General features: G+C 39.3%; 1 protein-coding gene and 3 non-coding genes across 9 annotated transcripts; 1 reads left to right on the top strand and 3 right to left on the bottom strand.

Moving 5' to 3' along the window:
- Positions 1–14,074: 14,074 nt before the first annotated feature.
- LOC125995609 (small nucleolar RNA SNORA51) lies at positions 14,075–14,207 on the bottom strand. Its single transcript, XR_007491105.1, has one exon. It is a non-coding gene; the product is annotated as a small nucleolar RNA SNORA51 (small nucleolar RNA).
- Positions 14,208–32,249: 18,042 nt separating this feature from the next.
- Positions 32,250–205,412, bottom strand: ADD3 (adducin 3). 6 transcript variants are annotated; one of them, XM_049790576.1, is made up of 15 exons: positions 205,296–205,412; positions 80,897–81,120; positions 62,331–62,469; positions 56,235–56,386; positions 51,127–51,207; positions 49,041–49,190; positions 48,278–48,421; positions 48,075–48,173; positions 46,424–46,606; positions 45,546–45,803; positions 42,684–42,803; positions 41,765–41,851; positions 37,343–37,466; positions 35,278–35,373; positions 32,250–34,500 (listed from the first exon to the last, which is right to left on the bottom strand). In XM_049790576.1, exons 2-15 carry the CDS (start codon positions 81,089–81,091, stop codon positions 34,208–34,210), a joined length of 2,121 nt encoding a protein of 706 aa, XP_049646533.1. In that variant the 5' UTR covers positions 81,092–81,120; positions 205,296–205,412; the 3' UTR covers positions 32,250–34,207. The 6 variants fall into 6 exon arrangements, with proteins under 6 accessions (XP_049646533.1, XP_049646536.1, XP_049646532.1 ...); XM_049790579.1 differs by lacking the exon at positions 205,296–205,412 and adding an exon at positions 204,138–204,189; XM_049790575.1 differs by lacking the exon at positions 205,296–205,412 and adding an exon at positions 203,027–203,274.
- LOC125995146 (U1 spliceosomal RNA) lies at positions 98,480–98,641 on the bottom strand. The gene has a single exon (XR_007490735.1). It is a non-coding gene; the product is annotated as a U1 spliceosomal RNA (small nuclear RNA).
- Positions 191,501–191,602, top strand: LOC125995476 (U6 spliceosomal RNA). The gene has a single exon (XR_007490996.1). It is a non-coding gene; the product is annotated as a U6 spliceosomal RNA (small nuclear RNA).
- Positions 205,413–275,497: the final 70,085 nt, after the last annotated feature.

Genomic DNA, 275,497 nt, shown 5'->3' with positions numbered 1-275,497 from the left:
ACAGTGCAGAATGTGAGCACCATCGCAGTGTTCACCTTTATGTACAGGTTTCTTGGTTGATCACTCATGAAAGCAGCAAATAGGGGCCGGAGAACAGTGCAGAGATGAAGGCATTTGCTTAGCACACGGTTGCAGCTGAGATGCTGGCTCGAAACCTATCCTGCCTACTATGGTCAGTTCCTCAGCACTGCTAGGGGTGGCCCCTGAGCACTGCTGAGCTTGGCACCCACATCCCTCAGGGAGTGGACCTCCCTCAAAGAAAGAGCCAAAGCGAGAAGAAAAGGCTTATGTAGCTGCCTTCACAAGCTAGAGGGCTCTGCGGGAGAGCCCAGCAGATGGCCAGGAGTGATCCCTGAACAGAGCCAGAAGTAAGCCTTGAACAAAGCTGGGTGTGACCCCCCCCCCCACACACACACCAAAAAAAAAAAAAGGAAACAGAAACCCAAGGACTCTCAAAACACAGATTAGAAAGTGGGTTTCCCCGGCCATCTGCTGGCAACTGTGAGACTTGGAGCAACACGAGATGCCTTTTCTGAAGGGGCTGCTGGCTTTCCTGATCCTTGACGACCACTTCAAGCTCCCTGTCCCATCAACTGCTGCAGTAAATCTCTGGACCCCTGGGAAGTAGACACCCAATAGACACCAAATGTTCCCGCATCTAGAGACCTACCCAGCTCAGATAGCGGGCGGCCCTGGCCCCCTCCCCACTCCAGGTCCAAAGTCCGCTCTCTGGGCTGGTCCCATCTTCTCCAGCTCGAATTCCCCTTTCCCAGCAATACTTAAGATGCAGAGAATCGCCTGCAATAGACCTCTGGGCCCCCTCAGTGTCTTGCACCTCAGGCCTTCCCCCACATCCTCCTCTGGATCTCTGAGCCGGGTTAGGGGCCTGTTGCCGGCTTGTGCTGGGGAACTGGGCCTGCCCAGCCCGCGCAGGGAGGACGCTGAGGGGAAGCCGCCCCTGGGCTCCGAGGCGGCGCCCCGTTTCTGTGCAGCCCCAAGTCCCAGGGTTCGTGCTTCTCGTTTGAGGCAAGTCCTTCCTGCGCTAACGAACAGCGTGTCAGACTTTCTGGCACCTTTTGCCGGCTCCTGGGCTCCTGAGCTGTCTTCAGAGCCGCCCTGATGCCCGGGTGATATGTGGGGGTGGGAGGCCTCGGGGCGCCAGGAGAGAGCAAGGGAAACACAGTTGCTGAGAGGCTGGGCAGGGGCAGGGCAGGTTTGGGGTGGCAGGGAAGGAGTAAGAGGGACAGGGAGAAGGCCGGTCCTTTTCAGCTTCTGCCTCTCACAATTCTCCCCAACCTGCAGCTGGGGGCCTATTCCAAGGCATCCCTCCTCCCTTCCAGAGGAAGCGTGATCCCTTTGGGGGAATGGAGTGGTAGACTGTGGTGCCCCTAGACCCCTTCCCATCTGTGTTGGGGGCAGGAAATGGGTTTTGTGAAAACAAGTGGCAGAGGCATCATAGGCCAATTCCATTGCTAGCCCTCCATCATTCTGGAAGCCCTGGGGCCCTGGAAGGATGGGGGGTGTGTGTGTGTGTGACTACTCAGCTCCTGGGGTGCTTGTTGGGGACAGCCTTTGAAGATTCAGGTGAAACACACACCACGTTCCTGACATCAGCGAAGTTCAAGCTTAGAGCCTGTCCTGTGGATCTCCTTGGCTGTGACACTCCCAGTCTCCCCCAAAGCTGCCTCTGAGCCCCCTTTTTTTTTGTTTTTGTTTTGTTTTGGGTCACACTTGGAAGTGCTGGGGGGGGTGCTAATCCTTTTTTTTGTTTTTGTTTTTGTTTTTTTGTTTTTTGGGTCACACCCCGCCGCGCTCAGGGGTTACTCCTGGCTCTATGCTCAGAAGTAGGTCCTGACAGACACGGGGGACATGGGACACCGGCATTTGAACCAACCATCTTAGGTCCTGGATCAGCTGCTTGCAAGGCAAACGCCGCCGCTGTGCTATCTCTCCGGCCCCGGGGGTGGGGTGCTAATCCTGATCCTGTGCTGGGTGACCGGAACAGGGGTGGGTCCCCTCTCAGGAGTGCTCAAGGGACCACTGAGTTCTGGGACGGAACCGAACCTGGACCTCCTGCATGCAGATGTGCCCCAGCCCCGAGCTCCCTCCTCTCCAAGTTTGTCTTAACCTCCAGACTTTTCATTTGTTTGCTTGTTTGGGGGCTACTTCTAATGGTGCTCAGGGCTTGTTTCTGGCTCTGTGCCCAGAGATCACTCCTGGCCTAGCTGGGAGAACCACAGGGGATTTCAGAGATTGAACCCGAGTTCACTCAACCATTTACAAGGCAAGCATTGCTACTGTACTATCGTCCTAGGATCATTTATTTAAAAAAATTAGTTTTTAATTTAAGAACCACCATTTTCATGGTTATTGATAGTTATTGATAGTTGGGCTTTAGACATAATCGTCCCACCACTGACTTTTGAACATGTGCCTAAAGCTTTACTGACATAACATAGGTGTTATTGCCTCCGTTCTAGGTTTCTTTTGAAGCGGTGAAAGTGTGTGGTTCGCTTCATGTGGCGACACTTGGGGAGCTCACAGCCTCTTTGTACAGATCAAAAACTTGTGTGGGAAGGGGAAGGTCAGTGGTACAGTGACAGAGCCTTTGTGAGAACCAGAGTTCCTTAGCTCTTCTCCAGGGGTGCAGTCTCCTGCCCAGATGGTTGCTGTCCCCTTGGACTCAAGTTCCAGGTTAACAATACTTAAGGCTTAATTTGGAAGTTTTAAAGTTCCTTTTATACTTACCTATTCCTACCAGTGTGAATAGTTTTATATTTATTTCCACTATTCATGAAGATTTAAATTTATGTTCATTTTTTTCCCAATGCTGGGGGTTGAACCCAGGGCCTCACACATGCAGAGTCAGCTTTCCACTTCTGGGTAGGCCCATGGGAGGAGCCCAAGCAGGAGATCTTGGCTGCTTTCCTGCAGCTTTTCTGCTTCTTGGGTTCCAAATTCTGGAATCTGTGACCCAGGGGGAAGGGTGGATCTGGCCACAATAGGGTTCTGTGAATGACACTGCTTCTGACTACCTCCGCATACCTGCCCCTTGCACTGAAGTCTCTGGGCCCAATAGTGTTTTCTGATGGAAGATGGCACTCAGAAGGTATCTGGAAGGTGGGTGGATAAAGAAAGTTTTAGAAGAAGTTTCTTCCATTTTTATTTATATCAGAATCCAAAGCCAGCTCTGGGCCCACACCCCAGGATTCTGACTGTGTCCCCTTGAGGAGAAGCCAGGAGCCAGGGACACTGCCTTGTCACGTCAGGTGCATTTCTAGTGGGCAACCTGGAAACCAGCATGGGGACCAAGACATGAAGTCTTCTGAGTGTAGATCTGGTGTTTTGGACAAAGACCTCAAGTGTTTCTGAGGAAACGATCCACTGACCATAGTCAGAGTTCAGGTGTGGCCAGAGGAAGATGGTGGATTCACCCGGATTAGGGGCAATGGCACAGGAGAAAAGTTTGAGTTTGGGGGTCGGGACTTCCTGGAGCTGCTTCCTCCCTGCAGCAGGACCTGCCTTCCCTTCCTGTTTTCACTCTGTCCTGGGACTCCCTCTAAGTGCTCTTGCTGTGTGAGCTGCTATGGGAGGAAAGACTGGCACTAAGGGGAACTGACATAGCCTATGGGCAAGTCAAAGGAGAAATGAAGCCAAGGCCTCTCAGATTAGGGCCAGCCCCAGTGCAGGGAGTGGGAAAATAATGTACTTGTGTGTGCATGTATGTTTGTGTGCAGAAACACTCAATACATGCATGTGTGCACATGTGTGTGGCAGCACACATGTTTGGGTACATGTACATGCATGCATGAGTACACATATGTTTGTATACATATATTTGTGAGCGTTTGTATGCCCATGCATGCATTTGCACATGCCTGTGTTTATCTGTGTTTATGTCTGATTCCCATTAGAGGTCATGGTGGATGCTGATTTGGGGCAGAGAAGTGAAGGGAGGGAATCTGGGAAGGATGAGGGGTTCCCTGGCAGCAGCACCATCAGTGCTAAGATAGAGAGTGCCCTGCACAGGCCCACACAGGAGGATCCCTCAGAAATTCCATGTGTTCCCCACATACTTCCTCCCACTGGCTGATCGGCTTTGTTCCAGGAACTCTGAGTCCCTGATTTGTGGACCCACTTCTGAGTACTTCAGGTTCTTTTACACCTAGACAGGTGACCCAGAGGGCTGGGCCACATCACCTCAAGTTTCAAGTAAACAGATGAGTTACACTCCAGGAGGCAGGGCCAGGGGAACTAACCCAGCTCTGAGCTGAGTTTTAAGTTCTGAGGTAGTGACAAGTGTCTCAAGAGAAACTCACTTACCCCACGGCTTCCCTGAGAGTCAGACCAGATCACCTCCTAGTTTTTGGGTTGGTTTTGTAGTGCTAGGGATTGAATCCAGGCCCCACCCAGGCTGAACCACATTCCTGACCCTTGGATGACCAGCATAGGATAAAAATGACACTCTTGGGAGCAAGTCACCTGTTGTCACCAGCTACTGAGCAGCTGATCCTAAACTCTGAGAAAATGCCCAATGGCGTCTAATGCTGCAGAGACCCACTGCCCTGTGCAAGAAAATCTCCTCAAGGTCTGCAACATTGGATCAGCATCTGGAGGGAGGAACAAAGCACATTTTAAAAAGAATAAGCCAAGGACCAAAGGCCAAGAGAACAGGAGCATCCAGAATGCACATAGCAGGGCCAGAGAGATAGTACAGTGGGCCAGGCACTTTGCCTTACCCTCAGCTAACTGTGGTTTGATCCCGGCCATCCCTATAGCACTGCCAGCAGTAATTCCTGATTTCAGAGCCAGGCATCACCCCTGAGCAGCCTTGGGTGTGATATAAAAACAAAAACCAACATGCCAGAGTGTACTTCGCATTCTGAACACACAGAATGGATCAAGATGGGGCCGGGTAGGTGGCGCTGGAGGTAAGGTGACTGCCTTGCAAGCGCTAGCCAAGGAAGGACCGCGGTTCGATCCCCCGGCGTCCCATATGGTCCCCCCAAGCCAGGGGCGATTTCTGATCACATAGCCAGGAGTAACCCCTGAGCGTCAAACGGGTGTGGTCCAAAAACCAAAAAAAAAAAAAAAAAAAGAATGGATCAAGATGCTTGCGTCTCCAGAAGCCTGTTTTTCCAGGCGCAAAGTGGCCTTTTTCTGGTTGGAGAAGCTCAGAACTTTGAAAAAGGAATGAAAGATCATCCGCATTTTGGGAGCACATTGAATAATAAAGGGGGCCTCTGTCACTGCCGGCTAATCCTAAAATCTACTCAGCAATCACAGGGCCAGGAAGAGGCCCCTGTCCCTAAGCCTCCCTAGCCAGCAGGTCTTTAGGGAGCTGAGTAACCATCCAGGAAGGCCCAGCAAAGCCCTCTCTGTTTGCCAGCCTTTGACTCCGATCCAGAGAGAGAAATCCATTTTCTGTCACTCAGTGCATGCCTGTAAGAACGTGTGTCTCAAAGAAGAGTCTCGGCCTGAATGGACGCAGGTTCTTTTGTTTCTCTAGACTGGCTGTTGGCCTGCTAAATGGATTTTGCGACCCTGCCAATGCTTCCTGATGCAGAGTAGCAAACACAAGCGGGCCAGGGTCCCAGCAGCAGGTTTATGGGCAGGAATTTAGAGTGGGGCCATTACGTCCTCCCTTCTGCTCTGCAATAATGTTTAGCACTTACTCTTTATTTTCATCCACGTTTCTTGAACTATATTCCATGGATTCCTTTTATTCTGGGCGAGTGTAATAAATGTTTCTGTGGTTCTGTAGAGAAAAGAATTGTGCAGGAGCCCCTGTTCATGCTCAAGCCCAAACCAGCATACTCCTACAGTATTAGTATAATCAAGGGCCTGAGAAGTTTTGCAGTAAAGATACAGTTGACTCTATCCAGTGGCTCTCAGCTGTTTAAGTATCATTTTAAGGTTTCAGTCCCTCCCTCCCTAAGGGGGACACTAGTGTTGCCCAGGAATAGTCTAGGCCTGGTTGCTCCCCCTTTTCCTCTGTGGGACTCTTCCTATGCTGCTGCAGCCAGGGCTGAGGATGGTGGGTGTTACTGCTGGAACAGACAGTTCCCCAGATTTACTTGCTCATCAGGCAGGGGCCAGGCCTCCAAGAAAGATAGGGAGCTTTTGGACCATGCCATGATTCTTGAAGGGCTTCTGGCATGTGTGTGTGAGGGACTGAAAGCAAAAGGGAACTCAAAGTTTGGCCTGAAAAGCTCAAAATTTAGCTTGAAAAACTATTAGGAGACAGAGGGGGGAGGAAGCTTTCACTAAGCTTTGCTCTTGGGAACAGAGATGCCCATCTTGGAGGCCAGTGTGTTAGGAATGCTCCAAGCAAGTCGTTCTGCTGTTAGACCCCTTGGAGGTTCCCCAATGAACTGACAACATGACCTCCCACATAAACTTGCACACAGATGTTTGTGACAGTTATATTTATAAAGAAGCAAACAAGAAGTCCTACAGTAGGTATGCATAACCTGCAGTACACCCAGATAGTGGAATATTATTTGATTTTTTTTTAAAGACGGCCAGGACATAGCCCAGCACTCCGGGTTACATGCTCTAGTGTGGTTTGAACCCTGGCATCCCATGACTCCACCAAATACCCCCGAGGGATTGTACTTCTGAGGACTTGTACTTCCCAGCACCATTAGACCAGGCAACACAGACTATATTGGGGCCTAGATTTGAAATCAGCATCACTAAGAGTGGCCTCTGACTCAGTCCTGGGTCTTCAGAGGACTGTTAGGGAGGCCAACAAAAGATAAAGGGAGAGGAAGAAAAGAAAAAATGGAAAGGAAAGAAGAGAAAAGAGAAGAATAGAAAAGAAAAAAAAAAGGTTAGCAAGCCATGCAGAGGCGGTAGAGCATTAAATACTTCTTGCTCACTGAAGGAGTCCAAAGTGATAAACTTCAGATCACAGAATTCCAACCATATGGCTTCTTGGGAAAGGCAAAATTATGGAGACGGCGACAAGACCAGAGTTGTAAACAGTAAGGCTGAAAGGATGAACAGGAAAGCACAGATGGGGGAAGGGGATGAGATTTGGGCAACACCTACAGTGCTCAGGGTCACTCTGAGCTCTTGGGGGGTACTTAGTGCTAGGGATCAGCTGGGCTTGGATGCATGTATGACAAGTGCCTCAACTCCTGTACTGTCTTTCCTCCAGAATAGAAGACTTTTAATAGTGGGAAATTAATCCTCTTCAAGTTTTGCTCATACTTTCTACACTTTTTTTGTTTGTTTTGGTTTTGGTTTTTGGGTCACACCCAGCAGTGCTCAGGGGTTACTCCTGGCTCTATGCTCAGAAATCGCTCCTGGTAGACTTGGGGGACCCTATGGGATGCCAGGATTGGAACTACCATCCTTCTGCATGCAAGGCAAACACCCTACCTCCATGCTATCTGTTCGGCCCACTTTCTACACTTTTGTCAAAACCTGCAGTCTGGGTCACCAGGGAAGAAAATGGAACAAACTGATTAAAACTATGGACTTCCGACAGCAACAATGAGCAAGAATGATTGTACCTATATGAGGACGTCACCAGTATCAAATGTGGAGCTAGAATGTTGCTAGTGGGAGGACGGAGGGTCAAAGACACGGAGCATAGTGCTTCTGTTCAGGTTTCCCACGGACCTTACTCGGTACTAAAAGGCAAAGCCAATTTTGACAAGTGGACCTTAAAAAATGTGAACCATTTCTTTCTTTTTTTCATTAAAAATGAAAAACAATTCAGATAAATGGAAAGTCAATCATTTAAAGTGAACAGGTCAGTTTTTTAAAGTTTATTCAAAAGGCTGTGCTGCCACTTTCACCATTTATTTCTGGAACATTTCTTTATGCCCCACCCACCAAAAGAAAGAATCTCAGCAACATCCAGGAGCAGTAGTTCTCCATTTCTCCCGTCCTGCCAAGCTCTGAAATCATGGATCTAGTTTCTGTCTCTTTGGAGTTTACAGGCTTTTGTTTCTCTTGGATGTTACCTAGGAGTTGAGTTCAGGGATCTGTGGGAGTTGGAGTTCACTTTTGGAGGAAGGCCACACCCTGATACGTCTTTATAGCTAGCTGTACTGAGGTTTCAGTTTCAATCTTCTCTCCACAACTTTCTCTCTCCCTCTCCCTCCCTCTCCCTCAATCTCCCTCTCTTCTTTCTTTTTTTCTTTCTTTTTTTCTTTCTTTCTTTCTTTCTTTCTTTCTTTCTTTCTTTCTTTCTTTCTTTCTTTCTTTCTTTCTTTCTTTCTTTCTTTCTTTCTTTCTTTCTTTCTTTCTTTCTTTCTTTCTTTCTTTCTTTCTTTCTTTCTTTCTTTCTTTCTTTCTTTCTTTCTTTCTTTCTTTCGTCCTTCCTTCCTTCCTTCCTTCCTTCCTTCCTTTCTTTCTTTCTTTCTTTCTTTCTTTCTTTCTTTCTTTCTTTCTTTCTTTCTTTCTTTCTTTCTTTCTTTCTTTCTTTCTTTCTTTCTTTCGTTCTTCCTTCCTTCCTTCCTTCCTTTCTTCCTTTCTTTCTTTCTTTCTTTCTTTCTTTCTTTCTTTCTTTCTTTCTTTCTTTCTTTCTTTCTTTCTTTCTTTCTTCCTTCCTTCCTTCCTTCCTTCCTTCCTTCCTTCCTTCCTTCCTTCCTTCCTTCCTTCCCATCCTTCCTTCTTTCTTTCTTTCCTTCTCCTTTCTTTCTTTCTTTCTTTCTTTCTTTCATCTTTCCTTTCTTTCTTTTCTTCCTCTTTTTCTTTCTTTCTTCCTTCCATTCTTCCTTCCTTCCTTTCTTCCTTCCTTCCTTCCTTGCCTTCCTTCCTTCCTTCTTTCTTTCTTTCTTCTTTCTTTCTTCTTCTTTCTTTCTTTCTTCTTCCTTTCTTTTCCTTCCTTCTTTCTTTCTTTCTTTCTTCTCTTTCTCTTCTCTCTCCCCTCTCTTTCTTTCTTTCTTCTTTCATTTCTTTTCTTTTCCTTTCTTCTTTCTTTCTTTTCTTTCTTCTTCTTTTCTTCTTTCTTTCCTTTCTTTCTTTTCCTCTCTTTTTTTCTTTCTTTTCCTTTCTTTCTTCTTTCTTTCTTCCTTTCTTTCTTTCTTTCTTTCCTTTTCCTTTCTTTCTTTCTTTCTTCTCTTTCCTTTCTTTCTTCTTCTTTCTTCTCTTTCTTCTTCTTTCTTTCCTTTCTTTCTCTCTTTCTTTATTTCTTTCCTTTCTTCCTTCCTTCTTTTCCTTCCTTCATTTTTCTTCCTTTCTCTCTCTTTCTTTTTCGTTTTTCTTCATTTCTTTCCTTTTTCCTTTTCATGTCTGTACTATGCTTACTAGTTATATGCTTATCTTCCTTAAAGAACAGCATATTCAGATCATTGGCTCACTTTTAAAATGGTTTACTTATCTTTTTATTACTGAATTTTTTATAACACCTGTCAGACAAAAACTAGATAAAACACCTTGATTGATGGACCTTAGATGTGGCTCAATGGTAAAATACATGCAAGAGACCTGGATTACGTCCCCAGCACAGCAAAAAGTGGGGGAAAGGTGTCTGATCGACAAGAGACATGATTTACATAAGTTTTCTTTCATTTGTGGTTTGTCTTTTCAATGTTTTGATGGAGTCCTTGGAACCACAAAAGTTTTTCATTTTGTGAATGTCAGTTTATTTTTCCCTTGGTTGTTTGTTGGTGTTACATGTAAGAAATCACTGCCAAGTCCAAGGCTAAAAGATGTATGTATGCTGTGCTTTCTCCTCTGGGTTTATAGCTGTAGCTCTCATCTTGATTTAAATGTTACAGATGGTGTTAAGTCAGGGGTCCAGTTTCATTCTTTGCTTGTAGATCATCATTTACTTTAGCACAATTTGTTGAAAAGAACTTTCTCCACCATTGAATACTTTTGGCTCCTTTGTTGAAAATCAACTGATCACAGATGTGAGGATTCATGTCCATAATTACAATTCTAGTCCATGCTGGAAGCTAAATTTCAAGTGCTAGTGACTACAGTATTGAGCAGAATATAGCCAGCTCAGAACATATTTATTTACTACTAGCTATTGAATACTTATCATGAGCCAGGTATTCTTCACGCTTTTTCAAGTACTCACGCAAATAAACTTAACAAAAACCATATGAATAAACTAAGGCACAGAGAGATTATATAACTTGCCTAAAATTGCCCAGTCCAGAAACTGACAGTAGGGGCCGAAGCGATAGCACAGTGGTAGTAGGGCGTGCGCCTTGCATGCTGCAGATCTAGGACGGACCTCGGTTTGGGTTTGATCCCCTGGTGTCCCATGTGTTCCCCTGAGCCAGGAGTGATTTTGAGCCCATAGCCAGGATTTCGTGACCCCTGAGCGTCACAGGGTGTGGCCCAAAAAGCAAAAAGAAAACTGACAAAAAAGAAACTGCAAAAAGCAAAAGGCAAAGGGGCCGGCGAGGTGGCGCTAGAGGTAAGGTGTCTGCCTTGCAAGCGCTAGCCAAGGAACGGACCGAGGTTCGATCCCCTGGCATCCCATATGGTCACCCCAAGCCAGGGGCGATTTCTGAGCACTTAGCCAGGAGTAACCCCTGAGGGTGTGGCCTAAAAAAGCAAAAAGCAAAAAAGAAACTGCAAAAAGCAAAAAGAAAACTGACAAAAAAGAAACTGACAGTATCTGAATTCCAGTACAGGAATTTAGGCTAACCTCTTCCTCTTCTGTTATTATTGTGTTCAAATAATGATCATGTATGATATTTTATTTAGAGATAATAAAGAAAACATTTACATACATATAAAATTCATTTAAAAATTTAGTCATGGTGAATTACGAAGTTATTCATGGTTGGGTTTAAGGCATACAATGTTCCAGCACCAATCCCTTCGCCAGTGTTTACTTCCTTTTACCAGTGTTCCCAGATTCCCTCCTATCCCCTTCCTCTTTCTTTAAATAGAAGATTTATTCAGATGCAACTTATATACCATGAAGTTATCCCAGTTATAGATCTATATTTTAATATGTTCACTGAACTGCACAGTCATCACCACAATCCATTTTAGGATATTTAATTGCTAAAGACAGATTGTACCCATTAGCAGTTGTTTTCCATTTTGTCCCAGTCCCACACTGTACATTACCCAGTTTCTCACACAGTGGGACACAAACCCATGTGGGGTCACCTGACTTTTCAAAACTTGTTTTCCAATGAATTTCTTTGAATTATTATCAGTAAATATTTGATTTGATTTGATTGGTCTGTTTTATATACCTCTCTGCCCGGGGTCATGTAAAAAATTTTTGGATGAGATTGTAGAGTTGTAAGTGGAAAAAGTTCTCTTATTTTGTGAGTGGAAAATGTTTAAGAAGTCCTGTACGAGGTAACTGCCAATCTACTCTGGCTCTGGATTTTGCTATTCTGGACATTTCATAAAACTGCAGTCATAATCTGGGGGCCTTTGTGAAGGGCTTCTCATGTTTTCAAGTTTATCCATGTTGTAGCATATGTCAACACTTTGTTCTCTTTTATTGCTAAATCATACAACATTGAGTAGACACATTTATTGTATTTATAGCTCACTGGTTGCTTCACTTTGGGTATTTGGAATAAAGCAGTTTTGACAATCCTCAAGCAAGCTTTTGTGTGGTCCTTGTTTTCAGCTCTCCAGGCTATACACCTAGGGGTAGGATTACTGGGTCACATGGTAACTCTATGTTTAGTTTGCTGGGAGCCTTCCAGACATTTCCATAATGGCTGCATCATGTTCCTCTCCCACCAGTAGTGCTTGAGGATTCCAGTTTCTCCACATCCCCTTGGACACTTGTTGGTATCGATGTTTACAAATGTCCTAAAGGTATGAACTGGTCCATAGCTCAAGGACTAAATTTTGAATAAAGAAAAAAAAGTAAATACACCTGTTGTCAGCTGTGTGTTCTGAATAATGGAACAAAAAATGTTCACAGCTGGCCAACAAGGAGCTTTAGCAGAAGAAAAAAATGTTTTATTCAAAAACAGCGATTTTTCCATTGTTTTACTCACCTGAGAATTTATAAAAATGATGTTTTATAGAGGTGACATTGGATTGTAGCTTTATATATACTCCATTATCATGTGGCGTCAGTAGATATTACAACATGCTCACCACTCACCACCTTTACGTGAGCTCCATTATATGTTTCTGAGGATGTGAAACCAGAGGCCCAGAGAGGGACTGGAAACATGGGCCCAGGAAGCTGCCTTCAGGAGAACCTCTCCATGAGATTCTAAAGTGAACTAGGATTTGGGAATCAGGAATCTAAAAGGGTGTTTAGGGGATAGACCCTTGGAACCATCTCAGGGGGGCTGCTGAGGTACATTTCTAAAAGGCAGGGCTGTGAAGGGGTGAAAGACACTGGCTGGGAGAGAAGTTGAGAACTGCTGTTGTCCACACTCCATTCTTCTACCCTTGACCTTGCTGGAAAGGCCACCACTACAGTGCTAGAAGAGTCTGGGTGGAGTCTGTGGAGTTTGTGGAGAGGCTCTGGGTGAGGCATCAGTGGGGGACAAGCAGCAAGGAAGTGATTCTGTGTCATGCCTATGTCCAGTTCCTAAGCCTCATTTGCCAGGTGTAGCCAGGTCTTGCCTTGCTCATCCCCACATGCACCTACTGTCAGGGAAACAGATCCCGCCAGAGAAGCCAGGCACCAAGAATCAGAAGATGGTACTTCAGGGTCCATTTAGACAGCTGGAAACCATGGTGCAGAGCCTTGGATAAAATGTCCACATCACATGGCAAATCAGTCACAAGACAGCCCCAGACTTCGCTTCTGCTTGTCGTGTGCTCTTTCCTACCCCAGGATTCTTCCTTGGAGTCAGGCAAAGGGGCTGGTGAGGGCTGGGATGAGTTTACCATTCCAGCTTGTTTGCAGATATCCTGTGAGTCTGCTTTGGTTCACCTATATTATGACACTTGGGCCAAGCTCAGACCCTGATCAATAATATACTCTGCTTTGCTCACAGTTTGAGGGACCTCATTGGGGGACATATTCGTTCCTCCCTTAGACAAAGGTAACTACAGAGAAATGGTTCATCTCAGAGATGGGTCCCTGCTTCACAGACCCCGGGACCTGGAAACGATCAAATGCTGAGGTGGGAAGCCCTGCTTCCTGCTATAGGCCTCAGTTCCCCATCACCATCACCACCATGACCACGACAAATAAGACCAAAGTCAACCGGTGCCCCACCCCTGCCGGAGTCACTCACTCTTCTGGTGATTTATCTCGCTACTTCCTGCCGCTCTTAAGGGCTGATTTATGTCCCAGCCTCTGCCTCCTGTTTACAGCCCTCTGACACACCCACACCCCTGAGAGGAAACAGTATTTAAAAGGAAGAAAAGTGGAGGATATTGGGAAGTGGGGCTCAGCAGGGGACTTTGGGCCTCTCTATGCACTTTACCTGGAAGCTGAGGTCCCCTCCCCATGCATCAGCAAGGCTGCCTCCCCTGAGAACTCTGGACAGACCCTGCTGGTACAGACTCTGATATAGACCATTACTAGACACATGGCTTGTGTCTTGGATCTCACTGTTCATCCCTTTTTTCTAGGACCTTTCTGGGGATGGAAAACTCTGGAATTATCCACCTGTCACAGCAACCAGACTTAGTTCAGGATACATTCTCCTTTCCCCATCTTTCATTTGCTGCTGTTGTTGCCATGATTTGGGATCCCAAAATGCTTGGTTGTCGGGTGCCAATACAGCCACGGTGCTTGTCGGGAGCGGGGCAAAGTCCTTGAGAGCTGCTGCATGTTTGCCTCTATGGCCTGCTGGATGCTGATGGTTCCTGGAGCAGCCCCAGGCTTCCAGGCAAAAGCTACTTCTCAGGAGCCAGGGGTGCCATCTTGGAGTCCTGACCCCTTTGTATCCACTGACTTGGGGGCCCTGTTCAGCCTCTCTGAGCCTGTGGTTCCTCATATGATGAGGCAGGGGTTCGGAAGCTGGTAGAGGAGCTTGACCTTGGGATGTTACTGCCTCAGCCAGCCAGGCCGCTACCCCAGCAGTAGAGCAGATGGTTTCTGTGGCTCAGCCCACTTTCCTGGGGCCCTCACCGTGCCTTCGTCTCACACCCACACGGTGCATAGTCTGCTAGCGGGGCCTCCATTGGTTTTATTACTTTTTTTTTTTGTCCCCCAATTCACAATACATACCCGGCAAGGGGCCTGTGTTGAGGTGTATATGGGGTGCCTTTACTGTACCTCCTCTTTCTATACAGCCAGTGTAAAGAACACAGCCTGTGGTAAGATTTGGGAGGCCTTATCTTATCTTTTATTTATTTTATTTTTTTTTTCTTCAGAGCAAACTAAAGTTGTTTTTTTTGTTTGTTTGTTTTTTTAAAGTAAGAATTCATTTAAAGGACAAAATTGATTAACATAATGAGGTAAACTAATATAACATAATATAGTGACATAACATAACATATAATATAATTGATATAATAATAATACATGTAAGTCAAAGAAAATTTCTGATTAAAAACACAATTTTTTTTTTCATAATGGCTTACATATCTTTCACTGTAGTATTTTGGGTACATATTCACATTGAATCAGGGGAATACCCATCACCTAATATGTCCTCTTCTCAATCAAAAATCAAATATGCTGAAAATAGGCAGAGTCCTGTCTAGAGGCTTCCAACCTCAGTTTGAGAGAGGATGTGAAAAAAGTAATTAAAATACCACAACAATACAAAAAAAAAATATCGAATTAAATAACCGATAAGCACCACAGCAATAAAGACAGGCACCACACAATAATCTCGGTTCTGAAATCAAATCATACTCAAGTGCAAAAAAGAAAGAGAAAGACAAAACAAAATAAAATAAAATAATATTGGAGACATCAACCGTAATCTCCACACCAAAATAAAGACGTCAAAAAAAAAATAGATCATTTATTCTCCTCTTGCTGCTTTCGTGGTATGTGGAAGACTTCTACTTTATCTTGGATGGTAAAATCAGACCTGTTTCTAAAGATCTTGGTGGCTGTGCAGATCAGGGAATGGAGTTTATGAAGTCTTTCTTTGTGGTTCTAGCAGTTATGCTTCTTCAATGTCATTTTTTTGTTTTTTATGTGTTCTAGGTGTTTCAGAATAGTGCTACCATTCTGTGTTTTTCTTTTGTCTTCTGACTTACTTCGTTTAACATAACATGATCTAGGCCCATCCATGTTGCTGCAAAGTCTGTGATTGTATAATTTCTAACTGCCATGTAATATTCCATTGTATATATGTACCACATCTTAATGATCCATTCATCTGTTGTTGGACATCGAGGTTGGTTCCAAGATTTGGCTATTATACTGAGTGCTGCAATAAATAGTGGGGTGCATATGTATTTTGGAATGAATGTCCTTCCATCTTGGGGATATATGCCTAGGAGAGCAATTGCTGGGTCAAATGGCAGCTCAATTCTAAGTTCTTTGAGCACTCTCCAGACTTTTCTCCATAGATGTTGGACCAAGGGGCATTCCCACCAGCAATGAATGAGAGTTCCTTTCATACCACATCCTCTCCAACAAAGGTTGTTCCCATTATTTTTGATGTGAGCCAACCTCACTGGTGTGAGGTGGTATCTCATTGTTGTCTTGATTTGGATCTCCCTGATGATGAGCGAAGGTGAGCATGTTTTCATGTGTTTGTTGGCCATCCTTCTCTCTTCCTCAGAGAAATGTCTATTCATTTCGTCTCCCCATTTTTTTATGGCTTCGTTTGGTTTTGAAGGGCTCAGGTTTCTGAGCGCTTTGTATGTTCTAGATATCAGCCCTTTATCTGATATATCAAGTGAAAAGATTTTTTCCCATTCTGTTAGCTGTCTTCTTGCATTAAGTAGGGTTTCTTTTGCCATGCAGAAGCTTTTTAGTTTGATATAGTCCCATTTGTTTATAGTTGATGCTAACGTTTTTGCCATTGGTGCTCCATTCTCAAAGACCCTTTTGATATAAAGGTCTTCGAGTGTTCTGCCTATTTTATTCTCGATAAACTTTATAGATTCAGGTCTGATTTCCAGATCTTTGATCCATTTTGAGTTGACTTTTGTATAAGGAGTGAGATATGGGTCGATTTTCACTTTCGTGCATATGAGTTTCCAGTTGTACCAACACCATTTGTTGAATAGGCTTTCTTTGTTCCATTTCATATTCTTGCCTCTTTTATCAAATATTAGTTGGCTATATATCTGGGGGTTTATGTCTGGGAATTCTGTTCTAATCCACTGGTCTGAGGTCCTGTCTCTGTTCCAGTACCATGCTGTTTTTATTACTATGGCTTTATAGTATAGTTTCAAGTTAGGTAAGGAGATACCTCCCAACTTCTCATTTTTCAGAATGTGTTTAGCTATCCTGGGTCTTTTATGGTTCCAAATGAATTTTATAATTGATTGTTCTATTTCTTTAAAGAATTGTGTCTGGATTTGGATAGGGATTGCATTAAATCTATATAGCAGTTTGGGTAAAATAGTCATTTTGACTATGTTAATTCTACCTATCCATGAGGATGGGATGTTCTTCCATTTCTTTAGATCGTCTTCAATTTCTTTCTGAAGTGTTTTGAAGTTTCCCTGGTATAGATCTTTCACTTCTCTTGTAAGGTTGATTCCTAAGTATTTGATATTTTTTGATACTATCTTAAATGGAATTGTATTTTTAATCTCTCTCTCCTCAACTTCATTGTTTGTATATAAAAACGCTACTGTCTTTTGTGTATTGACTTTGTATCCAGCCACTTTACTGTATTGGTTGATTGTTTCTAGGAGTTTTTCTGTGGATTCTTTAGGGTTTTTGATGTATATCATCATATCATCAGCAAATAGAGCTAGCTTGTGTTCCTCTTTCCCTACTTGAATTCCTTTGATTCCCTTCTCTTGTCGGATTGCTATTGCTAGGACTTCTAAGGTTATATTGAATAAGAGTGGAGAGAGTGGACAGCCTTGCCTAGTTCCTGACCTTAGTGGGAATGCTTCTAGCTTCTCGCCATTAAGTATAATGTTGGCTGTAGGCTTTTCATAAATAGCTGTAACTATCTTAAGGAAGGTGCCTTCTAACCCTATTTTGCTGAGTGTCTTTAACATGAACGGATGTTGGATTTTGTCAAACGCCTTCTCTGCATCGATTGATATGATCATGTGGTTTTTGTCCTTCATGTTGTTGATGTGGTGTATAATGTTTATTGATTTGCGTATGTTGAACCAACCTTGCATTCCTGGTATGAATCCCACTTGATCGTGATGTATGATCTTTTTGATGAGGTGTTGGATTTGGTTTGCTAAGATTTTGTTAAGTATCTTTGCATCAATGTTCATTAGTGAGATTGGTCTGTAGTTTTCTTTTTTGGTGGTGTCTTTGCCTTCTTTAGGAATGAGTGTGATATTAGCCTCATAAAAGGAGTTGGGGAGGATTCCTGTTTTTTCTATGGTTTTGAAAAGCCTATGGAACAGTGGTAATAAGTCTTCTTGAAATATTTGATAGAATTCACCTGTAAATCCATCTGGGCCTGGGCATTTGTTCTTAGGGAGTCTTTTAATTACGTCTTCAATTTCCTCTGAAGTGATTGGACTGTTTAGAGTTTCTAGGTCTTCCTTTTCCAGTCTTGGAAGAGGGTGTTTGTCCAAGAATCTGTCGATTTCTGGTGGGTTCTCTAGCCTAGTTGAATATAGTTGTTCATAATATGATCTCATGATATGTTGTATTTCTTGGGGTTCTGTTGTAATCTCTCCCCTTTCATTCGTGATCCTAGTGATTTGGGTGTTTTCCCTCTTTTTTTTGGTGAGTTTTGCCAATGGTTTGTCTATCTTATTTATTTTTTTGAAAAACCAACTCCTGGTCTCATTGATTTTTTGTATTGTTTTCTTAGTCTCTATGTTGTTTATTTCTGCTCTGGTTTTTATGATTTCTTGCCTTCTGGTTGTGGTTGGATTTCTCTGTTGCTGTTGTTCCAATTCTTTGAGGTGATCTTTTAAACTGTTGGTTTTGTTATTTTCCTGTTTCTTAACATAGGCCTGTAATGCTATGAGTTTCCCCCTAAGTACTGCTTTTGCTGTATCCCATAAATTCTGACATGTTGTCTCTTCATTGTCATTCGTCTCAAGGAATCTTTTTATTTCCTCCTTGAGTTGTTCTTTGATCCAGCTGTTGTTAAGCAGTATGTTATTCAATCTCCAGGTATTAGTTTTCCTCCATTGCTTCTTCTTGACATCAATTATAAGCTCTGTTGCATAGTGATCTGAAAGGGTACTTCTAATGATCCTTACCTTTGTGGTCTTATATAGGTTGGCTTTGTATCCTAAGACATGATCTATTCTGGAGAAGGTTCCATGTGGGTTTGAGAAGAATGTGTATTCTACTTTCTGGGGAGGTTTTATTACTTTTTTAAAAAAAAATCAAATCACCATGAGATAGTTAAAAAGTTGTTGACAGTTGAGTTTCAGCCATACAATGCTCCAAGACCCATTCCTTAACCAGTGTTCATTTCCCACCACCAATGTCCTCAGTTTCCCTTTCTTCCTTTATGCTGAGCCTGCCTCTATGGCAGACACTTTTCTTCTCTTTTCCTACCTTTTTTCCCTTTTAAATACTGGGGTTTGCAATACTGCTACTGAATGGGGGTATCATGCATATTGCTTGACTTCCTTTCAGCACCCCATGGTTTTATTGTTGCCCGAGGGACCAGCCTCTGCTATGAGGAAGGGAAATGTCTCACCCTAATCACTGACCTTGAAGCTTGAAGCTCGGGAAGAAGGTGGGGACAGGTGGACAAGAGGTGGTTAGTTTGGGGTTCAGCCTCTATCCCATGAGGGTGAGCAACAGCTTTGCTCCAGCTGACAGGCCAGTCCCAAGGACACACACACATACACACACACACACACACACACACACACACACACACATACACACACACATGGGTGTGCTGTGTTGTTCTGGCTTGGGTGGAACTGCTTGGGTTCTTCCACGTAAGCTAACTGGGGAGGGGGCCCTGCTGATAACCTCTCCTATTTGCTTTTCCTCCAGATGAGGCTGAGCACAGAGAAGGGTGGAGACCAAAGGGTGTGGTGGGAGCAGCCAGGCCATGCGCTGGGAAAGCATTGACAAGCCCAGAGAAGGACCTTGTGATGCCAGATCTTCACTATCCAGCACTAGAGCGACAGCCAAGTTCTCAGTGTTTTGCCTCCAACTGTTCTTCCTAGTGCTCTTTCACCCACAGAGGTTTGCAAGACCTTGAGAGGATGCTGCTATTCTTCATCTTTTGTGCTTTTATTATTATCTTTGTTTTGTTTTTTTTTTTTTTACTGGTTGACCCTTACTTTTGTATTAAGACATCTTTGAAAGAAAGCATTTATAGTAGCATGCTCCAGTGTTTGGATAAAGATTTTTAGCTCTGCTTGGAAAAGTTTACTTTTAGGAATTTGTACCATTATGCTTTTTGCCTTTCTAAGGCTGGTTTCTAGTGTCCTACTAAGACTCGAGGCCTGGCCACACCCCACTGGCCTTCTCCTTAGTCTACTCTGAAGGCAGCTCAAGCTCCGCTCGACTAGGGGCCATCATCCTGCAATATCTGCTAGAGGAGCCAGATGTCTGGGTGGCAGAGCTTCAGCGATTCTCAGCAGAAAGAGTGTGGACACGACATCTACCTGAAGTCTTTCTCAGGAGGACTGGAAAGACCAAATGCTGGGGGTCTGGTGAAGGGGAAGAGCAGAAATTCATGGTGCTTTCTCCAGAGCTCACCCCCTATCCACCCCAGACCTGCTCCTGGCCCAGATCAGGTAGCATCATTAGTGGCAAAGCTCCCTTTAGAGGCAAGTAGCAGGGAGAAATCTATATTTGGAAGAGGGCACTAGCTTAGGCGGGTGGTTCCCTGGCTTTATCAGGCTCCTGCAGTCCAGCATGGCACGGGGGCAGATGGGCTGACCCATCTCCACCCTCCTGTTGGGCTTGGCGCAGTTCCCATCCATGGGACATTCTTGGGCTCACACACCCCTAGCTCAGGGTCACCCGCCCCTCTATTAATCCCTATTGTGACTTCATGTCACAACCTGCTTCTATGAGAAGAGCAGTTGGCTGGTTCTTGGGGCAGGGGTGAGATGAGGTGTGGCACTGGCCGAATGGGGCAAAGAACCTGGCAACAGCAGGAGGAACAAACACCTGTTTATCTCAGAGGGTTTAGAAACAAGTCCAATGGTTCAGCCTAAATTCATTCAACCTGGAGGAGTAACCCAAGTTTTTCTGGGTTGCAAAATGGCCATTGCTTGGAGATTCAAGGTACACAGAGCTGAGATCTTGTGCTCCCCCTTCCCAAGTGGGAGGGACAAGGGAACAACCTGGCTTGAGGCTGGCATATGCCCGGAGCTTCCCTGACATTTACCAACAAGGTGACCTTCACGAGTTATACATCCTGTCTCCCACTGCTCATCTGTAAAGCAAGAATTGCCTTGTGAAAGTAAACACAGCAATGTGCGGGAAACAGCTCAGAGCTGAGCATATCAGCCTTGTCTTCAGCAAAGACTTTCTTCTAGTGCTTCATCTTTCTGTACCATCCACTCAATAGTGGCTAACTGCCTTTATTACATCTGCTGATATTCCACATTTGTTAATGATCTTCTCTTTCAAAAAGGGAATACTGCACAGATTGGGCTCTAAGGAACAGAGGACAGAATGGAGGTGCGGTGACTCAGGGGCAAGGTCCTGCAGGCATTGTGCTTTCTGGACCTTTCTCTGGACACTGCCCAGAAGTCTGTGAAAGATAAGCTGTTCTTCCACAGTAGCCAGCAGGCACTTACCCACCATGCTCGAAACTGTCTCCACCCCGTCAAGCCTTCAGGTGCTCACTGCCTTGGCAGAGACCCTCTGCAGAATGTTCTTGAAATTTTGTTTTGGGGCCACTTCCCCAAAACAAAACATTGGGGCAATGCTCAGGTAATCCTGGCTCTGCACTCAGAAATTATGCCTGGTGGTGCTTGGGGGACTAATTGCGATGCAGGGGATTGAACCTGGGTTAGCTGTGTGCATGGTAAACACCTTATCTGCTGTACTATTTCTCTAGTCTACTCCTATATTTCTGACTCAAAGGAACTTTAGGGTCTACTTTTGGAATGACTGGTTAAAAGCAACAGATACTAGTACATATTTTTTTGTAGGGGGGCACACCCAGTGATGCTCAGGGGTTACTCCTGGCTTGGGGGACTATATGGGATGCTGGGGGGTCAAACCAGGGTCCATCCTAGGCTAGCAGGGCAAGGCAGATGCCTTACTGTTTGTCACGGCTCCGGCCCCTACTAATACATATTTTTATCTTCTGAAAGGTTTGAGTCTAGGCATCTTGAAGGTGCTGCTGTAGACACTGACTGGGAGAATCAACACTGGGAGATTCCTTTAGCTGCCAACTTTTTTTTCCCCTTTGGCCATATCTTTATTTCCTTAGGACAAACTCTTAGAAGCAGAATTACAGGGTTTAAACAGATGCACATCTTTAAAAATAAATCTTTATTTAAGCATCATGATTACAAGCATGTTTGTAGTGTGTTTCGGTTATAAACACAATACCCCCCCTTCACCAGTGCAACATTCCCATCACCAATGCCCCACCCCAAAACCCTGCTTATATTTGCGACAGGCATTCTATTTCTCTCATTCTTTAACACTGTCATGTTAGTTGTTAGTGTAGTTATTTCCCTAACAGATTTCATCACTCTTTGTGGTGAACTTCAAATTGTGAGCCAGTCCTTCCAACCCATCCAGTCCTTAACTCTATTGTTTCTGGGCCATATTACAGTATTGTCTTTAATTTTTCTTAAAACCCATAGATGAGTGAGACTATTCTGTGTCTCTCTCCCTCTGACTTATTTCACTTAACATAATAGATTCCATGTACAGCCATGTATAGGAAAATTTCATGACTTCATCTCTTCGGCAGGCTGCATAATATTCCATTGTGTATATGTACCACCTTCTGACACAAACTCCACCTGCCAACAACAATAGAGGAGGGCAAGTTAGGTGACACCCCCCCCCCACTTTGTATTTAGATACTGGATGCCTAATCACCATTGTGGAACTAGAGGAACATCTGTGAAAAGGACAAGTCACCTCCAGCTTCTTCTTTCTCCTAACATGCATTCTTCTCTAGCAACAATGAGAAATAAAAGAATGTAACAGTACTGACTGAGATTAAATGACCAAGAGCTTATTGATAGTGGGACCCCTGCTAAGTTCTGGTCATGTTGGTAAGTTCTTAGAACCACTCTAAGAGGTTAGCCCATTATTCCATTTTATAGGAAACAGTCAGAAACTGATCTCAGGTCTCTGACTTCAGCGTATTAGTTGCCCTTATTAGACATATGACTTTATTACTGGACAAAGGAGAAAAATAAAAGCAGTATCACAAGTGGACATTTCAGGGTTTTACTTGGTATTATGCAACAAATATATGCATCATAGCTACTCTATCAACAAAATGCCCGAGAAAGGAAGAAAAAAAATCAGCAGAAGACCACAGTTCATTTCCCTGGCACTGCTGCCCTCCAAATGCAAGGAATGGAGAGGTCTGCAGTTAGGCTTAGGAATCAAATACAAGCCTCAAGTTACTGAGAGAGGCTCAAACCCCTGCTGTGTCACTGCCTGTGTGATCTTAGGTAACTTCTCAGAGCTTTAGTTTTCTCATCTCTAAAAATGGGAGCCGTGGCTACCATTGTGGTTTGAAGGCAGAATGATAATATTCCAACAAGTATGATTAGTGACAGCTTGACCACTGTCCTCAAGGAAATCCATTTTGAGTGAACACCCAAAGGGACAATTCAGGAATGAAAAACCAAATCTGCTGTGGGTGAGGACCTAGGGGCTCTGCCACTTCTTCTCTGGTCAGCATGGCTGGAAAGAGAGGAGTTTGCTAAGGTAAGATCAGCAACCCATATGGGTCTCCTGGGAAACGTGGGCTTAGAACACACCCATAGGAAAACCTCCCACTCTCAACTAGTGGATGCTGTTGGAGCTGCAAGGGCACTGCTCTGGGGAAGCTCCTTCTCACCTTGGTGGCACCTCTGGGAGATGGAACAAAGATCATTTCTTTGACAGTGTTGATATACCTAGCTCTCCCACCTACCAGTGAGAGGCTGTTTGTGGGAGTTACCTGTGGCAGGATAGTATAAAAGACTTGGGAGTTCCAGGTTGACCAATTAGTACGTGGTGACATGAGACAAGTTATTTAACTTCTTTCTAGAATGCTTTTTATTCTTCTCCTTCCTGGAGAAAGTCCTACTGTACAGGAGTGGGAATTAAAGAAGTGTGGAATCCAAGCCCTGTACAGCCTTACAGATCAGATGTGGAACTATTAAATTTTTACCCCAACACCCTTTCTTGACTTTTGCTATTTGATGTTTAGCACAAACACACTATTACCTATAGTCAATATGATATTGTCCATCATATATAACAAAATGCACAATCTATTGTGGCTATTTTGGTTTCAGGGTCACACTTGGCAGACAGTGCTTAGGGGATTGATTACACCTGGCTCTGGGCTCAGAGGTTGTTCCTGGCAGTGCTCAATGGACAGTATAGGGTTCAAGGGATTAACTAGGGTCAGTAGCATGCAAGACAGGGGACCTGGGGTCCCACCAGAAAGTTCTTGGCTGGTGTTTCAGTGGTTAGGAATGGTAGGAACCAGTGTGGGGTGCTGCCCTGAGGTGCTGGAGATTACTGGGCTATCCCAGCAGTGCAGCTGGTGGTGCTAGGAGTCACACAAGGGTGGGCTGCATAAGACAGGCACCGAAACTGCTGGACCAGCTCTCTCCATCTCCAGAACCTGTCTTTGATCCAACATGGCGGAGAATATAAGAATGAGTAAGAGATAGTCCCTGTGTTTCCAGGGCTCACAATCTTGCAGGGGAGAGAGAGCTACATAATCAATAATGTTAAAGACAGGCCAGGCTAAGTATGATCCCAAAGTGCTGCTGGAAGTTGGCAAAGGAAGAACGTCATTTTGATGAAACACGCTCTCAGTGGGGAGAAGAGGATGCCTGGAGTGTTCTCTGGAGAGTTCCTGAAGGCATATGAGGACATGTAAGGCTTTGGTAGGTATGCAGGGGAGGGAGGATGAGGGCATGGAGGCGCCTTTGCTGGGGGAGAGGTGGGGCAGGACTGGGGTTCTCTGGACAAATCTGGAGCAGAAGACAAATCTGGACTCAGAGAGGACAAATCAGAGCTCCTATGGATGTGCAAAGTGTAATGACCCTTCTTAGTAGCTGGAGGAGTGAACTGGGAGCTCACGTGGGTAAAAGCAGCACGAGAAGTGTTTCTATGCCACGGTGACAAAAGGCTATTATGACAACCAGAAGGTTATGGACGAACTGTGGAGAAACAAAGCTGTTTTACTACACTCAAGTTAGCCTCATTTATTCCAGGACGGGGAGGAAACATAGGCCCAACTCTTCTATCCAACCAGGACTCTTGAGGAGCAACTCACAGTGAGGAGGAATTTTAGTTAGCATTAGAGTACATTTTTTTTTCCTAGGGTAAAATTATGCCTTCAGAGAGAAAAGCAATCAGTCTTTCAGGAAACATATGGTCATCTTCACAGCCAGTGGCTGGTAGGCCTGGGCTCTTGCCCATCAGCCGTTGCTGGTCTTCGGTAGGTTCTGGTGTGAAATATTAATAATCCGTTCCTGCTGGCCGCAGTTTTCACAGGCTAACAGAGCTGCTTCCGCTGTGAAAGTCAGGTTAGGCCAAATCCTCCATCTCTCTGCCCGATGAGGCAGGATATACTAAGGGGGTTCCAACTCCAGGCACTGTGGCTTCTGATCATCAAATAAGTTAGTTCCTAGGTCAGCTCTGACTTTGCACCTTAACTCTGAGCTGCCTTTTGAGCCATTTCATGTACTTCTGCTGATACCAGGATTCTCACTTGTTATTCTCACCTGTATGTTTCTGTGCTGAGGAACCATCCAGGCTCCTTAAGCCTATGGCCCTGGGATGGGCTATCCCTGATTACCTGGATTTTGCTGCCCTGCTCCAGATTCACGTCCCTGGTGAAAGCACCCTTTTTTTTTTTTTTTTTTTTTTTTTAGTAACCAGATTGAGCTTTTGGTTGATTGCCATGTTTGCTAGATTCCATGTTTCACCTGCTGGGCTGGACCCATCCCACCTGCTTCCAGCTCAAGCTGTTCCTCCAATGCCTGACTTTTGCTCAGTGAGTGAATAGAATTCCAGAATCTGCCCCATCCAGCCTGCCCTGTTCCTCTGTAGCTGAGCCAGGCTCTGTCTTTAGCAAGTATATGTCCATGCACTCTTACCCAATATTATCCTAAATGCAACATGGATATGAGATCATACCTAAGTACAAAATCATTTCACATCAGAGTCCTGAAATATAAAAACATTTAAAATAGTTTTAAAACTCAATATTCTAATCAACATGTTTTGTTTGTTTTTAGGCCATGTTTGGTGATCCTCAGGATTTATTCCTGACTCTAAATTCATGAATTACTCCTGGTGGATTTGAGGGAACAGAAGGGATGCTGGGTTGGCTGTATTCAAGGCAAGGACCTTACCCAATATCCTATTGCTCTGACCTAGCAAATATTTTTAAGGACTTTATATAAACATCTGAGTGCAGTGAGAGTAAGATAGCCATTCCTTCTTGCTTGCCATGGACCAGTAGATACAATTTGAAATACATTTTTAATCATCTTCATAGCCTCAAATGACCTTTATTTCAGTTGGAACCATTGAAACCAAAATAGGACTCAGGTAGAAAGTAATATTTAACCATAACTTGTTAGTCCAGTAAACACCTTTGGAAGAGAAGGCCTCTGTCTGCCAGCGGGTCAGCTGTATCTGCATGTTCTCTCATAAATGAGGAGGCCATCTATTCCGAAGTCCGAATATAGCAGACCAGTCCCTGCTGAAATCCAGTCTTTGGAGCATTACTCAACAGGAAAAGGGTGAGCTATAGAACGTAGCAACGACTTCCTTAACAGCTACCACTCAAGAATAATCTCCACAGAAAAAGCCTTTGGAAAAAACACAATTAGTTGAGGTCCTGTTAATAAAAGAAAATATTCTAATTTCAAGTGAGGGCAGGCAAATAATTGAAAAGAGCCTATCAACAAGCCAGATGAGAAATGTCATTACCAACTTTTGGTTTCAAGCCTAGGAAAGATTACTTAAGAATATTGGTGCTGGTGGAAAATCCAGAGCAGTTTATCTCTCTCTCTATTTTTTTTTGCATTTGAGAACCATACCACTTCCTCATTCCCTCCCAATAGTTAGGCTAGAGCTGCTGTAAGAAAAGGTGGATGATGATGATGGTGGAAGAGGAGGGAGGAAAAGGCAGAAGGACAAAGAAGAGGAGGAATAGCACATTTGGGTCCATGCCAGGACCAAAAGCCACCCTCAATTTCAAGCTGGAGCAGCCCTTTATCATTGCTTTGTGGTACCCTTGATACCCCCCAAACCTTCCCTTAAAAAAAAATCAATTCTAAATATCAACCTAATAAGCCATTATCTGGTGTAAAGAAATGCTACTTCCACTCTAAAGTGGTCTTTCCACTGGGCTTACTATATTTACTGGTTTTTAAGGTGCAGTCTTACATATGTAGACAATGAGAAAAAATATCTCCTATTTTTGGTTTTATATCACCTCTTCTTGACATTTCAAAAGCACATTTTGCAACTTTTAGAATGATTTCTTAAAAACAATATTTTTTTAACCACATGATTTGAAGGTATAGAGCAAACAAGTAGTATTATTTAGTTTTGTAGCAGAAATTACAGGAGATTTAAAGTGAGGAGTTTTTAAGTATTATTATAAGCAAGGACCCTAAAGTAGTTGGTGCAGGAAAAACTAGCTTAATCAATGACTTTCATTTTTCATTTCAGTATCAAGACTTACGCTACCAGAAACTATATAGGCCTTAACAAAGTTGAGGACTGGATTTCTCTATTTATGTTTCTATTAGATAAGAAAAAAATTTTTTTGCAAAGAAAGGAATGTTAAAATGTAACAGTTGGGTACAGTGATAGTACAGTGGGTAAGATGCATGCATTGCTTGAGTCCCATCCAAATTGGACCACTGACACCCCAATGGCCCCCCAATACTTACCAGAAGTAATTCCTGAGCACAGAGCCAGAAATAAGCCCTAAACATAGCTGTGTATGGCTCCCCCAAAATAAAAAGTATATTTGTCATTTATGTATAAATGGCATTTAAATAATGATGGGATATAGGGGTATAGGCCAGGAGTAAAGACATTTTATACAACATTTACACAGTAAAATCAGCATTTAAAAATTGAGGTAAGGGGGCCAGAGTGATAATACAACTTGCCTTGCATGCAACTGACCGGGATTCAAACACCAGTATCCTATATGGTCTCCGAGCACTACCAGGCGTGATTTCTGAGTGAAAAGCCAGGAGTAACCCCTGAGCACTGCTAGGTGTGGCCTCCCAAAACACAAAAACATTGAGGTAAAAATTAACAGAATATTAATTTCAGGTATACAGTACATTTGTATATATTCTTAAACAATTATTACAGGAAATTTAGTTACGATTCATAACTATATAAACCTTTTATTTCTTGTGAGGGACTTTTGGATTTACTTTTAGCAAATTTCACATATGCAATGCACTACATTTGACATGTTTTGATATTACAACTCAAGAGTTATTTGTTTTATAACTGGAAACTTCTACCCTTTGACCTGCTTTGCCTATTTAACCACATCCTACTTATCTCCCCATAGGCAAAACTACTGATTAATCTATTTTCAGTAACTGAGTTTCTTTTAAGAAATCAGTATCACACTGGGAGTGGAACTGGTATTGGAATATTCACTACCTGAAACAACTATATCAACTATATTATAATGAACTTTGTAAATCACAGTGCTTTTTTTTTTTAATCAACATTATATAGCTGAAGAGTTAAGAACACTTGCCTTGCTTGCAATTTTGTCACTCTCTTTCTCCCCTAGGACTACATATTGTTTCCTGAGCTCTGCCAGGCATGATCCCTGACAACAGAGTCAGAAGAAAGCCTCAAGTACAACTGGTTGTGATCCCAAACAAAACCAAACAAAAATCAACATCTTGGTGGTGGGTGTGGTACACCAATGCTGTGTTCCTGAAATACTAATATTAAAATAATTGTATAGACTGATGCCTAAAATAAATCATCAAACACAACAACCAAAGAAATGAGTGTTTAACTTCAAAGATTACACTTAAAAACTCACAGAGCATCTAAGAATTTGAATTCTTGATAAATAAAACAAAACACAAACAAAAAAAGTTGAGGTAAAAACTGACAGAATATTAATTTCAGGTTATATATTGTTAAGCAATTACCACAATATTTTAGTTACTTAATTAATCTAAATAACTATTGATGAATTAAATATAGAGGTTTGATTATACAACGGGTTTCTAAACAGTTTGTAGGAAACTTAGAAAACTAAGTTTATATTAGTTAAGCCTACGTGATACTCTAAGGGACTTCCAGACAGACTGTGGAAGTGTTAGATGTAGACTCTGAAGCCCTTTGCTTGAATCGTGGCTTCTCTGTCTCTGAGCTCTATCTTAGGCAGAACAACTCTGGAAGACAGATTCTTCCTAAAACAGAACAAGAAAACTTCTAAGGCTGCAAGGAGTGAATTTAGATATTTATAGCATTCCTCAACTTTAACTGCTGCATCCAGTGAAGCATTATTAGAATCAAATTCTAAATCTAAACTCAAAAAACAAAATTAAAGTCCACTCCAAGAACAGTAAATTTAGACTCATTATTGCCCCCTAATGGTCACCTCCAGGAATGAAGACCCTATGAATATAGAATTAGTTTTTTCCCATCAAAAAATTCCCTCACACGTTATCTTTGTCAGATCTCTAGACTATACATTAGTTTTTTTCTTTTTAAAGGGCCATATCAAAGTATATTCCTTTAAGTAAAGTGAAAGTAGAAACAATACAACTTCTATAACTGGTGTTATAATCTCAGATTTTAAAAACTTTCTTGAAATTCTCCTTGATCCCAAGATTGAAAATGAAAAAAAAAAAAAAAAAAAGAATAATCAGGGGTCTCAAACTTGCGGCCCATGGGCTGCAAACGGCCCTCCATACAATATTTTGTGGCCCTGCCCTAGAGGAATCTTTTTTTGTTTTGTTTTAGTTGTTTGGGTCACACCCCCCAATATTCAAGGCTTACTACTGACTTTGCGCTCAAGGATCACCCCAACTTTGCCTCCTGCGGCCCCCAGGTAAATTGAGTTTGAGACCCTGGAATAAGTAGTAAAAGATAAAGGGTTATTCTATCTTTTAGGTACCATCATAAAGATGCCGGGGCTGGTTCTTTTTACTCAAAGACTACAGGTCATTCCCACTTTGTGGGTGCTTTAATCTGTTTCTTGCACACACAAAAAATATTCCAAATAAAAAAATAATGTTCTATCCAAACTGTACATTTGACCAAAACATGTGAGTTTACCTTGTCTGAACTTTATAAATCCCAAATTAAGGAAATTACTTTTCCCTAAAACTTATTCAACCAAATACACTGGGGCCACACAGGGTCTTATATACAGATGGCACTTTTAGATGGTAATTTTAAGAATACAAATTCCATGGGGACCGGACAGATAGCAAGGAGGTAAGGTGTTTGCCTTGCATGCAGAAGGATGGTAGTTAGAATCCCGGCATCCCATATGGTCCCCTGAGTCTGCCAGGAGAGATTTCTGAGAGCCAGGAGTAACCCCTTAGTGCTGCTGGGTGTGACCCAAAAACCAACCAACAACCAACCAACCAACCAAACAAAAAAACCTCCAAATTCCTGAGCTACAGCCTTCTTTTATTCTTCAAGGTGTCTTAGTATCTTCACCTATTTACTTTCTTGGGATGTTGGGAAAAAACAAATGAGGTCATATATAAAAAGTAATTAACACAATCTGATACACAGAAAACAAAAAGGAGATAATACCAGTTATATTCTCTGTCAGACAATGCTTATTGCTTGGCTGGGAGAGAGCATGGAGAGCTAGAGTACTTTTTTTGCATGCTTTTTTTGCAGGTTCAACCATGGTGCCCTGAGCACTAAGCTTCAGGCAAGACTCCTCAAAAATAAACAAAAAGTCTAATTTTAGAAGGAAGCATCATAATGATACTTGCGGACACTGAAACTCCCCCAAAGAATCATTTCTACCATGACATTTCTGAGACCAACTGCAATACTTTTCTTGTGTTTTCATGAGCAGGAGAGTTTCTGTTGGTGGTATTTGTGTTGATGAAATGGGATCTGCTAAGACAACAGAAGTGGGAGTAGTCCTGGGGGGGAAAAATGCAACAAAGGGATTTTCTGACTCTAGCAAACATGGAGGTATATGTGCACAGACCAAAACCCAGCATGGGTAAGATTAGAAATCTGCGGGATTGTTAGGCCTTTCCCACCCTCTAGTGGCCACAAATAAGATTTGTTTTAAAAATACTGGTTTGGGCAAGATTACAACCTTACCTTGAGTTTAAAAGACAAGCAGCTTGTCTTTGTAGGTTTTCTGTCAATGTTGAGATCTTAACATGACACACTGCTATCAATTTGATATCAATGCCTCTTCACTCCCCATAGAAAGAAATGCTATAAAGACATAGGCAACCTTTCAGGTTATTTGGACGAGAAAGGATTGAAGATAATGTTACTGTAGTTTTATCGAAGAAAAATGTAAAATTTTCTTTATAAAAGTTTTTCACTACATAGTTGTTCACAGCCATGATAATAATTAAATGATGGTGAATGTGGTACAGCAATGGTGACCAAATGTCCACATAATGTTCTATTATTCTTTGCCTTAATCCTTTATTTTTATAATGAATAATAATTATAACAAACATTTCAATTAGCCCTCATTTAATAAAAATTTCCCTGCTTAAATATATATTTAGGACAAAGAAGAACAGTGACAAGAATTCATGTAATGTAAAATATTCTAGGCTGAATCACGTTAAATAGGAAAAATATAATTACTTGCACATTATGATCATGCAGAAAAAAATATAAGCAAACAAGAGCTGGAAGAGGTTGAGTATTTTTTGCTTTTTGGGTCACATCCGGTGACACTCAGGGGTTACTCCTGGCTATGCACTCAGAAATCACTCCTGGCTTGGGGGACCATATGGGATGCTGGGGGATCGAACCAAGGTCCATCCTAGATAGGCTGCATGAAGGCAAATGACCTATTGCTGTGCTATAGCTCTGGCCCCTGAATTTATTTTTTGAATATTAAGGTGTGGAATTGTAACTTATTTCCTCCTCTTGTTATTTTCCTTATGCTATATTGTTACAAAACTTAAAAATAAAAGAGAAGGGCAATCAGAAAATATTGTTCAATGTTTTTCTTTTTTTTTTTTTTTTGGTTTTTGGGCCACACCTGGCGGTGCTCAGGGGTTACTCCTGGCTGTCTGCTCAGAAATAGCTCCTGGCAGGCACGGGGGACCATATGAAACACTGGGATTCGAACCAACCACCTTAGGTCCTGGATCGGCTGCTTGCAAGGCAAACACCCCTGTGCTATCTCTCCGGGCCCTGTTCAATGTTTTTCTATTCTGTATACATCAATTTAAATAGTAGCAATGTGGGGCCAGAGAGATAGCATGGAGGTAGGGTATTTGCCTTGCATGCAGGATGGTGGTTCGAATCCCAGCATCCCATATGGTACCCAGAGCCTGCCAGGAGCGATTTCTGAGCGTAGAGCCAGGAGTAACCCCTGAACGATGCCGGATGTGACCCAAAAACTAAATAAGAAAAAAATAGTAGCAATGCAATTGATAATTAGAACCTTACAAGTTAAGATCTAGAGAAAGTTAAATTCACCATATCCCACATCAAGCTTAAATCACTTGAAGAAATATCTCCCCATTAAATCAGGAAGAATTTTATACAGTAAATTTTTAACTAATTTGAACATTTATAAGGAAATATCTTATTCAAAAGTTATAATCTTCTGCAAAGTCTCTCTGCAATATAAAAATAAAATTCAGTAGGGCCAGAGTGATAGTATAGCAGGTAGGGTGTTTGACTTGCACATGGCCAATCTGGGTTCAATCCCGGCATCCTATACGGTCCCGATTCCACCAGGAATGATTCCTAGGTACAGAGCTAGGAAGTAAACCCTGAGCACTGACTGGTGTAGCCCGAATCCCAAAACACACACAAAAGCCCCACAACAAAACCACCCCCCAAATCCCAAATCAAAAAATAAAACCTGGATAAATTTTAAAATAGACTAAAATCACCCCTAAATTGAAAGCTCATAAAACCAAATCCATCTATTTAAAATACTGTTTATTTGTGATTTAACATTAATTAGCATTACATCTAAGAGCAATATCAGATAACATTTATACATTTCCACAGGACACAGAGGTTCATTGGCTCATTCTTTATGCCAAAGCAAGTAAATAGAGGCATTAGCAAAAGGTGCAAATAGTTCACTGTTGCGTTTAAAAAATATTATGCACATTGCATTCATTTAAGATATATATATTTAAAAAGTTATGGAAAGGCATAGTTCACAGGTTACTGTTTCCACATATGTTGAAATACAACATAATAAATGATGTAGAACATAGGAAAAAAAACCCCTAAGGTACAGAATTAAGCAACTGAAAATTTCCACTAAAAGATTAAAACACTGATTCCAGTAGTTAGTGAGATCAAGAAAGAAATTTCCAGGCTCTGTTTCAACTCTGCATCATCATACACATAATAAACAGAACCAAACCCAGAACACATTGTAATCAACGTGATTTTTTTTTTTTTACATGCCACTCACCCTCCAGAAACACTTTGGATTAATTACTTTTATCCACTGACCATTTTGGAGCATTGCTTTTACATTGATTTGTCACATCACTTGGGTGAACAGGGGAAAAACTATATTAAGCCTACTTTGAATTTGTATTTACATTAGAAAGATAAGAAAAACTGAAAGGTAAGAAAAACTTATAAAAATCAGTAAGTGGTAGTTTTCTCACAGGGGGTGGGGAGAGAAAAGGGGCTTGGAACTACTGATTTCTTTGAATGATGCCCTCTAGAGAAACAAACAAAGAGATTCCATCCATTTAAAACTCAGTACCAACCAAAAAAGACAGAGAAGTAGAAGTCTAGAAATTTGGAACAGTTTTTGAACAATTGACATCTTAAAACCTATTGTAAGTCTGAATCATTCCCAAGACAGAATTCTTTTCGTAACACCTCTTTTGTTCCCTTCATCTTTTCACTTCCTTGTTCTTTCCCCTTTCTTTTAGTTACCATATGAGCTTTTTCATGTTAGCAATAGGAAGAGAAATACATTGTAAGATTCAAACATGAATCCAGTGAAACCTTTAAATTCTCTAACCACTCTTTGATCCCAAGTTTCTGGATTCTTGAAATATATTTAAGTATACTTAGTACCAGCCATCTTAAATATGTTCTACTGTTAAATGATTGGCTAATATACTTATGACATTTTTATACTGAATGGTATACAAATATCTCAACATACAAAAATCTGTTTATTTTTGCCAGAGTTAAACTAAATAACTCATGTTATGTGTACAAAAATCCCCTCTGTTGAAAAATAAGGGGTTTTCTAAACTAATATAAAAGGAAGTTTTCAAAAATTATAGTTTACTAAAAATGACCTTTTTTTGGCAAACAAAATTACTTCATGTGAAGAAATTTTATACTATGAATAAAATTCCAAATTATTTTTTCTTAAAATTTTTTAAAAAATTATGTGCCAGTGTATACTAATGATATAGATTCTTAGCTTAGAAGCTTTTAAAGCATTCTGTTAATGCCCATTGAGAACATGGGACTCCAAAAGGTACAGTCCATATCGTGATACAAAAAATTATAATCTGATTACCAGGTGAAGCCATATCAAGACATAAAACATCTCTAGTTTGCTCACTGGTAATTTTTCACAACAAATCTTATGGAGAAGGCTGAAGTAATTCAGACAGGTATCTGTGACGAATTATAAATATACTTCATGAGGGCAGAGCAAGTGAAGAGTCGCCATTGTTTAAAAATTCAAAACTATTTTGAACATATAAAATTAGAGATGAATTTTAAAGTAGGTATCATGTTTTCTTTAAAAGTAAAACCTTTTTTCCAGTTTTTAAAAGTCCAGTTTGCTACATACCCCCAATCTACCACTACGTATTAATGATCAACTAAAATGCGGTCTTTTAATGTGCAATGTCACGTTGTAATAATAATTATTACAAAAGATCTTTAGGCTTCAACCTTTTCCTTTTTTTTATTCTTTTTCAGAAAAGAAGGAGTGCGGAATTTCTTCTTTTTCTTGGACGGTGACTTTGAAGGTGAGCTTTCAGGTGACAGGACTTCTTCAATTTTTTCTGGAGACTTAATGCTAATCTCGATGTTCTCAATGGTCGTGCTTGTAGTTAACCTACTCACTCGCTTAGCAAGCTCATTTTCCACATCGTGAATATCATCCTTGCCATTCACCACCATGACAGGAACTTCCATTGACATGAAGCTCTTGGAAAATAGCTCGTGGTTTTCTACAAAAGAGGAGGGTGAGTTTTTTGAATGCTATTTTAAATAGCATCTTTACTGCACACAATTAAAAATGTTTTAGCCATATACTAGGCAATACTTTACATCTATAAAAATGATTGTTGTAATAAACAATGGATCTACTAGCATGAAGCTAAGTTTTATACAAAGGGGAAGGGAACAAAGTTGTTAAAGAGTAAAGGCTAGAGATATATGATTTGATGACTTGAAAATTTCTTGTACATAAAAGCCAGTATAAATGAGAACAATAACATTGTTTTCTTTAATTTGGGGGTCATTTGGCAATTAAAAGTATAAATATTTCATACTTCTAGTTGGAAAACATACAACAAACTGATTTTTTTTTTGTTTTTGGCCCACACCCGGTGATGCTTAGGGGTTACTCCTGGCTATGTGCTCAGAAATCGCTCCTGGCTTGGGGATCATATGGGACTCCGGGGATCAAACCCAGGTCCATCCTAGGACAGCCGCATGCAAGGCAAATGTCCTACCATTGTGCTATTGCTCCAGCCCCAACAAACTGATTTTACTTCATAAATTCTTAAGGAGTATAGGTTGTCAAAATCCAGGATTAATCAATAGAAATTATGCCAAAGTACCACCCCATTTAATAAAAAGTATAAAATATTGGGAGCTTGAAGTAAAATCCATGACAAACTTACTGTAAATTAGGTGCTCAATTTCTTTCTAAGAAAACAATGGCAGATGGACAGACTGTCAGGACTTACTCAGAAAATGCTATGGGAAATTATATCAGATACCTTCTAATTTTTCAGGGATATTTTGCGGTGACTGAGTTTGAGATTGAATTTGTGAAACAGATGAAGCGTCATCTGAGAATAATTCCTGCTCAGCATCTGTCGAATAAGAGTTTGGTTAAAAAGCCATGCAAAAATAAAGAAGCATTAAGATTTCCAAGAAGCTAGTGCATACATCCAGTGCCTGCATACAGAGATGACAGTCTCTAAGCAATGAGCCAAGCATGCTGACAGTTATTCTGTATATTGGTACTTATGCACTAAGAGGAGGTTAATATATTAAAATTTCTGACTTGTAATAGTAATTTAAAATACAGGCTTACAAAAAAAGGAAGCATAGCTAATGGAAGCCCAGGCAAACAATATAAATGCATTTAGCTCTTGATAGAGTGTGTTAGAGAAACAAAATATATTGAGCAGCCTAAAGAATTATAACCCCACAATGATGCTCATAAATGAGGCAGAATATTTCACTGAATTTTTAGAAACAATAATCAGTTAGTGATTCTTGTCAAAGCAGTATTAGTGAGCTAATTTAGAAGGTTGAAATATAAAAGAAAGGTCATAATGTAAAAGAAACTATAACGTTATATATAAAAGGTGATGGTTCTAAGGTGCAGTATTTGTTACCTGACATCTTTAGGCTTTCAAAAAATAAAAGATTAAAGGAATGTTTTACAAAGTACAAAATCAGTTTCCAATCTTATTATTAGAATAAATGAATTCAATAAATCACCACATACACTTAAGGTATTTATATCAGTGAGTAAAGATGACCTCTTTTGTTTTTTTTTTTTTTTTTTTTTTTTTTGGTTTTTGGGCCACACCCGGTAACGCTCAGGGGTTACTCCTGGCTATGCGCTCAGAAGTCGCTCCTGGCTTGGGGGACCATATGGGACGCCGGGGGATCGAACCGCGGTCCGTCTCCTAGGCTAGCGCAGGTAAGGCAGGCACCTTACCTCCAGCGCCACCGCCCGGCCCCAAGATGACCCCTTTTGTAACATAGGTAGTAATACTGTGTGGCATTAAATTGATATTACTGCATTTCACCTCATCTGTCAAAGATTTCATCCTGAATATTTTTTTGGTGGGGTAGTGAAGTGCAACCTTATGTGGAACTTTAGAAAACCTGACAATGCCCTCCCCTAGACCTGTCAGTATTCTTCAAAATATAGTATAAAATAATTATGCGGTGAAATATGGTGGTTCTTCTTTATAAGAGTTAACATGAATAAAAATTCTTTAACTTTTGGTTCTCTTCTGCTTTGGGTCAAAGTTCAACTGTATATTGTAGATGCTCTAGACTCCTCCCTCCTCTCTTTAGGATCACAAACCTCTAGCCTCCAACTTACCACACCCACCTCTTTAATATCACACACAAATGAAGCAAATATTTTTAGATGACTTGTTCAAAGACCCAAGTTTAAGAATTTCTGCTGTGAAGAGTCACTTACGGAAAAGGAGCTAGTAATCAAATTAGCTGGGATGTTTTTGTTCATAATTGTCCAATATAAACCTTATTAAGGATTCTGAAGTTGGAAAAACACCTCACTAGAGTATCCACTACCTGAAGAAAGTGACACAAAATTCCAGTAGTTTGCCCTTTTGATTCTGAAGTTAACAATATTGGCACTTTGAGAACCCAGGAATAACGAATCATACAAAACATTAATTCCACATACTTGTGAACCTATAATTATCCCAAAGCAAAACACTTTTTAAGAAGTCACACACTATGCAATGCTTAGTAATAAATCTTCATTTACTTTACTTAACTAGTAATCCTTTCCTCATCTGGGGATTTCATTTTAATATAGATTTGCTAACAATTAGATTACTTTCTGAGAAAAAGAGCTGCCTCTATATTTTAAGATAGGTTGTCTGTGGTAGCTTTTTGCATTTTAGCAGCCCTGCTAATTAGAAAAGGACTCAGAGTGACAAAGAACTATCCACTCTAAAAGGAAAATAAAAATTGCCTTCTCTAGCCCACTCAAGATGCTTCTCTGTTAGCACTGTGACTATCTCAGGTTTATCTAAGATGAATTTTAACACTTGAAAGCTAACAAACCTTCCAGGCCTTGCTGTTTGCGTTCGATTGTCTTCTTATACTCTTCAAGTTCTCTTTCTGTGAGATGACTAAAGGGGTTTGGAGGAGCTGGGGGTGCTTGATCATCATCTTCAAATTGCATGGTCTTATAAAACAAAAAAAAACATTGACTTATTACCAACAGGTTTTGTTTGATTTTTTTGGGGTCACACCGGCAGTGCTCAGGGGCTACTCCTGACTCTGCACTCAGATATCGCTCCTTGCAGGCACGGGGGACCATATGGAAATGCCGGGACTCAAACCGCCATCCGTCCTGGGTTGGCTGTATGCAAGGCAAACACCCTACCACTGTGCTATCTCTCCAGACCCTATTACCAACAGTTTTATCTGTATCTTTATTATTTATAGCTGTACTTAAAAACACATGTACACACAGAGAAATGTATGTATAACATTTGCTAGACCCCAAATCACAATAATCATAAGAAATAAAGCAACATTTTTTATTTAAAATATTCAGGTCAAGAGCTGGTTTAGTGGCAAAAGTGCCCGTTTTCCAAATAGAAGGCCCTATGTTCCATCATCGATGCTGCATAGCTTTATTGTCGCTTGTGGTGCTAGTCAGGGCTCTGTGCAAGCTCCAAAATTAAAGCATGGGTGCCCCCCGCCTCTCCTCAGTGAGCACCAGGGTTGTGTAACACAACCAAGCACACGCATGAATCCATAGAGAGAGAGACCAACAACACAGGGAAGAGTTTAAACATAAAAAAAAAGAAATGTTTGTCATTTGTCTAATGAAAATAAAAGCTTTTAATAAACACCACATTAATAATTTTTGATTATTGTCCCAAAAATTGCCAATGATTTTTCTTCATAACTTTGTATAGTCAATTTCATTAACTTATAAAAACCAAGTCATGTTTTAAAAAACTTTATATAACTAAGAACTATTCTAAAAACACTCACTCCATTTCATAAAGTCCCCGTAAAAAAAAGACTTATTTCGAAAATGAAATGAAAATTTTTTTCTTTTGTTTTGGGCCCACATCTGGGGTGCTCACGGGTATTGCTGGTCATATGCACATGGAAATCATCTTGTGCTTGGGATCAAACCTCAGCGTGCACTCAAGCCTGTTGATTGATCTCGTTCACTCCTCAAAAGAACTTCTTTAAATTTACTCTGAAAACAAATTTGTAGCTATTTTCTCTAGGAAAGAATTAATGAGACTTTCAGCTTAATTTTGATTAATTAACCCATGCATTATAAAAAATAAAGACTTGGGGCCGGGCGGTGGCGCTGGAGGTAAGGTGCCTGCCTTACCTGCGCTAGCCTAGGAGACGGACCGCGGTTCGATCCTCCGGCGTCCCATATGGTCCCCCAAGCCAGGAGCGACTTCTGAGCGCATAGCCAGGAGTAACCCCTGAGCGTTACCGGGTGTGGCCCAAAAACCAAAAAAAATAAAAAAAATAAAAAAAAAAATAAAGACTTCCTTTCCCAAACCCAGTAAAATGATAGTAAAGAAACAACAAAATGGGGCCAGAGTGGCATAGCACAGCAGGTAGGGTGTTTGTCTTGCAAGAGGCTGACTCGGGTTTGATCACCTGCATCCCATATGGTCCCCTCTGTCTGCCAGGACTGATTTCTGAGTGCAAAGCCAGAAGTAGTCCAAGTGTTGCTGGTTGGCCCCCAAACGAAAAAGAACAAAACAAAAAGTAGTATAAAATTTTAAGGATGCAAGAATGGGAGAGAAAGGGTAACACATTTTGGGCAGCAGCAAAAGTGCGAGAGTGGGTAGAAGCAAGAAGTTAGCCCTCATGGAAGGACACAAAGGTTGTTTTTCTGACAAATCTGACAAGAAATGAGAGACATTCTTCAGGAATCACAAATGATGATGAACAAAAGCTGAAGAGGGGGACAAATTAAAGGAAGTAAGGAAGATTCGTCAGGTCCCTTCCATTCACACAGTCAAGCATTATCTCTTTTCCATCTTACAGACTGAGTTTATTCTTCAGAACTGAAGAGAAATACAGCTGTGGTTCCCAGAACAATGAAAGGAAACTGAGGGATGACAGGAGAATTCTCCAGATAAATTAAAGGCTCTAGAAAAGAATTACAAGACAGTTAGGGATCATTTCAAAGGACTTGAGAGGACACTCTGCATGCAGGAGTTCCAGGATCATTCCTTGGTATTGTCAGGAGTGAGCACCAAGTTGGGAGTAGTCTTTGAGGACTCTGGGATGGCCCCCCCCCCAAAAAAAATCAGTAAGACAAAGAAAAAAAGATGTTAGCAGAAAAAAAACTGCAAACATTAACATCTGGGGAGACCCCAGAGAAATGAACTGGTCCAAATTCAATTACCCTCTCATTCCCAATTTGTGCCCACGTCTGGAGACTATGCTTGGGGTTCAGTCTCCCCTTCTTAAGTATAAACACACTACCCCTGTTTACCAGACATGAATGAAAAGGAACAGAGTGAAAAAGAAAAGGGAACGCAAGGAAAAAAGACAATTACCACAGTTGAAGAAAATTTAAAATGGATTCCCTTTAAATCTGTCAGAGAAAAACCTGTCTCTGAAAGAAAGACCAAGATGGTATTATTTTCGCTGTTTTGTGCCACACTTGGTGGTGCTCAGGGCTTCTTCCTGGTTCTGTGCTCAGGAATCACTCCTAGAAAAGTTGCTCAGGAGATTGTGCGTGGTAGCATGCACGGTATGTGCCCTACCCACTGTGCTATCTCTCTAGCCTCAGGATGTTATTATTATTATTTTTTAAGAAATACAAAAGGGATAATAAAAACTGGGCCAGAGAGTAAAGCTGGTAGGACATTTGCCTTGCAAGTGATCCACCTGGGTTTAATCCCTGGCATCCCATATGGTCCACAGGAGTAATTCCTGAGTTCTGGGCCCTCAGCATTGCTGAGCAACACCTGAGCATCGCTGGGCGTGGCCCCCAAACAAAAACATCATCAACAAAAAAATCCTAGTAAAAATTAAAAACAGAAATGGAATAGAATTAGAAAATAAAGTCAAGTAAACGTCTCAGAAAGTAGGTCTTAAGAAGACAAACAAGTAGAAGAGGTAAATAACAAGAACAGAGGCTTGATCAAAGAAATCTAACAATATTTCTAAGCAGAAGAATAAAGAAATCGCAGTGGGGAAATGCTGAAGAAATAGTTAAAAAAAAACCCAACACACCCAACACTGAAGGATATGACTTTACAGATTAAAAAGGATTGCTACAAGCTAAGAACAAAGACTAAAAAGAGAACTACTACAAAGTATACCAACATGAATTATATTTTAGAACAGCAGAGTTGAAAACAAGGCTGGCAGAATAAAAAGAACACAAATCTAAAGGTACATGAAATCACAATGCTCTTCTACTTAACAATAGCGTGGCCTCAGGGGACAGCAGACTAATGCTTCCCATGTTTACTGGGAAAATTATTTCCAAAATCTTATTATCTAGAATTCTACATCCATTATTTGTATGTACATTTGAAGGTAGGACACAGGGATTTCAGAATGTAACCTTTTCTCTGTATCCTTTGGAAGAGAACTAGGAGAGGATGTGTCCCATGATAGAGGAGGAGATGAAGTAAGAGGCAGACAGGATTTAGTCAACAGCCATAACTCTGTTGAGAAACACAGAAGCTGGAACATGAGCCAGTACAACTGGCCTGAAGAGAACCAGCTCTGATGAACTACACTTACAGAAGGCTGGAACTGAGACAGAACCTGACCTCATGGAAATAATATGGACAGACTTTATAATATTGTTGAAAAGTTTGAGGATAAACAAAGGCCCCAAACACTAATAATGAAGAAAAGGATACCTTTATTAACTAATTAACTATAGGGGAAGGAAAACTGAGTCAGGAAGAAAGTAAATGTAATCAGAGCTACTATATAGCTCACCAATAAAGGTTAAAGGATAGAAATACTAAAAGCTGCTATAACAAAAAGTTCTGTGATACAACCCTACTAAAAGACTGAAGAAGGAAGTGTGGGGAAACAGGTTAAAGCCCATCTTCCGTAAAAGGTGTCACTGCATTCATTCATTAAGTCTAAAATGGATTCTGCCTTCACAATTTTTTCATCTACGAAAATGGGTTTCATTTTATAATTGATGGCATCCTACAGTCATAATTGTCAATATTTTGCTCTTATAGTGATACATTAACAATGGTAATGATTTTATACTTGATGGCATAGTCCTGATGAAATAGAGTTGAGGTCTAAAACTGATTATTAACCAAATGGTTGAAACAACAAAAAACCAGTAATTGCGTTTGAAGGTGACATTTTAAAACTTGTGAATTATTTGCATCTTTAAATAAGGTTAAAGTAAATAACCATAGTTAAAAAAATAAGAAATTAAGATGGTAGGTCAAAAAAAAAAAAAAAAAAAAAAAAAAAGAACATATTGTTTCATTGACTTACTGAAGGAGGCTTATCCACAACAATTCCAGCCAGCAATTGAGACTGAGGTCCTGCTGTTTTCAAGTCATATCGGTTTTGTTCTCGAATCTAAATGGCAAGAACAATAATGAAAATTTCTTGGGAGGCATTAAGGCAGATATCTTTAATTTTCTCTTTCCCTACAGCTTATTACTCTTTGACCACCACAGAGTGAGAGCCATTTCAATTCCCACCTCTATTCTTTCTGAAATAGGAATACCTATTGACAAACTGTTAACAGAATTATATTTTCCAACAATACAAGTTCACTTACCAGAGACTAGCAGAGTTGGAAGTATTAAATACAAGCTCAAATTATGCTGAGTTAATTAAATTTCTTTTCTGTATTCCAACCACTAAGTTAATCATATTAAATCATTAAATTTAGACAAAAAACCTGCATAAAATATCTCCTAAATACGCACACCCCTCCCTTTATATCCATCACAGTTTTACAATAGGCAATTTCTGCAAATAGCCCAGCATTCAACAACTGATGAGTGGATAAAAAAAATTGTGGAATATACACACAATGGAATGTTACTCAGCTACAAGAAAAGATGAAATTCTGTATTTGATGCTATGTGGATGGGATTGGAGAAGTCATGCTAAGTGAAATGAGGCAGAAAGAAAATAACAAATAATAGATGATCTCACAGTGGAGTAAAAAGAAACAAAGCAAGGGACTGATTAGATAATCATCAAAAGAAACAAGCCCTGTGATCTGAGGAGGTCTGAATGCTAAGCAGGGGTGAAGTGGGGAAGCTCCTGGGGACAAAGGTAGGGGAGATCTTGGTAAAGGGGTGGTGGGCATGAGGAGAAAACAATATGGGTACTAATATTAAATATAAAAACGCAATGAATGAAAAGTTTCTCCTGGGCATAGAAGTCCATGTCTTACCTTATTTCTCTTTTCTAGTACCTCACTTGGGTTTGTGTTTAAAGGAACAAATTGATTCGGATCTTCAATTTTGATGGGCGTCCCACTGCTGATTTTAGAGGAGTCCTCTGCTTTCATCCACTAAAGAACAAAAGTGTTAAAGAATGATGAAAATTTGTATCAAGGAAATATAGTAGGTTTTCTTGATTCAAAGAGGAGGGAGCATACATTGCTTATATTTTATCTAGTTAGTTATTTAGATATAGATTTCTTTATTTTTGCTTTTGGTTTTTGAACATACTTGGCAGTGCTCAGGGCTTACTACTATCTCTCCATTCAGGGCTCACTTATGGCATGGCTTGGGGGTCCATATCAGGGTTGGGGATCAAACCTGGGTTAGCTGCATGCAAGACAAGTGCCCCACCCACTGTACCATCTAACCATCTCAACACTTTAAGCAATTTGATTTGTTAGAAAAAAGGTTCACAAACAACATTAAAATATTGTTTTATTAAAATTAATTACTCACAGCACAGCTGTGAGTAGACCGTGGGTACAGCTGGGTGTACTGTGTGTAATCCTGTCCCAACGCTCTTTTAACTAAACTTTCTTTGGAGATATTAATCCCACCAGGATGATCAGACCCATCCACACCTGAAATGGGGCGGGCTGCTATAAATAAAAAATAAAAAGTCTGGCTGGGAGAGGCGAGAGAGCAGAATAAGGAGAGGAGAGGGAGAGGGAGAGGGAGGAGAGAGAGGAGAGAGAGAGAGACAGAGAAAGAGACATTCAGTGTGGACAGGGCCATGGAATAAAAGCAAGCTGACTCCAATGAAACTTTAACTGACTGCTTGTGAATTATTTTTCCGCCATTGGCCTGCTTCTTCAGACCCAAGGGTTTAGAAACTTGGTGCCTGGGGGGCCTCACACAACACGTGAAATATATATTTTATATTTTTATTCAACACTGTGTGTAGCTCCAAAAGAAAAAGCAACAAACCCACTCCTCCCAAAACCTAAAAAGCCTCTACAACTTGCCCTGCTAATTAATCTCTTTATTCTTTGCTTTTTTTTTTTAAAGGAGAGGGGCTTGTGGCACCCAAATGGTGCTCAGAAGTCCTGGGACCCCTTCCAGAGATTCTCAGTCAATGGAATGGTCCAAGGATGTGGTTCTGCTCTAGCACCAGGCCTCACTTACCTGGATGGTGCTTAGGGGTTCTCTAGGGCCTCATTAGGGGAATCAAACTTGATAAGCTGCATGCAAGCTTACACCTTAACCTCTGCACTATTGGGCCCTCTCTTTTCGGTTTTTTTTTTTGGGGGGGCGTTTGGGCCACACCCAGTGGTGCTCAGGGGTTACTCCTGGCTCTGCACTCAGAAATCACTGGGAACCATATGGAATGCCAGGGATGAAACCTGTGTTGGCTGCATGCAAGACTAATGCCGTACTTGCTGTGCTATCACTCTGGCCCTCTTCTTGGTTCTTAAAACCATAATGCTCAAAGTATTTTAAGCATACATCTCACATTAACTCACATCCGAGAGTACCTCCTGCACTAAAGTGTTATCCACTGATAATGACCAAGAAGTCATCAAAACAGGCTGGAGAGATAGCACAGTGGTAAGGCGTTTGTCTTGAAAGCAGCCGACCCAGGACTAACGGTGGTGGTTTGAATTCCGGCATCCCATATGGTCCCCCAAGCCTGCCAGGAGCGATTTCTGAGCACAGAGCCAGGAGTAACCCCTGAGCACCACCAGGTGTGGCCCAAAAACAAAAACAAAAGGACAAAAAGAAGTCACCAACATGATTTAAGATTTAGTTTCCCAAATATTTATTTTGTTATTTATTTAGTGAAGCTCAGGGGTTACTCCTGGCTCTGTACTGAGAGGTCATTCATGGAGGTACTCAGGGGACCATCTGAGATGCTACTGACTGAAACTGGGTCAGCTATGTGAATGCCAAGCACCCTACCCACTATGTTATCACTACAGTCCCTTTATTATTTTTTTTTGTTTGTTTGATGGAAAAGACTAGGTTCAAATTTTATAAAGGGTTTAAATCTGAAGTAATCTATAATATATCAGAATAATTGTGATGAAAAAATTTTATACAGTCTTAAAGAAGGTTATATTCATCAAGATTAATGATGACTGGACATCAATCTGTCAAAATTAAATCTGGAAAACTAATGAGTTTAATTATGTTCTTCTTCTAGAGGAAAAGAAATCATCTAGACAAGGGAAAACCCACTGATTACCTTGGCATTTACACACTGAACATTACTGATTTATCTGCACAATGGTAATAAGCGCTCTAAAACCAAACCAGAGCCACAACAAAATGCTGTTAAAAGATAATATAATCCACATATCTTGGCAAAGATTAACAAAGCCCTACAAGGGTTTTGCTTATGTATGGCTATGGATAATATTTTAGCACTTTTGGCCCCATCAGATACTAGACAAATACAAAGCAGATTAATGTAGTGAAAAAGAACTGAGCTCTCCTTTAGACTACATTCAATCCCACTCAACCATTCACAAAATAGTTTAAAACTTCTGTGCCTCAGTTTTCTCATCGAGAGAGAGAGAGAGAGAGAGAGAGAGAGAGAGAGAGAGAGAGAGAGAGAGAGAGAGAGAGAGAGAGAGAGAGAGAGAGAGAGAGCGAGCAAGAGCACTGTCTCAGTATTAGGAGAATTTAATGTAATTCATGATAAGTGGCCATGACAAAGTTGTTTTCACAAATACTGGATAAGTAAATGCAATACTGTTGTCAAAATTACCGTCAACTTCCCCAGTATTTTTGACACAGTACATGCAGGTTTTTGATCCAGGAACCAGATAAAACATTTGGCAGGCAAACCAGGTAAAATAGTGACATACTGTGATTTTGGTTCTGGGACTGGTTTCTCCATTCCGAGACTCCTCAGGCACATTCACTTTCATGTATGTGTTGGGTGAGTTCAGCCATCTTGTTTTTTCACGCTGCTGCCGCTGTGCCATGTACTTGAGGGGCGAGATTGGTATCATATCGTCCTCAAAGGAAAAAGCAGTCACTGTTGCTGGGATTTCCACATCACTCTTATGCCGAGGCTTCTCTCGAATAAGCGGATGCCTATAAGCATAGCCTGTCCTATACCCCTACAAAAAGAAAAAACGTATTTTAAACAGTTATCTATAGCTATCTATACCAACATAGATATCTCTACCAACATAGGTGTATATCTATACATCTATCTACACCAATATAGAAGTTTGATTACAAATTTCTTTAAACAATGACTCCAATGACTCTTTTTTGTTGAAAAAATAAAGAGAACTGCTTCCTTCCAAGTCCCACTTAAGCTCTACTTAACTCTAGAGTTAAAATGATGCAGATTTCAAGATCTGGGTAAAACTGATTTTCGCTGATGATGCAATTTCCACTCAAACTATTGTTCCTGACAAAGTTAATTTCAAAATTGCTGACTAGAAATATTTCCCTAGTTATAAACTAGTTTTCTGCAGGACAAATTTAAGTGCTTGTTTCTGTATTGTTCCTGGATCTAAAGGCAATTTTGCCTTCTGATTTTTTGTGGAAGAGGTTAAGATTAGTTGACAGCTGCATGTTTCACTGTGTGACTCTTTAAAATGTAGGAAGATTACACTGAATGAATTTGCTCCTAGAAAAACAATTATGTTCTATAATCAAAGCAAGATGGAAGCATCTACTCTTTAATTTAAAAACATGAAATTCAGATTATATTCAATTATTCACTTACCAAATTGTCCAAAGTCCTCATCAGTCCTTCAAACTCAATCTCACCAACCTTCCATTTCTGATGGGCACCCAAATTCACGCCGCCTCCTCCAGATACTGCTACATCGTGAGTGAATACTTTAAACTTCTGAAGATCCAGTACAAGGAGATTGTCTACACCACCTGCCCCTGCTAAAGCTCGCACCTGTAATCAATGGTAAAACATGGAGTTACCAATGCTAAGGACTATCACAAGTGCTTTACTTTTCTGAGTAGAGGGTAGTTTGGGCCACACCTGGTAGCTCAGTGCTTACTTCTAGCTCTTCACTCAGAACTCACTCCTTGACGAGCCTGGGAAATGATATGGGGTGCTGGGGATCGAACCTGGGCTGACTGCAAGCAAGTCAAGTGCCCTAACAGATGCACCATTGCTTTGGCTCCCATGAGTTTTGCTTTTTGGTTTGTTTTGAAGCCACACCCGATGACACTCGGGTTACTCCTGGCTATGCACTCAGAAATTGCTTCTGGCTCAGGGGTCATATGGAATGCTGGGGATCGAACCCAGGTTTGTCCTGGGCAGCCACATGCAAGGCAAACACCCTACCACTGTGCTATAGCTCAGGTCCTGAGAGAGCTTTATTTTTAAAAGGAAAACCCTCCCTTTGAGCACAGAGCTGGGGTTATAGTATCTGCACACTGCAGGGTTTGGTCTCCAAATCAAAAACCAACAAAGGGACAATTTTAATCCACTAAGTATCCGAAAGTTGGTTATTTAGACTAACAATAAGATAAAACAACACAACACACTTGTGATAGGCTGTTTGGTAAAAGATCCCTTCCACAACTCTACTCTTGCCTGATGGAAAACACATTCAGAACTATACTTCTGAATAGATTTCAAATGACTGAATACTCTTGCCAAGTTCTAAAGTATTTTTTTTTCTTGCCATTTCCCAAGGCTACTCAGTTAATCCTTGTGTTGAAAGTTATAATTTTAAAGGACCACAGGCACATACTATGTAAAAAAATTTTCCGGCTTGGTATGTTAATTCAATTTTTCATAGCCTCATTTGAGAAGAAAGAAAAAAGGAAAGAAGTTGGCAGTTAAGTTAGAGATGTAGGAAAAGTTTTGTCTGCTTGTTTGGGGTGACACTTCCAATGAATTAAGATAACTTCTATTCACTTCAAGAGAATCTACTTAGCTTTTTAGAAGAGGGGATCTAGGTTGTCAAATACTTTATTTTTTAAAGAAAAAATAGTTAAGAAATAGCCAACTTAAAATAATGGGCTGTAGAACTGAGAGAGAAAAGTTCAAGAGTTCATAAAACTTCTGACTCTGAACTTGAAATTTTTATAAAAGTGACCATACATATATGATCTTTGATGACTGACAGTTACTTTTCTTTATTTGCAACAGAATACTAGAAAGTAAAATGGAGAAACATGCAATTAAATTATCTTAACAAGTAGACTCATGAGGAAAACGATACTTTTAAGCACACAATTATATAATTGAATTGACTTTTTTGACTAAAGTAAAACAGAACTTCTTATAAAAGACAAAACAAAGCACATCAACCAATAGGAAATTTGGAAATAAGTGCAAATAAAGTAAGTACAACTGCACAAACAAATAGGAAAGCAAGAATGGAGGCATATTAAGTTTTTCCTACCTGAATCTCACAGGCTATCTGTACATTAAAAATATAATGGAAAGCCTCCTCAATTGTTTCTCCAAGTGCTACCACGCCATGATTTCTGAGTACCAGCACCTAAAATAGAATCCCAAAGCAATCACTTGAAATAACTGGCATAGCTCACACTGAGCAGCAACAGCAACAAAAATAGCTCCTTAGTGAGGAACTCTACTACGCACCTTACAACTTGGCCCCAAAACTTTCTGTAGTTGAACTCTCTCCTCCTGTTCATCGAGTGAGCCTTGGTAGTCGTAATAGGCAACGTCTCCTAGGATTAGGGACTCCTGAGATATTGGAAGGATCCCACACTTCATCGATGATACCTATTTGATTGGGTTCATGCCAAGATAACACATTTGGTCACTAAAAACACTTTCACAAGAACCTGATTCAGTTTAGGCAATGTTTGAAATTCCTATTGTATTCATTGTTCACCATTTCTGTTCACTTCCTACTTTATTTTATTTGTTTTTGGGCCATACCCAGCAGTGCCTAGGAGTTACCCCTAGCTCTGCACTCAGAAATCACTCCTGGCAGGTTCAGGGAACCATATGGGATTCCAGGGATTGAACCTGGGTCGGTTGTGTGTAAAGCAAATGCTCCAGCCCCTCATTTCCTACTTTAGATCTTTGCTTCCTCCAGCAAAAGAAAAAGGATTTCTGAAATACAAGTCAACCAAATATTGTACCAAATATGGGTGATGGTATGCTCCTAAGAACTGATTAAATTAAAAAACTCAAATGCTATCTTTCTAGTTGTTTCCAGAATGGTAGGATTTGGCCCAAAAGACCTTGTATGGGGAATGCAGAAGATGAACACTTTAAAAACAATTTGAATGACAGGGTCTGAAAGAATGTATACAGTAAAGCATCAGATAAGGAAAACCAGGATAACAATATACTGTCCAGAGTCACTGTTGCTTTTCTCCCTTCCATGACTTACGGCAGCTGTGGCAAGGGTATGGATATGTATGACACACTTCACATCGGGACGTGTTGAGTAGATTGCTGCATGAGGACTGAATCCTGTATGGTCAATTTTCAAATTAGTACTTCCCTGATCAACTACTTCTCCAATTATGTTGACTTTCACCTGAGAAAATTAGAAGATCTTTGTTATAGATACACCAAAGTTTGACTTTAAAGCTAAATCAGAAGGTGGTGAACTTTCATTAATTAAAATTGGTTAATCAAATAACCAATCAATTAATTTGTTTTTGGGCCACACCAGGTGGCGCTCAGGGGTCACTCCTGGCTCTATGCTTAGAAATCACTCCTGGCAGGCTCGGGGAACCATATGGGACTGAACCTGTGTCAGCCCAGTTTGGCCACATGCAAGGCAAATGCCCTACTCGCTGTTCTATCACTCTGGTCCCAAGCTTGGTAGTGAACTTTTAGGGGTAAGATCTATATAAATAAATATTTGAGTCTATGCTCTAATCACTTCGTAACTATCTGAGTACAAAAGCAGTTAGAAACGATCATAAAAGAACGAATACCATTTTGTTCCCATAAAACTTAATTATAAAAAAAGGTAATGTCCAACAAAATTTAGCATTTGATAAGAAACAGAGTAAGTTACAGTCATCATTGAAGGTCACACAAGCCTGGATTTTTATAAACTAAATAGAAAATTTCAAGGGACCGGAGAGATAGCATGGAGGTAGAGCATTTGCCTTGTATGCAGAAGGTCAGTGGTTGGAATCCAGGCATCCCATATGGTCCCCCGAGCCTGCCAGGAGCGATTTTTGAGAATAGTGCCAGGAGTAACCCCTGAGTGCTGCCGGGTGTGACCCAAAAACCAAAGAAAAAAAAAGAAAATTTCTATTTGGGGCTGAAGTGGTGGCACAAGCAGTAGGGCATTTGCCTTGCACACGCTAACCTAGGATGAACCGCGGTTTGATCCCCTGGTGTCCCATATGGTCCCCCAAGCCAGGAGTGATTTCTGAGCACATAGCCAGGAGTAATCCAAGCATCACCGGGTGTAGCCCAAAAAGCAAACAAACAAACAAACAAACAATTTGTTAGGAGTGCAGCAACTAGAACCAATTGCTTTATAGGCCAATGGCAGTGGCAATCATGAAAAAGTAAAATACTAGGTTGATCAATATACATATTCCAACTGTTTAATATTTAAATAAATATATAGACTTTGAGTATGCAATAAAAACATCCCAAATTCCAGAAATTGGAGAAACAGTATAGCACGTGGCAAAAAAAAGGTAACAACAGGGGCCAGAGCAGTGGTGCAAGCAGTAAAGCGTTTGCCTCTCATGCACTAACTTAGGACAGACCGCGGTTCAATCCCCTGGTGTCCAATATGGTTCCCCTAAGCCAGGAGCGGTTTCTGAGCACACAGCCAGGAGTAACCCCTGAGTCACCGGGTGTGGCCCAAAAACCAAAAACAACAACAACAACAACAACAACAACCCCCAAATGGTAACAACAAATTAGGAAAAACAGAGTGCACAGGGTGAGTAGAAAAAAATTTTTTTGAGTGGGGGGCACATCAAGTATTGGTCAGGGGTTACTTCTGCTCTGTACTCTGGATTCACTCCTGGTGGGCTTCAGGGACCATATGAGATGTTGGAAATTGAATCTGGGTTGGCTGTATGCAAGGAAATGCCCTACCACTGTACTATAGCTCCAGTCCCAGTGGAAAAAGTTTGTTTGTTTGTTAGTTTGTTTTGGACCACACTTGGCAGTGCTTAGAGGTTACTCCTGGCTTTGAACTCAGGAATCATTCCTGCAGGCCTCAGGGGACCACATGGAATGCCATGGATTAACTCTGGATTGGCCCTGCATAAAACAAGTGCCCTGCCCACTGTACTATCTTTGAGCCCTACCCTGTTTTCCTTGAACCCTAAAGCTTTTCTTTTTATAAGTCAACAAAATCTACTCTTTTTATTAGTAAATGTTTTTCTATTCCTAAGTTATCTTATTTTCTTCTGTATTGATTACAATTTTAAAAAACTTAAAAAAGTACGAGGAAGTGCAGAAAAAAAAATCCAAAGGAATAAAAACAGTACCAAATTGGAGGCTGTGGCTTCAGAAAAGGATAGGCCTCTGGGAATTATTATAATGTGATCTTGCTCCTTACTTATTCTTACCTGGAAGAAAAAAAAAGAGAGAGAGAGAGAGAATTACTGAGGTGCTCATCTTTCTCAATGTAGATATGACTGGGAAAATACAGTCAATAAATGTCTCCATCCTGAGGAAAAACACACATCAAATGAAACAAATTTCTTCCATCAACCCTCAAGAATTTGCTAAAAACCAATGGCAAATATTATTCTCAATAAACTAAAAGCCTTTCCTCTAAAATTTGGTACAAGACAAGGCTGCCCCCCTCTCACCACTCCTATTCAACATAGTACTGGAAGTTTTTGCCATCGTAATTGAGAAGAAAAAAGATATCAAGGGCATCCAGATAGGAAAGGAAGAGGTCAAATTCTTCATTGTTTGCAGATGACATGCTACTATATTTAAAAAACCCTAAATCAGGGGCTGCAAATGGCCCTCCGTACAACGTTTTGTGGCCCTGCCCTAGAGAAATCTTTTTTGTTTTGTTTTGTTTTGTTTTAGTTGTTTGGGTCACACCCCCCAATGTTCAAGGCTTACTACTGACTTTGTACTCAAGGATCACCCCAACTTTGCCTCCTGCAGCCCCCAGGTAAATTGAGTTTGAGACCCCTGCCCTAAATACTCTACCAAAAATATTCATATAGCAAAGTAGCAGGCTACAAAATTAACACACAAAAACCCATGGCCTTCTTGTACACAAATAATGATAGAGAAGAGATGGACATTAAAAACCATCCCCTTCGGGCCCGGAGAGATAGCACAGCGGCGTTTGCCTTGCAAGCAGCCGATCCAGGACCAAAGGTGGTTGGTTCGAATCCCGGTGTCCCACATGGTCCCCCGTGCCTGCCAGGAGCTATTTCTGAGCAGACAGCCAGGAGTACCCTCTGAGCACTACTGGGTGTGGCCCAAAAACCAAAAACCAAAAACAAAAAAACTAAAAAAAAACATCCCATTCACATTAGTGCCACACAAACTCAAATACTTTGAAGTCAACTTAACTAAAGACATGAAAGACAAATACAAAGAAAACTACAAAATCCTGCTTCAAGAAATAAAAGATGGGGGCCAGAGAGATAGCATGGAGGTAAGGTGTTTGCCTTTCATGCAGGAGGTCATCGGTTCGAATCTCGGCGTCCCATATGGTCCCCCGTGCCTGCCAGGAGCAATTTCTGAGCCTGGAGCCAGGAATAACCCCTGAGCATTGCCGGGTGTGACCCAAAAACCACACACACACAAAAAAAGATGACACAAGAAAATGAAGACATATAACTTGTTCATAGATTAATAGGATTCACATCATTAAAATAGCAATATTCCCCAAAGCCTTGCACAGATTTTATGCAATTTCTCTAAGAATCCCCATGACATTCTTCAAAGAAGTGGATCAAATATTTCTGAAATTCATTAGGAACAATGAATACCTGTGAATAGCTAGAGCAACCCTTAGGAAAAAGAAGATGGGAAGTATCACTTTCCCCAACTTTAAATTGTATTACAAAGCAATACTCATTAAAACAGCATGGTACTGGAATAAAGACAGACCCTCAGATAAGTGGAATAGATAAGTGTTCAGAGAATGTTCCCCAGACACACAATCAATCTTTGATAAAGGGTCAAGAAATGCAAAATGGGGCCCGGAGAGATAGCACAGCGGCGTTTGCCTTGCAAGCAGCCGATCCAGGACCAAAGGTGGTTGGTTCGAATCCCGGTGTCCCATATGGTCCCCTGTGCCTGCCAGGAGCTATTTCTGAGCAGATAGCCAAAAGTAATCCCTGAGCAAAGCCGAGTGTGGCCCAAAAAAACCAAAAAAAAAAAAAAAAAAAGAAATGCAAAATGGAGCAAGGAACGCCTCTTCAACAAGTGGTATTGGCACCACTATTCAGTCACAGGCTAAAAAAAGCAAACTCAGACCTCCATCTAACACCATGCACGAAGGTCAAATACAAATGGATTAAAGACCTTGATATCAGACCTGAAACCATAGGTATATAGAAGAACATGCAGTAAAACACTCTATAACAGTGAGACTAAAGGTATCTTCAAGGAGAAAACAGCACTCACCAAACAAGTGGAAGCAGAGATAAACAGATGGAACTATATTAAGCTGAGAAGCTTCTGCACCTCAAAGGAAATAGTGACTAGGATATAAAGGCCACCCACAGAATGGAAGAAACTATTTACCCAATACTCATCAGACAGGGGCTAATATCGAAGATACAAGGTACTGACAGAACTTAACAAGAAAAAAAATATCTAACCCCATCAAAAATTGGGGATAAGAAATTAACAGATACTTTCTCAAAGAAGAAATACAAATGGCCAAAAGGCACTTGAAAAAAATGGTACACATCACTAATCACCAGGGAGATGTAAATCAAAAGAACGAGGTATCATTCTCATGCCACACAGACTAGCACACATCACAATAAACAAAAACAATCAGGGCTGGTGGGGATGTGGAGAGAAAGGAACTCTATTTATTTTGGGTTTTTTTGGGGGGGGGCACACCCGGTGATGCTCAGGGGTTACTCCTGGCTATGTGCTCAGAAATCGTTCCTGGCTTGGGGGACCATATGGGATGCCAGGGGATTAAACCACGGTCCGTCCTAGGCTAGCGCCAGCAAGCATGGAGCCTTACTGCTCCATGCCACCACTTGGGCCCCACGAACTCTCTTTCACTGCTAGTAGGAATGATGTCTAGTCCAGCCTTTATGGAAAACAGTATGGAGATTCCTCAAAAAAATGGAAATTGAGCTCCCCATATGATCTAGCTATTCCACACCTAGGGATATACCGTAGGAACACAAAAACACAATACAAATATGCCTATGCGCACCTATATACATAGCAGTGCTATTTACAATTGCCAGAATCTGGAAACAACCCAGATGCCCTTCAACAGATGAATGACTAAAGAAACTTTGATACATATACAGAATGGAATATTATAAAGCTGTCAGGAAAAATGAAGTTATGAAATTTTCCTATACATGGATAGACATGGAAATCATTATGCTGAGTGAAATAAGTCAGAGGGAGAGAGATAAACAAAGAATAGTCTCACTCATCTATGGGATTTAACAAAAATAAAAGACATTATTGTAATAATACCCAGAGACAATAAAGATGAGGGCTGGAAGGACTGGCTCATGATATGAATCTTACAATAATGAGTAGGGAGTGCAGTTAGAGTGCAGTTAGTAACTATCATGACAATCATGACAACGGTATGAGTGAGGAAAGTACAATGCCTATCTTGAATACAGGCAGGAGTCGAGGGAGGAAGGAGATGAGGGCATTGGTGGTGGGAATGTTGCATTGGTGAAGGGGGTTGTCCTTTTTATGACTAAAACCTAACTACAAACACGTTTGTAATCATGGTGCTTAAATAAAGAAATTAATTTTTAAAAATGCAGATATTGGGGCCGGAGCGATAGCACAGTGGTAGGGCATTTGCCTTGCATGCAGCCAATCCAGGATGGACCTTGAACCTTGGTTAGATTCCTGGCATCCTATATGGTCCCTCCTGAGCTGGAGCAATTTCTGAGCTCATAGCCAGGAGTAACCCCTGAGCATCACAGGGTGTGGCCCAAAAAAGCAATAGCACAACAGTAGGGTGTTTGCCTTGCACTATGTGGTGGACCCAGGACAGACTTGGGTTCAATCTCTAAGGTCCCATATGGTGCAGGAGTAGTTTCTGAGCGCATAGCCAGGATTAATTCCTGAATATCAGGGGGTGTGGCCCAAATAAACAAGCAAACAAACAAACAATATGCAGATCTTTGCAACTGTAGAACAATGTATGAGTCAATCTGTTTGGTTATGGAGATAGCACTTAAGAGTTGTAAAAAAAGGGGCTGGAGAGATAGTATGGAGGTAAGACGTTTGCTTGCATGCAGAAGGTCGGTGGTTTGAATCCTGGTGTCCCATATGGTCCCCTGAGCTTGCCATGGGTGATTTCTGAGCGTAGAGCCAGGAGTAACCCCTGAGTGATGCCGGGTGTGACCCAAAAACCAAAAAAAATGAGTTGAGTGCTAATAGGGATTTGAAGGCATAAAGTGACAGGAGTTTGTTTATGTGCCAGGAGCATGATCTGAGAAATAGATCATTAAAAAAAAAAAAAGAATTTGCTATAAAGTCTGACATAAATTTTTTATTTATTGGATTTATCTAAAGTTTTGTTTGGGCTTTCTATGATGTTGTATATTGTATGGGGTTGATAATGATCAACTACTTATTTTTTGGGGCAGGAGGGTTTGGGCAACACCTGGTGATGCTCAGGGACTGCTTCTGGAGGTGCCCAGGGGACAACCATATACAATACCAGGAATTGACCCGAGGTCATTCTTTTATTTTTTTGGAGGGGGGGTCAAGGGTGTGTGTGAGGACATAACTTCTTGTGATGCTCAGGACACAACATATGGTGCCAGGGTTGAACCTGGGTAGGCTGAGTGCAAGGCAAATGCTTTACCTACTTTTAAGACCTATTTATGCCCCCTACCCTCAATTACATTGAGAATGATGTGCCAATCTTATTTTTTAACCAAAAGAGGCAATAATTTTGTCTTACAACATAAACATTGAAGGGGAATGGCCAGAGGAAAGACAGAGTTTCTTTTCCAGAGGGAATTAAATGGGAAGTGAAAGGGCTAAAACCAGGAAAAACTGACAAGAATGAAGAATGTAAAGATTCCACATCACATTTTAACACTTTTTTTTTGCCCTTAAGCATTTTCCAGCAACCAACTGTCAGAAGACCAAAAACCAAGCTGACTATGAATGGGAACAACATATTTAACCCTCATCATTCCCTCCATTTATTACTATATTTTCCTTTTAATTTAGACCCTTTGTAGAACTTATGAGGAAGAAAATCTTTGGCATAATATTTTCTTCATGTCAGTTTTATGAGGGGCAAATAGTTTTTAAAAACATTTTGAAAGAAGGAAAATAAGAGGGTCCTGAGAATTCAACTTTATGGAAAAGTTGAGCAGAGTATCATTGTCTCTGACCTAGAACTTTATACAAAGGAAAACAAAGTCAAAGGACTCACTGAGATATATGTATTTGCCAGGTGTGCCCATCCAAACAGGTCTGCAAGTCTGTAGAGGCTGGCAAGCTTACAGCGAGTGAGCTTTTCTCCCTTCACATAGGAGGATGTATCTGCCCCAGGAAGGTCATTGATAGGTGTGACCATGCCAACACCTGAAAGAAAAAAATCGTGGGGAAAGTCAAGCCAAGTGATCCCTTACCTCAATTTAGCTCCCAGGAAATGGCAGGGTGTGAGGCAAGGTCCCCAGCCTTATAAACAGTGATGGGAAAGCACCAGTCCACACAATGTTTCATTAATTTATCTTCCTTCCCAGCAGAACACCAAGAGTGAAAATATGTATCATTCCTATTCTTTTGCTCATGTGGAAAAAACTTCTTTCTGGCCTAGTACTTGTTAGGAAGTCATAAAACCTAAACCTCACATGAATGGGGAAAAAAGTCACATGATTGCATTATTAATACTGGCATTAAGGTTTTGTGATGAAAATAGTCTCAAAAGAAAGCTACTGTTATTTCTTTTGATGTTTATTCACACCAAAATAATGTCAAATAGAAAATAATTTGACCATATTACATTTGACTTTTGCTTTCTCTTACATAACAAAAACTAGGTATGGGGGCTGGAGCAATAACACAGCAGGTCAGGAATTTATCTTGCACACTATTGACCTGCGTTCAATCCTCTGCATTACATATAATCCTTGAGCCTGGCAAGAGTAATTTGAGTGCAGAGCCAGGAGTAACCCCTAAGCACCGGGTAATCTCTAAAGAAACTGATTTTTTAAAAATAATATTTTATTAGGTCCGGAGAGATAGCACAGCAGTGTTTGCCTTGCAAGCAGCCGATCCAGGACCAAAGGTGGTTGGTTCAAATCCCGGTGTCCCATATGGTCCCCCGTGCCTGCCAGGAGCTATTTCTGAGCAGACAGCCAGGAGTAACCTCTGAGCACTGCCGGGTGTGGCCCGAAAACCAAAAAAAAAAAAAAAAAAAAAAAAAAGATTGTGGTTGGGTTTCAGTCATGTAAAGAACAGGCCCCCTTCAACAGTGCAACATTCCCATCACCAATTCCCAAATCTCCCTCCTCTCCACCCCACCCCCGGCTGTACTCTTGACAGGCTTTATATTTCCCTCATACATTCTCATTGTTAGGATAGTTCTCAATGTAGTTATTTCTCTACCTAAACTCATCACTCTTTGTGGTGAGCTTCATGTCATGAGCTGGAACTTCCAGCCCTTTGTCTCTGAAAATTATTGTAAGAAAGTCTTTCATTTTTCTTAAAACCCATAGATGAGTGAGATCATTCTGCATCTTTCTCTTTCTCTCTGACTTATTTCACTCAGCATAATAGATTCCAACACCCATTCTTGATTAAAAAAAAAAAACTCTCAGCAAGATGGGAATGAAAGGAACCTTTTTCAATATAGTTAAGGCCATCTACCATAAAGACCTGATTGTTAAATTCAACTAAGATCACTAGTCTCCATTCTCCTAGACGTCACATTTTCTTTCCCTTTCCTTCCTTCTTCTTTTTCTCTTTCTTTCTCTTTCTCTCTTCTTTCTTTCTTTCTTTCTTTCTTTCTTTCTTTCTTTCTTTCTTTCTTTCTTTCTTTCTTTCTTTCTTTCTTTCTTTCTTTCTTTCTTTCCTTCCTTCCTTCCTTCCTTCCTTCCTTCCTTCCTTCCTTCCTTCCTTCCTTCCTTTCTTTCTTTCTTTCTCTTCCTTCCTTTCTTCCTTCCCTCCCTCCCCCCTCTCTCTTTTTCTTTCTCTCTCTTTCTCTTTTCTTTCTTTCTCCTTCCTTCCTTCCTTCCTTCCTTCCTTCCTTCCTTCCTTCCTTCCTTCCTTCCTCCCTCCCTCCCTCCTTTCTTTCTCTCTCTCTTTCTCTCTCTCTTTCTCTCTCTCTTTCTTTCTTTCTTTCTTTCTTTCTTTCTTTCTTTCTTTCTTTCTTTCTTTCTTTCTTTCTTTCTTTCTTTCTTTCTTTCTTTCTTTCTTTCTTTCTTTCTTTCTTTCTCTCTCTTTCTCTCTTTCTTTCTCTTCTCTTCTCCTCTCCTCTCCTCTCCTCTCCTCTCCTCTCCTCTCCTCTCCTCTCCTCTCCTCTCCTCTCCTCTCCTCTCCTCTCCTCTCCTCTCCTCTCTTCTCTTCTCTTCTCTTCTCTTCTCTTCTCTTCTCTTCTCTTCTCTTCTCTTCTCTTCTTTTCTTTTCTTTTCTTTTCTTTCTGTAGCAGTAGTGCTCAGGACCTGAGGCATTCCTGGCAATACTTGGCCAATCAGTTCAGATGGTTTAATGCTCAGGCCCAGTACTGAATATTTGATTTGAACACTTTATCACTCAAGCCTTGTGATTTACAAAGGCAAATACCCCTGCTGGCCATCTTCCTAGTTGCCTCCTTGCATTATTACCATTAATGCTATCTCTTTCCTACAATTCTTTTATAGATCTGGGTGATACTATTCTTGATCCCATTTTACTTACTTCTTTTCAACTCCTTCAATAGTTCTTTTCCTCTGCCTTTGCCCTAACCTTGGCTTTTCCCCAAAGTTCAGTCTCACTTACTATGTTGCTTTTTCTTTTTATGTTCCCTTGTGAGAACACTAGATATTCTCAAGCCCACCATTATTATTATTTCTGTGCTGATGACATTTTCATCTCCATTCAAATTCTCTGCCCATTCTTTAGTCTGATGTTTTTGATGCCTGCAGCACAATAGTATATTAAAAGGGTCAAGGGACCAGGAATATAATTCAGAGATGTGTGTGAAGCTCTAGGTTTGATCCTTAGCACAAAAAAACAAAATAAATAGGGTCAGAGTGGCAGTACAGAGGGCAGAGTGGTGTTCTGTATTGCTTGCAGCTGGCCTGGGTTTAATCCCTGGCACCACATATAGTCCTCTGAGCCCACCAGGAGTGACCGGAGTGTAGAGTCAAGAGTAGGCCCCAAACACTGCTGGGTGTGTCCCCCTCAAAAGGGGAACAAATAATTATGTCTAGGAAATACTTTATATCCTTTAATATTTCTCTAAGGGGTCAGGTTTTAGCAGCACCCAGTGGTACCATATGTACCACCATATGTGGTACTGGAGATCAAACTTGGGCTAGATGTGTGTGAGGTAAATGCCTTATCCCTGTATTCTCTATGGCCCTTACCCTATTATTGATCTTCCCTTTTCTCCTTATACTTTAAGCTAAGTAGTCCTTTTACCTCCACCTTTCCTGGGTCAATAAATGTAGTTCTTGTCTCACAGGTAACCACTATAATAAGTACCATGTCTATAGCCACTCTTTGTAAATCCATTCTATAAATCAGATTCATTTTCCTACTCAAAGTTTCATAGGCCCAAACTAAAAGACTTACGAGGGCCAGCAAATTAGTGCAAATGCAGAAAAATTAATGTAAGCACTGAAGCTGGCACCGCCAGTGGCCTAGTAGACCTTGCAGTGCTGATTTGAAACGGCCAGTTACCACTTACCAATCATCTGCCAGCATGTGAAAATCAGATATGTTTGAATGTTTAAGTAGAAGCTCCAAACTAGCATTCTGTGACATTTAATTTTACAATGTCTAAACTAAAAGAAACTCTTGGAACATATAAACCAATCAAAATAACCATATTTTTTCTTCTTGGTTTTTGGGTCACCATATTCAGGGATCATGCCTGAGGCACACTTGTGCTGGGAGCTGAGCGGGTTAAAGCCCAGCTGCAGATGTCAAGTCTTAACCTTATACTACCTTTCTGTGGCCCCAAACAGCATAATTTCTGACAAAATTTCAGTTAGCTAATAACCTACATTTCCTTTTTTCCCTCCAACTATCTTCCAACTACAAAAACCTACTTTATTCTTTATTTTCAGTCTTTCTGGGCCAGATTCGACACTATTCAGGGGTTACTTCTTGGCTCTGCACGCAGGAATCACTCCTGGCAGGATTGAGGGACCATATGCGATGGCAGGGATTGAACCCAGGATGTGTGTGCAAGGCAAGTGCCCTAACCGCTGTACTATTGCTCTATAATCTCTACTTATTACATAAATTGTACACATCCCAGAAGGCTCATTTCTATTCTCAGTATGTGGGTTCCCTGATGACATCCTTTGTACAATCCCACCAACAGTTCTGGAACTCCCCTTTCTCTTCAGGGTATTCAGGACACACTCAGGTAGGCTCCTCTTAGCACTTTACCTTCAACTTTGGTAAATTTTTTATTAGGCTCCTTTCTTCTTTGTCACTATCCTCCAGTGGGACTTTTTTTTTTGCCACGCCTGGCAGCACTCAGGGGTTACTCTTTGCTCTGTACTCAGATATCACTCCTAGAAGGCTCAGAGGACCATATGGGATGCGGGAATCAAACTCAGGTCCGTCTGGGTTGGCTGCGTGCAAGGCAAATGCCCTACTGCTGTGCTATCACTCCAGCCCCTCCACTGGGATTCTTTTTTTGGGGGGTGGGAGTAAAATTGGGTCATACCCGGTGGCACTTAGAAATTGCTTCTGGCAGGCTCAGGGGACCATATGGAATTCTGGGAATTGAGCTGGATCCGCCCAGGGTTGGCTGCAAGGCAAACATCCTACTGCTGTACTATTGCTCCGGCCCTACCAGTGGGACTCTTTAATCAACAAACCTAGCTTTGAGTTTGAGTTCTGCATGTCCATCTGCCAAGTAAGCTCCAGATCATAATCTTTATTTTTGTTGATTAAAGAGGCTGCCAAATTCATTCCTATCTAACATCCAAACTTGTTCTTCTACATTTTTACAGATTAGTCTGATTTACTTTTTGCTATTCAGATTTCAAATTCATCTTTTCTATGAGAGGTTCCCTCTGGTTATCCAACCTAGTCACTTTCATATTCCTACCAAATCATCATATGCCTTTCTTATTAATTAGTGCCTTTCTTCTGTACCTACACTCTAGTTTAGGCACTTGTTTCTTGAGATGATTAGGACTCTTTCAAAGATTGTTTAATTATTGTGCTATGTACTAAAATACTAGGCCACTTATGAATTCTACTAGTATCAACCTTAAACTTTTCCACTATTTCTACATTAAAAAATATTAAAATTGGGCCCGGAGAGATAGCACAGCGGTTTTTGCCTTGCAAGCAGCTGATCCAGGACCAAAGGTGGTTGGTTCGAATCCCGGTGTCCCATATGGTCCCCCGTGCCTGCCAGGAGCTATTTCTGAGCAGACAGCCAGGAGTAACCCCTGAGCACTGCCGGGTGTGGCCCAAAAACAAAAAACAAAACAAAACAAAAAAAGAAAATATTAAATTTAACTGAACTCCTATTTATAAATCTAACCAAAGTAAAACAAAAACATAAATGTTTGCATTACAGAAGTTATATCCAAATCTTGTAAAAAAGTACTTGAACTCTGCCTTTGGCAGGGGTGGGAGAGGGTCACATCTGGTAGTGCTCAGGGCCTATTCCTGGCTGTGGTCTGGGATTAGTCCTGGTGGAGTCTAGGGTCCACATGGGATGCCAGGGATTGAATTCAGGTTGGCAGTGTGCGAAGCAAGTGACATTCCCTTTAGACTATCTGTCTGAACTCTGTGCCTTTGGATTCTGGCATCCTATGGTGATAAATTCACTAACTGGTATTCTCATGCAAAAGCTGCAAAATGAATAAAACGTCTGACCACCCTTTTCTCATCAAGTTCTAACTATTGCATCCTTTCAAGTTTGTTGAGATCAGGCTGCTCTTCTACAAAGTTTCCTCAGACCACTTCAGTCTATAATCCTTCCAGTTCTTAATTCAGAGCATGATGACATATATCAAAAGGTCATTAGGCAATTATTCTAACGAGCTGGAAATTTTTTTCTCTGTAGCCATCTTGAAGTTTTAATCTTTTGTGATATGTTTCCTCAACTAAAATATAAATTTATCTAGGGCAGGAACTACATCTTCGAACTATTTTATACTCCTAGTGAAGTCCAGTAAAATGTCTGGATGATATAAAAAGTATGAGATCATAACATATTACTCTAAGGGAAAAATGTTATGAACAAAACATATGGGTTGAACCGAGCAGAATAAGCTGCTAGAGACCATACACTGTTCAAAGCAGAGAAAAAAAATACAATATTTTAAACTTCCCAAAAAAGACTTACTGAGGGGAGATGAAGTAAAGCCTGAAAAAGAATTGGCCATGATGTAATCTGCAATCTGTTGCAATGCTAATAGTCCAGTTGGGTTGTGGCCTTTCTTCATCTGTTCCTGAATAAGGCATTCCAGATCTTCCCGAAAGGCCTGAAACAGACAGAAAGCATCACTGAACACACGCAACCCCTTGGAGCAGAACACCCAAACAGAAATTGCTCTGATATAATCTTGACTAGCTTTCATCTATACTATTTCAAAATGAAAATAAAACACCAAATAATAAAAACCAGCAGCATCCTTTTGGAGAGGAAAAAAAATTAGGCATTTTTCCTTTCAAAGAAAAAAAGAAATCAGGACCCGAGTGATATCTCAAACAGCTGGAGCATATACCTATCATACATAAAGCCTTGAGTTTAATCTCAGTACCAGATGGGTGAACACTCCTGAACTACTACCCTGGTAGCTCCAAGCACTGTTGGTCTTGCAAGAAAATGAGGTATTATCATATCTACAGTGGGCAGGTACAGATGAAGAAACTAATGTGATGAAGAAATTAATGTGCAGCAAGACCACAAAATATAGACTTATTCAAAGAGACTCAATACTTGCTTACAATCTTATCACCTGGGTTAGGATAGAGACTGTCTTTGAATGGTGTATCTATTGACCACTAATAACAAAGTGATTCACAGCAGATGTTTCCATGGATGTGAACTAAATTATGGTTTCCTCCATTTTAAGATTTCCATAGCAGTCTCTTAACTTCATAAACTCTGGAAGCAAACTGCCTGGTTAGTTCAGTGGGCAGAGCATAAACTCTGGAAGCAACACGGTCTGAGTTTTGCTTTGCTCTTCAAGTCCATGTTCTTTAGCTTTCTTGTTTCTATATCTCTTTGGCTAGTTTATTTCCACTCTGGAAAAGCTTGTGTTCTCTTTAGCATGTGCTTCTCCTTCTTCCCCTTTTCCTCTCTCCTCACATCTTTCTTTTCTTTTTTGTTTTTTGGGTCACACCTGGCAGCACTCAGGGGTTACTCCTGACTCTGTGCTCAGAAGTCACTCCTGGCAGGTTCGGGGACCATATGGGATGCCATGATTCAAACTGGGGTCCATCCTGTGTTGGCTGCATGCAAGTTAAACGCCTTACCACTGTGCTATCACTCTGGCTCCTCCCTTCACATCTTTCTAAATAAGTTTCAAGAATAATTAAAAAAAAAGAACTAATTACTGTTCTTCAGCAATAAAGTATTAAAAAAACCATTTTCTTCCAACTTAATGTTCTGTATATTCCTGCTCTGGAATTCTACTGTATTTTTTTGGGTGGTGGTGGTGGTGGGGAGTGGTAGCAGAAAAAGTGTTTAGATAATCAAAATCCTGAACATTAAGAACAAATCTCTATTCCAGTAATCCTTGAGTTGCTGTCATGATTCATCATTTGAAAACCCTTCTCAATCTCTCACATAGTTGAAACAGTTAGGTCTGCATTTCCATTAACCATTAAAATATTGGTTTTTTAAATATAACTATTTTAATTCATTTTTTAACATCAAGATTCCTGCACTACAAATCATCTAAACTTTGCCCTTCCATTTGGGACTGGTTACATATGTAGTAAAATGTTTTGCCAGACATTCAATTCAGTGCTTCTCCACTTTACCTAAGAGCGAGAAGGCAGACAATTGATTCCCAATCACTCCTTATAAGAGAGGGCTGATACTGGACCACACGAGACATGACTGGGGAAAAGCTTCCATAGAAGGTTAACTATCCTAATTATTGACAGAAGCCCATCACAGAAGCGTGGAGTGAGGTCTTTTGGAATCCCTGCCTAGCTTCAGAGATGTTCAGAAAAAAAATGACTTTAAAAAATGGCACAGGAGCTTCTGGTGAGAAAGAAAAACAAAGTTTTAAGGTTAAGTGCTAGACAGAACTCATCCTGATTAATTGCTTATGTGTTTTGAAAAACACAGTTGAAGCATCTGTGATATAAATTCCACAGAACACCCTGAGTTAAAGAATGAGGCCATTCTTTACTGTTGTACCACAGTGAATTACAGTGAAGGAGTATCTTGTTGGACTAGGAAAGACTCATTTATAACAGCATCACCAATGGTCAGAAGATCTGGTAGGACTGAACAGTGTTTAGTGTGTCTCTAAATATGCAAACACAGACATATGCATACAAAAGTCACCACATCTTAGTTCCAGAGCAACAGTAAAACAGGTAGGGCACTTGGCTTGCATGTGGCCAAACATCCCATATAGCCATAAAATTTCCCAAGTCTCAGGAGTGATCCCTGAGTGCAGAGCCAAGAGCAGACTGGGTGTGGTCCAAAACCCAAACCAAGCAACAACCAAACAAATTAAACCCCAAACATACCACATCTTGAGTACAAAAGCCATTGAGGAACTCATAGGGGCTGTGTGAGTCAATTCAATGAATTTCTTGGAAAAAAATAAGAAGGCAGAAATTCCAAGAAGATGATGTTTTACATTTTAGTAAATATATCAGGTGGAAGTTTGAATGAAAACAATACTAGTTGCAACCACACTTGCATTCTGAGTTCATGAAAAATATGTACCAGTTAGACAAGGTTCTATTTTTTTTTTTTAAATTCAAGACTTGTTAAATGTAAAGCACAGCTCAATCATAAAAATTCTACATGGTGTGTAGTGGAGGGCACTTTGTGCAGTGTGTGTGTGTGTGTGTGTGTGTGTATGTGTGTGTGTGTTCTGAAACAATGGGAGGTAAGTGGGCATCCTGTTTTGAAAATATTTTAAAATATTGAATCACTGTCAGTAATAAAGTTATGTCATTTATGATTGAATTTCAGGTATACATGTTCCAACATTAATTCCTTTACCAGTGTCCACTTTCCTCCACCAATGTTCCACCCCCAGGCCCTGTCTACCTTTACTCTAGGCATTTTCCCTTTTAAAATTGGTTTAATATATGTTAGTATATCTATTCAATGTAAAAGTTATTGCTACAAGCTCTCTATTTCAAAGTATTTATTGACATGACATGATCTTCAAGACATATTTTTTCTTTTTCTTTCTTTAAAATAAATTCTCTAATTTATTTATTTATTTTTGGGTCACAACTGGCAGCGCTCAGGGGTTACTCCTGGCTCTATGCTCAGAAATCGCTCCTGGCAGACGCAGGGACCATATGGGATGCCAGGATTCGAACAACCATCCTTCTGTATGCAAGGCAAACACACCCTACACCTCCATGCTATCTCTCCTGTCCCTAAATTCTCTAATTTAATCATCATGAGACACACAGTGACAAAGTTGTTCATGGTTGAGTTTCAGTCATATAATAATCCAAGACCCTTCACCAGTGCACATCTCCTACCACCAATGTCCCCAGGGAGATCCTGACCTTCCCCCTGCCTCTCTATGGCAAATATTTTTCTTCTCCCTTTTTTCTCCTTTTAGACACTGTGCACTTTTGCAATATAGTTGCTGAAGGAATATCACGCATATCACTTTATCTCATTTCAGCACCCGGTTCTTATCCAGAGTGATCATTTCCAGCATTCATTGTCATACTGCTGCTCCTTTCTCTGCCCTAACTGCATGCCCCCACTTTTTGTGGCAAGCTTTGGTAGGTACTTTTTTTTTTTTTTTTTAAATCTCCCCCATCCCTTTTTAGGCATTGAGTCTTATAATTCTGTTACTAAAGGAATATCATGCATGTTACTTTACCTCCTTTCAGTACCTAGTCCTGGTTCAGTGACCACTTCCCTCTATCATTGTCATGTGGTTGGTCCCTTCTCTGAGCTGTCCTATCCTCCCAACACTCCTATGAAAAACTTCCTGCTCTTCTTTTCTATTGCCTTTGAGCTTTAGTTATTTCTCTACCATATTTCTTAATATCCCACATAAGCATGAACAAGTGCTGAGATGCTTTATACATAAAACAATATCAACAACATTATAAATTATTGTGCTTCAAATAAATTAGAACAATTAAAGAACTAAAAATCCAGCGGCTGAAGAAATAGCATGGAGGTAGGGCATTTGCCTTGCACGCAGAAGGATGATGGTTCAAATCCTGGCATCCCATATGGTCCTCTAAGTCTGCCAGGAGTGATTTCTGAGCATAGAGCCAGAAGTAACCCCTGAGCGCTGCCGGGTGTGACCCAAAAACCAAAACCAAACAAACAACAACAAAAAAATCCTCAAAAAAACAAAACCCTAAAAATCCTAAACATTTGATTCATTCAACTGTACCTAGCTCATATTTTTCAAGATGTTGTGAACATAAAATGGTTGTGAACTCTATGTAAGATGGATAGATACCTTCATATAAAAAAAGAATATGAGTTTTTACCATGATTAAGGCCCAAAGGAAAAGAATCTTCCAGATATGCTCATTTATCTTTATATAAGCTACAGGAAACTTTTGAATACTTGGTAGAGATGCATAGTACTTTTCTAAAATTTTATTTTCCCTTCTAAACCAAACTCCTCAGTACAAAGAAGCTATAACCAACATTCTTTGAGTCAGTGAAAAAATTAATACCTACAATCATTATTTCTTTTCTCATTATTTACAATCGCTCTGAAAATTGACATGATTTATTTCATCAATGTACCAGTCTCATACTGTTCCAAGAAGCATTTATGGCAGATTCGATAGCATTAAAATGGTATAAAAGGGCCCGGAGAGATAGCACAGTGGTGTTTGCCTTGCAAGCAGCTGATCCAGGACCAAAGGTGGTTGGTTCGAATCCCGGTGTCCCATATGGTCCCCCATGCCTGCCAGGAGCTATTTCTGAGCAGACAGCCAGGAGTAACCCCTGAGCATCGCCAGGTGTGGCCCAAAAACAAAAACAAAAACAAACAAACAAACAAAAAGTATATAATAAATACAGGTAAGAAAAATCAAGCTAAAGAAAGAGGTTAGACAAAAGAAATGGGAACAATTTGATCCAAGAGCAAGTTGTCCTTCCTCACCATCCAACGATAAGACAAAATCAGAAGACATGTCACTCTTTGATCTGTGCAAAAGCCAAGATCCCTATATAGAGATGACTGGTTGTTACAACCAGAACTGAACAGTATGCATCCCAGGACCACCACCACCACCACCAACAACAACAACAAGCACTAGCCTAGCTTTTGGTCTATGATCTGTTCAACAAACAAGATCTCCAATTCCAGAGGTCTGACTGAGACAATCGCAACTGAACGGGTCTTTCGGAAGCTTAACGAAAAACTCTATCCCAGGCTCCATCATAGGAGCAATGTAATGACCAAGACCACCAACTACAGAGGATGGATTAAAACGACACTGAAGAAGCAGAACTGCTAGAACCACAAAGAAAGACTTCATCATAAGCTCCATTCCTTGAGCTGTACAGACACCAAGATCTCTAGATACAGAAGTCCGATTTTACCATCTATGACGAAGCAGAAATCTTCTATACACCAAAAAAGCACCGAGGGAAGAGTATATAGTTAATCCCATGACAGTATACTTCAGGGGTGGAGAAACCCTGTATCTCCTAGGCCAAAGGAATTCCCTCTATAATATCCCCAAAAGTTACTGTGCCTATGCAGGGAGAAAAAGAAAAAAAAGGCACAAAATAATCATTTTTCCACATATAAATTTATTGATTGATCGATTTTTATTGACGTCTTTATTTTGGTGTAGATATTGAAGTTGATGTCTCCAATTTTATTTTATTTTATCTTTCTCTCTCTTTTTGTACTCCGGCATGGTTTGATTTCAGAACCAAGACTATTGAGTGGTGCTTGTCTTTATTGCTATAGTGCTCACTGGATATTTAATTTGATATTTCTTTCTGTATTGATGTGGTGTTTCAATTACCTTTTTCATGTCCTTGCTCAAACTGAGGTTGAAAGCCTCTAGAAGGACTCCGCCATGTTCAGCTTATTTGATTTAATTTATTTTATTTTATCTTATTTTTTATTATTATTAGGAACATTTTTATTTGGGTTTCTTTGCTCAATTCTTTTTTTTTGTTTTATTTTATTATTTTAATTTTTTTCTTATTTTTTACTCCATTCTATTGCTTTTCTTTCCTTCAAACAAAACCACATAACTCGAATTATCGAGCTCCACCTCTCAAATAGAAGGGGAAACAAGGGAGAGTACTAGGACCAAACAGATATATGATCACTAATAGTAAGCTAGACAAAGAGGGGACCACCTACTCTAGCAGCTTGGGGGTGATGGGGGAAGATATGGTTGCAGGAAGGGAATGGGAATGGGGGGGGAGGACAAATTTGGTGATGGGTATTCCCCTGATTCAATGTTAATATGTACCTAAAATACTACTGTGAAAGCTATGTAAGCCAATATGATCAAAATAAAAATTAAAAACCAAAAAAAAACCAAAAACAAAAACAAAAACCAAAAACCAAAAAAAAAAAAGAAAGAGGTTAGATAGCCAGAAGTGAGATTAAGATGCAAAGTGCATTATATAAAATCATATGCATTTGCTAGACTTAGGCACAAATTTTTCAAAAAGTTTATTTCTTTTGTGCCAGGGATTAAACTGGGGATCCCTCATACATGTGAAGACTCACTGAGTTATATGCATGGCTTTGATGGGTCAAATTTTATCTCATTTATAGTGACCAACCTGAAATAAGATAATCTGTTCCATATAATGACTTTAAGATAAAAAAACTATGGGGACTGACTGGAAAGATAGCATAGTGATTAGGGTGTTTGCCTTGCACATAGCTGACCCACATTCTATCTTCTAGCATGCCATATGGTGCTGGAATACTGTTATGAGTGAGCCTGAGTTTGACCCCCCCAAAAAGCAAAACAAGGTGGGGGAAATTACAACTAACCAGTTGCTCAATCACTTATTTATGGAAATATTGAGAAATTTCTGCTGGGTGTAATGAAAAAGTTTTATTAAGGCTGAAAATTTTATTCAAAAGCACACAATAGGTATACTCCATGGTGTGAATAAAGAAATATAAAAGCCCTTCAAAAAAATCAATTAAGAGGAGTCAGATAGTTGCAAAGAAGTTAACTTTTGTGGCTGATTCAGGTTCGATTCCTAACACCACATATGATCCACTGAACATATGGTCAGAAGGAAGAACTGAGTACTAATAGGTGTGGCCAGATTGTACTTCACCCCCCAAATAAACTAAGGTGCGTTGGTGCTAGGACTGTTCTGGATATACTGCTTGACAGTTCTTGTAAGGATCATGTAGTATCAGGAATGAAATCCAGGGCTCCTGCATTGCAGACCTCTGAGCATCTCCCTGTCTTATGAATCTCATTACAAAGTATGGGGAGAGGCCATGACTTGCTTAAGGTTGCCTAGCTAATAATTAAATGGAATAAAGAATAAAATCTGGAACTTACATTTGAGCATAGCATCTTTCTCTAATTTTAACAGAGCTTGGCTACATCATTGAAACCAAACAAACTAATAATAAAGCAGGTATATTGTAATTAGAAATACTAGGTGAACCTCCTAAGCTATACTAGAAGTTGTAATAACAAAGCAAGCAAGATGATATAGTAACAGAGGCCCATCAAAGTACTTGCTCTAATATAGTCAGGAATTTTATCATCAAAGAAAAATGAGAAACTAACTTATAAGCAAGACAGTAAGTTTTCATGCTGGGCTTCTGAAGTCAGATTCAATCAACATTTCCCTCTTGAAGAACTACATTAAAAGATCAGATGCCACCTCTCACCTCATATTTAAAACCATTGCACAAACTCTATCTTCCTTCTCAGCTACAGAAGATCCGGGAAAGGAGGCAGTGGGTTTGCTATACCTTGAATATATGAGTGTGGATAAAGCTTCTTGACAACTGCGCTCTCTCCTCTCCCTCAACAAAGAAAACCATTATATAGTCTAAGGAATTGATTATAATCTTCAAATTACTGCCACAAAAACATAAATTACTTTATATTAACATATATAAGTTTCAGTATGTAATTTTCACAAACAGCTGCCCACTATGTGTTCAGCACTGAATGCATGGCTTTACATGATTACATAGTGGTCACAACCACAGTAAAAGGTAAGTTCATTTTATCAACAAGGAAACTGAACTCAAATTGAGTTTCCAGATGTCATACAGCAATTAGCTGATAGGTAAAATGCAGAATTGAACCTAGAGCCTAAAAACAAGCTCCATATAAATATGTCATATATAAAAATGAGAGTGAAAGCCCAGAGAGGCAGCACAAGCTGAGTGGGTCTGCAGGTGAGAGGTCAAGTTTAGTACCCCAAATTGTATGGTTCCTAGGGCACCACATCATCCTAAGCACAGAGCTGGGAGTAGCCCCAAATATCAAAACAAAACAAATAGATCTAAGCAGATTAGATCTGGAAATGATGAGAAGATGGGCTGAGTTCTAATGTAAGTCAAAATTATTGGTTACTCCATGATCTTTATATTCTGCTGGATAATTATTTTTGGCTTTATCTACCATTATTGCCTTATGTTCAAATTAAGTAAAATTTCCGAATATCTGATTCTAGCCTATGAGGTTCATTCATCGTTCTTAGATCACAATTAATTTTCTATGCTTACTCTCAGTATTTTGTTTAATAAAATAAATCTGAATTCTACTTTGTTATTAATGAATTACTAGCTTTTATTCAGTACTTGTCTTAATTGATCATTTCTCTTTTTTTGGTTTTTAGGCCACACCTTGTGACGCTCAGGGGTCCCTGCCTATGTGCTCAGAAATTGCTCCTAACTTGTGGGACCATATGGGACACCAGGGATTGAACCCAGGTCCATCCTGGGTCAGCCATGTGCAAGGCAAATGCCCTACTGCTGTGCTATTGCTCCAGCCCCAATAATTTCTTCCTAAGTCTCTCTCATAATCAGTCTAGTTAGGCAGATTTCCATATCTCTTCCTTTCCCTCTTTACTCTGCATTCTTTTTTTTTTTTTTGGTTTTTGGGCCACACCTGGCGATGCTCAGGGTTACTCCTGGCTGTCTGCTCAGAAATAGCTCCTGGCAGGCACAGGGGACCATATGGGACACCGGAATTCGAACCAACCACCTTTGGTCCTGGATTGGCTGCTTGCAAGGCAAACACCGCTGTGCTATCTCTCCGGGCCCTACTCTGCATTCTTTTAGCATTAATTTTATATTACATTTATTGTGATTTATTTTCTACTGTACTGAGCCTGGGTTCTTTAAATTTCTAGAGTTTCCCTGAGTGTCACTTAGAACTTAATAAAATATTAAGATTTTTTTTTTATTTTCTGAGATATGAGGAAAGACAATAAAGAATCTGATTTCATATTTATTGAGCTAAAAGTAAAGGTTCAATTCAGATATTATTAGCACTGAAATCTGAAGCACTAACAAAAAATATAATTTATTAGCCCATCATTTGAATGAGAAGAAATCCTTCCTATATAATTAGAAAATCAACTATTAGTATAAATTCATATATATTTTATTTCTAAAATAAGTATGGTTATGTGGGAAAAAGAAATAAATCTTTTCTAAATGTAATACTTTTTTTTTTTTTTTTCGTTTTTTGGGCCACACCAGGCGGTGCTCAGGGGTTACTCCTGGCTGTCTACTCAGAAATAGCTCCTGGCAGGCACGGGGGACCATATGGGACACCGGGATTCGAACCAACCACCTTAGGTCCTGGATCGGCTGCTTGCAAGGCAAACACCGCTGAGCTATCTCTCCGGGCCCAAATGCAATACTTTTTAAAGAGCCATTTTAATTTTTAAAGCTGAACAAAATACTGCTGGCAAACTTTGGTTGTTCACAAATTTTAGTTTGGAGAGCTGTCTCCTTCTCAAACACATATCCAAAAAAAAAAAATCTCAATAAAAACCCCTGCTGAGAAAAACCCAAAATGTTTAAACTGGAATGTGGGTAAGATTCAGCCTTATCTAAGCTCAAAATTTTATACATTTTTCTATTAATGAAAGGAAGTGATATTTAAATCTTGAATTTGTAAGGAATCCATAAAATAAACTTGTATAGATACAGGAAAATCAAGGATGAGACTTATGTAAGCTAAGAGTATATAAGTAAATATATATCCATGTAAACTATAAACCAAAAGTAAAATTACCTTGGAATGTGACATCGTAAATATTTTACATCTTAGATTTGAACTTTTTTTTTTTTTGGTTTTTGGGTCACACCTGGCTGCGCTCAGGGGTTACTCCTGGCTCTATGCTCAGAAATCGCTCTTGGCAGGCTCGGGGGTACCATATGGGATGCTGGGATTCTAACCACCATCCTTCTGCATGCAAAGCAAACACACTACCTCCATGCTATCTCTTCGGCCCCTAAATTTAAACTTTTAAGCCAAAGTGGCCAAAAATGAAAATTTATTTGTGGAGTCCACACCTGGCAATGCTGGGGCAAGGTAGTCTGGAGTTGCTTCCAGGGGTGCTCTGGAGACCTTCATGAAGTGCTGAGGTTTAAATCTGGGGCCTCCACATGCAATGCACGCATTCAGCATTTCAAGCCACTCCCCAGCAAAGATAAGAGATTTTTTTAAAATCATAAAATAAAGAAGAAACTGTTATGGTATAATTATTAAAAGAAACTGATATGGTGCATTATTTAAACTAAGTTGAAAACTGATAGTGATTTATCACTAATGTATAACTTAGCAAAATCAGATAGAAAAAACTGTTAAGTATCTGAAATATCTGGGGTGGATTTTAAGTATCCACATCTGGAGGTTCTTTTACTTCATAATAATTACTGAAGGGAGGGCTAAAGCAATGGTGCAGCTGGTAGGGCATTTGCCTTGCAAGCGGCTGACCCATGAAGGACCTGGGTTCTATCCCCGGCATCCCATATGGTCCCCCAAGGTAGGAGTGATTTCTGAGCGCATAGCCAGCAGTAACCACTGACCATCACCTGGTGTGGCCCCAAAACAACAACAACAAAATTACCAAAGGAAAAACTGGAACAAAAGGGAGAAAAACATAATAGACTTGTGCTCCCAAGGTACTTTGTGATTATGTTACTACATCTTTTCCAAAGTAGAGATTAGGAGTTTAACAAGTTTAGAATTTATCCACAAAGAAATGCATTCATGGGTCTAGAGAGAGAGCAGGAGGTTAAAGTTCTTGCCTTGTTCAGGCTGACTCAGGTGATTCCTAGCACCACATCTGGTACACTGAGTGCTGCCAGGAGTGATCCCTGAGCACAGAGCCATGAGTAAGCTCAGAGCACCACTTGGTGTGACCCAGTTCACCTTCCCCTTCTGTCAAAATAATTCAAAATTTCTCAAGTTTTGTTTATCTTGTATTCGTCTTTTTTTTCTTTTTTGACTTTTGGGTCACACCTGGCAGCGCTCAGGAGCTACTCCTGGCTCTGTGCTCAGAAATCACTCCTGGTGAGAGTAGAGGGCGGTGGCAGGAAAAAAAAAAAAAGAAAAGAAAAAGAAATCACTCCTGGCAGGATTAGGGGAACACTTGGGCTTCCAGGATTACTGCATGCAAGGCAAACACCCTACCACTGTGCTATCGCTCTGGCCCCACTGTATTTAAATCTTAATTAATATGAAAAAAGGTTAGCATATATATAAAAAAGAAAACATGAATGGATATGGAGAATATTATGCTGAGAGAGATGAATCAGAGGGAGAGGAATAGATATAGAATGACTGCATTCATTTGTGGAGTATAAAGAACACAGTATGGTAATAAGACTCAAAAAAATAGAGATGAGGGCCAAGAGGACTGGACTGGTCCATAGTAGGAAGCTTGTCACAAATAGCAGGAGAGTGCAATTATGGCAGAGAAAAGAACACTATCACAATGGTAGTTGGAAATGATCACTCTGGACAAGAACTGGGTGCTAAAAAGAGGTAAAGTGCAAGTTCTTTTCTCTTAATTTTCTCAGCTCAAGGCATTTAGATGTGTCTATCATTGGCGATTTCTTGAATTGTATTAATTTCCAGACAAATGAAATAATGAAAAATATATGGGTGGATTTCTACTTTGTTTTGAGTAGCCACTTAAAGTTTAGGGTGTGAGGGTTCCTGCCTGCCCTACTGTGATTTACAATAGGGCTGTCAAGTTTCAGGTATAGTTTATCCAACACTTGGTATGAATTTTGAGTTTAAACTCTGACATAACATTTACCTACATTGTAAAAACTTCAGTAAGTTATTTAGTGTCTTTAAATTTCAAATCATTTGTCTGTAAAGTAAGAATATTTAATACTACTTTGATGGAGCTATTTGAAGATTAGCTAGGATTAGATATATAATATAGGGTTGGAACATTGTAAGTGCTTAATAAAAAAGTATTCTTTTATTAGTTTTTCTCTTGGTTTCTTCCTAAAATAACCTTAAAAAAAAAAAAAAGGCAGGCCTGAACAATAGTACTGGGTGTAGGGAGTCTGCCTTGCATGTGGCTGCATTCCATCCATATTTGACTTTCCAAGACCTGCCAAGAGTAATCTCTGAGTGTAGAGCCAGGAGGAAGCCTTGAAAACCAATAATTATGATACAAAAACAAACAAACAAATAACATGGGACAGTAGAGATAGCACAGCAGTAGGGCATTTGCCTTGCATGCGGCCAACTTGGGAAGAACCCAGGTTTGCTTCCCAGCATCCCATATGGTCCCCCGAGCCTGCCAGGAGTGATTTCTGAGTGCAGAGCCAGGAGTGCTGCCGGTATGGCCCCCAAAAAACAAAAAACAAAAACAAAAAGGTCTACTACAGATTTGTTACTTACAAAAAAAAATTACCATGCCAAAATGATGGTGCAGCGGTAGGGCGTTTGCCTTTCATGCGACTGACCTAGGATGGACCAGACCTCGGTTTGATCCTCTGGTGTCCCATATGATCCCCTAAGCCAGGAGCGATTTCTTAGTGCATAGCCAGGAGTAACCACTGAGCATCACCGGGTGTACTCCCCAACCCCCCCCCAAATTACCAATATTAATTTTTTTTTAAATTTTGTGATCACTCCTGGTGGGCTCAGGGCAACATCTGGGTTGCAGGGGATTGAAATGGGGTCGGCAGTATGCAAGGTAAGTATCCTACTTACTTACTGCTTTAGCCCAATATTTTAAACTTTTACATTTATTGGTTCTGAATTTTGACTAATAGAGTGGATCTCCAAATTCACAAGATACTTTTAATTGTATTTGAAACACTTTATATTTGAAGAAATGGTCCAAATTTAGGCTGACAGTGATTTAAAAAAAGAAAAAAAAAAGACTATTAACAAAAGAGTTAAACTCCCCAAACCTCTGCAAGAATTAAGTAAGCTGATAGAAAACAGTCGCAAACAGCAACTGAAAATTTGTATTCAGTGGGAAGTTAAACATGTGGTGGGGGTAGAATGGGTTGGGGTTGAGAGAACCTGGGACAACAGTAACGGCAAGTGGACACATGGGTGGAACGAGTGATGCTGGATAGTTCGTGTATAAAATTTATTAATAACAGTTTGTAAAATATGGTGCCTAAAGTAAAAATTTTTAGAAGACTATGACAAGTACTTGCAATCTGGTGTATCTATTTTGCATGGATTTTGTAAAATAAATATATTATTGTCAAAGAGCAGTCCCTGTTATTTTAATTTTACTTTTTAGTTTTTGGACCACATCCGGAGGTGTACTGGATCATTCCTGAGGGCTTGAGGATCATATGTAATATGTAGTAAAAGAGACTGAATTGTGTACAAGGCAAGTGTACCGATTGCTATACTATCTCTCCAGCTCTGTGTTTAAATAAATGAAATTCTTTTTTTTTTTTTTTGTTTTGTTTTGTTTTTGGGCCACACCCTGCTCAGGGGTTACTCCTGGCTATGCGCTCAGAAGTTGCTCCTGGCTTCTTGGGGGACCATATGGGACGCCGGGGGATCGAACCGTGGTCCGTCCTAGGCTAGCGCAGGCACCTTACCTCCAGCGCCACCGCCCGGCCCCATGAAATTCTTAAATAAATTGTGGTCATGGAGTGAACATTCCTCTCCTTAAAGGGTGGGGGTTATTTGCTTTCCTTTTGAATATGAGCTTAACTGTGAATCATTTTTAACTATTAAATGAGATGGAAGTGATGTGTGTGTAATATTTGTGACTATCGTGAAAGTTGTTGAAAGCTTCTATTTTCTCTCACTTGCTCTGGGTGAGAACATTCATAGAACCTTAGGTAAAGGTTCAGGAGGCAAGGAACTGTATTCTTTGCTCAGTGGTCATTCTTTTTTTTTTTTTTTTTTTGCTTTTTGGGCCACACCCGGCAGTGCTCAGGGGTTACTCCTGGCTGTCTGCTCAGAAATAGCTCCTGGCAGGCACGGGGGACCATATGGGACACCGGGATTTGAACCAACCACATTTGGTCCTGGATCGGCAGCTTGCAAGGCAAGCTTGCTATCTCTCTGGGCCCACAGTGATCATTCTTATTTGTGGGTATGGTAGGGGTGGGATGGGTCACACTTGGTAATGTTCAGAGCTTACTCTTGGCTCTGCTCCTGGCAGAATTTGGCAAACCATATCAGGAACCAGGGATCAAATCTATGTCAGCTACATACAAGGCATGTGCCCTACTTGCTGTACTGTATCTCCAGTCCATGTCTTTTACCTTGGTCTATTGCCTTGGTTACAATTGCCATTCTGTGGACCAGTATGCAGGATTGATGTCAATCCACAGGCGTAAAAAGATTGAAGGACACTGCATTTGCCAACAGCTGTGTGAGTGTCCCATTTTTAAGAGAAGATCCTCCAGCCCCAGACTTCAGGTAACAGTAGCCTTGGCAAATGAGACCCTGAGCCATAGCTCCAGAACTACTCAGTAAACATGCTCTGGAATTCCTAATCATAGAAGTAAGATAATTCAAGCTATTATTGGGAATCAATGATTGGTCACACTCAGTGATGCACTGAGAAGTTGCTCTAGATGGTATTTAGGGGGCCAGGCAATGCTTGCGATTGAATGAGGTCACTGTACGCAAGGCATTTACCTTAACACCCCTGTACTATTTTCTCTGGATCCTTGTTCTTATTTTCAATTGCCAGGTTTTGGAGTGGTCTTACATAGCAACAGTTAACAGACAGATTATACTAATCTTTAGTAATGATTTTATTGTATTTTTAAAAAGTATAAAAAGTGGGGGGAGGGGAGAGGGATTAAAAAAAAAGTATAAAAAGTGGGGTCAGAGAAACAATACAGCAGGAAGGGTACTGCCTTGAATGCAGCCAACCTGGGTTCAATCCCAGGTATCTGATTCAATTAAGGTTCCACTGAGCCCAACAGGGGTGAACCCTGAGTGCAGAGCCAGGAGTGACTCCTGAACACTGCTGTGTATGGTCCAAATGAAACAAACAAACAAACAAACAAACAAAGGTACTACCTTAAAATATGGCAGGATGGATGTTTATCTACTTTTTCAAGTCTTTCACAAACAAAATTGAAAATACTAGCAAAAATAAAGGGGAGAGTAAAGGAGAGTTCAGGGTTTAAGGGGCCTGCCTGGCACATGGCTGAACCCCAGTATGATCTGTCATCAAATATGGTTTCCCAAGCAACACCAGAACTAATCCTTTAGCACAGAGCCAGAGTAAGTCCTGAGGATGACTTGATGTGGCCCGCAACAATAACAAATCTAAGGAAAAATGATCAATATTCAAATCTTTAATTTGGGGGAGGTGGTTTGGAGACACACTTGGCAGTGCTTGGGTGATGCTGGTGATGCTCCTGGTGATGCTTGGGGGTCATTCCTGGTGGTATTTGGGGGACCATATGGTGCTAGGATCAAAGCAGGGTCAGCCACACAGAAGAATAGCAGCTTAATTTTAACTCTTGTACTATCTCCCTAATCCTTTACAAATCATTTGAATCTTTACTTCTCACTATGCCAAAAATTATCACTCTTGTCAAATGAATATAGAAATGTCAATATATAAGATCACCTTTCCTGTTATTTATAAGTTACCCAATATATGAATAATGTTGACATTTAAAATACAAATACAAAAAGTTAGGGGCTGGATCGGTAGTGCAGTGGTAGAGCATTTTGCTTTGCCTGCGCTAACCTAGGACTGACCATAGTTCGATTCCTTGGTGTCCCATATGGTTCCCCAAGCCAGAAGCGATTTCTGAGCTCATAGCCAGGAGTAACCCCTGTGCGTCACCCGGGTGTGGCCCAAACACAAAAACAAAAGAAAAAAAAGTTAAAGAATCTACTTAAAGTTATGCTGCCTTTAGATAAAGGGGGAAAAATGACAAAATAGAAACCTGAGCATCAGATGTATTTTAGTATTTTCCCATTTAAACTTTAGTTAGAATTAAAAGGTCTTCTATGGAATACTCAAAAAAATGTGTCAATATTTATAACTTTGAACAAAATCTGAACTTGATCACATCCTTTGTTTTTTTAAACTGTTACTGGACAGGACAGATCTCTGAATGCTGCTGATCCTGAGTACTGCTCAAGTCACCACAAGTATAGAAGTAGCTCTAACACTGCTAGGTGTGACTGTTTCCCTAATTACCTCCCCCCCAAGATGATCTGTTACTATCATTTTGCTAACAATTTAGTAGTAATGGTGAAAAGTGACCCCTAGTAGATGATATATGGATCCAGGGATAGAGCCAGGGTCAGCTGCATGCAATCTAAATGTCTTACCTGCTATACTCTCTCTCCAGCCCCAAAGTGGGTTCTTTAGTGGAAGAAATAAACCTAGTTTAAGTCATAAATAATAAGTGTCCTTTAGACATCTATAAACAAGAAACTCAGGCTATACCTGTAAGGACATGAATGTTAACTCTTACAGCAGTGTTTTTCAACCTTTTTCTGCAAAGGCACACTATTTTCATGGAAAACAAAACAAAACACAACATGAGGTAAACCACCATCAGAAAATGTTAAAAAAAATTAACTCTGTGCCTATATTGACTATATATAAAGGAATACTCTTGAATAGAAATCAAATAAACACAAAGAAATTATTTTATAATTACTTTATTATGAAATAATCTAATGATTGGTCTCTTTGTGAGCTGAAGCTGCATGTTACAGATGAAATTGGACTTTTTCCCACGACACACCAGATAATATCTCACGGCACGTTAGTGTGCCGCAGCACAGTGGTTGAAACATGCTGTCTTACAGGATATCTTTCCCAGTTAACTTCTAGAAAAGTCAACACTGAGAAAGTGTAGCTTCAGGGGCCGAGATCTAGCATAGTGGTCAGGTGCTAGGATTCACCTGACCCAGCACTACATGATTTCTGGGTATCTCTGAATGTGGGCCTGAAGGTCCCCTGAAAAAAACTGATGTAGCCCTGATGGTCTCTGGTGCCAGTGAACTAGTTGGTCGCTGGCCTGGCTGACCAAGTATCACAGTGAGTGGCCCCCAGTCTTTAAGTACTGTTTGGGAGGTACCCTTCAAATAAAAAAAAATAGTACAGCTTCATAGTAAGGTATACTTATATCCTTTAAAGCCAGTAGTGCTTTTATAACTTGTTTATTTTTTAAATTTGGTTCTGGATTCATCCACTGATGTTCAGGGATTACTACTGGATCTGTGCACAGATATTACTCCCGACAGTGCTTGGAGGACCATGTGGGATGTTGGGAACCAAACTTGTGTTGGCAACATGCAAGGCAAACACCTTTCTCACTGTAATTCTCACTCTAGCCCCTAACATATAATTGTTTTAAATCTAAGTTCTGATATATAGCTTATAAGTTGCTTTTATACAGATCTCTTGGTTTATAGGAATTAGTCAGAATGAAACACTGTCTCTAATTGGATTCAATATCTGTGACTAAATTCACAAAGGCATCAAAAATTTACCTAACAGGCCACCTCAGACACTCCTATGCCTTGGTACTTATTTAATATCTTATGTTTGAAATCTAATAAAACTTGACCCTGGGGGCCGGAGAAATAGCACAGTGGTGGTTGCCTTGCAAGCAGCCGATCCAGGACCTAAGGTGGTTGGTTCGAATCCCGGTGTCCCATATGGTCCCCCGTGCCTGCCAGGAGCTATTTCTGAGCAGACAGCTAGGAGTTAACACCTGAGCACCTCCGGGTGTGGCCCCAAAACAAAACAAAACAAGTAGAAAAAAACCTGACCCTGGGCTTCATGTATTGATATATGCTGAATTCTAAGGAGTCTATAACTTCACTATGTAAAAAATTATTAATTCACTTTTCATCTTAAATCAGTATGTTCTCTTACAGAAAGAAAGAAGGAAAGAAGGAAAGAAGGAAGGAAGGAAGGAAGGAAGGAAGGAAGGAAGGAAGGAAGGAAGGAAGGAAAGAAAGAAAGAAAGAAAGAAAGAAAGAAAGAAAGAAAGAAAGAAAGAAAGAAAGAAAGAAAGAAAGAAAGAAAGAAAGAAAGAGAGAGAGGGAGGGAGAGAGAGAAAGAGAGAGAGAAAGAGAGAGAGAAAGAGAGAAAGAAAGAAAGAAAGAGAGAAAGAAAGAGAGAGAGAGGGAGGGAGAGAGAAAGAGAGAGAGAAAGAGAAAGAGAGAAAGAGAGAAAGAAAGAAAGAAAGAAAGAAAGAAAGAAAGAAAGAAAGAAAGAAAGAAAGAAAGAAAGAAAGAAAGAAAGAAAGAAAGAAAGAAAAATTATGCCTTCTAAATGCAACTCACAGGGCTCTGCAAGATTTGAGTAACTCGTTTCCTCTGCTCCATCATATTGAAGTCTTGTCGCAGATCAGGAGACATGTTCCTCTCCCGAATGTATTCTGGGTCATTTTCATTGATGCGGTCAAAATACCTCTCTTTGTGAGGCATGCTGGGAGGAGGAGGAGTAGTGATCACACTTTGGCTGGCATCTGAACTCATGTTTCAATTCTGCTGGTTCCTCTTGTTATCTGAATTAATAAACACAAAGAACAACATTCACGATAGATTTCTTATAAAATTTTAATTTTACAGGTTCAAGTACAGTTTTTTATCTGTTCTCAAAGTAAGAATTGCAACTTTCTTTAAAAAGTAGTTTCACATGCTGCAGAGACAGTACAGGGGGTTAGGGTAGTTGCCCCCAGTTTGCTTGGCGCTGCACAGGTCTTCTGAATGCTGTCAAAAGTGATCTCTCAGTACAGAGCATTGCCAAGTGTGGCCCCAGAATCGTCAACTAAGATATAATAGAAAGTTAACTTTTGAAACTAAAATAAAGATATCTTAGAAATTGCTAAAGGGGGGCCGGGTAGGTGGCGCTGGAGGTAAGGTGTCTGCCTTGCAAGCGCTAGCCAAGGAAGGACCGCGGTTCGATCCCCCGGCGTCCCATATGGTCCACCCAAGCCAGCGGCGATTTCTGAGCACATAGCCAGGAGTAACCCCTGAGCGTCAAACGGGTGTGGCCCAAAAACCAAAAAAAAAAAAAAAGAAATTGCTAAAGGGGGGCCGAAGAGATAGCACAGCAGTGTTTGCCTTGCAAACAGCCGACCCAGGACCTAAGGTGGTTGGTTCAAATCCCGGCGTCCCATATGGTCCCATGCCTGCCAGGAGCTATTTCTGAGCAGACAGCCAGGAGTAACCCCTGAGCGCCACTGGGTGTGGCCCAACCCCCCCCAAAAAAAAAACAAAACAAAACAACAACAACAAAAAAAAAGATTGCTAAAGGGAAATTTCTATTTTCCAAGCAAATATAAACAATGACAGGATTATAACTATTAATTGAATTTTTTTTTTTTTGGTTTTTGGGGCCACACCCGTTTGATGCTCAGGGGTTACTCCTGGCTAAGTGCTCAGAATTTGGGGGCAAATTTTCACCATTAATGAGTACTTTCCATCAAGCTTGTTTCACTGCACTTAGTCCACATTTATGCCAGTCATGTTATATTTAAAGTAATTACTACTGATACTTAGGATATCCTTGATTTTTATGCCAGAAAGATAAATTCAAATTCACTTGTGCTTTGCTACAGTCAAAAGCCTAGCCAGGGCTTGTAGAGATAGCATGAAGGTAAGGCATTTGCCTAGCATGTAGAAGGATGGTGGTTCAAATCCCAGCATCCCATATGGTCCCCTGAGCCTGCCAGGAGCGATTTCTGAGCATAGAGCCAGGAGTAACTCCTGAGCATTGCTGGGTGTGACCCAAAAAACAAAACAAAACAAAAAAAGCCTAGGCAAAGAAAGCCAGGCCAACAGGGCAGTTCCTTAAATTTCCCTCCCCAGCATGTGATGAAGCTGATCAAGTCAGCTCCTTCTCCTCCTCCTCCTTTTTTTGTTTTTTGGGTCACACCCGGTGATGCTCAAGGGTTACTCCTGGCTCTTTGATCAGAAATCGCTCCTGACTTGGGAGATCAAATCGGACGCCAGGGGATCGAACCGTGGTCCAATTTAGGTCAGCTGTGTGCAAGGCAAATGTACTACCACTGTGCCACCACTCTGGTCCTTAATGTCCTTCTTTTTAAAAATAACATTACTAATAACTCTGGCCATCACAAATTCTTCAAAAAAATCAAAATTTATTATATTGTTTTAAATTTAATTCACTAACCTATGGTATGTATTTTCATCCTACTATTTAAAAACAGTACACAGAGAACCAATGTAAGAATCCTTTTTTTTTTTTTTTTTTTTTTGGTTTTTGGGCCACACCCGGTAACGCTCAGGGGTTACTCCTGGCTATGCGCTCAGAAGTCGCTCCTGGCTTGGGGGACCATATGGGACGCCGGGGGATCGAACCGCGGTCCGTCTCCTAGGCTAGCGCAGGTAAGGCAGGCACCTTACCTCCAGCGCCACCGCCCGGCCCAGAATCCTTTTTTTTTATCCACATACTGATGAAATATATAGATGTTTTAAAGGTCGAACTAGTTTGGTGTCTAATTTTCTTAGAAGCTGTTTACAATATCTATTTGTACTCTTTTAGTTTACTGCCAGCAGATTTCAAGGAGAATTTTTAAAAAAGGCAAACAAACTCACCTATATTAAGAACTGTCTTGCTGGGGCCGGGCGGTGGCGCTGGAGGTAAGGTGCCTGCGCTAGCCTAGGACGGATCACGGTTCGATCCCCCGGCGTCCCATATGGTCCCCCAAGAAGCCAGGAGCAACTTCTGAGTGCATAGCCAGGAGTAACCCCTGAGCATCACAGGGTGTGGCCCAAAAACCAAAAAAAAAAAAAAAAAAAAAAGAACTGTCTTGCTGGCTTTTTATAGCTAAGTACAGACGATGCAGGTATTCAGTTACTGGAACATAATTTAATAAGGAAATGAATTCTATTTTTGTTTACCAAATGAAGATATCTCAAACCATTTTAAATGGACAGCACACAAAAGCTGCCTTTAATTGGATCCTACACATGCTTCAATCTATCAAATCAGTATCTTTTTTTTTGGTTTTTGGGCCACACCCAGCAGTGCTCAGGGGTTACTCCTGGCTGTCTGCTCAGAAATAGCTCCTGGCAGGCAGCGGGGACCATATGGGACACCGGGATTTGAACCAACCACTTTAGGTCCTGGATCAGCTGCTTGCAAGGCAAACACCGCTGTGCTATCTCTCTGGGCCCAACAAATCAGTATTTAACTTAATGGAAAAGAAGGTTAGATAATAAATTAAAGTCTAACTGATTTGCTTATGTTTATAAAACAGTTTCATTAAAACAGTGAAAGTAGGAAACAGTGATTATAGATTTATCTATCATTCTAGGTTTGGTTTCAGACACTAATAAGTAATTGTCTGAAACTAAGAAGTAAAAGCTTATAATGTGAATAACTTATGATAATAAAAGCATGTAAAGAGCTATCTATCATTTATATGTCAGGAATAAATTATAGATGTTTAATGATTTATAGTTTATAAGATTCCACCTTTTTCTCTTTTTTGCAACTATAAAACAGCATTTTGGAATTTCAATGGATAAACAAACTTCCAGAATCACACTGCTTACTCATGTCAGAGTCACTTTGCCTCCTACTCCATTTTACAATGGCACAAACTATTCTGAATAGCACATTAATGAAGAAGTACAAATTTTGGATAATTTAATCTGCCTACATTCTGTTCTGAATGTTCAAGAAATGAAGCTTACAGAATATGTCAAAAATTTAAAAAATAGAAATGGCACATACAAACGAAAAAAGGAACTAAGATTAAACACATTTCAAAAACACCCTGCTCTTTAAAAAAAGTCTTTTAAGCTGGCTTTTTAAAATACATTTCAAAGTTTTACATATTTAAAATAAGTTTTGCATATTTAGAATAAGAATGTGGACTTTATTTAAGGATATAGAAATAAAATAAAAGCAAAGCAGCTGTTCTTCTATACATAGATTGTCTTCTATACATAGATATTAAAACCAATCGTAAGCACAACAAAATTTGTAATTTTTGCAAACCAACTACTACAAATCAAATCGTTATTTCAAAGCTTGAAAAATGTATTATCTGCCAGATTTTCTGACTATACATAGAAATGAGGAAAATGTGAGAAAAGCTTACAGCATCATGCTAACAACAAACAAGTAAATGATTATAATGTAGTATACACATTTGGTAGGTAGGTATATATGCATACACATACACATATATGAAATATTATACAGCCAATAAAAAGAAACCCTGATATTTATGACAATATAGATGGACCTTGAGGGAATTATACTAAGTGAAGAAATATTGTATATACTTACTTACACTGGAATTTTAAAATCACCAAGTCATAGAAAGAAAAAATAGATGGTGGCTGTCACAGACTGAAGTGTGGTATATAATGGAGAGATGTTAGTCAAACTTAGAATTGAGCTGCCAGAAATTCCCAACAATTCAACTTTTGTGTATCTACTTCATAGGACTTAAAAACATTTATCCAAAAGGATGTATGCACACCATTATTTATTGCTATACTTAGTACAATACGACGTAAAAATATGATGTGAAATCAGCCTAAGTGCCCAAGGACAGGTGAATGGATTATGAAGATGTGGTATATATTCACAAAAGAATTCTACAAGCTGCAAGGAATATTAAAATCATGCAGTTTGCTACCAATAGATTAGAACTGGAAGACACCATGTTGAGTGAAGTAAGCCACAAGAAGAAAGATGAACACAGGATGGTTTCACTTCTCTGTGGTATAAAGAATAACTGGATGAGGAAATATAATGAAGTAAAGGGGAGATGCCTAGATCACTCTTGACCTCAGGTCCTGAGGAGGAGGAGGAAAGAAAGAAATCAAAGTGGGAAGGAAGATGAGGAAGTTATAAGGTCTCTGTTATATTGGATGTGGGAGAGTGGTATGGCAATACATCCAAAGTATAGCCTAAACAACACTGAAAACATGAGAGCTAAGATGCAATCACCAAACTTTGTAATGAATCTGTCTAGGTGGCAGGCAGAAGATGGGGGTAGATGATGAAGGATGGGAGCACTGATGACGGGAGTTGACATTGGTGGTGAGATTGGTGTTGAAATATTATATGCCTAAAACTTAACTATCAGTAACTTTGTATATCATGGTTATTTAACAAAAATATTTGTGTTTAATATGCAATTATTTTATATACTTAAATATAAAACTTTAATTTTATACTGGTAACTTGAGACATTTCAATAAACTAGTTTATAATAAAAAGTTATGTAAGCTATAAAAAAATGAGTAAATTTACTGCCAGACTAGAAGGCAATTAGGAAGCAATCTTTCTAGACTTATCACACAAGTGAAGTATTTCCTATCATTTCTCAGCAGGTTGTTTTAACAGTGTTTTAAAAAGCTGTGTTTACAAAGTAAAACCTTACAAAGATAATAGTAATCATTACTTCTTAATAATTATACCAATTTTTCACCCTCCAAATTTTACTCAAAGGCTTTCTCATGGAATTTTGTAATAAAGTTAAATTGTTTTAAATAGACTAAAAAAATCAAGCCCATGTCATTAATATATTGATAAATAAATTATTTTTATGGGAGCTGGGGAAAAGTAATCTAAGGAAAACAGTAATAATACTAGGACTCTGAAGATAGCAGTGAAGTAGACCTTTAAAAATATTTTTTACTCAAACTTTTAGGAAACAGATTTTAGGTCCTTGAGCTAGAATAAACTTAACAGAGACTAAAAAACTGCAAAAGCAGTTTTAAACATGGCTTAAATTCCACTAATCTGAAGTTGATCTTTTAAAACATTAACTGAGGCACTGTGATTTACAAAGATATTCACTGAGTTTCACGCATACAATGTTCCAACACCAACCCTTTTACCAGTATCCACTTCCCTCTACAGATGCCCCAATTTACCTCCCATCCCTTGATTGCATCTATGGCAGAAACTTTTTGTTTTTTGTTTTTTGGGCCACACCCGTTTGATGCTCAGGGTTGTATTCCTGGCTAAGTGCTCAGAAATTGCCCCTGGCTTGGGGGGCCCATATGGGACACCGGGGGATCGAACCATGGTCCTTCCTTGGCTAGCGCTTGCAAGGCAGACACCTTACCGCCATCTTGCCGGCCCCTATTTTTTTTTTTTTACCGCAAATCAGTGTTACAGAAAATGCACAATTCACTTAAAATGTGTAAAGACCTTCTACCACCTTCGCATTCAGTCTTCCAGCTACAGCCCCATATTCCAGCCTCTCAAAACTTACCACTTAAATTTCACCTCACTGAGACTTATGTGACAATTTCTTTTAAACTCTAAAGTGGCTTCCAGTCATTCATGCACAAGAACACTCTTTTGCTGACTTTATATCATCCTACCTCAACATTTCTTTTACAAAGGCATTGTCTATACTAGGAGCTCTCCCCATTCTAAACTCTACAAAAACAAAGAAAATTTCAGTATAGCTTCTCTAGCTATCCTTTCTTAAGTTTCATTACATATTACTTCACTTTTCCCCCAAATTACTACTTAGATATAAATATTTTAACAAATTCTTCAAAAGCTTGATTCTGCAATATTCTTCCAGAGTGGCCTTTACCAAAAAAAAAAAATAATGAAATTACATGTCCATAGACAAAGGGGAAAAAAAGAGAATGTGGGGGCTGAGTACAGTGGTTAGGGTGCTTGCCTTGCACTCAGTAGACCCAGATTCGATCTCCAGCATCCCATTGGTCTAAAGTGCTTCACCTAGAGTACTTCCCGAATGCAGAGCCGAAGTAAGTCTTGAGCACTGCTGGGTGTGACTCAAAAACCAAAACAAACAGACAGAAACAAAAAAGAGTAAGTATTGTTTGGGAGAGAGGAAAATGTACTGGGGGAGAGGGGAAAAGCTAGGAATGGTCCTGAAGGCAAACAGAAGGGATCCTTATAGTGATATAGCTGTTTTATATATTAACTGTGTTGATTGTACATGAATATGCATATATTACAGAAATATAAGTGGCTAAAAGCAAGGCTGTATCAGAATAAGACCAGTCCATGGACTTTATCAATGCCTATACCCTGATTATGCATCACACTAAGATATTACCACTAAGGGACAATGGGTTAAGGGCACACAGATTTTTTTGTACTAATTCCTTCAACTATATAACTCAATAAAAGTTTAAATTTTAATTTAATTTTATTCCAAAATAAAAAAAAATCTTACTTTCAATTCACCTAAGAATGTGATCAACTGTAGCAGAGAAAAGCTTATTTTTCGATATTTTCTGCACTGGAATGTGTTTGAAAGCAGTTCACCAACACTGCTAAATTGCATCTGAATAAAAATACACATGTCACTGCAAAATATTTTTCAAGATGCTCAGTGGAGAGCAGATTTGGAATTTCAGCTCCGGTTACAGTAAGTTTATTTAAGTTAAGCTATGAAGCTATGAAGCTTAAGGAGACATTTATTTAAAAATAAAATGTAAAACAAAAAAAAAACATTTTAATAGGTATGGTTTAGATTTTGGTACTTATTCTTGTTTGTTCAGGGCCACACCCAGATACATGCAGGGCTTGCTCCTGGCTCTATGCATACAATCACTCCTGGTGGTGCTTGGGGCACCAAGTGAGGTACTGGAGAATTCAACTAGAACAAATTGTATGCAGAACAAGCACCTGAACCGGGCACTATTTTTCTGACCCTCACCACTATGCTTTATAAGACACACAGCAAGTTCATTTACTCCTCACAATCTTATTAAGTGTTTACTAATCCCCATTCTACTATTGAGAAATAAATGTCATTAAAAGCAATTTGTCTCCAGAGTTATAGCTCACAAAAGACCTAAGGTTTAACTCAGTCCAGCCCAGACTGGGATAATCTGGAATTTCTTTTCAAATGCTAATCATAGATATTCAGTTGCACAGACTAGTCGAAAAATTTTTATCTAGGTTTTTCTAGGAGAAAAAGCTCAGAATTCTCATGGCTAAGAAGGCAATCATCTATATGGTCTTCCAAAAAATAAAAAAGGGGGGTGCTTCAAGGAAATTAGAGGCAATTATTAGCTTTTCTGATTCTTTTTTTGAGGGGTGGGTTACTCCTGGCCCTGCATTCAGAAATAGCCCCTGGCAGGCTGGAAGTACCATATATCCCGAGGTCTGTCAGGGTTGGCCATGTGCAAGGCAAACAAACACTCTACTGCTGTGCTATTGCTAGGGCCCCCTAGCTTTTCTTTTCTTTTCTTTTTATTTATTTATTTGGCTTTTTGAGCCACATCATGTGACGCTCCGGGGTTATTCCTGGCTATGCGCCTAGAAATCACTCCTGGCTTGGGGAACCATATTGGATGCTGGGGGATTGAACCAAGGTACATCTTAGATTGGCCATATGCAAGGCAAATACCCTACCCCAGTGCTATCACTCCAGCCTCAGTTTTTCTTATTCTTTTTTTTTTTTTTTTTTTAGTTTTTCTTATTCTTGAACAAAACTTCAGAATAAATAGTTCTGCTTGCAGATGTTCAAAACAACAATTCCATTAGTAAATTTAAAAATTAACTACTTTTGGTTAATATTTCATACCACACAGGCACAGACATGCTTTCTAGTACTTAGAACAATGTATAGCAGCACAAACCAAAACAAACTCCATCATAGAAAAAGAATTAATTCTTTTAAATAGTGTTCTTTGAATTGAAAAGGAAGTAGAAAATAGATTTTTAAAAAATTAATGTTACAAAACTGGTTGTCATCACTTTGGGTTTTCCTTTGGAAATGCAGATTAGAAACAAGATATCAAGCATAAACAAAGTTCTAGCTTTAAAAGCCTTATCCAAATATTTATGTAGAAACTATCCAGCATGTATGTTTAAAGAACATTAGGTTCAAGCTACAAATAGATAAAACACTCCAGAACAGCAAATGTTCAAACATTTAAAAATAGTAATTCACATGAAGTATATTTCTTGTAATCACATAGAAATACATAACATAGAATACATGAATGACATTTTCTTCTACAATGTCGATAATAGTAATATTTTCTTGTTTATCCTATGTCATTTTTAAATTCTGGTCAATCTGGCACCAAAGAATAATGATATCAGATTACATAGATATCACCTCAGTGCTCAGGGGTTACTCCTGGTTATCTGCTCAGAAATAGCCCCTGGTAGGCAAGGGGACCATATGGGACACCGGGATTCGAACCAACCACCTTTGGTCCTAGATCGGCTGCTTGCAAGGCAAACGCCACCGCTGTGCTATCTCTCCGGGCCCAGGCCTAATAATTTTTCACCATGGAGAAAGAGTGTAGTGGGAAGGCACTTGCCTTGATTAAGTCTAACCTAGGATAGATCTCTGTCACCACATATGGACTCCTGAGCTCATGAGGAATGATCCTTGAGCACAGAGATAGTGGTTAAGCCCTGAGAATAGTCAGGAATTACCCTCAACCCTCCAAAAAAAGTTCTCATCACTGAACTAGTGAAATAGCTCAAAGGGCTTTAGCATCTACTTTGTATGTGAGAGCCCTGCGTTCAATCCCTGGTTCAATCCCACGAGGCTCCCTGAACACTGAATGGGAGAGGCAAGGAGTGACCTTGTAATTATGTATGGTGACAGATTTCAACTAAATTTATATGATAATTTTTCAACATAGACAAATAATGAGTAAGTTCAAATCTCCATGAATCATTTCATTATTTCAATAAAAACCGCTTGTGAAACTAATTCAAGATCTCCTAATGGAATGTTATATACAGTTTGACAAATAGTGCCACATCTGACCTGCAATGATTGATTGCCTATGGTCATGTGATAAACAGAAAGAGATTGTGTATCGTAGAAGGGGTGAGAAAAGCGAGGGGATATGATCATAAAATCAATAAATGGAAGAGTATAATAAATAATTCTCTGATATAAAAAAGAAATAGTTATGACAGATTATAGCAATATGATCCTGTAGTTCTAAGATAATTTAATTTTCTTCTATTTGGACACTTAAAAAGAACAATTTGTATTATTGTCAGAGTATTTCTTTTTAATTTTTCACTTTTCTTAATTTTCTCTAATTCTAGGTCAATTTTGCAGATCTCTTTATGTTCCTGGTCTCCCACAATGACAGAGTACTCCATAAGTGGTGGCTGAATTGAATTATTTTACTATATATCACAATGACTTCCAAATCAATCTGGTTTGTATTATTTCTAGGGTGGGAATGGTAAAAAACAATCATACAAAAAGTTATTACTTACTAAAAATTTAATTTAGTTCTTGGCAGTTTTCTCTAGAACACAAGCAAAAAAGACTACTTTCAAGTACTAAGCCTATTGTTCCATACTTAAAACAATAATCAAAGATATGCTAAGACTTCAAAGCAGCATATTTGGTTAAAAAACAACAACAAATGCTGGCTTATTAAGTCATATAAAACTGTGAAGGTATTGAAAGTCCTAGAAAAACAGCTTGCACTCTGATAAATCATAACCTCAGATCACCAGTAAATTTTACTAATTTTAAAACATCTATGACACAAAACACTTTCAATTGCTAGACAAGGTTCTATATACAACTGAAATAGAAATTGATAGAGCTGGAAAACTAGATAGAAATAGACAAAAGTTAAAAAATCCAAACTATTATTGAATACATTAAAATAACACAGATAGCATTTTCTAAGTGCCCAAAGGGAAGTTACTTATACCACAATGCGTTACCATCTAAATGCTATAATGACTGTAGATAGAGATATCTTAGACTATTTCTGGTTGGATTCAAGGATAGCATTTTATAGGTGATTGCATACTGTATTCTGAGGTATTTGGTAAATTTCTAAAGCCACAAAGTTCAAATATCAAATATTACTGAAATTTATAATAGTGACACTTATTAGCATTACTAAGTCAAATAACTTAGTAAGTCATTTGTGAATGACAATTGCCTACTGACAAAATTTACTCTCAATGAAAACAAGAAAGAAATCCAAATGAGAGGCCTGGAGAGATAGCACAGCGGCATTTGCCTTGCAAGCAGCCGATCCAGGACCAAAGGTGGTTGGTTCGAATCCTGGTGTCCCATATGGTGTCCCCCCCCCCCTTGCCTGTCAGGAGCTATTTCTGAGCAGACAGCCAGGAGTAACCCCTGAGCACTGCCAGGTGTGGCCCAAAAACAAAAACAAAAAAAAACAACAAAACAACAACAACAAAAAAAGAAATCCAAATGCATCATACAGTTCATGCAGTTACTTATAAATACTATTGATTGAAATAGTTTATTTCAAGAGTCTGTTTTAAGAGGCTAAAATTTCCACCACTTATAAATTAGATGTAATGCTCAGTAAATTAGATGTAATGTTCAGTAAACACAGAAAAGTTGTATACAAGTGAGCTGGTTTTATAGTGATGGTTTCTTTGATCTAAATAACTAAAACATGTCTCTAGTTTTTGTTGTTTTGGGGCACCAGCATGTAAAACGTGCACTCTGGTCTTTAAGAGAAATCACCCCAACCCTAGGCTTACATTTAAAATTCTACTGTTTGTTTTTTGGGCCACACCCGGTGCTCAGGGGTTACTCCTGGCTGTCTGCTCAGAAATAGCTCCTGGCAGGCACGGGGGACCATATGGGACACCGGGATTTGAACCAACCACCTTTGGTCCTGGATCGGCTGCTTGCAAGGCAATTGCCGCTGTGCTATCTCTCCGGGCACTAAAATTCTACTGTTAACAGAGGAGTGGCTAAAGAAACCGGGGTACATATATACAATGGAATACTATGCAGCTATCAGGAAAAATGAAGTCATGAAATTTTCCTATATGTGTATGGACATGGAAACTATTATGCTGAGTGAAATGAGTCAAAGGGAGGGAGACACACAACAGAATAGTCTCACTCATCTGTGGGATTTAAGAAAAATAAAAGACATTATTGTAATAATACCCAGAGTCAATAGAGATGAGGCTCATGATCTGAAATTTACTACAAAGAGAGGTGAGTGCAGTGAGAAATAACTACACTAACAACTATCATGACAGTGGTAGTGAATGTGAGAAATAAAATGCCTGTCGCAAAGACAGGCAGGGCAGAAGGAGGATGAAGATGGGAGGCACGGATGGTGGGAAGATTGCACTGGTGAAGAGGGGTATACTTTTTATGACTGAAATCCATCTACAAACATGCTTGTAACCATGGTGCTTAAAGATACTATTATAAAAATAAAGTTCCAATGTTAATTAGCAGCATTTCAAGAGAGTTAGAAGCCTGCCTTTATTTATTTTATTTATTTTTGGTTTTTGGGTCACACCTGGCAGCGCTCAGAGCTTACTCCTGGCTCTATGCTTAAAAATCGCTTCTGGCAGGCTCAGAGGAACATATGAGATGCCGGGAAGACCTTCTGCATGTAAGGCAAATGCCTTATCTCTAAGCTATCTCTCCAGCCCCAGAAGCCTTTATTTATAATGAAACAACTCAAGAAAAAGATTGCTAGAAGTATGCTTAATCATAACTAAAAAACTTAGAACACTAAATATTCTTTACAAATAAGAATTATGGCTATAACTTCTAATAGGTGAGAAGAGTTATCCCCAGAAGATGAAAATGGCTCACAGACTATCTTTTCCTAGTCATTGCAACTGTGATGACTATTGTCTTTATCTATTAGTATGCCTGGAAAGATAGTACAGGATATCACAATACTCAGCACCAAAATAGAAATAGCAAATGTTCTCAAAGTAGTAAAATAGTCTTGTATGATTATCAACAGGTATAAATGTGCTTTACTGCTGGGCCACATTGCTAGCTATCAAATTTTGTTTTATGAATATAAGAAATATTTCTAATTAATATAAACTACTTTAGAAAATATAAAATGCATATCCTGTGCTTAGTAGTAAATTGTAATAAAAATCTAGAGGTTCAAAACACCAGGGTAGAGAGGTACAGAAAATTTCAAGTAGGTATTTGCTATATAAAAGATGATCCAAAGACAAGACTTGCACTGATGGATAAAGTAGAAATGAATCCAAGTTCTTTTCACCAAAGTGCCATATTTGATGAAGAATGACTTATTGATAAACAGAATAAAGAGCTAGACTTCTGTATTTGACAAGTGGTAAGTAAAGAAGTCACTTACTTGCTTGGATACTATAATGGTTAGGGTGAAAATAACATTGATTGGTAACTTGAAAAAAATAATTTATTATAAATATCAAATGTACCAATTTTCATAGCCATGCAAGGATAGTTACAAATTAAAATATATATACATAGAAGTCTATTTTCTTTCAGTTCAAACTCAATAATTAGAGTTAGTGCCAATTGTTCCCCACATGAATTATATTGAAAAGCAAAAGTGAAGCTTTAAAGAATACAGCTTTATAAAATGAGTTAAAAAAATCAATAGTTGAGAGCCAATTCCTCAAGTATCTTGCAGAATCCAAAACACATGGTTTCAAGGCCTTTTCCCTTTCTTCTACAAAATTTGAACGTTTTTATATACTTCCCTCAGTTATATGTCTACAAAAGGCTTTTGGAAATGACTGGGAAAAATAATCAAAAGAAAGGGTCTCCTACCCAAGAAAAATTTGACAGACTAATGGATTGATCATCTGAATGTGCTTCCCAGACATTTAATTTCTAGTATTATGTCCCCTGCTATCAGAGAAATTAAAAAAAATTGAGATTCAGGAAACTCTCCAGAACTTGACAGCTCATGATAAATGAGGTTTTAAAAACTGGAATCAGAGGAGATTTTAATTTTTGAAGAACGATTCATTGCCTTCAATTTCTAAGATAATTTAAATGTTTAGTCACTTTGGTAGTCATGGGTAAAAGATTATTTTTTCTATAGCAACTTTTACAAAAAGTCATGAACTAAAATCTATGTACCTGTGCAACTCTGAACTTGAAAAATGGAAAACCCTTGCTTTTGACATTTTCTGGAGAGCATGTTCACAATCAAATTCACTCTTGCCTATTACTGCATCTACTCTAGAAACCTCAGGTGCCTCAAGTTCTTCCCAAGTGAATATCAGAAAACAAGTAATAAGGGAGCTGTAATGCTCCCAAATTCCAAACTTTTTCTATTTACTTCTCAGAAGATTCAAAGTTTGGAATAATATATTGGTTGGAATATTGTCCTCTAAATTCATATTACATTACAATGTTCCCTTACTTAATAATATGATCTTAATTAGTCATACCAAATTTGAATATGTATGGATATGTACAATGATTGATGTATTTATTTAAAAATAAAGAGAAAGATTGTAAGCAGAGACAGAGAGACAGAGGTGGGTAGATGTCTTGTGACCATAAAAGTAAAGGTTCAACAGTAGGTTCACTGGAAACTATAGAGGCAAAGAGAAAGGCAGGGCAGATTTTCCCTCAGAGTCCCCAGTCCTCAGAAGAAACAAGTCCTGCTGACATTCTGTTTTTGTATTTCTGGTCTCAAGAATTGAAAGAATAAATTTCTGTTCTTTCCAGTCACTCATTTCATGGTGCTTTTTTATAACAATCCTAAGAAATTAATACACACACTTTTTCAGTAGAATTTCCATCCCTATATTATCTATTTCATGAGGTATGTTAACATCGTAACAATGTAGACTGATAACATACATTTACAGTATCAAAGTCAGCTCTCTAGGAAAACAAATCTTCAAAATAACATGAATGGCATTTGATATATTATGGTAATGTAGCCCAGATCTCTTACATAAAGGCACTGTGACATTGATATTAGAAATTCATTAGACTGAAAAATAGTGTTTTCAAGAAAATTTAAAGCAAAAAATGCTAGAATGTTCTTGTCACATTGGATTCTGAACAATTTTCCTTGTTAAAAAATAAAAAACTCCATGAGATTAAAACTGAATATACCAACCATAAATACAAGCAGGACTAGGCTTTATAGCTCTCATCACAGCTGAAACACCATTAGAATAGATTCCAAATTTAAAAAAATGTGGAATTAAAGTATTAATTAAATTAAACTTTAATTCCAATTAAAACAAAGACAGTACAGTTGGATGGAATGTTTTTTCATTTAAGCAAGGGTAGATTTAAAATAGAAATCATTTCTGGGGAGTCTGTGGGACCAAATGTGGTGCTCAGGATCAAATCTCAATTGGAAACTTGCAAAGTAATTGCCTTAACAATTACACTTTCTAGCAGCTATAAATGCGGTCATAGATTTAGCAATCATGCCAGGCCTCAGGTCTATGGAATTAGAGAAAATGTAAAAAAGTATTTTAGAAGCTTAGCACAAAGTTTGGGGCTGGAGTTAATAGTACAGCAGGTAGGATGATTGCCTTGCACAATCAATCCCCAGCATTCCATATGGTTCATCGAGCACTACCCAAAGTGAATTCTGAGTGCACAGCACTGCTGGATATGACCCCAAAACAAAACAAAACAAAAAAAGATTTTGTTTTGAGTTTTTGGTTCTTACTTGGCTGTGCTTGTGACTTACTGTGCTCAGTGGTCACTTCTGGAGAGGCTGGGAACCATAGGCAGTGCTTGGGAGCCAAGTTAGTATTGCCGCTGTTCTCACCAATTGTCCATTTCCACTTTAGCAACACTTTTTATATGATTCTAAATCAAGATATGTTAAACTGAGCACCTTCACTTCTAAAGTAAGATTCATGGTGTATCTCCCCACCCCGCCCTGTCCCCTGACCCACTTCCTTTATCAACTAACTCCAAATACATTCAAAACGGAAACTATGCCTAAACCAATACCCAACGTTTCATTCTCAGAGGCTTCTTCTAGTTAAAATTCCTTAGTAAATGTTTCTAACTCTTTGACTACCTCAGTCCCAAATCTAAGTACCTACCCCTCTAATGTCAACTCTTTGGCAAAACATGTATTTTTAAAGAATAGTCTTTCTTACCAAGAAGTTTTTCTGAATAGAAATGCATGCAGTTCATGATTTGTTATTTAGGAATTTAATAATATTAAATCAGCAACAGATAAATCTGGTTATTCACCAAATTTAACCTTCCCAAAAGTGTAAGCTAATTTGCATTTTAGAAACAAGTGGAGAAAAATTCCTTGGATATTATTAGCTAGATAATGTTTCATTATTTCACCAAGAACTGTTCTGCAAATTTTCTGCTGCACTCATTTGTTAATTCGCTTAAAGAAGTCTAGACTCTGCCCAAATATAAAGGAAGATTTAGCTGCGAAAAGTGGGCTCAGATGACAGGATATGAATTTGAATGCATGCACGAATTTTGAAGTTTTGTTTCAATTTAAGAGAAAAGAGGTTGAGATTTTTATCTGACATGAAGAGACACTGAGACTGAAGATGACAGAACAAGTCTACTGCACAGTGAGAAATTGAACCTGTGACAAAAAAAAACAAACTATGAAATAACCCAATGCCAACTTTTTAGGAGAAAAACGTATTAGACTAATTTATTGCTTAATTTATGGCAGAAAAATCCATCAGAAATGTGGATTTAAATTTTTATTTTATTGAAATCATTGTGATTTGCAAAGTCTTTCATTTTCAGACGTACAATGAATCAGGCCAGTCCCTCCACCAATGCTCCCCAAGTACATCCCATACCACACCCAAACCTCCAGCCTGACAGTATAACAGTCCTTTTAAAGTTTAGATTGTTAGAGTTTGGGTCTCTTGATTCCATTGTACTTGACTTTGGTTTGAATTATTTAGTTCTATCTTTTTTTTTTTAATCACCAAGCACCTGAGACCACTTGGCCCTTGGCCCACATCCTTTCATATTTGTTTTTGTTCCTCCACTCAATTTCGTTCCTTCTTCTTGCTATACTCTGGAGTCTAAGGGTGTTTGAGACAACTCCCATTTAGACCATTACATTTCTACATGCAATTATTCTAAATACCACATATAAGTGATAGCATTCTGCATTTATCCTCCATCTTCTGGCTTACTTCATTTAACAAAATATCTTCCAGTTCCATCCATGTTGCTGCAAAATGCATGACAGCATCATTCTTTACAGCTATGCAATATTCCTTTGTATATATGTAACATATCTTCATGAGCAACTTGTTAGACAGCTAGTCTGATTCCAAGTCTTAGCTATTATACTGAATGCTGCAATGAAAGGTGGTGTGCATACATCCTTTTGGGTGAATGTTTATCTGTCCTGGGGATAGGTACCCCAAAAAGGGATTGCTGAGTCACATAAAAGCTCAATGTTGAGTTTACTGAGAACCCTCCATACTTTTTTCCATAGGGGTTGGAAACATTCCCACCAGCAGTGGATGAGAGTTCCTTTCTCACCATATCCCCGCCAACAGAGGTTGTTCACAATATTTTTATATGTGCCATCTTCACTAGTATAAGATGAATAATACCTCATTGTTGTCTTGATTTGGATTTCCCTAATGATAAGTGATGAGCAATTTTCCATGTGTCTGTTGCCATTTGTTGGTCTTCCTCAGAGAAGTATCTGTTTATTTTCTTTTCCCCATTTTTGTTGGGTTGTTAAGTTCTGTGGAGTTAACTTTTGTGAGTACTTTGTATACCCTAGATATCAAATCTTTATCTGATGTATTGAGTACAAAAATTTTCTCCCATTCAGTTAGCTGCCTTCTAATTTTAGCCTGTGTTTTTTCTGCCATACAGGAATTTTTTAGTTTGATGTAGCCCTATTGATTCAGATTTGATGCTATAGCCTTTGCCACTGGCATCCTATCATTGAAGACTTCTTAAAGGTCTAAGTCTTGGACTGTTCTGCTTATGCTTTCCTTAATGAACTTTTATGAATTCAGATATAATCTCAAGGACTTTAATTCACTGTGAACTGACTTTTGTGTAAGGTGTGAGATATGGATCAATCTTTACTTTCTTACATGTGGTTATCCAATTGTTCCAACACCATTTGTTAAAGAGACTGTCTTTATTCTAAGAAATATGTATGTATTTATTTATTTATTTTCCTCAAGGGAGAGCACGCACACAGTCCCCCACTACCATAAATTACAGTCGAGTTTCCCACATTTGGGGAAATCGCAAGGGTCAGCAAGCCCGAAGTGCAATGGGTGAGCCTCACCCTGGGGAAACCACCTTCGTGATCATGGAATCTACCCTGCCAAGTAAGTATAGAAATATGTATTTATTTTAAAGGATGCCAAATACCAGATGATCTCTTGTGTTATACAAAGAAACAAATGGAACAGACAGTAAAAAATGATGACAAATCCCTGATGCTGATTACAAAACCAAGATTTCTAGGAGAGAAGAGGTAGATGTTGGGAATCAAACCACCTCAGTCCTGGGTTGGTCGTGTGCAAGGGAGGTGGAGGTGGTAATACTTCTGTTTCTGGTGGTGGCAGCAATAGCTTAATCATCAAAACCATAAAAATTAACACTTCTGGTGTGTGTCTGTCTACTGTCCTGTTGCAGGAACCTCTTGGGAGTAGGACAAAAAGAGGCTCCAGAAAACTCGCTCTCCCAGAGGCCAATTCTAGGGCGGGAACTCCAAGGAACTGCTCCATAAAGTGAAAACCAGCTATAAGCAGTACTTTGCAGAAGCCAGGTCCCCTGTTTGTGATGTCAGGCTGGGAAAATCCACGAAACTACCCTGCCCAGTGGGGCCCGACTGTGAAAAATTGTGAGTGCTGCCTGTGTGTGTCTGTCTACTGTCGTGTTGTGTGAACCTCTTGGGAGTGGGCCAAAAAGAGGCTCCAGAAAACTCTCTCTCCCAGAGGCCAATTCTAGGGTGGGAAAGCCAAGGAACTGCTCCATAAAGTGAAAACCAGCTATAAGCAGTACTTTGCAGGAGCCAGGTCCCCTGTTTGTGATGTCAGGCTGGGAAAATCCATGAAACTACGCCTGCCCAGTGGGGTCCAACTGTGAAAAACTGTGAGTGCTGTCTGTGTGTGTCTGTCTACTGTCGTGTTGCGTGAACCTCTTGGGAGTGGGCCAAAAGGAGGCTCCAGAAGGGCACAGCCGCTCCGCTTCACTACGTGGCCATGTGCTCTTTCTAAGAAAAGAACACCATCACAAAAAGAAGGAAAAATCACACTAAGGACTGTCCTGGATCACTGAAGCCCAGCATTTCGCTCTGGACTGTTTCTCTGCTGCGTGCTCAGGCCTAAGATTTCATCCTGTGTGAGGCTTCATCCATGGAGGACTCCCCTCCCTTGTAGGCAAGTCGACCCATCCAGAAAGGGCGGAGCCAGAGGAGTGTGGCTGCCTGCATCATTTAGCCAATGAATACCAGCACAACACGTAGAAAAACCCACAATACAAGTGTGACAATGGGGAAACAACGCAGGCTAGCATCAGACATAGAGAATGAAGATGACAATTCTGATGACCAGATAATGACAAACCAACTAATCAACCTCTCAGATAAAGACTTTAGAATAGCAATATGGAAGATGCTCAATGAATTCAAAGAAACCATGGATCGAGTTGAACAGAACACTAATAAGAACCAAGAAAATGTGAAGACAGAAATCACAAAACTCCTAACTGCAATAACATGTCAACTAACAGGCCTGAAAAACTCAGTAAACAAAGTGAATGACAAAATGGATAAGCTCTGGGACAGGGTATCAGAAGCTGAGAATAGACTTGGTACTGTGGAAGATGAGATAAATAACAATTCCATACAGCAGGAAAGATTGGGAAAAAAACTTAAAGCAAATGAACAGACAATGGAAAAATTAGGCAAAGAATGGGAACAGATGAAAATAGAAGTCTATGATAAGCTCAACAGAAACAACTTAAGAATCATTGGAGTCCTAGAGACCCAGGAAGAAAATTTCCAGGAAGAATCAATGGTCAAGAACATCATTAAAGAGAAACTTCCAGAGCTAAAGAATATATGTGATCAAATCCTGCATGCTTGAAGAGTACCAACCAAAATAGACCCCAGAAAAAAATACCCCAAGACACATCCTAGTCACAATGACAAATCCCACAGATAGAGACAGAATTCTGAAAACAGCAAGATCAAAAAGGGAAATAACATTCAAGGGAGCATCCTTGAGATTTACAGCAGACCTGTCACTAGAAACACTCAAGGCCAGAAAGCAGTGGTGGGATATTGTGACAAGATTGAATGAAATGAATGCTTCACCTAGAATACTGTACCCAGCAAAACTCACTTTCAGGTTTGGCGGAAGAATACATGGTTTCACAGACAAAAAACAACTCAGAAACTTTACAGACTCAAAACCAGTCTTAAGAGAAAAACTGAAAGACCTAATTTAACACAAGACTAACTAAAAGACACACCAAATTTCGATATAAAGATGGCATTTAATCCCAGGACAATTCTTTCTCTCAACATTAATGGACTAAATGCACCAGTTAAGAGACACAGAGTGGCTAAATGGATCAAAAAACTCAATCCGGGCTCAGAGAGATAGCACAGTGGCGTTTGCCTTGTAAGCAGCCAATCCAGGACCAAAGGTGGTTAGTTCGAATACCGGTGTCCCATATGGTCCCCCGTGCCTGCCAGGAGCTATTTCTGAGCAGACAGCCAGGAATAACCCCTGAGCACTGCCAGGTGTGACCCAAAAACAAATAACAAACAAACAAACACACAAAAAAAAACAAAAACACAAAACAACTCAATCCAACCTCCTGCTGCCTACAAGAAATGCACCTGAATAGCCAGAACAAACGTAGACTCAAAATAAAAGGCTGGAGAAAAATTATCCAAGCAAACAACACCCATAACAAAGCTGGAGTGGCCATACTAATATCAGATAATGCAAACTTTATACTCAGGAAGGTTGTAAGGGACAAAGATGGACATTTTATATTAATCAAGGGGTATGTATAGCAGGAAAAAATAACTCTCCAAAACATATATGCACTGAATGAGGGGCCAGCAAAATATTAAATACAATTGTTGACAAATCTGAAAAATAGTATCAATAACAACACAATAATTTTTGGGAACCTCAACATGGCTTTGTCAACACTGGATAGGTCAACCAGACTGAAACCCAACAAGAATATACTAGACCTGAAAAGAGAAATGGAAGAAAGAGGCCTAGTGGATATATATAGGACACTCCATCCCCAGAAACCTGGATACACATTCTTCTCCAATGTACATGGGACATTCTCCAGGATAGACTACATGCTGGCACATAAAACATACCTCCATAATATCAAGAGGATAGAAATTTTGCAGACTACCATCCCTGACCAGAAGGCTCTGAAATTATTTGTGAATTTTAAAGGGACACAGAAGAAAAACTTTAACACCTGGAAGTTAAACAGCCTCATACTGAATAACCAGTGGGTTCGAGATGAAATCAAGGAGGAAATCAAAAGGTTCCTGGAAACAAATGACAATAAAGACACAAACTATCAGAACTTATGGGACACAGCAAAAGCAGTACTGAGAGGAAAATTTATAGCTTTGCAAGCACACATCAAGAAGGAAGAAGGCGCTTACCTGAGTAGCTTAATGACACAGCTCATAGAACTAAAAAGTGCTCAACAAAAGGACCCAAAAATAGGAAGACAGAAGGAAATAACAAAGCTGAGAGCAAAAATCAATGAGGTGGAAACCCAAAATACAATCCGAACGATCAACAAAAGCAGAAGTTGGTTCTTTGAAAAAATAAACAAGATTGATAGACCACTGGCAAAACTAACAGAGAGAGAGAGAGAGAGAGAGAGAGAGAGAGAGAGAGAGAGAGAGAGAGAGAAACTTGATAACTTGTATTAGGAATGAAAAAGGAGAGATCACTACTGATATGACAGAGATTCAAAGGGTAATCAGAAACTACTTTGAGAAACTCTACGCCACTATAAATGAGAACCTGGAAGAAATGAATAAATTCCTGGACTCTTATAATCTTCCACGGTTGAAGGAAGAGGATGTAGCATATCTAAACACCCCCATCACTACTGATGAAATTAAAACGGTAATCAAATGTCTGCCCTAAAACAAAAGCCCAGGCCCAGATGGATTCACTAATGAATTCTTTCAAACTTTCCAAGAGGAACTACTACCAATCCTGGCAAGACTCTTTCATGAAATTGAACAAACGGAAACACTTCCAAATAGCTTTTATGAAGCCAACCAACATCACCTTGATACCTAAAACAGACAGAGATGCTATGAAAAAAGATAATTACAGATCAATATTGCAAAGATCCTCAACAAAATCCTGGCAAATAGGATTCAATGCCTCATTAAGAAGATCATCCACACGATCAAGTAGGTTTCATCCCAGGAATGCAAGGATGGTTTAACATCTGTAAATCTATCAACATAATACACAACATCAACAAGAAAAATAAAAACCACATGATCATATCAATAGATGCAGAGAAAGCATTTGATAAGGTCCAACACCCATTCTTGATCAAAACTCTCAGCTAGATGGGAATGGAAGGAACCTTTCTCAATATAGTTAAGGCCATCTACCACAAGCCAGTGGCAAATATTATCCTCAATGGAGAAAAATTAAAAAGCCTTCCCTCTAAATTCTGGCACAAGACAAGGTTGTACTCTCTCACCACTCCTATTCAACATAGCACTGGAAGTACTTACTATAGGTATTAGGCAAGAAAAAGGGAATCCAGATAGAAAAGGAAGAAGTCAAGCTCTCACTGTTTGCAGATGACATGATTCTCTACTTAGAAAACCCTAAAGACTCTACCAAAAAGCTTCTAGAAACAATAGACTCATATAGCAAGGTGGAAGGCTACAAAATTAACACACAAAAATCAATGGCCTTTCTATACACCAATAGTAATAAGAAAGAAATGGACATTAAGAAAACAACCCCATTCACAATAGTGCCACACAAACTCAAATATCTTGGAATCAACTTGACTAAAAATGTGAAGGACCTATACAAAGAAAACTATAAAACTCTGCTCCAAGAAATAAGAGAGGGCACGTGGAAATGGAAACACATACCCTGCTCATGGATTGGCAGGATTAACGTCATCAAAATGGCAATACTCCTGAAGGCATTATACAGATTTAATGCGATCCCTCTAAAGATACCCATGACATTCTTCAAAGAAGTGGATCAGGCACTTTAGAAATTTGTTTGGAACTATAAATACCCTAGAATAGCTAAAGCAATCACTGGGAAAAAGAATATGGGAGGAATTACTTTCCCCAACTTTAAACTTTACTACAAAGCAATAGTTATCAAAACAGCATGGTATAGGAATAAGGACAGGCCCTCAGTTCAGTGGAATAGGCTTGAATACTCAGAAGATGTTCCCCAGACATAAAATCACCTAATGTTTGATAAAGGAGCAAAAAATCCTAAATGGAGCAAAGAAAGCCTCTTCAATAATTGGTGTTGGCACAACTAGCTAGCCACTTGCAAAAAAATTGAACTTAGACCCCCAGGTAAATCATGTACAAAGGTAAAATCCAAATGGATTAAAGACCTCGATATCAGACCCAAAACCATAAGATTTATAGAACAACATGTAGTTAAAACACTCCAGGACATTGAGACTACAGGCATCTTCAAGGAGGAAACTGTACTCTCCAAACTAGTGAAAGCAGAGATTAACAGATGGGAACATATTAAACTGAGAAGCTTCTGCACCTCAAAGGAAATAGCACCCAGGATACAAGAGCCACCCACTGAGTGGGAAAAACTATTCACCCAATACCCATCAGATAAGGGGCTAATCTCCAAAATATACAAGGCACTGACAGAAATTTACAAGAAAAAAACATCTAATCCCATCAAAAAATGGGGAGAAGAAATGAACAGACACTTTGACAAAGAAGAAATACAAATGGCCAAAAGACACATGAAAAAATGCTCCACATCACTAATCATCAGGGAGATGCAAATCAAAACAATTATGAGGTACCACCTCACACCCCAGAGATTGGAACACATCACAAAGAATGAGAATAAACAGTGTTGGCGGGGATGTGGAGAGAAAGGAACTCTTATCCACTGCTGGTGGGAATGCCGTCTAGTTCAACCTTTATGGAAAGCGATATGGAGATTCCTCCAAAAACTGGAAATCGAGCTCCCATATGACTCAGCTATACCACTCCTAGGAATATACCCTAGGAACACAAAAATACAATACAAAAACCCCTTCCTTACACCTATATTCATTGTAGCACTATTTACCATAGCAAGACTATGGAAACAACCAAGATGCCCTTCAACAGACGAATGGCTAAAGAAACTGTGGTACATATACACAATGGAACATTATGCAGCTGTCAGGAGAGATGAAGTCATGAAATTTTCCTATACATGGATGTACACGGAATCAATTATGCTGAGTGAAATAAGTCAGAGAGAGAGAGAGAGAAAAACGCAGAATGGTCTCACTCATCTATGGGTTTTAAGAAAAATGAAAGACATTCTTGCAATAATAATTTTCAGACACAAAAAGAAAAGAGCTGGAAGTTCCAGCTCACCTCAGGAAGCTCACCACAAAGAGTGATGAGTTTAGTTAGAGAAATAACTACATTTTGAACTGTTCTAATAACGAGAATGTATGAGGAAAATGGAAAGCCTGTCTAGAGTACAGGCGGGGGTCGGTTGGGGAGGAGGGAGAGTCGGGATATTGGTGATGGGAACATTGCACTGGTGATGGGTGGTGTTCTTTACATGACTGAAACCCAAACACAATCATGTATGTAATCAAGGTGTTTAAATAAAATATATAAAAATAATACAATACAAAAACCCCTTCCTTACACCTATATTTATTGCAGCACTATTTACCATAGCAAGACTCTGGAAACAACCAAGATGCCCTTCAACAGATGAATGGCTAAAGAAGCTGCGGTACAGTTACACAATGGAATATTATTTAGCCATCAGGAGAGATGAAGTCATGAAATTTCCTATACATGGATGTACATGGAATTTATTATGCTGAGTGAAATAAGTCAGAGAGAGAGAGAAAGAATGGTCTCACTCATCTATGGGTTTTAAGAAAAATGAAAGACATTTCTCAACAATTTTCAGAGACGTTACAGCCCACCTCATGAACCTCACCATAAAGAGTGATGAGTTTAGTTAGATAAATAAGTACATTTCGAACTATCCTAACAATGAAAATATAAGAGGGAAATAGAAAGCCTGTCTAGAGTATAGGAGAGGGCGGGGAGGGGAGGAGGGATATTTGGGACATTGGTTATGGAAATGTTGCACTGGTGATGGGGGGGTGTCATCTTATATGACTGAAACCCAACCACAATCATGTTTGTAACCAAGGTGTTTAAATAAAAAATATAAAAATAAAAAAATTAACACTTCTGTAACCATATTATCTAAACTATAGAAAAAACTATAAACTACATAAAACTATATAAAAACTATAAAATTTAAGTTTAAAATGTAAAAAAAATTTTATAGAGCCAAGAGATCATATAGCACTGCCCAACTCCAGATAGCCCCTGACCATCACAATTGAAGTCCTGGAGGCATCTAGACACCACATGGTTGGGACAGTGGACTGAGCCTCTGCTTGGTTGAATATCACTGGGAATGGCCCCTGGTGCCCTGGAGTACACTTGGGATTTGCCTCATTAAAATAATGACTTACTTTTCTGAGAAACTGATTCCAAAAGGGATTGAGCTGTCCAAGTTCCCAATCTTACCTTTCTCAAAACTTTTCAGATGTAAGAAATTTCTATATGATTTACCAATGTAAGAAATGATCTAAATTTGCAGTACTTTAAACTCATTTATTACATATTGTTTTGGGAGTCAACCCTGGTGGTGCTCAGGGGTTACTCCTGGTTCTGTGCTCAGAAATTACTTCTAGCAGGCTCAGGGTACCATATGGGATCTGGGGATTGAATTCAGGTTAGTCATGTGCAAGGCAAACACCCTTCCCGTTGTGTGTGCTATTGCTCCACCCCCAAATGCTTTAAATCATTTAAAATACCATACATTAAGTAAAACTGTAATTTTTTATATATAAAAACGAAAATCATCAAATGCCTCAAAGCTCTAATTTATTAATGTAAGGGCTTTGCAGATACACATCCAAGGTTAACAATACAATAATGAGCTGGGATTGCAGCTAAGCTAATTTCATCTGTGAGACCTTGATTTTATCCACTGTACTGCTCCCAAATCGCAGCCTTCACCCTCCTGCAATTTTTAATGTGTTCTTTTCATAAAGAAAATAATTTGTATTAGTGAGAATACTTCTCTCATAAAATCTCCTGCTATTTCATGAGAAGAATAAATCTTATGACCCAGTATTGTTTCCATTTACCCAAAGCTGAAAGGTTCATATAAATTATTTGCTATATTTGAAATCCAAACTTGAAATAAGGTTCTTTCTTGTTTTCCTGAGGTTCACAGAGGCTAGCTTCACAGTTTAGTTCTATAGTGCCTATTTGGCCGAACTTAAAGCCTACATAAAATAGTTTATTGCCAAATAAAAATCTATCTTCATGGAACTTAGAAACTTAAGAAGCTCTCTAGAGTTTGGTAAATATTTCGTGTTTACTTTTGACCTCTATTGTCAAGGAAAAGTTCTATAGAGTTATAAAGTGCTGGAAAGTATTATTTTATACATTTAAAATAGAATATGGACAATGTGACCCTTGAGGTTCTTTCTTACACCGAGAAACTTAGAGAAAGAAAAGAAAGAAAGAAAGAAAGAAAGAAAGAAAGAAAGAAAGAAAGAAAGAAAGAAAGAAAGAAGAAAGAAAGAAAGAAGAAGAAAGAAGAAAGAAAGAAAGAAAGAAAGAAAGAAAAGAAAGAAAGAAAGAAAGAAAGAAGAGAAGAAAGAAAGAGAGAGAAAGAAAGAAAAAAAGAAAGAAAGAAAGAAAGAAAGAAAGAAAGAAAGAAAGAAAGAAAGAAAGAAAGAAAGAAAGAAAGAAAGAAAGAAAGAAAGAAAGAAAGAAAGAAGAGAAAGAAAGAAATAAGAGAGAAAAGAAAGAGAGAGAAAGAAAGAAAAAAGAAAGAAAGAGAAGAAAGAAAGAAAGAGAAAGAAAGAAAGAAAGAAAGAAAGAAAGAAAGAAAGAAAGAAAGAAAGAAAGAAAGAAAGAAAGAAAGAAAGAAAGAAAGAAAGAAAGAAAAAAAGGACATGCACAGACACAAAATTCAAGATTCTGAAAATAGAATGGAAAGATTTCCATAGATTCAGAGGCAAATGATGATGTCCAAACAAAGCCCACTTCCTTGACTAATGCCTTGCTCACCACATTTCTCAAACACTTTCCCCTTTTCCCTTCCTGTTTTTTTTCCCCTATTGCTGTTGAGATAACTGGGCTTCACACTTGGACATGATGTTCATCTTGGCTTATACACTTTTAGCAGCTCCATCCAAATTTTAATTCATACTAGAGACCTTATTCAAAAAGTCGACCCTCCCATAATGGCTTCCCCAGTAGATTTCAACAGAATTAGTCCTTCCCTGTCCTTAGCACACCCCAATCACTTTGACAAGTTCTGTATTGACTTTAAATTACCTAACTATGCTTGCTTCCCAACTGGGTTAACACTTTTTCCTTTCTTTATAGTTCAAAAGGTTTATTAAACTTAGGAAGGTGAATAAGCTTATTAGACCATAAAATTCCATTCTCCACTTGGCTTAAACTAAAGTAAGGACAAAGAAAACACAACAGATACAGTGCTTGCCTAGCAGGAGTAAGCCCTGAACACTGCAGGTGTGGCCCCCAAACAAAACAAAACAAAAATAAAAAATGATAAACAAGGATGGTGGTTTCCTAATGGCCAGGTATTCACAAGGTTGAGGCTATGAATGTTGTGACACATCAATGCCTTAAGCTGACTAAAAAGTAATCACAATTAAAAAGGTATTTTAAAAAGCAAAATTTTGTTTGTTTGTTTTTTGGTCACACCTGGCAATTGCGCTCAGCTCAGGGGATACTCCTGATTCTGTGCTCAGAAATCACCTCTGGCAGGCTTGGGGGACTATATGGGATGCTGGGATTCAAACCGCTGTCCATCCTGTGTTTGTTCTGTGCAAGGCAAATGCCCCACTGCTGTGCTATCGCTCTGGCCCCTAAAAAGCAATTTTTTAAATGATATTCTTAAATTTACTGTTATCACAATTTTTTTTATTGTTTTTGGGGGGTGACACCTGGCTCTGTGCTCAGAAATCACTCCTGGCAGGCTTGAGGGACTATCTGGGATGCCAGTAATCGAACCACCATCAGTCCTGGGTCAGCTGCGTGCAAGGCAAATGCCCTACCAACAATTGTGCTATCTCTCCGGCCCCTATTATCATAATTTTAAATAAATTTTATTTTTTTGAAGTAAGATAATTTTATTTGGAAAATGTGAGGGGAGAGAAAGATCATAATATACTTAACAGAGAATGTACACTTCTCCAGAGTACAGAGAGCCAAGCCGAGCAGCAGCTAAACCCCCAAGACTGAGAATGCTTGCCATAAAGCAAAAGAAGGTAACTACATATCTGAGGCAGAGATGCAGGTGACTTCAGATTTGGGCAAATATGCATCTTTTTCCATTGATAGTTTTTATATAGTTTCCCCAAAATGCCCTCAAAGTCTACATATCTGAGGCAGAGATGCAGGTGACTTCAGATTTGGGCAAATATGCATCTTTGTCCATTGATAGTTTTTTATATATTTTCACCAAAGTACCCTCAAAATCCGTTGGGTATTTTTTTTAATAAATTATCTTTATTTAAACACCGTGATTACAAATATAATTGTAGTTGTATGATTACAGTCATGTAAAGAACACCCCTTTCACCAGTGCAGGATTCTCACCACCAATTTCCCAGATCTATCTACTCCCCACTCCACCCACACATGTACTCGAGACAGACTTTCTTTTTCCCTCATTCATTCACATTGTTATGATAGTTTTCAGTGTAGTTATTTCTCTAACTGCACTTAACACTCTATGTGGTGAGCTTCATGTCATGAGCTGCACCTACATGGGAAGATGGGGGGTTGGGACTGAGGCAGTAAAATATTAGAAATGAGATTTGTAGGGCTGTATCAAGGTCACAACACAAGATTGATGTTATGGATATATAAAATATATGCATACAATACTATCAATAGGAAAACAAGGAGAAAAACATTCCAGTGACTGTCCCAACATAAACAAGTACTAAAACGGCCTGCCCTCCTCCCAAAGTGCATTTCCATTTAGTGTAGGGAGAGGTAGGGGGGAAGCCTGAGGACCACTAAGAGTCCACCTGAATCCACTTCTGGCCATCTGAGCTGGCACCCAAGGAAGGCCTGGAGTCAGGGGAAAAAGACAAAGATGGCTGGGGGCCTGCCAAGCCTCCCAGCACTCCCCAGGCCAGGGAGAAGGGCTCCGGTATGGGGCCTCCCCAAACCCCATACCTGGCAAGAGCTGGTCTCCAGAATCAAGGAGGAAACCAGAAGCCAGATGTCTGTCCGCCTTCCTCCCCATGCACCCCCCCCTGGAGTACAGAGGGATGGGGGAAGCTTGAGGACCACTAAGAGTCCACCTGAACCTACTTCTGGCCACCTGAGCCAGCACCCAGGTAGGGCCAGGGGGAAAAGAAGGGGTAGGCTATGGGGCCTGCCAAACCTCCCAGGACTCCCCAAGCTAGGGAGAAAGGCTCCGGCATGGGGTCTCCCCAAACCCTGTGCCTGGTAACACTTGTATAAGCTCAGTTTTTCTGATCTGTTAGTTCAGTGTGAAAATTTCTAATTTCAGTTGACAAATCTTCTTGATGCTTCATTTTGCTCCAGTCAAGTCTATCGATGCTTTTTTTGAGCTCCCTGAACATTTTCCATAATTCTACTCTAAACTTCTTATTTGAGAGGATACCTATTTGTTTCCTACTTTTTAGATTATTAGAGGAGCCATCTTGATTTCTGTAAGTATGGGGGTGTACTGCAAAATTACTCCATTGGCAAGGCTGTAGATTGCTTCTTAAAATGTGCAGAAATGGAATTCAGGGGTTGCAAGATAAGCGCAACCTCGGAGGGAAGCGGAGGAATTGGCCCCACATGCATTGGGTGGGGACATCTTACCGGGTGCGGGTCCTGGAGCAGTTATAGTTCTTGGAGTGTCTAGGCAGGCTCAGCAGAAAAGAGGTAGAGAGCATGGCCACTGTGCTTTATAAGTCTCTGGGTACCCAATCACACAGCAGGAATTGGCCCCACATGCGTTGGGTGGGGACATCTTACCGGGTGTGGGTCCTGGAGAGGTTATAGTTCTTGGAGTGTCTAGGCAGGCTCAGCAGAAAAGAGGCAGAGAGCATGGCCGCCTTGCTTTATAAGTCTCTGGGTACCCAATCACACAGCAAGAATTGGCCCCACGTGCGTTGGGTGGGGACATCTTACCGGGTGTGGGTCCTGGAGAGGTTATAATTCTTGGAGTGCCCAGGCAGGCTCAGCAGAAAAGAGCCCGTTGGGTATTATTAAGAAGGAAAGCTTGGAACTGTTTTGATGGCCTTCTTTAATATTTTTGATACCATCTTTTTTTTTTTTTTTTGATAATATTTTTAGTACCTTTTTTTTTTTGGAGACCATTGTCTCAATAAGTCTTTCACAGTTGTATTTCAGGCATTCAGTGACTGTGAGTTAGGGTCATTCTCACCACCAGTGTTAACCTCCTCCACCCTAGTTCCCCTGTTACCAGTGTAACAGGTCCATTTTGTGTTTAGCTTGTTGTAGCTTGGGTCTCTTTATTCCATTGTTGACTTTAGGATGGGTGACCTCTTAAAAAGCAAACTAAGAATCTGCCTAGAATTGGTGTAGGGGGGACTTGAGGGAAGGTACCCAGAGATGATGGTGGAGCCGAACTAGCTTAACGCTCCAGTGGGGTGTGGGGTGTGGGCACAATGTATGTATGACACCCTCTATCACTGACACAATTATAAATCACGGCAACTAAAATTAAAAAAAAAATGAATCTGCCTACTGGGGATGTGGCTGAGATATTAGAAAACTAGATTTAGCGGCATCAGGCCTGGGTTTCATCTCTCCCACCACTTAAGGCTTGAGGGCATGTTTTGTAGGCAGGAGCCCTAAGTTTGAGCCTAGTATCACAGGAGCACCACATGTGAGAGAAGGGATGGGTCAGGGGGTCAAAGGAGGAAAGGGGGAGAAAAGAAAAAGTGGAGAGAGAGAGGGAATAAATTCTGAGGACACAGTCAGGAGTAAGCCTTTAGCACCACCAGGTATGAACCAACCTCTTCCCCACCCCAAAACAATATAAGGCACAGGTCATTGTTTTCATACCCTTAACGTGAACTATCCAGTGTTATGGTAGAGACAACTAAAACATGGTTACAATGAACCATTTAAAAATTAGTTTATGGGCCTGAGAAATAGCACAGCGGTAGGGCATTTGTCTTGCACGAGGCCAATCCAGGACAGATGATGGTTCAATTCCTGGTATCCCATATGGTCCCCTGAGCCTGCCAGTGCGATTTCTGAATGCAAAGCCAGAAGTAACCTCTGAGGGCCGCTGGGTGTGACACAAAAACCAAGCCAAACAACCAAACAAACAAAAAACAAGGTTAAAGATATCTGGGGGGGGGGAGGGGGAGGGCGGAGAGGTGGCACTAGAGGTAAGGTATCTGCCTTGCAAGTGCTAGCCAAGGAAGGTCTGCGGTTCGATCTCCCAGCGTCCCATATGGTCCCCCCAAGCCAGGGGCGATTTCTGAGCGCTTAGCTAGGAGTAACCCCTGAGCATCAAACGGGTGTGGCCCCTCCAAGAAAAAAGATATCTAGAGGGGCCAGAGAGATAGCACTACGGTAGGGCATTTACCTTGCATGCAGCCTATCCAGGATGGAAGGTGGTTCGAATCTGGGCACCCCATATGGTCCTCCCATGCCTGCCAGGACCGATTTCTGAGCACAGAGCCAGGAGTAACCCCTGAGTGCCACCGGGTTGGCCCCAAAACCAAAAACCAAGATCTGAGATCTGTGGTTTGCTGATATACAAAATTTTGTGGGGGTTCCTTCCTTCCTTCCTTCCTTCCTTCCTTCCTTCCTTCCTTCCTTCCTTCCTTCCTTCCTTCCTTCCTTCCTTCCTTCCTTCCTTCCTTCCTTCCTTCCTTCCTTCCTTCCTTCCTTCCTTCCTTCCTTCCTTCCTTCCTTCCTTCCTTCCGTGCTCCCTACAGTGGCCAGAACAAGGGGGCCCATGAATGGGAAAACCCACAGAGGCAGTAGAAGGTGAATAGAAGTGGAGGCCTGGGGAGCAGGAAGAAGAAGTATAGCAAACAGATACTCCTGTTGAGTTAAATCTCTGGCCCCCCAAAGGCTTTCATTTTATTTCCTGTATAAATATTTAAGTTTAGTTTTTAAAAAGTTAAAAAGTTTTTAATGGAAATCACCATGACATAGTTATAAAATTCCATATGATGTTCAACGCATATCCCACCACCAACGTCCACTCATGTAAAGGCATGTGTTCTGTCACCTAAGTCTTAACCCACCAACGTCCACAGTTTTCCTTTGCCCTTCCCTGCTTTCCACCTCCATAGAAGACATTTTTCTTCTGTCTCTCTTCCTTTTTTCCTTTTAGGTACGGTGCTGAATGAGTATCATGCATATCACTTTATCTCATTTCAGCACCAAGTATGTGTCCTGCCTCCCCCTTTGTAGCAAGCTCCCTATCATGGACTGGATCTCTTGGCCCTTCTTTCTATTGTTTTTGGGTGTTATTACCATTCTTTTTTGTGTTTGTGTGTGGTTTTTGGGTCACACCCGGCAGTGCTCAGGGGAAACTCCTGGCTCCATGCTCAGAAATTGCTCCTGGCAGGCACAGGGGACCATATGGGAAGCCAGATTCGAACTGATGACCTTCTGCATGAAAGGCAAATGTCTTACCTCCATGCTATCTCTCCGGCCCCTATTTTTTTTTTTCTTTTAACAATCCAAATGAATGTGATCATTCTAAGTCTATCCCTCTCCCTCTGACTCATTTCACTTAGCAGAATACTTTTCGTATCCAGCCATCCAAATAAGCTTTAAACAGACATTTTTCATACCTAAATTTGTATTTAAAACCATTTTAGTTTATGCTTATCTTTGAGTACTGAGTGGTCTAAACCCAAACATCCCATCATTAATTTTTTTCTTTTGTGTTCTTTTAAAATGTCCTGGCTTTTATGCACAGTAGTTACTGATGGTCAAATGTATTCTAAAGACTGCCTTTTTTTTTTTTTAGGTTCATGCACAAAACAAAGCAAATACTGGCTTAGTTATGACACTTGTTGTTCTAATACATTAATAGCCTATTGTTCACTGTGGTTGTCTCAACAAGATAATACATTGAAAAACAGTGTTTCCTGATAGGAAGCAAATTCCCACCGTGTGTCACAGGACCCTAGCCAAACGCTGGGTTCCAGGGAAACAACCGTCCCTCTGGGATTGCATAACTGACCAGAGTAACAATTATACTTTCCTTCCTTTCTCTCTCTGTCTCTCTCATTTAAAATGTCTTGCTGTCTTAGCTCAAATATAATCTATTTGACTGATTTTGCTGTCAAGCTATCATAGAACTGGTTTTCTAAAACAGTCAAATGCTTTAGTCAAAGTTTATTCAACATCCTGTAAGACAGCAGTATCCTGTATATTTCTAACCATGGAGAATTTCCTTAGCTGCAAATACCACAATGGATGGGGCAACCTGACAAAGAAGACCTCAGGATATGTCATCAAGACAGTGTGGACCATTCAAGGTTAGCTTTATAGGTCTGATTGTTCAGTCACTTTATTAGAGGAGGCACAATAACAGCAGATATGCTTGAAAAGAGAAAAATTAAGACTCACTTAGATACTTTAGGTATCAATTAATTTTGTTTAGAATTTGATTAGTAAGAAATTTATGTTATTATCCATGTTATTAGTGGGTCCACAGATAAGAGAGTTACTGTAACTGACATTGCCCTAAGAAGACAAAAAACAAAAACAAAAACAAAAAACACCCCAATGGCCCCCTATTTTTGGTGCTAGGGACTGAACTCTGCAAGGGGCTAAAAACATTCAAGGCAAGTGTTTTTACCTCTGAACTGCTAAAAGTAGACTTTTATCTACTTTCAAAAACTCAAATTTCAAGAATTTGCCTTACTCTACTTACCAAAGGATAGAAAAAAACTTCAACAATAAAAGAAAAAGAAGCAGTTATCTTTTTAGTGGATTGAAAACAGTCTTGGTTGTTTAGGTATTCGCATCATAAATGCAATGTTTGAGTCCAAAGAGATCCCCAGGTCATCTAGTTTAACTGAACTACAAGTCAAATAACTGATATAAAAAGTAACATGGAAAGTCATGAGTATAGTTATTTAGCATTAGTTGAATACAAAATACTTTCTTAGGTTTTAGAAATGTACACTAGGGTCCAGCTTTCTGCCACGGCATTAGGATGTGCAACACATAAGTGCACATTTGCCAATAGACATGTGCAAAGGCAATAAAATGTCTCATTTTTTTCTTTACTGTTGTGGAAGCCACACCATGTGGTGCTGTACAGTGGTAGGAATGCAAGTCTATGATGGAACCCATGACCTTACTCATGTAAAGGCATGTGTTCTGTCACCTAAGTCTTAACCCCAGATCAAGAAAAAAAATTTTTTTTTGGTCTTCCTGTTGTATTAACAAAATTCAAATGATGTGTTTATACTTTTTCGGTATACTTTTTTATTGCTTTTTTGGACAGCTGTGAAATGACAAAACTGCAAGAATAAAAATGTGAATAGTAATGCTAAACACCTTATGTATGATGCAGCAGAATTTCCTGCTTCTGTTTCTTTATAAGTTATTGTGCAAATAGAGTACTTTTGCTGGCAGGATAATGGTTCACTTCTTTCACTGCATCCTCCTGGCAATTTGAAAAACTTTTAACTATGTCAAGCAATAACAATTTTAGTATTTAAGAAAACAATCTCTAATCTCTTTGATCTCTTGTCAAAGATTAATTAGAGAGGGCTAGATTGTTTTCTTAAATATTTAAATGAGGAGTCAGAATGAATTTAATACAGGGGCCAGAAACAATGTAAGGGTTAAGGAGCTTGCCTTGTATGCAGCCAATCTCCAGGTTCAATCCCCAGTGTTAGTGAACAGAACGGCAGATCCACCCAGCTCTGATGGATGTGGCTGTGGGTGCTAGTGGCAGTGAAGGGAGGGTGATGAAAAAAAGTAGAATTTTTTATAACAGAATTCATAAAATATTACAAGGGCCCATTGGAAAAATACCATCTCATTCAAAACTTTCAAGTATTCAAGATAAAAGGACTTATTTTTACTTCTGGGTTTTGTACTTCTGGAACATATATTTTTTTAAAAAATTTTTATGTAAAATAAGTATAATATTCAATTTATTTAGGAACACATTATTAACTTTTCAAATAGTTTAGGCTAGCTAGCAGATCAAATAAATTGATAAGTCACATTATATATAAAAGATATTTAAAAATTAAATAATAGAAATTTCATAATTTATATTATATAGCTTAAATCAACATTCTAGTAAATACTATGTATATATTACAGCTGAAAAGGACATTAAAACACATATTCCAATCTTTCCGGATTTAAAAGGTGAATTTTAAAATGATCAAGGAAGTAAGATGATATGTTCAATTTTATACTAAAGTTTACTAGACTTTGAATCCAATGTTATTTCATTAATCTGCTTAAAATTATTCCCAAGGTAATTCTTACCTCTTGCTGAGACAATAAGACCAACCTTTGGGGCATCTAGTCAGAGAAGTTGGGTTTCTCCATTTTCACAAACTATCAACCCTTTCCTATAGCATCTGAGTTTTGTGATCTCTCTCAAGAAGTTTGTAAGGCATAAACATTATTTGATAAGGGAAAAGTATATACCTATCAAAGATGAAGTTGTTTATGCACCAAATGTTCTATAGCCAAGCAAAAGAATCAGAGATAATGATAGAGATAATGAAATATAGTTAAGACTAATTTTATTTCGATTAGAAATGTCAACAACCACACCCACAAACACAGTCATCATGTCTATATTCTGCCAGTTCCATAGACACATTCTTTTCTCAAAAGAGATGTAAGCCAAGCCATGAAAAATTATGGGTGCATGGAATATGCAGATGAAATATGCAGATGAAAACTAGCAACGCAAGAGGAAAGGGTGGTTCAAGTTCCTGTCTTGCTAAAGATTTGCCAGATGCACTCACAATTGCTGTTTTGCAAAAGGCCCTCTTCACCACTTATCTACAGCTCTCTTGTAGAGATACCAACTCTGCAACCAATGCCAGGTACGCCAGTATCTGAGCTGGTATCACCGGGACTTTTATGGAGTGAGTATGGGCACCCCCCAACTTTCAACTTCTTGTACTCCCAGAAGCCCTGGCAGCTGAAACCACACTCTATAAAAGCCTAAGTATTGTCAACAGTAGTTGGAATTCCTAAGTTGCATGGCTACAAAGGCAATTTTTCATTCTACAATTTTTAATATTGTCACCCCCAATTTAGGAACACAGTAATTTAAATGCCAAGGTAGATCTGAAGTCACTTAATGTTCAAAAACAAAAAAAGTAACAAAATGATCAAGTAGCAACAGAGTTTACTAAACCTTTTGACAATGATTTAATGACATTATCACAAGATACAATACTTTAACAAATTTTTTCATTAGTTTCTTTCTTTTCTTTTTTAATAATTTCACTCCCACTTACCTAGAAACAAATGGCATAGTTGATAAACTATGCCAACTTTGTGATACATGGTCTTTATATATACAATGCATGTACATAATACATATGCATATGTATTGTATGTAATGTGTGGTTTTGTCAAAAATTCAAGATCACAATGTTCATGCAAGGATCCATGACTGACTACTAAATAAATTTAATGGAAACATGCCTTATTTTAAAAAATGTTCTTTCGTTTCATAAAAAAAATGCCTAGAAAAACAAATTCCTTCTTTTTATTTTTAAAAATTACTTTATTTAAAGGCTGGAGTGGTGACACAGTGGTAGGGCATTTGCCTTGCATGCAGATAACCTAGGATGGACTGAGGTTCGATCCCTGGTGTCCCATATGGTCCCTCAAGCCAGGAGTGATTTCTGAGTGCATAGCCAGGAGTAAACCCTGAGCATCACCAGGTATGGCCCCAAAACAAAAGAAAACAAAAAACAAACAAAAATTACTTTAAACACAATATTTACAAGGTTGTTCATATTACAGTTGTGTTTTTTCTTTTCTTTTAATATTATTTCTTTCTTTAAGCTCCGTGGTTACAAAATTGTTCATAGAATGTACACCATGAATTCCTTTCTATGGAATAGGACAGAAAAGAGACATTTTGTCCTATGCTCTTTTATATAATTCCATCTTTTCACCAAAAATGTAAAATTTTTTAAGTTTTAAAATTCAGATTTAAAATAAGTACATTAAAGCTGAGATGGAATCAGAAAAGACCTGGAACAATACTGTTATGGAAGACAAAGATGGGACTCACTCAATCTGATGCTCTATATCTAGTCTCAATGACACTTGTTTAATTGTCTAGAAGAGAACTGCCAATATTTTTCATATGATGATGACTCATGTCACAAGATGTATCAATAAGATAAATTTTACATTGTACACTAGAGTCAACAGGAAAGGTATAGGAGAAAAGGCTAAAGAGGGCCAGACCAAAACAAATTACTTCAATTCTCTTACACATTACAGGGAAAAGAACAAAAAATTATTATTGGTATTAGCTATTAACTTTCTCTGAAAATACAATTATTTTAAAAAGTACTCTAATTTTAGGGTTGGAGCGACAGTACAATGTGTAGGGCATATTAGCTTGAATGCAGATGGTCAGGGTTCAATACCTGGCACCAACAGGAATAAGCCTGGAGCACAGTTGGGTGTGGCCCAGACCTGGCCCCCTGCCCAAATTTTAATTTCAATACTTAATAGCCAATAGGTTGGCAAAAAATGTTTGGAGCAACTACAGAAGTCTAAGTGCAACACAATGTGGTGGTAGTGGGAGGCTTTGTCACACTTGACTGCTCCAGGCTTACTCCTGGCTCTGTGTTCAGAGAACCAGAGTATTGTTTTGGGACAGACACAGAATCTGGATCAGTCACATGCAAAGCATGTGCCACTTGCTGTACTATCTTGCTGGCCCAGTGCAACTCTATTTTCTTAGACTTCAAAAGAACAGTAGAGACCATCTAACAGAGTGAACTGAAACCAATATTAAAGAAATTAAATAGAATAGCACTATTCTACTTATCAAAGAAATTTATTTCAGAGATTAGTGGTAAGTATAAACGTTTATTTGATCATAAGACAAAATATATTTAAAAAGGCTTGAAAGTCACATACCCAAAGCTATTTAATTATACAATAAGTGTAGTACAGTCTTTTTTAACCAACTGGTCCACAGTGCTTGTCTACAAGATATAGACAGGTTGAAAATCATTACTATTGCTTAGATTAGCAGTACTACCATGCCATAGACTGTTGTACAAGACAAATGCTGGAACACATGTATAAAAAAATTGAAGAATGCAGGACCGGCGTGGTGGCGCTAGAGGTAAGGTGTTTGCCTTGCCAGCGCTAGCCTAGGACAGACCGCGGTTCGAACCCCCGGCGTCCTATATGGTCCCCCAAGCCAGGAGCGACTTCTGAGTGCATAGCCAGGAGTAACCCCTGAGCGTCACCGGGTGACCAAAACCAAAAACAAAACAAAACAAAAAAAATTAAAGAATGCAGGCGAGACTGGTTTTTGAGAAAAGTTCAGTGTATTAGTGGCAAAAGAATCACCTAGTTTTACATAGATAATGCTACTGCCCAGATATTAAAGAGCAAAATATACAAATTATTTAAATCAAAGTTTAGTATTCATGCTATTTTTTCTAAATTTCAATACATAACTTCTATAATTTTTGGAATATATGCATGTCTTTACAAAAAGAAAGAGCATATATAAATTATAAACATCTTTAAGAGTGAACGCAAATTATAGGTAAGGAAAATGACATCCAAAGAAACAGTCACTGATTCTCAAGCTAAAATCAAGAATAGACACTTTTTCCTATAATGCCTATAATGCTTTGACTTTATTCTTACATCTTTATGATACTAGATATATTAGGTAAAACACAAGTACTACCAATTTACGAAAGAGGAAGTTAGAGCAAGGAAATGGGAGGAAGTCTAAGTCCATAAAGAATGACACAATGTCACTCCACAAACTTTACAAATCTGTCATTTTCAACACTCACCTTTGATTTCAACTGAGGATGGGGTTCAGCTTGCCTGCACCAAGCGGGCGTGTCTACCTCCAGTGACGCACACAGGAAAACAACAGTACAAGCATCACAGAGCAGTGCCTCGCTCATAACAGGCCCACTTCAGTCAGTGAACAATTAAATATTTCGTAGGCATTTGAAACCCCAGTTACAAACAGAACCCTGATAAGTGAGGGAGGAAAAAAAAGTCAGAACCTATAATGCAAAGAAGAAAGTTGCTGAACATGGATTTCATTGAACAGTAAATTCTCTTACAGTTCAACTTACCATTCATGTCACAAACTCCAGAAAGAACACAGAGGCACAGACCAGGCACGGAACACAATTTAGGGCTGCAGCCATCCCCAGTGCTTCTGACAAATACCCAAAAGCAGCAGGACAAAGCATCATTATGACAGAAATAAAAGGCTCTTTAGAGGCTGCCTTTTTTTTTTTCTTTTTAATCAATGAACCACTCTTACACACAAAGTTCACGCCATGATGTCTCAAAATACAGTGTGCCAGATGATGTTATTAATGGGGTCAATACACTCAGAGCAAACTACAACATTAAGCATTTTTTATGTCAAATAATTAGCACATTTGGAAACCACAAATATTTCTCTCCATTAAACATTAATATCATTTCCCATATTATGAAGAAAATAATTGAGCAAACCACTGAAGAGCAAAAAGCAGATTAACAAGCATGCAGATACGGAAACTTTTGAGAGAATGATAAGGCCACAGGCTCCTCACCAAGAATACTGCATGTTACTAGCAGTTGGCACAAAATTAACCATCTATCTTATCTGTGCTTCCCCCTAAGCTGTGAGCTATCAGTATTAACAATAGACAATCCATTACTTACAAAAATAAATCGAAGCTGCTGTTCATGTCTTAAGCTGGTTTTTGTGTGGCAATTCTGATGCAATGCTGTCCTAAAAATGAACTTTGTTTTAAACAGCTAGATAGCTGCACTCCGTGCGGTTACAGCAAGGGTGGAGCCCACTCTGGGGGAAACAACACACCCAGGCCGACTTCAGAGATAGCAAACTGCAAGTTAATATGCCACAACATTGGTTAGGGCGTCAGAACTAAAATCAGTTAATCCTCCTCAAAGAAACAGGGGAGAAGTAAATATCTGGAGATCAGTTGTACTGCCCAGGTAATGAAATAGGGACGTTTCTTTTTCGTAGAGATCCCCACAGCTCAATCAACAGAATGTTAGGTGGAAGTGAATTACTCTAAAGGAAGTCCAATCATGCCAGTATCTAAGTTTAGCAACAGCAGCTTCTACATATCTCAAGGTGTCAGCAACAGTGTTTGCTGCAGAACTTGACTTTGACCTGCATGGCCAAAATAGGCACCTGAACACTGACCTAAGCATTCCTTCAAGTCTTCACCAGGATTCTAGCCCCTTGGTAATACAGGAACAAGAAGAAAAAATATTTTGAGGTGAACCAACTAAGCATTTGCCTTGCATGAGGCCAACCTGGGTTTGATCCCTGGCATCGCATATGGTCCCTTGAGTCTGCCAGGAGTAATTTCTGAGTGCAGAGCCAGAGGCTCTAACAACAAACAAGCAAGCAAACAAAGAGATAGGATTTATGGTTTGCTTTAGCAGAACAGAGAAATTAACTTTAACAGTTATTTTTATGAAAATTAATATGCATGCCATACTTTCAAAAAATCTGCCCTCACTCTTTCTCTAATAAGCAATTCAGTAGGATGTATATAATCTATTGAAAAACTTTAGCTACTGAAATGTTACCAAATATCTAGTATTGCTCAAAGTGATTTTAATCACGACTACTTTATATGCTCATTCGGATATAACCAAGATACTTATATCTGACTTCTAAAGTCATGAAATAAAAAGGTGTCTTTCTCAGTGAAGCTTTGAAACATGTAAAACATAAGTTGTATAATTCTTTAAATAAATTTTAATAAAAAATGGAAAAGGGTTAGAGACCAGGAAAATATGATTTTTCATGACACATCATACTACCCTTGCCATGTGCTGCCTCGTCACACTAACACTATAAATCAGTCTGTGAGACTGAATAATATTTTGAAATATTTTGAAAGCTACTGTAGTAGAAAATAATCTTAGAATCCCAGTAAGGGGGTCCTCATTGATTTATTTTTTTGTTGGATTATGAGATTACTCTTAATATGTTAAATTAACCCATCTCCCCCAAATTTCTTTGGTAGCCTAAAGAAGTATCTGACTTAAGTTTTTTCCATCACATATGTGATTATGTATCACCCACTGATTTCCCTTGTTGACTCCATCTTCCAAGACTCAAAAAATTTCAGAAGTAGCATCTGGGGTAGTCTATGAAAAGAACGCCATCTTGGTACTTTTTGGATTTGTACTGCTGGAAATGTCTGTTTTTAAGTCAAACTTCACTTTCACAGCTGCAAAGGAAATGACAAGAAAAGAAAAACACAGCCAATATATATCAGCAATTAATTCCATCCACAACTGCCCAGCTGTTTGTGCATGGAAGAATCAGTCTGTTTCCTTTTGGGGCTTTCACCACTGAAAATTGATACTGCACATTCAGGGACACAAGCTGTTTGTAACATGTCAGGAATGTGCACAAGATCACACAGAGTTGAAGAGACAAAATGAAATCCAGATCTAGTTTTCTTGGGACTTGCCCTATTATTTCGTAACTTAAAAAAAGGAAAAGAAAAAGAATAAAACTCTTGTAAAACACAGAGAGCAAAATACGTTAAAAATATTCTCCCTTCTGAGTAACTCCTTTCCAATAAGGAGAAAAGTCTGGCAATGACATCAGTTTTAGTATTAAGAATAGATACTGACTACTGGCACAGCTAAGGTGTGACATTCTTAGGAATCCACATGCCTCCAAGTATGTTAAATGCAGCCAATACTTTTTGCACTCATAGCTGTTTGTCCAATGTGGAGCTAGTCCCCTACAAAATCTTTGAGGGCCAGAGAGATGGCTCAGTGGTTCAATGAATGTCTTGCATGTGGAAGACCTGGGATCAATTCCTGACACTGTGGAAAAAAATTATTTTTAGTTTGTTTTTGGGCCACACCAGCGATATTCAAAGGTAACTCCCAGCAGTGCTTGGAGGACCATATGGGATATAAGGAATTGAACCAAGGTAGGTTGGGTACCAGGCAAACACCCTACTTGCTGCTCTATTACTCTGGTCCCCACACTCCGAAATTCTTATAAATATGTGAGTTGTTGGGAACCATACATCTATCGAGCACAGTCATGCAGAAAATCAAGTTTTTCTTGGTTAGCTAAGGCGGTATTTGGCACTCATACAAACCTACCTATTTTGGATATTCACACAGATTGACAGATCCAATCTTTTAGGGCAGTGTTTCTCAATCTTTAGCCATCTATGTCCCCTTTCAACCTTCTTTCCTTCCTTTGGCTTTTGTTCTATTGGTTGGTCCCCAAGTCTTGTGCAATTTACATAATTTTTCACCTGTAGCCACACTGGGGGTACAGGGATGGGTTAAGTTAAGAACATTCTGTTCCAGTATGTTCAAAATTCTTTTCTCTTTCCCATTAGCTTTTCCAGATTAAAACACACACACACACACACACACACACACACACACACACACACACAACCAACAAACAGTACTTTCTTTGAGTACCTCTGGCTTAAAAGTGATAGCATGGGTTTATATTCAACCAAGAAGTATTATTCCACTCCTCTCTAGCCTTCAACTCCAATTTTATTTCGAGTATTTATTTCATTCAGCACTTGTAAAATGCCATTTTGCTATGCTATATTTTCAATCATATGTACGTAAAAGAACTTGTATCTTATTATGTAAAATTACTCAAAGTGAAAGCTGGAGAAAAATGACTTTTTGAGAACAAATAATTCAAAACACATTTTAGCTCTTACTGTGCTTTTACATTTGAAACTAAACCTGTGATTTAATTCATTGTTCTAAAGGCCTCCACCTCCCCTCTTACTGTATAGAAGACTTCTAATGTCTTCATATTCTCAAACAGAACGTAGATGGGGTATTCATTCTGGAGACCACTAGGGACTGGGACTTGACCTATGAAGACGATAAACTGCTCCAAATGAGAGCAAGAGAGTTATTCCACAAGAATGAAAAAACTCTCCAGTGCCAGACCTCAAGCCAGAACAATGAGTTGTCCGTTGGAGCTGTCTCCAACAGAAAACTATTAAGACACCTAGTGTAATTTGTGAAAAAAATATAAGGTATATCAAACATGTGGCAGGCTGGAGACAACATGCAAAACCACAAAACAGTGTTGCCTTTATACATCCAATAAAGATCATGTCTGGGGTGAGAGAAGGAATAAGACAATTTTAGTCTTTGATAGTGATATTTCTAGAAAGATGGTGTAACTATTCATGGTTCAGTCACAGGGATGAGCTTTGATAGGCAAGTTTTAAGTCTACGAGACATTTAGACTAGTTTGAAACGTCTATGGAAATAGCTGCTGCTCCTTAAAAGGTTGCTTAAGAAGAGAAAAGGCTGGTTTGAACAGTTTAAAATTAGGTGCTTAAACTCATGATAATCGAACTCAAATCTAACAAATGAGGTGAATTCCTTCAAGTGTAGACTATCAATATGAAATTGTTGACTAGTTTTAAAAGTTGACTTCCTCATGGATGTACATGAAATCTATTATGCTAAGTGAAATAAGTCAGAGAGAGAGAGAAAAACGCAGAATGGTCTCACTCATCTATGGGTTTTAAGAAAAATGAAAGACATTCTTGCAATAATAATTTTCAGACACAAAAGAGAAAAGAGCTGGAAGTTCCAGCTCACCTCAGGAAGCTCACCACAAAGAGTGATGAGTTTAGTTAGAGAAATAACTACATTTTGAACTGTCCTAATAATGAGAATGTAAGAGGGAAATGGAGAGCCTGTTTAGAGTACAGGCGGGGGTCGGGTGAAGAGGAGGGAGACTTGGGACATTGGTGATGGGAATGATACACTGGTGATGGGTGGTGTTCTTTACATGACTGAAACCCAAACACAATCATGTATGTAATCAAGGTGTTTAAATAAAAAAAAAAGTTGACTTCCTGCCAATGATAGGTCAGAATGCTGTATATGTATAAAATATTTCAAATACAGTGAATTTGAATTTTGCAGTTAGCACCATCTAAGTACTGTCTAGATTCTGAACACAGTATTATACCTGCTTATCTTAAGCTATACACTTCTCTATTCATCCATAAATCTCTTTTTATTGCATTTTAAAGTACATTGCAGACATCAGTATAGTTTTCCCAGATACTTGAGAATGTATATCACTATTTAGAGTACAAGACTATATATGTATAGTTTATCCTACTAATGTGAAATTTACATACAGCAAAATGAAGAAAGCTAAGTATATAAATTTTACATCAGTAGGAAAAACTATAAGTATATGTAGTATTGGTGCCAGAGAGATAGTACATTGGTAGGCATTTGCCTTGCATATGGCCAACCTGGGACCTAGTTCAATTCCCAGTATCCCATGTGGTCCCCCAGCCTGCCAGGGGTGATTTCTAAGTGCAGAGTCAGGACTAACCTCTGAGCATCACTGGGTATGGTCCCAAAACCAATCAATCACTCAATAAATAAAGTTTAAAAAAATTAAAAAAGTATATATAGTATTAAGACAGAAAACATTACTTGCATTACTTGCACAAAGTTTCCTCAGATTTCTCTCAGGAAATTCCCATTACCACATCTCCAGAGGAATTACTATTTTTATTTTAAACTGATGTTAGGGGTAGAGAGATAGTACTGGCTGAACATGGTTTGATTGCCAGCACCACCACAATCTTTGGTTCATAAAACCAGGGATAGTTACCTATTACTATTGAGTGTGGCATTATTACAGTATCTAGTACATGATGTAACTCATTCTTGCAACTAAATGGTGAGATATGAAATAAATGGAAAGTACTTAAGAAGAAATCATAATGTTATATGGATGTATAGTTTCATTTGTTCCAATCACTTAAATTTCTTCAGTTAAGGAAATAAAACTTGGAACGTTGTGATGACTAGCATCAATCATTCAATAGGTCATTCAATCACTCAACTAGGTTGGCCTAGTTTAAAGTTCTTGGGCATCAGTTTTACAACTCACTTTAGAATGTAAGACTAGCCTAAATAAGTTTATTTTGTTTGTTTAGAAAATTCCTTGAAATATGATTTCCTATTTCAACCAGGCAAAAAAATACTAATGCATCAAGTTCCAAAAATTAAGAGAAACCCTTTGAGGTTGCGGAGAGTGGTCAGGGATCAGGTCTTGCATGCTCAAGAGCATGTGTTGGGTCCCAAACAATGCCAGAGCCCTTGTGTTGAACTGTCAAGCCCTGTTTGATGATTATGGGTTTTCCTCCTATCACTAGGAGTGACTATCAGGCCCCTTGATAGGGACCTTCCCCCACCCTTAACCCCAAAAGAGATAAACTCTGCAAAGCTCCAGGCATGTAGTCAGTGATCAAAGAAAGGAACCACAAACATTGAGGGAAAACTGACAGTAGGAGGTAAAGTTCAGATAAGCACATTCACATATTGCTTCTAGGCTTTTGTGCTAGCCCCAGCCCCATGCTTGCTTCACATTTTATATGTACAAAGACAGTAATAGCACATATAGCAGAATTTTTACTCATCATCTGAGATAGTAGTTTTGTTTTTTTTTTCACATCTAGAGAAAGAGGGCTACTTTTCTTTTTACTCTGACAAGTGGAGTAGTAGATGGAAAAAAACAGACTTTGGAATTCACAGTGAGTCTATACTTCTATCTCTACCCATATTTATATAAATAGCTCTTTTCACTGAACATGATTTTTGTGCTATCCACCAAATGAGAAGTTATGGTCCAGTTCAACTCCTATCCTATTTGCCTGAGCCTCTTAGAACCAATTTTAAGCCCTTTCCTGGGTTTCCAGGTTGCTTTAAATAACAGCATTTCAGAACTCCTCAGATTAGCTAGCTGCTTCCCAGGGTTTCTCCTACTTGACAGGTAACACCTCTGTATTCCAATCTTTGGCAGAGAGCCCTAGAGCATTGAAAATAACTCTAAGTACCTGCTGAAAGGATCTGCCCATATAATGGGTAGTCAGATATGGTCATAGTAGCAACATAATAGGAAAATAAGGATGAACAGTCACCATAAAAAAGGGCGTAAACAAATTGGGAGATCTAAAAGCTGATCATAGGACATATCACAAGGCATGATATATTGAAAAGAGACTAAAAGCCAACAATGTGCCAATTTTTCTGTTCTTAGAAAAATCACTGCTGCAAAGCAGTTAAAAGCCACTGGAATAATTCAGACTGCTCTATGTCATATATATTTATAAACCTCCCACAAAATCTATTGGCAAAACAAAAAATTAAGTAAAAAAGGCCACACAGAAAAATGTTAAGCAAAAAGTGATTTTTATAAAGGTCAACTATAGGGGGCTGGAGTGATATTTCAGTAGGTGGGCACTTGTCCTATATGTGGCTTGAGTTGGGGTCAGTCCCCAATATTCCATCTGATCCCTAAAGACTGCCAGGAGTGATTCCTGAGCAGAGAGCCAATACTAACCTCTAAGCACTGCCAGGCATGTCCCCAAAACAAAATGCCCAAGTTTATAGTGAGGGGGGAGGGGCCTGGATTATAGAAAACTCAGGAAATCGTAGGGAAACCAAATAGTACAAAAAAAGAGTCAACTAAAGGAGCAAAATTCAACAGGAGAAAAAAAGAAAAAAACCAAAGCAGAGGTATTACGAGTTGAGTAAGTTCTATGTAAGACTTACCTCCAAAGTTGAGTTTGCCAGCTAAGAATAAGAATTTATGTCAGATAGGGCCAGAGCAATAGCGCAGTAGTATGGTGCTTGTCTTGCAAGCGGGTGACCCAGGACATACTTGGGTTCGATCCCAGGCGTCTCATATGGTCCCCCAAACCAGGAGCGATTTCTGAGCATATAGCCAGGAGTAACCCCTAAGTGTCACCAGGTGTGGCTCCCGCACCCCCCAAAAAAGAATTTATGGGCTGAAGAGATAGCATCAGTTCAAATCCCGGCATCCCATATGGTCCCCCGTGCCTGCCAGGAGCAATTTCTGAGCCTGGAGCCAGGAATAACTCCTGAGCACTGCCAGGTGTGACCCAAAAAAACCACAAAAAAAAAAAAAAAATTTATGCCAGATAGTATAAATGTAGGCAAACTCAAAAGTAACTCCTTCGGGCCCGGAGAGATAGCACAGCGGCGTTTGCCTTGCAAGCAGCCGATCCTGGACCAAAGGTGGTTGGTTCGAATCCTGGTGTCCCATATGGTCCCCCGTGCCAGCCAGGAGCTATTTCTGAGCAGATAGCCAGGAATAACCCCTGAGCGCCGCCGGGTGTGGCCCAAAAACCAAAAAAAAAAAAAAATTCTAGGGGCCGGTGAGGTGGCGCTAGAGGTAAGGTGTCTGCTTTGCAAGCACTAGCCAAGGAAGGACCACGGTTCTATCCCCCGGTGTCCCATATGGTCCCCCCAAGCCAGGGGCGATTTCTGAGTGCTTAGCCAGGAGTAACCCCTGAGCATCAAACGGGTGTGGCCCGAAAAACCAAAACAAAAAAAAAAGTAACTCCTTCTCTCTCATGTCTTTTGGGGGAGGGGGTTGTCTCAAAAGCAATTCTACAACCTGGATAATACCTTGACTAAGCTCTTCATGCTTCAGAAGGTAACGGAAGCCTTCCAAGTTGGTGAAATGCAACTCCTGCCTTACAAGCATCTCTGGCTACATTCTGTGATTTCCCAATTGCGAGCAGTCTGGCTTGGTGCTGCTGCTCTTGTAAAGCTGGATTGCCGAAAGAAGCTCCTTTAAGTTTACTTGAGGTCTTGGGCTCAAACTCAGCACCACAAAAACAAATGAAAAGACCCAAGCCATTTGAGAGCTCACTTGGTTGCTCACAATATCTGTTGTGTTCAACAGATGTGTTCAAGACTCAGAGAGAGAACAATGTAAAATTACACTGAGAAAATTATACTGAGAGGTAGTCTTAAAAGTAGGTTTTGGTGCCCAAGTGATAGTACATCTGGTAGGAAATTCAGGGTACCTGTGTTTGATCCCTTACACTACATATGGCTTCCCCATCCCCACTTGTGCCCCATCATACATGGTCCCTGAGCACAGAGTCAGAAGTAAGTCCTGAGCACTACTGTGTGGCCAGAAAAAGAGAAACTATGTTGGTATTAAGGATTGTGATGATAATTCAAAGGGTTTCTATTACAGATTTGATGCAGGAGGCCTGAATTTGATTTCTGGCAGGGAATTCTCCTGTGAGTACCATACAGAGCAACCCCTGAGTTCAAATATAGAACACAGCCAGGTGTGGTTCAAAGCCCTCCCCAGCTTCACCACCCCACCTGCCCTCAATTACTAGTGAGGCAGCTATACGAACCTGGTAGAAAGATATGCAAGCATGATATGCTTTTTAATAAATCTGACTATACTTTACTGTGGCTATACTCTAAATAAATTATCACAGATTATATGTAACACAAAAGAAAATCAAATTTGTCACTAATTAAACATTTATAGCGGTTTGAATAATCTAATTTACAGGGTCCCTACAATCTATTCACAAATCATACATTTTTGTGTCATGTATTTTTGTTTTCACCTTAATCTTTTGATTTACATGCTAAGGAAAAAAGGAAAAAAACTCATAAGCCTTTTTATAGCCTTTTTTGGAATAATACTTATCTTACACCAAAATAATAAATGGCTTACAAATAATTAAGACAAATTATCTAGAAACCAATCACAGGGTAATCTGCCACTACATCACCACCGAAGGAAGCAAAACAATGTTCTGAAAGTACTGTGTATTAAAGGCATCAAAATTCATAGGCCCAGAAGATATTGACATAGGCAAAAGGTTACCCTTAGAGATTAGAAAACTGGACTACTTTAAGGAATGGTGAAAAGGATACCATGGGAAATTGTTGAGAATAGGTCAACCACTTAATGTCACTGATGTGAAAAGACCATGTTAACTAACATTTAACTTAACTTAATTACGTATGCTTCAGTGCGAAGACATAAATAACCAATTATACGTTTTTATGTAAACTATGAAGATCATTAATTGCCCCATTAGGTTTTTTTCCCTTCTGTTCTGTTGTCATTTGCTTGTTTGGGGACCATATCCGCTGCATTCAGGGATTAATTCTGGCTCTGTGTTCAGTGGTGCTTGAGGTTGAACCTGGGTTAGCTATATGTAAGGCAAGCATCTTACCCGCTGCACTATTCCCAGGAGCTCATTTAACTACATTCCTTTATGACAATTTGGGGGAGGGGCTACAACATAGACATTATGATAAGAGATTGTTCATGTGAAATTTTTTATTCTAAATATTCCAGGTTCTTTTTGATAGTAACCTCCCTGTTTAAGATATCATGTTGGAATATAATCAACTTTTTTAGGAGCACATACATACAGGATCCTCTGTACAAAATTCATACCTTGTCCTGTCTAAATTATTAAAATAAAAAACAAAAACAAAAAAACAAACCAAAACCAACATTCCTTTCAAAAGGATCAAACTGACAGGTTTATTTCTGAAGCAGAAATTCCTTAATAAAATATGTCTCTATAGACAGTGAGTGTATAAGTAACTTCTTCAGATTATTGAGAGAATATGGAAGGGGAAATAAACAACCTGTGAAAACTTTCTGAGCCTTTGGAAAAGGAAGATGACTGGAACAGGGCAAAAAAATGAATGGAAGAGAGAGAAGAAGGAACTAATAAAGCAGCTAGAGAGACAGAGCCAACAATTACTAAGTAAGGGAGGAGCAAGAACTTGGCAAGAATATGAGGTCGGGCACACCCGTGGGAGCTACGTGGCTTACAGAAAGGGGGTAGAACAATATAAGCGAGTGAACAGTGTAGGTTAGCTGAAGGTTTTCAGATCAATAAAAATTTTCAGAATAAAAATCAAGAGGTGCTTTTCCAATACAAAGCAAGTTTTGATATATTAAATGGATATCACTTAAAAATGAGCAAAAAATAGTATTCCATATATACATATATATAAAAATTAAAAACTGAGAACTTCAAAACAGAAAAAGTATTAAGTCTGTAAAAATTCATAGCTGCACTATTTATATTTACTTCAATGATAAAGCTTTCTTCTTTGGAATATGCCATCCTTCAAACAACAGAACCCCATAAACCATATTGAGAAGAATTACAGAGTATATAAAAGAAAGAAAGGGCCTTCTTTTCAATCTGTCTTTTCACTTGGCAGCTTACAGAAACAATTCTCTATTGCTGAGTTTTTAAAACTTATCCCAAGATAAGCGGGACTGACTGACTCCTATGGGCTATTTTCAAATTGCCAAGTCATTAATTTAAAACAGCTTTCAAACCCCTTTAAACTGATTCCTGCTGGTCCAATACAAAAAAAAAAAGATCTTTTAATAAAAAAATAAATAAATAAAGGGGGAGCAAAGGCTCAAACCCAAACCTCTGGAGTTTCTTTTTTTTTTTTTTTTTTTTGTTTTGTTTTTTGGGCCACACCCGGCAGCGCTCAGGGGTTACTCCTGGCTGTCTGCTCAGAAATAGCTCCTGGCAGGCACGGGGGACCATATGGGACACCGGGATTCGAACCAACCACCTTTGGTCCTGGATCGGCTGCTTGCAAGACAAACGCCGCTGTGCTATCTCTCCGGGCCCACCTCTGGAGTTTCTTAAAATAAATAAAATATATTGGAAACTACTCATCTAGTAGTATATTTTTCAATCATGACACTAGAAACGACCAAGAACTTTGGAAAGGCCTTCCGACAAAAAAAAATTACTTCCTTCAATTTCAAATTTAACAGATATTTATTACCTTAGCTTGACCCCCCACAAGAAACAATATTTTTTAAAAATAATGAGATATTTCACACTTTCTGCAGTTATTTTATTTTACTATTTTACTCAAATCTGTTCATTCTTAAAAGCACTAATATCTTTCTGTATGAATTAGATAAAGGACTCTGTACATTCGACAAGAGCAAATGCTTGTCTTTGCCAACACAGAAATCAAGATGTTTCTGATAAACAAGCACCAAGACAAGCTAGTATTTTTAGTTCTTTCAGAACAGGCAAAAAAACTGCCACATATTGATTGGTTCACTGATTTAAGAACAATAATTGTAGTCAGAGCTCTAAGAGGAATCTAAGCATGCAACATACAACTCTTTCAACAACACGATGACATAGATTATTATGAGATGCTCATGCTTCCCTTTCAGTTTACAATTTACAAAAATATCTGAAGGTATTTAATTATGTCAAAAAGTAATATAAAGAGGGCCCGGAGAGATAGCACAGTGGTGTTTGCCTTGCAAGCAGCCGATCCAGGACCAAAGGTGGTTGGTTCGAATCCCGGTGTCCCATATGGTCCCCCGTGCCTGCCAGGAGCTATTTCTGAGCAGACAGCCAGGAGTAACCCCTGAGCACCGCTGGGTGTGGCCCAAAAACCAAAAAAAAAAAAAAAAAAAAAGTAATATAAAGAACTTAAGACTTATGAAAGTACGTTAAAACATTGCCCATAGCTAATTTATCAAGATAAGAAAGATCAGAAGGAAAAAACATAAGCAGCTGGGTCTTCTGAAAATGATGAGCTCAATGCTGAGAGACGGAGTAGTAGGGGTAGGCCTGGGTATCACTAAATTAGAAGCCAGATTTTCTTCAAGTTACAGTTACAGGAGTAGACAGAGGTATCTTTCTGCAACTAATGAGTTGTTACAGGCACACCTACCTATTGTTTACTAAACCCACAAACAAAAACATACAGCCAAAATCCTTAAGAGTGATGTCCTCAGTTAAAATATATAGCCAAAAGAGGGAGGAAGAAAGTAAAAAGAGGAGCAGGGAGGAAGAAAATCAAAAAATCTTTTTCAAAAAGTGGTAAAAAGTCACTTCTGAAAATCTGTAATAATAGGTTTATTCTCCCAAGAATTTGGGATTTAAATTTACCCATCATCATCATCCGGAAAAATCCAAGCCACATTAGTACTACAAAGTGATCTTCCAGTCATGTGGTCAAAGGAAAACAAATCTGGGGAGAAAAAAATCTATCTGGAGAGAAACTACCTCAAAACAGGTTGCCTAAGTTTCCCAGAGATTAAATCCTGCCAAATTCAAATTACAAAACACATATGTATACAATCAACATTAGGAAAAAAAAGTAAGCAGACACAACAGAGAGTAGAATTTGGTATTTCCACAAAAACTGCACATGATGAAATACTGAGAAAAGACCAGAAGGTTTGAAAAAGTACTGAATAACTGAAAAACTTAGACCTAATGGACCCAACTTGGAAATGGATAAATTAGAATCCAGATTTGAGAAAACTAGTCAGAAGAACCAAAGAAACAGAAAAATGGAACATGTAAACAGAAGATTAAAAGTCACCAAATAAAGAAGTCCAAATACACTGGTGAACCTAAAGAGGGAAGAAAACGGTCAGTCAATATTCCAGTAGATAATAAGGAAAAAAATAAAATTTCCTGAGTTGTTGAGATGAATAACCTACAACACACTGACAATAAAATTAGCAAAAAGGACAGGAGTACAGTGTAAGGTGATTTGTTTGCCTTGTACGTGTCCTATCTGTGATCCCCAGGTTTGATATGTCCCCCTAGCACTGCCAGGAGTCATTCCTGAGTGCAGAGCCATCTTCAGCATCACCAGGTGTGGGCTTCCCCTCCAAAAAAAAATATATTAGCAAGAGACTTCAAAAGAAAGACTTTAATATTTTCAAAGTACTGAGAAGATAAATTATCAGTCTAGAATAGTATACCAAAGGTATTTCAGGAGTACATAAAACAAAACACAGACTTTTGTAAACTTACTAGAGGAAACTGCAAAGAAAAAATTCAAAGAGAAATTAAAAGTAAAAGACAGAAGGAAAAAATCTCAACAAATAAATTCATGAGCAACTAATTTTTACAATATAAAAACTAATTAAAAATTTAAAAACTAATTTTAAAATAATAGCAATAACATATTAAAGCTTTAAAAACAAAATAGAACTGAACCCTACTCAATAATATAGATGATGGGACTGATAATAAAATGTTTTAAGATCCTTATATTGATTATAAGGAAGAGAGGACTAATTTTCAGCTTGATAAACTCTACCAAATGAAGGTTTTTCCAAACGTGTTTAAGAAAATAGGAGTTTCATGAAAGAGTGTGGCTAGGATTGGTAGTAGCTCCTCTTGAAAGGTTTGAAAGAATTCATTAGTAAATCCATCTGGGCCTGGGCTTTTCTTTTTGGGCAGGTGTTTGATTACAGTTTCAATTTCCTCAATAGTGATGGGGGTGTTTAGATATGCTACATCCTCCCTACTTAACTGTGGAAGGTTATGTGTCCAAGAATTTATCCATCACTTCTAGGTTCTCATGTTTAGTAGCATAAAGTTTCTCAAAGTAGTCTCTGATTACCCTTTGGATCTCTGTGATATTTGTCATGATCTCCCCCTTTCCATTTCTAATACGAAAGCTTTTATGAAGCCAACATCACCTTGATACCAAAACCAGACAGAGATGCTGCCAAAAAAGAAAATTACAGACCAATATCCCTGATGAATGCAGATGCAAAGATCTTCAACAAAATCCTAGCAAATAGGATCCAATGCATCATCAAGAAGATCATACACTACGACCAAGTAGGTTTCATCCCAGGGATGCAAGGATGGTTTAACATCTGTAAATCTATCAACATCATACACAACATCAACAACAAGAAAAATAAAAATCACATGATCATATCAATAGATGCAGAGAAAGCATTTGATAAGGTCCAACACCCATTCTTGATCAAAACCCTCAGCAAGAAGGAACCTTTCTCAATCTAGTTGAAGCCATCTACCACAAGCCAATGGCAAATATTATCCTCAATGGAGAAAAACTAAAAGCCTTTCCTCTAAATTCCGGTACAAGACAAGGCTGTCTGCTCTCACCACTCCTCTTCAACATAGTACTGGAAGTGCTTGCTATAGCCGTCAGAAAAAGATATCAAGGGAATCCAGATAGGAAAGGAAGAAGTCAAGCTCTCACTTTTTGTAGATGACATAATACTCTACTTAGAAAACCCTAAAGACTCTACCAAAAAGCTTCTAGAAACAATAGACTCTTATAGCAAGGTGGCAGGCTACAAAATTAACACACAGAAATCAATGGCCTTTTCATACACCAATAATGACAGGGAAGAGATGGACGTCAAGAAGGCAATCCCATTCACATTAGTGCCAAACAAACTCAAATATCTTAGAGTCAACTTGACCAAAGACTTGAAGGACCTATACAAAGAAAACTATAAAGCCCTGCTCCAAGAAATAAGAGAGGGCACACGGAAATGGAAACACATACCCTGCTCATGGATTGGCAGGATTAACATCATTAAAATGGCAACACTCCCCAAAGCATTGTACAGATTTAATGCAATCCCTCTTAAGATACAAATGACATTCTTCAAAGAAGTGAATCGAACACTTATGAAGTTCATCTGGAACAATAAACACCCTAGAATAGCTAAAGCACTCCTAGGGAAAAGGAAAATGGGAGGCATTACTTTCCCCAACTTTGAACTGTATTACAAAGCAATAGTTATCAAAACAGTATGGTATTGGAATAAGACAGACCCTCAGATCAATGGAATAGGCGTGAGTTCTCAGACAATGTTCCCCAGACATACAATCACCTCATTTTTGACAAAGGTGCAAGAAATCCTAAGTGGAGCAGGGAAAACCTCTTCAACAAGTGGTGTTGGCAGAACTGGTTAGCCACTTGCAAAAAAGTGAACATAGACCCCCAGTTAACATCATGTACGAAGGTAAAATCCAAATGGATTAAAGACCTTGATATCAGACTTGATACCATAAGGTATCTAGAACAACACGTAGGTAAAACACTCCATGACATTGAGACTAAAGGCATCTTCAAGGAGGAAACTGCTCTTTCCAAACAAGTGAAAGCAGAGATCAACAGATGGGACTGTATTAAGCTGAGAAGCTTCTGCATCTCAAAAGAAATAGTGCCCAGGATACAAGAGCCACCCACCGTGTGGGAGAAACTATTCACCCAATACCCATCAGATAAGGGGCTAATATCCAAAATATACAGGGCACTGACAGAAAAAAACATCTAATCCCATCAAAAATGGGGAGAAGAAATGAACAGACACTTTGATAAAAAAGAAATACAAATGGCCAAAAGACACATGAAAAAATGCTCATCACTAATCATCAGGGAGATGCAAATCAAAACAACGATCAGATACCATCTCACACCACAGAGATTGGCACACATCACAAAGAATGAGAACAATCAGTGCTGGCGGGGATGTGGAGAGAATGAAACTCTTATCCACTGCTGGTGGGAATGCTGTCTAGTCCAACCTCTATGGAAAGCGATACGGAGATTCCTCCAAAATCTGGAAATTGAGCTCCCATTCGACCCAGCTATTCCACTCCTAGGGATATACCCTAAGAACACAAGAATACAATACAAAAACCCCTTCCTCACACCTATATTTATTGCAGCACTATTCACAATAGCCAGGCTCTGGAAACAACCAAGAAGCCCTTCAACAGAAGAATGGCTAAAGAAACTGTGGTACATATACACAATGGAATATTATGCAGCCATCAGGAGAGATGAAGTCATGAAATTTTCCTATACATGGATGTATATGGAATCTATCATGCTGAGTGAAATAAGTCAGAGGGAGAGAGAGAGAGACACACACAGAGTAGTCTCACTCATCTATGGGTTTTAAGAAAAATAAAAGTCATTTTTGCAACAATCCTCAGAAACAATGAGAGGAGGGCTGAAACTTCCAGCTCACTTCATGAAGCTCACCATAAAGAGTGGTGAGTGCAATTATAGAAATAACTACACTGAGAACTACCATAATCATGTGAATGAATGAGGGAACTGGAGAGCCTGTCTAGAGTACAGGTAGGGGTGGGATTGGATGGAGGGAGATTTCATTGGTGGTGGGAATGTTGCACTGGTGAAGGGGGGTGTTCTTTATATGACTGAAACCTAATCACAATCATATTTGTAATCAAGATGTTTAAATAAAGAAAAAAATATTTAAAAAAAAAAGAAAAGAAAATAGGACTGGATAGAGTACAACCCCAGTTCAAGAACCAACACCAAATATGGTCCCATGAGTACAGCCAGAGGTCACTTCTGAGCACAGAGCCAGAGATAGGCCCTGAGCACCACTGATTGTGACCTATAACTCCCAAGTGTCCCCCCCCCCCCACTCCACCCCTGTAATTAAGAGCAGGAGAGATAGCTCAAAAGATTGGATCACATGCTTTGTATGCAGGTATCCTGGTTCAATCCCTGGCACTGCCTGATGCCCAGAAATGTTGTGAATGATATTATAGCAATGTTCCAGGTGCTTAATTTTGTTTAGTGCAAGAACATGACTGAAAATATGATATGAAAATATATCTGTTGGCAGAATGCTATTTATCAAAGTTACTGAAAAATAAATAAAATTCCTAGATTTAGTCTTATTGACTAACTTACTGAAGTTGCTTATCTTTTTTTTTTATTTTTCTTTTGCTTTTTGGGCCACTCTCAGTGACACTCAGGGACTATTCCTGGCTATATGCTCAGAAATTGCTCCTGGCTTGGTGGACCATATGGGATCCCAGGGAATCGAACCTCAGCCAGTCCTAGGTTAGTGCGTGCAAGGCAAACACCCTACTGCTTGCACGACCACTCCAGCCCCAAAAGTTGTTTATCATTTTGAAGAATTTTGTGGGCATACTTCATACTTTCAATCTATACAGTACTAAGGTTTGTATTTTCAATAGAAAACATGTAGGAGACAGCAAATAGGGTCCTAGTTCCAACAGTGATTCTAACAGGGTTAGGTTCAAATTGCTTGATCTTTTTTTGATCTTGTTTCTATAAGTATAAATAAAGGGATCAAGTTAGATTTCCTTAAGACTATACAGGGGCTGGAGCAATAATACAGTAGATGAGGTGCTTCTTGCCTTGCATGTGGCCAACCAAGGTTCAATCCCAGCACCCCATTTGGCCTCTGAGCCCTCCAGGGATGAACCCTGAGTAATGATGGGTATGATCCCAAAACAAAACAAAAAAAGACTTCATACAATGTTAATATTCTATGTTGAATTTAATAGAAAACATATCAGTTTTGAGACTTACATAATGATCATATTGCTCATAGAAAAAAAATAATTGGAACACAGAAGAAAAAGTAGGGGTTGGGAAGGTGGCGCTAGAGGTAAGGTAAGCGCCTTGCAAGCGCTAGTTTAGGACAGACCACAATTTGATCCCCCGGTGTCCCATATGGTCCCCCCAAGCCAGGGGCGATTTCTGAGCACATAGCCAGGAGTAACCCTGAGCATCAAACGGGTGTGCCCCAAAAACCAAAATAAATAAATAAATAAATAAATAAATAAATAAATAAATAAGAAAAGAAAAGAAAAAGTATATATGACAAATCCTCAAATAACTTTTTATTCAATAATAGTTAGTTATAATGTTGATGAGAAAACCAAACTGATTCCTGACTGGGGCCACTGTCTGTGTTGCTTTCATGTTGAGACTGTCTGCATGGTTTTTACTTCCCTGTTCCCCAGCTTTCTCCCACATCCCAGAGACATGCACACTAGGTTCACTAGTATGTGTGTATTGAATGAGTATGTCTGCAGTCTGCAATATCCAGAGTTAGAGCTGACTTGCACACTGAATAGTCTGAAAAATTAGCTTAGAGTCCTAGCAACCTTAAACATAAGCACCCTGAGAATTAAATAAGTGGATGGATACAAATTATTAATATTACGTGTCAATGGTCTTTATTTAGAAGTTTGGTGATTTTTCTGACCACAAGTATGTCATAAGAATTTAACTCTATTTCTATTAACCTATGATAAAATTGGTTTGCCATTTCACTTAAAGTTAGTTTCCAAGAACCTATCAAGCAGGTTAAGAGCATACTTATTGTAAATAAATCATCATTAGTCAGTCCATTTGTCACTGTGGGCCTCCATACAAATAGCTAATCCTTATTCCACCACAAGTGCATGGATTTTATCTGCCTATTACATTAATGTGCACTACAAGAAGATTGCCGCAGCATAAGTAAAGTACCAATTTGTTCTACTTATAAAGTGCTTCAAGTGCATTCTCCTGTGCTATCAAATAAAAGCAAACATTTCTTAAGAAGCTTATTCATACAGCCCTATCTACTACCTCTACCTCCAGCTCATCAGTATTGCCTGTATCTACTGTGATTGCAGTCTATGGCTCTGTTGAATGGACCTCACTCTCTGGAACACTGTTACTTTCTCTTTCTACACTAATTAGCTTATTTTCTTTTAGCCTTATTATAAAATGGGTGTTTAGGAATAAGAAGTATTAACAGAATTAGACAACTGTACTTGGTCTTAGCAGAGGATCTGAGAATGGCCAAATACTGGTGAAAAGAACTTCATGATCACCTAATCCAAGTCTCTACTTTCACTTACAAAAATTCAGAGATGACTAAAACCTCTGTTCAAAAGCCATCCAAAATACTTTTTTTCTGATTTCAAGCCATATTCCAAGGCTATTCTATCAAAGCTGACACTCAAGAAAGCAGGCTCAAAAGGGAATAAATTTCCTCAATGGAACAACATTATTATTCTATATCATCGATGAAATATTATACTTTAGGGGCCAGAGAGATAGCATAGAGGTAAGGTGTTTGCCTTTCATGCAGAAGAACGGTGGTTCGAATCCTGGCATCCCATATGGTCCCCTGTGCCTGCCTCGAACCAGGAGTAACCCCTGAGGAAGGCCGGTGTGACCCAAAAATCAAAAAAAAAAAAAAAGAAGTATTATATTTTAGGTATCTTCATGTTATCTGTACAGATGAATTTGTGCAAGGGGAGATTGGGAAAAGAGCTGAAGTATAGGCTCTGTCTGCAGGGAGGGACTGCAGGTTCAATCCTGCATGGTTCTCTGAGCAGTAATGAATCTATGTATAAATGCTAGCAATCTATTAGTATATTAGACTTAAACAGACATCACTATATAAACTGCCAAGGAAAAGCACTCTCGGCAATATTTTCTAATGCTGATCAAAGAATTTTAGGGTGGAAAAAGAAACGACACACTGGATTGAGAGAATAAATCAGAGGAATAGTTAGAATACAAAACAAACATTTTTTTTTCTTCTGTAAAGGAAGTATGTGGTTTGTAAAAGAAAAACTACTTCAATTGTAGCACTAATCTAAAAGGTCCAAATGCCCTTGGGACCATCTTTAAAATTTTATTCTCAGGGCTTCTTCTTGTTATTCAGTTTTTTGTGTGTGTGTGTGGTTTTTGGGTCATACCCAGCAGTGCTTAGGGGTTATTCCTGGCTCCAGGTTCAGAAATTGCTCCTGGCAGGCACGGGGGACCATATGGGACACCGGGATTTGAACTGATGACCTTCTGCATAAAAGGCAAATGCCTTACCTCCATGCTCTCTCTCCAGCCCCTTGTTATTCAGTTTTTATACAGCAAATATACCCTGTACTTAATTCACACTGCCTATAACCTAGTATTTAACCATTGTTACCATTTTCAGCTGGGTACACACCCAACTTCTTGCTACCACAATCCTAGAATAAACTTTAATATATTTGGAAATTAAAAAAATTAAATGAAGAGGAGGGAAAGCAAACAGATTTTTATTTTTTTTACACAAAGCACAGGATACAGCTGCAATGTGTCAAGCTTCTAGAATTATCTTCTTATCTAACAGCAGTTTCAGGACTCTCCTTAGATGCAAAGCCCCATTTTGAGTCCTTTCATTAATGTTTTGGAAACACACACACCCTTTGAACAGGCCTGTTTGAGTGAGGGGGAACCTTTTCAAAGAGTTTTGGTGAAGCATAACTCAATGAATAAGTATTTTGAAATTTTAAAGAATTACCTTTAATGATGTCTACAAATAAAGTAAATTGGCTGCAATCTTTTGAAGAAACCGACTAGCAAGAATGTGAAAGTCAACGATGGCTTTTAAGAAATTCATACTTGAATAGATGATTGTTTCAATACTTCATCATTTTCAATAGCTCATGTTTCCATAGTACCAAAATATTACTTTAAAAAAATAGAGAAATTTTTTAAACTTCCCTGGGCTTTATGAGGTAAGTTCATAAACAAGATACCTATTTCAGGCCCAACACAATAGAGATTAAAAGGGAGCACCTTCGGGCCGCCAGAGAGATAGCACAGCGCATTTGCCTTGCAAGCAGCCGATCCAGGACCAAAGGTGATTGGTTCGAGTCCCGGTGTCCCATATGGTCCCCCATGCCTGCCAGGAGCTATTTCTGAGCAGACAGCCAGGAGTAACCCCTGAGCATCACCAGGTGTGGCCCAAAAAACAAACAAACAAAAAAAAGGGAGCACCTCTATAGCAAGAATAAGCCAGGCCAAAAACCAATGAGAATCTGAGAATGAACTATGGAAAACCAAGGTATATTAGGAGATTAAAGGTAGCCGAACAATATGACAAATACTGTTTAGGAAAATCTAGAAAAACTAATACTTAAGAGAACTAGATAGCAGCATATTGAGGGGCTGAATGGAGTAGTCCAGGTAAATGAGCAGATTCAATTGGCAACTACCTACACATATATATTTGTGTGTATGTATATATATTTCTGATACACACATATGGAATTCAAAGCAAGTAATAACGTCAGATGGGTGTGTCTACAGAAGAGAGGAAGTGGTGAGCATTTAAGCCAAGAAAACACTAGAGAAATTACATTTGAGAACCTGATTTCCCTAGTGTTCTCTTTAAATTAGTCAGAGGTCGTCACAGACGTGCTGCCTCAGTTCTTACAAAGACTATCTCCATGGGTCAGATACACAAAAACAGAGCTAACTCTTAAACAGGAAGTCACCATCTTGTCAATCAGATGGTGCACATTAAAAATAAAAAGATAAATGGAAAAAGCAATAAAATAGCACATGGAACAGAGAAAAGAAAATTCTTTCTAGATCTTGCTCTCTTCCACAGCAGGCTTCACAATATATGAACAGCTGGTAAATTTCCTTTTCACAGGAAAAGGATGACTTCTTCACATCACCAGTGGAAATGACAAAAATGGACTGCACTGTACAGAATAAAAAAGGTGTTTCCTGAAGGAAGAAGACAGCCCACTGCCTTTTATTAACATACATGAAAAGTAAAACACAGAAAGCAAAAGAAAGCTCTTTTTTTTTAAGCGATAAAGGAGAAAAATAAATCAAAGAAATGTTCTGTGGTAGGAATTATCTTCAGTAGATCATCATTTTTGTCCTAAGAGGTTGTCTTAAGTGAAAATAAAACAGGTTTGATAGGAACCTATCTGTATTCATACAGAGACTTACATACATACTTTTAAATAAAAATCTGGTTTAGTCTTTTATACATAGACATGAACAAAAAAATACATGTTTCATCACTAACATCACTAGCTGATAGTCCAGATTTTTTCAAAGAACTGATGTCTGAACAGTTTATTCTTTAAAATAAACTCTATAATTCTAAACAAAACAATGTATTCCTTGAGTGCCAACTGAGGTCGAGATATCATTTTACAAACTGTGCCTTCTAGGAACTTTGATTATTCACAAATATATGAAAGATTTTTTTAATATAAACTCTTTATTTAAGCACCATGATTGCAAACACGATTGTAGTTGGGTTTCAGTCATTAACAGAACAACCCCCCTTCACCAGTGCAACATTCCCACCATCAATACCCCCCACTTCCTACTCATCCCCAGTATTCAAGACAGGCATTTTACTACAGTTACTTTTTTTTCTTAAAAGTTTAGTAAGCTCTTCTTCTTTTCTTTTAAAGGATAAGAGCTAAAAAAAAATACAATAATAACGGTGTGAGTGGCAATTGTTGTTGTTTGCATATGCCCAGCAAAATATGGAGAAAATGGAAAAAAAAAAAAAGAAGCCTTGGCCTAAATACAAGGAGACCTTACCTCTGAAGTTTTCTGGCATAAGACCAACTCTGAGCTCCAGGCATACTAGGTTGTCCAGCTCCTCAGTCATTCTCTGTGATCCCGGTGAAATTTTTTCACACATTAGCTGTTGTTGGTGTCAGGTTCTTGTAGTTAAAGATTCTGGTTTCTGTGTATTTCCTTCACTGAAGTCAGAGTGATGTGAAGCATCCTCTAGTTTCACCTTTCCATGAGATGCGGAGAGCCCTGCCTTGCAAGCAGGTTGTTGCTAGTTGTCTGGGTGTTAAGAGAACAAACATTCTTTGGATTAAGTCCATGCCAGGGCAGCGGTAGGGTCTTCCCTGGTAGAGGTTTGCTTTCTGGTGATGTTATAGACAATTGTGGTTGTTTCCATTGATAGTATCCATGGTTCAGGGGTGTATGGGCAATACCCATTCTTCTGAGGCCTGAGCCAAGTCATTATGCCAATGTTCAGGGTATAAGGCCTAACTGCATTACAAAATTTGTGTTCCTATCTCTATTAGATAAGAACTTGTGAAAGATATTTTTTTAAAAAAATTCCTTTGTGGGGCCGGGCGGTGGCGCTGGAGGTAAGGTGCCTGCCTTGCCTGCGCTAGCCTCGGACGGACCGCGGTTCGATCCCCCGGCGTCCCATATGGTCCCCCAAGAAGCCAGGAGCGACTTCTGAGCGCATAGCCAGGAGTAACCCCTGAGCGTCACAGGGTGTGGCCCAAAAAAAAAAATTCCTTTGTGTTTTGTTCACTCACTAGAGCAATGACTTTGAAACGTCACTGCAAATGGGAATTCCATGAAGTACTTAAAAATAAAAAGATATACAACTATACACCTCAGTATCAGGGGCAGGGATGTAGCTCAAGGGTAGAGTACATGTTTCCATTCCTTGCAAACTGCCCCCGCACCAAAAAAGTACCAACACCAAGTAGGGATAATGGCCCAGACATCAGCATTTTTAAGTGTCCCAGGTGATTCTAAAGAAAAGTCATAACTGACTGCTACTAATCTAAACAATGGTTCTATATTTTAGGACTTTGGAAGTATATAATATATAGAGAGAGGGGGAGAAAGAGAGAAAGCGAGAGAGAAATAAAAGGAATTCCTATAGATTTCTCTCTGTTCTCCCAACCCTACTAACTAGGAGAGAGAAGGTTCTACTACATAGATGGGCTAAGATGCTTGTTATTTATTTCTGTCTCCTTCTTGGGTAAGTGAAATAAACAAAATGAGGACAAAATAGCCTACTACAGAAATGCTGACAAATAAAACTTATAAAGGTATAAGGGGCCGGGTAGGTGGCGCTGGAGGTAAGGTGTCTGCCTTGCAAGCGCTAGCCAAGGAAGGACCGCGGTTCGATCCCCCGGCGTCCCATATGGTCCCCCCAAGCCAGGGGCGATTTCTGAGCACATAGCCAGGAGTAACCCCTGAGCGTCAAACGGGTGTGGCCCAAAAACCAAAAAAAAACAAAACAAAACAAAAAAAAAAAAACTTATAAAGGTACTTCCATAATATGATGATCACTGCATATAGTTGTTATGGTGAGGCAGAGAGATAATATAGCAGGTAAGGCTGTTGCCTTGTATGTGGCCAACTGGGTTGGTCAAGCTAGTTGGTCCTGACTACATATATGGTCACCCAAGCACCATCATGAGTGATCTCTGAGTACTGAACCAGGAGGGAACCCTGAGCATAGCCAGTATATGGGTTAATATCACTACCCGGTCCCCAAGAACACAGTCGTTATTTTAATAATCTCATTTAATTATTTAATTTCTTTAAAAAGTCTTTTTTTGGGGGGGGGCGGAGTTGGGCTATACCCGGTGACACTCAGGGGTTACTCCGGGCTTTGCACTCAGAAATCGCTCCTGGCTTGGGGACCATATGGGATCGAACTGCGGTCCCTCCTAGGCTAGCACATGCAAGGAAGATGTCTCACAGCTTGTGCCACCATTCCAGCCCCACCAGGCAAGTTTTCAAGACAAATTTGTCTAACCTTTGAATAAAGTAATGAAAGCTCTAATTTCAAAACTCAAAACAGCTTTTATGATAAGAAAGAGGCTAAAAGTAAAAATTATTTCCTGCATCTTCTCAAGAGAGCAATTTTTTTGAGCAACTACTAGAGGAATTTATTCATAATTATTTTGGGGCAAGTAACAATGTAATATATTCTATGAAGAGAATTCTTCAATATAATATGTGACTAAAAAGTATGGGCTCGGTAGAAGAGAACTGGTGATTTGAATACTTAAGTATCACAGATTTTTTTGGCGGTTGGAACTAAGTCCATCTATTCAAAATTTTCATTTATATTTAAGCAGAAAATTATCAATAACAGGCACTTAAGGTATGTTAAGCATTACATAGATGATAGCTGCAGGGTTAAACATTGCGAATCAACACTGATACAAACCACCACCTGTACATTCTGAACATTTCAGTATTTTCCATGAATTCTTTGCTCTATAGTCATTAGTTTCACTATCCTAAACAGAAACCATAGAAATCATGTTTTTCCTTTGAAACATATCTTTCACTAGCACCCCATTAAGATTTACAATTAATCAATAGAATCATTTATTAAAACTTAACTAAGCATTGCTACAAGAGGACCTAAAAGACCAAAACATTCTTGTGGTGGTAAATCCATTCATTGATCAGTGACTATTAGGTGGATACTTTCAGCATTGGACCACAGATTTTTTTTTAAACAAAAGCACAGATGGTATCTGATCGTTTTTTGATTTGCATCTCCCTGATGATTAGTGATGAGGAGCATTTTTTCATGTGCCTTTTGGCCATTTGTATTTCTTTTTTATCAAAGTGTCTGTTCATTTCTTCTCCCCATTTTTGATGGGATTAGATTTTTTTTCTTGTAAAGTTCTGTCAGTGCCCTGTATATTTTAGATATTAGCCCCTTATCTGATGGGTATTGGGTGAACAGTTTCTCCCACACGGTGGGTGACTCTTGTATTCTGGGCACTATTTCTTTTGAGGTGCAGAAGCTTCTCAGCTTAATGTATTCCCATCTGTTTATCTCTGCTTCTACTTAGAAAGTAGAAGTTAAACTTCTAAGTTAAACTTAGAAAGTTTAGAAAGTGCAGTTTTCTCCCTGAAGATGCCTTTAGTCTCAATGTCATGGAGTGTTTTACCTATGTGTTGTTCTATATCACAAAGAATGAGAACAATCAGTGCTGGCGGGGATATGGAGAGAAAGAAACTCTTATCCACTGCTAATGGGAATGTGTCTAGTCCAACCTCTATGGAAAGCAATATGGAGATTCCTCCAAAAATTGGAAATTGAGCTTCCATTCAACCCAGCTATTCCACTCCTAGGGATATACCCTAGGAACACAAGAATACAATACAAAAATCCCTTCTTCACACCTATATTTTTTACAGCACTATTCACAATAGCCAGGCTCTGGAAACAACCAAGATGCCCTTCAACAGATGAATGGCTAAAGAAACTGTGGTACAAATACACAATGGAATATTATGCAGCCATTAGGAGAGATGAAGTCATAAAATTTTCCTATACATGGATGTACATGGAATCTATCATGCTAAGTGAAATAAATCAGAGAGAGAGAGAGAGAGAGAGAGAGAGAGAGAGAGAGAGAGAGAGAATAGTCTCACTCATCTATGGGTTTTAAGAAAAATAAGTCATTTTTGCAACAATCCTCAGAGACAATAAGAAGAGGGCTAGAACTTCCAGCTTACTTCAAGAAGCTCATCACAAAGAGTGGTGAGTGCAGTTATAGAAATAACTACACTGAGAACTACCAGAACCATGTGAATAAATGAGGGAACTGGAAAGCCTGTCTAGAGTACAGGAGGGGTTGGGGTGGGGTGGAGGGAGATTTCATTGGTGGTGGGAATGTTGCACTGGTGAAGGGGGGTGTTCTTTACATGACTGAAACCTAATCACAATCATATTTGTAATCAAGATGTTTAAATAAATATATTAATAAACAAAAAAAAAAGCACAGACATTACCTTCACCCAACTTTTATTAACAAAGGCATCAAGAGATTTTAAACCAAAGGAACTCTTGAAGAAATCACTGGAAGCTATTAATAACCTAGTGTTTCCTTATACAACTGACTACAGGAATCCAAACAACTTTCTAATAAAGATATGGGTTTGGAAGGAATCAAAAGCAAGCTCCTCCCAATAGTATAATCATTGTCCCAATAATCCTCTTATGGGAATTGCAGATTAACTTAAAAGTGGTTGACATTTGCTCTAATCAGTGCTTCTCAATTATTTTCTGTCATGCCCCCCAGGAAGAAGAAAACATTTTTTTAGCCTCCCACGCGACTGTAAATAATATCTTTGTTAAAAATAACTTTAGGGCCTGGAGAGATAGCACAGCGGCATTTGCCTTGCAAGCAGCCGATCCAGGACCAAAGGTGGTTGGTTCAAATCTCGGTGTCCCATATGGTCCCCCATGCCTGCCAGGAGCTATTTCTGAGCAGACAGCCAGGAGTAACCCCTGAGCATCGCCGGGTGTGGCCCAAAAAACCAAAAATAAATAAATAAATAAATAAAATAACTTTAACCTGCAAAACAAAAATATATAAAATTATTTGAGCTGATTTTTTTAATCAGAGATGATGTCTGGATTAATGGCTACAATGAGCACATTTTGCAATGCATAGCTTTTCGAAGCGGGATCTGAAGCAGGACACAGCAATTCTCAGCTCCAGAGACATACAAAGACATAAACACGGGCTTAGCTTGTTATGATAGCGTTTGCCAAGGTCAAACGCGCCCCCCTTATGGAGCCCCGAGGCCCCCCCCCCCGGGGGATGCGCCCCATTACTTGAGAACCACTGGTCTAAATGCATTTCTATGGGACATGGATTATATAGTAATATCATTAAATTTCACTTGGTAGAGGTCTGGAGTAGAGTTCTTGAAATTTATGTCAGAAACAATAGTCAGGTGAATCTTTGCAGTGTTAACTAAACAACAACAAAAATATGTTTATTTCCCATTTCTGAGTTAATTTTATACACAGCACATTAATACTCCAAACCACAAAGTTAATTTCCATTTTTTCATTAAAGTCTCGATTTTGCACACACAAAAAGGTTTCATCCCAAAATCATGTCCAGTGATTATAATATGGAAAAAAAAGACCCCCTCATTTTAGGTAATTGTCATCTTCAAGATAATGTTCAATATTTTTTAAAAGGTCAAGACTAATATTTAAAAATCATTGCTAGTTCTTACTTGTACTTTCTTGGCTTTTTGTTTATCTTTTGAGGGAGGGGAACCTTCCAGGTGGTGCCCAGAGAGTCTAAGGGTGACTCTGGAAGAAATAGGCTATATACATAGTTCAAGGCTTGGGCCAATGATGCAATGCTGTTTGGAACCAGCTGTGGTAGGTGCCTCTATAGTAACCCCAGTGGTGCTTGAGGTATACCAAGTCAACCCTGGCAGTACTTGGGGACGAGGCAGCGCCAAAGATCAAACCCAAGGCCTCCATAAGCCAGGCCTGTGCTCAGCCCTTGAGCTATTTCCTGTTCTCCGAGGACAACATTCTCTGATGAATTTCTATTTCAGGGTCACACCCAGGAGTGCTCAGGGGTCACTTCCAGCTCTGTGCCTAGGGAGCATCTGGAGCCAGGGACTGAACCCAAGCGTCTCACATTCAAAACATGTGCCCAGCCTAGTGAGTTATCTCTCCAGCCAATTTTCCTGTTTTCATAAATATTAGCATTCATATCTGAAACTGATCAATAAAGGAATTTTCCAATTTCATTAGAAAACATACCATTCAACCCAGCACTGGAAAGTTTGCAAAGGCAAAATGGGATAACTTAGTTATCCAATTTATTCATAGAACTCAGTATTTGCAATTTAGTCTAACCATTTTTGAATTTTATCAGCTGGAGGCTTAAGTCTTCCCTTCCAAATTTAAACCATGAATCTGAGCATAGATGGTGGTTATATCACAAGTCAGTTCATTAAAGAACGTGGTTTATGATGTGGTTTTGAATTAATGTGCCTTCTGATTTACCGAGCATCTTTTTATAATTCAACAGTTTTGGTTTTTGGTTTTTGGGTCACACCCAGCAGCGCTCAGGGGTTACTCTGGCTCTATGATCAGAACTTGCTCCTGGCAGGCTCGGAGGACCATATGGGATGCTGGGATTCGAACCATTGTCCTTCTTGCACGCAAGGCAAACCCCTTACCCCCATGCTATCTCTCCAGCCCCTGTAATTCAACAGTTTTTAGACACAAAGTTTAGACACTAATATGGCTCAATGGCACTACAAAATGCTTATGGAGGCTGAAGATTTTATAATGGCTAGAATAAATTTACATTGTTGTGCCATTACATTATTTTTTTATTACATTTTATTACATTTTATTACATTAAGAAAATTGGCATACCTGCCAGGAGCGATTTCTGAGTGTAGAGCCAGGAGTAACCCCTGAGCACTGCCGGGTGTGACCCAAAAACCAAAAAAAAAAAAAAGAGAAAGAGAAAGAAAATTGGCATGATAGATTTATGTCATAAAATAAAACATTGCTAAATAAAATCCAAAGACTAGATTAGAAAAAACTGATGTGACATTTATCTGCATAGAAGCCCTTATTTATAGTAACTTTCATATCATGTTCAAAACAATTCTGTAAAATACTAATATCCACCAGGACACAAAGTTATTGATAAGTAGTGAGATTAGGACTGGAAAAACAAGTCCTTCTTACTCTTCTGCAAGTATGCTGCCATAATTATTTAAACTTTTAGTTTATTTTTTAATTTGGCTTTTTTCTTATACTTAATATAAATAAAAACAAGTTATTATCAGTGTTAAAAATATTTATAAGAAAACTTTAAACCTGGACCGGAGAGATACCATGGTAGAGCATTTGACTTACATGCAGGAGAATGGTGGTTCGAATCCCAGCAACCCATATGGTCCCCAGAGCCTGCCAGGAGCAATTTCTGAGCGTTGAGCCAGGAGCAACCCCTGAGGGCTGCTGGGTGTGACCCAAAAAAAAACAAAACAAAAACAAAAAACTTTAAACCTTAGAAAATACCATCACCCCACTAGCAAATTTAACACCATACATTCTTGAAAACAATTTTAGGGGAAACAATGTACTGTAGACTTACAAATAATTTGCTTTGTATGTTTTCCCCATTTATTTTCTTTCTTTCTTTGCTTAATTTGGTTTTTTGGGTCACCCCCACAGTGCTCTGGAATTACTCCTACCTCTTTGCTTGAGGATCTCTCCTAGCAGGGCTAGGGGATTACAGAGGTGCAGACTGAATCAATAACATACAAAACAAGCACCCCACCCTCTGTCCTATCTCTCTGGCCCATATTCTCCTCTCTTCTAAGTAACCAGTTTCCTTCCCTATCACAAAGATACCTTAAATGTGTAAATTGTCAAAGTTTTTAGCCTGTCTAAATTGTACATTGTAATTGTGCTCCTATCCATGCTGCTGATCCCAGTTCAATTCCCAGCCCACTTGGTTCCACTACTGAAAGTGACCCCCAAGCACAGAGCTGGGAGGAGTCTGCAGGACTAAATTTCCCCTCCCAAAAGCATTCCATGTAGAAAAAAAGGTTAAAAAAACTGTGCAAGTATGGAAGGACACAGTGGTGAGTGTACTGCTTGGTGGAAGAGATCCCTAGATACTAGGAGAAATTCTGAAAGAGCAATGGAATTAAATTAATGTTGAAAATATTCAATATCCTTTATTTAGAAGTTGCATGATGTTTTTGTGCCCAGAAATATGTTGAGCAACTAAGGGTAACACATTTATATCACAGCCTACAGTATACCTGTTTATTTAACATTATATATAATATAAACATTTCACTTAAAGTTAGTTTCCAAGACCTTAGCAACAATATTAGGTGAGGATATATCATGTAATAAAAGCAGGTTCTCAAAGTTGTTTTGTACAACATTGGTCAGATTGTTTTTTCTATCAACATTAGAATAAAATTATGCTAAATAAAATATTTTTCACAAAATTATGAAATGTAGAAATCATTTTATTTCATAGTGGTAAGATACATACAAAACCTACCATCTTAGCCATTTTTAAATTCAGTGCAATTCAGTGGCATTAGATACATTGCTAAAATTATGAAATAATCACCACCAATCCGTTCCACAGTTCTTTTCATCTTGTAAAACTAAAACTATTATATTCCTTAAATATTAGCTCTCCACTCCTTCTCCCCAATTCTCATCCCCAGGCAACCAATGTTCTACTTTGTCTCTATGCTTTTACCACTTTTAATTATCTCATAACATAGATTAACAAAACGTTGATCTTTTTATGACTGGCTTATTTCACTTAGTATAATGTCCACAAGGTTCATTCATGTTGTAGAATATGTCAAAATTTCCTTCCTTTCAAAGACTGGATAACATTCCCTTTTTTTACCTGTTAATTCCAAAGATACTTGGAGGAATCCATATTTCTGATAAACTCAACCAAATATGAAACACTATGTTTGACACAGTACAAAGCATCCACATTTAAAAGTTGCTAGTGCCCAGGAAGCACCACAAATAGTTTTTGGAAGGATAAGAGTTTAATAAGCATCTAAATGATCTATGTAATGACAATGACCTAGCCACTATTTTCATATTCATGTAATAATAATAAAATAATTCAGGCTATTTTGGCAAGAAGTACATTCACTCATTCAAATACTGTGAATACATCTGCCTAGATGTTTTATCACTACAGGTTATTCCTGTTTTTCATTTGCCCTTCCCAAAGTCTGATAGTTTGTCAATCAAGCAAGATTTCAATATCATAGTAGCTAATATTATTAGAAATATACTAGCAGTTTAAATACTTACAGGGAATTCATTTAATAAAAAAAAATTCACTCTTAAAGACTGGTTTTCTTTCAAAGTAAATGATAGTTCTAGAATATAAATCTAGAACTTTTCATTCTAAACCTAGTAGTGCTTTACTTATTTCACATTGTTAACTATCAGATAAGTAGTACTGAACTATTTTGTGACAAAAGTTATACTAAATAAGGTTAATAATCGCAAAAGACTTATAATATTTATATCATATTCCATAAAAATAAATTTAAACAAATTTTAGTTGTTGTATTTCATATATTTCCTCAGCATATATATTATTCACACTTAAATTTTTTGTTGTATACTGTATATTCTGTGGCACACCTTAGTTTTGTAAATTATCCACTATATAGTGGATATTTCAATCTAAGTATCATAGATGACTTTCTCCAATAACTATAATTTACCAATCAATGCCATTTTCAGATATTTCTTTTTTTGCTTTGTTTTGGGGCCTTACTCAGTAGTGTTTAGGGAGAAAAGTTTTTACTCCTGACTCTGCAATTCTTATTTTATTTGTTCTTCTATTTTATTTCCTTATACTGAATGCAGAGCTTATATCTTGTAGTATTTCCCCCTTTTCACTCACTTTATACCATATAATTTCCTGAAGGTCTTTGCATTTTGCAAATGGAAAATTTTCATGTTCCGTAGAGTTGAATAGTATTCCATTGTGGGCATCCACTTCCTCTTTATTCAGCCATCTCTTGATGGACACATGTTAGCTGTTTCCTTTATTTATCTATTGTAAATATTGCTGCAATAAACATTGGGATAGAAATAAAGATATGAAAACAAGCTGATGTTTTCATAGTCTTTGAAATCTTAGAAGTGGAAATGCTGGATCACCTGGCAGTTCCATTTTTAGTTTTTGAGAAAGTTCTATATTGTTTTCTAAAATGATTGCAACAAGTTACATTCCCAAGGGAGATTCTTTTTAAATTAAAAACAAAGAAAAAAAGTAGATTATGAAAATAAATGAATAACTTAACTATATCTTGTGATATAATTTCACTATTTTAAGTTCATATATAAAAAAGAATAGTTTTGGACATTAAAAATATGTACAAAACTTAGAACATTACTTAGAAAAGTAGATATAAAATATAAAATATGCCTGAATACCCAAATGCGACCTAATAAACTCCAAATAGCCATTTCTGACATTACAACCAAATTTATACTATGAAATGCTAATTGAAAAATACAAAGTGGGGGGGCCCGAGGGATAGCATGGAGGCAGGGTGTTTGCCTTGCATGCAGAAGGACAGTGATTCAAATCCAGGCATATTCATAGAGGACTAAGCAAAACCTGACATTAAATTCACCATTTAAAAGTTGTTCTAAGCCTATTCTATTTTTTTTTTGTTCTGTGTTTTACTGCTACTGAAATGCAGAAAAACTAGTATGGTAAATTAGTGGGCTTATTTTTTTCTCTCTCTGCTATGATTTTATAGTCTTAGCCATCTGGACTGTATTTACTAACTACTGGAAAGCTGTATTTGCTCTCTGAAAAAGTAAAAGCAGTCTCATCTAATGCATTTATAGTCATCCCTAAATATTTTTTCACTTTCTAAACCAGGTATTTTATCAAATTCATAAGAGATCCTTAGAAGATTTCTTTTTTTCGTTTTTGTTTTGGTTTTTGGTTTTTGGTTTTTGGGCCACACCCGGTAATGCTCAGGGGTTACACAAGATTTCTTTTTTTTTGTTTGTTTTTGGTTTTTGTTTTTGGTTTTTGGGCCACATCCGGTAATGCTCAGGGGTTACTCCTGGCTATGCGCTCAGAAGTCGCTCCTGGCTTGGGGGATGGAACCTAGGTCCATCCAAGGCTAGCGCAGGCAAGGCAGGCACCTTACCTCTAGCGCCACGCCCGGCCCCAACCTTAGTAGATTTCTTGAAGGCTATATGTTTTAATTAGTTAAGGAGGCGCATACCCAGAAGTGCTCTGTGGCTACACTCGATTTGATGTTTCTGAGTTCATGTGGTGCTAGGGACTGAGCTATTGTTCCAAACCATAATATAGTTACTTCTGCATTATATTTGAACATTGATTTTTTTTTCATATCTATGGAAACCCCTCATTTTAACTCCAACTTGTTTAACAATGCTGTCTCTGAAGGGACCCCTGTGTCTTGATAATTCTTTTTTTATTTTTTGTTTTTTTTTGGGTCACACCCGGCAGCGCTCAGGGTTTATTCCTATTCCTGACTCTGGCTCTATGCTCAGAAATCGCTCCTAGCAGGCTCAGGGGATCATATGGGATGCCGGGATTCAAACCACAGACCTTCTGCATGCAAGGCAAATGCCCTACCTCCATGCTATCTCTCTGGCCCTGTGATAATTAATTCTATATGTTTACTTGACTGATCACACAGTGCCCACATAAGATATTGTTTCTAGATATATTTATGTTGTCTGGATAAAATTTCCATATGGATCCATGATTTTCGTCAAGAATATTACTTTCTCCAATGTGGTAACAATATCCAAATCATTAAAGACCTAAATAAGACAAAAGGCAGAAGAAATAATCTCCCTACTCCCCCCAGACTGTTTTGCTTTACTTTTCTAAGAGCTCATATATTTAATATCATCTCATCCCCTTAGAATGGGATTACACTATAATTTTCTCACAGATATCAGTTCTGTGAACTAAGTCTAAATTATACCACCAGCATTCCTGGGCCTTCATCTTGCAGATGATAAGAACACTAGACTTCTGAGACTCATAATGCATAAATACATGAGCCAACCCCCAATTCCTCAAAATATCAAACTCTCTCTAAAACGTACACACATACCATATTGGTTTTGTTTCACTGGAGATACTTAACTTATATTATTCCTTTCCTTTGAATCACTGTCACTTTTGTTACATACATACACACAGAGAATACCTGTGAATTGAACTGCCAAATATACACATATTTATCTGAAATGGCTTTTATACTTAAAAGACAATACCTACTTGTCTTTTTATAATTAACTAGTTGCCAATAACACAATACTTTGTTGTACAGAAGAAGCAACTGAACTTGAGTTTACCTGGAAGATGTTTTAACCTAAACATCTGGTATCATAAAGTTAAAGCTATGAATGTATTCATCTCCTTAAGTTTAGCAAACTTTGTTCTATGACTTTCTTTTTCTTATTGCTGTCTTTTTTATAAGACCTATAAAAAGTAGGAGAACAAATGATTCTAATCGTCTCAAGGCACTCTTTCAAAATTAAAAACAGAAAACCAAGATAGCAGAATATGGAAAGCCTATGTTTAGCTCTTCTCATACCACAGCAAATCTTCACTAAAATTTGAATAATCTTCAAAGAAACTGGTGTGAAATCTCAATGAACAAGGTCTTCATAGCACATGAGAAGGAGCATATTCAGAAAGATTGGAGATAGAGACTCCCTCACCATTACAGGGAAATAAGCTGTAATTGAGAAGAGAGCTTTAAAAGTCTTTTTTCCTATACTGACAATACTGGAATATGAGGCAAAAAACTATGGGTATAATGTGGGTCTGAGTTTCTAGAAGCATCATCTTGGTGCCATCTCAAACTAGCTGGTGGACATGTTGGTTCTTAATCTCTACAGTAATAAACCCTCAGTGCACATTCCTGAAGATCTTCATCCATCCTTCAGAGAGACAATTCTCAAGAACACTTTCTTGGGGATGTGTGTGGGAGTGGAGGTATAGCTGATACGGTTGGTGTGTATGCAGGAGCCTTTGGTTTGGTCCCTGAAACTACACAGTACCTTAGCCCAGCACTGCTCTGCTGGAAGTAGCTCCTGAATACAGCAGTTTGTGGTTCAATAGACACACACAAAATCAAGGGTACTTCTTTCAGGCCCAGACTCTGCCAATCCATCTAACGAGCAAGCAGCACTCCTTTGCAGATAAAACAACTGCAGACCACCCAACGAAAAATCTTCTAGCCAGGGAGCAACTCTACCTCTGTGCTCTCTGACAAGCCCAGTGTGCATGCTCCAGCAGGCCCAAGGACCCAGCGTGCTCTTAAATTCACCAAGTGCCAGTTTCCTAGCCACTGGCCAGGTCCTGAGAGACATAGCAACCTGGCGACTGTTAAACTCAGGACATGGTCATCATGGTGACTGGTTACTACACACCCGTGGATGCCACCCAAGCCTCCTGACCTTGACACATAAGTATCCATCTCCTGGTACTCACTTATTTGAACACTCAGATCAAAGCCCATTTGAACAAAACTCCAGACCCACGTGGAGCACCAGGGACACACCTCAATATCAGCCTGGAAAGAAAGCCAATACAACAGAGCTTGATAAATTACACAAAAATTTCAAAACAACTGATGTGTTGATGCTCTCCAAAATGAGATGAATGAAAGAGAACATCAACAAAGACAGAAAGTATGAGAAAGATTGAAAAAATTCCAAACAAAACCCAGAAAACTAAAGACTCCAATAGCTAAAATGAAAAATACTTAGTGAATGCATCAGTAAACACAAAATTTAAGTAACATCAAGCATTCCAAAAGACCAGCAAAAAGATGAAAGAATTTTAAAACAGGAATGTAACATACAGTATCAAGAACCACAGAGTCACTTTATAGGGATCCCAGAAAAGAGAAAGGCAGGTTATTTACATGAAGAAATAGGTGAAAAAGGCCTCAAACAGCAACAAATAGACATCCAGATCCAGGATGCTCAAAAAGTTCCAAACAAACTCAACAGGATGTATACCCAAGATATTATGATTATTCAATGGCAAAATTCAGTAACAGAAAAAGCAAAGAAACATTTCAAGAAATTCTACATAAGACTGTTAGCAGATTCTACAGGTCAAAAAGAAATAGTATGATGTCTAGACATGTTTTTCAAACTTTTTACACCTGTAAACTGGCACCTGCCCTGCATGCTGGGAACCAAGTTTTAAACCTTTCTATACATGCCAAGTCAGAATCAGTTTGTGGAACACTGGAGAAAGACCAATGATGTAAACAAAGTGTGGAATGGAAAAAACCTCCAACCAAATAAAAACTCTTACTTAGTAGAGGGGTAAAGAGTTTTTCAAACAATTATTAGGATTCTTTGTCATCAAACCAGAGGTATTTAAGGAGTTTCTATAAAAGATTAAAACAAAACAAAATAAAGAGTAGGGGAAACTATTTACATATGATAAAAAAAAAAAGCTAACATTGTAAAATGTGGGCAAGGAGAATAATAACTAGGACTAAATTTTCAAAGTTACTGATCCTTTTCTGATTATCTTTATTTTGTTAAGAACTTTTAAATTTTATTAATTTATTTTGATTTTTGGGTCACACCCGGTTGCAATCAGGGGTTCCTCCTGGCTCTGCATGCAGAAATGGCTCCTAGCTGGCTTGGGGGACCATATGGGATGCCAGGATTCGAATCACCGTCTGTCCTGGATTGGCTGCCCACAGGCAAATGCCCTACCACTGGATCTCTTTGGCCCCTATTAAGAACTTTCTAATGCAGAATTATTTTTTTCTTTACAATAGATCTTTGAGAAAAAAAGAAGATATCTCAAAGCACCAAGCACATACATACGGCTTAGTTCAAGCACTGCTGCTGCATTCCAGTGTCAGTGCAACTGACTCCTGAGCACTGCTGTTCATATTTTAAAAAATTCATTACTGTTATTATTGTTTTGGGATCAGATCTAGTGGTGTTCTGGGCTTATTTCTGTCTTAGTTTTGTACACAGGGGTCACTCCCAGTGGTACTCAGGATACAGGTAGGGATGCCAAGGACTAAACCCCAGGTCGGCTGTGTGCAGGGCAACTACCCTCCCACTGTACTTCTCTCCAGCACCTTATATCATTATAATCATCATATTTTTCCATTCTTTTACTGAATGTTGTCACAATAAGCATTTTGTTTTGATATTTTCCTCCTAAATTTACCATTTGGCTCAATCAGGGTTAATCTATATTGATGTTCTTTTCTTTCAAGAATGGGTCATACTACCCTAATTCTTTCTTGATGGAATAATTTTAAATTGTATCCTAGTTATTTTATATATTCTGTCTAAGTTTCTGATTTCTATTTCATTCCTCTAGAAAAAAGTAAAAGAGCAATTAATTTTACCTACATTTCAGTGGTGTTATTATTTTAGATTATTCCCCTTCAAAAGGTTTTTATTGTAATTTAAAACTCAATTCTTTTATATTATTATATATTATTATATAATAATATAATATTAAATAATATGATATATATTATATTAGCATTATATCTCAGATCTGGGGGCCTGAGATATATCATGGGAGGTTAAGATGCTTGCTTTGCATAAACTGACCTCAGTTGGAATACCCTGCATCACATATACGGTCCCTGGGCACAGAGCTAGGAATAAGTCCTGTACATACCCAGTAGAGTATGGCCCCCACACAAAAACAAAAAAACAAAAAAGATTGGGTGGGAGAGGGAACCAAGGAGTACTTAGGGAGGGTGGGGCTGCAGTGCTGAGGGCAATCAATGGTGCTTGAGACCCTAGAACCAGAAGATCGAAGGGGCCTCTCTGGTCACAACCAATGGTGCTGGAGCAGCTCAATTCAAACCTCAGGGCGCCTGGGAGGCCTTCAGGGCTACATCCAACAGTTCAGGGAAGGATGCTGAGCAATGTGAGAGACTGAAATCAGGTCCTTGTGCATGCAGGGCATACTACTTGTGAACCCTTAACTACCTATATGTAAAACTTTAGTCATTCTTTTATTAACCTAAAAATTTCAAAGAGGTAAGGGTAAAATTTTCTTTTTGGTTTTTGGGTCACACCCAGCAGCGCTCAGGGGTTACTCCTGGCTCCATGCTCAGAAATCGACCCTGGCAGGCACAGGGGACCATATGGGATGCCGGGATTTGAACCACCATCCTTCTGCATGAAAGGCAAACGCCTTACCTCCAATGCTATCTCTCCGGCCCCCATAAACTTTTTTCAAAGAAAAATACTGCAAAAGGTAAAGTTCAAACAAATGTTCAAATTATAATATGGTTCTACAGTAAAGCTATCAGAATCTCCAGATTCTGACTTAGAAACCTAGAATGGAATCAGACATTTATGTTAGTAAACTATGAACATTTGCTTTTAATGCATCCCTTTGCTTAAGAACTAATTAGAACTTATTTGACCATGACAATTTTATTTAGTAATAATTCTGTGATAAAGTGCACTTAGAGATGAATAACCTGAAACTAAGAGTTAGCCAAGTGACTTGCATAAGGTCATGTAACAGAATCCAAGTAAATCCTCTAGCTCTAAGTACATTACACAAACTGTGTAAGCCCTAAGTACATTACACAAACTGTGTAAGCCTATTATTATTTGTGTTTGTTGAAAGTGTATTAAATTGACAAACCTATTTAGATCAACTGTATTTATTTAATTTTAAACATATAAATGATCTTTTAGTAGACTAACTTTTAGAACTACCCATAAATAAATGTCAAAAAAATAACCATCAATTAATTCAGATTATAAAGAGAGTTTATAGGAACCTGCTTTGTATACAGCAGGCCTACATTTGATCTCAGTATTACACAGTTCCCAGAGCAATGTACCAGGAGCAGGTTCTGAGTACAGTCAGGTGTCGTGCAAAGACAGACTGGCAAGTAATTAGGCAGACAGGCAGACAGGCAGACACACACACACACACACACACACACACACACACAAAGGAGCATGTGCAGAAGTAGTGTGGTAGCAGAAACTCTTAATTAGCTATCCTGATTGTTCTGGGCACATTAGGATCACCCCAAAACAGATATCCCTAAGACATCCAGCTAAAATTTCATTCCATCTTTTTTAACCCAACTAAGAAATAAATCCAGCATTCCACACATGTACATATACATAGCTGGATTTAAATTTCATGCTCTCATAAGTATTACTTTCCAATTAGCACACCTATGCATGCCCATTATAAAATTTTTTCACTTTAGATTTCTTATTCAAAGCTTTAACTTCCCTTGGCCTAGAATTATATAAACATATGTAATTCAATAAAAAACATATATGGCTCATATAAATTTGGTTAAGGATACTCATGCATGATTTGCTTATGCTAGGCCCCATGTTTGATCTCTGACACTTCATGGACCCCTAAGCACTGCCTAAAATACCCAAAAGTCTCTTGAGCACTGCCAGGTGTAGCTGTGGTGACTCCAGCACTGAACATCAAGCTGGCAAAAGCAGGTCCAGTAGCTCCAAGAGTGGTCCCTAGACCTCTTGACCAAGATTAATTCCCTATTTATGTACATTATGTAAAACCATTAACTAAAAAGAAAAAAGCTACATAACAATAGGCCCTAAAGTAATTCTTTTACCACTAGAAACAAATTTTTGGTGAAAATATCAGTTTCAATATTGTTTCAAATTATACTTGCTAAGAAGTGTATGGAAAAGAGAACAATCTACCACCTTCTGGTGCTCCAAATCACTTATGCTCTTCAGGTCTTAGTGCTTTACTTTACTTGAGTCCACAGCTGAGACTCAGTTAAAAACAATTCAGGACCAAAGTACATAATAACCTATTCTGAGGTGTTAGCCTATGAATTTACTCTACATAAATATTTACATACATTTATAAACAAGTACAAAAATCTGGAAACCATATTTAATTAGATCAAATAAATTCAAAGTATAAATCACAGTTACTTTCCACTTTGAATAGAAAGGTCATTCCTTTTAAATTTTATGGGAAAACAATCAGAAGATACTACCCACACTTCTGACAATTTTACTTCCATAGTCTACAATTTTATTTTGAAGGAATGTATATAAATAAAAATATACATATTTGTTTCCTCCCCCATGCCATTGCCATCTATGGAATAAAAGGTCATTAATGTTAAGTTATCACCTTAGAACAGGGGTCCTCAAACTTTTTAAACCAGTTCACTGTCCCTGAGACCATTGGAGGGTCTGACTATAGTAAAAACAAAACTTACGAACGAATTCTTATGCACACTGCATATATCTTATTTTGCAATGAAGAAACAAAACAATTACAAATACAATATGTGGCCCACGGCTATAGTTTGAGGACCACTGCGAATGTTCTGTGAATATTTCTGAATGTCATGTTAGAAGGCAGTTTTCGAAGTTAGATGAGGATACAAAACTGTATCCAACACTGCTTCAGTGTGCAATTTCTGGGTACCAAATTCATTCTTTCTCTCAACAATCATTAAATAGAGCCAGGAGCATGGCTTCATAGCTAAATAATCTACCTTGAAAATCAGAGGCCATGAATTATTGATCCCAAAAATATTCACATTGTTGAGCACTTTCCTGATAATTCTACTGTGGAGCTCACAGCCAGATGTGTGCAAGCACTGAAATTGCATGTGATTTCTGATTAGCACCACAAGACTTGTTAAAATACTGGAGGCATGAGTTTGAGCTTTGGCTATCACGAGTGAGCGCTATAGTGATACCTGGTGTGAACTACCACCAGAATGTGCTTAAGTATCACAATTAAAAGAGTGAGATTTCGGGGCCTGAGAGATAGCACAGCGGTGTTTGCCTTGCAAGCAGCCAATCCAGGACCTAAGGTGGTTGCTTTGAATCCCCGCGTCCTATATGGTCCCCCGTTCCTGCCAGGAGCTTTTTGTTTGTTTGTTTGTTTGTTTGTTTTTGGGCCACACCCGGCGGTGCTCAGGGTTTCTCCTGGCGGTCTACTCAGAAATAGCTCCTGGCAGGCACAAGGGACCATATGGGACACCGGAATTCGAACCAACCACCTTTGGTCCTGGATCGGCTGCTTGCAAGGCAAAGCTGCTGTGCTATCTCTCCGGGCCCAGGAGCTATTTTTGAGCAGATAGCCAGGAGTAACCCCTGAGCACCGCTGGGTGTGGCCCAAAAACAAACAAACAAACAAAAAAGAGTGAGATTTCAGCAGTGGAGTGCTTGGTTAGTATGCAGGATAACCCTTCACTTAGATACCTGACACGTCAAGGCACCCCAAGCACTGTGAGGAGCAACTCCTCAGCAAAGAATCGGGAGTAGTCTCAAAAGCACTGCCAGATGTGGCTCTCATTCAACAAGAACTAAGACATTTAGTTTTGTTTTGTTTTTGGTTTGGGTTGGGTTTTTGGGTCACACCCGGCGGCACTCAGGAGTTACTCCTAGTTCTGTGCTCAGAAATCGCTCCTGGCAGGCATGGAGGACCATAGGGGATGCTGGGATTCGGGCCAGCATCCATCCTGGAATGGCTGCATGCAAGGCAAATACCTTTCCACGGTGCTATCTCTCTGGCCCCCTAAGACGGACATTTGGCAAGCATCGAATTTGAGTGTGAAGCACAAAAACCAGATGTGTAGCCCCCCCATGTGCAACATAACCAAGAGTGAGACCTGCCCCCCCCCCCGTACCTCCATCATCATAGCAATAAAAGGGAAAAGCATTCAATAGACTCATCAATCAAGATGACATTGTGGGAACAAAGATAAAAATATATGCTTCTTGAACCTGGAGGAATGACTCAGTGGTTTAGAATGGCTACCTCCTCAGTATAACATCACAGGTTCAATCCCCAAAATTGTCATATGTGCTGAGCCATCCTGCAGCACTGTGGTTTAAAACTGGTGATTTTTTTTTTTTTTTTTGGTTTTTGGATCACCCAGCAGCGCCAAAGGTTGGTTCGATGAGTGAGTGGTTGTCTACTCACTTTTGATCTCCTATTGCTGTTCAAGTTTCTAAACTTTCACATGTTTAAAAATCATGAGCATGCATTATTAGGAAGAAAAAAATAGCACTATGAGATTTTTGTCTCAGTTTCTTCATGTCAGAATACTAGGAGTTCCTGGGTAGTAATCAATTCCTTCTGACTTTACTATAATCTTTTTATAATCTTGAAACACTATAATAATCTTGTCTTCAATCTTTTATCCCTCAAATTATTTTCAGCACCTTGACAAAATGAGTTTTTCAATCAAATTTGCCTCTTATAAACCTTTCATTAGTTCTCCATTTTCTAAATAATGAAGTCCAAATTCTTTAACACATATGCAAATTTCTTCATGATATAATTCTTTGCTATAAAACTGCCAAAGAAAGCACAACAGGCATGCTTTTCAAGTTGGTGGTCTGGGTCCAATCCCAAACAGAACCATGAGTAGCCATGAGCACTGCCATCTGTGACCAAAATTAAAAAAAGAAAAAGGAATAAACAAACCATCATCTTTGTATGACAATAATGAGTGCATACATCAATAATAAAAACTTCTGCCTAATAACAGAATGTATGATCACTAAAAATTACTCACAAATGTACCAAGTATGAATTGGTACATAGAATAATTGGTTAACTGGATGTGTAGTGTATAATCTTGCTAATATAGTTTATTTACTCATGTTTTAGAGAAGCACATAATTTGTCTTAACTAGGTGGAGAAAAGTTACATCACATATCCCAATGAGTAACAAAATTCCCACCTAAGCCACAAATAAGAATTACTGCCAATGTTTTTAAAACCTCATTCTATATGATAACGTTTGGAAAATCTGTGATAAAGTTATCATTTTTTAATAGTAAGTCAGTTTTTTAAATACCGACTTAAAAAACAATACTGATTCAGGATTAGCAGTATTTGAGATGATCCCTAAGATTCCACCCTCCAGATATTCACACACCAGGGTACTCCTCTTCTGGCACTGAATCAAAATTGATCTGTGCATAATAATAGCATGTGACAGACCTACTGGTTAAGCCTGAAAGATTAAGTTATAAAAAGGCTGACTTCCGCTCTAAATTTTTACAGCAACTTTTACTTACCCACACACATCCACCCACTCATCCATTTGTTCTGGGAGATACTCAGCTGGCAAGGAACAGAAACTCTCCAGTTCAAGACACTAAGGAGTACATAGGAGGAAGTGAAGGCAATTCCTTGGAAACAGAAACTCTAGTCCGAGTAGTCAAATCTCAAGATAACTGAAGGCCCAGATAGCAACTTGACTGCAACATTCAGAGATCTTGCAACCATAGCCACCTAGATTTGAGCTACTCTTGAGATAGATACACAGAAATTGTGACATTATAAATACAAAGTGTTTGTAGTCTCTAGGTTTGAGATGACTTACTATCTAATAATAGATAAACCAAAATGGTATTTTGAGTTTTGCTTATTTAAATTTAGCATTTGTATATTATGCTTGCCCTTCAAAACAATGAGGTACCCTGTCACCCTACCTCCATCTTCTGTAACCTTACCTGATAGTAAGACCTGCCCATTTCTGGGAGGGGTCTTTGGGAGGTATCAAAAGGTTAGCCTCAGGGGCAGGAAGGGGATTTAGAGGATGGATTGGGAGATGGAGAGAGATTCCGCAAGGAATAAGCAGGAGAGGAGATGGCTGAAAGAGGTTGAGATGTCAGGACTGACTATGAACCCAGAATAAAAGGTTTAAGTTTAGGAGCCACATGTGTTGGTTAGGGCCTGAATAAAGCTGATGTCTCCTGAAACCTTTCTGTGGATCATTTCCCCGCCTCTATCCTGGACCCTCAGACCCAACGGCTGAAAGAGGTTAAAGACGAGAGGCCTGGGCTGGAGAAGAAAGGCCTGGGCTGGAGGAGAAAGGCCGCACCCCCAACCATCCCATCACCATCCAGCCCCATCTAGGGCAGTTTATTCAATATAATGGTGCAAATTCTCCCACAACCTTAAAGCATAACATACAGACTAAAAACTTGAATTAACACATCAACTTTTTTTTCCTTTTCTTTTTTTTTTTTTTGACCACACCAGGCAGCACTCAGAGATTACTCCTGGATTTGCACTCAGAAATTGCTCCTGGCAGACTTGGGGGACCATATGCCAGAGACGCCGGGAATTGAACAGACTGGCCTGCGTTGGCAGCATGCAAGGCAGGTGCCCTACAGCTATCACTCGCCCCCAGCATATCTACTTGTAAAAGCACACACACACACACACACACACACACACACACACACACACACACACACGAAATTTGCAGGGGCTGGAGAGAGAGCACAAGGGTTAAGGAAGGTTAATGCACTCAGCCTTACATACAGCCAATCCCAGTTCAATCAACAGCACCAAACCATATGGTCTTGAGCACGACCACCAGGAGTGATCCCTGACCACAGAGCCAGTGGTAAACTCAAAAAGAAAAAAATTTTGCATATCTGTCTAGGTTTAAGTGCTAGTTCTTAAAAAATATTGTATGTTCCTTCATGGTCTCTCTCTTCATTCATAGACTGGTTGATTGCAAAAGATCCGGGAATTTTGCAGATCTGAAAGTCCTGAAGGATGGAGTTATTAGAGGAAGTCTAGGTTGAAACAAACCTGCCCAATCCTACAATAAATTGCAGAAAGTCACTGAATTTGGGGGATATAAATAGTCACATAAATAGTCACGGAATACCCTTATATAACAGTCTGTCTCTAGAGAACTTGTTTCTGGTTTTAATTTATAAATTGTAACTGTATTTTTAAAGTACTTTACAATGAACCTGTTATTTTTCAACATTTTAAAAAAAAAATCAAAAGCTAACACACATAGATCTATATATTACAAAAGCAATATCTTTGAGCTCACATAAATTTGTAATCAATAAAAACTTTAAATTCTAAAGATGATTATGCCACCAATTCATGTTTGTTTCTAGGCCACACCCAGCAGTATCCAGGAAACCATGTAGCTCTGGATACAAACTTAGGCTTCCTACACAGAAAGCAATATATATTCGGCCCAATGTACACTATCATTAGCCAGCAATTTCTTTTTCTTCTTTTTTGGATATTTGAGTGGATGGATTATTTTTGCCTGACTGTGTTAAGGGCTTTCTCCTAGCTGTGATGGAGCTCAGGAAATCATATGTGGTGCAGTCACAAGTTGGCTGCATGCAAGGCAAGTTAAATGTCCACTGTACTATCACTATGGCCTCAAAAGCCAAAAATTTATTTTTATTTTTTGGGGGCCCATATCCAGCAGTATTCAGGAATTACTTTTAGAGGTACACCGGGGACCATATGAGATATTGGGGATCAAACCCATGTCAGCTATGTGCAAGGCTATACTGGTACTCCAACCCCAGTCAATAATTTCTTAAGAAAATAAAATTCCTGGGCCGGCACAGCGGTGTTTGCCTTGCAAGCAGCCAACCCAGGACCTAAGGTGATTGGTTCGAATCCCGGTGTCCCATATGGTCCCCCATGCCTGCCAGCAGCTATTTCTGAGCAGGCAGTCAGGAGTAACCCCAGAGCACCGCCAGGTGTGGCCCAAAAACCAAAAAAAGAAAGAAAGAAAAAAAAAAGAAAAGAAAATTCCTTAAGAAATTATTTTTAAACAACTGTATGGCTAGTCACTACCTAAACATACCATAAAACTTTACTTCATGTCAGTGTCATAGAGCAACAGAAGTCATGTAGCAGCTAGACAGCAATAATGACCAAGTGATCTAGGGCTGACTTGCTGTATGACCTCGGGGAGAATGCAGGAAATATATCATTTCCTACTGTGCAAAATAAGGAAGCAGAACTAGATGGTCGCTAAGGTTCTTTCTAACTAGCATTTTACTTTATGTTCCTAGTGCTCTTACAACTTCTCCCCACCCACCACCGAATATCTATGTGCTCATTTTCAAGAGAAGTATCAAAACTTAAGAGAAAGTAAAGAGAAAGTAGTAATGAGATAAAAAAAAAATATATTGCCCACTAACAATACTAAAAATTCATTCCATTAGAGTTGAAATGATAGCTGAAAGAAATAAAGTGTGTGTGTTGCATGCCTGAGCCTCCCCCCCTTCCCCCCCCAGATACGATCCTCCAAACTGAACTTTCTTAGGACCAATATCACTGGGAAAGGGCCCAGGGTCCCAGCATCACTGAGGAGGCTCATATTAAAAAGTTGTTCCAAGGGCTGGAGAGATAGCATGGAGGTAGAGCGTTTGCCTTGCATTCAGAAGGACGGTGGTTCGAATTCCGGCATCCCATATGCCACCCCCCCAAGCCTGCCAGGAGCAATTTCTGAGCATAGAGCCAGGAGTAACCTCTGAGCACTGCTGGGTATGAACCAAAAACAAAAACAAAAAAACAATCGAACAAAGAAGTTGTTCCACTTTATAATGCTGTCTTACTGTAGTTGGTTAAAAAAAAAAAATCAATGTTGGGAGAAATAATATAAAAAGGGGACTTTTGGGACATCTGTAAGAGAAGAGAAGATGACAGACTATGCTGAAAACTGTGGTGGTATGAGAAATGAAAAGAACAGAAAGGAGGGCCTGGAGAGATAGCATGGCGGTGTTTGCCTTGCAAGCAGCTGATCCAGGACCTAAGTTGGTTGGTTCGAATCCTGGTGTCCCACATGGTCCCCCGTGCCTGCCAGGAGCTATTTCTGAGCAGACAGCCAGGAGTAACCCTGAGCACTGCCAGGTGTGGCCCAAAAAACAAAACCAAAAAAAAAAGAACAGAAAGGAAAAGAGAAGATCAAAAAGACATTTTATGAAAAAATGTTCACATCACTTATCAATGAAATGCAAGTCAAAACAAAATAAAATGAGACTGGCATTTATCACAAAAAACAAAAACACCCAGTTTTTCTGAGGGAAAAAGAGACCCTTGTTTACTGCTGGTGGGATTGTTGACTGATCCAGCTTTTTCAGAAAACAATATGGGAACACCTCACACAAACCTAGGAACTGAGTTTTCATATGATCCATTAATTCTTGGCATCTACCAAGAGTCTAAAAGCCCTATTCAGAGAAATCATTTGGCTCTTACAGTCATTTCAGCAGTAAATCATAATAGCCCAAACCTGGAAACAACTCAAAGGTACAAAAACAAATGACTTGGATAAAGTAACTAGGGTCCATATACACAGTGGGTTACTAAACTGGCTACAAGACAAAACAAATTTATGCGATTTGCTGTTATATGGATCCATCTGGAGAGTATCATGCTGAGTGAAGTTAGTCAGAAGAGGGACAAACACAGAATGATCTCTCTCGTATATGGAAAATGAAGAAAAATAGTATGGAAATAATAAATGCCCAAAGGCAACAGAAACTGAGAACTGATCTTTAGTTGGGATCGTTCATAGCAAAAGAAATGAGGGATGGAGGATACTAGAACAACAGTGGAACGAAGCTGACACTCTAGTGGAGGATGCTGTAATATTTTATGGAAGGAACCAGACCAGTAACAGTACTGTAACCACAATACCCAAAACAAAATTTAAAGAAACAAAACCAAAAAAGACATCTTAGTCAAAAAACAGTGGTACTCGATCTTAGACCAGAAGCATTCCTAAAATGAAAACATTTTGTTTCCTAAAAGGAAATTACTGGGTCTTCCTTCATACATCAAATTAAGAAAGTGTGTTGGTATGGCCCAGCACTTTGGTCTAACAAGCCTTCCAAGTGTGTTCCATGTATGATGATGTTTTCTTACTAGTCTAAAAAGATCCAGGCTATTGACACAGTTTCACAAGTACATTTTCTCTGTAGTCTGCTTCAGAAAACGATATGGTTATATCATGTTTAGAAGCATAATCCCATTCTGTTGCTGAGAAGTTCCTTCTGGGTATCATAATCTTTAAGCAATATCCTGTAAAATAAAGATCATTCAACTCTCCTTTACTTGTGATTCTTTTAAACCCCTTTGAAATGTGGAATGATGAAAAGGTGAGAAGGATGTGAGTGGAGTTGGAAAAAGAATATGAATAAGAGTTATCAGCAACAATGGTAGGATGAGTGGATGAATTTGCTGAGGAAAGGAAATTGATTGAGATTGACTTGATATTCCATAAAAGATAAATTTAATAAATTTATATTGTCTAATATAATATTCTAAGGAGAAATATTTTATATTTCAGTATGGAAGAATATTTCCCACAATTGCATTTGGGGTTTAATGGTCTAGTCATAAATACCATTAAACATGCTGTTTTTAGTATTTAGCAAATGGCAATCCAAAGTTAACCAAAACACAGTCTTCTAAAAACAACTAAAATAAAATATTGTCTCATGGTTTGGTTTAGTGGTTAATGGTGAAATAGCTATTTTTCTTTAAGGAGGTTATACTTAAACACGACATTTCCCAAAACCTAAAACATGGACATTTAAGCCTTTGGGTTTAATTTAATTTGTGCACTGGTTCACATCTAGTTGCTTGAAATATAGCTAGTATTTTCTATTACTCGCAATCTGCCAGCTTTCTAACCCAGGGATGGTTCAAGGCCCACATTTAGCTGTAGCATTTTAAAAAACATTCTCAGATGTCATTTTTAAGGAATTCATGGAAAGCAAAGAAATGCTTAGAATCTCAGGTGAGTACTCTAATAAATACTCAAGATAGAGAATATAAATAGTAAATTTGGCATTGATAATTTATATACTTAAAATTTCCATCTTCAAATTGTCCCAAATCTCAGTATCTTCAAAATTTGAAATTTTAATTCCTTTCAGTTCAAACCAAACAATTATAAATTTAATTGTATCTACAAAGCATCATCTATTTGTTAAATTTAATTCAACCAATTGTTGAATTTAAATGAAAAAATTTTTGGCTTGTTTGTGGGCCACATATGGCAGTCCTCAGTACTTACTTCTGACTGTACTCAGGAATAACTCCTGGTCATGCATGGGGGACCATATGGGATGCCAGGGATGTACCTAGGTCAGCTGCATCCAAAGCAAGTACCTTACCCCATACTATACTGGCCCCCTAAAGTAATTACATTTTTCCCATTGAAAATAAATAACTTTAAGTTAAAAAAATAACCTGTCAAACATTATCTGATCAAACATAAATATAAAGCTTTCAAATATAGGAAAATTATATTTACATAAAAGCATCAAAATGTCCCCATAAAGAAGTCAATGATCAATTTAAAGACATTTCTATATTAATGTGTATTTACATGTAAAATTATCTTAAAATACTGATTGAAAACAATTTTATAAATACATGTATCAATTTAATTTAAATTGATTTAAATTAATTTAAATAGATATAAAATATAATTTGGATTTTCAAAAAGAATAATCATAAAAGCAAGAGCTGAGATCTGCTAATTCATTATTACTTAGGATCACTTTTACTCTCAACTATATTCTAAAAACTAAGAATGACATAGGATATTAACACATATAGACAGGCTGATTTCTCTAGATAAGTTGTCATATTTGAAATATACTGCTTTGGTTTTGTTCTTTTTTAAATAAAGTAAAAACTCGGTACTTACCAGGACTGTGTCCTTGTTAATAAGCATTATGAACCTTTAGTTTCACAAACACGTTTATTATTATCATTATTATTATTGTTGTTGGATCACACCCAGCATCCTTAAGGTCTAACTCCTGGCACTGTGTTCATAGATCACTCCTGGCATGCTCAGGGAACCATAAAGGGTGTCAGGTGTCAAGCCCAGGTCAGTAGCATGAAAGGCCTTCTTCATGTACCCCTCACAAAAACATTTAGAAGTAGTTTTTCACGGGAAATCTTTTAGAACTAACGATCATATAAGAACATATTGTGGGGAATACTACTCTTGGTCCCAAGGTTTCTAATACGAAATGCATTATTTTTGCCATAGTCCTTCGGGTCTTAACCCATATGTAATAGTTGAATTCCTTTTCTATTTATTATGTCAAATGGTCTTTGAGAAGACATATTTGTTCAGTGAAACGATTAGTTGAGGACTAAGATTATGTATTATCTTTCTTGTTGATAAAAGTTAAGTGAAAACTAAGTTATGTAACTCAAATAGAAATGAAGAGCAATTGAGTACAAGAGTAAATTTACTGTCCCTACTATTTGTCATTCATAAAAATGCATAAAGTACACTTACTAAATATCTTCATGTTTAAGCCACATACATTTAATATAGAGAAATTTATTTTAATTAAAATTATTTGTAAAGTAACAGTATCACTTTAAGTACTTTGTTTCTACTATAAAATTCTATGCCCCAGAAACTGATTCATCTGATTAATATAACTAAACTGTCAACTGGGTAGATCCCAAGTAAATTTAAAATCAGTACCTGTTAAATATTTCTATACCTAGTATTCTACATGAAGCACAAAATAAAGATGCATTCTTTTTTTTTTTTTTTTGGTTTTTGGGTCACACCCGGCAGTGCTCAGGGGTTATTCCTGGCTGTCTGCTCAGAAATGCTCCTGGCAAGCACGGGAGACCATATGGGACACCGGGATTCGAACCAACCACCTTTGGTCCTGGATCGGCTGCTTGCAAGGCAAATGCTGCTGTGCTATCTCTCCGGGCCCAAGATGCATTCTTCTCTGAGAACTAAACACTATATGTTAACATGATTATCTTAACATATCTCTTTTTTAATTATGCTAATGAGCAACCTAAACTAAACAGTATTTTTTAATTTGGTTATGCCTAAATTCTGTTTATATCAATCTGTATTAGTCTTCTGGCATGTAACACAGGAAAAGGACAGACTGCTATCTGGTAGTTGTAGTAATTATTAACTTGGTCAAAAGCTGAGAACAGGGGCCAGCGAGGTAGCGCTAGAGGTAAGGTGTCTGCCTTGCAAGCATTAGCCAAGGAAGGACTGTGGTTTGATCCCCCGGCGTCCCATATGGTCCCCCCAAGCCAGGGGCAATTGCTGAGCGCTTAGCCAGGAATAACCCTTGAGCAACAAACGGGTATGGCCCCCCCCCAAAAAAAGCTGAGAACAACAGCCTCAAAAATGCACACCAGGTTTATTAATATGAATTTATTAAAGTATTTCTGTAGCCACCCAAGAAGGCTTTCACTTAAGAAACATCTTGAATATGTCTATCTACCCATACATTATACAATCAACCTGCAAATTTAATTTTTAAAAAGGGGTAAAATGATGAATCATCAAATTAGAGTTAGGTCCACACTTCCTTCATTTACAAGGCTGCTACTGTCCCTTTTTTAAAGCCTAAGGATGAGAGCCAAATTAGTTGTTTAAACTGGCCATTTAACTCTAGTTTGCTTTAATGCGGATGTTCTTGAATATGTTTCCCACTAAATAAAGGCAGACAGTACTTTATAGAAAGAGTAAATAATAATATAAAAACAATAGCATGTATAGAACATATAAACATCCTTAAAATATTTTCAAACTTTCATGATCTTATTAAGAGATAAAAACAGATTTTGTCTTGTTTATGCCTGATGTGGCCATCTCTCCTCTCTCTCTCTTTTCTCTCTCTCTCTCTCCTCTCCTTTCTCCTCTCTCTCTCTGTCTCTCTGTCTCTCTCCAGATCTTCTTTTGGGTGCATGAATTGCTTCGTGAGACTAATTTTAACTCTTGGATCTCTTTCTTTCTTTGGGGTTGGGCCGGGGTGACACTGAACTTGATGTTCAGGGATCACTCCTAGCAGTGCTCTGGGGGATGATCTGGGGTGCTGGAGATTGAAAAAAGAAAAGAGATAAAAACAAAGATTATCTCATATTCTGTCATTTCCTAAGATTACCTAAAGTTTTTATAGAACGAGTAGAACTCAATTCATAACATCCCGTAAGAAATGTGATTTTTCTTTGTTCTATATCACAATTTCTTTAAAGAATACAGCTTTACAGCTTTGAGTATTATAAATAAACTCTATATGTATAAAAGGGTAATTGGCATTTAACACTTGATCAATCTTTATGTGGCTCACCCTCAAATATAGTTTTATTCCTTGAACCTTACTGTCCTTCCTTTCTCCTCTTATATTTTCAAAGTCACCAACTCTTTGCTTGAGCCTGACTGAAGGCAGCACTGAGTAGTAAATGCAATATCCAGGAGTCCAAAAGCACTTATGATTTGTGATTACAGCTACTTTAATTTACAGACTAGAATGCCAACACATGGGCTTTCCCCCTTGCTCTCATTCTTAATGCAACAATGTCAAGGACACAGTCATTAAGAGATGACCTTGGATTATAAGAGACTTACCCAGCTCAACACACTTACTCTATCCCATTATTTAACTTCAAGCCTCCTTGTCTATAAAAAGCTTTCCTTATATGGCCAAGTCTGTGAAGTTTAAGATTTGATATCCTGGCTTTCAGAGGAGACTCTTCTTGTATTTCTTCCTAAAGTCATCTTAAACATTCTTTGTTGAGTTTCAAGGTGGAAAGATGTAATTTTACAGGTTTTAAATTATCTTCTTTGCTCAACAGGCTGTCAAAAAACTCTTGGGCCACTTACTAACTCCAGAAGAGGACAGTGGCTTAGAGTAAGGGACCCTGAAGTCCACCACTGAGACAATTCAAGGATCAGTACACACTATTTGGAATGAGACCCCTTGATAAACAAATTTTCTTCTTTATGCTGAAAGACACAATTAGTGGAAAATACAAGTCTGTACAGCAGATTACAGGAGAAAGAACAATATCTAAAATCAGCATTTAATAGGACTCCTCCTGATTCTGCTATGTACAAGGCAAAGTGACAATGTTTCTAAATCTCTTCTTGTTTCAATCTTGCAGAACTGGGAGAATTCAGGATTTCATGTAAAGTATACCTCCACATTCTCTGAGACATGGCACATGATCAATAAACTATAGCTATAAATTAATTTTTAAACCACCTGTCTTCAAGAGGCTGTCCAGAAGGTGAAAATCAATAGATGTGGTGAGTAGAAGAGTAAATTTTAAAGTTTTATGAACAGGTAGAATTTGAGGCGCAAGGTAGTGGCTTCTTTCCTTCAAAAGAGCACTTTAATAATATACATTTGCCCAGCCAGGTCAGCTGAAATAGCTGTAGTGAAGGCCACGAGGGAACCTTTGCAACCCCCAAAAGTAAGAGCATAATAGAAAAATCTTATCTATAATGGTGGTATACAAGAGGAATATGTCAACCATAAATGGTTTTCAATTTCTTAGTAGTCACACATTAAAAAATAAAATAAAGGGGCCAGAATGATAGCAAAGCAGTAGGGCGTTTGCCTTGCATGCAGTCGATCCAGGACGGACCGTGGTTCAATTCCTGGCATCCCATATGGTCCCCCCAAGTCTGTCAGGAGCAATTTCTTTTTTTTTTTTTTTAGTTTTTGGGTTACACCCGGCAGTGCTCAGGGGTTACTCCTGGCTGTCTGCTCAGAAATAGCTCCTGGCAGGCACGGGGGACCATATGGGACACCGGGATTCGAACCAACCACCTTTGGCCCTGGATCGGCTGCTTACAAGGCAAACGCCGCTGTGCTATCTCTCCGGCAGGAGCAATTTCTGAGCACAGAGCCAGGAGTAACCCCTGAGCACCATTAGATGTGGCTCAAAAATTCCCAAAACAAACAAACAAATAATAAAAATAAAATAAAATAAAGCCTGGAGAGAGTACAGTGGGTAAGGTGCTTACTTGCATGCGGCTGATCTAGATTCAAACTGTGGCAACCCATATGTTACCCCTAAACCCCACTAGGAATGAACCCTGTGTGCAGTGCACACTGCTGGATGTGGTTCTCCAAAAAGTAAAATAATTGTGAAACTAATTTTAATATTTTATTTAACTCAATAAAAATTTCAAAAAGTAATAAATGTTCAAATTTTGAGTTATTCAGAGCTGGGAGATAGATAGTACAGAAGTTAAAGAGCTTGCATTGCATCCTGTCAACCCAGGTTATAATCATTGATACCACCTATGGTCCCCCAAACACCACGAAGGGTCATTCCTGAGCACAGAGTCAGGATGGCCTCTTAGTCCCACTGGATGTGGCTAACTGTACCATCTATTTCTCTTAAACTAAACTTCATAATCTCTATAGTTTAGAGTTGCGTTCTTTAAGAGTCTTCTGGCCCCTTGTATCCCACTTGGATATTCCAAGGGAACCAAAAATGAAAACTGAATCCATGGGATGGGGAAAAGATCACAAGAGTAGGAAGTCAACTGATAGGACAGGGGGCTCACAGAAAGCAAAAAAGGTCAGAAAGGGAACACAGTAAGAAAAACATTGAGAAACACAAATCCAGAACATACCCCAATTAAGTCTACCTACATTTTATTTTATCTGATTTTGGGTTGGGGTGGGGGCATTTCCAGTGGTGCTCAGGACATAATCCTAACTCTGTGCTTAGGGAATATACTGACAGTTTGAATGACCACAGCCTCTTTGCAACTAGAGACTACCATTTTAGATAGGGTTCTATAGTCCTTGCACCATGGCTGGGCTCAGTAAAAAGAATCTACCCTAATACTTTTTATTCCCCTATCATAGGGACTTAATAAAAACCTAGTACTAATTATTTCATTATTATAGGAACCTTAATAAAACCTTACTATAAGATCTCAATTCTAAAAATAAGCTGGTCTGATGAGACAAGAGTTAAGGTGCTAGACTAGGATGCAGCCAACCTTTTACGGTTCCCCAAGCACCAAGCACCATTAGAAGCAAGCCCTGAGCATTGCTAGTGTGGCCCAAATACCAATAACTATTTTTTTAAATAATTCAATAAATTGCAAACATTTGGGAAAGCAGTGACATTTATAAAGTATTCTGTGATAGGTCAGTCACCAGGAGGCATGCATAAGAAAGTGAAGAGGTGCTTAGGAAACCAAAGTTGTATTTTTTCTTTTGTTTTGTTTTTTAGGTCACACCCGGCAGCGCTCAGCTCAGGGTTACTCCTGGCTCTACGGTCAGAAATCGCTTTTGGCAGGCTTGGGGACCATATGGGATGCTGGAATTTGAACCACTGTAAACGCCTTATCTCCATGCTACCTCTCCGGCCCCCAGAGTTGTATTTTGCATAGATTACCAGTTAAGAATACCAAACCTAGTTTAGACCCATATAAAATCACATAATTTTAAAAACATTTTAAAAAGTCTTAATGGGGCTGGAGCAATCACACAGCAGTAGGGTGTTTGCCTTACATGCAGCCAAACCCAGATGGACCCCGGTTCAATTCCTGACATCCTATATGATCCCCCAAGCCTGCCAGGAACGATCTCTGAGCACAGAACCATGAGTAACCCCTGAGTACCACTTGGTATGACCCAACCCCCCAAAAAAAGAATTAAAAATAGAAAGACTTTAAGATTTATCACTAGTACAAGTTTGATTTGTATACTTCTTGATTTTGTTTCCAAGCCACACCCAGAGTGCTTGGGAACAACTTCTGTTTCATTGCTCAAAACCCTATGCTGGTGATCAAACCCATACCTTCCTTATGCAAAGGATGTATTCGATGCATCTCTCTCCAGCCCTGTATACTCATTTTATAAACATATATACCCAGGTCTCATTAATATTTCTTAGGCAAAAATGCAGCCACGAGTTAAAAAGTATTAAGAAACTCTAATCTAGAAGATCTATTCCACTTACATCCATCTCAGATTTTCTCTAGCTTGTCAAATTCTGGACTACTATAAGACACTTGTATATTAAAAGCTCACACAGCTAGTTTTGATAAATATATACTAGCAACAGCTGTTGAGAATTTTAAGAAACCAGAGGAACACCAGTCAAAATCAACACTATTTCTTCATTGCTCAGCTCCTTTAATCAGGTCAGTGGCTTCAAAATCCAGAAACCTCTAAGAAGTTTCAGCAAGTAAGACCTATAGAAGGGCCGGAGCAATATCACAGTGGTAGGGCGTTATCACAGCAGTAAGGCGTTTGCCTTGCATGCAGCTGACCCAGGACAGACCTCGGTTCGATCCCCAACATCCCATATGGTCCCCCAGGGGCCGGAGAGATAGCATGGAGGTAAGGCATTTGTCTTTCATGCAGAAGGTCCGTGGTTCAAATCCTGGCGTCCCATATGGTCCCCCGTGCCTGCCAGGAGAGATTTCTGAGCATAGAGCCAGGAGTAACCCCTGAGCACTGCTGGGTGTGACTCAAAAACCAAAACAAAAAAAAAACAAAAACAAAAAAAAAAAACATATGGTCCCCCAAGCCAGGAGCACATAGTCAGGAGTAACTCCTGAGCGTCACCGGGTGTGACCCAAGAACCTCCTCCCCCCCCCCCCCCAAAAAAAAACCCTCTAGAAGGGATCACTAAAATAAAGTAAAAATTTGACAAATTTAAAAATTGATAAACCATTATACTTTCTCAGTTATTTTTAGTTTATTTAAGTTCAACAATAACTGTAAACAAGTTTCAATCAGATAAGAAAAGTCTGCATCATGTGGCTTGCCTTTTTCAATTCAAAAAGTAGTTTCAAAGTTTGTATAGTGCAAACAGATGTCGCTGGCAAAGAATCACACTTTATATGCGCTCGATTTCCAAGAACATCACCACACATGTGGCCCACACTCTGGGTGAATAAACAGTTTTGAAAAGTTCCTATCTAATCTAATCATCTACTCAACTCTCCAGGTTTCCATATTTCAATGTTTCAAATTTGAAATGCATTTCTCAAAATGCACTGGAAATCAGAAATATATGTATGAGTAAAACACCCTCTTCCTAAATTTAGGACATGCCATACAGTCAATGTCACAGAAAGTTTCCAATCTATCTAAACAAAGATACAACTATAATGTCATTTGCATTATGGTAAAGGTTAGCCACAAAATTGTCAGTTTTTCTTCCATTTAGAGTTTTCTTTTTTCTTTTTTTTTGTGTCTGTGTGTGTGTGTGTGTTTTTTGGGTCACACCCGGCAGTGCTCAGGGTTTACTCCTGGCTCCATGCTCAGAAATTGCTCCAGGCAGGCATGGGGGACCATATGGGACTCTGGGATTCGAATGGATGACCTTCTGCATGAAAGGCAAATGCCTTACCTCCATGCTATCTCTCCGGCTCCCATTTAGAGTTTTCTTTTTTTTTGTTTGTTTTTAGTTTTGGTTTTTGGGCCACACCCGGCGGTACTCAGGGGTCACTCCTGGCTGTCTGCTCAGAAATAGCTCCTGGCAGGCACGGGGGACCATATGGGACACCGGAACTCGAAACAACCACCTTTGGTCCTGGATCGGCTGCTTGCAAGGCAAACGCCGCTGTGCTATCTCTCCGGGCCCATTTAGAGTTTTCTTTAGTTTCAATTATTGCAAAAATTTATAGTCATTACTAAACAATTAGTAATCTTCAAAGTAGCATCAAAATGTTTAAACTTCAATTTTTAGTAAACATGTGATAAAACTATCACAAAAAATGTAAAATTATGTATTTATATCACATTTAAAATAAAATAACAAACATGAATAATTGAGTTTTTCTTTTTCAATAACTGAAATTGATAAACATTTATAAACAATACTGAAAATCATCAAAATTTACATCTTACTATTTCATTTTCAGATACTGCACTAAAGTCTCAGTAAGTTACAATGCATCGGGCCTAGGTTGTTCTGGACAAACAGTGAATCCTAGTAATTTAAAAACAATCTGTTTATTTACTGTATCTAAACACTCAGGTATGTCTCTTTCCTCTACTCTGCTAAAAAACAAGGACTGAGAAATAAGAAAGGAAGTAACCAAAACTTCACTGGGCATCTATATGTAGCACATATTGACACATGCTGCACAATTCAATCTCCTTGAATTTTTATAGTTATTTAAGAGATACTTGTTTTCAATCTGAGTCAACAGATATAAAAAGTAAAAAGGCTCAAGAGAGGCCCGGAGAGATAGCACAGCGGCGTTTGCCTTGCAAGCAGCCGATGCAGGACCAAAGGTGGTTGGTTCGAATCCCGGTGTCCCATATGGTCCCCCGTGCCTGCCAGGAGCTATTTCTGAGCAGACAGCCAGGAGTAACCCCTGAGCACCGCTGGGTGTGGCCCAAAAACCAAAAAAAAAAAAAAAAGGCTCAAGAGAATGTAAACTATTACTCAAGGTCAGTGGGATTCTAAAATATGAAGTAAAAACCTTTCCTATCTGTACAAAAGAATGATTACTCTTTTCTATTCCAAGTCTCTTCTTTTAAACACAGCCAAATTAATATGTTCTCAAATTTCTCATTCAATAATATCTAAATTTCTTTAGCATTTCTAGTACTTGACTACCACATGATAAAGTTAAATAAGAATGGGGCCGGGCGGTGGCGCTGGAGGTAAGGTGCCTGCCTTACTTGCGCTAGCCTAGGAGATGGACCGCGGTTCGATCCCCCGGCGTCCCATATGGTCCCCCAAGCCAGGAGCGACTTCTGAGCGCATAGCCAGGAGTAACCCCTGAGCGTTACCGGGTGTGGCCCAAAAACCAAAAAAAAAAAAAAAAAAAAAAAAAAAAAAAAAAAAAAGAATGGTTCAACTTTTCATCTCTCTGAAGTGATTCATTTTCCGATTATGGAGAAACATACGAAGAGATGCGAAAACTTTTGTCCTCTCAAATCAACTTCCAGAAGAATCCTAACACTGATATGGAAAAGAAGTGAAAAATGTTCTAGGGATGTGCTTGTTCAGTTTTAAAGGGTGATAGCAAACTGCCATGTGAGGGTCTAGAACAGGAGTGGTGAACAAGTTCAACACAAAGAGCCAAAATTTTAAACTGTGAGTCAGAGAGCCACACCACACAGTGACCTGCCAAAACAAACACTCACACAAAAGCATATAATTTTAACAATAATATATTAAACACATATTGCATTTTGCCATTTTGAGTGAGGGTGAAAATCCTGTTCGCCAACCCTGGTCTAGAGTGATAGCACAGCGGGCAGGGCATTTGCCTTACACAGTTTGATCCTCAGCATCCCATATGGTCCCCTAACCCTGCCAAGAATAATTTCCGAGTGCAGAACCCAAAACCGAACCAAACAATCCAAAAAGTAAATTGCCATGTAAGATTCACAGTTGATTTGTTAAAGAGTAAAATATTTCATTACCATAGGGCCAGAGAGCTAGTATTTGTTTTACTGCGACCTTGGTTTGATCCCAGAATCATATCAGTTCCCTGATCACTGTCAGGGGCCACTCCTGAGCAAGTCAGAAACAGCCACAGAGCACTACCATACCAGGCCTATCCTCCCAAATTTATGTCCATTATATGTTAAAAATAATTTAACTATATGTGTTAAATAAAATAAAATATCTAAATTTTAGGCTTAAAAATTTTTTTTATTGTAGCTGCTAGTAAATTTTCTCTTTTGTAGGAGTGGGGTGGGACATGTTTCCCAAGCAATGCCTAGGCGAGGTCTAGAGGTCCTACTGGTAATTCTCAGTCAACTAGCTCACCATTCAATGCAAGGACCTGAGGATGAGGTACTTCTAGGATCCTGCAGAGCCAGGGATAACCTGGTCATCCTATCAGTGCTGGAGGGGGAGAGGGGTAGTGTTTGTGTGCTCTGGGATTACACTATAGGGATTCTTGTAGTACCATCTGGTGCTAGGGATTAAGAGAGTCTTTGCTTCCAAAGAAAGTACCTTAACCCCTGTACTCACTCCACCTGTGAGGAAACTTAGTTTAAACCATGTATTTTTCTCTGCCCTGCTCTTTGCCTTCCTTTTGGGGGAAGGGAACAGCAATAAACTTGGGCCTTTCTGTAAAAGTTCACATTAGACTATGCAGTTTTTGTATCTACTCCCATCTGTACAAAAGTCAACTCTGAACAAGACCTAACCCTTATGATTAAAACTAAAAAGGGGGGCTGGAATTATAGTACAGTGGGTTGGGTGTTTGCCTTGCATACAGCCAAACCTGGATACAGAACCAAAATCAAAAGTGAAATAAGACTCTTAAAAGAAAATGCAGTGGCTATCAAAATAACACTTTGGAAAAAAAATTAAATAATTATTCTGGTCAGAATACATAAATATCAATTATCAAAGTAATAAATCCCTCCCCAACCTCAAATTAATAAAAGCCATCTTTTTCAATTTTTGGTTTCATATACTTTCATGAATAAATTTTATCTCTATTGCTTAAGAATTGTGCAAGATGGGAAGTAGAAAAATACAGGAATTAAGATGCATGTCTTGCATACAGACAAACCACATGGTAGCCTGGGTAATCCCTGCAGTACTTTCCATGGATCCTCACATTGGAGTTACTGCCCAATTGACCAAGAATCTCTGGGAGGGAAACTTGGGCCTCCTTGTCACAACTTAGGAGGAACCCCTCTCTCAAATCAATAATTAAATTAAAACATTTTTATAGACATTTCATGAAAATTGACTGGTTTTAAATATAAAAACTTAAACACAACTGCTGTCATTATGAAATACAATAGTTAAAATCAGCTTAATGCTGAATTCAGTGTTCTTCTGTAAGATCTTGTATCTGTGCTTATTAAAACTGATTTATAAAGAGATTAAAAAGCATCTTTTAAGTTCAGGGTAAAATTTAAAGTAATTATATTTTATTTAAATAAAAAAATTATATAGTAATGAGTCCTTTTAGTTGTGAAGGAGGTCTTATTTTGAAAAGAGCAGGCAATCTTGGAAATTGCCTCCTAAAATCTTTTTATTGTTCTGAAACCAAATGTCATAACAAAACATGGAAAAAATAAGAACAAACTTGATAGATTCAAAAGTCCTTGGAATAATTCAATATAGAGAAAACGAATTATTGGTGACTATAAATCTTACTGATAAATGAGTTGAACCACAAAATGAGATTAAAACACTAACATTTGTAGTATGACAGATTTCTTCCTTCAATGTGCCTTATGTAATGGCCCATTTGGTTAAAAATAATGGAAAATTGGGGTCATAAGTTCTATAATTTATTTTACTCAAACAAATGACCTAAAACTTTTCTATTCATTGGAGGGTACAACTGTTTCTCATTTAAACATGTTCTTTTCCAAAAGAAAAAAAAAAAAAGACCAAAGGCAGTCAAATACATCTAGTTTAAATTTTCAATATAATGTTCTTAAACATGTCAAAAACATTTAAAATGTGCATGACTTGCTTCAGAGGTGAATATGCTAAATGTAGACTGACATACTGAGCTTAATTTTTTTTGCCAAGATCTCAAGAAAGTTTATGACAACACAGATTTTAAAAACGAACAAACAAAAACTCACCTCCTTCACAAATTCCCTAAGTAAAAGAAAAATTTTTTAATTAAAATAAAGACAGGTAACAAATATTTCTTGAAAGCAGTTTCAAATACTGTTATACCCTACTCTGAGGATTGTCAAGTAAAATTCTAGTGAACTCACTCATCCTGAAATGGCATGAATGGGCTAAGATGGCTACTAATGTGAGAAGTAGAAAAAGCATAACCTGAATCTAGATCCATATGTGACTATTAACTTGAACATATATATCACTTTTGTCAACAAAATCAAGTCCTTCATCTCAAATGTGGTGAAAAGTTCAATGAACCTGGACCAGTCATCTTCATTCACTGGTGCATAGACCTTGCCTATCTGCAGGTGTGCAGAGATTAAAAACTACTGGTCTTCTGCCTTGGTCATAACTTGCCAGTCTGTTAGGCAGGATAAGTGTCATTTAGCAGGTATAAAAAGGATGAGCAATATTGATCAAGACTATATCCCCTTTTCATTCCCACTTATCTTTCCAAATTAGTTTTACAGAGAACTCCTGTTTCTACTAACACAACTAAATGTCTAAATGATTCAAATAAAGTCAGATTTTTAGCAACCTGCTAATATAGGGTTTCCTATTACTGGGGAAACTATCTGCACTCCCAACTCTTCCATAATTATCTAACTTCCTTCTCCAACTTCCCAAACAAATTTTCACACATGAATGATGAGGCCCCACCCAAATTTAAGGAAGCAATGGTTCTTCAATTTAAAATATGGGTAAAATTCCTGAGATTGTAGCTCAGTGGGACAATACTTGTCTTGTATGAACAAGGACCTGAATTTGATCCTCTGGTACATTAAAAAAAAAAAAAATAACACTATAACTCCCCACTCCTCTACAGCCCCTAGGAGCTAACAAATAGGTTAGGGGTCAAAGGATACAAGTTCTATGTCCTTATTTCAACCCCAATGCTTGAATATTAACCTTTGATTCATATTCCAGATTTGAAGAGTTTCAAATCCAAAATCTTGCTAAGGTATGGGAAAAACAGATTATATTGTCTGAATCTTAAAATAATTTTTTGATCCATGAATATAGGTAAGGCGAACATGGAGTTAATGGGCATTTCATACCAGTGTTACAAGATGGAGAGTGTTCCAAGAGATGGATGATAGAGATGGTTATTCATTATTACAAATATATTTAATTATTACTGAATGAATTCTTGGCACCCCATATGGTACTTTGAGCCTGCCATGAGTGACCCTTTAAATATAGAGCCATGAGTTAGCCCTGAGCACTGTCAGGTATGGTCCCCAAACAAACAAAAACAAAAAAAAACAAATAAACAAAAAGACTTTTTTTTTGCCAAATCCTTAATTCTCAATATAAACTGAGAATTAGTACTCAGTGAAAGGTGAATGGTACTAAAAGAACAAATACATTGATTTTTGTTGTTGTTTCTGGGCCACACCCAGTGGTGCTCAGGGCTTACTCTTACCTCTATGCTCAGGGATCACTTCTGGCAATGCTCAGGAAACCATGTGGGGTGCTAGGAATCAAACCCAGGCAGGTGCATGCAAAGCAAGTGTTCTATGTGCCGGACTATCTTATCTCTCTGGCCCCTATAGATTGAGTTCTTTATTTTAAAGAAAGAATTCCCTAGTCCAGAGAAATAGTATAGAGGTGAAGATGCTTGCCTTGCATGTAGCCAACTTCAGTTTGATGCATGGTGCCCCAAACCACAAAAGGGACTCGTCCCCTTTGTCAAGTTTGCCCCAAATCTCAAACCTCAAAATAAAATTCCTTAAAAAAAAATCTCCTTAATGGGGTTGGAGCAATAGCACAAGAGGGTAGGATGTTTGCTTTGTACATGGCTGACCTGGGTTCAATTCCTAGCATCCTATATGGTCCCCAGAGAACTGAATGACTCCTGAGTGCAAAGTGGGTATGGTCCCCCCAAAAAATCCTCTTAAGAATATTATTTATAGTGTCTACACAGAAATGATATTCAATTAAATGCCACTTGAAATAAGAAAAGATGGTTGGGGCGGTGAGGTGGCGCTAGAGGTAAGGTGTCTGCCTTGCAAGCGCTAGCCAAGGAAGGACCATGGTTAAGGTTCGATCCCCCGGCGTCCCATATGGTCCCCCCAAGCCAGGGGCAATTCTGAGCACTTAGCCAGGAGTAACCCCTGAGCATCAAACGGGTATGCCCCCCCCCCAAAAAAAAGATGGTGGAGCAATAGTTTAAGTAGCACAGTATAAGCCTTAGCATATACAAGGCTCTGAGTTCCACATCATCTTCACTGTGTGGCTCACCATGCACTCTGGGTATAACTCCTGTGGCCCCTGAAAAGAGTTTGGATATATCCTAGTATCCCCACTCCCAGTCACCATGACAACTCAGACTGAATCTTATTCTTTTTTAAAGATGAGAGAAAAAGAAAGGAAACTGTCTGGAGACAAGTGGCATTCAGCCACCCGAGATTGAGCAATAACAGGTCACACCCTAGGGTCGGGCACAATCACCGGTCAGGGTAGGGTCAGTAACATAATAATCCCATAAAAATGTTAACATACACAACATTAGATAATTATAAGGCTTAGAAGAAAAATCTTATTACTTGGTGGATGAACTAAAACTAGAGCCAACAAAATGCCAAGCACTAAAAATTTAAAGTCTCATTTTCTTTTAAAATTTAATTTTGGGGACCAGAGAGAGAGAGAGAGAGAGAGAGAGAGAGAGAGAGAGAGAGAGAGAGAGAGAGAGAGAGAGAGAGCGCACAGCTGTAGGGCATTTGCCTTGCATGCGGCTGACCCGAGAGGGACCTGGTTTGATTCCTGGCATCCCATATAGTCCCCCAGCCTGCCAGCGGTGCTTTCTGAGTGCAGAGCCAGGAGTGTCCCCTGAGCACTGCTGGGTGTGGCCCCAAATCCAATCTATAAATAAATATAAATAAATTTTAATTTATTTTTGGTTTGGGGTCACATCTAGTGGTGCTATTGCCAGTACTAAAGGACCATGTGGTGCCTGGGATAAAACTTGCATTCTCGGGGCCCGGAGAGATAGTACAGCGGCGTTTGCCTTGCAAGCAGCCGATCCAGGACCAAAGGTGGTTGGTTCGAATCCCGCTGTCCTATATGGTCCCCCGTGCCTGCCAGGAGCTATTTCTGAGCAGACAGCCAGGATTAACCCCTGAGCACCGCTAGGTGTGGCCCAAAAACCAAAAAAAAAAAAAAACGAAAAAACAAAAAAAAAAAAACTTGCATTCTCTGTGCATCAAAACATGCACTCAGTCCATTGAGCTGTCCTTCTGTCCAGAAAGTAGAGTTTTAGAAGAGGTCTGATTTGAGTTGATACACAGCATTAATACACAAAAATGGCAAGGCTGACCATTCCCAAACTTTTCTTTGCCCTCTTCAATAGAGGATGGTTTCCTATGGGAGTTTCCAACCGGAATTTGCTTTGTTAGCAAGTATCCTATTCATAAACTGTAGGGTGCACAGCTTAGCATAAAATTAGAAGTTTACTATTATCACCTTCCTCCTTCCTTCCTTCTGCCTTAAGTGGAGGAGAAGCTAGAAAAAAATACCTTTTAATAAAAGAGATAATGAATCTTGAAACCACACCTAGGAGAACATGACTATTTCCTCCCAAGTTGCTCCAATATTTCCTATGCAGCAATTTATCCACCATGGTTAGGCAGGCAAAGACTTGATTCAGGAATTTTAAAGTAAACAATAAAAAGTATCTCAGGGGCAGGAGAGACAGTTCAAGCAGCTGAACTGCAAGCAAAGTATCCTTTCCATGCAGGAGGCCTAGTTCACCCACCCACTCAAAACAAATAAAAATCTCAAAAATATTCAAGAAAGGAGTAGATCAGGGTGGTTTGAAAATGGAGCGATGACTTCTTTTGATACTCACACTCAATGTTCAATACCTTTAATTATTTTCTTTTGAAAAAAATAATTCTACTACAAAAGCTTAAAATAAAAAATAAAAACAGAACATAGAGAGGGAGTTTCATTTGGAAACAAAAACTATTCTTATGTCAAAATGATGACTATTCAACCATTTCCAAATGCACAAAAGAAAAATAAAATCCAGAGATAAAACTAGGTAATAGTTGATGCAGTAAAAATGAAAGAAAATTAAATCCCATTTCTAAGGATTTTTACATCTAGTAAGAAAAGGATACTTCAAGATTTCTAGCTTTACCAAATTTCAAGTTGTACAGGTAATCTTCCCTGTATTAGAAAAATAGTATTAGAAATGGAGTAAACTGCAACATAAGAATCTCTAGACACCCTGGTGATGAAATATTCCTTCAACCTTTGCATTTTTCTGTTGAGCAAGTTGTACAAGCTCCTTTGCCTCAAAAACATCCCATTCCTCCCTCAAAGCCATGGCTTTAATCATTTTCTTTTCGCTAAATGCCTAACTTGTCTCCTTGCCAACACTCACTCCATCACAGCACTCTTCACACCACCGGATCTCAGACACATCTGATTATGCCTCGCATGAACTAAAGAAACTGTCAGAATAAAATCTAAATTTCTTCAACTAGCACCCAATGCCTTTATAATCCTGTGCTCTTAACCTTACCTCTCCTTCCTCCTTCCTTGCCTCCTCTCCATTCCAGACCATAGCCTTACATAGTCTATTTATCTTGGCTGACAATTCACTCCCCTCTCTTTTTAGAGAATTCTCCCAACACTCAACTGAAATGCCATTATCCTATCCTCCAAAGTCATTGCTTCTTCACTGTAAGAAAAACATTTTCCTTTCCTTTGTCCTCCCTTAAACTATTTTAGAAATATGGTCCACATAAAACTGTTCCACTCGTTCTCATATACACATGCATACACATATTCCCCCAGTATCTTTTTAGTAGAAATATAATACAGGGGCCAGAGCCGGAGCGGTGGCACTAAAGGTAAGGTGTCTGTCTTGCAAGTGCTAACCTAGGACGGACCATGGTTTGATCCCCCGGCATCCCATATGGTCCCCTAAGCCAGGAACGATTTCTGAGCACATAGGCAGGAGTAACCACTGAGTGTCAATGGGTGTGACCCCTCACAAAAAAAAAAAGAAAGAAAAAGAAAAAAAAGAAATATAATACATATGTCATAAAACTCACTTTTTAACTTTTATTTACTTATTTTTGTTCTGGAACTACCTCAAGTGGTGCTCAGGATTTACTCCTGGCTCTATGCTCATAAATTAGTCATAGTAGTACTCTGGGGACCATATGCAATGCTGGGGATCAAATGAGGTGACTCTGTTCAAAGCTTTAAACCCTATACTAACTCAGGCCCCCAAATTCACCTTTTTCAAACAGTGCACATTGACCAGCGCACTTGTAATATTATGCAACCAGACCACTATTTCTAGAACCTTTTATCACCCCTAAGCAAACCCATTAAGCACTCACTACCTATTTCCCTTCTCTTAGTTTTTGGCAACCTCTACTCTATTCAAACTCTATGAATATGTCTAATGCATTTCATAAAAATGGAACAATACAATATCTGCCCTTTATTGTCTGGTTTAGCTTTATGTTTTCAAGATTTATCCATATTGTAAAAACTCATTTTGTTACTTCATTTTAACATTGAATCATATTCCACTGTACATGGGCATACCACATTCATCAACTGAGGTCCAGCAGTAAAAACAGCCACAATGCTTATGATGAATAATATAAAAATAATATAAAAATATTTGTACAATGCAATAATTTTCAATTATTTTTAGAATATACCTGAGTAGAATCTGCTGCATTATAATAGGACTAAATATTTTATAACCTTTAAATTTTGTAAAGTTTAAACCAAATAATCTTTGTGAGAAGTGGCCAAACTTTTCCATTTTCTATTCAAAGACACTTTGTTGTTATTGCTGTTGTTTATTTTGGAGCTACAGTTGGTGATACTCAGGCTTTATTCCTGGATTTACACTCAGGAATCACTCCTGGCGGGACTTGGGGAACCATATGGAATACTGGGGGTCAAACTTAGGTCAGCTACATGCACCCTACCTGCTGTACTCTTTCTCCAGCCTCTCTCATAATTTTTTTTTATTTAAAGAAAATGCATCACATATTTGACATAGTTGATAATAATACATTTGTTTCCAAATAAGTGAAACCAAACTTATTGAAGAAAATAGAAATATAAAGAAAGAAAAGAAAAAAGAAAAAGTACAGTAGCAAGCACATTTGTGAAAATTACTATATCTCCAATGAAGTCATTAATACAATGATAGAAGGTTTAGTAAGCTCTTGCTATTGTCAATTCTGTTAATTGGGGTCTTCCTTGAGGAATCAAACAAATGTAGTCCAAAAATTCAAAGCATTACTACTGACCCTATAACTTTAAGGGGCACGTACTCAGCTGCCAGGCCTCCCAGAAGAAGGAAGATACAGGGATGGGGTGTGCCCACACTGGCTCAAAAAGCCCTGGTTATATCAGCCAAAAACATCATACCTGAAGTGTGGTAAGATCAGTGTCCCTGAAGAGAATCGTGAGGGTGAAGAGATTAGGGCAGAGCTATTGGGAAAATGGAGATTCTGGGAGATGGAGGCCACAAGCATGGCTTCAGCAGGGTGGAGTTTGACCCCCGTTGTCCTCCCGAGATGGTCAGCTTTCTGCTGCATGGGTCAATGTAACCATAATCTTTCATGGCTCACTCGTTCGAGAAAAGAATGAATCAATGGAACTGGCCTGGTTTGAACATATGTGGTTACAGCTCTCTCAGAAACAAACACTTTTTGTTTGTTTGTTTTGTTTTGTTTGGGGCCACACCGGCAGAGCTCAGGGGTTATTCCCGGCTCTGCTCAGAAATTGCTCCTGGCAGGCACGGGGGACCATATGGGATGCCGGGATTCAAACCACCTTGGCCCTGGGTCTGCTGCTTGCAAGGCTACTGCCCTATTGCTGTGCTATCTCGCACGCCTCTCAGATACATTTTTGGGGGTATCTGGGGAGGGGGTCCACACCCGGTGACACTCAGGGTTTACTCCTGGCTGTGAGCTCAGAAATTGCCCCTGGCTTGGAATACCATATGGGATACCGGGGATCGAACCGTGGTCCATCCCAGGTTAGTCTGGGCAAGTCAAACACCCTAAGGACTGCACCACCACTCTGGCCCCAGATAAATTTTTTTTTTTTTTTTTTTTTGGTTTTTGGGTCACACCCGGCAGCGTTCAGGGGTTACTCCTGACTCTAACGCTCAGAATCGCTCCTGGCAGGCATGGACCATATGGGATGCCAGGATTCAAACCACCGACCTTCCACATGCAAGGCAAATGCCTTACCTCCATGCTATCTCTCCGGCCCCAGGTACATTTTTTAAGGTCAGTAAACAAAACAGTATTTATCTTTACACTTTGATAAGGCAAATTATTCTACCTCTAGAGAAAAAAAAAATCTCTTTCTTTTGGATCAAGTATACTTAGAAGTTAAATGAAAGAATTATAAGAGATGAAACATCATCAATGTACAAAGATAAATAACAATTCATCAATCATAAACAAATAAAAATTTACCTAGTTTTCAAAGATATTAAAATAAATAAAAAAGTAAGAGAAAAGGAATTTATGGTAGATGAATAATTATACACTCAATATCCATTCATAATAATTTCCCACTCAACATCTTCAGATACCTAATCGGCATTTTAAACTTACAGTTTCTTCCACTGAACTCTTCTTTTCCACAATGAAATTGGTTCCCCTGAATGCATTTGCCTAGCCCCAAAACTCAAAGTTTGACTTTCTAAGTACGTACAGAATCCAGTCATTCATTACTACCTCTACCAGATACATTACCTTCAACAAGAAAAATGGTCTTGAGTCAAAACACAGATCTAAAATAATCCTTTAAAAACCTATGTCAGATCACCTCCCTCCTTTATTCAGAGTCATCCTGTGGCTTCCCAACATCTATTGTTCAGTTTCATCCATGTCAATCCACTTGGTCTCAGGTTCTTTGAGCTTGTTTAGCTACCTGCCATGATCTTTTCTTTGATACCATACATAAGAACCCTTATAATGCTCACAGATCACTTTCAATGTGAGGCTACTCACCTGGCTATTCCATTTATATTTACCATTACTCAGACTCTCTTTATCTTCCTTCACTCCTCTACATTTCTTCTTAACATTTACATCAAAATGACATATAATATACTTTTAGGAATATAAACTCCAAAGGCTGGAGAGGTAACTAAATGGACTGAAGTAAGGCTTTGTAAGCAAGATGCCTGCCTAGGTTTGATTTCTGGCACCACATGGTCTGCCCTAGCAACACCAGGTGTAGCCCTCCTCTGCCAAAAAAGAATATAAATTCCCTTAAAGCAAGAATTTTATTGTTAGTTTCACTTACTGATAAATTTCCAGGACTACTTAGAACAGAGTGTGGAAGAACATAATAGGTATTCAATATATATATATATATATACATATATATATATATATATGCTGATAAATAAATGAAAGCATAAAGTGAATCAAAAGATCTATCTAAATAGATGCCAGAGAAATATGATAGTAATATAATAAATTTAATGAAGTTGTTTCTACAATTTGCTTTAAGAGAAATTACTACCATCACTCATTAGGTTGCTTTGTATTTTAGTTATCTGTAGAGCCACAACCCATGGTTGCCGCCATGTAAAAAAGACCAGTTTCACAGTTTCATGAATAATCTCAGATGTAATGTAAGCCTAATTGATAAAACTCATGGGCATATCACTCTTCAGTCTGAGAGCTCTGGGCACCCTCAGGAGCAGGGCAGTGGAGTCCGCAACCACAGGCCCTGCCAAAGTCCCAGCAGCCACACATCACAGCCACCGCCATACAAACAGCCCCAACTTCACTGTTACACAACTAATCTCTGAAGAAAGACCAAGCCAACAATACTCCCAGGTATACCAGTTTGGGGGCAGAAAACTCTGAGATCTCTCTCCTCACATCAGATGTCCCAGCAGCCACCCCACATTCCTTTACACACTTGAAATATAAAGGACCCAGCTTCACAGCAGCAATACAAATCTTGAAAGAGTTGTAAGTCAAGTCACTGAAAAACATGTACACCAGTCTTCTTCTGGGCACTCTTAGGAGGTGGGCATGCATGTCAAGTGTCCATCCTACCAAAGATCTGGCAACTGCCACCCACTGCCATACAAACAGCCTACCGCCATTGATTCACAACTAATCTTTGAAGAGATGTGACAAGCTGACAAAATTCCCAGGCACACAGAACCTGGAACACTGAGCCCTCAGCCGCATATATCTCCAAATACTATAATACTGACAGCCCAGTAGGAGTACTGCAAATTAAACAGGAAAGTAGCATAGAAGGCAACTAAGCTCACTAAGCAAAAACAATAACAGAAGGCTCAACTAGCCACAAACAGTTCAGTAAATCCTCAGAGAGTGACTTTAAAAACTCCATTATGAGAGAACAATTTTCAGAAACATTCTTTCACTTAACTTTTTTTTTTAATTCCACTTGCCACTTTTGTTGTAACAAGCAATATAAATATTTTGTGCCTGCCACGGGGGCAGGCTAGGGTGGGCATAAAACTGGGGACAATGATGGAGTGTAGGTCACAATGGTGGTGGGATTGGTGTTGGAACATTGAATGCCCAAAACAACTATATTATGAACAACTTTATAAACCATGGTGATTAAATAAAGTAAAGTAAAAAAAATTTTTTATGGAATCTGTCTATTGTCCATTGGCAATGGGCCTGAAAGAACTGAAATAAAACCTGAAGTTTACAAGTTTCTGTAGCAACTTTCTGTAGTTCCCAGAATGGAGGTGGGCGGCAGGGAGAAGCATTCAGCATCTTCCCAAGAAATCTACTCTCTTTAATCAAAAAAACAGACAGTGTCTTCCCAATTGCACTGGAGGCTTTAACCCACTTCCCATCTCCCAGTCAGGTGTCCTCAAACTACGGTCATGGGCCACATGCAACCTGCCGAGAATATTTATCTGGTCTACCAAGTGTTTTTGCCTCTGCTAATTTTTCACTTCAAAATAAGAAATGTGCAGTGTGCATTAAGAATTTGTACATGCTCGCTTCGGCAGCACATATACTAAAATTGGAACGATACAGAGAAGATTAGCATGGCCCCTAAAAAAAAAAAGAATTTGTTCATATTTGTTATTTTTTTAAACTATAGTCCAGCCCTCCAATGGTCTGAGGTACTGTAAACTGGCCCCCTGTTTAAAAACTTTGAAGACCCTTGTAGATCATTCCAGTACTCCCCAAGAGGTAACATGATCCACTTTGGAAAACATTGAAGCGATGATGTCCTTTAGTCAACTGCCACATAAATGCAGAACCAATAACTTTTAACATCTTTTATTAGACATCCACTGGATATTTACACCATATAATAATAAGTTTCTGAACCACCTTCCAACCAAAACCAGAAATCAGTGAATGGACCTAATTTGGAAGAATAATTGAGCACTTTCAACTAAAATGGGTTTTAGGATTGATCTATCCTTAAACCCTCATGTATTTTTTTTTTTTTTGTGGTTTTTGGGTCACTCCCGGCAGTGCTCAGGGGTTACTCCTGGCTCCATGCTCAGAAATTGCTCCTGGCAGGCACGGGGGACCATATGGGACGCTGGGATTCGAACCGATGACCTCTTGCATGAAAGGCAAACGCCTTACCTCCATGCTATCTCTCCAGCCCCACATGTATTTTATATATAAATAAATTAGGCTGGTTCGAGTGCAGTGGTGTTTACAATTAATTGATCACAGCCAGTTACAGATTTCTTTGTTCCTTCTCCACTCCCACTGCCTCACTTGACTAGCCTAAAATAAATAAATATATTAATTAATTAACTAAAAAATAAAGTGCCTTACTCAAAATATCTCAAGGACAGTAAGTATTGTTCAACTAGTAAATGATAAGGATTACTACGTCTAAGAGAATTCAGAAACTTTGGAACAAATCCTCTAAAACAATGTAATTTACAAAGTTTTTAAACTAGAAATACCTTATCGTAACAACTAACTACATATTTGACTTAAAAGTTACAATGGAGTCATCAACAGATCATAGCCTACCACTCCATTTCTCCTCCCAAACATTCCAGTAAGTGCTGAATTAGTTCTTCATCCTGTGTTTAGGTTTCCTGCTGGGAAGCATAATTAAGCTACAGGATTGAAGGAGAGCCTGGTTTCCCCCACAATCAGTTGAGCATTCCCTAAAAGCAGAAACTATTCAACAATGTGATACCAATCACTCAGCAGATGGCACTCTTCCCTTTGAGCCCAAATTAAATAAGCTCCAAGATGTATGTTCTATAACATTCAGGTGTGATACACAAAGCAGGGATTCTCTCTTCAAAGCACTTGACTTGATTGTCACATTCCTCCAGAACTACATTCATCAAAAGCTGACAGATGCTTTTAAATATTCCAGAGAAACTAAGATTTTAAAATGTCACTGAACTCAAGTCATTACCAAGTAAGCAGTAAGTTTCTCAGAGTCATTATATCAAGCAGAAATACTATTCTTACTCAGATATAAAATGTTTCTGCCCTATTGTATGCATCCTGCTACAAAGACTGACAACTTTTCAGTGACTATGACCAGATTTCAGTCTGTCAAACATTTTATTCACATATTTAAAGATATCAAGAATTTTGAGAGCTATGAATTCATCATAATCACGTTTTCAGAGACCACAAACAATGACTGGGCTTTTTGTGGTTGAAAATAATTGAAAGAACCATATATCAGGCCAAAGAGGGAGTACAGGAAGTAAGGCACTTACCTTAAATGAACTACAGTTGGGGCCGGGCGGTGGCGCTGGAGGTAAGCCTTGCCTGCGCTAACCTAGGACGGACCGCGGTTCGATCCCCCGGCGTCCCATATGGTCCCCCAAGAAGCCAGGAGCAACTTCTGAGCGCATAGCCAGGAGTAACCCCTGAGCCTCACAGGGTGTGGCCCAAAAACCAAAAAAAAAAAAAAAAAATGAACTACAGTTGCTCTCTGGCACCAATTATGGTTCCCTGAGCACTGCCAGGAGTGACTCCAGAGAATAGAGCCAAAAGAAAGCACCACTTGGCCCCAAAACAAAAGGCTTACGGCAATATTAATTTCGGATTCACTGATGACATGGATTTTACTACATGTGTCACAGTCCTCAAGTATTAGGTGATAAGTAAAGTTCCTCACATTTAGAGATGTTTTTAAAAAGCTGATAGTGGAGGCCAGAGAGATGGCATGGAGGTAAGGCATTTGCCTTTCATGAAGAAGGACAGTGGTTCAAATCCTGGCATCCATATGATCTCCTGAGCCTCCTGAGCCTGCCAGGAGCGTTTTCTGAACATAGAGCCAGGAGTAACCCCTGAGCACTGCCGGGTGTGACCTCCCCCCAAAAAAAGCTGACAGAATACAGATAATAAACACACACACACACACACACACACACACACACACACAACAAAATTCAAAAAATTACCTCGCATATTTTATATTGGAAAATAAACCTTTTCATTTAAAAGATGGCAAAACAGGAAAAAATATTAAAAAATAAAAACTATGACTATGAACTACAGTTCACTATAAAAAAAAAAAAAGGAAGGGGCACTACAGCGCAGCTGTAGGGAGTTTGCCTTGCATGAGGCTGACCTAGGTTCTGGGTTTGATCCCCAAGGCTCATACGTACCTCAAGCCAGGATCGATTTCGTCACCGAGTGTGCCCCACCAAAAAAAAGAAAAATTTCTTTCAGCACAATTTCCAGTTGAAAACCAGACTTTTCCTTAATCTATTAGGAATCACTTCAAAAAAACTTTTTCTAGAACAGATTAAATTCAGTTTTGGCAATGAAAGTCATAGGAGAAAGGCATAATAAAGTTGACACAAACTTGAGAGTGAAGAACGGAATGAGAATATATCATCTTAATTGCTAATCTCTTTCCATTTTCCACTCTCATTTGTACAACCTCTGCACTTAAGACCATGTACAACTCCACCTGAGCTCTATTCATCCTTCCCCAACACTTTTTGTTTTTTGTTTGTTTGTTTTGGTTTTGGTTTTGGTTTTTGGGCCACACCCGTTTGACACTCAGGGGTTACTCCTGGCTTGGGGGGACCATATGGGACGCCGGGGAATCGATTGCAAGGCAGATACCTTACCTCTAGCTCCACCTTCCCGGCCCCACTTCCCCAACACTTTTTAAATATTAAGAAGTCTGACCTACAGTCTTTTTCATATGAATAAAACAAATGTGACAATGCAGTCAACAATTATGCTCTAATTTCAGAACTACTCAAAGAAATGCTTTTAAGGACTCCTTAGAGAGAGACTTTGATGTCTCCCCCCCCCAATTTCTTTAGACATACAAAAGTTTAATTACCTTTCCATGAGGATACTGAGAAAACATATCTTTCTGCTATCTCATAATTTCAACAGATCAAAATGTGATGATATGAGACTCTTTTAAGGGAAAAAAAAAATGTGTCCCTTGCAAGAAAGAGCTATGACACTGGAAAAATGTTTCTCAAACACATTGCTGAAAGTGACACTGGGTCCCCAAACTTCTGAACCTCCATACTTTACCAAAAGGGTTGTGTTCTACATTGTGTTCTTCTAACTCCCATAGAAAGGAACTGACAAGAACCAGAAAGCTCCATGGCTCCTGAACTTATACCTGTCCTTGTCCTTGTCCTTGTCCTTTCAGTTTCCATCATGGATGAAGATGGGGAAGAGAATAATTACAAGAACAAATTTCAAAGGGGTAAGACGTACCAAATATAATAAAATAATAATGACAGGGGCCAACAATAATACAGCAGGAAAGTTCTTGCCTTGCACATGGCTGACTCAGGTTCGATTCCTGGTTCTACGTGTCTCCTGAGCCCTGCTAGGAGTTATTCCTGTTGGATGTAACCCAAGAACAAAGGGAAAAGTGCTTTTTCCTTGTCTGGATTTTTAGGCCACTCCCAATGATACTCAGATACTAATCCCAATGTGTTGCTCGGGGTTGCTCTTGACAGTGCTCAAGGATGCAGTACTAGGGATAGAACCTGATGGTGTCTCATTCATGCAAAGCATGTGCTCTAGTCTTTTGAACTATCTTCTTCATGCTCCAAAAGCTTCTAACAATAGATGGGTGGTTGTAATAAAATTCTCTACCTTTTTTTTTTCTTGTTGTTGGGGGGAAACAGGGTGGTGATGACAAATCCAACTCAAGTCCTCACATACAAGTAAAAAGGTAAGTGCTCTAGTATTGAACTCACTGCTGATCAAGCCAATTGTTAAAAAAATAAATAAATTTTGTTTTTGCTTTTTTGGACCATACTCACAGTGCTCAAGAGTTACTCTGGGCTCTGTACTCAGGAATCATTCTGGTAGTGCTAAGAGGATGATACAGAATGCCGAGAATTGAATCTGGGTCCACACATGCAAGGCAAATGCCTTACCCAAATTGTGGAAAAATTTTATCCAATGAAAATCAAGTAAGACGAATTAATCTAAGAAACCTAAATTTTATAATCAAAGGTTCAAAAGATAGCCTTGTTTGAGGAAACAGCAAACTAATGCTAGTTAATGTACTGCCGATCCACCAATATCTTAGCACCCAGCTTCTGGCAATTTGAAACAAAGTTCATTTTATATAAAGGAGTCTTAACATTTTCACTTAAGCTTTAATTAAAGCCATGGAAAAAAAAGTAAATATAAAGTTAATGGTGGAAATACAGATCAGTTTGGGGAGATGGGAGGAGTTTAGGAGAGGTTGGGGTGAGGATGGCTTCTGAAGTGGTGCTCAGGTAGGCCAGGGATTCTATGCCAATGATTCAGTACTAGGTTACAGAGGATGAAGTACTGCTCAGGTGCGGAGATGCCAGAGAATAACTGGGACACTCTTGTAGGAGCTTGGGGTGGAGGGGCCTCCCTAGTTAACCTGGCAAAGCCTGTGGAACCAAGGAGTGCCAGTGATTGAGACAGAGACTGGTGTATACAAAATGTGTCTTAACCCCTGTATTCTCCCTCCAGCCTCAGTTTTAATTCAGGTAAAATTGCAATTTAAATCTCAACTCACTATAAAAGCATAAGTGTGAACTGAAGCCTAAACATCTTTTAAATTTGTGTTCAATCTTGGAATTATTACACAGGGCCGTAGCAATAGCACAGTAGATAGGTCATTTGCCTTGCACACTGCCAACCCAGGTTCTATCCTGGTAACCCATACGGGTCCCCTGAGTCTGCCAGGAGTCATTTCTAAATAAAGAGCTAGTAGTAACCCCCGGTCACCTCTAGGTGTGGCCCAAACCCTCCCTGCCACTCCAAAACTACAAACAAAACCAAAAACTAGTCTACACATTTTTTCTTTTTTCACAACCTTTTTTTCTGTTCAGCCTTCCTATTCTTCCACCCCCTTCTAGGCCTAGGGCTCCCTTTCCTGCACTCAGGTCAATGTCCTACCAGTTGGCCCAAGTTTCAATCCAGGGCCCCACCATCTGTAAGGCTTTCACCCTAGGAACATGGTCCCTAGGTATATCCTGAGCATCCACAAGGAATCATATAGCTCCCAGCTGAGAAATGCTAGTCAATACTATCTCTTAAAAAAATGCAATTTTGTTTGTTTGTTTTTGGTTTGGGGCCACACCTGGCGGTGCTCAGGTGTTACTCCTGGCTCTGTGCTCAGAAATTGCTCCTGACAGGTAAGGGTAACCATATGGGATGCCAAGATTCAAATCACTGTTGGTTCTGGGTTGGCTGCTTGCAAGGCAAACACCCTACCGCTGTGCTATCTTTCTGGCCCCTTTTTTAAAACAATAAGAAAATATAATTTTATACCTCTGTGGCTTATTATTACAGTGCTTGCATTCATTCTATAAGGTTTCTAGGATACTTTTTTTTTTTTTTTTTTTGGTTTTTGGGCCACACCCGGCAGTGCTCAGGGGTTATTCCTGGCTGTCTGCTCAAAAATAGCTCCTGGCAGGCACAGGGGACCATATGGGACACCGGAATTCGGAATTCGAACCAACCACCTTTCTTCCTGGATCGGCTGCTTGCAAGGCAAACGCCGCTGTGCTCTCTCTGGGCCTTTCTAGGATACTTTTTGTTATACTTCTTCAGTGCAGCAATATCTTAAGTACCTGAAAATATCATTAATACAACTTTTCTGAGACACCCACAAAATGTTTAAGGAAATGAGAGACTGATTCTCAGTATCTTTGTATCACCTAAGTCTTTCTGATAAGTGAAACAGTAGATTAACATCATGGTTTTTCAGGGCCGAAAGAATTGCACAGTGTGTAGGGAGTTTACCTTGCAACAAGGTCCCCTGAGCCTGTCAGGAGCAATTTAACAAACAAAAGTCCTCCTAAAACTTTTCCTCTAACATTTTCAACTAATTTTTAGTTAAGTGTGTTTCATATAATGTTGACAAATACTTGCCATAAAGGTGACTAATTTTTAACTTTCCCTAAAGGAAACCGTATGCCCAAAGATAGGACTAGAAGAAAAACAATTACTCTGAATAGTATAGACTGCATATGGAATAAAGGATAACAATCTTTTGGTCTTTTTTTTTCCCCCAGCCACACCTGGCTATACGCTCAGGGCTCTGTGTTCAGGGATCATCCTTGGTCATGCTCACGGGGCCATACACAATGCTGGGGATCAAACTGAGGATGACTCTGTGCTGGCAATCACCTAAACCAATGTACTATATTGCCTAAGTCAACAACTCTTTTTAATTTCAAGCTATAGTCAATAAATATTTTAAAAGATTTCTGAGTGATTTTAAAAGATTTTTTTGGTTATTTTTTTGTTTGGGGGCCATACCCAGTGGTATTCTGGGTTTACTCCTGGCTCTATGCTTCAGGGAACCCTATAGGGTGCCAGGGATCAAACCTGGTCAACCACATGCAAGGTAAGCACCCTACCCGACAATACTATAGCACCAGCCCCTAAAGAGATTTCTTATATATATAAATCCCGTAACAGTAAAAACTTGAGACTGTCTTGGTTTTCGGCCAAGAGAATTTTAGTCACTGGCAAAACTCAAAAAGATCTCATAACAATCTCATCTATAAATTCTCTGGCATGAACCCAAAGGTCAAATGACAGATCATTAATATAAAAGACATGAAATAAAGTTTGAGAGCACTCAGTTTAAATCTCAATGATAAGACATACTTCATTACCAGGGGTGGGAAAAGTTTTTCTGCCAAGGGCCATTGGATATTTATAACATAATTCGCAAGTCACAGAATACATGAAGGTCCACAGGAAGCTGCCAACAAGATGTATTCAAATCTGTCATATCTTGTACCTCATACATTGTGTCACATCATTTCCTAGTCCTAATTCAGCCCCAGGCTGGCCATTTTGCACCCCTTCTCTATTGCTATTCAATTTCAAATAGGGTGTTTATATTTAAAGGGAAAAATGGATGCCTTGATGAGACATCTCACTCTCTTGTATTCAAACTCAATCAAATATATAAAATTTCTAAAATTCTTCAAAAGCACCGAGTTATTGAAAATATTTAGTGTCAGAAACGACTACAGAAACTATAGTAACCTCTACCACAGTAACCTGTGTTAATCTTTGATACAGCCTGAACTTTAAAATTTCAATGAATGCTTGATTTAAACATTTCTGAAAATTACCACTTTATTGAATTATCAGCGAATTACATTATCAGCTCTCTGCCATAATTCGGAACATTACTTAAAACAGCTCCTAAATTAGATTATAATTAAGTTGACTGACCAATCTATAACATTAGTGAAGCAGCAGCACTAAGTTTTCTAAAAGATTTGGAGAAGCAAAACACAAGTCATAGCTATTTTCTCTCTCTCCTCTCCTCTCTCTCCCTCTCCCTCTCCCTCTCTCTCTCTCTCTCTCTCTCCCTCTCCCTCTCCCGCCCCCCCCCCCATCCTGTGTACTTTTCATTTAAGGTTAAATTTTATGAGGCACTTCAGGTAGAATTCAGAATAAGCTTTTAAATAAAATCCAGCTCGGCTTGATGAGGTGGTGATAATCAGAAGGTGATCAGGCCTACTGATTTAGTATGAAACCATAATCATTCCAAGAGTAATAAGCATTAGCCTCCTCTAAATGGATGGAAACCTCTACACATCAAAACGTTTTTTAGAAAAGGCCACAGGGACTGTAAAGACAGAACATGTGCATAGTATGTGAGGGGATCTGAATTCAATCCCCTGTACATCATACTGATGGAGATGGTCTAGGTAGGGCCTGCTTATACTTACTCTGATGTATAATTAAACCCTGGTATCTCTGGGAATGGCTCCCAGGACCCCCAGCCTATCTGGGTGAGTTATCTAACTTTAAAAAAAAATCAGCAATTTTAATAACTAAAAAGAAAATATATGTCAAATTCTGACATCCCAGCATAACATATTTATTTAGTGTAGGACTGGAGGAATAGCTTAAAAAGGCCAGCACATGATTTGCAGGGAAGCCCAGGCTGGATCCCTTGCACTGCACAGTCCTCAGAGCACTGCTGAGAGTGACACCTGAGCACAGATTTAGGGAGAAGTTCCTAAGCAATTCTGGCTGTAATCTGAAGTAAAAAATCAAAACAAAAATAAGTATGGTGGAGTGAATCAAAAGAGAAACTTCTTCCCAAATGAAAAGGTGGTTCTACTTAACGCAAATAAATCACCATCCTCCAGATTTAAATACAGTTGGTGGTACAAAGAAGAATGTGGTTAAACAAAGATTTGGAGTCCTGTGGATACTGTAAATTTGCTGATTTGCATTGTTACTGCAATGTAAGAACAGGTTGGTCCAGCAGTAATAGGGGTTCACTCTAGATAGAGGCAGATTCTGGGTTCAAAGCCGGGCCTTCCAGCTGAATGGGCAAGATTTTTAACTTCATGAGCAAGATATTTAACAGATATACCTATTTAGTCATTGAGTTGTCATGATGATTAAGTAAGCTCGATCACATAAAACTTTGAGCCTAGCACAGGGATAGAACTAATATTGCCTATTCTAAGTATTTGCTGAGTCTTCCCTTTTGGATTAGCATGACAATAGCTGTCTTCAAAAAATGTATTTTAATAAACCGACAATACTAAACACATAAAGCACACACTGAGCCCCTGACTCTTTTCTAAGCATTTTAAACATAACAACATTCCCTACCTTCTCGAGAGTCCATTTGGCTAGAATTGTGTTTCTAGGTATGTCATTTCTTTTCCTCAAAAGAAATGCTCCCAATATCTTGGTGACAATGTTTAAGTACTGCCCAATACCACTAATCAATTACTCTGAGATAGGAGAGATTAAACAGCTAATAACCTGTTCGTTTAGATATAGCAAAAAGCAACATCATGGTTTAACTTAAGGAAGTCTCTATGGGCCCAGAGAGATAGCACAGCGGCATTTGCCTTGCAAGCAGCCGATTCAGGACGAAAGGTGGTTGGTTCGAATCCCGGTGTCCCATATGGTCCCCCGTGCCTGCCAGGAGCTATTTCTGAGCAGACAGCCAGGAGTAACCCCTGAACACCGCTGGGTGTGGCCCAAAAACCAAAAACCAAAAAAAAAAAAAAAAAAAAAAAGGAAGTCTCAACCTCAAAAGATGGACTCTGCCTGCACCTCAGGTTTCTATGATGAAACACACCTGCTGAGGTTCATACTATATACTGCCCCAAAAGACATCCTGGTTTATTATTTTTTGTTTCTTTGTTTGGGGGCCACACTCAATGGTGCTCAGGGATTACTCCAGGTAGGAACTATGGTGCTGGTGCTCAAACTGGGATTGGCCTAGCACAATCTACTGCTGTACTATCTCTCCAGACCTAGATCCATACTTCATCTTTATCTCAGTATAGTTATTGAGAAAAGGGCTTAGAAACAGCAACTTACAATATAGACTTCCCATTAATTTTCAGAATATACTTCCATTCTGAAAATATAACTTATTGTACAAAATACTTTACAGTTGCCTATGATCGTAACATGTCAGATGTTTACATCAAATATTTCCTAACATTAATTACATGTGAAAACTACAGCATATTGAAAGACTCATATCAAGAACTCAAGCTATGTTCAACAGATAACTTCTTTAAAAATAACTATCACCTGCGTCTGAAGTCAATATTAAGAGTTACCGTAGTCCAAGGTTACTTAATATTTGAAAAAACGGAGAGTAAGGGCCTGGAGAGATAGCACAGCGGCGTTTGCCTTGCAAGCAGCCAATCCAGGACCAAAGGTAGCTGGTTCGAATCCCGGTGTCCCATATGGTCCCCCGTGCCTGCCAGGAGCTATTTCTGAGAAGACAGCCAGGAGTAACCCCTGAGCACCGCCGGGTGTGCCCCCCCCCCAAATAAAAAACACGGAGAGTAAAAAGTGTCCCTGTTTATCCCCCTGGTGGTCTCTCTGCAAAATGAATTTGTTCAACTGAAGCAAAAGAAATTACAATAGAATCCCGACTGAGAAACGTTCTACAAATACTGCAGAATGTAACTTAACCCTATAAATGAGTTGGTCGCGTCCTCCAGTTCCACAAGAACGCTAACAGTGGAGGAAACTGAATAATAAAAAAGTTACGCTATGCTCTTACTTTATTTATGAAAAAGTCTCATCAAACCAACTTTTAGGACGTGCTGGGCATGACAGTAAAGGCGCATTTTACTGGAAGGAAAGCAATCCCCTCCTCGAAATCGCTCTGCCTAAAACTCCTGGAGGTTCTCGGGCAATGCTCACCTGGTCTCTGCAGTGGCCCTCAATTCCTCCACGGAAGGGGGCCCCCACTTCCACTGAAGGAAGCCTGCAGCAGGGACCAAGCCCGCCCTCCAAACCTCCATGCCTCCAGACCTGGTCGGGGCAACCAGCCAGCAACAGCACGTGGGCCTAGGTCTAGGAAATCAGAGGCTCGACGCACGCCCCCATTTCAAAGCCGCATCTCCTGTCCTGGACTTGCAAGGCCATCTCGGCCTCCCAGAACAGTTCACCTGAGGCCACTCACGCCCGTCATTTTGCCTCGAGGCCTCTCCGAAGCTTCCAGGGCTGGGGTCTGTGCACCCCAGAGAGAAGCTGGACGCGCCCCGAACAACACCAGCTAATAAGCAGCAGTCCGAGCGGCTGCCACCTCGGCCGCCTGTCACCCCGGGGCAGGAAGCGCAACCTAACATGCAGTCAGACGTTGCGATTGCAGGGGTGGGGTGGGGTGCGTGTGTAAACAGAGAGGTGGGGAGGTGGGGAGGTGGGGAGGGGGGAAGTGGGGGAAAGCGAGGCACAAGTTCTTCCTTCGAGGGCAGCGAACAAAACCCACCGCCGCTCCGGAGCGCGGGAACGGGCGTGGGGGACGACGACCCGGCCGGCCCGAGCGCACCTTGGGCTGGAGCCTGCAAAGCCCCGAGTTTCGAACTCCCCGCCCGGCCGGGGCACTGAAATGCGGGAGGGTCCGCGCTCCTCCAGGCGATCCGATCCCAGCAGCCCGGGGTGTGCGGCTCCCCGGGGGCGGACGAGAGGTTCACCCGAGGCCGCAGGGCCGGCCAGGAGAGTCACCGACGCGACCACCCGGGAAGGAAGGGTGCAAAGGGCCGGCCGACGGTGCCTTCTCGCCCCGGCTTACCTTTTTCGCTCGCAGCCGGCTTCCCTCCGAACTTCTCAAGCGCCCGGGCGGCAGCGGCCTCACGAGCACCGCGGAGGGGGCGTGAGACCCCGGAGCCAGCCCTGGGCAGGCTGGCTGGAAGCGGCGACACCTGATCCCCCACGGACGCTCGATTAACTCACTTTCTCCACTCGAATCCCAAAGCTTCCTTCTTTCCCCTCCCAGCCCGGCGCAGCCCCGCGACCGTTAAGGGCTGGCGGCTCGCGCTCAGGCGGGACTGGCCCGGCGCCCCTCTGAGCGTCCCCTGACCCCGCCTCAGGCCACGCCTCCAGCCCCCTGGTGTCTCTGGCTCCGCCCACTTTGAGCCTCCAAGCGCCGCTGGCCCCGCCCGCCCACCGCCTACGGGCCCCGGGTGTCCTGGCTCCGCCCCTCAAAATATGATAGGACGGCTATGACCACGCCTCCTGGAAACCCCGCTTCCCACTCCCTTTTCTGTCCCTGACTCCGCCCCCCACGCCTTTTCTGTTCCTGGTTCCACCCCTCAAAAAAAAAATCACTGGACGAGTATGACCACGCCCCATGTAAGCCACGCCCCTCTGCCGTTCTGTTCCTGGCTCCGCCCCATCGCCCCCTCCGGAGCTTTGGCTCCGCCCCCTTGCAACCCCCTTCGTCTCTGCAAGCGCCAAGTCTGGGAAAATAGCCGCACTGGGGGCCTAGGGCCTGGCCTCCCGGCAGCCAGACTGCCCCGGGGCGACCGCAGCTCTCCTCTCCGCGGCGTTCCCCCAAGGGTGGGAGGGGGAAATGAGCCTGATGGAGAGGGGGAGTCCAAACACACACACACACACACACACACACACACACACACACACACACACACACACACACTACTGACTCTCACTGCTGGATCTGCAGGGCAGGCTACCTGAGCGACCCCCCCAAAACACACACACACACACACACACACACACGCACGCACGCACGCACGCACACACTGCAGCTCACTCTCGCTGCTGGATCTGCAAGGCAGGCTACAGCTGAGGTTCAATCTTTTACACACACCCCACCCCCCAGCAGGGGCTGGCTTTTCTTCCCAGTGCTTTTGGCCCGAGAGCCGCCTCCTCCCCCTACTCACTTCCAGGGAGAGGCCGGGGCTCAATTCTACTCTGCAGAGCCCCCATCGAGGAGTCTTGGAGCCCCCACTTTCGCCCTGGTCTTCTTGCTTGCGCCCTTCTGATCAGAGCTGGCCGCCGGCCCTGCCACTGGCGCGGGGGCCAGGCTAAACTAAACTGTGCAGCATGCAGACATGCACGCAAGAGCAGAAAGGTGGCTCCATCCACAGGTGACTTGGGGCGCCCCCGCAGACGCCGCCCAGACACGTTCCTCATGCCAACCTCCGCTCGAAATAGACCGCCTAGCCGCGCACGCCACCCACGGCTTGTTCATCCCTCCCGCACTCGGGCACGATTCCACTCCCATGCACACTCCTCTGAGCGCCATTCTGGTTATTCGTGTCCCTCGGCTGCACCCCACCCTAGACACATACACACACAACAAACTTCATCCTCCACCCTTATCTCCCTTCGGTTTCCAAGGCTCCACACCACTCCATTTCCTTCCTCCTCTGCACTCTTCTCTTCCCCCACTCCAAGACTTCTCACACACACCCCCATCTTCATCCCCTCCCTCTTCGCTAAAAATGTGCTAATTAAAAACTACATTTCCTCTTCCCACATACGAAGTATGGAAATGAATCCTGTCTTGGCACCAAGTGTGATTCATTTATCCTGCTTTTCTCTCTGCACTGGACGAAGGTTATAGAATTTTTTGGGTCTACCACCATCTCCCCATCTGCTCAAAATCTAACCATGCCTGATGGTTTTGCAAAAGGCTCGGGCATGGGGAAGGCTTGCCGGCTTGGGCGAAGAAATATTTTGAAAATGTTCAGCTTGTCATTTCATTTGACATTTTGGAAAGAGCTGCAGCATTTGAGAGAGATATTGGGAGTGGCTGAATATTTTCTTGCCTTTAAAAACCGAGAGAGAAGAGGGGGAAAAAAGCCACGCTTTTGCATGCATGCAAAAATAAAAAAGCTTAGTGTTGTTTTTTTTTTTTTATCATGAACAACAACCAAAAAAGTATAAGGGCATATATCAGACAATAATCAAATAGGCATTCGCTGGGCACAAATTTACACCCCATCAAAGGAACACAATCCATTTTAAGCATGTCTAGAGCAAAACCATTCCCTTTCCCACAGTTCCTGGGTGAAATCGAGAAAAGATCTGCTCACCCTCTGAGGATCGAAGGCTTTCTGGGGTCCAGGGTGGTAGATGCTGTGGGTCCTCGCCTGTCTGTAGGTGTGGATTCTGCAGTGCTGCACAGAAACCCACTGCAGCTTCTGGCCGGCAGCGGCGGAGGCAGCAGCGGCAGCAGAGAAGCAGCAGCCGCAGCAGCAGCTGAGTCTCCCAGTGCTGAGTAGTAAAGTGTGTGACTTAAAGACTCCACAATTACCATTAGACGCTTGCTTAGAAGAGGGGGTGCGGAATCTTTCTTAAAGGAGTGGGTTTTGTTTTTCCTCTCCGCTCTTGCTTCATAAAAGACAGAAAGGGAGGAATCAGCTCTGGGAGGTCAAGGTTAAAATTAACTGGATGATCCCAGGGAGCGATTTAGTGTGAGTCAATGAAATGCTGAAAGCATCAGTTTTAAAGAGCCCTGAGTTCACTTCAAACATTGGGGTTCATGCAATGCAAACGTGCCTTGTAACTCGTGAAGCATTTTATGCTAATATTTAATTTCCAGCCATTGCACTAAATTGATAACTATGTAAAATGAGTTTATTTAGGGGTCCGGAGAGATAGCACAGCGGCGTTTGCCTTGCAAACAGCCGATCCAGGACCAAAGGTGGTTGGTTCGAATCCCGGTGTCCCATATGGTCCCCCGTGCCTGCCAGGAGCTATTTCTGAGCAGATAGCCAGGAGTAACCCCTGAGTACCAACGGATGTGGCCCAAAAACAAACAAACAAAAAAATGAGTATTTAGTAATTAATTTAAGACTGCCAAAGAAATTATGAAATAAAATTCATTTATGTGACTTGGAACAGCGAAATCACACTCTCCCACTCTTATAAGTGTGCCTGAAACTTTAGTGAATGATATTAGAAATTATATAATTAACAGAACAAATTGTGTACTTTTAATATAACCCAAATATGATTTCTAGAACAGTAGAATAAAGAATTTTAATAGTAGAAAAAATAATCTGAAAGAATTTTAGAAAAATATATTATTTCCGGGGCAGCTCACATAAGAAGCAAAGTTAAATTAAATAGATTTGGGGCCTGAGAAATAGTACAGCAGGTAGGATGCTTGCACACTGCAGACGTAGTTTCGATTCCCAGCATCCCCGATGGTCACTGGAGCCCTGCCAGAAGTGATCCCTGAGCCCTGAGCAAAGAGCTAGGAGATAGTTCTGAGCTTGTTGGGCGTGACCCAAAGCCTAAAAAAAATTTTTTAATAAATAAGTAGACTAAGCTATATTAAATGCATGTGAATCTACTATTTGAAATATGAAAATGTAATATGTCCACACATGAGCAATATAAAGTCTTTATTATAACTAAAATTATTATTATTATTATTATTGGTTTTGGGGTCACACCTGGCAGTGCTCAGGGGTTACTCCTGGCTCTATGCTCAGAAATCGCTCCTGGCAGGCTCAGGGAACCATATAAGACGCTGGAATTCGAACCACCGTCCTTCTGCAGGCAAGGCAAAGGCCCTACTTCCATGCTATCTCTTCAGCTTCTATAACTAAAATTTTTATTATTGGGGTGTGGGGACATACCTAGTAATAGTGCTCTGGAGACCAGACCACGAGGAACCAGCTTGAAACCAGCCTCCTGTATGCAAAGATGAACCATCTCCCTGACTTTAAGTTTGTTTATTTCTTCCTTCCTTCCTTCCTTCCTTCCTTCCTTCCTTCCTTCCTTCCTTCCTTCCTTCCTTCCTTCCTTCCTTCCTTCCTTCCTTCCTTCCTTCCTTCCTTCCTTCCTTCCTTCCTTCCTTCCTTCCTTCCTTCCTTCCTTCCTTCCTTCCTTTCTTTCTTTCTTTCTTTCTTTCTCTCTCTTTCTTTCTCCTTTCTCTCTCTGTCTCTCCCTCCCTCCATCCCTCCTTTCTTTCTTTCTTTCTTTCTTTCTTTCTCTCTTTCTTTCCTTCCTCCCTTTCTCTCTCCCTCCCTCCCTCCTTTCTTCCTTCCTTCCTTCCTTCCTTCCTTCCTTCCTTCCTTCCTTCCTTCCTTCCTTCCTTCCTTCCTTCCTTCCTTCCTTCCTTCCTTCCTTCCTTCCTCCCTCCCTCCCTTCCTCCCTCCCTTCCTTTTTTTGTTTATTTATTTTTGGGAAAGGCTTACCGGCAGCACTCAGGGGTTACTCTCAGCTCTGCACTCAGAAATTACTGGGCCCGGAGAAGTAGCACAGTGGCATTTGCCTTGCAAGCAACCTAAGGTGCTTGGTTCTAATCCTGGTGTCCCATATAGTCCCCCGTGCCTGCCATGAGCTATTTCTGAGCAGGCAGCCAGGAGTAACCCCCGAGCACTGCCGGGTGTGGCCCAAAAACCAAAAAAAAAAAAAAAAAAAATTACTCCTGGCTTGAGGGATCATATGGGATTGTGTGTGGAGGGAGGGGGGAATTGAACCACTGTCCGTCCTGGGTTGGCCTCATGCAAGGCAAACGCCCTATCACTGTGTACTATCTCTCCAGCACCTTTATGTTTGTTTTAAAACAATATTTCTCAGGGGTCAGAATAATAAAACAGTGAATACAGTACTGATCTTGTCCTTGGCCAACTGGGTTTTATCTCTGGAGCCCACCAGGAGTGATCCTTGAGTGCAAAGCCAGGAATAAACCCAAAGTATGGCCTGAGAAAATCCAGAGTATGGCCCTAAAGTAAAACAAAATAAAATTCCTCAATTTAAACTTTGACTCTCTGTGATTTGTTTATTTTGGTTTGGGTGGTGTCAGGAATTGAACCCAGAGCCTTACACATGCAAGGTGAGTGACTACTTTCCTGTTGAGTCACATCCCTGACCCTTTGTGATTTTCTTTTCTTTTCTTATTTAATTTTTTTAATCAAGGCACCATGAATAACAAAGTTATTCTTAGTTAAGTTTCAGGCATGCAGTTTTCCAACACCAATTCTGTCACCAGTGTCATGTCAACGTCCCTCCATCAAGGTTCCCAGCTTCCCTCCCACCCAACTAGTCAAAATCCTTGACTGGGGCATTTTTAAGTTTGGTTGTGGAAGTCTGGATCTCATGCTTTTAGTATGGTTACTTTTATGATTCAGATATATAGATAAAACATACCTCTATGCGCGCCAATGTGCCCCCTTACCCGTTATCTCTGATTCACCTCTTTTTTTTTTTTTTTTTGGTTTTTGGGTCACACCCAGCAGTGCTCAGGGGTTACTCCTAGCTATCTGCTCAGAAATAGCTCCTGGCAGGCACAGGGGACCATATGGGACACCGGGATTCGAACCAACCACCTTTGGTCCTGAATCGGCTGCTTACAAGGCAAACACCGCCGTGCTATCTCTCCGGGCCCTGATTCACCTCTTTTTATTTCCCCTTCATGTTAAGCAAATTAAGTCAGAAAAAAAATACAAATACTGGATGTTATCACTTATCTGTGGTATATAGAATAACAGGACAAGAGAATGCAAGCTATCCACGGGAAGATGCCTAGATTACCTTGGCCCTGAGAAGGACAGAGAAGAAAAGAAACTGAGAAAGGGCATTTTTTTCTTTCTGGATTGATGAAGTGGTATGCTATCTGTATATGATGAGAGGAAAATACAAACTAACATCCTCTGAACAGCTTTTGTTAATATATGGGTTTTTTTTTTTTTTTTTTTTTTTTGGTTTTTTGGCCACACCCAGCGGTGCTCAGGGGTGACTCCTGGCTGTCTGCTTCTTGGTGCCTAAGGGCACACATTTCCTTTCCTTTTGGCCTTCTTTCCTTTTCACTTTCTTTAGAATTAATATTCTTCCTCAAATTACTTTACTTAACTTTGGGGGAGGGGGGCTTTTTGAGCCACACCCAGCAGTGCTCCAGTGTTACTCGTGGCTCTCTGTGCTCAGAAATCACTCCTGGCAAGCTCAAGGGGGATCAAATGGGATGAAGGATTGAACCTAGGTTGGCCACATGCAAGGCAAACACTCTACCCAGTGTGCTATTGCTCCTGTCCCTGCTTAACATTTTTAAACCCAACTGAATTATTATTATTATTATTATTATTATTATTATTATTATTATGTTTAACACAACAAAAACGTATTTAAAATAAAATATTATCAGAGTTGGTACAGATTTGAGACCTTCTGACTCTAATACTAGAATTTCACAAGTGGAAACCCCAGAAAAGCAAAACAGGGAGAATTTTAGGAACAGAGATGATGTTAACATCAATTTTCTGCTCTTCACACACACAAAGTACTAGACAAATAAACAACAAATTTGAATATGTATATTGTTTTTCCATACTCCCAGGGGCTGACCAGATCTGTCACAACACAAAATGGTAGTTTCACTGACACTATCTATACACACGTCATATAAATTAAAGAAACATATAGAACAAGTATTTAGAATGTGTACAAATATTAGCACAAAAGTTGGCGTTTGCCTTGCAAGCAGCCGATCCAGGACCTAAGGTGATTGGTTCGAATCCCGGTGTCCCATATGGTCCTCCGTGCCTGCCAGGAGCTATTTCTGAGCAGACAGCCAGGAGTAACCCCTGAGCACCGCTGGGTGTGACCCAAAAACCAAAAAAAAAAAAAAAAAGTCGCCTCAGAGGAAACTCACAAGTCTCTTTTGCAAACTCTTGCTTATCTCGCACCTACAGTCAGGCCCTTCAGCTGTCAGTTGTGTCCTTGAGCTCCTGGTGTCTCTTTCCCCTTTTGTCCACATTTCTCAGGCTTGCCTTCCAAGTAGAAAAGTCTATTTTGGGGCCAGGCAGGGGAAAGTACTGTAGAAACTTAATTCTAGCTTCATATGCTATCTGGAGTAATTTTGCTTTTTAGTGGGAATATATATCAATATTTTTTCTTTAATCCTGATTCAGTATTTCGTTGAGATCTGGGTATTAACCTAAACCACCTTCTCCTCCTCCTCGACTCTTCCTCTTCATCCTATTTTTCTTCTTTCTCCTCCTCCCTCTCCGCCTCTTCCTCCTCCTCCTCCTCTTCCTCCTCTTTCTCCTCCTCCTCCTCCTTTTCCAGTGCTCAGGGTTTACTCCCGGCACTGAACTCAAGGAACCATATGGGACTCCGAGAATTGAACCCAGGTTAGTCCAAGGTGCAAGACAAAGGCCCTACATTGTAGTTACATTGTGTTATATTAGATGACATATCAAATTTTGTGTTTTGTCCAAGTTGATTAAAAAACAACAGCAAAAAACACAAGCCTCCTACAGGGAGAGAATTAGAGGAAATTAATCCTCAGATTCTTCATCTGTTTCTGTTTATCTTGCTCCTCTGGAGGAATGTATTTTATTTCATCTACCAGGTGGGAATAGACAATCAATAAAAGGGCAATTATCTGTATAATTCAAAGCAAACCCCCTCCCCCAAATTAAATATATTCACATGTTCCTCAAAGTGCTGTGCAGTCTCTTATATAAAAGCACCTAATAGATACTTTAAAAAATGAATGCACCAATTAAAGCCTGAATAGCACCCAAATATCCAGTAGCTTCTTACAAAGTGTTTTTGTTTGTTTGTAATTCACATTGTCCAAAACAACTGACTCAATTCTTTATCTCTCTTTCCTAACACAGTCAGGATCTAAGAGAAACAATCTCCTTTCTGTAGAGCTCTTTAGGCATGCCTGATTTGTATTCTCCAATTAAATTGTAGCCACAAATCTCCACATGAACTCTGGGTAGATCAAGCAGTAGCCGAGAGACCTTCTGCCAAGAAAACCCAGCTTAAGTTTCAAAATTCCAGTGCTCTAGTTCTAGTTGTGACACCAACTGGTTCTGTGACCTCAGACAAGTTTCTTAACATGCTTGTACCTCGTATTGGACAGCTTTTAAGTGGTAGTAGTGGTGGATATAATACCTGCTGTACCTACTTCATCAGTTAGTCATGAAGTTCAAATAAGATAATAAATGTAGAAATGCTTTGAACTTTTCAAAGCTCTATAAATATAAGGTATTATTATAGGCAGATGTATTTAAAATCAATTATCTAGTTCAAGGGACTTTACCCTAAACAACCTGTTTTACTGCTTATTGTTTCAGAAAACAAACAGGTTTATCGCTCTCCTTGTGGACATGTGTGAGTGTCATGTGTGAGTGTCACAAACACAGCTTCTTTTTTTGTGAGCACATAGGAGTATGTGTGTGTGGTGTTGAGGATTAAACTTGGGGTCTTGCATATGAAAAGGAAGTGCTCGACTGCTTAGCCACATCCTGTACCTCCTCCTCCTTTCTTCTTTACTACTTCTCTCTTAAAAACTTATACTCTCTTATATATTTATATTTATTCTCTCTTATATACTTCTCCCATATTTACATGTGGGTGTACATACACATATATTATGTACATAATATGTATATCTGCAACCCGAAGAGCTAAGATTTTCTTTAAAATAAAGTCTTCAGTCCCTTCCCAAATTTTCCTCTTAAAAGTTCTGGGACCAGGGGTCGGAGAGATAGCACAGTGGTAGGGCATTTGCCTTGCAAGCAGCTGACCCAGGACCAACAGTGGTTCGAATCCCGGCATCTCATATGGTTCCCCGTGCCTGCCAGGAGCGATTTCTGAGCACAATGCCAGGAGTAACCCCTGCGTGCCCCCGGGTGTAGTCCAAAAACAAAAACAAAACGAAACCAAAAAATGTTTTCAGGGGCCGGAGCTTTAGAAAGGTCTTTGCGTTGTTTGCGGCTGACCCAGGACGGACCTAGGGTCAATCTCCGGTGTTCCATATGGTCCTCCGAGCCAGGAGCGATTTCTGATCTCACAGCCAGGAGTAACCCCTGAGCTTCACCGGGTGTGGCCCAAAAAAATCAAACGCCCTCCCCCCCCAAAAAAAGTTCTCGGTCAGAAAAGTAAACTCAAAGTAGCACAGCAGTCTTTTCAAACTACTTAATGTCATGCATTTAGTCGGTGAGGTTAGATATGCCATTCATATGAAACTTGGCTATGTTACTTACATTCTGATCACCCTTTTATCCAAGCTGCAAAGTACTTGAGGAGCAGAGCTGGAAGGACTGATGGAACTCATGCTAATGAGTTCTCAGTTCCCCAAGGAAACATAATCAGGGCAATTCTCAAGAATTCACTAACTTATTTTATTAGCACTACGTGACCTATATGGTTTATTTTAAAGGAACTACCTCAGCTAAAGACCTTAACTTTAAACAACTGTTTTAAGTAATCAGACATGATAAAGTTCTGAAATATCACTCTCAAAGTCTTCCTCTTTTTCTCCCCTTATTTATTTTTTCCTTATTTATTTCTATTCCATCTGATGAGTCTTTTAAAATTATCATGACCAAATAGGACAAGGTAATATGCATGCACCTACTAATAACTGCTACGAATAATATCTGACAGTTTTTTATAGATGAAACATAAAAATTCATGCAAAATAGGGACTAGGGAAATGGCTCTAAGGTCTGTGTTCATGCTTTGCTTGTAGGAAACCCAGGTTTTAACCCTGGAACCATATGATGCTCAAGGATGGCTGGAAAAAAGCCTGTAGGGCCCTTAGTACTTCTGGGGTGGCCTGAAGGGTCCCTGGCACTATATTCTCAAACCCTAGCACTGAAATATTGGCTTATTTGGCTAAGTATTGCAAGGAATGACCCTGGGCCCACCTATGTACACTTGCAGTTGAAAGGCTACAAATAATAATAATAATAATAATAATAATAATAATAATAATAATAATAATAAAGTTGATTCCAAAGACTTATCTTAGAATTAGGATGTGTGTGAAATAATAAAAAAAATAATAATAAAGTTGACTCCAAGACCTAGCTTGGAATTAGGATGTGTGTGTGTGTGTGTGTGTCAGTGGGCACACCCAGTAATGCTCAGGTAGGAACAAGGCAAGCACCCCATCTGTTCTATTACTCTAATCCTCTGTAATATAAATTTTAATTCTCTGAATTCCAGTATCGTCATATGTTAGATAATATCTGTTTGTTTGTGTTTGAAGGTATAATAAATAGAAAACTTTTGTCTGAAGCATACTATGTATATACTTGAGTATATGTTCATTCCTTTCTCCTTTCTCAAAAATGGATATCCAGGGGCCTGCGAGGTGGCACTAGAGGTAAGGTGTCTGCCTTGCAAGTGCTAGCCAAGCAAGGATCGTGGTTTGATCCCCTGGTGTCCTATATGGTCTCCCAAGCCATGGGCAATTTCTGAGCGCTTAGCCAGGAGTATCCCCTGAGCATCAAACGGGTGTAGCCGGAAAAACCAAAAAAAAAAAAAAAAGAAAAGAAAAAAAGGGATATCCAGTCATATTCTTTTTGTCTAGTTCCCTTAGAATGCTTGTAAAAGGAATATAAATTAGTGCTTCAAGGACAGTTAATGTTTTGAGATTTTATAGCAGGCCAGTATCAAATGCTTAGCATGCATTATTTTGTTTCATACCTACAATAATCCTTAAATTTAGGATTTACATATGAAGAAACTAAGACTTAGAGGGTCTTTAAGTAATTTACCCAGGATCTTAAATTAAAGTTTATTTAGCAAGGCTGGGATGTAAAGCCCTATTTTCTGACTCCAGAGACTAACTGTTCATAATGTTTGTGTTTTGTATATTCTTGAAGAGCTCAGATTCCAACTTAAATCAGTCTCTTAGAAGGAATAAACAACTCAAAATGTTGTCTATAAACATATCAGAAATGCAGACAAATCAATGCCATCATGTCTTACTTTAGAACTTTTCAAGTTGCCTTTAACATAATGGAACAGAGTAAGTACTCCAAAGTATTGAATAAATAGAATGATAAATAAACAACAAAAAACAAATATAGTATACTTATATTATATTTGTAATAATATATAATAAAATAAACATAATAAAACAAAATTATAATAAATTATAAAATATTTATAATTATAATATAAATAATCAACACTAATTAAGCCTATGACAAATCCAAACCCCAGATTGAAATTAAAATTTGCATTTATGATCTTAGATCAACTTTTAACAGAATGCAAGTTACTAAAATTCAAATCTATAACTCGTATTATTTCAAAAAATGACTCTTGATTATTTATTATGAACTACAAACGAGTCTGACAAAGGAAAGATTATGCTGAATAAAAATTTGAGACAGAATATATGTCTTAAATATTGAATTAGGAAATAAAACACAAATGTACAAAAAATTAATTGCAAACTCATCATACATGAGATAATGTATATGAAATCCTGATAAAATGATAAATATAAATATAATAAAAATAAATACCTGTCTTATTAATAATATTATTATTTAAATTATTAGAAAGTTTTAAAATTAGAGGCTAATATTTAGTTAGTGGCTACATGATTATCCTGGTGCTTGGTATTTCAATATGTTATATTGAATCATTTAGTTCTGATAACTTAGTATTAGTAACCAAACAAAGAAATTACAGCTCAGAGAGGTTAAAGTTTCCCACAGTATACATTTGATAAATATGTCAGAGGTTAAACAACTTGGAGTCAAAAAATGAGTCAAGGAAGAGAGAGGTTAACTGCTACTGGAGAAAAGAGGTATGATATCTGAGAAGGAAAAGCAGAAGTATGGGGAAGATGGCAGGGTCTTTTAATGAAAGGTGAAGAAAGTGATGTAAGGGTGTGCATTTTCTATAATAGGCCCTCCACTTTTTTCAGGGTCTGGCTAATTATGTTTTGGGGACATATGTCACAGTGGACAGGACTTACTTCTGGCTCTGCTCTCAGAGACCCCCTTAGTGGTTTTCGGGGGACCTTAGAGGCTACTAAGTATCAAAGCTGAGTTGGCCTTGTCAAGGCAAGCACCATTGTACTATCATTCTGGCTGCACCATGCTCGTTACAAATATAGTACCTAGGTTCTTTCATTTATCAGACAGGGAAAGTATGAGGTGTGTTGGTCACACAGCAATTAACCCTATTGTCCTGGAATGAAGACTTTATAAAGGGCAGAACCAGATTACTTCTAGTTCCCAAACCCATAACCTGAAAAACTCGGCTTTCATTTACTGCTAGCCTATTTATGTAGTTCCTATACCAGTTACTTTTCATTAATTCACTGACTTACTTTTTATTCACTGTGACACTATTTATTAAATTTCTCCCATGTGCCAGTCACTCTTCCTGGTATGAGTATTGAATGATGAGTAAAATAGATTAAAATATTTGCTTTCATGAATATTTTTATTATACTGGGAGAACAGATGTTAACATGTAAATGAATCCATCTGAAAAGTGGATTGTTTCAGATACTAAAGACAATGAAGAAAACAAAACAAACTAGTGACAATAAAAAAGCTGGGTGGTGGTGTGAAGTTGGGAGATGGACAGCGAAGTTTCTCTGAAAAGAAAACTTGCAAGTGGAGACACAGGCCATCTGAAGTAGTCAGCTGTCAGAAAATAAAGTTCAAAGGTCATCAGGTTGGCACAAATTTAATGTAGTCTGTGGGTCATTGTGGTTGAACATTGTAAGGAAGGGATGGAAAGCCTTGGTGGCCAGATTTCTGGATGGGGAATAGATAATTGTAGGTCTCATAAATTAGGGTAAGAGTTTAACTTTCGAGGTTTTAAGCAAAGGTGGGACTAATAGCCTCTTATTTACATTTTTCAAATTTTATTCTGACTGCTAGCAAGATGTGATGACTGACAAACAATTCAGTTAGGAATGTTGCACCGGTGAAGGGGGGTGTTCTTTACATGACTGAAACCCAACTACAATCATATTTGTAACCAAGGTGTTTAAATAAAGATATTAATAATAAAAAAGAGTTTAAAAATCTATAAAAAAAAACTTAAAAAACAAAAAAGAAGTTGCAAGCAGATGACCTGCTTCAAATCCTCACACTGCATAGGGTTCCCAGAGCACTCCAGGAGTGAGCCATGAGCATAGCTAAGTATGTCCCTCAAACCAAAACCAAACCAAAAAAAATCAATGAATTATCCATACAAGAAAATTGGGGGCCGGGCGGTGGCGCTAAAGGTAAGGTGCCTGCCTTACCTGCGCTAGCCTAGGACGGACCGCGGTTCGATCCCCCGGCGTCCCATATGGTCCCCCAAGCCAGGAGCGACTTCTGAGCGCATAGCCAGGAGTAACCCCTGAGCGTCACAGGGTGTGGCCCAAAAACCAAAAAAAAAAAAAAAAAAAAAAAAAAGAAAATTGGGGCATTGACAACGTGGTATATAGGTAAGGAACAGAGATAGATGGGGTACCTGGTAAGTGGGATGAGGGGAAAAAAGAAAAAAGATCAATTCAAAATCATCTCCATACCTTTGACCTGAGCATCTTGGTGAACTGAGGGTTCATTATCTGAGACAAGGATGTCATGACAGATGAAAAGGCAAACATTTCCATCTGATATTACCCTCTTTCTTTCTTTCTTTCTTTCTTTCTTTCTTTCTTTCTTTCTTTCTTTCTTTCTTTCTTTCTTTCTTTCTTTCTTTCTTTCTTTCTTTCTTTCTTTCTTTCTTTCTTTCTTTCTTTCTTTCTTTCTTTCTTTCTTTCTTTCTTTCTTTCTTTCTTTCTTTCTTTCTTTCTTTCTTTCTTTCTTTCTTTCTTTCTTTCTTTCTTTCTTTCTTTCTTCTTCAGAGTATTATATTATCTATGTTATTTTTATTAATTTGGGCTGGTTTTTTTTGGGGGGTGGGGTGGGGATATTTATTCACCACTAATTAAAAAGCTTCAAAAGTGCAAGAATCAGGAATCCTGCTCAGGAGACTCCTCCCAAGGTTGTTTTCCTTTCTTTCTTCCTTTCTTGAATACAATCTTCTGAGTTAAAAATAAAATAAGATAGCAAGAACCTTATTTATCTTGTTCATTATTGTTTACAGAGAGTCAAGAACACTGGTGCACATTTCATTGTCTTTATTTTTTGTGTGTGTGCCAAGGTTAAAGTTAATTATGAAGTGCTGAACTAGTCTTTGTAGGTAATTTAAAACCATGGTTCATTTAGCTATTACTACCAGTCACCTTCAGATAAGTTAAAAAAAACAGAACTGACTGGGAGAGGATTTATGTTCAATAGATCTTAGAATTTGTAGAATCTGATTCAGTTGTTCTTAAACTTGAGTGTCCCCAGGTATTGAGTTTCCAGGTTTAAAAACAAACAAACAAACAAAATAAATAAATAAATAAATAAATAAAAACAACCAGGGCAGGAATGGAGATCAGGGATAGAACACTTCCTTACCTTTTATGTGTGAGTTTCTAGGTTCCATCTCCAGTGTAACACAATTAAATTAGTAAAACCACTTGGGTAGCTTACTGAAAGTTTAGAAACAGTCTCTACACTTAATTCATCCCTTCTAGGACTCTGTTTTACACTGTAGTTACACTCAAGGAACTGCGAATTTAGCCAGGATTGTATGTGGGAAGTAGATTATGGTACAACCAGTTGTCTAGATACATTAGTGTTCATTAACATATTTACCTTAGAAATCACAGGCCAGGGGCCGGGTAGGTGGCGCTGGAGGTAAGGTGTCTGCCTTGCAAGCGCTAGCCAAGGAAGGACCGCGGTTCGATCCCCCGGCGTCCCATATGGTTCCCCCAAGCCAGGGGCAATTTCTGAGCACATAGCCAGGAGTAACCCCTGAGCGTCAAACGGGTGTGGCCCAAAAACCAAAAAAAAAAAAAAGAAATCACAGGCCAGTATCACCTCAAAAGACTATGAGGTATAGATATAAAAACTCAGTGATAATCTCAAATGTAGACAAGCTATAAGGTGTTAATTTGCAGGGCCGGAGAGATAGCATGGAGATAAGGCATTTGCCTTGCATGCAGAAGGATGGTGGTTCGAGTCCTGGCATCCCATATGGTCCCCCAAGCCTGCCAGGAGCGATCTGAGTGTAGAGCCAGGAGTAACTCCTGAGCGCTGCCGGGTGTGACCCAAAACAAACAAACAAACAAAAAAGGTGTTGGTTTGCAAGAAACCCATGGAAAAACCCAGAGGTAGTTCTTAATTTGATTGCTGTGCCATCACAAAAGTAAGTTCTCCAACATTTCTTTCACATTCTTCCAAAGAATAAAGTCCATGTACTTTTAGGTGAACAGATTATATGTGATTTTGAGTGCATAGCACTCCCCCCACATTTCCATTAAAGTGCTTTTGTTTTTTTGCTTTAATCTTGGTACTTGATCTTCTCTCTGAACAAGGAGGCCATATCAGGAACCAACCAAATGCTGTCTCTGTACTGTTTGGATATTAAATAGAGTGATGCAATGGTTCGAGAGCTGTTGAGGGAGGTCTCTAAAGAGACCTGTACTTTCTAGGACTCAATTCTTCAACTTTTCTTTTGATTCTATGTGCCATGAACCTTATTCTTCTATAACATTCCCATTTCACTTAAGTTCATTAGTGGTCTCACTTGTTTGTAGTCTAATGTATGACACAGTTATTAAAAAAAACTTGCAATCTATAATTAAAGGAAAATATTTTAAAACAAATCCTTCCTGGGAATAGTAACCCACTGATCTAAGTTTTTACTTAAGTCTAAGTGTCTGATAGCAGTAATTGGTCAACATTCTTCATCATGCAGAGGAGAGTGAAAGGGTTCCATGAATGAGACCAGTTCTACCACTGAGGCAGAAAATTATAACATGGATTTGTCCTGTATTTACATTTGAGATAAATACCTCACTGGAAATTCTCAACACTTAATTATTACTTTATACTCAGCTCCTGGATTTCTGTCTTCAGTCTAAACTTTCAGGGTGAATCTTTCTAAAGCAGGACATAATTACTGAGTGAGACACATAAACCCAAGATATCAATTTATGAACATGAGAATTCAAGTATTAAATTTAGTTCTTACTTCCTTCTGTGGCCCCTAGGGGAAAAAGAGAACATCCTGTCCTTTAAATATTTGGGTTAAATTTGAATCTTCATTTGAGTTCTTCTATCCCCCATATAAAACAAAGATGTATAACTCTAAGACTCTGAAAAATTAATGACAACTCAGGGTTTGTGAGCAAGCTTTTTGGAGCAAGACAAGTTTCACACGAGCTCATGTGAAATGATTACCAAGGTGAAGTTAGAGCAGACAGGATGCTGAGCAAAGTCAACAGTATGCTGAACACAACTACACCCAAAGAGAGATAAGAAGCATGTTAGTTTCACAGAAATAATAAAAATGAAATCTAATAATGTGCAGATTATATGCAGTAGATCTAATGTAATATAGTTCTAATGTAAAAACCACTTTAATTTTTATTTTAATAGTGGTTGCTATTTATGAAAATTTAAAAAATCTCTATATAAATCTATATAGTGTCTTCATGGCTGAGCATATTTGTTACCCAGGGAAGGTGGGGATCATCTTTAAATGTTAATATCTCCTTTTCTTAACATAATTTAAAATAGCATTATACATATTTTCTGAGTCTTACTATGTGTGTTATGACATATATCTGATTTAGTCTTAAGAACATTCCCATGATATATTAACCTATTATTTACTTTTATTTTTATATTTTGGCCTAGGAGTCATACATGGGAGTTCTTAGAGGACCACTTGGTGCCAGAGATCAAACCCGTCCCTCCTGCGTTCCATACATATACCTAGTTAATTGAACTATCTATTTGACCTCTGTGTATTGTGGAAGAGGGAGAGAATACTTTATATACTTTATATACTTTAAAATTTGGGGGGAGTTAATTGTCCTGGGAATAGAACCCAGGTCCTCAAACATGAAAGGCAAATGATTTGTTACTGAACTACATCCCTGACTACCCTAGCTATTACTTCGTTTTAAAGTTAAGGAAATTATGGTACTGAAAAATTCATTTGCCCAGAGTGGATAAACACCAGAGGCTGGGTTTTGAGTTCAGTTAATAAAATGGCTCCAGAATACAAGCTGCCAACCTCTTCTTTTACCACTTACCAACACTATATGGACGATTAATGAAACAGCACCTGGTCTTTCCTTCAGATTGTACTTGAGGCCTTTCTAATTTTAATTTTTTGCTGCTTATTTTGTTGTTGTTGTTGTTGCTTGTTTGTTTGGGGGCTGCTGCTCAAGGATTACTTCTGGTTCTGTGCTCAGAAATTACTCCTGACAGGTTGGGGGACCATATGGGTTGCTGGGGATCAAATCTGGGTCTGCCACATGCAAAGCAAATACCCTAGCCACTATGTTTTATATATATATATCTTGCTATATCTGGCCCTTAACTTACTGTTTAAAACTAGATTTTAAAATAAATACCCAATATTTTCCAGTCACCCCTGAACCAGGAAAGCCATCTATGAAACATCCAACGTTGTTTATGATATCACCTGGAAGCAATCCTCTACCAGGGAAGACCCTACTACTGCTCTGACATAGATTTACTCAAAAGAGTCTTCCCTTAACACTGAGAAGATTTAAACAACGACCTGCGTACTGGACAGGGCTTTCTGCATTGCCCGTTAATTGCAAGTTGAAATTAGATGCTGCTCCGCAGCATCCTGACTTCAATGTAGGATATACAGATTCCAGGACCTTCAATACAGAAACGTGAGATCAACGACAGAGACTGTGAAAAATATGGGCACTACAGACAATGACCAGGATTGGACAAACTAGTTTGCCTGGAGCCTAGAAATGGTCTTATGTCAGGAAATTTCAGGGGTAGGGCCTCCTTGTACTTAGGTCAAAGTTTTTCCTTTCCATGACCCCCATACTTTGGTGGGCCCATGCAAACGTAATTGCCACACTAACATTGTTTTTACAGTGCTCCTTTGACTCCAAACCTTTAAAAAACCACTAGTAAAAATATCTGAAACTGCAAAAAAAAAAAAAAAAAAAAAAAAAAAGGTTTACATTAGTGTTTTTGATTTTGTTTTTTTTTTTGTTGTTGTTGTATGTTTTTGGGCCACACCCGGCGGTGCTCAGAGGTTACTCCTGGCTGTCTGCCCAGAAATAGCTTCTGGCAGGCATGGGGGACCATATGGGACACCGGGATTCGAACCAACCACCTTTGGTCCTGAATCGGCTGCTTGCAAGGCAAATGCCGCTGTGCTATCTCTCCGGGCCCTACATTAGTGTTAACGTATATGCTTTTAGATGCACTAGCATTCTGGGGGATAAAGGAGGGAGATAAGGGATATATGCTTGGGAACAGGGATGAAGGAAGGACAACACTACTGGTAGAAAGGCCCTCATTTATTGTCACCGTGTACCTTAAATATCACTGTGTAAGATTTGCCGTTATATATTCTAATAAATGTCTGTTATTTAAAAAAAATAAATACCCAAACAAAGCCAAACAAACAAATACCCAAACAAAACAAATAGGTTTTTAGAAACTAAATTGCTTGGTTGTTAATTGTGATTTACACTGAGCTTTTGTGGTTGGCTTGACAAAAGTTTTCCCAAATTTTACATTAAGGTACAGTAATAAGAATTTAGAGATCCAATCTAAGTCACAACCACAAATAAATGAACCCTGCCTTTAAATTTTCTTGAAGGGTTTATAGTTTGTCACAGTGAATAAATTTAGGCTAGTGGAATGGGTATCAATATCTCTCAATAAAATGAGTTTCCTATTGATAGGTGACTTTTATTTTTTCTTTAGAAAGTAACTGTGAGGTCAGTCTGGAATATTTCTAGGAACAAACTGGGTCAGGACTGCAATAGGCTCATATATTAAGCAGTTTATTCTCAGATACTTAGAAGCTTTCCCAACATTGAATTTTCTGATCGATCCAGTCTTAAGTTTATCCATGACACAACATACCTCAATATAGAAGGTGGTAGTTTCTTGAAGATTTATTTTAGTCCTTTTTCTTTTCCATAAAACCAGATATAGAACAAACAAATCCTGACTACTCTTTCAACAATCTCAAGAGTTTCTACAAGTCATACCATCTTACTTTACATAAATCTTTCATTACTAAATTAGGAATCCAAAGCATTGCAAAAATGTAGAATGATACCAAATTATCTTGGCCTTTGTGCTTTTTCTTCTTAGGAGGCAGGAAAGGAAAATAGATGTGTCATCATGTCTGCCTCTAATCATGTATTTGTTGTAGGTATCAAGATGGAACCTAGGTTATTCGAAGCTGCAAACAATTGAGAAAAGTCAGTACATAAAATACTGAAAAGACTTGGAATAGGTGTTACCTAGCAGAAAGGTTAGTTGAAGAGTCACCATATTCTTGAATGTAGGCAAGTTACTTCATGATTCTGAACTTTTGTTTCCTTTCTGTTAAGTAAATTTAGGAGTCAAATTATACATTTGAAGTTTAAAAGAGGACTCAGACATCATTTGCTTCAATGTTCAATTCAGTCAGAATTTTGTCTAAAATGTGTCCAGCACCTAGTCATGGGTCACTCTTACTTGCTTATCTTACATATACTGAGTAAATTCATTTACTTATTGGCTCAGTTTCCTTATCCATGTAAGAGAGAAGTTGTAATCTAATTGCATGTTTGTTGGGAGAATTAAGTATAATTTATCTAAAATGCCTTCATAGAGGGACTTAATAAGAAGACTATTAGTAGTTTTCATAGGATATAATAAAATCAACATTTATTGAGGTTAAAGGAGTTTATGAGATGATTTCATACCTTCTGAAATTTTTATAACCTTTCCCCTTGTTAAAATCTTAAATAGTAACTTCCTACACACTTCCCTATATTTATCTGCTGATAAATCTATATATCCATTTTTCTTATACAATTAGTTGAGATAAATTCCATGAAGTTGTAAGTAAGAATATATTGACTTAGGAAAAATGTTCACAGCATCTGAAATTATCTTTACATGATCGCATGAATGACTTCCAAATTTTGATGTAAAGAAATCATTTGCTTCTGAAATAAAAGCTAGTTTAGGTAGAAGGTATAAAATGCAATGTGAAGAAAACAGTCATAATCCAGAGAATTAACTATGCAGTGAAAGAAATTCTGTGAATGTAAAAGTGAAATAATTTAGAACTAGAATCTCATAGTCAATTGGATGCTCCTAGAAGGTTTTATTTGGGGGCATATGAAGGAAGGAGGGGAAAGGTGTTGTTTGGTCCACACCCAGCATTGCTTGGGGTTACCATGAAATATAGGGATGGAAATAGGTGAACCTTAGACCCTGTATTCTTTGATTCAGAAAATTTTTTTAAGATTTGAAGCTTCAAAGTGTTTCTTGGATTTAGCAATTAACTATAAAAAAAATGTGGGGCCGGAGAGATAGCGTGGAGGTAAGGCATTTGCCTTGCATGCAGAAGGACAGTGATTCAAATCTCAGCATCCCATATAGACCCCCGAGCTGGCCAGGAGCGATTTCTGAGCAAACAGCCAGGAGTGATCCCTGAGCGCTGCCAGATGTGACCCCAAACCCCTCCCCCAAATGTGACATGTAACTCTTTGACCTTAAACAATTCTACTTAAGAAAATCTGCCCTAGGGAAATGAAGATAGCTCAAAGTGCATTATTTGCATGCTGGAGCATTGGGTTCAATCCTTGAAATTACATGTTCCTGTAAGCATTGCTAGCAGTGACTCATGAGCACTACACCAAGAGTAGCCCCTGGGCACTACAGAGCATGGCCCAAAGTCAAAGAAAAGAGGAAAAAAGAAAGAATAAAAGGAAGGGAGAGATAATTTAGATATATTGTTGTATAAATATTTAAACATAGTTATAAGGATGCCCATTGCCATATGGTTTCCAGTATCAAACAATAAATGATAATCTGAAAATTTCAACAGAAAAATAGTAAAAACAATAAAATGGATTAATAAAATGCCATATTGTATTAATGAAACATGCTGTAATTTTGTACATTTACCTGGTCTGACATCCATGACATTTGTATATATCATATGTGTATGTATATATGTTTATATGTGCATGTGCCTATAATATATTAGTATATATTTAGAAAAAAGTTTGGAAATGGAATTATTAAAGTAACAGTTCTGAGGAGTAAAATTAGGAGATTAAGACTTTTATTTTTTTACTTTTGTTTTGTTTTGTTTTTGGGTCACAACGGCAGCGCTCAGAGGTTACTCCTGGCTCTATGCTCAGAAAATCACCCCTGGCAGGCACGGGGGACCATATGGGATGCCGGCATTCAAACCACCGTCCTTCTGCATGAAAGGCAAGCGCCTTACCTTCATGCTATCTCTCTAGCCCCTTATTTTTTTACTTTAAATATTTATGTATTTGAATAAACATGTATAAGTATATTTTTGTTATGTAAAAAAACAACAAAAGAAATAACTAAATTTGGAAATACATAATTAAACATGTAGCTACTTTGTAATATAAATATTAGTAATCTTCACTTAAATGCGGAAGAAAGTTAAACTTCTGTTTCTCATTGACTTCTGTATTTTTTCATTCTGTCAATTGTGTACATATATAACAAATCACAGAGGCATTCACAATACATATGACCTCTTCTTTGTTTTAATTTTTCTTTTGATTTTTGTTGATGCTCAGAGGCTACTCCTAGCTATGCAATGAGATATTACTCCTGACAGTGCTTGGGGGACCATATGGAATGCCAAAGATTCAAGCCTGCATATGAGTCCCCTTACTCACTGTTCTATTTCTCCAGCCTCTTACATATTACCTTTTCATTGGCAGAAATCATAGATATGATAATCATAGATAATTTAAAGCACATTTTAATCTTGAATAAAATATGAAATTTTGTTCATGCTAATCATTTCAAATTATAATAATTATCAGACCTACTGTAAAATCTGTAATTGTGTTAATAAAGAAGCACAGGAACAACTATATCTCCAATTTGGAAAACTATTAATTTATACTGTGCACTTAGTATTAAACATTTAAAAATTGCTCTTGAAGGGCCCAAGTTATTGTATAGCAGGCAGGGCACTTGCCTGGCACTCGGACCATTGGAATCAATTCTCTGTACCTTCTCAGGTCACCAAGAGTGACCCCTGAGGGCAGACCCAGGAGTAAGGCTCTGGATACTACCAGATGTGACTCAGAAAACTAAACAAAACAAAAGTGCTTTTGAAATTAATATGTAATATGTGTTTGCTATGTCTGAGAATAATCATATCATTACTGTTTATTGTAATGAAAAGCTGAATACAAACTACGTGTTCATCTATAGAAGAATGGGTAAGTTCATGGTATATTCATACAATGAAATACTAGCCAGAAATAAGAATGAATAAACAATTGCTACATTCAGCAACATGGCTAAATCTCACAAACAAGAGGTGGAGAAAAGAAACCAGAATCAAAGGGAACATATCGTCTAGTTCAATTTATATAAAGTTTTAAAATAATCTAATCTCTGGTTTAGAAATCAACATAACGCTTACCCTTTTGTGGCATGGTGACTGGAACGCATGGCTGGGAATTTTTGGTTATTTATTTATCTTTCTCTAAACTATAAGAATGTGTTCACTTTGCAAAATTCATTGAGTTTCCATTTAGAACTTGTGCTCTTATAGTTGCTGTATTTCATTCAAACAGTTACTTTAAAAATAGGCAATCTACATTTACATACCTGTGGGAGAATATTTTTCTATAACTGCCTATGTTAATACCTAAAGATTGAGAAAATCACTGTCTCCTAGAACAGGAAGGCTTATCTGTTTTAGGTTGTGTTCATTAACTTAGTAAAGGAAAAAACAAGATAAGATGACAGTGATCCTTAAATCCTTTTATTCTTAATTATGCCAACTTAATTAAAAATTCCCTATATCTAGAAAACAAAAAGAAAAAAATTCCCTATATTTAAAAACAAAACAAAACAAAACAAAAAAACAAAACAAAACCAGGCAATCTAGGGGCCAGAGAGATAACTTGATTTGCATAAGACCTACCTGAATTCAACCCCCAAATACCCCCTATTGTCTCCTAAGCCCCTAAACTGAGAGCTAGAAATAGCTCTGAGCACAGCCAGATGTGTCCCCTACCCTCCAAAAAAGAGGGGATACATAGGACTCACTAGTTTAACAAAAGGACTCTTGGCACAGAAAATATTAAGAACCTCTGATCTAGCTAGAGACAGAAATCCAGAGAAATTACTATAATGCAATATATAATACATAGCTTGGATTTTCCAGAGCTTTCCTAATCATAGGCTTATATCCTATTGACCCATTATGTATAATGTAATCCTCAGACCAAGAATACTGCTTTTTTTCTTTTTAGCATGGAAAGTGTGGTCACTGTACTGCTAGGGAAGAACATATACAATTTTTTCAAGCATAGAAAAAGGAACCATAAATTTTGCTTGTGATGGTCAGGAAGAAATCTCATATTTGAGTGGGACTTCAAAAGATAAGTTGCCTTTTAACTGAAGAGCTTCCTGTCAAAGTTAGCAGCATCAGGGGAAAATAGGAAGTGTGCTGTGTTTGGAGAGCATTGAGTCATCTGGTGTGGCTGGATCATGGGAAAGATGATTAGAGGTTGGTGGGGGAAGGGTTAGGAGAGATATGTGAAAGAATGTTGTCATGCTAAAGGGAAGCAGTTAGTGCTATTTGTTTGTTTTGATTTTTATGGAAGGACTAGATATAGAAAAGAGTATTCAGTTTGATGGATTTTTACAAATGGGACAAATCTATGTTACTAGTACCTAGATTAAAAAAATTAAGACATTAAAAAAATCTCTGAAGACCCTTTATAATCTCTTAAAATCACCCCCACTCTCCACCATTGTAATGCTTTCCTAACTTCTTTCCTGTTTTTATTGAGATATGAGTGACTTGTAAAAACTGTGTGTGTTTAATATCTACAACTTGATGAGTGTTGAGTCAGTATACACCCATGAAATTACCACCTTTCAGCTAATAAAAGTATTCATTATCTTCTAATATTTCCTCCTTCCTCCTTTTTATAATTATCATGTGTGTGTGCATTACAAACATTTAACACAGATGTGTCTTTTTAACTTAACTAAATGATATAGTATTGATAGCTCTAGAAAATAGGCTCTGTAAGATATTTCTAGAATGTATTGATCTTAGAGAGTTAAATATTTAAACCCTCTATCCTCCCCCTAGCAACCACCATTCTATACTATAAGTAAGACTATTCTGCCTTTGCCTATCAATGTATAACCTATCAATATATAGGCAATAGTAGTTATAATCAATTGCTGTTATGAATTGGTTGTCTTTTTGTGTTTCTCATTTCATTTAGCATAATATTCTCCAGGCTCATTACCAATGGCAAGATTTCCTTCCATTTTCAAGGCTACATACTATTTCACTGTGTGTAGATACCATATTTTCTTTGTCCATTCACCTGTCTACAGGCATTTGAGTTGTTTCTATATGTTGGCTATTCATAACAATATAAAGGTATAGGTACCCTTTGAGATCTTAAGTTTATTTTCTTTGGCTTTATACTCAGAAGCTGACTCATGTAGTTATTCTTTTATAATTTTGAGGAAAGGGTGGAATATACAGGCATACTCAGGGTTTTCTCCTAGCTCTATGCTCAGGGACCACTCCTAGCAGTGCATAGGGAAATAGATGCAGTTTTGGGAATCTAGTTGGGGTCAACGGTATGCAAGACAAGGACCTTAATGCTGGTACTATTTCTCATTTATTTGTTTGTTTGTTTGTTTTGAGAAACCACCACAATCTTTTCCATAATGCCTGTCTCAGTTTACATTCTTACCAATGGTACCTGAGGTTCTCTTTCCTTCACAGCCTCATCAACACTTGTAGTCTTGTATTTTCCATAATAGCCATCCTAACACATTTGAGGTGATAATTTTGGCTTAGATTTGCATTGCCATTATCATTAAAGATTCTGAGTATCTTTTCATGTATCTATGGCTTGTTTTGTAGATTTCTATCACCACAGATTACATTTTGTTTTATTTGAGCTTTAATATATATAATTTTGTGTCTGACTCACACTCCCATTGATATGTGGAACACAATGCAGAGCATACATGGCATGGAATAATAATCTCTGCTAAAAAAAAATCACTGTCACACTTTTGATGAGGGTAGGGTGGAAAGATAAGAAATCCTTGCAGGGAGCTGAAATGATAATGTAAGTAAGAAATGATGAGGGCTTGACCTCTAGACCAGGCAGTGAGAATGAGAAGAGGCAGACAGTTATTCTGAGCTCTAGTGATGCAATTAAAAACATATGTTCCATTTCCAGTATCCTTCAAATCCAGAGAAGAATACTTAATAAGTGCTCAGAACCAAAGCAACATGAACTGACCACGTCATTTACTTGGGTGCTTTTCAAGATTTAACTAAAACAAGTTCCCTCTAAGAGTTTATTGTCACAGAGGTCAAGGATGAGACAGTCTAAAAATCCAGCACACTGTGGATAACCAAAGAATGTCCCGTAAGACATTTTAATGATCAACATCAGTTACAGGAAGGTTTTTGCAGTTGTTATTTTTCTGAAATTTTTTTTAAAGAGAGGCATTTCAACATAAAATTTACATTAGTTAGAAAAACAAAACCATGATAGAAGGGATGATAGAGCTAGAAAAGAATTTTAGCATAAAGTTGAGAAAAATGAGGGTGTGAGCTGGCGGTGGGGGGGGTTTTTACATTCAGATGGGAGATAGTTGAAGCATGAAGAGAATCCTTCAGCATCTGTTTGAATCTCAGAGTTCTTACACTTAGGCTTTATACACCTGACAGTGTATCAAAGGAACTTGAGTCACCTAACAAATATAGTCCATCTTGCTGGAGTGTCCATATTATTGTGGGATACAGGAGAAGGATGCAGTTTATATTATAGTAAATAAACTATGGGGTATAATACACATTTTATTATAGTTTCAATATCAAGCACCAGATGTCAACTATTTTTCTAGTCAATAAATAAGCACTACGATCAAATTATCTTCTTAGCCCCTGAAAGTAATTTTAAAAGCACGATGTTGTGTTACTTTGATAAAAATGAAACCACTTAATAAAATTAAATAAAATAAAGCCAAGATTTAAAAATATAACATGTACCAAGTAGATGAAAAATCTGAAGGAAATCTGGAGAGAAAAACTGAAGAGAAGTTTAGGGGTCAGCAGAAGGAGCCGAAAGGCAGAAGAAACAAAGAAAAGAAAAATGTTGGCAGTTGTGAGAGTCATGCTAAGGCACTAACTTTTTTATTGTCTTAAAGAACAGAAGTCTATTGCTTCACAGTGGACCAGGATGGGGCCAGAGTCCAAGTTCATGGTGTCAGCAGAGGAAGTTCCTTCTCAAAGAATGAGAAGAAGAATCTGCTTTATGCCTTTCCTCTAACTCATAAATGTTTGCTGGCAAATTGTGGCATTCTTTGACTGATAGTACCTATAGTATTCTTTCTCCGTTTGTGTGTGTGTGTGTGTGTGTGTGTGTGTGTGTGTGTGTGTGTGTGTGAGTGAGTGATAAAGAGAGGGAGTTTTCTAATTTTCTCCTTTATAAGGAAATCCACCTTCTCCCGTAGGATCTAATCTTCACTAACTACATTCTGCAAGAACTCTAGTCTTGAATACCATCACATTCTTTTAATAGAGGTTAGAACTTCAACACAAAAGTATTTTCATGGTGGGATATAGGGAAACATACAAACCATCCATAAAAATTGACATAGAAATTGTTATGAACTTTGAAGATTTGAACTCAGAAATTTTGGTTTGTATACTTTAGAGATAAATTAAATATTTTCTTTTTTTTATATAAGGGTTTATTTATTTATTTATTTATTTATTTATTTATTTATTTATTTATTTTGGTTTTTGGGCCACACCCGGAGATGCTCAGGGGTTACTCCTGGCTGTCTGCTCAGAAATAGCTCCTGGCAGGCACGGGGACCATATGGGACACCGGGATTCGAACCAACCACCTTTGGTCCTGGATCGGCTGCTTGCAAGGCAAACGCCACTGTGCTGTCTCTTCGGGCCCAAATTAAATATTTTCTATGGAATAATCAGCATATTAGTTTCTAAGTTTTGCTCCATATAACATTTGTCCATATCTGGGGATATTGATAATTCTAGCAAATTAAGCAGCTCTAGTTGACTTGAGAGCAGCAAGTGAACTGCTTGGAGGTTCAAGTAGATTAGGTAAACAACACATAAACACTTGGCAGCTGTTTTATTTGCTTTGAGCCTGTGCTTTTGGCTGCCTTAATGCCTTGAGATTTCACCAGTGAGCCTTCACAATCATAAGTAAAAGATGAGATTAATAGACTGTACAGAGCTTTGACACTTGCTACTGTCTTTGTTTTCTCTTACTTTCTAATTTTAAAAACCTGAAGGGGGGCCTGGAGAGATAGCACAGCGGCATTTGCCTTGCAAGCAGCCGATCCAGGACCAAAGGTGGTTGGTTTGAATCCCAGTGTCCCATATGGTCCTCCGTGCTTGCCAGGAACTATTTCTGAGCAGACAGCCAGGAGTAACCCCTGAGCACCGCCGGGTGTGACCCAAAACCAAAAAAAATAAAAAAAATAAAAAAAATAATATAAAAACCTGAAGGGAGTGCTAGGAGATAGTAATAACAATTAGAACACAAGCCTAACATGTCAGACCCAGGTTTTATGCCCAACACCACACAGTCCCCATCCTGCATTGCCAGGTGCAGCCCTAAAGGTCTCCATTGTGATACATCCTGGTTGGCAGATGGGACCCCAGGACATGCTAAACATTGCTTGGGAGACACCTCCATCCACCAGAGAAGAATGGAGAGATTTCCTCAGCAATGTTTAGGGGTCACTTGTGGCAATGTTTGGACTAGGACAGATCAATGCCTGGGCAGGTGATGCAGTCTTGTTATGGCCCAAGAGTGTTGAAAGCCATAGAACCTCCCTTGCAGTGCTCTGAGGCCTTCAGGGCTACACCTAGTGTTTCTCAGTGATCAAAGTTAGGATTTCGTGTGTGCAAATCATGTGTTTCAGCCATTTGAACTCTCTTCCTAGCCTCATTGTTTTTTTAAACTGTGGCAAAACAATAATAAAACACAGAAAATGTATCATCTTAATCATTTTAACTTGTGCAATCCAGTATTGTTAACTATATTTCCATTATTTATAATCAAGCTTTTTAATCAGAACTTTTTAATCTTCCAAACTAAAATTGTAGATGTACTAAATAATATCTCCCCATGCCTCCCTTTCCTTCCAAGCCCTTGACTTTCTGTTTCTCTGAACTTAACTATTCCAGACACTTAATAGATGTGGAATCATGTACTCTTTGTCTTTTTTGTTTCTTTGTTTGGTTTGGGGCCATACCCAGTGGCATTCTGGGGATATCCTGGCTCTGCGCTCAGAAATCGCTCCTGGCAGGTTCAGGGGACCATATGGAATGCTGGGAAGCAAACCCGGGTCCCTACCAGAGTTTGCTATATGTGCTATAATTCCTGCCCTCTTTGTTTTTTCTTTACCTATTTTATTTTTCTTAAAATAATATTTCAAAGGTAATTCAATGCTTAATAATTTTTATTACACAAATGATTTTTTGCCTAGCCATTCAATCATCAATAGTTTCCTTGTGTTGCTTCCAGCTGTTGGCTCTTGTGAAGTAATATTCATTGCACATGGGCATAAAAATATCTCTTTGAGATTCTGATTTAACTTCATTTGGATATAATTTATCCAAAACTAGAATTGCTGAGTTATACAGAGTCCTTTCTCAGTAATTGAGGAGTAGTCATACTGTTACAAGGTGTTTGGATTATGCTGTGGATATTCCTATCATCTAGCTAAGAAGATGGAAGGCAAGAAGGTAGCTGCTTCTCAATTTATAGATGACACAAATCCCTCGAAGTAGCTTTGTGACATCTAAAGCAAATGGCAAAGTACATTTTTGATAATTTCCCTGAGAAGGAAAGTAATTGCTGACCAAGTAATTGCTAAGCTGCTTAAGTAGTTAAATATTTTCTACTGGGGGAATATTTATTTGTATGGTGGAGCTGCAAGTTCTGAAGAGTGCCCTCATTAGAAAACATCTGATGATTCCAGGAAAACTTGGAAGCATCACCATGGTGACAAAGAGTGACCCATTTAAAGTGTAAGGACTATTGTAAGTTGAACTTCACAAGATGATGCCTGTATACAAGTTTCTCTTTCACTGTTTGCTGATATAAGATATTAAATAAAGTAGCAATATTATCTCCACCCCTCTTGCAACCTGATGTACTGGGGAGGATAACTAGGGAAGTACTAAGACAACTTCAAAGTCTCATTCTGGCTTACTTATTCCTTAACTAGCCATTGACCTCTCCAGTCTCTCAGGTTTATCCAAACAGCCTATAAAATCCCTGTAGTAGGAAGATTTTCTTCTGTAAAAATACACAATTGTTTTAGCTCCTTGTTTGCTTGCCACTCTTTTCTCAGAATAGTGGTTACCCAGTACAAAATAATAATCAGATATAGGGCGGAGCGGTGGCGCAAGTGGTAGAGCATTTGCCTTGCACATGCTAACCTAGGATAGACTGAGGTTTGATCCCCTGCTAGAAAGATTCAGAATCAACGCTCCAAAATATTACACTAACTCATAAAGAAAACTTGGTTAACATTCAACTTGTCTGTAAGCTGTTCCAAATTTTCAAAAAGAACCTCATGTTTCTTTACAAAGGAAATATTAGCAGATCTATTTGGGGACACTTTCTTTTCTCTCTTCATCTTTTTTGCACAACTTTATCACTAGAGTAATTTTATACAATTCAGATCACTGGTTTCTATTATCAGAAGGTTTTTTATTATTAATTATATTTTTATTATTACTATTATTTCTATTATCAGAGGTTTCTTTATCCTCTGCTCCATTCTCTTATAAAATAAATTATAATAGTTTGGGGATAACTCTGTTGATTGCTAAGGAAATAATTGGAATAATGAAATATACCATTTCCCTTCCTTAAACAAAATTCCTTTTCTTTCACATGATACTCTTTCTGCTTCTCCTTTTTAAGGAGGTTACTACTGATGGGCAGAATATGTTCTGGAAGTCACAATTATTACCTAGGTGGATGAATAATACAGGAACTTGGTTAGAATGCTGTGTGTGTCACCTTTAAAGTAAACCCATCCCTAATAGATGGCTAGTTATAGTCATGGCCATTAGACAGTCCTATAATTCTCAGAATAGTTTTTGGTAAGCATTGGTGAGAAGAGAGAATAATTCTTGGGAGTTAGGGAGTTAGGGGAAGATGCAGAGATATGAGAGATTTAAGGGCTTTATTGAGAGCTAAAATCCTTTATTCTGGAATCTAAAGATGGATTACCTAGATGGGTTATCTAGGTGAGATTATAGTTGAGACAAGTGTAACTAGAAATAATCATGAAACAATGAATATGTCAATCTCTATTAACAGTTTAATGAGTATCAGTTGCCAGGTTATAGTATTTCATTTATATTTTAGGGTTTTGGGGCCACATCTGGCAATGCTCAGGAATTGGCTGTGTTTCGGGTACTATATGGTATTCAGGAACTGAAACTGGGTCAGCCACATGCAAAACAAATGCCCTACCCACTGTACTATCATGCCACCCTCTAGGTTGTTTTATTTCATCTTACAAACAATTTCAAAGAAGTGGTATTATGAAGAATAAATATGGTTCAATATTCCAGCAATTATTGTAAAAAGGAAATTGAGTCTTAGGTTAAGGGAGCTTTAGATTCCTGGGATCCAAATCATAAAGTAAAGATAGAACAAGAAAATGTCTTTAGGGACCCAAGAGTTAGCACATCGGTAAGGCGTTTGCCTTGCACACAGCCGATCCAGGACGATGGTGATTCAAATCCCAGCAGCCCATATGATCCCCTGTGCCTGCCAGGAGCGATTTTTGAGCACAGAGCCAGGAGTAACCCCTTAGTGCTACCAGGTGTGACAGAAAGAAAAGAAGGAAGGAAGGATGGAAGGAAGGAAGGAAGGAAGAAGAAAAAAGAAAGAAAGAATGAAAGAAAGAAAGAAGAAAAAGAGAAAGAATGAAAGAAAGAAAGAAGAAAAAGAGAAAGAAAGAAAGAAAGAAGAAAGAAAGAAAGAAAGGAAGGAAGGAAGGAGAAAAAAGAAAGAAAGAATGAAAGAAAGAAGAAAAAGAAAGAGAAAGGGGCCCAGAGAGATAGCACAGCGGTGTTTGCCTTGCAAGCAGCCGATACAGGACCAAAATGGTTGGTTCGAATACCGGTGTCCCAGATGGTCCCCCGTGCCTGCCAGGAGCTATTTCTTTTTTTTTTTTTATTGTTTTTATTTTAATTATGACAACAAAGATGCAAAGAAAGAGGACAGGGTAAAGTTACAGTGGAAGCCCAATCACCCATAAACACAATTCACGGTATTCCCATCGATGATATCTCAGCCTTGAACTTTCAGCCAAAGAACATTAAGAAAAACAAAACTAAACCCATGTACAATACAATTACTTTGTCCCTCAAATCCCCAATTGTAGTACATACTATTTCTTAGCAGCACACAATATAATCTAAAGACATTAGACTTATGTAACTCCTTAAACATTGAGGGCAAAGTACATTTCTCTAGTTCCATGCACATGCTTACTAGTTTAAGTTAACCTCAAAAGTTTTAGTGGGTTGTTTTTCTTAAGGATTGGCGTCAAGGGAACTTAGTAAAAAACGGTATTAAAGTGGCATTTGTTTGCATAGGCCCACCAAAACATAAGGGACATGGAAAGACAAATTATGGTCTAAATACAAGGAGACCCTACCCCTGAAGTTTCCTGGCACAGGACTGACTCTAGGCTCCAGGCAAACTAGTTTGTCCAATTCAAGTCATCGTCTGTAGTGGCAATACACCTCCATTCCTCACATAGTCTCTGTTGTTGGTATCATGCTTCTGTATTAAAGATCCTGGAGTCTGCATATCCCATATTGCAGTCAGGATGGTGCAGAGCATGCTCTCGTTTCACCTCACACTTAAGGGGCACTAGAGAGAACCATGTCCTGTAGAGCAGGTCATTGTTGTTGTCAAGTCTTCTCAGTGTAAACGGAAGTCTCTTTTTAGGTGGTCGATGTCAGACCCTTGGTAGTGTCTTTCCTGGTAGAGGACTGCTTCCAGCTGTTGCTATAAAAGACCTTGGATGTTTCGTAGATAGCTTGCCTGGTTCTGGCGTGAATGGAGGATGCCCATTCTTCTGAGGCCTGTGCCAGGTCATTATATCAATGTTCAGGGTGTAAGGTACATTGTACTGAGATTTATTAGATAAGAACTTATCTATATGTATGATGTTTTCCCATTTTAATGTGTCTATGCAAACAAGGATCAATGCCATGAAGCGTTATTGGTGCATCTGGAGGCAATAGGAACAAGACCAGCAATTTCCATGACATAGTTCAATCATAGGCATCAAACTGAGGGACAGTTCCAACAACAATCCTTACTATACAGCTTACAAAGAAAAGACAAGATGAAAAGTGGATAGAAACATCATGGTAGAAAAATATATAGAAAGTTACATCAGTTAAAGAAAATACCCATAAAATATTCTAAAGATATATGTGTTCAATATGTGTTCAATTTGTGTCCTTCTAAATAGTTCTGGGATTTGTTAGAACTACTGTATGTCTTAGGTCAGAGATTAAAACTATGTGTTACTAAAGTTAAGAAGGCTAAATCTGGGGTACTGATGGTTGGGAGGAGCAAATGTTCGCGCGGGGGTGCTAGCCCCCGCGTGGTTTGCAAAATGTAGACTGGTATGAAATTTCCAGTGACAGCCTGAGTATAGCTGAGCAGCTATCTGCCACCCACCAGATCAAACTCCACCCCCTAAGCCCCACCCTAGGCCAGTGTCCGGGCCTGGCCTGGGAGTGGGGAAAACCCAGGGTGCCCGTCAACTCCTTCCAGAAACCCACCTGGAGATCCGGAGGAATGGGGGAGAAGGGGGTCGGGTGACCCAGGTCCGGGCCCCCCTGACCCTAGGCCGGACCAAAAGGCCGCTGGCACATGGGGAGGCCTGCCAGCTGCCCGTCCGTGCCGGCTAAAAGTCCTGCTCCAGGAAGGGAGCCAGGAGCTATTTCTGAGCAGACAGCCAGGAGTAACCCCTGAGCACCGCCGGGTGTGACCCAAAAACCAAAAAAAAAAAAAAAAGAAAAAAAAAAGAAAGAAAGAGAAAGAAAGAAAGAAGAAAGAAGAAAGAAAGACAGAGAGAGATAGAGAAAGAAAGAGAAAGAAAGAAAGAAAGAAAGAAAGAGAAAGAAAGAAAGAAAGAAAGAAAGAAAGAAAGAAAGAGAAAGAAAGAAAGAAAGAAAGAAAGAAAGAAAGAAAGAAGGAAGGAAGGAAGGAAGAAAGAGAGAGAGAGAGAGAAAGAAAGAAAGAAAGAAAGAAAGAAAGAAAGAAAGAAAGAAAGAAAGAGAAAGGAAATGCCATTTGACTGAGATGATTGACAAGGCTCACACTGGGATTTGCAAGGACTCAAGTATGCCACTGGTTCAGGTTTGCACTTAAAAGGTGAGAGAGAGGGAGAGCGCACACCCTTGGTGGTCCTTCTGAGGGATGACAAGCATCCATAAATCTGGGTCAGAGCCAAATCTTATTCTCAAAATCATCTTTTCAAAATCAAAATCATCCTGTTTTAAAGAACATGTTATTATATCATTTGGTCGTAATAGGAATAAATTTCTGTTGGAAAAAATCATCATATTTTATATGTATTAGTTTTACGGAATAAAAGAGTTCTTCCTTTAGAGATCATTTCAGTCTAAATTTCAGAGTCCTTGCAAAAATATCATTGCAGAAGACAGAAGCAGATCATTTTCTCTAGAAGAAGAATCCCCTACTTCAAGAAAATCACATACACCAGGTGCTAATGCCATTTCATATTCCCACCTGAGTGTTCTGCTGCAATTTCTATGGAGCATCTTTTATTTTGCACAGGCATCCTCTGTAACACATGAGTCATTGATTTCCAAAAAATTTTAAGTGTATCCAGAAAATTTTTCTGGAGGGGGATTGTAGTTGTTTTGAAAAGTCATTGAGGAATCAACGCTCCTGTCCTCTTTCCCTGCTGCCTTGCTATTGAGATAGCGTCCCGCTTTATGAACCACAGTGGCTTTTTTGGACAAGAACGAACAACTAGCAACCAGCTAAACTTTTGACCCATGTGTAAGGAAAGCATCACCAGCCTTACTAAAATATTGCACAGCAATTAATTTTTTAACACTTTTTGTGTTGTATTCTGGTGTTGTGTTTTGTGTTGTGTTTCATTATTGAAAACAGTCATGAAAGAGGAAGTTTAGAGACCATCTCAGTTCTCTTCTCTGGAAGCCTTTCCATGTAAGATTAAGTAGGGGAAGTGATTGGAACCTCCCCATAGAACTGTAGTCGGGTACAATAAAGCTCTGAGGACTCATCAAAGACAGATTCACTTGATGCCAAATTCTTTTCTATCATCCAAGAGTGACCAATGAGACCAAGGGTAGGAGTGAGAATTCACTAGGGTTTTCAACAAAGCATTCCAATAAATTAAAAACAAACAACCTTTGTTGGTGTAAAGTGTTTGTGAATGCTGGTTGTTTAGAGCGCCCTCAGGCGTCTTAGCAGAGCAGTAGCATTATAGGATTTTCAAAAGGCGTAAATGCTCTTTTAATCATTTCACCAACACCATTTTTTTCTATGCATAATATTTTTTATAAATATATTTATTTAAGCACCATAATTACAAGCATGCTTGTAGTTGAGATTTAGTTTTATATGTATAAAAGAACACCTCCACTTCACCAGTGCAACATTCCCACCACCAATGCCCCCATCTTTCTCCTCCCCACCCCCTGCCTGTATTCAAGACAGGCATTCTATTTTTTTCACTCACTACCATTATCATGGTAGTTGTTAGTGTAGTTATTTCTCTAACTGAACTCACCACTCTTTCTGGTAAGCTTAGGACCTTCAGCCCTCATCTCTATTGTCTCTGTGTATCACATAATGTCTTTTATTTTTCTTAAAACCCATAGATGCTGTTCTGTGTCTTTCTTTCTCTTTCTGACTTATTTCACTCAGCATATTAGTTTCCATGTCTATCCATGTATAGGAAAATATCATGACTTCATTTTTTTCTGATGGGTTCGTAATATTCCATTGTGTATATGTACCACAGTTTCTTTAGCCACTAATCTGTTGTCAGGCATCTGGGTTGTTTCCAGATGCTGGCTATTGTAAATAGCACTGCAATGAATATAGGTGTGAGGAAGGCATTTTTGTATTGTTTTTGTGTTCCTAGGGTATATACCTAGGAGTGGTATAGCTGGATCATATGGTAGCTCAATTTCTAATTTTTTGTTTTGTTTTGTTTTTTTGGTTTTTGGGTCACACTCGACAGCACTCAGGGGTTACTCCTGATTTTATGCTCAGAAGTCGCTGCTGGCAGGCTCGGGGGACCATATGGGATTCCGGGATTCGAAACACTGTCCTTCTGCATGAAAGGCAAATGCCTTATCTCCCTGCTATCTCTTCAGCCCCAATTTCCAATTTTTTTGAGGAATCTTCATATTGTTTTCAGAAAGGCTGAACAAGGGCCAGAGTGGTGGCACTAGAGGTAAGGCCTTGCAAGCGCTAACCTAGGACGGACCTGGCATTCTGTATGGTTCCCCCAAGCCAGGAGCAATTTCTGAGCTCATAGCCAGTCAACAGGTGTGTCAACAGGTGTGGCTCAAAAACAAAAACAAACAGAAAAGAAAAGCTGAACAAAATGGCATTTCCACCAGCAATGAATGAGAGTTCCTTTCTCCCCATATCACAGCCAGCACTGATAGTTCTTATTCTTTGTGATGTGTGCCAGTCTCTACCACCCACACCATTTAATAGTATTCTTGTCTTTGCATTTCTTGCAAAGGAAGCACCTTCTGTTTCAGATGCTATTTAGAATTTTTAGTGTGAGTTTTATTTTATTAGAGGCTGAAGGTGCAAAAAAAACTCATTATCAAGGGTCTATTTATATCCATGCTCAATAAACACTTGGCTTTTTAAATATCTGTTTTTATACACACATTTCTGTTCCAAAGTGGAAACAATCCAAATGCTATCACATGATGAATCAATAAATAAATTGTGAGTAACTGTGCAATGGAATACTACTTAGCTGTAAATAAGACTACTGGCATGTGCAACAAAGAAAGGCTGTGTAAATAAATATGAAATGATGGAGGACAGGGGCCAAGTGGTCTCAGGTGTATTGGTGGTCTTGAGAAAGAACAGAACTAATTATCTAAGCCAGAGTCAACAACAATGAAACCACGAGACCCAAACTTCAATAACGAAAATAAAAGCAAGCCTGATATGCTGGTAGGCTGTGTGTGTGTGTGTGTGTGTGTGTGTGTGTGTGTGTGTGTGTGTGTGTGCTAGAAATGATAGCATGGGATGGATTCTGGGAACATTAGTGGAGGGAGGTGTACACTGATGGTGGGATTGGTCCTGAAACATTGTATGTTTGAAACCAAATAAATAACTTTTTAAATCACAATGGCTTAAATAAAAATTTAATAAAAGTTTTGTATACCACAGTACCAAAATAAAATAAATAATTGAAAAAGCAGGAAAAAAAGGTTGCGTATATTAAGTTTCCAACTAGGAGACATTCTATTACACAGACACATAGCGGCTCAATTGTGGTCCTGTGGGGAGGGAAGAGGAGAGGGTGGTGGGATTAGATGCAAAGGAATACAAGGGAACATTATGGGGGAGATGAATATACCAATCCAATATTTACTTGATTTTGGTTAAATGACTGTGGATTTTAGTCAAAAGTCACAGATCTGGTATTGCTCATATGATGCTGAGTATAAATATCTTCTAAAATTCAATAAACCAGTCCAGAAAGAATAGAATGTACTACATACAAATTATACCCAATATACTTGACATATAATTTGTTTTCGATTCTTTAAAGGATCACCCATGGATTTCTTCCAAAGTACAAATCTCTTGGCCTCCTTTCTTTGCCCATTTGAAAAAAGACACCAAGATGTACTTTTGAAAGAGTGTGCAGGTTCCGCCTACTTTGAGCCCCTTGTGGGGCCATACCACATTCCAGTAGGTCTGTTCCCTGAGTCGCCCATTGTGCCTGGGATGCTGTGCACAGTGACCCGGAGCCTCCCTGGCATTTGGATGTGGAGAAGAAAAACATCAAAGTTCTGGCCTGTGCTAGTCTCACTCCCAACAAGTGGGCCCCCCAGGAGAGGAAATGAGATCTGGGCGGCCCCAAGGCAAACTCACACTGTCCGTTCGCTGGCTTACCTTCATGCAAGACAACAACCAATTGTTCCAGGTCAGAAGTTATGCCTTGTGCAAACTATCCATAAAGTTCAGATTGAACATTCTATCCTAGTCGGCTCAACGTCCAAATTTGTAAAACAGTTTCGGTTCAGTGACTCCAAAAATGCTCTGCCTGTCCTCATCCCCAACAGTGTTTATCCACAAATGTTATTTGGGTCAGTAGTTCTTAAACCTTAAGAAGGAGTTTAATAAACTCCAGAATCCCCCAATTTGCTCAAAGAGTACATTTTAAATTTACTTGCCACACACATACATACATATGCTACATGAGGTGTCAAATCTATTAATCAAATTGTTGTAGTAATCATTTTTAGAGTATATATTTAAGTCGTTTTATTAAGCACTTAGAAAAGTCACATTGAGCACCTGAAATATATACTGTGTGTGTGTGTGTGTGTTTCTTCTCAGACCTAGTATATGAAGGAAAAGAGGGGCGGTGTGGACCTTCCCCCGCCAGGTTCTGTGTTAGGTCAGGTTGATAGTTTAGCTCCTTTCACAGTCACCCTTCCAGTGTTCCCCACACTCTTGGTGGCTCAGTCACACAATCGGTCCTGCCAGTGCCCTTGCCTGACCCTGAGCACCCTTAAGAACCAATCCCCGTTTCCTCTGCTCAGAGAAGCCACCTTTGAAAGGCTCATGTGGGGGTAACCTGGGGAAGATAAGGAGGTGGTTTCAGAATCAAGTGGAGGCCTGCAAGTTGTCCATGTGCTACTCTTCCCCAATCCAAAGTATGGTTGGGATCAGGTCATCCTCCAGGAAGGCAGCCTAGTTGAGTCTCTGGCTGTGCTGATGATGACAGGTAAGATTGTGGGGTGTGAGATTTAGTTAAGGTTCAGGCCCAGCCCTGAGGCAAGCAAGAACCTTGTGTTGGTTCTAGGTCTAATGAGCCAGAAACAAAAGCAGAATCTAGGCTAAAAGCTTTTTTCTCTGTTGTTGAGGCTGGATGATTGACACGCCTCTGTGGCAGGGACAGGAAGGTGGAAATAACATCCTGAAGCATCTGAGCTCTTAAGAAAGTGGCATCCTAAACTCAAATAAATGCTTATTTACCATAAAAAAAAAAAAAAAGAAAGTGGAATCGGGCTTGTCCTTGAAATTGTGTCTCACTTGCTTGTTTCTTTTTTTTTTTTATCTTTTTTCCTTTTTTGGTTTTTGGGCCACACCCGGTGATGCTCAGGGGTTACTCCTGGCTGTCTGCTCAGAAATAGCTCCTGGAAGGCACCAGGGACCATATGGGACACCCGGGATTTGAACCAACCACCTTTGGTCCTGGATCGGCTGCTTGCAAGGCAAACGCCGCTGTGCTATCTCTCCGGGCCCTCACTTGCTTGTTTCTATGTGTCTTTGTTCACATTTGTCACTTTGGAAAAGCCCATGTTTTTCTCTGAACACTTTCTTTCTCTCCCTTTATATCTTTCTATATATTTTTTTTGTCAGTCATACTTTGATGAAACTAGAAGAAAAATAACCCAAGGAGTAGATTTTTAAATGCCAGTTACCATCCTCACTTATATCTGAGTGTCTAGAACTATAGTCCTGGAAATGGTCCTTAGAAATTGTGATTAAGAGAGCTAGCATGGAGGTAAGGCGTTTGCCTTTCATGCAGAAGGTCATTGGTTCGAATCCGGGATCTCATATGGTCCCCCGAGCCTACCAGAAGTGATTTCTGAGCGTGGAGCCAGGAGTAACCCCTGAGCACAGCCGGGTGTGACCCCCCCCCAAAAAAAAAGAAATTGTGATTAAGTATTTTGGATGATTTTGATATAAGAATTCTAAGTACCACATTTTAAGAAATGATGTAAATTTTAAATATATATATATATGTACAAACATACACATATATAACATCCTCTCTATATACATATACATATATATTTCTCATTGTTTGGGGAAGTAGAATATTTTATTCATTAGAAATGTTTGAATTACCAAGTGGCTAAATAGTAAGGTGAGATAGATGGGTCTCTAGAATGGAGTTCTGGGAAAAAATATTCACTTCTATATATTATTACTCATGAGGCCTTAAATAGATTATTTGACCTCTCTCCTGTATGTGTATAAGATCAAATGAACCAACACTTAAAAAGCACTCAGAATAGTGCCAGAAGACAAACATCAATTATCATGATGTCCAGATCAATAAATACTGGGGAGAAAAATTGCAAATTATGAACAAATAGAGTTACTTCAGAGGCTTTTCATATTTTCTTTACCGTTATTTTTTACTGAGGAACCATAATTTACAGTACTATTAATATTTTGATGCACACATTGTTCCAACATAATACCCCCAGCAAGGTGTCTGCTTCCTTCTACCATTGTCCCAATGACCCCTCCCATATTTTCCTCCCCCCAAGTAATTCTTCAGAAAAAATTCCAGTTCTGATGCATTTTTTCCATTTCCATTTGCTCTCTTATATATTTATTAATATTTCACATCAGAGATATTTTTTTGACACTGGAGGTAGTGAGAACTACACACATGTAGATGAAGAAAGCCAAACTTCTAAAATCCCACAAAGTTGTAAATCAAATACTGAATATTTTTTCCAAAACAATATATCCTTTACAGATAAATAAAGTTTATTCTGTCTTTAAAAGATACTACTTTAACACTAAATTTCTTGCAAAATTGGTTTCAAGGCTATGAACTGCCTACACTGCTAACTTTTCATAAAGTTTTGTGTCATTCCTTTAAATTCTTTAAATGATCTTTTAAATCCTTTAAATTGTTCTTTTAAATGAACTCTAGCTGGATAGGATATTCTTGGTTGGCTGTTCATTTCATTGAGGTTTCTTTCTTTCTTTCTTTCCCTTTTTTTTTTTTTTTTAACAATAACCCACATTCTCTTCTGGCCTTTAGTGTCTCATTTGGTAGGTCTGCTATGTGTTTTATGGGGGTTACTTTGTATGTAAATTCTTTTTGATCTTGTTACTTTCAATATTTTATTTCTGTCTTTAGCTTTTATCATTATCATTACAATGTTCCAGAGTTTTTCTACTTGCATCTCTTTCTGCTGGTCTTTTGGTCTCTTTTCTGTCTGTCCTCTTGGGTTTGGCTGCCAAATTGAAATCCAATATCAACTCTGGGAAATTCTTGTTCTTGTTGAATTTGGCTTTCTATTTTTCCAGAACTCAGATGATTCTTATATTGTTCTTCTTGAACTCAACACCTAGGTCTTTAGTGTGCTTTTCATTTTTATTTCCAGACATCTTGCTATCCTCTGTTGTTTTCTAGTGGTTTCCTGCATCTTATCTTCAAGCTCACCAAAATTTCCCTCAGTTGCTTTTACTGTTTCTAAGATTTTTATTTTACCACCATACTCTTCCTTTTTTTATTTTTGTTTTTGTTTTTAGGTCACATCTGGCAGCGCTCAGGGGTTACTCCTGGCTCTGTGCTCAGAAATCACTCCTGGCAGGCACAAGGCAACATATGGGATGCTGGAATTCTAATCATCATCTGTCCTGAACTGGCTGCGTGACCGCTGTGCTATCTCTCCTCCATTTTGTTACTTCTAATCATAGCTTTCTCATTCTGCTCTCATATTTTCTTATACTTTACTGACTACTTTTATCATTGTTTCTTTGAACTCATTCAACTTCCTCTTCAAGGTATCTCTTGAAGGTTACAGAGCTGATTGGTACTGGCAGAGCCATTTATGCTATCACCTGCACTTAATCTCTTTAACAATCTGGTTTTCTAGGGACTTTCATTTTTTTTTCTCTGTCCTCTGAGGGTGAATATTTATAGTCCCTTGTGTCCCCCACCCACCCAACCCCATTGCAATCTGGGAGATTAGCCTGAGCATGCTGCTCTTTTCCTACTGGTTGTAATCCAATGACGAGAAATTTAAGTGTTTACAGTGTGAAGTGCGATAAGTAGAGTTTATGTGTTTACACAGTTCAGGGTATAAACAGTGATGATAGGAGTTACTGGTATTGGGTGTGGATATAGGTCTGCAGAGCTGACAGATAATGGATATAAAGGCTGTCAAGACCTAGGTTGAGAGAAGGGAATCTGTGTCAGTTTCGAAAAGAACCCTGGAGGTTTCATCCAGGAAATCAATCTTACCTGGGAAATGGATGAGCAAGAAGAGGACCTGGGTTCTCCAAAGGCTTTTCATTTTAAACCTTAGACATCTCCAAATAATTCCAAATAGACAGACAAAAGGTGAAGAAGAGACAGTGGTAAGAGTCTTGAGCACTTTTATATTGATAAGTTGTAGTATCCTTGTATACCCAAACCAAAAACACTAACACTATTGTAACCATGCTATCTAAACTATAATAAAAAACGAATATTGGGGCTGGAGAGATAGCACAGCAGTAGGGTGTTTTCCTTGTACTCAGCCAACCCAGGACAGATGATGGTTTGATTCCTGGTTTCCCATATGGTCCCCCAGCCAGCCAAGAGTGATTTCTGAGCACAGAGCCAGGAGTAACCCCTGAGCACCTCTGGGTGTGGTCCAAAAACCAAAAAATAAAAATAAAATAAATGAATATTAAAACAATATTTCCAAATAAGAGGGAAATATAGCTACTTTATGTATGCCAATTTTCCTACATTTTTAATTTTTGCCTTGCTTTAAATAATAAAATATAAGCCAAAGGTTGGAAAAAGAGATTCATACAGGAAGACCTACTTTGATACACTGTATGAGCCTTTGAGTATAGAACCAAGAGTAGCCTCTATGCATTGCTGAGTGTCTCCTCCCCACCACCAAAACCAAAACAAAACAAAAACAAATACATAAAATTTAAATACTAGCTAAAATGTAAGTTGTAATTATTAGCACTCTTCTACTTTGATTAAGGATACAATTCCACACATGATCTTGTTCATCTGTACAAGTTGCATAGTTTTGGATGACTTTTATTTATTTATTTATTTATTTTAAACTAAATTATTTATTTAAATATTGTGATTACAAACATAATTGTAGTTGGGTTTCAGTATAACAAGAACACCCCCTCCTTCACCCATGTAACCTTACCATCTCCAATGCCCTCATCTCTTCCCTCACCCACCCCCACCCCCGCCTGTATTCAAGACAGGCTTTCTGGGCCCGGAGAGATAGCACAGTGGCGTTTGCCTTGCAAGCAGCCGATCCAGGACCAAAGGTGGTTGGTTCGAATCCCGGTGTCCCATATGGTCCCCCGTGCCTGCCAGGAGCTATTTCTGAGCAGACAGCCAGGAGTAACCCCTGAGCAACGCTGTGTGTAACCCAAAAACCAAAAAAAAAAAAAAAAAAAAAAAAAAAAGACAGGCTTTCTACATCCCTCACTCACTGACATTGTTCTGATAGTTCCCAGCATAGTTATTTCTCTAACTGCACTCACCACTTTTGTGGTGAGCTTCATATCTTGAGCCAGTCCTGCAGGCCCTCAATTCTGGGAATCTTTAATTTTTCTTAAAACCCATAGATGAGTGAGATTATTCCATGTCTCTCTCTCCCTTTGACTTATTTCACTCAGCATAATAGATTCTGTGTACATCCATGTATAAAAAAATTTCATGACTTCATCATTGTGTATATGTACAGTTTCTTTAGCCATTCATCTGTTGAAGGGCATCTTGGTTGTTTCCAGAGTCTGGCTATTGTAAATAGTGCTGTGATGAATATAGATGTGAGGAAGGGATTTTTGTATTGGATTTTTGTGTTCCTAGGGTATATCCCTAGAAGTGGTATAGCTGGGTCAAATGGGAGCCCTATTTTCAGTTTTTTGAGGAATCTCTATATTGTTTTCCATAAGGGCTGGACTAGACGACATTTCCACCAGCAGTGAATAAGAGTTCCTTTCTTTCCACATTTTGGATGACTTTTAGACAAAGATGCATATTACAATCTTACTTAGAACTCTGGAGAAGTACAAATTTGGACTCAGTAGAGATATTCAAAATAAATCTAAAGAACCTGAAATTTTTTTGTTTGTTTTTGGGCCACACCCAGTGATGCTCAGGGGTTACTCCTGGCTATGCCCTCAGAAATTGCTCCTGGCTTGGGAGACCATATGGGACGCTGCGGGGATTGAACCATAGTCCATCCTAGACTAGAGCAGGCAAGGCAGGATTCTGCCTTACTGCATGCACAACAACTCCGGCCCCCAGAGAAGCTGAATTTTAATAAAGTCTTTCTGTGATTTAGTTATTTATTCTAGGCAGAGAATTATTATTGCATATGATGGATAGGGTTATCCACCTTGTTTTAGACCCTGAGAAATGGAAAGTCTTCAAGTTAAATACTTTGTCCAATAACTCAGCAAATCATTTGTCATGGCAAGAATTAAATTTTAGTCCATAATTCTAAAACCAACATACTATCCATTACAAAATATATCATATGAATTAGTTGGATAGGGTGAGATAAACATAGAGACTTTTTATTCCCTTGTTTTTCATCTGAAAGACCACTTTGATCTGTTTTAATAGGTACTTCAAACTAGAACTGCTAACTTAGGAGTCTGAATTTCTTTCAGATTATATCAGGGGTCTCAAACTCGCGGCCCGCGGACCTTTTGTGGCCCTCCATATAACATTTTGTGGCCCTGCCCTAGAAGAATCTTTTTTTGTTCTGTTTTGTTTTAGTTGTTTAGGTCACACCCCCTCAATGTTCAAGGCTTACTACTGACTTTGCACTCAAGGATCACCCCGACTTTGCCTTCTGCGGCCCCCAGGTAAATTGAGTTTGAGACCCCTGGATTACATCTTTTCCTTCCTTATCCACTATCCCCACACACTGATTATCCCCACTAAATTCCTGGGGGCATAAAGGAGAGAAAAATCATGTGTATCCTATCCTGGGTCAAATACCTGTGGGTACTGTAGAGGATTTGTTCTTCTCTTCTATCTTTAGAGCATAAGAAACCCCAGTGACCACATTTTCATCAGGAACAAATCCAAGCTAAACTTGTATAATCTTTGGGAAAATGAGTAGTATCTTGTAAGATAATAACCCTAAAGACCATTATCCTAGACCTCAAGACCAGTATCCTATAACCCCAAAGACTATTAACCTACAACTCAAGAAACAAATCAGTGGGATATATAAATCATGTGTGTGTGTATACATGTAAAACAGTAACATTTTAGTGCCTCTTCTCTAGGCTGTAGTTTTTATGGATTCTCTTTTCATCTTGGGAAATAAGTATGACCTATATAGTGCCCCAAAGTCACTTCCACCAACATATCGGTGAAGAGAATCTACTAGCTTGAAGTCTATGGTGGAACGATGGTGGCTGTAGCCAATGAACCTTTCCACAAAAGTTGAATCAAGAAACCAAATGGGTGTTGGGGCCAGAGAGATAGCATGGAGATAAGGCGTTTGCCTTGCATGCACAAGGATGGTGGTTTGAATCCCAGCATCTCATGTGATCCCCGAGCCTGCCAGGAGCGATTTCTGAGCGTGGAGCCAGGAGTAACCCCTGAGTGCTGCTGAGTGTGACCCCCCCCCAAAAAAAAGAAACCAAATGGGGATGGATAATTGGGCTTACAGCCATTCACCTTCACCCAAACATTTGCTAATAAAACAGACCCTTTTTATTTAGCTACTTCTTGGCTTCCCTGGGCCCGATTCCTTTTAGTTTTTCTCTTGCCTGTATTTCATTATCCTGCCTTCACATTCTCCTCTTGCTCCTCTTGATCCTGTTAAAGTACTGTTTCTTTCTTTATTTTTTAGAAAGATCCCTTTTAATCAGATAGCTCCTGCTGGCATGAGCTGTCAGAGGTATTCATTTCAGTGGACTCTGGCCTTATGCTGCATTACCTTGGCAACATGATTTAGAGGCAAAGGCCCAGCCTTGAACTTGTCAGAGACTCAACACATGAACTCAGCACATATTACCCTCTAGTCCATCAAGTTGTCATGCCAACTAGTAACAATAAAACCCATCTCTCTTATTTAGGGCTTTAATTCAATAACTTCTCAAATTGGTTCCTGGTATAATTCAATTGCTCTGAAAATGAAATATATAAATGCATGTGCATGCATGTGTGTGTGCTTAACCAGTCACTAATGGTCCTCTATGAAATGACTGGAGATGTGGAATATTATGTAGGTCAAAAGTTCACTAAAAAGCAAAGAAAAACCAATGTTGTCTCTAACAAAGCAAGTTTGCAATTTTGGAAATCCTGACAAAGAGGTACCTGACTTCTGCCCTCCAATGTTTATACGTGACTTTCTTTTTTCTTTTTTTCTTTTTTTGGTTTTTGGACCACACCCGGCGATGCTCAGGGGTTACTCCTGGCTGTCTGCTCAGAAATAGCTCCTGGCAGGCATGGGGGACCATATAGGACAGTGGGAATCGAACCAACCACCTTTGGTCCTGGATCGGCTGCTTGCAAGGCAAACACCGCTGTGCTATCTATACGTGACTTGCATTGGCACAGCTGTACCACATTCCATGACCAGAGAAAATGTGGGCCCACTCACACTCAGAATTCCTTTAGTGAGTTTTGTTGTTATTATTTGTATTATAGCCACATCTGGCAGTGCTCTGAGGTTACTCCTGGCCGGTGATTGGTGGTCCTTTTGGTGGTGCTTTAAGGACCATATGGTGCTGGGGATGGAAACCTGGACCCCTGCAGGCAAAGCATGCACTCCTGATAGTTCAGTGAGTAGGGCATTTGCGTTGAATGAAGCTGATCCAGGTTTGATGCCAGGAATTCCCCAGAGTGCCCTAGAAGTGACTCTGAGCACAGAACCATGAGAAGTAAAACCTGAGCACCTTCAGGTATGATTCCCACCAATAACAGAAACAAAACAAAGCAAAACAAAACAATAAAAGCATGTGCTCCACCCTTTGGAGCCACCTTTATAGCCCCCCCTTTTTTTTAGTTCCTCTGGAATACACAACTTCAATGTTTTAAAAAGCATCCTTATTTTAAACTTACATTTCATTTCCTTTAAACCAGAAAGCCTTGTAGAGACTTGCCCTTCTTTGAAAATACCTTAATCCTCAAAAACACTCAGACAAGGCACTGCATAGTCTAGTGACAACAATAAACTGGGCATCAGGGTTTCTTCATTACTTACTTCAGTGCTTCCTGGTCCTCTTTCCAACTGTACAGTTACTTATTCTTTCTATTAATGGGCATATATAATATATACATTAAAAGAAAAACTATGGCCCTGCTTCTTTCTACTCTGCCACTGAAGATTTGGTTATTTCTCAAATTTTAATAACCAACACCTATAGGGTTGCTGATATGCCAGATAGTACTGACAATACATTTCAGATGTTATCTCATCAAATCCTCAGCTCCAAGTACCTCCCTTTGAAGCTGGTAACTATTTCCATCATCTCAAATTCACAAAGAAACAGATACAGAGAAGAATTAGGCAGCATGTCCACTGTTCACAGCTTGCAACTGTCAGGTCCAAGGACTGAATCAGATGCCTATTCCAAAATGTCAATTCTGTATTCTGCTTCCTTAAGTTTGAGTCAATTGTTGGAGTCTATCTGCCAAGTTTTACATAGGACGCCTGAATTATCGAAAATTGCAAATGTCTGGAAGGCAGGTGACATAGTCAATACATTTATCTAATTTCTAGATAAAGGTGTTTAGAAATACTAGTTGTTGGAATATATCAGAGTATCAAAATCAAGGCTACTTTGTAAGTGTAATTTTATTTTATTAGTTTTTAAATTTATTTAAAGAAAATGCATCACAAAAATTGATCAAAACACATTTGTTTTCAGATGAGTAAAAGAAAGATTATTGGAAAAAAAAAGGAAGAGAAGAAAGCTAAAAAAAAACAAAGAAAAAATACAGTAACAGGCACATTTTTAAAAATTATTATATCTACAATGAAGTCATTGATACAATGGCAGAAGGTTTAGTAAACTCTTTTGTTTTTGTTTTTGGGCCACACCCGGCGATGCTCAGGAGTTACTCCTGGCTGTCTGCTCAGAAATAGCTCCTGGCAGGCACGGGGGACCATATGGGACAGCGGGATTCGAACCAACCACCTTTGGTCCTGGATCGGCTGCTTGCAAGGCAAACGCCGCTGTGCTATGTCTCCAGGCCCATAGTAAACTCTTGTTAGCTATTATTCTGTAAAAATTGGTGTGTTCCTATAGGGATGACAGTATTAAACAAATGAAGTTTTCCAGAGATTTCCAGTACTATTACTGGTAGTATGAATTTTAGGGGTGTGAATTTAGCTGTCAGGGCTCCTGAAAGAAGGAAGATACAGGAGGAGCATGCCACATTTGCTCCAAGAAGCCCTGGTGATATCAGCTCCAAAACTGGCATACCTGAAGTTTGGTCATATTGGTGTCCTTTAAGAGAATGGTAGAGGGTCAATAATGAGGCAGGGCCATCAAGAAAATATTGACTTGGATGATAAAGGCAGCAGGTGTGGCTTTGGCAAGTCAGAGGTTTGGCCTACCTTCTCTTCCCAGAATGGCCCGCTTTCTGCTGTGTAAGTCAGTGGACACATGATTTTTCATAGCTCATTTTGGATCTCATTTGAGTAAAGAGTGAGTCTATAGAACTGGTCCTTTGAACATGGTGACTGTCTGTAAATGTAATTTTAAAGTTGCAACTGTAAGTACTATCATCATATTCAATCTACAGGTACTTATAGCCAGAGACAAAAATCAAGAGACCAAAAGTCATGTTTTGTGGTATTATGGGTATTATCTATTGTATTATGTATGATATTTATTGTCCATGTCAAAAGTGCTTTCCATATTTTCACACCATGCTATTTGTCTAGGTAGAGCACATGGCTTGTAGATTCTGCATCAACTGCTTTCTTGCCCTTTGTTTTTCTGCCTTTTGGCTGACAGAAAAATAAAGAAAAGCTGGGGCTATTTATTCCCTAGTTGCCTCCTTACTGAAGCACAACTTGGTTGGGAGAAATTGCTTCTTCTATTATAGGCCATTGGTCTATCGAACATTCTTCTTTCACAGCTACAGCTCTTGTTGGGCTGGTAGTAACTTCCTGTTCCAACTACTTCCTGGTGTTTTGCCATTTGTTTATTGAGTTTTGGTAACCAACTGAACTTTTAGCTCTCTCTCTGATACATCTTCTGATAGGATCCTGGCTCCTACTATTATCATCTGGTTTTGTGCTTAATAGGAGAATCATCTACAGATCTTGTTAAAATGCAGATTTGATTCAGGTGTCTGGGGTGGAACCTAAATTTCACATTGCTAACAAGCCTCTAGATAAGTATATTCTCCACAGGCCACACTTTATGTAGCTGAACAAAATAGAGTAGATGGTCTATAATAGTGACTACATAAATATTTTAAGTAAAAATGAAAGTATTGAATGAATGACTTATATACAGTGTTTTATTATCAACACTGGTGAAAGAAGCCTTCTCCTTGCTCCCTCTTACAGTAAGTTTGTCCTGAAGTCCCAGTGCAGCCACAGCAGACGCACCTTGAACCCCCAAATCTCTGATCCCCCTTTTCTCAGTCTTTCTCATTGCCAGAGCTACCAGGATGGTTTTTACTATATTTGGTAAAAATTGTTTATTAAAAACAGAAATGGTCACATTGGAACTTCCAAATTAAATTTACACACATAATAAATTTTTTTAAGCTTAAAGTAATACTGGTTTAGTTTTTATTTTAGAATTTATCCCTAGCCTCTGTGCCCCTCCGCAACCCTCCAAAGGGACAATTCTTACAGAATGAAAGTCAGTAAAGAAATTCATGGTTTGCCAAACTCTAAGTATTATTTGTACAGATTCTGTATAGTCCTGTACAAACAAGTTCTATGGGGAAAGGCAAACTCCAAGATGTCATTCAAAACAAGACCCAGCTCAAGGCAAAATACACCTAACTATGTGGATCAAGCTGCCAGATAATCTGAGTTTTCCTCTACAGTTAGCTAGTGGCAAACATCTTTGAATACTTTCTAAGTGCTGGACACTGTTTCTGTAAGCCATATTTTATTCACAGTGAAATCTTACTAATATAAAAATTACTAATTGAATCTGAATCAATTGGATATTGTGATAGTCGCAATGCAGACGCTAACCTGCATTGGACTATTTTACTAACCATACAAAAAGATTTACTATGCCAATTAGTTGATCATTAAGTTATTAAAATATCTTTAAGAAAACAATTTTCAAGATTGCTCATATATTCTGGTAAGGTACATTTTGATTTGACCATGGAGTCACTGATTGATTAATAAAGTTGAACCAATTAAAAACATTTTTCTAATGCAATGTGATATCCCTGATTATATCCTGGAATACAAACTATAAAATTTAAGTATCTAATTTAATTATTAGTAACATGCCAACATTGTCGTTTCAGTTTTGACAAATGTACCACTGTAACATAAGACTTTAAAAAATGTGGGAAAGAGGGGCCGGAGAGATAGCATGGAGGTAAGGCATTTGTCTTTCATGCAGGAGGTCATCGGTTCGAATCCCGTGTCCCATATGGTCCCTTGTGCCTGCCAGGAGCAATTTCTGAGCCTGGAGCCAGGAATAACCTCTGAGCACTGCCGGGTATGACCCAAAAACCACACACACACACACACACACACACAAAATGTGGGAAAGAACATATGGAAATTCTCCCGACTATCATTTCAACTTTTCCACAAGTGAAAAATTATTCCAAAATTTAAAGTTTATTTTTAAAAATCCTTAAATATTCATCAATTAGAATTTCTAAGAACTTCGAGTAGCAACAGAAATTATTTTACTTGGCTTGGCACAATGCCACATGCTCTAATACATAATCTCACAATAATGCTAAGAAATAGCTATGGTTAGTTATCCTCCTTTAAACAATAAGAAAACTGGTTCAGAGTTATTAAGTAACCTGTCTAAAGACCCCCATCTCAAAAAATTAATGAAATCAGGATGTGGCAAGTTTGATCTAATCCCACAGTCTGGATTCTCATCAACTCCACAGCTCCTCCGTTTTGCTTTTCTGAAATTGAGTTTCTTTCTGTAAAAGAGAGTTATTACTTATTCAGACGGGTACTCTATCTTTTGTTTAAGTTGGAGAAACATATGGATCCACTTATTTCCCTGCACCTTTAAATAAACTAGAGTATAATTTTGAAAGTAAGCAAGTTTAACACAAGGTCAAGTCCTTCAGTTGTTGTATTGTTAAAATGGGCTTTAATTTTCCTAAAGGAGGGGTAGGAGAAAGAAGCCTGAAATGTTTTTAGAGCTAAGCAACTGGTCCTTTCCCCTAGGCTTCTGCCTTCTTTTGCCGAATCATATGTTCCCTTTGGGATGATGGGCCTGATATCCTGGAAACTCCCAGAACTATCCATCAGGACTTTGGCTATGAAAAACTAACTCAGAAATGGAGTGGTCAAAAATATAAATTGGAATGAAGATAAAGTAACTGGTTCTCTTAATGCCATGACTACAGAAATCCTAGAAGTTTCTGGCCCCAAATTCTGCTCTTTGGTTTAGCATAACTGTAATTACTTAACTCCCTAGGCATACATCTTTTCAATTCAAGCAATTCAAATCACCTCAAGTCTTCTCACAGCTTGTCAAGGTTTTTTGTTTGTTTGTTTGTTTTTGTTTTGGGGTCACACCTGGCTGTGCTTAGGGTTTGCTCCTGGCTCTGTGCTCAGAAAAGGCTCCTGGCAGGCTTGGGGGAGCATATGGGATGCTGGGATTCAAACCACCATTCGTCCTGGGTTGGCTGCTTGCAATGCAAACACCCTACCGCTGTGCTATCTCTCCAGCCTGCAAGTCAAGGTTTTGCTCGGGATAACTTGTTAACAGGTAGAAGATCTGAATAGCCATTTTCCCAAAGATGACTTGAAAATGATCAACAGGTACATGAAAAGGTGCTTGGTAGCTCTAACCATCAGGGAAATGTGAATTAGAACCCTGAGGAGAAAGTATCTCTTTACTGTTAAAAAAACAAGTTTCCAAGTGTTAGTAAATCTCTGGAAAAAAAAAAAGGGGGCATTTTGTGTATCGTTGCTGGGAGTGTAAATTATTGCAGCCACTGTGGAAAGAATGACAGAGGTTCCTCAAAAATTAAAAATGGCAAGGTCCCTGGGATATCGCTTAGGGGCAGAGTGATCACCTTGCATGCATGAGACAGTGAGTTTAATCCCTTACACTTTCTCACATTGCTGGTGTGATTCTCAGAATGTGACCCTCAAACAGAATATAGAAGGAAGGGAAAATGTAAAGATGATACCACAGTATAAAATAGTAAGCTAATAGCATATATCTAAATATAATGAAATTTGTATTTTCTTTTTTTTTTTTTTTTTGGTTTTTGGTTTTTGGGCCACACCCGGCTTTGCTCAGGGGTCACTCCTGGCTATCTGCTCAGAAATAGCTCCTGGCAGGCACGGGGAACCATATGGGACACCGGGATTCGAACTAACCACCTTTGGTCCTGGATCAGCTGCTTGCAAGGCAAACACCGCTGTGCTATCTCTCCGGGCCCGAAATTTGTATTTTCAAAGAGATATATGTATGTACTAATTGATTATAGAATATTTACAAACAAAGCCATAAAACATTCCATCAAGTATCCATCAAGAGACAATGTCTCAAGAAACGTAACATAGATATGCAACTGAATATTACATCACCATAAAAGTGGAAAATACTGACATTTGAGGCAACATGGTTACAATGAAATATTGTTAGGTGAATGAATCAGACACAGAAAGACAAATAACATACTATTTCACTTATATGTGAATTCTAAAAAGAACAGAATTCAGAGACTGGTCATTAGAGGCGGTAAATTCAGGAAAATGAGTGCGGTGTCTAAAAGACACAAATTTCCAGTTGAAGTTAAGTTTTGGAGTTTTGATGTATATTATGAGACCTGTAGTTATTCACATTGTATTGCTTATTAGAAAGATGGTAGGTAGTAGATCTTAAAAATGTTTATCATAGAAAAATATTAATTATTTGAGGTCTACTAGGCTTATTGTAATGTCATTTCACAGTATATTCAACATATTTATGAATTTTTGTACTCCTTAAATCAATACTATGATTTATATATATTTAATATCTCAAGAATACTGGAAAATTATTGTAGAAAGCATTATTGGGACACTGCGTCTCTAAAATTTTTTTTAGTCACACTGGAAGTCCAAACCTGGGGACTCAAACTTGTTCAGAAAAAAATTGCTTACCCAAGACCTTCATCAAAACAGAGGGACAGGTCAGAGAGGTATTTCAGGATGATAGTTGCCTTGCAGGAAGCTGGCCCTGTTCATCCGGGCACTGCCTATGGCCCCCTAAGCACTAATTTCAGTGCTTAGAGCTAGCAGTGATCCTTGAGCATAGGTGAGTGTGTGACCCCAAACAAAACAGCAACGAAAATAAGACAACCAAATAAATAGGAGAATACAAAAACATTGAGAGTCTTGGCATTGAATACCCATGAATAGCTGTCTCTCTCTGTCTCCTGTCTCTGTCTCTGTCTCTCTCTCTCTCTCACTCTCTCTGTCTCTCTCTGTCTCTCTCTCTCTCACTCACACACACACACACACACACACACACACACACACACACACACACACACACACAAGAACCTGAATCTGGCCAAGTCTTCAGATATAACACATAATAGTTTTTCAAAATATAGGAGTTAGGAAGGAGTTAAAGAAATATGTTACACTATGTTACAGAGATGAATCAGCAGTCTTGGCAGGAAACTGAAAGGAAAAAGGCATTTCTTCAATAATAATTTGTAAGTTTACAAGGGCAAATGAAATGGAGGGAGAGCTTATTGCTTTATTTTTTATGCTCTTGTGATGTTTAGTTCTTATCTGTATCTTAATCCACATAATCTGCTTAAAGCAAGTAAAATGGTCATTTCACTATGAGATTTGAACACATTAGTTATGGATGGTAAGAACTTACTGTGACTATTTTAGTGATGATAATGGTATTGGTTTCTGTTTTAAAATAAATATTTATCTTCTAGAGATACTTGCAAAAAACTGAGAGATGAGATGATATGGTTTCGATTTGCTTTAAGTAATATTGGAGAGAGATAAAGGCAATATGCAAGGAAAATGATCACAAGTTGTTGAAAATAATCAGGTTTATTATATTGTTTTTCTATTTAGCATATGTTTGAAAATTTTCTCTAAAAACCCAAACAAAAAAGAAAATGAGAACATGATACATCCTTCTAACATCATTTAAAAATTATTACAATGTTTTGCACTTCAATATAATACAAATCATTACCATTTTTTCAGTATGGGACCAAAGTCATAGTACAAAGAATAGGAACTTCCTTTATATGCTGCAGAACTGGGATCAATCTACAGCACCCCTGAGGCCCCATGAGGCCCACATAATCCTGAGCTCAGTTAACCTTGAGCACGTCTAGGTGTGGCCCTAAAATTAAATTTTTTTCATTAAATCTTAACGAACTGTTTTCTTTTCCTAAAAAAGTTGTAGATAGAACCCACTTTACTTTTTATTCCATTTAGATAGTATTTGGGTGGAGAAAAGAAAAGAACAAAAAAGAGCATTTAGGGGCCGGGCGGTGGCGCTGGAGGTAAGGTGCCTGCCTTGCCTGCGCTAGCCTAGGACGGACCGAGGTTCGATCCCCCGGCGTCCCATATGGTCCCCCAAGAAGCCAGGAGCAACTTCTGAGCACATAGCCAGGAGTAACCCCTGAGCGTCACAGGGTGTGGCCCAAAAACCAAAAAAAAACAAAAAAAAAAAACATTTAACATTGTTTTTCTATTCTTGGTGATCAGAAAACACAGAGAAAGCAGCACTTTTTCTTTTGGAAGTTAGATAGGTTTTTTGTTCGTTTGTTTTTGTTTTTTGACTCAAACCCTGCCTGAGGTTGGAAGTTGGAGCATAGAGCTATGAATTTCAGCAACTGATATTTACCAGCAAACTCCTCTCCTCACCATCCACCACTCCCTCTGTTCACCTCTGGTTTCTTTCCTGAACACTGCAGAGCCTTGCGCCTGAGTATTCATTGATTTTCTAACTGCCAATGTCAACGAATACTTCTAACTCTTATCTGACATAACCTCATAGCACTTGTTTATTGCCAATTCTCAACAGCAATGTCCCACATAGCGATAATTCTTCAGCTCGAAGACTCCAGGTGCTTTCTAGTCACTATTTATTTAATAATAAATTCCAGCAAGGAGACTATTTCCCACCCCACCCTCAGATTTATTAAGTGAGAAAACTGGTTCAGAGAAATTAGTAAACTTACCAAAGTTCTAAAAGATACTGACAGAAAGAACTTAAGCCCAGAACTATTTGATTTTGAAATAATAAAAAATAGTATTTAATGCATTTCTAATGAGATCATTATATGAATATTTTATTATAATAGGTTATATTATTATACTATAACAATTAAATTATTATTATGTCAATGGTTTCAGTGATTAGATTTCTCAGAAAAGGGAAATACAAAAATCTTTTAGGATTATCAAGTGTTGTAATTGTACATGGGTTCGGTTTTCTTTTTCTTTTTTCTTTGTTTTTGGGCCACACCTGTTTGATGCTCAGAGGTTACTCCTGGCTAAGTGCTGAGAAATTGCCCCTGGCTTGGGGGGACCATATGGGACGCTGAGGGATCGAACCGCGGTCCTTCCTTGGCTAGCGCTTGCAAGGCAGACACCTTACCTCTAGCGCCACCTCATCGGCCCCGGTTTTATTTTTCTTAATGTTCTTAGACTGTAAGATCAAAATTAAGGTGTCAGCAGGGGGATGTCTTCTGAGAACTCTGTTTTAGGGTGATTGCCCTTTCACTGTAACTTTACCTTGTCCTCTTTCTTTGCATCATTGTTCACATAATTAAAAATAAATAAAAATTAAACAAAGGACTATCAAGTGTATGTTATCAAATGTGATAACATGGGTTATCAAGTATGTATGTATATGTATGTACCTGTGTATGTGTAGATCCTAACTACTGCACTGGCATCTCTGGCATCACATATGATCTCTCAGGCACCTCTAGGAGTGACCCCTGAGCACCAATCAGGAATCAGCCTGGAGCACAGCTGGCTGTAGCCTCCCCTCCCCAAATTCCTAAGCCCAATGTATCATCATTGTCATTTAATAAAAATTTTCCCTAATGCATCAGTGTGGAAATATTTCATTAATATGCTGCTAACTTAAAAAGGGGACCAAAGAGATAGTACAGGAGATAGGATATTTGCCTTGCGCATGGCCAACCTGAATTTTATCCCTCAATCACATATGGTCCTCCAAGTATTGCCAGATCCTTCCAGAGTATAGTGCCAGGAACAAGCCCTGAGCACCCTGGGAATGACCCAAACTCTTCTCCTGCACCAGCCCAGAGAAAAAGAAAAGATACTGGTTGTCACTGTTATATTTAATAGCAAATTTCTACAAATGTATATGCCTAGAGAGAACATTTTATGAAGAATAAGAAATCAGGAAAAGTGACTGTTCTAGATTTGGGAACCGGAATGGTGGGAAATTTCCCATGTAATTAATGTTTCTTTTTTGTTGTTGTTTCTGGGCCACTTCAGTGGTGTTCAGGGGTTCCGCCTTGCTCTGCACACAAAAATTATTCAGGGGACTATATTTCAGGGATGGAACCAGTGGGTTGTATTCTAGTCAAAGATTCTATCTGCTGTGCTATTGCTTTGGCCCCAGTACAGGAGGCTTTTTAAGGTTCTGAATTTTGTGCAAAAAACATCATGGATTAAGTATTTGGAAAAAAAAAAAAAGCATGATTGAACAAATGTTTCTAAAACAAATTATATTGCTCCAGTTTAAATGTGTTCCACCCAATGTCCTATATTGAATCCTACCTCACTGTTCTCTCCTCAGTTTTCACAAAAATAAAACTATTTAACTTCAAGAAAGGGAGCAAAAGAGGGAAGGAGGGAGGGTGGGAGGCTGGAAATGACACTTGGAGGGAAAGAGAGGGAGAGGGAGAGAGGAAGAAGAGAGAGGGAGAAAAAGTGGCAGAGAGAATAAAGGAGAGAGGGTGAAGAGAAAGAGGGGGGAGGAAGAGAGAGGAAGAGGAGAAAGTGAGAGACAGTGAGTGAGAGGGGAGAGAGAGTGTGGGGGAGAGAGTGAGGGAGGAAAGGAGGAAAGGAAAGAGATGGCAAGCTAGTTTCCCAAAGATAGTCCTGAGTGGACTAGCTTTTCAGAAGAGACTCCCTCTGAGGAGAGCTGAGGGAGAGATTGTGGCTCTGAATCAGAACAGTGATTCTCACCAGAACCTGAACATTCTGGATTTTCCAGCCTGAGCTGTAAGCAATAAATTTCCATTATTTATAAGCAACTAAATCTGTGGGATTTTATTAGAAATCTGGACAAACTAAGACAGATATTTTCACATCTGACAATGACAGATATGGCCAACACAAGCACAAACCAACCTGAAAAATCTCACAATCTCCAGGTGGACTCTCAGGACTCACTGACCCTCCCTGGGAGAGCATGTAAGAGACCTCCTCAAGTCATCCTGTGTCTATCTACAGGAACATTTCTTTTGGTAGCCTCATCTAAGTGGCCCAAATTAGAATTTTCCTAGCAGATAGTGCAACATAATTGGGCCTGGCTGGAATCAGTGTTTTAAGGTTGGGAGATTGGATTTGAGCTGGTCTCATTCTGGGGCAAGTTTTCAAACTTGCTGACACTTTAAAATTACCTGGGTAATTTCTCAGAAAAGGACCCAATAGTTTGTTAAGCAGGACCAAAAATCTGAGCTACAGTTTCTATAAGTACCCTGAGGATTCTGATAGGATAGGGACCACTTTGGAAGATGCATAAATAACCCAGACTCTGCATACTTATTAAGGATGATGACGGAGTTTATGCTCTGAATTCCAGCTTTTTCTGGGGTAGGAGTAGGGTGGGGGTAAATTGGAGAGGTGGGGCAGAGAGAGGAAGAAAGAGTGAGGCTCTGGAATCAGTGACAGTCAAAGGGTCAATAGAACAGTGCCCTTCCCCTGCAACACTAGGGGTCAAACAGGATGTGTCTCAGATGGAGTCTGCGGATGCAAACAGGATTTGGAGAGAAATAGCAATTTTTCCTTTTCACTCTGAATCTGTATCCGACCAGTTCCGGAAATAGTCCTGATTAGAACGCAATTGATTTGACTCCCTGAGCAGAGTAGCTCAGCCTTCCAAGCCCTGCAAGCTGCACGCCATCACCCCCCCTCCCGTTACTGCATTAAAAACAATCCGATATGACATATGCTGGTTTCCTAACAACATTTGCAAACTTAAGTCTGATTATATAGTCAGCAACTGTGCTAGCCGTACTTTAGAGGGACCGCAGGGCGTTTCTCGCCAGCTCCCAACGAGGCAAACAAGCTGAAGGCATTTTCTTTGCATAAATACTGACTCTGATCAGGCAGGATTTGGGGTCTTTTGTTGGTCAGGCAGCGATCACGTATTATTTTCAAAGCAGAATCACTTATTCAGTTCAAACAGCATTCTAAACAGTTTGCTATTGTTTGGGTTTTTGTTTTTCTATAGTAGACATCATTGAATAACTTTAATTCAAATGTAGTAAGAGCAGGACAAGCAAACTAAATAAACCAAAAGCCCCATGGTACCAGAAGGCTGGGAGGAAACGAACTGAGTCAGAGATGAATTCCAGAGAGGACTTTTGGTCAGACAATTTACTTTCAAGAAATTTCCTCTTTTTGCCTTTGTCTATGTTAAAGCCCTAAGGCTCTTCAAACAGGCCACCAGCCAACCAAGTAAGAGCTGCCATTCTGGGCTGGGGAGATGGCTAAAAGGGCTTGAGTGTATGTGAGACTCCCCAGTTTAATTCCAGATTAAAATTTTAATTTAATTTAAAATTTAAAAAAATTGTCCTCAAGCACCTCTGGGAATAGCCTCTAGGTATGCCCTATCTCCACTGGGGAAAAATAATAATTTAGCCTGAATAATATGAAGCATCTCTTAGGGAAACATATATTTCACTTTAATTTATTGGTTCCCAAGATTCAGTCTGTTCAGCCCAGTTACTCTGGAAAGTTAGAATACCAGTTGTTCTACACAAACATATATGAGTTTATAGGAGAGTATGGGCGTTCTCCCATAAAATATTCAGATATATAAAGATGGTCAGTATATAGCCCCATGGACTGTTTTACCTCTGTGCTCTTTCTTTTTGTTCTATGTAAACCTAAGACCAGTGTCCTTCATGGTAAAGCAAGCCAGTCAAACAAAACTCTGGGTCAGTATGTGTTAGATTCTAGTTTGGATTTATTTATGATACAAAATAGGTGCTTTTGACAGCTTTAACAAATCTTTGCATTATGGAAAATATATGAGTAAGGAGAGTAATAGAATGCCTTCAAATTTATACGAGTATCAGTTTATGGCCAATCCTAACACTTATCTCCTAGATTATTTATTTTTGGCAGAACTGGGATTGAGCCCAAAGGAAAGATAAATGTGCTACCACTACATCTTAAGCTTACTCCCACATAATTATTCTTTAACTTTGGACTACATCAAGCAGTGCTCAGGGCTTACTCATGCCTCTGTGCTCAGGGATCACTCCCAGCATACTCAGGACCATGCATGGTGTTGGGGATTGATACAGGTCAAACGAGTGCAACCCAAGGGTCTTACCTGCTGTATTATCTCTGCTCTCCCTGATTGTTTTAAAGCGAATCCACACATGTCATTTTATCTATAAATGCTCACTTGTAGCAACAAAAGATATTCTTAATTTTTTACAAACACACAATGTGGACTGGAGCAATAGCACAGTGGCAGGGCTTTTGCCTTGCAAGTGGCCGATCCAGGACAGACCTGGGTTCGTTCCTAGCATCCCATATGGTCCCTGGAGCCTGCCAGGAACAATTTCTAAGTGCAGAGCCAGGAGTGTGGCCCAAATATAAACAAACAAAAATAATAAAAGAAACCCACAATGTGATCTTTCAAAAATTAACATGTTTCATTTCAACTTGTATGTAGTTTCCTACCAAATTTCAAATAGAAATCTTACAGCAAGTCTACTGATGAAAATTTTACAGTCCTGCCTCTACTTTAGGGACCATGTGAGTCCCTATCCCTAAGGCAGTGATGCCCAAGAATTCGATGCACAGACCTTTTAAGGACTAGAGCTTGTGCTCACGATGTCAAAACCTCTTGGCTGCAGAGATCAGCTGTATTCTCCAGCACTATTGACTTTGGTCTGGATGTTTATCCATTCATTTTTTTAGACCTCCAGTCGCTTGTTTATCTTGGCCATCCCTTCCCAGTGGAGACTTCCCACACCCTGCCATCTGGCACCCTCTCTGGTTTCATTCCCACAGTCCCTACTCTGAGCAGAAACCTCAGCGGAAGCACAGATCCTGCAAAAGGTCCCAGCGCTGGGGTCACCCTCTGGATCCAGTCTCTTTGCAGGAAAGAAGAGAGCAAAGGGATATTTTGGAGAGGATTTGCAAGGTCAATTACCAAAAAGTATAGTATAGTAATTCAATAGATTCTTAGTAAATAAACTATTCAACTTGTGACTTTAGACTTAGAAATCCTTCTAGTTAAGACAAGGAGGTATTTTATTTTATTTTATTTATTTTTGCTTTTCTGGGGGGCCACACACTGTAATGCTCAGGGATTACTTCTGGCGATGCGCTCAGAAATCGCTCCTGGCTAGGGGAACCATATGGGACATGGGGGGGGGGGAACAAACCAAAGTCTGTCCTGGATCAGTTGCCTGCAAGGCAAACGCCCTACCGCTGTGCTATCACTCTGACCCCAAAACAAGGAGTTTTTAAGATGTGGTCTCAAATTTTATTTTGAATAGCAGAATATTTTTGATAAGAATAATTTGATTTGGAGGCCAGAGAGATAGCACAGCGGTAGGGCATTTGCCTTAGACGCAGAAGGACCATGGTTCGAATCCTGGTATCCCATATGGTCCCCCGAGCCTGCCAGGAGCGATTTCTGTGCGAAGAGCCAGGAGTAACCCTTGAGCTCTGCGGGTGTGAACCCTCCCCTAAAAAAGAATATTTTTTGTTTGTTTTGGGATCACACCCAGTGGTGCTCAGGTTACTCCTGACTCTGCCTTCAGGAATTACTCTTAGAAGTGATCAGGGAACCAAATGGGATGTCAGGAACCTAACCTAGATAGGACCCTTGCAAGGCAAATGCCTTTCCAGCTATACTATTGCTCTGGCCCTAAAGAGCATTTTGTTTTGTTTTGTTTTGGGGTCATCTCTGGATGGCACTTAGAAATTACTCCCGGCAAGCTTGGGGACTATATGAGATGCCAAGGATCAAACCCAGGTTGGCCACATGCAAAGCAAATGCCCTGCTCTGTGTTTTCGCTCCAGCCCACATACCCACGTCCACCCAAGAACATTTTTAATGGAGACAGAGATGGTACGGGGGTTAAGACACTTGCTTTGTATGCAGATGATCCCAGTTCAAACAAAGCACTACAAATGATCTCTTGTGGTCCACCAGGAGTGATCCCTGAGCACTGAGTCAGGAGTAAGCTTTTAATACAGTCAAATGTGGTCCCCTCAAATTTTCAATTAATCTCATGCAAGTGTTTAAATAATCACCAAATTATTGGCTCCTTGCAATTTTAGAGAACCCCTGCTATTCCCTAAAACTCTCTCACTTTGCTGTTGTCCTGCAGATCTCCTCAGACTTGACAAACATAAAATACTCTTGTTGACCTATTATATCTCTCACCAGAGTTGCATCATGTTCTCTGTTCCTGAGATTGTGTTATGTCATACATGATGCTTTCTCCTTTGTGTATTATCCCATTTACCTCTGAGTATATTATATCAATTTAACAGTAGTAGGAAGAAAGACATCATTTTATTTCCAGGTATAGAAAATATTAGGTAAACCTCCAGGGTCACAGAGACTCTAGTAGACAACAGACAGAATCTGATTATGAAACTCAGAGTACCTCCTCTCCACCTTTAAGTTTATGTTGCTCTAAAACAATCATATTTCAGGGGCTGAAGAGATAGTACAGTAGATAGGGTGCATGCTTTGCTCATGGCTGAGCAAAGTTGGATCCCTAAAATGCCATTGGTTCTAAGAGTCTCCTAGGTATGATCCCTGAGCACAGTCACAGGTAATCCCTAACTACCATTGTGTGTGGGCACCCCACAAAAATTTTTAAAAATCCCATTTTATCTTGTGTTGTCAGTATGTTTTTGTATATGTGCTTTTTGCCCTTTTATTGATTTAGCCTGACTAATGTGATTGGCTCTGTATCTGGCAAGTGTATGTTCTTGATGCTGGGTAAATGTTAGTTGTTACTGTAGTTGTTGCCAGCGGTTATTTACTGTGTGGCCCAATAAGGTCTCCCATCCATGCTGAGTGCTGTAGCAGACGCAGAAGTAGAAGAGTCTGGCCTTATTGTCTCCAGATGTGGAAAGTAAAACTTTGGGATGCAATACGTGGGACATGCATGCTAAGAAACTCCTGTTGCTTCTCTGAAATTCAGATTTAACTGAGTATTCTGTTTCTTCTGGCAACCCTAAATGAGGGAGTTCACAACAATCAAGAAAGATGACCACAGCATGAGGGAGCAAGAGGGGTGTTCCTGGCCCAGTCATATGGTCCTGATTAGCAAAGTTGTAAGAGTTCTGAGAAGAGATTGCAGCACCAAGGTTCAGCAAATAGAGAAGGCTCCACGGAGGGAGCCTTAATCAGGCAGAACGGGAATGGTAAAGACTCCTAAACTAGGGGAAGGATTAACAGGAGCCCAACATGCTAAATGGCTTCAAAATGTTTTTATTTTGGAGACAAACTTCAGCGCAGATCTGAGAGGGAGGAAAACCCTTTCCATTGTTTCTGAAAGTTCACAAAATCCTATATTTTTCATGAGATTAACCCTGATTGGGACCAATAGCTCAGTTCCCACAGGGTCAAAGTTGCCCAAATCCTTGTTTCATTAGGGGAAGTAGAATAAGCAGAGGACCCTTTAAAGGGTCCTGGGCTCAGAGTAAAAGCAGATGAGAGATGATGAGGAATGAGATAGGTCTCAGTTTGTTGGAGATGAGAAAAAGTTGCTCTAGATAGTTTTGGGGAGATGCTCCTTCAGAGGAATGGCACAGCTGTAACCCCCTGTGGAGACATGGTATTTCCATATGAAAACGTGAAGTCAAGGATGATGCACCACTCAGACTGGGCATTCATTCAGAGACCTATACATATATGCTTATAACAAAAATGTGCCTTTGCACAAAGGTTGAAAACACTGTTTTATAGGAGGGAAGGTAGGCTCAGAAAGCTCAGGGAACTCTGCAGCTGATCTAACTAGCAAGTGGCAGAAACAGGATTCAGGTTGAGGTCGCCAACTTCCACATTCTCTCCTTCTTCTCCAGTCATGAATCAGCTTTCCACCAATCATTTGCAAGAAAATGCCCTTCTGGTCCTCTGCCTACAGGACAATGCCTGTGTACTCACCCTCAGTGATGGATTTCTTCCAGCTCAGATTAGTAACCGGAGTACTTTTGGGTTCTATGGTATCCTTTCAAGAGGGCCATCTCGGTGAACTTTGGCTCTCAGAATTCTCCCCCAGTGCTTTCTCATCCAGATCCTTCAGGCATAGTTCCCTAGGGTTTGGGGCGGGGCCTCAGCACCACTGAAGCCCCCTGGGGGGGCATCAATATGACTTAATAATTCTGAGGACCCACCTTCTCTCCAGGTGGTCTGCATGGGTGTTTTAAGTAAAGAGAAGAGAGGAACAAGAATGCATTGAATTACAACTTTCCAGGTGCAGGGAACCAAATCCAACGGCAGATTACAAGCCAGGGCAGGCAGTTACCTTTCACAGATGTTAGAAGGAGCCCACTTAAGATAGGTAGAAGTAAAGACACTTCCAACCATTCAGAGCCAAATGTCGAAATTGAAGGGCAATGACAAGAATCTGTCTAATTTATAGGAACAGATTTGTGTTGTAGCAGCTTTGGGTTAGAACTGTGATTGCCTCTTGCAGAGATATGTGACCTCATCTTTTCTCCCCAACCCACTCTAACTGTAAAGACAGGGTTTTCCCGTTATAACTTAACATATGGTTTGCAGCAGGAAGTGTGAAATCCTAGGAATGAGCCGAGGCTCAAGTTTCAGACTGGAGAGAGACTCAGGTGAGCTACAAGGAATGGCCTTTGTTTCCTATAAAAACAGAGTTGAAAAGAGAGTGTTTAGTGACCTCTTGATTTGGTATGAGATAATTAATTTTCCAGAAACTCCCTCTGGTTTCCTGGGCAACAAAATCAACGTGTACTTGATAGAAAAACCAGGAATAATAAATTGGTTTACGCTACACATTTTCTTCTTTCGCTCTCTCTTGAAATAAGGATTTCCTTCCCCTCAACCCCCAATACAAAACAAAACAAAAAGCCAACAAAAAATTCATACACATAGAGACAAGTTCTAGGGCATGAAAACAACTATAAACCCAACTCCACCTCTTCACTCGCTGACTCAGCCTCACTTTAAAGGAAAATTTTAAGTTCAGAGCTGTGTGAATCTAATTATGCTTCAGAAGATTGGCAAAGAAAAAAAAGAGAGAGAAAAGTGGAGTCGAGTCCATGCATAAATATACATGGAGCTAGAAACTGAAAATTCTTCAGGTAAAGATTTTCACTGAGTGGGGCAGCATATCATAATGCCTAAGGATGTCAGGGGAAGAAACCAATGTGGGGTTTTATTAAACATAAATGATTAATAACATAAAAAAATAGAACAACAAAGCTTAATTGCACCTCCCAAAGTTTCGATTTTTATCTATTTTCTAAAATTACTCTTTCTTTAGAGGAAATAGTAGTAACTTCTGATTTTGTGCTCAAAGGGATCAAATGGTGCCAAGGATCCAACCTGGGCTTCCTGAAGTATGCAGCACATGCATTAACCTGGTAAATCACCTCTCAGTTCAAAGTTGACTCTTTAATGACTTAGCTAAGAACTTGGTAAATGGCCTCATCTTCTTGGAAATCTTATTCACAGCACCTCCCAAGCTCCTGATTGAAACAAAGCTTATTTTTCACTTCCTCTTTTTACTGGGGTGTCCATGGACTCCAAAAACAAACTTGCTGGGTTTTTCCCTGAATCTCTCACTTCATCAATGGAAGAAGCCACCAGCTGAAAGACATGTAATTATTTCATTAATTATTATTAATATAATCATTATATTATATTATATTTTTGTATTTTAATTATAATAATTAATGTAATTATTAATCAAATAATCATTACTATAATTACTCATTATTAATTATTTATCAATTTATCATTTAAATAAGAATTTTATTAATATCCCTTTCATCTTTTCAGTTAAAAAAAAATGAAGATGGTGCCAGAGAAATAGTACAGGGGTAAAGGCAATTTTTTTGTATGCTGTTGACCTGAGTTGATCCCCAATACAATTTGTGGTCCCCTGATCACTGTCAGAAGTGACCCCTGAGGGCCGGAGAGATAGCACAGCGGCGTTTGCCTTGCAAGCAGCGGATCCAGGACCAAAGGTGGTTGGTTCGAATCCCGGTGTCCCATATGGTCCCCCGTGCCTGCCAGGAGCTATTTCTCAGCAGACAGCCAGGTGTGCCCCTGAGCATCGCTGGATGTGGCCCAAAAACCAAAAAAAAAAAAAAAAAAAAAAGAAGTGACCCCTGAGCACAGAGCCAGCAGTAGCTCCTGACCAGGTATAACCCAGTGTTTGCTTCAAAAAGGAACAGAACTGGGGCAATAGTTCAAAGAATTAGTATGAATGCTTGGCATGCTATGCATCACGAGGTCCTCAGGGTCCCACCTAGAGTGACTAGAGCACCTTGTTAGGTGTAGCCCTAGGACAAAAAGGAAAAGAGAAACAATTTTTAAAAATTCTATAAATTTAATAAGGGTACATATCTAATTGGGGTGTAATGAGGACTCAATTAATGGGCTCACATAAAATGTGCAGAACGTTCCTTGGCATATAGTAAGCACCAAATTAGTTGCTATTATTATTTTATCATCATCATCATAATTTATTATTACACAGTCAAATTAGCATATACTTGCTTGGTGCAGTGAAGAGTCTTTTGAGGTTGTCATTTCTGCAGAAAAAGGAAAAGCATGACAACACCCACACAAGGCAGACTGTGATGTTAGAAAATCAAAGCAGTCCTAATTGGGAAATGGCAACAGTTCATTTCTTTTTTTTTTTTTTTTGTTTTTGGGCCACACCCAGCAGTGCTCAGGGGATACTCCTCGCTGTCTGCTCAGAAATAGCTCCTGGCAGGCACGGGGGACCATATGGGACACCGGGATTCGAACCAACCACCTTCGGTCCTGGATCGGCTGCTTGCAAGGCAAACGCCGCTGTGCTATCTCTCCGGGCTTTTTTGCGTTGGTCTCTGGGCTATTTTTTTTCAAGTATACCCTGGTTCCCACTGAAAAAGTGTTTGGCTTGTCTGGTAGTTATTCCGTTGTGGATAGAGTTGTTTTTGCAATTATGATGCTCTTCTGGGTGACTTTTTTTTCTTTGCCCAGAAATTTGTTGCCCTAAGCACTTCCTGGAGGTACTCCCAGGCATAGAATTCTGACCTCAGAGGGATGCCAGGTGGGGGTTAATGCAAACAATCCATGCTGTGCATGAGCCAGCTGGTTCTACACAGCAAGCATTGTTATTTCATTCACCAAAAGTCACAGACCAACAGATTTTTCCATAGTAGTCCCACTTTATCCAAATGCAAAGGTGAGCAATCCTATCTCAAGAGCAGGCCTGTATTGATGTAACTAAGTGGTACAAATAGATGGACAGAGGTGCAAATGAGAATTCTCAGAGTAATTTGATTTGCTTTGGGTTGACTCTGAATTGAAACTCACAAGGGCAAGGATCCAGGCCCACATATGTTTTCCAGTCTCTTTGAAATTCTTGCATTTTGCTCTTGTTCTTAGTCTTCTGTTCTCTTTAAACTACTTCCTGAGATTATGAAGAAATGGATATTTGGTTGACTAGAATATAAACTAGAGTTCAGTCCTTTTTTTTTTTTTTTTTTTTTTCGGTCACACCCAGCAGCGCTCTGGCTCTGCACTCAGAAATCGCGCCTGGCAGGCACAGGGGATCATATGGGATGCTAGGATTCAAACCACCATTGTCCTGGATTGGCTGCTTGCAAGGCAAACACCCAACCACTGTGCTATCTCTCCAGTCCGAGTTCAATACTAATTTAAAGGTACACGTTTATTGTTACAACTAACCAAAAATAATCAAAACAAGAAACTGCTGGTATTGGGTCTTAAAATGCCTCACTCGATCCAGAGCTGAAGAAAAATCACCAGATAAGGAGGTCAAAATTGTAGCCTCTCTCTTGGATGACCCAATTGCCATGGTCTGGTTCTTAGATTCCTCTTCTCAATGTTGAATATATGTGAATATCTTAGTAAATAATAGATTCTATCAGCCATCTTTAAATAAAATATAATATAGCTAATTTTTTGGGTTATCTGTCTAATCTGTGATGCTTGTGTTTGGTCAAACACTAATCCAGATGTTGCTCTGAATATAGTTAGCAGGACTGGTAAATGCTTCCAATCAACTGACTTTAAGTAGAAACAGATTACTTCCTATCGTGAGGATAAACACCATCCCTTCAGTTGTTTTTTTCTTCTTCTTCTTCTTCTTCTTCTTCTTCTTCTTCTTCTTCTTCTTCTTCTTCTTCTTCTTCTTCTTCTTCTTCTTCTTCTTCTTCTTCTTCTTCTTCTTCTTCTTCTTCTTCTTTTTTTAATTTTCAAATAGGGGCCATTCCTGATGATATTTTCCAGTGGTATGGTTCATGGGTCCCCAGTGCAGTGCTTAAAACAGTGGGTCTGGGAGGCCATTAAGGCTACGCTGACAGCACTTGGAATGAATGGGGTGGAGCTCACCACTCACCAAGAATACACCTGGGTTGCTCTTGGCTAGATTTGTGATGCTGGGAATCAAACTCACATGCCACATATGTGCTCTACCACTTGAGCTATTGTGCTGATATTCAGTTGATGATTTTTAAGAGTAAAGATTGAGGTTTCCTGGAGAAGAATGAATTCTGCCATGATTTTAACATGGAAACCTGGCCTGAGCTGAAATTCTGCTGGCTGATTCTATGCATTTTGTAATCAACCCCACCATAATAGTCTTCCTCTAATTTTCAACCTGATATATTTCAGTCTGCTATAATTACATGAGACAATTATGAAAACAAATTTCTATCACTCTTCTCCAGAATATCTCATAATGGACCATTTGCCCTGACTTTCCTTGCACTTGATTTCCTACCTGAGCTTCTCAACTCTTAGCTTATTTTTCTACACATGAACTTGCCTCACCCCTCACCTCTACATTTCTTGCATTAGTCTTCTTGTTTTCTCTTAGATGACCACGATTTAAACTTTCTTTTTGGAGTCAGTACTGTTTATTTCCCTGAATAAAACTTCCTCTGATCTGCCTCCAACCTGGAGACCTCACAGCCTGACCCCAAGGGAGCTGGACAGGCTTGACTGATCTCACTTTAGGGACACACATGTCTGCCTCTACCTGCTCATGACCCACAGTGCTCTGGCTTCTTCTTTGGGTTCATGGGATGGTAACATTTTTGCCTTGTAAAGCTTCAGCTCAGAAGCCACGTTCTTTCTATAATGATCCCATGCTTTACAAAGGGTTAAAGATCAGCCAAATTTATTTCTCTCTCCTGGGCATTCTCTTTCTCATTTGTGTCACAAGAGGTATGTGTTTATAAAAGAACATACTGGTTAATTAAAGGGGATTGCACATAATTACCATTTGCTTATTCGCAAGGGATATTTTTAAAAAGTAAGTATAATGAGATGTGTCTGTGTAGTTATTTTACAGCAAATGTTTGCAAAGCTCTTGGAGAACTATGGAGGAGGATGCTTGTCCAATGCCAGAGTCCATTAGAAATAGTTTATGTTGGGGCTGGAGAGATAGCATGGAGGTAAGGCGTTTGCCTTTCATGCAGAAGGTCATCAGTTCGAATCCCAGTGTCCCATATGGTCCCCCGTGCCTGCCAGGAGCAATTTCTGAGCATGGAGCCAGGAGTATCCCCTGAGCACTGTCAGGTGTGACCCAAAAACCACACACACACACAAAAAAAAAGAAATAGTTTATGTTATCATTGTTCCTGCCCTGGAAGACTTATTACATAATAAGCATTTACTTCATAAAGACAATTTTTAAACATAATTTTTATTTTGAACATAGTGGCTTACATATTGTTGACAATAATATTTTGGGGGGGTTTTTGGGTCACACCCGGCGATGTTCAGGGGTTACTCCTGACTGTCTGCTCAGAAATAGCTCCTGGCAGGCATGGGACCATATGGGACACCGGGATTTGAACCAACCAGCTTTGGTCCAGGATTGGCTGCTTGCAAGGCAAACGCCGCTGTGCTATCTCTCCAGGCCTGACAATAATATTTTAGGTACATATTTACATAAAATCAGGGGGATTCCCTCACCGATTTGTCCTCCCTACACCTCCGTTTTCGTCCTACCTCCCAAATTCTCCTCCCTCACCCCAGGGCTGCTAGAAAATGTGGTCCCCTCTGTACCTAGTTTACTACTTAGTAGTCGTGCACCTATTTGGTCTTGGCTCCTCAAGACAATTTTTTTAAAAAAAGAAAATCTAAAATTTATCAAGATTGTAATCTATTACCTATCTGTCAAGTTCCAAACTCCTTCCTATGTCAGGTTTTTTAGTCTTCTTTGTGTTGAAAACATTCAGATATTTAAGTCTTCCTTAGACTCTAGTGGAAGCAGATTGAGTCTGTGCTATAAAACATCCCCATCTCCTTCTGTAACAAGCAACCTCTAAGGAGGAGGTACAGGGAGAACAAAGCCACCTGGCCTTTGCCAGCCCCTTCGTGCTCTGCCAGTGCACCTGCAGAGAGCTCCAGGCTCAGCCTGGAAGAGAGACCGCTTATTAGGTTTCATTATGCTGATGACACAGGGCCTTTCTAGGACAGGTTGGACCTTTACAAAAATCCCTGCTTTGTTTTGTGGCCAGGTTTTATCCAAGGTCTCCTAGGGCTTAGAAATCATTAAACAGCTGCCTTGCTGAATCCCTGCCTTTCACCTCTGCTTTGAGAGATTTGATTGGCTCTGAGAGAGATATGAAATATTCAAGGCAGCACCTTCATCAGTGTTTCATCACCTTGCAGGGGTACATTGGGGAAAATGTCACATGTAGGTCCTACATCCCTAACACTTGTCCTAACATACTTTCAGATGAACCCGCTGGTGTGCAGAGTTAGACTGATGGTTTTTTTTTGTTTTTTTTTGTTTTTTTTTTTTTTTTTTTGTGGTTTTTGGGTCACACCTGGCAGTGCTCAGGGGAAACTCCTGGCTCCATGCTCAGAAATTGCTCCTGGCAGACACGGGGGACCATATGGGAAGCCGGATTTGAACTGATGACCTTCTGCATAAAAGGCAAATGCCTTACCTCCATGCTATTTCTCCGGCCCCTAGACTGATGTTTTATTTTATTTTATAAAATATAAAATAAATATCGGGCCGGGCGGTGGCGCAAGAGGTAAGGTGCCTGCCTTGCCTGCGCTAGCCTTGGACGGACCACAGTTCGATCCCCCGGCGTCCCATATGGTCCCCCAAGCCAGGAGCAACTTCTGAGCGCATAGCCAGGAGTAACCCCTGAGCGTTACCGGGTGTGGCCCAAAAACCAAAAAAAATAAAAAATAAAAAAAATAAAATAAATATCACTCCATTGTTTGACCCTTGGAGGGGTCATTACTTAGGGTCCTTTCTGTTGAGAGAGAAACTGAACTCAAATTTAGTTTTTTAAAAAATCAGTTAACTAGGCAAAAAAAAAAAAAAAGAATGTGTTGGATGAACTAACTCAAATCCCAGGGCTAGCTAGCTTTAGGTGTGGCAGAATTCATGGCTCCAGTGAGGTCACAGGACTTGGTTTCTCTCCATCTCTAGGCTCTGCCTTCTGTTTACTTGGCTTCATTTTCAGCTGTCATGTGGGGGGCCCCAGCAGTTCCAGACTCCTCCCTTGTTTGAGCAAGATGACTGCAAGTGTCCCAGCTTCCATAGCATAAAGTGTGGGCCTTCTCTCTAGAGGTGTATATTTTGCTAAAGCAGTTTAGTATACTTTTAGGCACCCTTAAATGCCTAAAATGCATTTAAATGCATTTAAAGATGCCTAAAAGTATTTTATGTATTGCGAACTGTATAGTTTCTGTGGCAGATATGCAGCTCTGCTGTTAGAGCACAAAGCACAGATAATATGTAAATGAATGTTCCTCACTGTGTTCCAAGAGAACTTGATTGGAAAAACAGGCAATGAAATGGATTTGGTTTGCAGAGCCTTGGAACTCTAGAGTTGTTATTGGAAAATGGTTTCCCAGTCAGAAATTAATTTCTGGATTCTGATTAGGCCTGGCCACCTGCTCAAGTGCTAGCCAGTAGAAGACCATGAGTGGAAACTAGGTGGGCCATGCATTTCTGGGCCAAAGCTTCTGATTGGATGCAGATGATTAGGAAGTTGTTGAAGTATAGATCACAGGATAATGGAGTATTCTGAGTCACAGAGTGGAGAGAGCCACCCCCCAATCCAAAGAATTGCCTCTGTCAACAGCATTGACAGTTATCTGAGTGGGAAATCATTGTTTTTCCTTTCGTCCTTTTGTTGTCATAGTCATTGTTGCAGTGTTTCGATATCTTGGGTTCCTTACACACTTGGCTACAGGGCACAGGGGTGGGACTTGTTGTCATGCCAGAGATCACACTGGCATGCTGGGGAATGCACTCAGCCTTAGGGCAGTTTACCAGTGATAGTACCCATGGTCTGACAAGTGCCTGCAAGTCAGGCACTATACACTGAGAAAAAGCCTTGACTTCAAGACATAAATCTAATTTTTGGGTTTGGGGCTACTTCTGGTACAGTGTTTGGGACCATTTCACAGTAGTGCTCGGAAACCAGGTGGTGCTGGGGAACCTGGGAAGATTGCACTGTGCACTTCAACCCTTTGGGCAACAAGTAAATAATACATTTTCATTTTGCTTGAGTTATACCTTTGGCTCTCTTATTTAGGACAGTTTACCCAACTGAAATAAAAAAGAAGTTAATATTGCAAAGAAAGTGCTAATGTAAGACACCTATAATGTGTGGCACTTGCTTATAAGTGCAGGAGTGATGAGAATATAGAATATTTCCAGAAAAAATAGTGAAAGAGTTAAGGCACTTGCCTTGCAAATAGCCAACTCCATGTCTCTCTCCCGCATCCATAATCTTTTGAGCACTACCTTGAGTGTCCCCAAGCATCTGTCAGGTGGAGCTCAACACTTCCCTAAAAAAATAAACAAATAAAGGGAAAAAAGGAAATAGAAGAGGCTATGAAAAAATGCAGGCTCAGTCAAGCAGCTACAAAATACTGGTTAAAATGTCTGCAGTCTGTACAAGGAAGACTAAGATATGACTGTAGCCCTGGGGAAACTCAGAATGTTCTTGCTGCTCAAGTTGAGTTCCTTGTCGTTTGTAACAAGTCATTGATATTGTATCAAGGACCATAGAAAAATACAATCCCTGGTAATAATTTACCAGATTATAAGCAGAAAAGAAAGGGAACAAAGAGAAGTCCAAATTTGGAAAGCCTATTGATTGAATCACAAAACAGTAAGAAATAAGATAGGAAGAAAAAAAATAGAACACAAAATGTGGAGAGAAAAAAAAAAAAACCCACCCAGAATTCTCTTTTAAATTTAGCAATTCAACCCCTGCAGTAAAGATTAGATTAAGGCAGTAGCTTTCCCACTCAAATCTATTGTTTAAATGGCTTCAGAATAGCTGCCATTAGGTTGGAAGAAAGCTATGGGGACAAGAAAGCAAATAATCAGCTTTCAGAACTATATCCAGGAAAGAATTTTGGGTGTGGTAACTGCATTTGAATTTTTCTGGAAGTAATTATAAATGAGAAACTTACTAAATTTTTTATGAAATTGTATAATTAAATTAAAATATCACAACATTCAGAGTTTTTATCTTAAAATTGAATAAAACCCCACATAAAATTTAAATTTTTATTAATTTAAGAATAAGTAAATATGTATTTATCTTGAATAAAAACAAATTCTTTTTTTTTTTTTTTTGGTTTTTGGGCCACACCCGTTTGACGCTCAGGGGTTACTCCTGGCTATGTGCTCAGAAATCGCCCCTG

This window comes from Suncus etruscus, chromosome 17 (genome assembly GCF_024139225.1).
Source record: "Suncus etruscus isolate mSunEtr1 chromosome 17, mSunEtr1.pri.cur, whole genome shotgun sequence".
NCBI classification, from domain to species: Eukaryota; Metazoa; Chordata; class Mammalia; order Eulipotyphla; family Soricidae; genus Suncus; species Suncus etruscus.
Note: the sequence above shows the minus strand (reverse complement) of the source record. Positions and strands in the feature narration are given on the sequence as shown.

Bases quoted from the DNA above. Each gene is read 5' to 3' on its own strand.
- ADD3 (XM_049790576.1), bottom strand. From the start codon at position 81,091: ATGAGTTCAGATGCCAGCCAAAGTGTGATCACTACTCCTCCTCCTCCC. The intron at 41,852-42,683 runs GTAAGACATGGA...CTTGCCATTTAG, and splicing joins TACTAGAAAAGAGAAATAAG to ATTCGAGAACAAAACCGATA. The intron at 34,501-35,277 runs GTATCTGATATA...CCTCTTTTGTAG, and splicing joins TATCCCTGAAAAATTAGAAG to AAAACCACGAGCTATTTTCC.